This window comes from Lontra canadensis, unplaced genomic scaffold (assembly GCF_010015895.1).
Source record: "Lontra canadensis isolate GAN:19392208 unplaced genomic scaffold, GSC_riverotter_1.0 scaffold16, whole genome shotgun sequence".
NCBI lineage: Eukaryota > Metazoa > Chordata > Mammalia > Carnivora > Mustelidae > Lontra > Lontra canadensis.
The window spans coordinates 6574120-6841482 of record NW_022631010.1 but is presented as its reverse complement, the minus strand read 5'-3'; the positions used below and the strand labels follow the sequence as shown (position 1 = coordinate 6841482).

Sequence of the window (267363 nt, the reverse complement as noted above, 5' to 3'; positions counted from 1 at the left end):
TCTCCCAGAGTCCTGAAATCTAGCCCTGCATGGGGCTCCCTGTTCAACGGGGAGTCTGCTTCTCCCTCTGCTTCTGCCCCCCACTCGTGCTCTCTCTCAAATAAATAAAGAAAATCTTTGAAAAAAATGGGCAACAGATCTGAACAGACATTTCTCCAATAAGATGTACAAATGGCTAATAGATGAAAAGACGCTCAACATCATTAGCTATCATGGAAATGCAGACCAAAACCACAATGAGATATGACTTCACACCCACTAAGATGGTTATAATCAACCAAAAAGATGGATAATAAGTTTTGGCAAGGATTTAAAGAAATAGGAACTCAGATATATTGCAGGTGAGAATGTAAATGGTGCACTGCTTTAAAAAATAGTTTGGGGGATCCTCAACAGGTTAAAGAGTTACCATATGACCCAGTAATTTCATGCCTAGATAATATACTCAACAGAACTTTAAACATATGTCCACGTTAGATCCTGTACACTCATGCTTATAGCAGCATTAGCTATAAAATAGTAAAAATGTGGAAAAAACCCAATTGTACATCAACTGATAGGTGGATAAGAAAAGTGATTTATCCATGCAATAGAATGTTATTTGACTATAAAAATTCTTATACATGCTACAACATGGATGAACCTTGCAAACATTATGCTAAGTGAAATAAGTCACAAAGGACCATATTCTGTGTGATTCAGCTTACAGGAAATGTTGGGAATGGGCAAATCCATAGAGAGAGAGAAAGATTAAGGGTTGCCTACGTCTGGGACCATTGGAGAGAAATGGGGGAATGGCTGCTTTCATAAAAGGTGTAGGTTTTCGTGTTGGGGTGATGAAAATGTTCTAAAGTTGTTTGTTGTGACTACACAATTTTGTGAACATACCTATAGAATTGCAAAATAAATAAAAAACTGGAGGCACCTGGCTGGCTCAGTAAGTGGTGCATGAGACTCTTGATCTACAGCTTGTGGGTTCAGGCCCATGTTGGGTGTGGAGATTAGTTAAAAATAAAATCTTCAAGGGGCACCTGGGTGGCTCAGTGGGTTAAGCCTCTGCCTTTGGCTCAGATCATGATCTCAGGGTCCTGAGATTGAGCCCTGCCTGCATGGGGCTCTCTGCTCAGCAGGGGAGCCTGCTTCCCTCTCTCTCTGTGCCTGCCTCTCTGCCTACTTGTGATCTCGGTCTGTCAAATAAATAAATAAAATATTTTTAAAAAATAAAATCTTCAAAAAGAAAAGTAAAGAAAGTGGTAATAGCAATCATAGCAAGACTTGAAGAGGTTGTATTTATAAATCTCCCGGCTGAGACTGAGTTGTCACAAGTCCAAACTCATAACTAATGGTACCTGGGAGTTGAGTCTTAAAAGGATTTCAAACTTTGGATTAAAAAAATTTTTGAACTCAATATCTGATGCAGAAAAAAGATGAACTTCTCTGCCTGCAAAGAAGAGCTGTACTTGCAAGTCACAGTCCACAGCCACCCTCAACAAAACCAGAGCTGATCTTATACATAATGTTTTGGAAAGTCTTGCGTTGGGAGATTGAAGGTATTTCAGAAACGGGAGAACCCAGGTCCCTATCGACGACTTCCAGCTCTGTTAGTGTGGTCACCAAGGCAGCTGAAGACCCGGCTAACTTCTGAAGCCCCGTCATCGGAGCGAGGCACTTGCGGATTGGCTGTTGTCTAAAAGCGTGGAGCTGTCAATGATTGGCTAACTTTCAGAACCTTGGGGGCTGTCGTTGATTTACTAACTTTTCAGAAGCGCAGTTACTGGAGTGAAGCTGTTGTTGACTGGCTGATTTTCAGAAGCGGAGCCACTGGAGTGAAGCTGTCGCTGATTGGCTGATTTTCAGAGCCTGTGTTTTGATGCGAAGTTATCTCTAAACAATGGTGGTTACTTGTTCACTGCTTGCAACTTGAGCCAAGAAAAGTCCTTTTTTTGAATATGAATAATAAGTACTTTTAATTTTTAGTCCTTTCTTTTGGTCTTCCCTCAGCTAAACCTATGGAAGAACACAGGGATTATTCAGATCTTTTTAGTTGCGGAGGTAGGATATTTCAGCTGTTGCCATTTAAGTGATTTAAGCTCACATTGCCTCGGCGGAAAAAGAACTCTAAAATTTTTGTAATGGATTGCAAAAAGATCAGTACAGGCATGTAAGGCATCCTGACAAAGTACGGGATACAAGACAAAAAACGCGTCCTGCGTAAGTGAAATTCCTGATAACCCTAACAATTAAGGATTTCCCCCGTTTTACACAGTCTCGGTGGGATTAGGCTTCTTGTACAAGACCCTGGAGTATGAAACAGGTCCAGCCAGGATGTGAGCGGTAAAGGGCAAGGATCCCCTGGGAACCTATGGGCCCCTGACGCCCATTCCCTGAGCTTGTGTGTGCGCGTACCGCTATCCTGAGGTCGGCTAGCAATCAGCTGGATGTTTGAAGGGAGGATGCGCAGTTGATTAGCAGTGGGTGAAGAAAGAGCAGCGAGGAACTCGCCTGGGAGACCTAGGGAAGCGAGCCCAGAACGTGGGAGGGGTTCAGGTTCCTGCGATGCTCCGGGACCTGGGTGCCGCAGCGGAAGCCTTTGCTGGAGGCCGAAGCCGGCAGAGCGGGGCGGGGCAAACCCAGGCCCCGCCCCCGGGCGCGTCCGCGTGCGTGGCTGGGGGCGCAGCAGAGAGCCCCACTCCATGATGCGGGGCCTGAGGACAGTGCAGAGCCTCGGCGTGAGAGCCCCCATCCGGGTGACCCGCGCTCCCAACGTCCTGCTGTGCTGCCTCGCAGCTTAAGGAGGGCGCGGCCCTGCGGCGGTGCGCCCACTCCCATCCCAACGCGTGCCGACGCCCCCTCGGCCATCCTTGCGCGCGTCCGGCCCCGCCCCCGCCCCCGACGTGCCCCCGCGCGCCGCGCCCCCCGCCCACCCGGCACGCCCCGCCGCCCCGCCCGGCCGCAGCGGGCCTGGAGCAAGCCGGAGGGCCTGAGCGACCCTCGCAGCGGCAACGTCTTTCTCCGCCGCTCGCCGCCATGGACGTGTACCCGCCGCACCGGCTGGGGCTGCCCCGCACGCGGTCCCCCGGCGGCCCCGGCCGCGGGTCGCCCTCAGTCAGGTACGCGGGGCCGAGGCCATAGAGGAGCGGCCGGGCCGGGGGGTTGCGGGCTGTGGGGGTCCGGCGACGCCTCCCGCTGCAGGGCGTGGTCCGACATGGCTTCCTTGCAGAAGGTTTTCCCTAAACGGCTGCCTGGGGACGTTTTCCCAGGAAATGAGCCCTGTGTAGCGGCTCCCACAATGGCTGCCCTGTAGACAGCCCCACAGCGGCTCCTCCGTGGAGACCCCCTGCTATGACATCCCCGTCCCTGTAGGTTTCCCCCAGGAAAGGTTTCCCTGTGGAGAACCTCTGCAGTGGGTTCTCTATGCGTAACTCACTTGCCTTTCTCTTAGAATATTTCCCCCAGAAACGGCTGTCTGTGGAGAAACCCCCCCCCCAACACATACAGTAGCTCCCTTGGGTAGAACCCTTGAATGGGTTTCCCCAGAAACGGCTTACCTAAATCTCCCCTATAGTAGTTCTCCTCTAGAGCCTTTCTCCTTGACAGCAGCATCCCTAAAGAGTGCCCCCCTCCCGCCCCTACATACATACACGCTGACAGCATCTTCACTATTGCGGGTTCCCCCACCTTCCCATGCCCCAGCCTGCATCGCGACGCTCCCTCATTCCACAATAGGGAGCTCAGGTTGGGGGAGGCGCAGGAGAGAAAACTAACTGGTGAATAGGAAAAAGAGGCCCAGTACCCCCCCAAAATTGGCGGACTCCAAGCCACTGAGGAATTGGCAGACCCTAAGCCCCTGAGGCTAGAGACAGAACCCCTGGGTGCCTAATGATGGGGAGGGTGATAATGGGGAGTGTCTCTACCCCCTTTCGTTATAGGAAGACCCGTTTCCGATTTCTGCTCCCAGTGCCTTTGGGGCTGACCTTGATAGTCTGGGCATTGTTTGCGATGGAGCTGTTATGAGGCCGCCAGCAGAGTGTGGAGGTTGGAATGAAGGAGCATTTGCGGCAGAGATCGTTGAGAGAAGAAAGAAGAGAGCGAGAGAAATGGGCTTTGGGATCTGCTAAACTGTCATTAAACCAGAAGAGGGTTTTTTTAATTTTGTTTTGCTTTTTCTCTATTTTAGTAGCTTAGCAAAGCAAATATGTTTTTCCCTTGAAAGGAGGTTGTTAATTTATATGTGAAAAATGGTTCTTCTTGTATCCTTGTTATGGTACTTAAGGAATTGTATTTTTAACTTTTTGCTGGCCAGTCTGGTTTTTTTGTTTTGTTTTGTTTTTATTTTGTTTTAACGAGAACAAATTCATGGAGAGTGAGAACTAAATCTTAAAATCCTGTCCCTTGCTTACTTCCTGACATTCCTTCCCCCACCCCGTTTGTTGAATGAATAAAGGTTGGGAGAGATAGGGCTAGATACCCGTGGTTGCATTTGGGAGTCTTAATTTGCTTCTAATTTGGCAGGTGACATTGTTTGAATTCCTGCTCTGCTCTTCAGGGGAATTCCTTGTGTTCTAAGTGTTTAGCTCCTTATGCTAACGATCTCCAATCTGTCCTAACATTTCTGGCAGCCACTTTCACTGTTAGAAGGTATTTGAACTTTGTACGGAATAGAAACCGCACAGGGTACTTCTTTTTTCTTTTCTTTTCTCTTTTCTTTTCTTTCTTTCTTTTCTTTTCTTTTTTTTTTTTTTTTAAGTAGGCTCCTACTCAGGACCCTAATAGCAAGAATTGCATGCTCTACAGTCTGAGCTAGCTAGGCACCCTTGCACGGGATATTTAGAATTTAGAGCAGCTATCCATTAAATCTAAGCTCTGTATAGACTTGGGGTTCATCCCAGATAATTTTGAGCTTAGGAATCTTGAGTTTGAAATTTTAGGAGAAAAAAGCTTCCCAGTGAACTCCCATCTCTATAACTGCTGCTATCCTTGTTTCTAGGAACATGGCAGTGCACAGCATTTTTTTTTAAATAGGGTTTTGTTGTTAGATTAATGATGGATAGCTTTATTAATCATAAACTCTGAATCTTAAAACAAGTGGTTGAGTGGAACTTGTTGGTCTTCAGACAAGGGATAGTGCACGGAACCCCAAGGCCTGTTTTACTTTGGTAAAGGAAATTGAGTCAAGGTTCTCCTCCTTTACCCTACTTCTACATAACCGAACATGCTTTTCTTACCCATTCAAGCCTTTCCCTGACTTTTGACATTGAATGGCAGTTATGGACTCAGCACTTTTCCTGTCACCCATATTTGAATTCTTTGCAGCACTCTGACTCTGAGTGATGTAAGAGGCAGGCATAACTGGTGAAGTCGCATTCCTGAAGACCCATAGATAGCACTTTGTAAGTGTGTGTTTCCCTTCTAGCAATGGAGTTAATTTTCACAGACGGGGAATAGAGATCAGGAGTTAAAACGCTGTTTAGAACTAGAAGCTGCTTTTTCAGGATGTGGTAGTCATTACTGCTGTGCATCAGCTATTTTTGGTTTCTGCCTCCTGGACATGTGGTACAATTATACTTGCCCCCTTGAATCTGGGTATGGCATTATGAGTTGCTTTTGGTCCATCAGTGTGTTCAGGAATGATGTGTATTCCTTCATGGTAAAAGCTTCCAGTGTATAATTTGCCACTATCTTTCCCTTTACTGTGGTGTCTGTTAGTGCTTCAGATGGTGGCAAGTCCATCAGTCTGGGACTCAGAGCAAACTTCAAGGTGACTTATGTTTGACATGTAGAGCAATTAGTAAACCTTCATTGTTTCAAGGCACTGAGATTTTGGAATTATTACCAAGTAACTCTCTTGACTGGTACTAAATCTCCCCTACAGTAGTTCTCCTCTAGAGCCTTTCTCCTTGACATCCCTAAAGAGTACCCCCCTTATGTTCTCCTACTTCAGAGGAAAGGAGGCAGGCTCCCTGCTGAGCAGAGAGCCCAATGTGGGGCTCGATCCCAGGATCCTGGGATCATGACCTGAGCTGAAGGCAGAGCCACCCAGGCGCCCGCCATTTTACTCCTCTTTATACAAATAATCCAACATACACTGGGCTAGGTGTTGTGAGACAAATAAGGTAGGCCATTGCCCTCAAAGAGCTCCTTTATAAGTGGAAGGAGACAAGAACGGTGCAAATCATAATACAGAGAGTTGAGAAATAACTACTGAGGAAGAAATAGGGCTGAAGTAATAATAATGTAAGAAGGTATAGTCAATTTTGAGTTTGTTGGAAAAATGAAATTGTCATTTACTGATACTGGGAACACTGGATTTAGAGCATTTTTGTGGAGAAAGGGAGTTCAGATTTGGCCTTATTCATTTTGAGTTGCCTAATATATATCCAAATGGAGATCTTGGATAAGCAGTTGGATATATTAATCTGGAGTTCAGGAGAAAGACTGGAACCGGAAATATTATGCTGATGTCTCTCACATTTTTATTTAGATCTTTGAGACTGGGTAGAGATCCCGAGAACAAATTAGATAGAGAAGACTAACATGCAAGCCCTGGGATATCCTGTCTAGGAAAGACAGTGTAACAGTTCCAAATTCTGATGAAAAGTAGCTTCCTACTTCTGAGATGGGAGAAGAATCCAGGACAGTCATGGGAAGCCAAATAATAAGTACCATTGGTGGGCTGATGAGGAATATGAACAGTCTATTAGATTTGGTAATATAGAGGTCATTGGTGACCTTGACAAGAACAGGTTTGGCGCAATGGGTTCAAGAGAAAATAGAGGAGAAGAATTGAAGACAGTGAGTATAGATAGTCATAATGATGTTGTTTCAAGGACTGAAGAGCAGAGCAGTAAGGCTGTGACTATGAGAGAGAGGAGAATAATGCAACTATGGCTATCAGAGAAAGCAGAGAAACGGGTCTGGTTAGAAGGGTTAAAGTGTTAGAGTTCTTTTGTTTTTAGGTGGACAGACATTATAGCCTTCCTAAAACAAAGTTGATGGGAATGATGGAGTACAGAGAGGGAAATTGATTATTAAAAGAAAGAAAGGGACTATTGCAGGGGTGAAGTCCTTGAGCAGTTTGAGAGGGAATTAGATCTAGGACATAAATGGATATATTAGCCTCAGACTATATAGGTACATGGACAGTTCATCTGTGGTGAGTATATAGACCCAAATGCTGGTGTGTTGGTAGCTTGGTGGTGGGAGAAAATGAAATTTCTCTTCTGTTTACTTCTGTATTTGCCATTAAATAGGAAGGCAGATCTCAGCTAAAAATGAAGAGTAGAGAAGGTGTTAGAAGTTTGAGAAGAAAGAAGGTGTAAAATCCATCCAAGAGAGTTGGGGAAAATTAGTTGAATAAAGAAATATTTTAGGATTGCCAGGCAGCTCCAAGTACCCATTTGCTCTTTGTTGTCATAAATTTAAGGTGAGACCCAGTTAGCATGGTTGTATGATTTTCCTTCAGCTTTGTTGAGCTGTTTGGAGGTGGATACTGTGGAAGGGAGTGGCTCAAGTAGTGTAGAGGACATCATTGGAAAACTGGAATAAAGGAACTGAGAGGTAAGGATAGTGGGAGGATTGCTTGTCTTAGTGCTTACTGAAATTATCATGAATGAAGATAGAAGTAATAATAGCAAAAGAGATAGTGATCGAGAAGCTAAAAATCTTTAGGGAATGTAGAGAACTGAATCCCAGAGATTTGTAGTATTTGTAACAAGAAGGGCTAGCGGGTGGTTATTGTTTGATGGCATGAAGATTTCACCCAAAATAAAGCAAGAAGTTAAATAAACAAATAAACTAATTATGGTTGATTGATTGATTTTTCACAAAACCAGAGGATATGAGTTTCTAGATCAAAAGGACATTTCAGTAGTCCGGCACAACTAGTTTAAAAATATCCTTGCCGAGGTAGATCATGAAATTTTTGAGTGCTATAGAGTCAAAAGAATAGCTACAAATAGATAGGGTCAGGAATCATAGGATTGCAGCAAGACTGGAAACTAGAAGATAATGGAGAAACAATGCCTTCTGAAGGAAGTGGATTCTTTCCCAGAATTCAATATCCAGCCATACTCTCAAGCAGGTTTGAGGGATGGTTAAAGATATTTCACACATGCTAGTTCTCCAAGTTTGACCTTACGTGCACCCTTTATTAAGAAGCCACTGGAGAGGGCGCCTGGGTAGCTCAGTGGTTAAGGCCTCTGCCTTCGGCTCAGGTCATGATCCCAGGGTCCTGGGATCGAGCCTCACATCGGGCTCTCTGCTCAGCAGGGAGCCTGCCTCCTCCTCCTCCTTCCCCTCCTCCTCCTCCTCTCTCTCTGCCTGCCTCTCTGCCTACTTGTGATCTGTCTGTCAAATAAATTAAAAAAAAAAATCTTTAAAAAAAAAAAAAGAAGCCACTGGAGGATGTGTTCTAGCAAAACAGTCTGACTAAGGGGTTCCTGTGCTGGGGATCCTCTATACCGTGTATAGGTGGAGTTTCTTCCTTGATAAGGGACTTGTAAGAAAAGGCTTTCTTTGTTACCCCTGGAAATTACCAAAGGCCTGGGACCATTTTTTATTGCCATTTCCCACATTGCTTGCCCTGGTACTTAGATCAGTGTCTGGCACCTAGACAGCATTCACTAAATATGAGCTGCTGTTGTAAGCTATTATGAAATATTGCTTGCACTCATTATTTGTTGAATGAATAGAGAATAGTTACAGGGGAAGCTGTGGGCTATGTTAAATTTCATAAGTGTTCAGAGAACACTTATGTTCAGAGAAAAATCACATGTGAGCTAGTTGGTGAGAAGTGGTTCATGACAATGATGATCTACAGGAACACTTCAGTAGAGCCTCACAGAGGCAAGTTATCTCTTCAGGTGATACTTAATGGCCAGTGGCCAATACCTATGGCACTCTTTTGGCTTTACAGATCTACAGAAGTAATAATTGCTGTTGTACAGATGGTCTCTGCCTTAAGAAAACTCAGAATGCAAAGTATTGTATATATGAAAATACAAAGTTTTACCTCCAGTATACTTGCTTAGATGCTGGCCAGGGATGCTTGGCGTGGTGCCTGTAGAAGCAAAGAGTGTTTGCTTAGTTAGGCTTTTACGGTCTTATTTCTGACCCAGAGGTAGAGGTCTCAGTATCTGCCTTTTCACTTGTGTCTGGGATGACTGTGTACTGAGAACTCTTATTTATTGAATATGGTGGCATTTATAGTGTACGGTATCTTAAAAATGTTTCATATGAAGCTCTTGGCATTTTCTGTGATATTCTGATTTTTAGAGAAGGGAGTAAATGAGATGCAGATCCACTCGAGAGTTACACAGCTTAAATTATTGTTTTGCCCTGAAAGTTTAAAAAAAGGAAAAGGAAAAGGGTTTGCAGTGTGGGTGTTTAAAACTTTTATCTGTGATTTTGAGCCCTCGTTTGAGGAAAAGTCAGCTCATTTGGCATGCTTTTCGTTTTCAACTTCTTATTTTGAAATAAACGATTTTAGATTTATAGATGAATTGCAAATATGCTGTTGAGTGTTCCTATGTAGCCTTCCTCTAGCTTACTCTAATGTTAACATCTTACATATAACCACGCACATTTATCAAAACTAAGAAATTAATAACGGTATAGTGCTTTAATTTATTAAGTAAACTTTTGTTTACTTGGCTTTTAGCACTCTGGACTATTTATTTGAATTTCCGCAGTTTTCCCACTAACGTCTTTTTTCTACTCTAAGATCCAATCAAGGATCCCACATTGCATTTATATTTGGCATGCACTTAATAGTCAAAGAAGTGAGGGGAAGTAATTGTGGATGCTTTCTGAATGAAGACTTGTGAAACTGACTTTACAAAGAGCAGATTGTGTGAGGAAATGCGCAGAGAAAGCCAGAGAAAAGGAAGAAAATGGAAAGTAAGATGTTACACAGGGCATTATGAATAGACTTCCAGATAACAATTTCCATTTGTGATAGGTAGCATTTTCTGAAGTCCTTAAATTTAGTTTGTGGAGTGTCTTATAAACCCCAGTTCATGAAATATGTGTAGACTTGAACTGCAGTTAGGCACCAGTTTTACCCATTTTAGGTTAGGTGGCCTGTTGGTTAAGAGCTACATTTGGCAGCTGGTAAAAGATCCTTAATGATAATGACTTAATGTAAGGGTTTATTTTTTCTTTCAAAAGATGTCCATCTAAGGAGAGCAGGCTTGTCCTGGTGTGAAGTCATCAGGGAGGGAACTGGGCCTCTTCTGTGTATTTTTGTGCTCTTAGCAAGTGGATTCCATGGCTTCATGGTCACAAAATGGCTGGAAGAACTCCAGCTATAATGTCTGTCAGGTAAGGGGAAGGAGAAGGGACGGTTCTCCTAGTTAAGTCGGCTCTTTCCCTTCAGAGAGTTTCTCCAGAAGCTTCCACATGGTGGCTCCTGCATGTCTCATTGGTCAGCTCTAGAAGCAGAGAAACTGGGCCATTACTGCCCCAAATAAAATTGGGCTACTGTGAATGAAAAAGAAGGGGAGAATGGATATGGATTAGGTAGCTGATTGCCTCTCCCACAGGGAGGTAATGATGTGGAATGAAAGTTATATTGCTTAAGATTACTGATGGGTCCGATGAGCTACATGAAACATGAAAGTGCTGGGAGGGGGAAAAAAAAAAGAAAGTGCTGGAATAAAATTAAAGTCATCAAGTATTTAATGATGCTAGTGATTTCTCATTCATATCTTGTGTGTGTATGTATGTGTCCTTTCAGTTTAAGTCAGTTACAGTCAGTAGTTAACCACGTTCTAACATTGGGATTGCTTTTTTGATTGCCAGTTGTTGCTCCAGCAAAGACATTGGTGGGCAATGACATTTACTGCCTTGCTACACATCTTGCCTTTTTGCCTTTCTTCCAAGTGTCTAGGTTTTTTCTAGTGGGTTTTTTTGTTTTTGTTTTTGTTTTTGGTGTTTTTTTGGTCTTTTTATTTTTAAGATTTTATTTTCAGGTAATCTCTACACCCAATGTGGGGCTTGAACTCAAAACCCTGAGATCAAGAGTCACATACTCCCCTGACTGAGCAGCCAGACACCCCCCAAGGGGTGTAAATAATTGCCATTTTAACTCAGGGCCAAGTTTATTAAACCCTAGTAGTCCTATAGTAGCTCCTTTTAATTAGTATCTGAAGCCTAAATTAATGCTTATAAGGCTTGTTTGTATTATTCTTACAGTTGACTTTCCCCCCAGCATTTTACTACGAAAGTGCTCATAAGTACAGGAAAGTTGAAAGAATTTTCAGTGGCATTCATGTGTATCCATACATAGATTATACACTTTTAATATATTTGCTAATATTTGCCTTATATATCCATTCCTCTATCAATGAATCCATCCTATATTGTGATATTTCCTTTTTTTACAGCTTTTTAAAGTAAGTTATAGATATGTTTCCTGGAATTGATTTTCTGTTAAGAAGAATGCTTTCGGGGCGCCTGGGTGGCTCAGTGGGTTAAGCCGCTACCTTCGGCTCAGGTCATGATCTCAGGGTCCTGGGATTGAGTCCCGCATTGGGCTCTCTGCTCAGCAGGGAGCCTGCTTCCCTCTCTCTCTCTCTCTCTGCCTGCCTCTCTGTCTACTTGTGATCTCTCCCTGTCAAATCAATAAATAAAATCTTTAAAAAAAAAAAAAAGAAGAATGCTTTCTATTGCAAATGACAGAAATCCAACTCAAAGGTTTTAAGTAAGAAGAATGTATTGCCTTATGTGACTGGAAGGAATAATAGGGAGATAGCCTTCCTACAGGAAGAGGTGTAGAAACTAGGGCCTCCAGAACTGGAACCAAAACTCTTTTATCATAATAGTTGCCTCTATCCATACAGCCCCAAATACACATTCTTTCTATGTGTATTACTATGACCCTTGAGGCCACTTCTTCTAGGTCTAAAATGAGGAAATCCCTGGTAAGGACTCCCCTTACCATGGCTTGTTCCTGGGTAAGTCAAAATTGGAAACTGTGGCAAAGAAGGAGCACAGTGTTTGTTATCAAGGGAGGTAGAAGTGGAAAGCATGCTGAGTTAAGTACATACCTCAGAAAACTTGCCACTTGCTTTCTTCTGAGGCTGGCATAATCCTGGTACTTGACAAGGAGAACTACAAGTGCAAAAAAAAGATTTCATTTATTTATTTGATGGAGATTACAAGTAGTCAGAGAGGCAGGCAGGGAGAGAGAGGAGGAGGCAGGCTCCCTGCTGAGCAGAGAGCCTGATGTGGGGCTCAATCCCAGGACCCTGGGATCATGACCTGAGCTGAAGGCAGAGGCTTTAACCCACTGAGCCACCCAGGTGCCCCTATAAGTGCAAAAATTCTAAATAAAACAATAGTATATTGAATCTAGAAGTATGGTGAAAACAACTTTATACATAAGTAGAATTTGTCCCAGAAATGCGAAAGTTGTTTATCATCAGGAAATCTACCAATGAGGGGTGCCTGGATGGCTATGTCAGTTAAATGTCTGCCTTTGGCTCAGGTCATGATCCAGGGGTCCTGGGATCAAGTCCCACATCAGGCTCCTTGCTCAGTGGGCAGCTTGCTTCTCCCTCTGCCTGCTGCTTCCCCTGCTTGTGTGTGCGCTCTCTGTCTCTCTGATAACTAACTAAATAAATAAAAATGAATAAAATCTACCAATGAAATGAACACACTAGTAGATGCCCCCAATCTACTATTTAAAAACTTAATATTATTCTTGATTTGAATCAAGTAATATAATAAGGTTTCAGCTAATATAATAAGATAAACAAAAGAGGGGTGCCAGGGTGCCTCAGTTGGTTAAGGTTTTGACTCTTGATCTATGCTCAGGTCTTGATTCAGGGTTATGAGTTCAAGCCCTGCATTGGGCTCCATGCTGGGCATGGAGCCTACTTAATAAAAAAGATGATAAGCAAAAGAAATGATCATCTGCTTCTTGGGGTAGGCTCTTAATTGGTCTCTCAGGTTCTACTCTTGTCCCCCTTTGGTCTGTTTCCAATACAGTAAATACAGTGATCTTACGAAAATATAAGTCATCTCATATGAGTCATCCTTATTTTCAAAACACTCTAAGAAAAATCTCAAATCATGAGCTTTGACAAGACTCTAATCCAGCCAGTTGTTTCCATTTGTGATAGGTAGCATTTTCTGAAGTCCTTAAATTTAGTTTGTGGAGTGTCTTATTAAGTAAACTTTTGTTTTTTCCCCCTTTATCTCCTATTACTACCGTCTTCCTCACTTTGCTGTAAACATTGCTGCTTCCGGACCTTTGCAATTACTGTGCACCTTGCTCTCTGGCATCCTTCAGGGCCAAACCTTTCCTCTATCTCTCTTTAAAATGGCAGCCCACCCTCCTCTTAGGACTCTCAAGCCTCCACTTATCACCATATGATAAATGTATTTTTCCTATTTATTTTTATTTCTCCCTCACTCGTTTCCCAATTAGAATGTAAGTCCTAGAGGCTCCTAAGTGGCTCAGTCGGTTAAACATCTGACTCTTGATATCAGCTCAGGTTTTTTTTTTTTTTTTTAATTTATTTGACAGATAGAGATTACAAGTAGGCAGAGAGACAGGCAGAGTGGAGGAAGCAGGCTCCCTGCTGAGCAGCAAGCCCGATGGGGGGCTTGATCCCAAGATGCTGGGATCATGACCTGAGCCGAAGGCAGAGGCTTTAACCCACTGAGCCACCCAGGTGCCCCTCAGCTCAGGTCTTGACCTCAGGGTTTTGAGTTCAAGCTTTGTGTAAGAAAGAAAATATAAATAAATGAAATGTAAATTCTCCTGTTTTCATTGCAAGGGTTTTTGCCCTTTTACTAATTGCTAAGTCCTCCCCCCAGCTCTTGAATAACCAGTGCCTGACACATGGTAGGTCCTCAATAAAAACGTGATGAATTAATAAGTTGGAATACAAGTTGTAAATATTGAAGAGATAAAACCACTATGTTTTACTACTTGGAAAACTATGATAATAGATAAAAGTCTTAGAACTGGGTTTATCAAATAGTTTGAAAAAGGTAATGGATTCAAGATGACATTAAAAACGGGAACAAAAACTATAAAATACCTAGGAGTCAATCTAATAAGAAATATGTAAAACTTACATAAATAAAAATATAAAACTTGACAGAAGGACATAAACAGGAGAGGAATGAAGGAGCAATGCATCACGTTCCTGAGTGGGAAGCTCAGTGCTGTCCAGATTCAGTATGCTCATAATACAAATTCTCAACGGGAATTTGTCTGTACTTGACAAACTGATTTTATAATTCTTCTTAAAAAGAAAATGTTCAGGAACCCTGGTGGCTCAGTTGGTTAAGCGTCTGCTCTGATCATGATCCCAGGGTTCTGGGATCAAGTCCCTCATCAACCTCCTTGCTTATCAGGGAGCCTGCTCCTCCCCCTGCCTGCCACTCCCCCTGCTGGTGCTCTCTCTTGTGCGCTCTCTCTGACAAAGAAAGAAAGACAAAATGTTCAAGGGTGCCTGAGTGGCTCCAGTGGTTTAAGTGTCTGCCTTTGGCTCAGGTCATGAGATCGAGCCCACGTTGGTATCCCCCCTCAGTGGGGAGTCTGCTTCTCCCTTTTCCTTTGCCTTTTCCTTCTACTCACGTGCTCTGTCCCTCTCTAATGAATAAATAAAATCTTTAAAAAAAAAAAAATGTTCAATAAAAGCCATGATCTTTGAAACAATGATAGAACTCGCCCTTTAAGATATAAAATAACCCATTTATTGCAAAGTTCAAGTAATAATTTTGGTTGTTTTTTAACTATACTATTTTTGAGAGACTAGATCAAATAATGATCAAATATATGGATCCTGCTTTATATAATAATTTAGCATATGCTAAAAGTGGCTTTATACATCAGAGGATGAAAAGGATTGTGGTTTGGAACAGTCATTTATATTTTGGAGGAAAAATACAGTTATATTGGGTCACCTGGGTGGCCCAGTCAGTTAAGCATCTGTCTTCTGCTTAAGTCATGATCTCAGGGTCCTCCAATCAAGTAGCTTCAGGCTTCCTGCTCAGCGAGGAGTCGGTTTCTCCTGCTGTCTCTGCCCGTCCCCCAGCTCATGGTTTCTCTCCGATAAAATAACACAGTTATATGCCTGCTTCACAAAAGTAAAAAAGCAAGTTCCAGAGGAGCAAAGAGCTAAATGTTTAAAACACACACACACACACACACACACACACAATTAAATAATTGGCGTTTTATTTTTTTTATAATACTGAGTGGGGAAGACACAAAAGGAAGACCTAAAACTCCTAAGCCTAAAGATAGAGTTAAGCAGATTTAGTTAAATAAAACTTGACATCTCCTGCATGAAAAAGATACCATAAACAAAGTCTAGCAGTTTCAAGAAAATATTTGCAGCATATGGCCAAAATATGGCTTTTGAAATATGGAATATGTAAATTATTCAGAACACCCCCTCCTATGACTAAATAGAAAATGAGTCAAGAACAAGAATATGCATTTACAGAAAAGGAAATATAGATGATCAATAAACATTTGACAGTCTCCCTAGTGATTAGGGAGAAATGTAAAAGTATGATAATGAGGGGCGCCTGGGTGGCTCAGTGGGTTAAGCCTCTGCCTTCGGCTCAGGTCATGATCTCAGGGTCCTGGGATCGGGCCCTGCATCGGGCTCTCTGCTCAGTGGGGAACCTGCTTCCCCCTCCCCCTCTGCCTGCCTCTCTGCCTACTTGTGATCTCTTCCTCTCTGTCAAATAAATAATAAAATCTTTAAAAAAAAAAAGTATGATAATGAGAATTAGGTGAAGAGTGATAACACATAGTTTAAAAAGTTGTGGGGAAACGGGTACTCTGGTATACTGTAGGTGACTGTTTTAAGAAAACAATTTGGGAACATCTATCAAAATTTAAAATGCAGGTACTTCTTAACTGGGCAGTGCTAATTTTTAGGTCCCTCCCTTGCAGAAATTTTTACAGTGCCAAAGATGGATATAGTTATTCTTTGAAGCATTATTTGCTATTATGAAAACAATATCCTGAATGTTCAGTCAGAGTGGCTGGTTAAATAAAAACAAAAGAATACAGTATGGCACTTTTAAAGAATGCAGTTGAGTTCTGTGTACTAACTTGGAAAGGTCTTAAGGTACAATGTTCAGTGAAAACATGTTGCAGAGCAGTTATGTATCAAATGATTATGATTTTATGTAAAAATAACCCAACCCCCCAGAAAACTCACCCAAACTAAACATTACAGAGAGATTGACACCAATTTGTTCACAGCAGTTTTCTATGATAAAGTGAATCAGATTAGTATGAGGATTCACTTTGTGAAACAATCAAAACATAAAGCGTACAGGACAATATATTCAATACTTATTTAATTTTGAAAATAAAAAAGTTAAAGTCACACACAAAAAAACTGGCAGAAATAAAATTTTCAGGTTTTTTGTCCTTCATTTCCAGGGAATCAGGATAATGAAATATAAACAAGAAATATACCTGGCTGTGTATATAGTAACTTAAAAAGCAGTGAGGAGTGAATTAACTATTATAAAACCAAAGATGGGAAAAACAGAGATGACTGACAGTTTAGGATTCGGAAATACTGTGTCTGTGGCAAACTTTATTGTCAGGACATCAGTGAGGTGTAGCAGAAAGGAAAGTTCAGAGTTAAGGTATCTGGTGGTTTTACATTTTGATGCTGCTAATCCTGGCTCAACCTTACGATTTTGGGTGAACTGCTTCTGTTTAGGTCTTGGCTTCTTCACTTTATTATCTATCATATGTAGATTCTGAATCTGAACCCAAGGAGAGTCAGAAATAAAGTATAGTGTACAAGCAGCATATTTGACATAAACCACATTAGTGGGTCTGCTTGGACGACAGGTATTCTGAAAGAGGAACTTTGTAAAGCCATGGTGACTCAGGCCATCTGTCTACCTAGGATGTGCTAGCCATGCCCAGGTAAACCCGGAAGATAGAGGGCAGTGCTCTTGCTGGTTGTGGTGTATGTTTGAAAGTTTCTATTGAAAAAAAGAGAGACTGGTGGATATACAACAAACTCAGTGGTGATCTCTGGGGGTCAGGAACAATGACAATTTTAATATCCCATTTTTTTCATCAAAGAAAGGATAATAAATATTTTACATGTGGCACCAAGGTAAATAAAAGCAAGTATGCCAAAATGTTAATAGAGGCTAATTCTGGGTGCTGGGAATACCTGTGATTGTGGTTTTCCCTATACCTGGTGGCTTTTTTTTTTTTTTTTTAAACAGGTAAGTTATTTCAGTAAGTGACAAGTTTAATGGTTCAGTGACAATAGGTTATGTTCTGGTTAAGAATTAAATTTGGGAAGCAGGAAAATGTTTAAGGAAAGAACTGAATTACCTTTATTCATTTGACTGGAAAATAAGAGATACTAATTAGGATAATGTTTTACTCTGGGAAAAGGAAGGTCTTTCTATATTTTATCTGCTTCCACTTTATTTGGCAAAGATACTTGTGGAAAAGAGAAGCTTTTTGCTCCTATTCTCAGTATTGTCTTGGCTTTCCACAGCAGCAGTTGAGGGAGCTGTTTGTTTCCTGGTCATGTGACATAGTCATGCTTTTTGTCACTGGCTGGTGGTTAGTTTGAAAACCAAAGAGCTCTTGGTAACCTTGGCAGTCAGTCTGTCTGCTGTTCATATGGGTTAGGAAATGAGCCAAAGGACCAACTCGATAAAATATTTCTAGTGCAGAGAATGATTGCAAGATTGATCTTGTAGTAAACATGAGAAGAGAGGGGCAGATAACCATTTCCCAGGGAAAGCTTTCTTACTTTAATCTTGATCTTCTTGCAGTTTCTGTTCTGCCACTTCTAAAACCCTAAATTGCTCCACCCTTACCTTCAACCCCAGATTTTTATTAAGAAAATGTTCAAACAATACAGAAAAGGTGAAAGAGTAGTATGGTGAATATTTGATAACCCACCACTTAGAGTCAGTAATTTTTAACAGTTTTGCCATTTGTGTTGTCTTTCTTTTCTTTTCTTTTCCTCATTCTGGTTTTCTGTTAAACCCTTTCCAAGTGAGTTACAGATAGCATGACATTGCTAAGTACTTCCTCATGTATCTGCTTAAAAAAAGAAAGAACATTCTAGGTATAAATACAATAACATCTCACTTAAGAAAATTAACAGTAATTCCCCTACTAACGTCAATACCCAGTTGATACTCACAATTTTCCAAATGTCTCGTGGATATTTCCCTGTTTTTGTTTTTTTTTAAATCAAATTAAGGTTTTTACATTACATTTTATTATTTACTCTCTCACATTAGAAGAGTTCCCCCTCTTTGTTCTTTTTGTTTAACATGGCATTGACTTTTTTAACCTAAAATTTTTTTTATTTGTGGTGAAATACCTGTAACAAAATTTACGATCTTAACCATTTTTTAAATATATATATTTTTACATACATTCATACTGTTGTGCTATAATCCCACTATTCACCCACAGAACCGTTTTCATCCTATAAAACTCTGTACCTATTAAACAGTAACCCCACTTCTTTCCACCAGCCCAATACCACTATAAATTTGAATATTGTAGGTATCTCCTAAAAATGGAATCATATGATATTTGTCTTTTGGGGAATGGCTTATTTTTCACTTATTATGATGTCTTCAAGGTTCATCCATTTTTTTTAGCATGCTTCAGAATCTCCTTTCTTTTATGATTGAATAATCTTGGGGTGCCTGGGTGGCTCAGTGGTTTAAAGCCTCTGCCTTCAGTTCGGGTCATGATCCCAGGGTCCTGGGATCGAGCCCTGTATCGGGGCTCTCTGCTCAGCAAGGAGCCTGCTTCCCCTCTCTCTCTGCCTGCCTCTCTGCCTACTTGTGATCTCTGTCTGTCAAATAAATAAAATCTTAAAAAAAATTGAATAATCTTCCACTGTATGTATATTCCACTGTTTGTTTATTCATGTCAGTGATACTTGTTTCTACCTTTAGACTACAGCAAATAATGCTGCTGTGAGCATGGGTATACAAATGTCTCTTCAAATCCTTGTTTTCAGTTGTTTTTTTTTTAAATATAAATATAAACCCAGAAGTGGAAGTTCTGGATTATAAAATAATTCTATTTTAAAAGTTTTCCCTCCCTTTACCCTCTATTTTTAATTTTTTGAGGAACTGCCATACGGTTTTCCACAGCAGCTACAGTTTTACATTCTCATCAGCAGTGCTCAAAGATTCCTATTTCTCCCATCCTTGCTTTTTTTTTCTTTTTTTAATAGTAGCTATCCTAATTTGTGTGGGATTAGTATTTCTTTGTTGTTTTGATATGCATTTCCCTCATGATTAGTGATGTTAAATGTCTTTTCATGTGCTTATTGCCCATTCATATATCTTCTTTAAAGAAATATGTAATCTAATATTTTGCCTATTTTGAATGGGTTTTTGTGTGTGTGTGTGTATGGTTGAATTATAAGAGTGCTTTATATATTCTGGATATTAGTCTCTTACCAGATACATGATTTACAAATATCTCCTCCCATTCTTTGGTTTGCCTTTTCACTTTGTTGATTGTGTCCTTCTGTGAACGTAAGTTTTTAATTTTGATAAAGTCTAAGTTGCATATTTTTTATTCTGTTACCTGTGCTTTTGGTGTCTAGCAATATATCATTGCCAAATCCATTTCATGAAACTTTTCCCATATGTCTTCTAAAAGTTTTATGTTTTCAGATTTGCATTTAGGTCTTTTTTCTCTTTTGAGTTTAATTTTATATATGGTTGTAAAGTTAAGGATCCAAGTTTATTCTTCCTCATCTGGATATACAGTGTTCCCAAAGCCATCTGTTGAAAAATTGTCCTTTCAGGTGCCTAGGTGGCGCAGTTGGTTAAGTGTCTGCCTTCAGCTCAGGTCATGATACCAGGGTCCTGGGATCAAGCCCCACGTTGGGCTCTCTCTGCTCATTGGGGAGCCTGCTTCTCCCTCTCCCTCTGCCTGCCCCTCCCCCTGCTTGTGTGCTCTTTCTTGCTCTCTTTCTCTTCAAATAAATAAATATAACCTTTTAAAAAGCCCTTTCTCAGTGCATGGTTTTGGTGCCCTTATGAAAAATCATTTGACTATGAGGATATTATAGTGAGTGAAATAAGCCAGTCTCAAAAAGAGTTTATTTCGAGCTCTCCGTTCCATTCCATTGGTCAAATGTCTATCTTTGTGCCAGTACCACCCTGTTTTGATTACCATAGCTTTGTAGTTACTGTTGTAATCAAGAAGTGTGTCCTTCAGCTTTGTCCTTCTTTTTCCTATATGGTTTTGAGAATTCTGGGTCCCTCGAGATTTCTTATGAATTTTAGAATGCATTTTTCTATTTCTACAAAAAAAAAATCATTGGGATTTTGATAGGGATTATGCTGAATCTGGAGATCACTTCCTGTAGTATTGACAGTTTAATAATATGAAGGCTTCCAGTACATGAACATGGATGTATTTCCATTATTGGTGTCTTCTTTAATTTCCTTTAGAAATAAATGAATGATCCAGTTTCTCTGAATCCTCCCTAGCATTTTGGTATTGTCACTGTTACCTTAGCTTTTCTAATGGATGTATAGTGATATCTCATTGTGGTTTTAATTTGCATTTTCCTAATGGATAATGATGTAGAACATGTTTTCAGGTATTTATCTGCCATCTCTATATCCTCTTTGAAGAAATGTTTCTTTATGCCTTTTACCCATTTTCTAATTGGATTTTAATTTTTTTACTGTTGTTTTAAGAGTTCTTTATATATTCTACTTTGTCAGATATGTGATATAAATATGTTCTCCCAGTCTGTAGCTTGTCTTCTCATTCTTTGAACAGGGTCTTTCACAAAGCAAAAGTTTACAATTTTGATGAAATCCAGTTTATTGATTGTTTTTCTTTCATGGATTATACTATTGGTATCAAGTCTAAGAATTTCATTAAATTTTAAGTTCTGAAGATTTTCTTTTGTTATCTTCTAAAGATTTTATAGTTTTGGGACACCTGGGTGGCTCAGTCGGTTGAGCATCTGTCTTCAGCTCAGGTCATGATCCCAGAGTCCTGGGATCGAGCCCCGCATCATCCGGCTCTCTGCTCGGCAGGGAGCCTGCTTCTCCCTCTCCCTCTGCCTACTTGTGCTTTCTCTCTGTGTCAAATAAATAAATAAAATCTTAAAAAAAAAAAACTAAAGCTTTTTTATTTTCATATTTAAAATTTTAAATTTGTGATCTATCCTGAGTTCATTTTTGTATAAAGTACGAAATTTAGGTTGAGGTTCATTCTTTTTGTCTGTGGTTATCATTTGCTCCAACACCATTTATTGAAAAGGCTATCCTTCCATTGTATTGCTTTTGAACCCTTATCAGAAATTAATTAGCTGTATTTGTGTAGGTCTATTTCTGGCAGTTGTTTTGTTCCATTGATATATGTGTCTGTCTTTCAGTCAGTACCACTCAGTCTTGAGTACTTTTAGCTGTATAATAAGTCTTGACATGAGAGTGATTCCTTTCCCTATTTTTTCTTCTTCCAAAAATGTTTAACTATTCTAGTTCCTTTGCCTTTCCATGTAAGCTTTGGGTTAATCTTATTTATATCTACAGAAAATCTTGCTGGAATTTTGAAGGGATTGTGTTAAACCTTTACATCAATTTAGGGAGAATTGACATCCATATTATCTTGAGTCTTCCAATCCATGGACACAGTGTCTCTTCATTTACTTAGATCTTCTTTGATTTCTTTTTTAAAAAAGATTTTATTTACTTATTTAGAGAGAGAGAAAGAGCACATGTGAGCAGGGAGAGAGGGGCAGAGAGGGAGGGGAAGGGAGAGAAGCTGCAGCACAAAGAGCATGGAGTTTGATGTGGGGCTTTATCTCACTACCCTGAGATCATGACCGGAGTCGAAATCAAGAGCCTGATGCTCAACCAACTGAGCTACACTGTGCCCCTTCGTTGATTTCCTTTATCAGTGTTTTACAGTTTTAGCATGTAAATCCTGTATGTTTTGTTAAATTTGTATTTAAATGGTATTGTGTTTTTAATTTTGGTTTCCATGTGTTCATTGCTTTGATACAGAAAAAGAGTGGATTTATATATGTTGACCTTGCAACATTGTTGAACTCACTTATTAGTTCTAGGATTTTTTTAGTAGATTTCATGAGATTCTCTACATAGGCCATTGTATCATCTGCAGATAAGGATGGTTTTATTTCCTCCTTTTCAATATGTATGTCTTTTATTTCCTTTTCTTGCCTAATTGCACTAGCTAGAACTTCCATTATCATGTTGATTAGGAGTGATGAGAGCAGACATTTTTTTCTTGTTCCTCCTTTTAGGGCAAGAGCATTTTCTTTCACTCTTAAATATCTTAATTCCTAGTTTTCCGAGTGTTTTTATTGTGACCAAGTATTGAACTTTATCGAATGATTTTTCTGCATCAGTTATATGGTTGTGTAATTTTTTTTCTTCTTGAGCCTGTTATTATGATGGATTACATTGATTGATTTACCAATAATGAACCAGCCTTGTATCACTGGGGTAAACCCCTCTTGGTCATGGTGTATAATTATTCTTTGTTGTTGAATTTTATTTACTAATATTTTATTAAGGGTTTTTAGAGCTATATTCATGATGGATATTGGTTTATAGCTTTCTTTTCTGGGAATACTGTCTTCTGGTTTTGATGTTAGGTGGTATATATGAACATTGTAAGGGAAGACAGTGATAAGTCACGAAATGGATTTTTGGGGGAGTGGAAACATCAGAAAGAGTCCGTGAGGGTGGGGGGGAAGATTTCAGGGGAGAGAAATAATGTTGTTTGGCTGAGTACTGTTGTTCTGTTGAGTATAGGGAGTGTAATTGAACAGATACAGCAAGGGGTGGGGATGAAGTCTGATTGTCATAGATGGAACAGTTAGTGTAGTCAGTTTGTGGAGGATCTTAGTTAATAATGTTGTGGTAAGGCTGGGGATATGTTGACTGTAGGGAAAAAATTAAATACAGGAGTGTTAGGGAATAGTGGAGGTGACAGGGAGAGATCTAGCAGAAGTATCAGTCTTTTTTTTTTCTTTTTAAAGATTTTATTTATTTAAATCGGAGAAAGACAATTATCATATGATCTCCCTGATATGAGGGAGAGGAGATGCAACCTGGGGGGTTAAGGGGGTAGGAGAAGAGTAAATGAAACAAGATGGGATCGGGAGGGAGACAAACCATAAGTAACTCTTAATCTCACAAAACAAACTGAGGGTTGCTGGGGGGAGGGTGGTTTGGGGGGGTGGGGTTATGGACATTTGGGAGGGTATGTGCTATGGTGAGTGCTGTGAAATGTGTAAACCTGGCGATTCACAGACACGTACCCCTGGGGATAAAAATATATGTTTAAAAAAAATAAAATTTATAAAAAAAAAAAAGATGTAGGGTTAAGGGAAATCCCTAGAAGTTTGTTTTCGATTTATTTTTATGTTATGCCATACTTTTCTCATTTTTTGGTATCCATTTTATAATGTTTTTATAAATCTGGCAGTATATGTATGTAATTTACAAATATGCATATAATTGAAAAAAAAAGATTTTATTTATTTATTTGACAGCGCAAGTAGGCAGAGAGGCAGGCAGAGAGAGAGGAGGAAGCAGGCTCCCTACTGAGCAGAGAGCCCAGTGTGAGGCTCGAGCCCAGGGCCCTGGGATCATGACCTGAGCCGAAGGGAGAGGCTTTAACCCACTGAGCCACCCAGGTGCCCCAGAAGTATCAGTCTTAAGTAGGAAATTGAGCATCTTTTTTCCAGGACTGCTGGGAAGGAGGAGGGGTTGGTGTGAAGAGCATGGAATCCTTAGAAGTGATATTAATGTCTGGGAGTGCCTTTCCTTATGCTTTGTTTGGGAGGAGGGACTATTCGCTAAGGCCACAGGAATAAACCTGCCCAGAAACAGGAACAAATACCCTTTGCTGATACTCTAACTGGGGGTAGTTGTAATCATGAATCAGAACTTCACTTAGGTCCTTAAACCAATATTTTGGTTTTTATTTTTCACTTTTGTTTTTGGCAAACTGATGGGGATCACAGTTAGGGCAAATAAGTGTGGAAACTCTTCTCTGATAATCCTCAAAAATGAGAAGTCACCGGAGAGACTTCTGATCAGCTGCTGAGTCCCAGTCCTGTCTAGCATTGACCTTGAGAGGGCCTTTGGTTCCATTCTGTACTGAGCCACTGAGCCACAGACTGTCCAGTTAGTTCGTAATCAGCAGTTCAGATTTAGGCTTCAGGTAAGTTCTGCATAATCTCTTCCAGAAAATAGAAGGGAGTACTTCCCAGTTCATTTTATATTCTGATATCAAAACCAGGCAAGGACCACTTTCCATCCCTAGCATCATTCCTCATCCTCATGCCTTCGTGTACTGACACTCAGGAGCTGATTTCTGTTCTTGTTGCAGCTGTAGCCGACTCCGCAAGGTTCAGAGCATCTTGACCCAGAGCAGCAAGTCTCAACCTGATGGGATCCTCTGCATCCTAGGTCAGTGCTTTTAACAAGGTGGGGCAACTTGGCTTCTGTTCAAGGAAGATATTAATAATAGTATCATTGTGAGATAAGCTGAGTTAGTGTCCTTCTCCCAGCTCTTCTTCCCTTGAAATCTGTTGCTGTTCCTATGAGGTCAGGTGACCTATCAGTGGGATAAGGAGGCAGGAGACAGTACCACAGGGTAGGTACTTTGTACATGTTACCTTATTTCTCCTCACAGCCGCCTTGCAAGGGAACAGCATTGTCTCTTTTTTACGGAGCGGGAGTCTGATACTCTAGAACATGAAACAGACTTGCTCAGGACCAGCGAGTGGCAGAACTGGGCCTTTATTTGTTCTTTAAATGTTTTTATTATGAAAATGCATCATATAATTTAAAAATTAAGACAGTATGCAAATGATAATGAACAGAGCTTCCTAACCATCCCAGGTACCAGTTCCACTCCCCAGAGATAGCATTGAATCTTTTTTTTTAAACACAAATGGGAACATTTTATTCATACTGTCATTAGCCTAATTTTTAAATTTTCATGTTTTCATTTAACAATGTATCTTGGAGATTTTTCTGAACATCATTTCAGATTGATGTTCTTTATCTCATTTTCATTTATACCCTTAGTATTGAGTTATGGAAGTGGAATTGTTACGTCTGGTGGTTTGCCCATCAACCACCCAAGTTCCTTCCCAGAAACAAAACACTGCTAGGTTCTTGTTTGTCTTTCCTCACATATTCCATGCATGATTTTGTGTTTTCACTTAACAGCACTTGCATTTAAGCTTGTGAGAGGCAGTGTGCAGAGTGATTAAAAACATGTGCTCTGGAGCTAGGCAGGTTTTGGGTTTGAATCCTGATTCCACTACTCAGCTCAGAGGTTGGTGGGTTTCCATAAAAACCCAGTTATGGTGTAATAACCAAACTACGGAAAGAGCCCAGATGTTCATCGACAGTGGATAAAGAAGATGTGGTATATATATCCAATGGAATACAACTCAGCCATCCTAAAAAATGAAATCTTGCCATTTGCAGGGATTGCAGCTAGAACTAAAGGGTATTATGCTAAGTGAAATAAGTCAATCAGAGAAAAACAATTATCATATCTCACTCGTATGTGGAATCTAAGAAATAAAACAGGATCATAGGGGAAGTGAGGGAAAAATAAAACGAGATGAAATCAGAGAGGGAGACAAAATATAAGAGACTCTTAATCATAGGAAATAAACTGAGGGATGCTGGATGATGGACATTAAGGAGGGCATGTGATATAATGAACACTGGGTATTATATAAATGATTGATGAATCACTGAACTCTACCTCTGAAACTAATCATACACTATATATTAATTGGATTAAAATAAAAATTAAAATGAATAGCAGCTGATGCCAGCAGAGAACAAAGAATGCATCTTGACCATATACACTCAACACACACACACACACACAATCCTGCAGAAGCCCTCTTTGAAATTTAAATGGTAGTTAGGGGAGAAAATAAAGGGCAGAACCTTAAAAATTGCCAAAGTTTCAAATTTAAAAAACTGAACAATAACTTTACTGAGCTTACTTGGGAAAATATGATCAAGTTTTCTGCTTTTAGAAGGAAATATGGATTTATGGTAGAAATGACACTATTTTTTGTTAAAGCTGTATTTTACCTAAAAACAGAACAAAACAAAACCACAGCTGTGGTGGACCTGGAATTCCCACCAAAGGTTTCAAATGTTTAAACTGGATTTAAAGAATCCATTCATTGGATTCTCTCTCTAGCTATAACCCTCAGAAGAGTGGGGGCTGTCTTTGCCATGAATTTACCTATGAATAAAAGCACCTGTTCATTACTGTACTTATGCAGTCATTTCAGTTGGCTTCTGTGTCCCTCCCTTTGACGTACATCCCCCCTCCACCTACTGTAATCAAAGTTTAGCACTTGTTTAGCACTTCTGTACTTTCTGGCACTATAAGATACTCTAGGCTTATTTTATTTTATTTTATTTTATTTTATTTTATTTAAGATTTTATTTATTTATTTGACAGACAGAGATCACAAGTAGGCAGAGAGGCAGGCAGAGAGAGAGAGAGAAAGGGAAGCAGACTCCTTGCTGAGCAGAGAGCCCCATGCGGGGCTCTATCCCAGAACCTGGGATTATGACCTGAGCCGAAGTCAGAGGCTTTAACCCACTGAGCCACCCAGGCACCCCTAGGCTTATTTTATATATTTCCTGCTCCAGTCCTAGAATCAGCCATTTCACCAAGGAGTGCTGGGGTTTCTTTAACCAGAGAATGGTATTAGAATCTAGGATCTGGGGGCGCCTGGGTGGCTCAGTGGGTTGAGCCTCTGCCTTCGGCTTAGGTCATGATTCCAGGGTCCTGGGATTGAGCCCCACATCAGGCTCTCTGCTTGGAGAGGAGCTGCTTCCCCCTCTCTCTCTGCCTGCCTCTCTGCCTATTTGTGATCTCTCCCTCTCTCTTTCTTTCTCTCTCTCCCTCTCTGTCAAGTAAACAAATAAAATCTTAAAAAAAAAGAAAGAAAGAAAGAAAGAAAGAAAGAAAAGAGACCAGGATCTGGGCATTGGATACATTTTGTTACTACTAGGATGTCAAATGCTTCTAGACTCTGGGGCAGCTGACAGCTGACAGTTTGTGTGTATATTACCTGTAATTGTTATGTAACCGTCTGTATCTATATTAAGCTATACATGAATTCAGATTAATGTCTCCAGCTACCCACTTATTACATAGATTATTCTAGTTTCCCCCTTTTGCTTATCTGTAAACTTCTACTTCACCAGTAGGGAACTTGGCACCCATCATCCAGTTTACTTGTTTAATTCCAATATACATGTATAATAGTATCAGAATTATTAACCTGTAATACCCTTATGAGAAACAACTTTGTCAGCTAAAGCATCATGCCTACATAGAGTTTCTTTTGCCTTTAATTTGACATGGTCAGTCTTTTTCATGTCAGCAATTTATGTGGCCAGAACCCTGGAAGTAGACATGCTGAGGCTAGGTCTGCCTAGTCTGTTTATTTTTAACTCTGTAGCCCTTTAAACTTTGGGTCTTAGATAGGCCAGTCCATTCTGGCTTTTGATTCTTTTTCACCCCTCCCTTCACTGAAGCGTTGAATGGGATAGAACAGGCCCGTGCTGCTTTGATCTCAACTTAGAAGGGAGTTCTCTTATATTAGAAGTCCTCTGTCACAGGTAGTCCCTGGGCCCTTCCGGTCTAAATGACCATTACTTTTTTTCACTTGTCTGAGTGACCATTGCCAGCCCTCTTTCCCAGGCTCTAGCCATATTTCTATTCTTGGAGTGCTTTCTGCTCCAACTCCTTCCTCAGCCTCATGTAGATAGCTACCACTGTCTACCTGCCTGTGACATGTTCAGATATACTCAGGAACCAGGTAGTACCGATGCCCATGCCACTGAAAGGCAGTAGTGAAGGTGTATTGTTTAAATTTTTTTGTCTCTGTCCCAGCCCCACTAGACTGTAAGCTTTATGGGGTCCATGTGCAGGCATGTTTATCACACACTCCAGCATCCAACACAATGATGGTCCTTGAGCTTCATAAATATTTGTGAAATGATGGGTGTCTGTAGTTCCATTCACTTGTACTCTTTTTCACTTTGAGTTCTTTTCAAACTACCTTAAACTGCCTTTATTTGATTCCTGAAGTTTGGATAAAGCTCTCTTTGAGAAGTATTTTTTATCCTGTATTCCTATTCTAACTGAAAAGTATTCCAAAATCTTTAACCAGCCGTGGCAGGACCCATATTTTCTGCTTCTTTATAGTGAAAAAATTGCTTTTTTTTCTTTCTATAGTGAAAAAATAGCTTCAATAATGTGTACTATTTAATTGTCTAAACTAGATGGATCTTGAAAACCAAGGAAGAGTACTTGATGCTTCTTTCACAGAGTTGCTAATTTGGTTTCTGGCACAAAATTGGTGTGAGCTTCTGCCTTTAGCCTAACCATGTGGATTTTGCTGAGCAGGGGCAATTTATGGGGGCTCATTTGTGTCCCATAGTACAGCTGATCAGAGCCTTCTTTGCTTTGCAGGGATCGATAGCAGGTACAATGAAGGCTGCAGAGAGCTGGCAAATTACCTTCTCTTTGGTTTGTACAATCAGAATACATGTGATTTTGAGAAAACAGGATTTTCTGAAGAAGTTCTAGATGGTAAGTATATATAGTATTAAGTAGTATGCTCCTGTTAGTAATCTACTTAGTAATCTTACTCGGGTAAGACTAGTGACAAGTAGTTTTCAGAATATGTTTACTGGCTAAATCAGCTTTAGAGGGAAATGTGCATATTAGTTTGGCTTTATATCTTCTTGGCAAGGTACTAGGTTTCCTCTGAATTGCCCACTGCCTTTACGTGCTGGGAGGTTCAGATTATGTGCTGTTGTCCTGTGAAAGTGCATTCAGTTGTGGGTAACGGATGAGCCTGCAGGCTACTCCTACAAGGAAGATTTCATGTGGATCTTCAGCTAGGAACAAAGGCTCTTTGTCCAGTTCTGTCTTTGGGAATTGTTTTCTGTGTGACTTTAATTCATGAGAATGCCCACGATTACAATGGAGGCTTTCTGCTTACATTCCCCTTTCTTTAGCTCTGAGACACTCTCCCTGTGTTGATGCTGTTGTGGGCTGATGCCCAGGAGCTGTCTCTGATATTGCATACTGAGCATCATGACTTGTCTGCCAAATGGATCAGGAGACACAGGAATAGACAAATCAAACTGGACAAGAGACAGGCAGCTCTTGTGAAGCAGCTGGGGAGTACATGAAGGCTAACATCTGATACTGAATACTGATATTGAAGTCATCTTGCAGTGGATGTAGCGCAATGGTTTTAAAGTGGGGGCAGTTTTATTCCCTGAGGGGCATTTGGCAATATCTGAAGACATTTTCGATTGTCACAACTGGGCATAGTGGCTACTAGACATCTACAGTGCATCCAGACAGCCCCCGACAACAAAAAATGAGGTGGTCTAAACTACCAGTAGTTCTAAGTTTAAGGAGCCCTGGTCTGCTGGGATGTGAAAATTCTTCTGTGGTAAAATCCTTAATAGTGTTTATCCTTGTAGACTGATTAAAGATTTTCTTTTTATTAGGAAGTGCAGAAGGAGTAGGTTGCAATTAGAACTTTCATTAAATTTCTTTCAATTTCAAATTTACTTTCAGGTTTTGATTTTTATTAAGAATGCTTCTTTATTGCAGGGCCTCTGAGTCAGTTAAGCTTCTGCCTTTGGCTCAGGTCATGATCCCATCATCCAGGGATCAAGTCCTGCATTGGCCTCCCTGCTCAGCAGGGAGCCTGCTCCTCCCTCTCCCACTTCCCCTGCTTGTGCTCTGTCTCTCAAGTAAATAAATGAAATCTTTTTTTTTTTTTAAATGCCTCTTTACGCTGTACAACATCTACTGGTTTAGAAAGAATTCATCTTGGGGTGCTCGGGTGCCTTAGTCAGTTAAGGGTCAGACTGTTGATCTAAGCTTGAGTCTTGATCTCAGGGTTGTATGTTGGAGCCCTGCATTGGTCTCCATGCTGGGCATGGAGCCTACTTAAAAAAAAAAAAAAAAAAAAAGAATTCATCTTGGCAGTCATTTAGAATTATAAAAAGACAGATGCTCATACCAGCCACATATTTCACTGCAGCCCAAGTTGCTAAGGATATTGTAGTCCTGAAATTAAGGAAATAGTTTAAATCCTCAAAGGTGTGCCTTTTTTGCTTATCATGCTTATAATTGTCTTTATCCTGCCATCTGGCACAATGGGTACTTATAAAATGAGCATTTTCTTTGACTGATTTAATATATCATTAATGAATTAAAAATAAGTTAGTAAATTCATTTTTTTAAAATTCAAGTAGTTGGCAAACTGTGGTCCCTGGATTTATGCATCTACATTTTGATCTCTATAGGAGAGGAAAAGAGGCCAACATGAAGAATTTATTTTTTAAAAACACTTTTAAAATAGTTTGCATATTCATCCAGTTTTCTTACACTTTCATCTTTTACCGTTAATTTTGTTCAGAGCAATGGCATCAGAGTCCAATGAGATTCTGAGAGTAGAACAGTAGTTGTTGCATTATTTCTTTTACTGGACCCTAATTCTTTGTGGAGTATTACACATTAGCGTAAAGTACAGCCTACACAGGAAGCCCCCTCAGCCTCTCCGTATGACTTTAAACTCTCACTCCTCAGAAGGCAATCTGCAAGTGATTCAGGGCAAGGCCCTTAGAGGGCCTGTATGAAGAAAACCAGCAGGATGAGAGGTGATCTCTGTCCCATCCTTTGCCACCTTTTGATTCTTGTGCTTAACTGAGAGTCATCAATGAATAGGCTGCCCTATACCATGTTCCCTAGAACACCTGCTTCTGACCAGGTGTGGGGCACAGAGTGATTTTTGAAAACCTGAAGGTCAGCATCATGGAACTTTATTTCAAGAGGCGTGGTCAGCTGCTATTGGTATTCATCGGGCCTAGGTTTTTATAGAATATAGGCTGTCACTTTGTGTTACTGTGTTGGCATTGCCCTAAACCTGCTGTTTCAGATGCCCCCTTGCTCCTCTCACTTCCAGCCATCCTCCTCTAGCAACTTCCCTAGCACCATCTTGTTAGATGCCTGCGGTGGCTCTGCTTTCTCAGACGCCCGGCAGTGGAGCTCTGCTCTTTTTCTGGACGTATGACTGCTTTCTTTCTCATTCCTCAAACTGCTTTAGTATTCCTGCCCCATTCCAGGGCTCTTGTTAACTTACCTAAGTTTATTTGCACACTTGGGATTGTTTTATTTATTTGACCCACCAACATCCATGGTTTTTTCTTAAGTCTGTGAGCTGCTGATCTATTTATAGAAGCCTTGTCCTCTTGCCTCTACTTCCTTCCTCCCAGCCTTTCCTGTGTACAGAGTTCACCCTCATACACAGTAACCCTTCCCACAGCTGAATAGTGATGTCCTCAGGCCCATGATTACATTGAGTCAACAGCCAAGAACTTTAGACATGCCTACAGAAGAATGTCACCGGTGGTATTCCATGCTATTTCTTGCCTCGGTGGCTTTAGGCTATGGAGTTTTCATTTGGTATTTATCTCTGTAGCAAAGTACACACCTAAGTCTGGTACCACAGATTTGACGGTGTTGAACTTTACAAAAGCAGAACATCCTGAAGGCTGTTCTTTTGACTTATTCTGTGTCTGCATTGTCATAACCAGAGGGCCACAGTGATGGGAGCATTGCACAGGAACTAGAAAGTCCTTGCTGCCCACACGAGTTAGACAGTCACTTTGAGTCACGTTGCCTAGATATAAAGAACTTTTCAGTTTAGAGTTTTGTTACATTATCTCTGAAATGGCTTTAATGGTATTATTAATGATGTGAACAGAAAATGTGTAAAGGAAATGACTTTGACAATGTGATTTAATTTTGTTTTTCTTACAGATGTAATTATATTGATTAAATCAGATAGTGTCCATCTGTACTGTAATCCTGTCAACTATCGCTATCTCTTACCCTATGTGGCACATTGGAGGAATCTGCATTTCCACTGCATGACTGAAAATGAGGTAAGGAGGGAAGATAGAATAGGCACTCAGAGACATTCCGAGGATACTCTTTCAGAAAAGTATAGATCTAGAATAGGAGGCCCCTTAAAAAAATCAAATTGCAGGATGTCATCACACAAAAAAGTTACTTGTTTTAGTGGAAATTTTCATAATTCATTATGAGGCTACCCTATAGTTAAATTGTATGCCTGACAGGCAAAAGGGATTCTTCAATTGGGACCTAGTCGTAGCTTCCTGTCCTGCTTGTTTATCACCAGTCTGTACCCATTCTCTTAGGGGACTAGTGCCGTGGACTGCCTCAGGAGAGTTTGATAAGCTTTTGTAACATTTCTGTATTTGGATTTTTTGGTATTTGTTTCCTTTTGGGTTCTTTTCAAGGGTTTGGCTGGAAATCAAATCAGGACTTGAGATTTAGGATTTCATGGAAATGGTGACCTAATATGGGTCAAAAACCCTTCTTTATTTTCTTTTTTTTTAAGTTTAGGGTATTTACTATCAATCCTAAATAATCACTAACATAACACAACAGATTTATGATCCACCAAGAAAAATAAAATAAAATTATAAAAAATACTGATATACAGTTGCCCCTTGAGCAACATGTGAGCTTCTGGGGAATTTTTGAGGCAAGTTTCAGCTCTTGCATTCAGGTATCTGACCAGGAAACACAAAACGTGGCCTTTAGAACCACCCTCTTGGGTGCAGTCCTCTATAAATGTCATTTGAGATAACTCTGATTGATAAAATACCAAGAAAATAGGGGATTTTGTATGATGTCTCCTCAGAACCTATTTTTCCCTCAATTTTCCTCTTCAGTATGAAGATGAGGAAGCTGCAGAAGAATTTAAAATTGCCAGCTTTGTGGACATGGTTCGAGATTGTAGTAGAATTGGCATTCCTTACAGCTCCCAAGGTCAGTATCTGACAGCAAGCCGTATTAGAACCTTGCTTGGATGATGTGTGAATCCAGCGTTTCTACTGCTCCCTCCTTCCATTGGAGGCATTCAGCTGGGAAACCCATTGATCTATTTTCATTAAAGGCAGAGAATCAAGCACAATGAAATTTGGGATTTTTCTGTGCAAGCTGGTACTCATAACTGAAATTTCTATGACAACACAGCAGGCCATCTAGTCAGATAGAAAAATTGATAAGGGATTCACCACAGTTGCCATCTAGCTGTGCCACTTAATCGTACGGAGAGTATACTGTGGAGGCTCCTGGTAATAAGAGATAGTAATTCAGGCAGCTGTTAAAAATATGTTGACAGTGAGGCTCAAAAATGATGTGTAGGGGTGCCTGGGTGGCTCAGTTGATTAAGCAACTGCCTTTGGCTCAGGTCATGATCCTGGAGTTCCAGGATTGAGTCCCACATCAGGCTCCCTGCTCAGCAGGAAGTCTTCTCCCACTGACCTCTCACCTCTCATGCCCTCTCTGTCTCATTCTTTCTCTCTCAAATAAATAAATAAATAAAATCTTTTTTAAAAAAAAGATGTGTAAAAATAAAGGAAAATAATCAAGTTTAGCAGTGCTTATATCTTATTTTTAAAAAAAACTTTGTACTTAGAGCTATTGCTATAAGAAAGAAAAATTTTTGTTCCAATTTTAGTATATGTGCTGCTGAAGCAAGCACAGAAAGAAAAATTTTTTATTTGGTAATTTTCCCTTGAGGAAGTTGATTGGCTATGTTTCTTAAGGGGGAGAGCCAAGTTTGAGTCTGTTAATAATTATATCCACTAAGTGATACAAGTCAGATGTAATAGGCCACTATTTATTTACTAACTTAGCTTGCTCACTTAGGAAACCAGAATGTGAAAATATGCTATAGGGAAATCTGAATTTATGTAACTTGTTATGGGTTGAATTTTCTTGGACTTTGATTTTGTATTTCTAGTTTTAATATCTAACCATTTTATCTGTTTCACTTTTTATTTTGCTAAATGTGGCTGGGGTGAATTTGAGAGAGGTGATGCCTGTCTAACCACATTAGATCAGGTCTAGACTATTATATCCAGGATAGTATTTGATACATGTTGTTTTATTTGATTCCTCTAGGTCACTTGCAGATATTTGATATGTTTGTAGTAGAGAAATGGCCAATTGTACAGGCCTTTGCACTTGAGGGCATTGGAGGGGATGGATTTTTTACCATGAAATACGAGGTATGTATGAAAGGCAGTATGCCTGGCTTTTGTCTGCCACTTGCTGTTTTTATTAAGGGCCCCCACAATGTGAGTGTGCATCATTATAACACTGAAAAGCTAGCAGTGATCTCTCAAGAGCATGGAACAAGTTAAAAAACTTGAAATGGAAAATAGATGATATGCAAATCTAGTCCCTAAACTATTCTTTTTTGTCCTTTCTTCTAGGAGTTTCTCTCTGTCCTCCTCTCTCTCTTTTCCCCCTTCTGAGTCCATTGCTCTTCCAGTCTACTCCTGCAGCACCCTAAGCTGATTCCTCTTGTAGCTTTCTTTGTCCTATGTTATACATAGGACGCAGCCCTACTTGTGTTCCCACCCACCCCTGGTCTCTGGATAGGAAGCTCCTTGAAAACAAATGAAAACAAAAGCCTTTTCATTGTTGTTGTTTGTATCTCAGAAATTCATATAATTTGAGAACTATTCAAGAGAAATGGAAAGGACAGTGCAGAATTTTGTATAAGTACAGCATACTAGAGGAATAAGAAGGTTATCTTTTGCATTCCAAACAGTATCTTTTATCTCAGTATTCCTTCTGTCTAGGAGATGACCTGTAAATATTTGTTAAGTGAATTAATGAGTCTGGGAGAGGGGGGGTCACCCTCTCCTTTACATATTAAGGGTACATATTAAGGAGGGTACAGATTAAGGAGGATGGCCTGGTAGGTTAACAGCATCACTGTAGGCATCTCCCAATGAGATGACCTGCTCCAGCACAGAAACAGGGAATGAGCATCGACATGCTCAAAATGGGAACATACTATTAGGCATAGAATAGGAAGGATGGCCCAGGGCTAATTACTGCCCCTCCTTCCAAGAAGTAGCAGTGTCCCTTGGAAGTAAATGGATTCTTGCCTGGTTAACCCTGTAATGTGGAAGGAACGTGGATTGTGGGGTTGAAAAGAAGCATACCACTTGGACTCCACTGTTCCTGCTCCAAAACTGTAGTATTCTCAGATTGACTGTAAGTAACAGAACTTTAAAAGGCTGTGAGAGCTGCCCCTGCTAGGCAGTAATGCTCTCTAATTTATTTATTTATTTAAGATTTATTTATTTAAGAGAGAGAGAGTGGGTGAGTACGAGTGGGGGAGGGGAGAGGAGGAGACTTCCTCCTGAATGCAGAGTCTTACACAGGGTTCCATCTCACCACCCACGAGATCATAACCTGAGCCAAAACCAAGAATCAGACATTCAGCAAACTGAGCCACCCAGATGCCTCAGTGCTCTCTAATTTAGAAGAGTAGGGGACTTGGGGCGCCTGGGTGGCTCAGTTAAGCATTTGGCTCTTGATCTCAGCTCAGGTCTTGATCTTAGGGTCTTGAGTTCAGGCTCCACATTGGGCTCCACACTAGAGCTGTGCTGGGTGTGGGCACTACTTAAAAAAAAAAAAAAAAAAAAAAAAAGGCAGTACACAAGGAGGCTGCAGGGTTCATACAAACCAAATGAGGCAGCCCTTCTGACTCATGCCTTAAGGCGCATTACACTGAGACACATCCAAAAGGAACAAAATGCCTTTCCTTTCTTTAAGTAGGCTCCACGCATACCATAGGCCTTGAACTCATCACCCTGAGGTCAAGAATCTCAGGCGCTACTGACTGACCTAGCCAGGTAGCCCAACAAAATCCCTCCCAAAAAACCTTTACAAGATAATATAGATCTTTCCTGTAGGGTGGTGTTTAATGGGGTGGAGTGGGCAGTGAGGAGGAAATGTAACATTTCACACAGTGAAAACTATAAGCCTTCTCTCAAGATCCCTTTCTCTAGATCCTGCCTTTCTTTGTAGCTGTAATTGTCATTCTCTCAAATACTTTCCTTTTGTTTCCCCCTCATTCTCCCCCCACCCCAGTTCCGTTCATTACCAGCCTTTAGGGTACGGAATAGTACTCCACTCTGAGTCACACACCAGAGGCCTGATAACTCTCTGAGCCAGAAAGACTCTTGAGTCTTTTGAAGGCCAAGAGAAGAACTACAGACACTTAAAACTTAATTTTTAAAAATTCTGTTTTATTGTATGTCTATACCCAGAAGAAAGTCGTTAACCCAGAGTCTGCTTTGTCCTGGATGTACTCGGTGCCAACACAAGAAAGGAAGCCAGACCCACATAAGCTTTTACCTGGCATTTAGGTTGAGCCAAACTGAATTACATATATAGAGAATTCTTTCTAAGAAGCAGCACAGGAAAAGTCCTCTGATAGAGCTTGACCTGTCTCCAGCTTCCTCCTTTTTAACTCTCCAATTTCTGGAATTGTCACCTAGTAATGTAAATTTACATCAACTAGCTTCTCAAGGAGAGGATTCTATAAGCAAACTTCTGAATAATGAGAGTAACCATAGAGAAAGCATTAATTTATCTTTTTATGAGCAAACATAAGCTCTTTATAATGAAAGGTGGAATAAGACTTATGAAAAGATTCAATAAGATTTAAGAAAGAGACCATAGCATATTTGATGCGAAGATAGATCATTATGCTTTTTAAAAAGATTTTCTCTAAGAAAAATAGAATAAAAAATGAGAAAATGTCTCTTTTATACCTTTTAAGAATGGAGTTTATAAAAAGAGAAATGAGATATGGTAGGCAGAGCACACAAAATTAAAAAGGGAGATGACATAAGGAAATATTATGTCTCAAAATTATTAGTAAAATTAAGGTTTATGTTTAAAATTAGAAATCCGATTCCTTCAAAAAATTAAATCAGTTGATACTTGAAAAGCTGTTCCAGAATACAGAGGAAGGAGCCAAATATATTAACTCAATCTTTTGGAATTTTAAATATAAGGGAGTAGAGATCCTGAATAACTGCCTCCTGCCTGTCTGCTCTCCCTAAAATAATTTCTAGTAGTTGACAAGCTTTGCTGAGAGCATAAAGCTTCCAATTTGCCTTTCCATTTGGAAATAAAAACAAGCAACCAAAGATCACTAGACATTTGATTAAATGCCTGTAACTTGAAAGGAAAAGATCAAGATTTAAAAAAAAAAAAAAAAAAAAAAGATGGATTGGATAAGACCCAAAGGTAATTAAGATATAGGGCAAAACTTAAGGCACAAAATTTTCATTAGGATGCCCAGACAAGGAAGATTTGATGACTACAGAACAAGCATTATGTGGTGATAAATTAACATAAAGAAAATAAGAGCTCTGGGAAATTATAATTGATTAAATTAATAGAGGGGTTGGAAAGTAAAGTTAGGAAATTATCTAAAAATATAAAATTAAAAAATCAAGGAGATAGAAAATACGAGGAAAAAAAGTTAAAAGACATAGTGAACTGATCCAAGAAGTCTGATAGCCAACAAGCAAGAGTTGCAGAAATACAGAGCGGAGATACCAAAAGGGAGAAAATTTTTTAAAAAGAAACATTTTGAGTGATTAAAAAGAATAAAAACTTTTAAATTAAATGACTTAGCAAGTATAAATGGAAAGGAAAAAGCCTTAAGTCTACCTATGCCTTTTTCGAACAGTAAGGATAAAAGATCACAAAAAGCTTCCAGGAAGAAAAAATAAGTCACCTACATAAGACAATAGGAGGTTTCTCTCCTTCCCACAACAACTCAACGTAGCCAAACCAAAAGAACAAACAAAAAACAAAATATGTGAAGCAATGGTTTTCAAGACAGTAGATGTCAGACAATGAAAAATAATGATTCCCTGAGAGAAATAGCCAAGGTCAGCCTTATGATTACACTAGCTTACTACTTTGAGAAAATTTCCAGGCCCACGGCATGGGGTGGAGGGGATACCCAGGTGGATCCCAGTGTATTTTCTAAGTCGAGAAGATGCAGTGGAGTCTGTTGAGAGCAGGGCAGCCAGAGTACTAAAAAGGAAAGTGCCCAGAGAGAACCCTGAAGATCTGCCAAGATTCTCCTGCTCTCCCCCATCCCAAGTATTCAACAGAAGTGTCAGTGCATTCATGTGTCAGGTAACTACCAAGGGCAGAGTTTAAAAAAATCTGAAAAGTAATCAGGAACCGTGCCTGATACATGCTAAGGTTTGAGAACAGTTCCTGTTCCCACCAGTTAGATTGAAAAAATGTAATTCAAAGAGCATTGAAAAGAGTCCTCAGAAGGGTATTCAAAATATGTACCAAAGTTTCTGTAAAGATAGCTTCCTTGAATGGGACAGCATTTATTAATATGTATTGGTTCTAATATAATTGATAAGATTTTGATTTATTATTCTAATCACTGAGTTTTCACCAAGATAGTCATTTATGATACTTCTGATTGTCGTAGTGATATTGACTCATTTATTTCAATGTTTTTACCCTTATGTTGCAGTTGCAGGATGTGAGTTTGAGTCTATGGAATGTCTACAGCAAGATGGATCCTATGTCTCTGGAGAGTTTGCTTTCAGAGGTAAGAAGCCAAATTGTATTTAACATATAAATGTTAGAGCCAGCTCAATTACCTACTAACGGTATTTAACTTGAAAAAATGCAAGATATGTTTTTGTTTGAACACTTCTTCCCTGATTGTTATCTTGAACTCCTGAGGAGGGGGAAGTGGAAGGAGGAAAAGTGATAGTGCCTCTTTCACTCTGAGGAAACCTCACCTGAGCCAAGACCAAGGCTGCCTACTAGGGTTGACATTTTTACCTAAAAACATTTTGGTTGGGCTGGGCTTCAAAAAAACAACACAGATGGTGTCTTTTTGCACTCTTTCCCTGAGATGAAATGATTGAAAAGATGGGGTTTGGCTTAAAACAATCACAGAATTAGAGCAGAGGTCAGCAAGCATAGGCTTTGTGTGCCCTCCTTCTCTGTTAGAACTGTGTTAGAACTACTCACTGGTGCCATTGTAGCCCAAGAGCAGCGGTGGACAATGCTTAAATGCATGGGTATGTCTGTGTTCCAAGGAAGCTTTATTTACAAAGATATGTGGCCTGCCCACAAGCTAGAACTTGCTGACTCCTGGATTAGAGGATCAACCTTTAATGTCTGAACTTGGAAGAAAGCTTTAAATTGGGGGGAGCAATTTCCAGTGAGGAGCAACAGATAAAACTGAGGCTACTGGAACAGGTACTGTGATTAAGCAGCTCAGTGGTGTCTCTCAGTGACCATGGCTAGGTATGCATGGAAAGAGAACAGTGTGTAGCCTTTTAATTAAGTTAGTTATGATACTAAAACCCAACAAAAGTAACAAAAACGGAAACTACAGACTAGTCTTACTTGTCAATGTTAATGTTTGTATTTTTTTCCAAAGATCATTTATTTATTTATTTAGAGAGAGTGGAAGTGAGAAACAGTGCACCAGCAGAGGGGGAGAGGGGCAGCGAGAGAGGGAGAAGCAGACCCCCACTGAGCAGGGAGCTCAATGCGGGGCTCGATGCCAGCACCCTGGTATCATGATCTGAGCTGAAGGCCAATGCTTAATTGACTGAGCCACCCAGGCATCCCTTTAATGCCTGTATTTTAAGTAAAATATTAGCAAGTAGAATCCAGTATCATGTTAGAATATTCTCTGACGAAGTGGAGTTAGGGTGCAATATTTAGTTTAGTACCAAGAAATCTATTAATGTAATCACTGTACTAATTTTTCTCCTTGAAACCATTTGTGATGATTCCATAGATGCCTAAAGGGCATTTGATAAAATTGAACATCCATTCTGTTTAAACATTTCTAATTAAATAGGAATATAAAAGAAAAATAAAACCTGAACTTTTTGTACTTTGAAAAGACCTAATCATCATCATCCTCATTCATCCATGGCTAGTCTAATTACGGAAAAAAGTGAACATGCAAAAATTTATAGTATAAGAATGCAAAAATGATAAAATTTAACCACATGGACGCCTGAGTGGCTCAATAGGTTAAGCATCTGCCTTCAGCTTAGATCATGATCCCAAGGTCCTCGGGTTGAGCTCCACATTGGGCTCCCTGCTTATTGAAGACCAGCTTCTCCCCCTCCCTCTCCCTCTGCTGCTCCTCATTGCTTGTGCTCCTCTCCCTCTCTGTCAAATAAATAAATAAGATCTTTAAAAAAGAATTAAAAAGAAAATTTAACCACAGTGAAGGACAAGAAATAAGTAGTTTAGGAGTTTCTGCAAGTGTCTGAGATCCATACCGCACTTGCATGAAGTCCTTGGAATATGAGGATGCTATACGTCACCCATGGAGGCCAAACATGACACTGTATTTTTAAGAACATTGCACACATCTCTGGAGTCAGTTGAGAGGGACCACTCAGAAGGACATTTTTAATTGCACCTCAGCCAACAATGACATCTTATAGCTGAAGAAGCAATAGTGGTAATCACCGTGGGCTATAGACCAGGCCCTTCCTGGCTTTCTGACTTCCCGTGAGCAAAATCAACTGAAGTTCAGATCCTACCCTCAAAATATTTTAATTTAGTGATTAACAAATGCACGAATGTGGTAAGACCCAGACCCAGATCAGTTATAGATCAAAATTACTTAGATCCCTACTTTAATGTCCTGATAAAAGAAAGGGTATACTTCTCTAGAGGTAAATATTACGTACTTCAGTTTTTCAGTGAAAACTTTAATAACAAAATGTCTGGCATATGATAAAAAAATTAGAAGATATAAAGTAAGAAAATTTCATTGTTAAGAAACAGTCAATAGAGAGGCACCTTGCTGGCATAGTTGGTAGAGCATGCAGTTCTTGATCTCAGGGTTGTGAGTTCAAGCCCCTTCAAGCCCCACATTGAGTGTAGAGATGACTTAAAAATAAAGTCTTAAAAAAAAAAAAAAAGAAAAAGAAAGAAACAGGCAAGAGAATTAGGTCCAAATCATGGAATTAACTAATGGAAAATTTCAAGTTACTACTAAAAATGCTAAAGAATTTCAGCAGAGACCTGAAATCTATAAAAAGAACCAAATGGAAATGTTAGAAATGAAAAATACTATACCTGAAACGAAGAATTCATTAGATTGTCTTAATAGCAGGTTAGATACAAATGAAGTGAAGTTCTGTGAACTTTGAGATAGGTCAAAGGAAGTTTCTAAACTGAAAGACCAAGAAAAAAGGACTAAGGGGAGTAAAACAGAGCATCTAGTATCTGCCAAACAATGTCAAATGATCTTACCTAGTATAGTTGAAGTACAGAAGGAAAGTAGAGAGAAAATGCAACAGGAAATCTGAATTGATAATTTCCAAGAACTTTCCAAGCTGATGAAGTAGGTCTCCAAATAGCTCATTGAACCCCACATGGGGTAAAAATTACTATACACATGTATAACAATAACCATAAATTTGTGCAGGGATCTCTTGTGGTGAGTCTACAAATGTTAACAAAATTCGATTCCAACAGCCAGAAGTATTTAAAATGCAATTCTAGTCTTCGTGTCTCTAGAAAAATTACTGAAAAAGGAGTAGTTTGTACCCATATCACTTTTTAAAAATCTACCTTATTTTCCTCTCCCTTCTCTGAGCTGTTTCATAGCCTCCAAACTTCTGTAAAACCCTCTTTTTGGGACACCTGGGTGCCTCAGTTGGTTGAGCTGCTGCCTTTGGCTCAGGTCATGATTCTGGAGTCCTGAGATCAAGTCCTGCATCAGGCTGCTTGCTCAGTGGGGAGCCTACTTCTCTCTCTCCCTTCTGCCTGCTCCTCCCCCTACTTGTGCACTCTCTCTTTTTGTCAAATAAATAAATAAAATCTAAAAAGATAAAAAATAAAACCCTCTTTTCTGTCCACCATCCAAATACTTTTTCTGCTCACGTCTATTTCCCCTTTGTCAAGACATGTAATCTTAAGCCAGAATTGATATCTAGGCTTTTTTTTTTTTTAAGATTTTTAAAAAAATTTATTTGAGAGAGAGAGAGAGAAGTGGTAGAGCATTAGAGGGGAGAAGGTCAGAGAGAGAAGCAGACTCCCCATGGAGCTGGGAGCCCGACACGGGACTCAGTCCCGGGACTCCAGCATCTTGACCTGAGCTGAAGGCAGTAGATTAACCAACTGAGCCACCCAGGTGCCCAGCATCTAGGCTTTTAATTCCCACTGGCCAGTCACTGCTGGCAGCTCTTTGAGCAGGCCCCACGCTCAGCACAGAGCCTGACACAGGGCTCGATCTCACAATCCTGAAATCATGACCTAAACCGAGATTAAGAGTCAGGTGCTCAACCGACTGAGCTACCCAGGCGCCCCTGCTTCTTGGTTTTATTAAGCAAATAATAACTTGATCCTGCTATTTCTTGGATACTGTGCTCATGCTAAAACACAGAAATAGGTAGACCTGGCCCCCACTCATACTGTTTAATGGGCTTTAGACCAATAATAGTGGTATTCTTTAGTAACTGCTGTAATCACAGTGGAACATAGAGAGTAAGGAAAATAACTGCCTGGAATTGCTCAGGATTGCTTCCCAAAGGAGTCATGTGTGGTGATCAGAGATTTTTAAAGACAGAGGAGGAGGGGATATGAGCGTTCTACCCATAGAGAAGGAATCTGTCTGAAAGCCCCTGAAATACACAGAAAGCCCCAGAATCCTCTCCTTTTGAACATTGTGAGCAACTGCTCAGACGTGAGTGCTTTCCTCTTGCCTAGTCCTTAAGCCAAGTCAACTTACTGGTGGTGCCATGATACGGACTTCGAGCCACTAGCGAGCTGGATGCCAGCCTACTGCCAAGAGTTCTGTCTAAAGTTCAGTATCCTTCTCTACCAGCCAAGAACCAAGGCACACTGCCATGGTTCTTGGGGTTTTCAGACCTTTACTGCTTATCTGACCTTGATATCTGTCTGGGCCTGTGTTCTAGATTTGGTCTCAAAGAGTCTGTGCAGATAAACTTTCCCTTCTTCATCATCAAATGCAACTGACCAATTCTGCCTACATACACAGTATCTGTTTCCACAAGTGCACCATTTGTATTAGGAAAAAGGTGGAGAATAGTGTGTCTGGTGGAAAAAACACAGGATCTGGGTATCTCTTACCTAGATACATTTCCTCTTCTGCACTTTAGTATTCCATTCTCAGGCAGGTCACTTTACTTTTCAGTACCTCAGTCTCCTTATCTATAAAGTGGGCATAGAGAAATGCAAGGCTGTTAGGACATTTTAAGATTCTGCGTGTGTGTGTGTGTGTGTGTGTATTTATATGGACATGTCATATATAATGCTATTTTAAGTATGAGAATTCATCACATCTTTCATTTCACTCATAGCATGGAACTGAAAACGTTATTTAATGATTCATTCTACCTTATTCTGTAATTAGTACTGACAAGTCCTCAGGGAATTTTTTGGAACAGAATGCCCCATCTTTTTTCATATATTCCCCAAAATGCACAGACTATCTTGGATCCTGGATCAGGGGCACCAGTTGGACCCGATAGCAGCAGGTCAGGATCCCAAACTCAGATGGTCTGGTTTACTAGGCCACGGGACAGAGGTGGTATGACAGAGCAGTCTAACCCAGGTAACTGTAGGTTACCAGTTATAAGTATGCACTTACTTGTGTGTGTGTGTGTGTGTGTGTGTAAGATACCTCTGTAAAAACAATGAGAATATTTTACAAAATGTTAACTCATGTTTGTTCTGTATTTTCTGACTTTTCTGTAGTGAATATATATTACCTGTGCATCTGTTTTTAAAGACTTTTTATTAACACAGACTCAGAAAAGAACATAAAACTAACATATAGCTTAATGAGTCATTATAAAGCAAAGCAACAGAATCTTGCCACCCCCAAAGCAATGTGCTTTTGGTCAAACCCATCACCTCTTTCCTACTCTCCCAAGAATAACACTATCATGAATTCTATGGCAGTAACCCCCTTACTTTTCTTTGCAATTTTTTCAACAAAATTTACTTCCAAAAAAACATAGTTTAACTTTGTCTCTGTGTGTGCGTGTGTGTGTGTAGGTTTTTTTTAATCTATAGGTTCCCACTCCATCACTTTGTCTCCATCCCTCATTTACTACCTATTAAGGAAAGCAGATCATTTGTCTTATAGTTGTCCTCATTGGGATTTGTTGATCACATGCCTATTGTGTTCTGTATTTCTTTACTATTGGTAGTTGAATCTAGAGTCTTCTTTTTTTTTTTTTTAAGATTTTTATTTATTTATTTATTTGACAGAGATGACAAGTAGGCAGAGAGGCAGGCAGAGAGAGAGGAGGAAGCAGGCGCCCTGCTGAGCAGAAGGCCAACTTGGGGCTCAATCCCAGGATCCTGGGATCATGACCTGAGCCAAAGGCAGAGGCTTTAACCCACTGAGCCACCCAGGTGTCCCGAATCTAGAGTTTTAATCAGTGTTTTGATTTTGGAAGGGAAAACTACTTCTGGGAGGGTGTTGTATTCTTTACAAGAAGTACATATATCTAATTGATTCTCTTTTTATTTTTGAACATTGATATGCAACCCTTAGATCTTTATTAGATTCTCTATTCACCGTTATAAAATGGTATTATTCCAATTTTGTAATTCCTTCTTCATTTATATTCTCTAAAGAGGAATACTCAACTTGCTATTTGGTTATGCAGTGGTAGAGTCCATGTGGGAAAAGCAGGATAATTGTTTGAACTCTTGATTTTATTTATCAATTTTAAAAGTAAAGTTGGCTCCCAGCCATTCTCCAAAAGTAACCAATTAGTTCTTTTTAATATGTCTCATTCTGAACTCATAGATGTAAACGTATTTGATGTTTCTGTCCATTGGAGTTATCATCTTTACTAATGTTCACATTGTCCATCTTTGGGCAGTGGCTTTAAGTTGGTCACAGATTGTTTAATACAATCCTATATAGTCCTTGATAACTTGTATATCATAGTTAGTATGTCATATAGTATGACAAGATATTCCTGGATTATTTTATACCTTTCCTCTCCCAGATCTGGAATCAGTCACTTCTCTAATAAGTTCTGGTTTCTTTGAGTGGGGAGTGGTATTTCAACACAACAGTCTAGATGCTAGGAATGCTCACTGGTATTGGTTTGGTCGTTGTTTCTAGATCTTTTCAGTGGGTAGAGCTAGGAGATTCTAGCTAGGAAATATACATATATTCATACACATATACCTGATTTTTTATCCCACAATATATATAAAACATACATAGAAAACTGTATCAGCACTGTCACTTACATGATTACTGAAAATAATTTTAGATATGTATACACATATACATCTGCATCTATCTGTAAATACAGATCATTTGGGCGGCAAGCAGCAGAGCCATTAGTAAGAATGTTGTTTATGCTAAGTATTCCTTGCAGAAGTCCATTGTGCTTTATGCCTAGGGCCAGAAGTAGAGTCAGTACATGGGTAACACAGAGCCCATAAGTCTGAGTACTTATTTATCGACTGGGAGAGGATGGAGGGGAGCATAGATCCAGCCAGTCAGTTTTAGTGCAGCAAACAGAATGCCTGCTGTGAGCAAGGCACTAGGTCAGTGCCCAACATACAAATACACTGTGTGAGTTGGACAGTAAAGATAACTTATCTGAGTATGAATTATCAGTAACTTTAAGACAAAGAGAGACACCTGGGTGGTTCAGTCAGTGAAGTGTCTGCCTTGGGCTCAGGACATGATCTCAGGGTCCTGGGATTGAGTCCCGCCTGGGGCTCCTTGCTCAGCAGGGAGCCTCCTTCTCTGCCTGCTGCTCCTGCTGCTTGTGGTCTCTCTCGGTCTCTGACAAATAAATACAATCTTTAAAAAAAAAAAAAAAAAAGACAAAGATGTTATTTGAGTATCTTAAGCAACTCGTGTGTTTTGGTTAACTCATGTGTGTTTTAAAGGAACTAATGATGTTTTAAAGGTAAGCCAGAAGCACAAAGCAATGTGTGGTAATTGGGAACAGGAATGCCTTCAGAGAGGCTGAAAAGCAGCTGGGATGGGGGAGGTAGAGAGGTTGCACCAAGAGTCAACTGGGAAAGGCACAGAGTTTTGCAATTCCCCCCCACCACCTTTAGGGCAGGGTGTGAGGGGGAAGAGGGCTATGGGCCACCCAGGGCACCACCCAACTTCTAACTAAGGTCATCTGACTTGTCCTTAAACAAAGCTGCACTGGTGTGAGCACCTTTTGTCACTGGATGTACTATCTTTTAGGTGCCTCATAAATAAGTCCCTCTCTCTAATAAAGATTGCTGAAGTAAGGCACTGGGTACACATTGTTGTCTTCTTTTTTTAAATAACTTTTTTAGAATATAATTTATACACCATAAAATTTACCCAATTTAAAGTGTACAATTCAGGAATTTTTAGTGAAATTTAGAGTTGTACAACCATCACCACAATCGAATTTTAGAACATTTTCATCAACCCCTCAAATTCCCTTGTGTTAACTTGTAATCAGTCTCTGTTTCTACCTGGCCTCATTCAAACCACTAATCTACTTTCTGTCTTTATAGATGTGCATTTTCTGGGTATTTTATATAAATGAAGCATACGCCAGGTGGTCATTTATATCTGGCCTCTTTTGGTTGTTTTTGAGGTTCATCTATGTGATAACATGTATTTGTAGTTTGCTTTTAACTTTTAAAATATATTTAAGTGATCTGGTATTTTGATAGCTGATGCTGTTTCATGATTCTGCTTTTCTAAAGTACCTCTTAATGTGACCAAATGCATTATCCTTTTTATTTTCTTCCTAGGATTTGGTGGCTTTTGAACATCAGTGGACTAGCTTCTTTGCTAATTTTGATATGGAAATTCCTTTCCTGCTGGAACTTTCTGAATCTCAGGCGGGTGAGGTATGTAAGGAAAGGGTCAAAGAGAAAAAACTGATTAACTTACTTATTTTTTCTGTTTTAGTTTTGTTAATTTTTTTCAGAATTCAACAGTACCAATCCTTATATGTTTTGGTTATTATTGCCTTAAGCTTTGTTGTATGCTGTAAAGAAGTTTTTAGCCTCCATACCAACCTACCAACCTCTATAAAGAAGTTGTTGTTTTTCTGTGTCAGCTTCTATATGAGAAGAATGCTCATTTTAGAGTCTGGTGGTACCTCTGTCGGAAAGGAATTCTATTGGGTGCTAGTTGCTAGTTACTAGGCCTAAAAATAATTTTCCACATGTGAGTAGCACTCCTTTCCTCACTTGAACCTCTAGGTAAGTTTTCTTTCCAGGCAACCAATGGTGAAATTACTAGATTCAGTGTAAAACTCACTTAATGAGTAAGCTAAGGTATCTAAATCAAGAACCAGGGCATAGGCCAGTCCCCAGAGTTAGTCACAGGGAGGATCAGAGGAGTGGTTTTGATCTTACACTTGATTCTGCCTTGGGCTTGCATTGCCAGTCCTCAGCTCTCCTGTGCTGTACTGACTTCTGACCTTTGGAGTTGGTGTTGATTTTTGTTGTCGTGCATTCACTTTTACATTTTATAAACCCCACTAATACATTGCTATTATTTTTAAGCAGTCAGTTCTCTTTTTTTAATTCTCTTTTTAATCTTGTTTTAATCCTTTTTAATCCTTTTTTAAAAGATTAAAGTAATTTTTAAAATTTCATGTATTTGTGTATGTAGTTACTGTTCTCGATGCTCTTCATTCCTTTGTGTAGATCCAGATTTCCATTGAGTATGATTTCCTTTTCCTTGAAGAGTGTCCATTAATATTTTTCACGGTGCAAATCATATGTCTGAAAAAATATCTTGATTTCACCTTCATTTTTGAAAGACGTTTTTTCCATGTATGGAATTCTTGGTTGACAGTGTTTGTCCTTTTAAGTACCTGGAAGATGCTGTTCCACTGTCTTCTCCCTTGCATTGTTAGTGATGTTCTCCTCTTTATCTTTTTTTTTTTTTTTAAGATTTTATTTATTTATTTGACAGACAGAAATCACAAGTAGGCAGAGAGGCAGGCAGAGAGAGAGAAGGGGAAGCAGGCTCCCTACCTAGCAGAGAGCCCGATGTGGGACTCGATCCCAGGACCCCGAGATCATGACCTGAGCCGAAGGCAGAGGCTTAACCCACTGAGCCACCCAGGCGTCCCTCTCCTCTTTATCTTTAATGTTCATCTTAATTTTTATTCTTTATCTTTGTTCCTCTGTATATAACTGGTCTTTTTTTTTTTCCCTCTAGCAGCTTTTAAGATTTTCTCTTTTATTACTAGTTTTGAGTAGTTTCCTCAAATTTCTTGTGCTGGGCTTTTGTTGAGCTTCTTGGATCTGTGGATTTACAGTTTTCATCAAGTTTAGAAAGTTTTTGGCCATTATTTGTCCAGATATTTTTCTGTCCACCTTTTTTCTCAGAGACTCTAATTACCTCTGTAATTAGGCCCCTTGAAGTAGTTTTGCATCTCACTGATGTGCCCTTTTCAGTTTTCTGGATTCTTTTTTCTTGTCATTACTGTGGTTCTAAGAGTGAAAGATACTCAAAATGGTATATTCTGTGACATGTCACTCCTTGTTTCATACTACCCTCTTCTCATTCCCTCCCTCTCTTCACCATTTTCCACTTGGTCCACTACCAGTAGGTAACAGATCTCTTCATTTCTGATTTATCTTTTTTTTCGTTTGCACAAATAAACAGATATCTGTGTATTTTCTCTGTATCTTTCATTGAAGGGCAAGATACATGTAGTCATTTCCCCTTCGCTTTTTTTCCCCCCAACAAGAATATGTCCTCCAACTTTCACCAAGTCAGTTCATTGAGATCTTCCTCGTTCTTTGTTATGTTTCATAGTACCCCATTGTGTGGATTTAACTTAATTTAGTCAACCATTCTCTTATGTATGCTTATTTAAGTTGTTTTCAATATTCTGCCATTACAAACAGTGCCATAGTAAATAACTTTGTTCTTATGTATTTTCAAATTGTTGGAGGTTTATATACCTCAAAATGTGATTGCTGGGTCAAAAGGTAAGTGCATATTTAATTGTGTTAGCTATTGCCAAATTTCTCTTCATGAGGGTTGACCAATTTGCATTCCCACCAGCTGTATATGAGAGTGCCTGTTTGACCACAGCCTCACCAGTAGGATGTGTTGTCACACTTTCTAATTTTTCACAGTCTTATAGATAAGAAATGGAATTTTTGAAATTGTGAGTAAGGTTGAAGAGGTTTTCATGTTTGAAGTTCACTTTATATTTTATTTTCATTTCTTTCCCCATTTTAGTATTAGTACAGTATTATTAACTAACTGGACGGGTGAGTGATCGAATAAACCTTATAGGTTATTAGGACTACTTGAGATAATGCATTTAAGTGTTTATCACAGTTCACATGGTAAACCCTCAGTAAAATTTAGCTATTTTAACATATATATAAAGAGTTTTTACAGATCAGTAAGATCTGTGAACCCCAAACTCCAATTGACGAACATCCAGAGGATGTAAGTAAACAGTTAATTACCAAAGGGAAATCCAGATGGCCATTGACTATATCTGAAATACTCTACTTCATTAGAAATCAAAGGACCATATAATAAAACAGCAATGAAATACCATTTTTCTTTTCTTTTCTTTTTTTTTTTTTTTAAGATTTTACTTATTTATTAGAGAGAGCAAGAGAGAGAAAAGAAGCAGGGGGAGTGAGAGAGGGAGAAGCAGGCTTCCTGCTGAGCAGGGAGCCTAGTGCAGGGCTCAATCCCAGAACCCTGGGATCATGACCTGAGCCGAAGGCAGATGCTTAACCGTCTGAGCCACCCAGGCATCCCAGATGTTCTTCAGAAAACAGTTTGGCAATATAGTTCTGCCTGTTTACTCTAAAATTTCATTTCCAGATCTGCTTTAAGGAAATAGAGCTGCAAATAAAATTTATGAAAAGTTGTTTATTACAGTATTATTAATAATATAAGAGAGTTAGTAGCAATACAAATTTCCAAGAATAGAAAACTATTTAATAGGCTTTGGTACAACCATATACTATGGATGTACCATAGGAAGAAAATATACCAAAATGTTAACAGTTATTGGAGATTGTAGGTGGTTTTTATTAAATTCTAAAATAAGCATATATTACTTACATAATCAGGGTGTGGGAAGAACAATAGATGTTATTTGAGTAGATTAAAATTGCCTTTTTGTGGGATAATTAAGGAATTTTTGAACCTTTTTAATACAGACCCTGCATATCAAGTTTAGATTAGTGTTTAGCCTAGTACTACTATACACACCAAGGCTGAGAAATACTTCTGTGGTTTCCTGGGAAACTTCTTTCAGTGTACTTTTAAGTTCTGTGGATTCTTTCTCAATGAAGATTTTATTTTTTACTTATTTTTAAAGATTTTATTTATTTATTTGACAGAGAGAGAGAGCACAAGTAGAGCAGCAGGCAAAGAGAGAAGGAAAAACAGGCTCTCCATTGAGTGGGGCTTAATCCCAAGCCTCTGGGATTGTGACCTGAGCCTAAGGCAGCCACTTAACCGACTTAGCCACAGGCGACCCTCAATACTGATTTTAAATTAATATGTTGGGTCCTGGGTTCAAGCCCTGCATTGGATTCCCTGTTCAGTGGCAAGTCTGCTTCTCTCTCACTTTGCCCCTCCCCCTGCTTTTGCATGCTCTCGCTCTCTCAAATAAATAAATAAAAGCTTTAATTAAAAAAATATATAAAAATAAACTGGTGTGTTAGAATTAAAATATATTCCTTTATTAGAAATGTAGAAAAACAATTTTTTTTTAATAAACATATAATGTATTTTTATCCCCAGGGGTACAGGTCTGTGAATCGCCAAGTTTACACACTTCACAGCACTCACCATAGCACATACCCTCCCCAATGTCCATAACCCCACCCCCTTCTCCCAAACCCCCTGCCCTCAGCAACCCTCAGTTTGTTTTGTGAGATTAAGAGTCACTTATGGTTTGTCTCCCTCCCAATCCCATCTTGTTTCATTCATTCTTCTCCTACCCCCTTAAGCCCCCATGTTGCATCTCCACTTCCTCATATCAGGGAGATCATATGATCGTTGTTTTTCTCCAATTGACTTATTTCGCTAAGCATGATACCCTCTAGTTCCGTCCACGTCATCGCAAATGGCAAGACTTCATTTCTTTTGATGGCTGCATAGTATTCCATTGTGTATATATACCACATCTTCTTTATCCATTCATCTGTTGATGGACATCTAGGTTCTTTCCATAGTTTGGCTATTGTAGACATTGCTGCTATAAACATTCGGGTGCACGTGCCCCTTCGGATCACTACGTTTGTATCTTTAGGGTAAATACCCAGTAGTGCAATCGCTGGGTTGTAGGGAGGCTAAGAATCTATACTCAGAAAACTATAAAGTACTCATGAAAGAAATTGAGGAAGACACAAAGAAATGGAAAAATGTTCCATGCTCCTGGATTGGAAGAATAAATATTGTGAAAATGTCTATGCTACCTAAAGCAATCTACATATTTAATGCAATTCCTATCAAAATACCATCCATTTTTTCCAAAGAAATGGAACAAATAACCCTAAAATTTATATGGAACCAGAAAAGACCTCAAATAGCCAAAGGAATATTGAAAAAGAAAGCCAAAGTTGGTGGCATCACAATTCCGGATTTCAAGCTCTATTACAAAGCTGTCATAATCAAGACAGCTTGGTACTGGCACAAAAACAGACAGATAGATCAATGGAACAGAATAGAGAGCCCAGAAATGGACCCTCGACTCTATGGTCAACTAGTCTTCGACAAAGCAGGAAAGAATGTCCAATGGAAAAAAGATGGTCTCTTCAACAAATGGTGTTGGGAAAATTGGACAGCCACATGCAGAAAAATGAAATTGGACCATTTCCTTACACCACACACGAAAATAGACCCAAAATAGATAAAGGACCTCAATGTGAGAAAGGAATCCATCAAAATCCTTGAGGAGAACACAGGCAGCAACCTCTTCGACCTCAGTGGCAGCAACATCTTCCTAGGAACATCGCCAAAGGGAAGGGAAGCAAGGACAAAAATGAACTATTGGGATTTCATCAAGATCAAAAGCTTTTGCACAGCAAAGGAAACAGTTAACAAAACCAAAAGACAACTGACAGAATGGGAGAAGATATTTGCAAACGACATATCAAATAAAGGGCTAGTGTCCAAAATCTATAAAGAACTTAGCAAACTCAGGGCACCTGGGTGGCTCAGTGGGTTAAAGCCTCTGCCTTCGGCTCAGGTCATGATCCCAGGGTCCTGGGATCGAGCCCCGCATCGGGCTTTCCGCTCAGCAGGGAGCCTGCTTCCTCCTCTCTCTCTGCCTGCCTCTCTGCCTACTTGGATCTCTGTCTGTCAAATAAATAAATAAAAACTTAAAAAAAAAAAAAGAACTTAGCAAACTCAACACCCAAAGAACAAAATCCAATCAAGAAACGGGCAGAAGACATGAACAGACATTTCTGCAAAGAAGACATCCAGATGGCCAACAGACACATGAAAAAGTGCTCCACATCACTTGGCATCAGGGAAATACAAATCAAAACCACAATGAGATACCACCTCACACCAGTCAGAATGGCTAAAATTAACAAGTCAGGAAATGACAGATGCTGGCAAGGATGTGGAGAAAGGGAAACCCTCCTACACTGTTGGTGGGAATGCAAGCTGGTGCAACCACTCTGGAAAACAGCTTGGAGGTTCCTCAAAATGTTGAAAAACAAATTTTTAATAGAGGGGAAAATTCCTACATGATTAGTAACTTGGACCGTAGGTGGTGATTTTCTTTACCTTCCATTTTCTTTTGCAGCCTCTTGTCTTTATTTCTTTTGCTGTTATTTTGTTTGTTTGCTACCTGCCCTAAAAATGCAAGTTGCTTTCTACTACATTTGTCATTCCATGTTTTTACAATAATCTGTAAACATCTCTCTCAAACACACGTACACACACACACACACACACACACACACACACACACAATACCTACATTCATATGTACATATATGAGGGGGTTTTGTGATTGTTTTATAAAATTATGATCTTAATATAGACAATATTGGCTTCTTTTCTAGCCATTCAGAAGTTACTTCAGTCATGGAATGATCTCCAGCCATATAACTGAAAACAGGTAAGTTTCTTGGGGAAGAAAGGTGAGTAATAGAGAAAATGGGACTGACCAGGAGGGTGGTTGTGAGGGAGCATCTCGGTCCCTAAGGTAGAGTCAGGAAAATACAAATTGACTTTAGTCATCACAGGGTAAGAAATTCATACCTTGAAAAATTGTCCGTTTATCGCTTTTCTATTTATATACGTATATATTTATTTTGAAATATTTGTTTATTTGAGAGAGAGAGTGCACAAGTGGGGGATAGAGGCAGAGGGAGAGGGAGAAGCAGTTCTCCTCACTGAGCAGGGAGCCCAGTGTGGGGCCCAGTGTGGAATCGATCTCAGGGCCCTAAGATCATGACCTGAGCCACCCAGGCGCCCCATCCGTATATATTTTTTTTAAATACAGTTTTAGGGGCACCTGAGTAGCTCAGTCAGTTAAGCGGCTGCTGTCTGCTCGGGTGATGATCCTGGAGTCCTAGAATCAAGTTCCACATCAGGCTCCCTGCCCAGTGGAGAGCCTGCTTCTCCCTCTGCCCCGCTCATGCTGTCTCTCTCTTGCTCTGTCTCAAATAAATAAATAAAATCTTTTAAAAAAATAAATTTTCATAATACAGGTTTATAGTAAACTAGCTTTTAAAACATTGTAACTTGCTGAAATCTAAAGAAAGGAATTTTATATTCCATCCCTACCCCCAGGAAAGCTAGGAAGCAGAATGTTCAAGGGCTAGGCAGGGATCCATAGCATGTTACGGGGAGTAAAAAAGTTCAGGCATAAATGTCCAGCCCCAGGAAGACAGGGAGCATTAGGGTTGCTGCATTTGTTTTCTTGAGGTATTTCCTTTAGCATCTCTCTTATCGTGGTAATCGGCAGGGCCCCCGCTGGTTATGGTTCCTCTGATGGATAGATGAGAGTAGATCTTTCTTTTCTTCCCTAAATCCAGTCCAATCTAAAATGAGACAAATTGCCATGGTTGGGACTTAGGGTCATCTTTTTCTGCCTAAAGAGTCATTTACCTCGAATTAAGCTTCAGAAGAAGAATCAGTCATGTTTACTTTTAGGAGCCCCTATTTGCCTGAAACTTAAGGAGATATTTTTAAGGATAATACAAGAAATATAAAAAATTTTCCACATGACACACACTAAGGGCAATTTAAGGGAAGGGTAGGGAATAAAGGAAACCGTCTTAATCTATTTTAGCTGCCGTAACAAAAATACCATAAACTGGGTTGCTTATAAACAAAAAACATTTATTTCCCTAAGTTCTGGAGACTGGTAAGTCCCAAGATTGCACTATCCCATCCAATGTCTAAGAAGGGCCCACTTCCTCTTAGAAAGCAGTCATTTCACTATAACCTTACATAGCAGAAAGGACAAGGGATCTCTCAGGAGGCTCTTTTATAAGAGCCTTTTTTATAATCTCATTCATGTGTGATCTACCCTAATGACTTAATCACCTCCCCCAAAGGCCCTACCTCCTAATACCATTACTTTGGGAGTTAGAATTTTAACATATGAATTTCGTGGGGGATATAAACATTCAGTCCGTAGCAGAAACTATCTTAAAAAATATCCTTTAGGTACTATTTGTTGAGAACATATGACATACTAAACAAGAAATAAATGATTAAAAAGTAAACCAGTCATGGAGGTGCCCAGCTGGCTCAGTCAGTAGAGTATTTGATTCTTGATCTCTGGGTCGCAGTTTAAATGCTGTGTTGGACATAGAGATTACTTAAAAAATTTTTTTTTAAAAACCCAACAGTCATGGTCTCTGCCCTTATGGAGTGTGTAGTGTGGTAGAGAAATAAGACATTAATCAAGCAACCTCACAAAATAATATAATTACAAACTCTGATTGGTGCCATGAAGGAGAAAAGAACTTGGCATTGTGAAGACTATAGCTGGAGAACATGGTCTTCTCTGAGGGGAGATCTGAATGATGAGTAAAGGTAATAAGATGAGCACCTGCGTGGCTCAATCAGTGAAATGTGCAATTCTTAATCTCAGGGTTTTGTGTTCGAGCCCCACACTGGGTATAGAGATTACTTAAAAATAAATTTTTTTTTTAAAGTGATTAAGGGAGAAAAGCATCCTGAGATGAGAGTGTAAGGAACATAAAAGAAGATGGGTTTGGTGGAATATAAGAGTTGGGGGAGAGTGACCTTCCATGGAGCCAAAGAAGTTGGCCAGGCCAGACCATACAAGTCTTCTTTGGTCATGTGAAAGATTCCAGTCCTTCTCCGGAAAATGAAATAAAGGCACTAAAAAGCTTTCCGTGTATGAAAGTTATCCCCTCTGAACTGTGGAGAATAGATTATAGGAGAGCAAGAGTGGAAGCACAGTCACTGTGAGGGGGCAGTGCAGTTGTTTGGGGAAGAAATGATGGCATCATGGATGAGGCTTGTGACCATGTGGGTTGAGGGAAATGGACAAATAGGAGTGAAACATGGTAGTTGGTTGGATTTAGAAGGTAAGGGGCGAAGAACTCGAGGCCTAAGGAGGCTTCTCAGTTCTGGCTCAGTCCCTGGGTGGATGATAATGCCATTTATTTATTGCAAGAACTAGAAGGGGAACGGGGGGTAGATAATGAAAGAGGAAAGGAGAGACAGACAGCTGAAAGTAAAACCCTGGGAATATTCAGAGGCAGATAGAGGAAGAGAATGGCTGACAAGGGAAACTGAGATGCAACAGCTCTTTCAGGGAGAGCGTGTCAGGTGCTTCTGAGAGACCAAGGAAGGGCAGGCTGAAGCCTATCCATTGGTTTTGCTATTTGCTATGTGAAAGTCACATGGTGACTTTTGCAAGAGTAATTGGAGTAAAATGACTGAGGGGTCAACTAAAGTGGACTGAGAAGTGAGCAGAAAGTGACAGCAAAAAACTAAAATAAACAGACAAGTCTAACCAAGAGAGGAGACAGAAGAAGGGGATGCATGCAGGGCAGGTAAGTGTGGCAATGAGATATTTGCAACCCTACTCTCCTCCTCCCATCCTAAAAGCTGCTCCGGAATAGTTAATGCCTCTGTTGTCTGCCTTTGGTCTGAGTATCACAACTGGTGTCATCCTTTAAAATTTCTGTTTCTATTAAATTGCTGTTGTATGAAACTGGAACCTTGCTCCATCACTGCATCATGGACAGACCTATGGAACTTTGTCCTTAAGAAGTAGAACAAGCCAGGGGCACCTGGGTGGCTCAGTGGGTTAAAGTCTCTGCCTTCGGCTCGGGTCATGATCCCAGGGTCCTGGGATCGAGCCCCACATCAGGCTCTCTGCTCAGTGGGGAGCCTGCTTCCTCCTCTCTCTCTGCCTGTCTCTCTGCCTGCTTGTGATCTCTGTCTGTCAAATAAATAAAATCTTAAAAAAAAAAAAAAGGTAGAACAAGCTGAAAATACAAACCTGGCTTGAATTTAGTTATGTCCCTAAATGATCCCTGTGGGTCAGTAGGAGGAGTTAGAGACATCTGGCATCGCTTCCCAGCAAGCAAGGAGTATTAGGGGGATTGTACTGACCTCTTTCCTCAGACTACAAGACTGAAAACCCCAAGCAGGACTGAAAACCCACTCTGAAAACCCTAAGAACCCACTTACTGGTAAGTTGCCCTAGCTAGGACTCTCTTTTCTAATCTCATTTTTGGTTTGCCACTGCAGCCCTAATAGGCAGCCGTTCGTTCTCTTTGGTAATCACTCCACACGAGACAATCTGAATGCTGGCAACTTTAACTTCCCTTCTGAAGGGCATCTGGTACGCAACACTGGTCCCAATGGGAGCTTTGCCAAACACATGGTGAGTGGCTTGACTACCTGGTGCTTAATTGGTTTTATAACCAGGGAGGAGGGAAGGATAAGGGGAACCTTTCCAGTTCATGTATTGATTTAATCTCGAAGTTGTTTTGGAGTGAAAGAAGTGATTGCAAACTCACTGTATTTTTGCGTAAGTACTAGGTGTGATTTGAAAACATCATAGTTAATTTTTAAATATTTGAAGGAAAAAGCTTAAAAAATACTTTATCAAACCAAACTCTTTAAGTTGTCATAGTAATGTTGTCATTAGAATAAAACTTTTAAATTAACTTGCAAATAGACTCATTCCAAGCCTCTTAGGTTTGTTATGTCTTCACTGTTACATTTCAGGACGTAAACTTTGAGGATCACTGTTCTTTTTATTGAGGGTGCCAGGGAGAAGACTTTTTCATTTGGTGGTAAATTGTCTGCTACATTCTTTTAAAGGAAACATTAGACTTAAATATGAGACTCTAGTGCTTGTAAAAGGCTGTGGAAGCTTAAGTATTTTCAAAATGTTTCTGACAGGAAAACTGGTGAGGTAGGTACTATTTTTTAGTTTTGATTGGAGAACAATGAGGCTAAGTCGCTCTGGACTGACGCTCTCATGGACTAAATTTTTCTGCCTCTAAGCTGGTCAGGAATATAGGGCTACTTGAGTGGATGGATATGCTGTCAGGATCTTACTGCCCTTTAATGGGAGAGCGCAGATCTCGTTTTAACCCCCCAGAGGATCCTGGGAATACACAGGAAATGCCAAATGACATAGGGTTCTTGGTGTAATCTTATATGTTCACTAAATATGTTAAAACTAAAGGAAATTTAGCTGAGTTCTGCTTCTGGGAAGAGGGAGTAGAGATATTGTTTTCCAAATCCTTCTACTGAGTACAACTAAAAACACTGGACATTTATGTAAAACAAACATGGAAAGACTCTGGAAGGTAGAAGAAGGCAGGCTGGCTGAGGAGCTTAGGACCAAAGGGACAAAATGGCAGTGAGTTTTCTGGGGTTCCTTTTTGCTTATATATCCCAGACTGGATACTGGAGAAGCTGACAACCCAGAAATGCCAATAGGCACAGACATGAAAAGCCTTGTTTCACTTTTTCCTTCCCTAACCCCACAACCCCCCGCCCTGCTTCTCAAATTCCTCATATCAGAGAGATCATATGATAATTGTCTTTCTCTAATTGACTTATTTCACTCAGCATAATACCCTCTAGTTTCATCCATGTTGTTGCAGATGGCAAGATTTCATTTCTTTTGATGGCTGCATAGTATTCCATTGTATATATATACCACATCTTCTTTATACAAATGGTACTTTAAAAGAAACTTTCAATTGGGGGAAATTTGGAAATCCAAGAAACATGTTCTGTTGAGGAAATATGCCAGTTAACCAACAAATAGAAATATGCACATGCGTTTTTATTTAGGGTCGTGGCAATATTGATCATATGCACTATGGTGAATTATAGAGTAGGCCAAACAATCCTTATTACCCATCTTTAACTTGGATTCACAGTGCACAATATTACAGAAAAATGCCATGCATTCTCTTATGACTTCCCCAAAAATTGGAGTAGAATGAATATTTGTGTCACATTTAGCTATTTTTTTATATATTGCACTAATTTCTTTTGCTTTAGTTCTTATGGTAGCATTTTTGTTTTTTATAACTGATAGCCTGGGAACCCTGATGAGATGCTGGATTTCCGAAAGAAAAGGACATCTGTATCCATTTTTGTATAAATAAACAAACAGGGAAGAAGAATAAGAATTTTTTAAAAAGATTTTATTTATTTATTTATTTGAGAGAAAGAGAGCGTGCAGGTGAGAGAGCACAAGCCAGGGGAGAGAAGCAGAGGGGGAGGGAGAAGCAGACTCCCCACTGAGCAGGGAGCCCGATGGGGGGCTCAATCCCAGGACCCTATGTTCATGACCTGAGCTGAAGGCAGCTTCTTAACTAACTGAGCCACCTAGGCGCCCCGAAGAATAAGAATTTTTAAATCTCTTTCCAAGGCTTATGTACAGAGATGAAATACAAACACAAGTGGGGACCTGGGGCACACCCTCCTTTCCTGAATTTGTAGCTGCTTCCACACGTTTCCCTGTCATGTCAGCCAAAGTCCTCACTGTGAAAGTTCTGTACTATTAATGACAGTCAAAACCCAAGCACATTTTCTCTTTCCCTTCTAAGTTGTGAATTCATTAGCATCATGAGCTAACCCAGTAGCAATCTCACAATATAGCCAAGGTTAAAAACCCAACACAAGAGGCACCTAGGTGGCTCCACTGGGAACCTGCTTCTCCCTCTCCCTCTGCCTGCCTCTCCCCTGCTTGTGCTCTGTCTTTCTCTCTCACTTTCTCTCTCAAATAAATAAATAAAATCTTAAAAAAGAATACACAACACAAAATACTTTTGGAAAAACAATAATTAAAGGTGATCTTTTCCTCTGTGCCTTTAAAAAATAATAAATCAGCTGTTGGTGAGATAAAATTGATTTCCATAAATGATATAATTTTCATTTTTCAGCAGTATACACCTAAGTCCCTACTCTTTTTTTTAACTTTTTTTTCTGACATGCAGGTAGTACAGTGCATCTCACCAAAGGGACCCCTTGCTTGTTCAAGAACATACTTTTTTGGAGCTACTTATGTTCCTTACTTGGGTAAGTCCCTGTAAGTTCTCATCTCATCAGCTTTCCTAATGAAAAATATCTCCCATGAATTAGAAATGGAGTCATCATTAACTGCTTTCCTCAGAAGCTTATGATATCCGCTTAGTAGGCCTCCAACTCCCTCTCTCAGTGCAGTTGGAGAGTTGATACACCTAACACATTTCTCAAAGAATGTATCTCTGGAGGAATAATTATCAGCTCAACATGTATATTGTCTAGCCATGTGTGAGACTGTGTGCTCAGTGTTAGAGGGAAGGCAAAGATGAGTGAGTCCCAGTTGGATAGCTGGAGATACATGCTACATAGAGAGTTTGGATGAGTCAGCCAGGTGCCTGCTGTTCTGCTGAAGAAGAGCCGTGGTAGAAGAGTACCTTCTACCCTTCTAGAAGGTAGAAGGGAGCAAGTGTTCCATGCTGCAGGGCCCTCCAGAAAGATAAGGTGCACTGGGGCTGCCCTTCTTGCTAGGGTAACCAGAAGTTGCAGATATCCAAAGAGACCTAGAGAAGAACCTCTAGAATAAATGAGGATCTCAGCACTGCTCCACAGAACAGAATACAGCAGAAACCAGGTTTTTACCTGGGTATTGCTGTGTAAGCTGGAAAACTCTGAAAGAAGCATGATATTTAAGAGTCAGCTAATTAAGGAGATGATAAAAGAGTCAGAACTGAGCCTACTTAATTATACCTCATAATTTAAAAAAATTAAAAATAAATCAAGAGCCTAAGATTCCCAGGTCTTCTCTGATGTTCACAGGTGATGCTGAGTGGGTAGTCAAAATTAGTGTCAAGGATGAAGATCTAGGAGGATTCTGGGAAAAGCTGTTGTGATTGTACTGTGTTTAACCCAAAAGAAAAAAAAAATGTAGTTATTGACATCTCCTTCGAATTAAGAAATTCTAGCCTCCTTGTGAAGTGTTTGCAGGACACATGATCTTGTCACACTTAATTCATGGTCCTTTGTTACAGGTGATGAGAATAAGCTGCCCAAGAAAACTGAACAAATGTAAGTCTTCATTTCTATTTTATATTTTCTTAAAGTTGAGTTACTCAGAAGTTGTGGCTGTCCCTCTAGCTCCTTTGAGATCAGCAGTGGGTAGGACATTTGGGTGAAGTGGTGAGCAGAGCTGTGGTTTCCTAGCCCTGTCTCTCAGCTTGGAGTCCTGCCAGCTTTGCCATGTGCTCCTCTTTCCAGAACTCAGAGACTTCCTCTGCAAACCCATTTCAATGGTGTGATTCTTCTTACTATGTCTTCTACATAGTACATTTTTTAATCCCCAAAATAAAACATCCTTAAACACATTGGGAGAATCTATGTTGAAACCACTTCTGGTCTGAGCAGTGTTTCCTCTGGATTTGACTCTTAGACTTAGGGAATAGTGCTGGGATCTGAACTCAGGCTGTGCAATTTTATTTATTTTTATTTATTTATTTTTAAATTTTTATTTGTTTGACAGACAAAGATCACAAGTAGGCAGAGAGAGAGCGGGAAGCAGGCTCCCCGCTGAGGAGAGAGCCCAACTCGGGGCTTGATCCCAGGACCCTGGGATCATGACCTGAGCTGAAGGCAGAGGCTTTAACCCACTGAGCCACCCAGGTGCCCCAAAGCTGTGCAACTTTAAAAAGGTCCATTGTTGACTTTGCTCCCCCCACATATAACAGGAAACCAAAGATAAGAAATAAACTTAATTACTCTTAATCTCACAAAACAAACTGAAGGTTGCTGGGGTTAGGGGGTAAGGATAAGGTAGCTGGGTTATGGACATTGGGGAGGGTATGTGCTATGATGAGCGTTGTGAATTGTGTAAGACTGATGATTCACAGACCTGTACCCTTGGAGCAAATAATACATTATATGTTAATTTTTTAAAAAGAAAGAAAGAAACTCAATAATGTTTGTGTTAATCTGCTTGGGCTACCATAACAAAATATCACAGATTGGATTGCTTAAACAGCAGAAATTTATTTTCTCACAATTCTGGAGGCTTGATGTCCAAGTTCCAGGTACCAGTAGGGTTGGTCTCTGGTGAGGCCTCTTTCCTTGAGTTGCAGACCACCACCTTCTTGTTGTGTCCTCATCTGGCCTTTCCTCTGAGCTCTTGTGGAGAAACAGAAATCTCTGGTGTCTCTTCCTCTTCTTATAAGGATACCAGTCCTACTGGATTGGGTCCCTACTCTCACGACCTCGTTTAACTTCAGTGACCTTCTTAAAGGTCCTATCTCTGAATATAGTCACATTGAAGATTAGAGTTTCATTATGCGTTTTAGAAGGACTCAATTCAATCCATAACAATGCTGGAACTACTGAATTCCAAAAAGGAGTTTTCCATCAGAAATATGAACATAATAGAATTCTGTTATTACCTAATTAAATATTCTAGCATAAACTACTGGGGTCTAGACCAGTGCTTCCCAAAGGCCAATAGTAACAGACCACGAAGAATCATCTAAGCATCTTTTTATAAATATATGATCCCCAGGCTATAATAGTTCCCAGAATTACTGAATCAGAATCTCTGGAGTAGGAACTATTGAGCTGTATCTGGAAAAAATACAATGTAAGGAATATAATCATACTACAGAAAATTTGGGAAATAGAAAAGAAAAAAAGGAAAAATAAGATCAGCCATAATTCCTCCTCTTTGGCACTACCCATTAGTATCTTAACTGTGTATTTTACTGGTTTTTAAAAATTATACATTTAGGTTTTGTATAGCTGTAATTAATGTGTATGCAGTTTTTTAGTGTGTGGGTTTTCTGCCCTTTAGCAACATGTCAGCCACATTCTCACTTTGTACATTTTGGTACTACTTTTTTTTTTTTTTTAAAGAGAGAGCAAGAGTATGTGCGCATGCACACACACAAGCAGTGTGGGAAGGGGCAGAGGGAGAGGGAGATAGAGAATCTTAAGCAGAAGCCACATCCGGCATGGAGCCCAATGTGGGGCTCAATCTCATGACCCCGAGATCATGACCAGAGCCAAAATCAAGAGTCAGATGCTTAACTGACTGAGCCACCCAAGCACCCCTGTACCTGCTGGTACTTATGTGCCAGCTGTGCTTAGCCACTAGATCTTCATTCTGGACACTTAAACATTTCTCCTAACCAAATTCATTGGTGCCCTGCTTCAGGGACTAGTATTGACCAGTGCTTGAGCATACATGTGGAGACTTGGTGAATCACAGAGCTGGTAGAACTTGGGCCTTATGGAGTCCTAGTGAAGGCAGTGGCGGTGCCATCCAGGCATGAGTCTCAGGCCTCCCATTCAGGCCATTTTATAAGCCCGTAGCCCCGTGCCTTTGCATTCAGCTGTTGCCTGCGGTTTGTATAGGAGAAAGCCAAGCAGTGAGGGGGCCAAAACATTTTGGTACTGAGTGAGTCAAGCTGGGTGGGGAAAGGAGGAAGGGCATCTTTATATGTTTTTGGTGTTTGTGCCAAGGTGTTGAAGATTCTGATCTTACCTGGAAGTGGCCAGGCTCATTGTCATTGTCCCTGCCAGGCCCCTTCCTACCAAGACATAGCCCTCTCTTGTGGCCTGGCCAACAGTCTTCTGGATATGTTGATCCTTGGAGCCATCATTTTGTTATGTATGCTTTTTCTGTCTTTTTTTCTTCTACCCATCTCAAATCTCTTACCTAAAATGTAGAGATGTGGTGTGGGAGCCAAGGAGGAAATTAAAGGAATTGGCTATGTGACATGGTACAATAGAAAAGCACCAGGCTGACAGCAGACCTGAATTCAAGTCTGCCATTCATTTTCTGTGCCTTGGACAGTTTACTCTACCTCCTGAGGCCCTACTTGCTTCTTCTGTAAGATGAGAGTTAGACCAGATCATTTCTGGGTTCCTTCCTGCTTTCCAACTCTGGTCACCTTCCTTTACTTGTTACAAGATTCTCAGGCATAAACGTTGACATAGTCTTTGGCAAGTCTTTAATCATCTTCTTGCCAGGCATCTTCCCTGCCTTCTAGGGCCTTGTGGATGAACCAGCCCCTTCTCTCTATAATTATCCTGATAATATCCCAAATCTCTCTCTCATAAGGTAGTGATTCTCAACCAAGGGCAGTTTTACTGCTCCTCTTCCTCCAGCCCCACCCCCAGCGACCTTTGACAGTGTCTGGAGACATTTTTGTTATCCCAACTGGGGGTACTACTGTCATCTAATGGATAGAGGCCAGAGGTATTGCTGAACATCCTATAGTGCACAGGACAGACACCATGACAAAAAATTTATCTGGCCCAAAATGCTGAGAAGGAAGAAACCTTCTTAAAATCAATTTGGGAAGTGAGAAGTCCAAGAGAAAGGGCAGGATTGGTCAGTGTTAGGAAGGGAATGTTTGCCCTCAGGAGCACACTCTATTCTCTGGATCAGGTAAGCTACTTGAAAAATGGTGTGCAGCTGGTAATTTAAATTTAAGTGGAGCTCATCTTCTCCTCTGAGGTAATCTCTTTTGCTCCTGAAGTTCCAGTAGCAGTTCGTAGGCCTGGGAGGAGATGACATGAATGTATGGTGTGGTTGGTCCCGAAAAAGCAGAAAGTCTGTACCAAGATACTGAAGGGATTCAGACTCCTGACAGAGGGGCTAGGGAGCCTGCAGAGTTCTCTTCAGTTGGATCACAAACAGGGAGGGTTGGTCTTCTTAGCAGAGTTGGCTTTTCTTATCGTGGTTTAATAAGAGCAAAGTATAGGGACACCTGGTTTGCACAGTTAGTTAAGAGGCTCATTCTTGGTTTCAACTCAGGTTATGATCTTGGGGTCATGAGATCAAGTCCCAAACTGGGCTCTGTGCTCAGCATAGAGTCTCCTTGAGATTCTCTCACTCTGAGCTCGCTCGCTTACTCTCTAAAATGAATAATTTTTTTTTAAAAAAGCTCTACAAAACTTAAAAAAAAAGCAAAGTATAAATCACGTGGGGCACATGGCTTTTAAAAGGTTTAGAAATCAGGGGTGCCTGGGTGACTCAGTCGGTTAAGCATCTAACTCTTGGTTTCAGCTCACATCATCATCTCAGGGTCCTAGGATCAAGCCCTGAGTCAGGCTCCGTGCTCAGCAGGGAGTCGGCTTGAAATTCTGTCTCTCTCCCTTTGCCCCTCACCATGCTCCCCATGCACACACACACTTTCTCTCTCTCTCTGACATAAGTAAATCTTTATAAAAGACTTAGAAATCAATGAGTTCTGTTTTTGCACTTTTCTCATTCTTTTTAAAAATCAGTTCCTTAGGGAATGTCATTTATGTGCATGCAGCCTTTGTTGAAACCTTGTGATGCTGTAGTTAACCCATATTTTTTGTTCTAAAGTAGGCTCTTGTCCCAGGTGTATGCTGCTGTTATAGAGGCTGTTTTGGCTGGCATTGCATGTTATGCTAAAACTTCCAGTCTAACAAAGGTAATTTCAATACCACATCTCTCTTTCCTTAGTAGAAATTTCAGTGTAAACCTTCCTATCCATGTGTTTTGTCTTTGGACACCTGGTAGTAGTCACTTTTGTGCGAGCCTGGGCCTCAGTGGAGCTGGCTCCAGACAAAGGTCCCTGGAGAGCGCTGAGCTTCTGCTGCCTATGACTGAACTGCCCTTGTCCTAGGAATGACTGACCGCTAATCAGCACTTCTTTGTAGATATCTGGTCATGTTAAAGAAAAGTCATTTTGTAGCCTACTGTTTTACTTTCTAGTTTTTTTTTTAACTAGCTCTTCAAAGGTTAAAAAATAAAAATACAGATTTTTCTACTGTGAATTTAATAGAGTTAGCTAAGTTTGTGTTGAGCTACATAGTGAGATTTCCTATAATTCAGTGTTTAAAAAAAAAACAACTAAAAATTAGAAAATCTGATTTGCCTTTCCTAGGCAAGCACATGTGTTCTCATTCTCTGACCGTTCTCTTCCTTGATGTTTTGCGGTTAACCTGCCCTGCTGAGTTGGATTCCTATATCTGACCCAGTAAGGAGATGCGAAGAGTCGGCTTGATGCCTCCCAATGCCAATAGGACCTTTCCTGAAGGAAGCCATTTGATATTGGAAAGGTTGTATATGATGTAGATACCACAGAGACTGTAGCCGTAGTCACCAGCTCCCTGCCATCTTCCCTCCTCACTTGAACTGGATCCCTGGCAACTTGGAATTTCTCAGCCCCTTAGCTGAAGGCTTATGCAGTATCAGTTCTCACACTTTTTCTTTTTAAGTGATCTTTTGTAAATCTAGGTATTTAAATATTCTTAGCATCTGGCAGAAACTCCAAGGGCAGTAGTCTCTCCCCCAGGGCCAAGGGAGAGGGGAGGAGGAAACCCTTTTCCAGACCTCACAATGGCATCATCCTGGCTGATTACAGTTCCCGGTAGATCAGGTTCCAGTGCCCACCTGCCTGAATGAAGTGTTCCTGTGAACCCAACCCAAAGAAAGCAGGCACCTGTTTCCCTTAACACAATGTTTTCACTTTGATCTATTGATATATACAAAGCAGTCATATAGAGGGGAGGGGCGCAGTGTTCTCCTGGCCAAATGTTAGAAGGGTACTTCCTATCAGTGATGTGTACTCTTTCTTGCTGTGAAAGCTAATTATCTCTGTTTTGTCATTGCTTTTATAGGCGAAGGAGGTAGCCGAGCAGACCCTGGGATCTGGGTTAGATTTCTTTGAGTTGATGCAGTTTAAGGCAGCCCTACGGTAAGCAATGGCTGCTATTTTCTATAAGGAGTTATTTTTAATGTTTTATTTAATAAAGACCCTTTTCTGTCTTGTATTTGATATTCCGTCTTCCCTCTGAGAAATGTTCCAGTAAAATATGAGGATATCTGAAAGGCAAAAATTCATGATCAGGGCTTTGAGAGGCCAGGGAGCCAAAGATGGAGGAACTATATGAGAAAGAGACACATTTCCTGATGCCAGAATGGGAGGCAGATCAATGGCAGAAGCATCAGAGACCTGAAGGACCCAGGTTTAAAGATTAGAAAGGCGAAACAGGGACATGAGGGGTGAAGTTTGTTAGGGTCAGAGTTCCTGGGCACATAGAGACACTTCCTGCTTAGGAGACCCTGGCCTTGGGCCTCTGATGCCTCTCAGGTAATAGACACCCTGAGCCTGGCTTTGTCTCAGAAGCTAGAAGCTCTGGGATTCAGGCTTGCTAGCAGTCCAGCCATCATATATCTCCTGGCACATCACAGGGCCCTCGGTTTGGTCTGTGTCCATACCCAAACTTTCATGAACCCAATCCATCTAACCCTCCGCCCATCCTGTATGAGGACCACTTGGTGCACTTTTTGGCAAAAGAGGCAAAAGACACCAGCGACACTGGGGAATTTTCTTAGAATACTTATGGGTTGTGCCCTGTGGTGCCTCAGCTCCGTACCCCACTTTTTCTTAACATCTACAGCCCTGGGTAGTAAGAAAGAACATTTAAAAAGTTGATCTAACAAGAATTTTATTGCTGCAGCTCCAGGAGTGGAGGGAAGAGCCAGATCTTTCTGGTGCAAGGCTTCAGGCCTCTTTCTTCTGGGTCTTCTGGATCTTATAGCTCTGGCCATAAGATGAGAAGGATAGAAGTTTGTTTCCTTAAGGCCTTGTGCTGGCCTGGATTATCTATTCCTGGCAGACCTGAGTTTGAGGAAACTTTTGCTTTCTAGTTGTTTGACTTTGGGTAAGACAAGGAGCTCTCCATACATCTGTTTCCTTGTCTTCCCACCATGCAGAGTGACTAAGCATGTAGATGTTAGCTGCTGTCGCATTGGGGGGTGGGGGGAGGGCTTCTGTGTCACCGTCGACATGGCTGGCATAGTCATTCCCTTCTTCCTTTCCTCAGAGCTTTGAGTAGGCCACTGAGCCTTTCCAGGGCAGGCTACCTTTCTACCAGGGCAGGCAAAACCTTTTAGTCCTGGGCCTACTTCCCTAGCTGGAGGAAGGAACAAGAAAAAAACACCAGGCAATGGGAGTTCCATCTGGAGCCCCACTCCCTTCTCCACAAGGTCACTTGACTGAGTACCTTACACTACATCAGATTAGCAAATCATCTCCTGAGAGGAGCACAGGACTTGGTGTCTCTGCTTGGGCTTGGAGCAGGGATGGCACCTTGGCCCAAAGGTAGTAAAGAAGAGGAAGATCAGGACAATATGTCATAGGTGTGGGGCAGGAGGCCATGGGCCAGTAGAGGGTCTTCCCTGTCTGCAGTAGGCAACAGTTCTAGCACATGGTTCTCTCCTGCTCTATCCAAGAGTCAGGCTAGCCCTGAGAATCTGCACAGAGGCAGAGCTATGACTGGAGTCAAACGCTGGCCCCACACATGGCAAATGTGCCATGAAGGCCCAGCACAGGTGCACTGCAGCAGCAGGTGTCTGGGCGGGGTGGGTGGTGGCCAACAGTGTGGTTAGCAAGAACAGACTGACTTTTTATTTTGTTTTGGGTCTATAGCTCCAGGATGGCTTTTCACATCCATGCTGTGAATAATCAGGGAAGGTAAGTGTATGTTTGTGATGCATGCTCTTTTGGAACAAGTTTTTAGGAACAAGAAGTGAAGAGAGGCTATCTTGTAACTGCTGATATGGGTGGTCTTCTTAGAGTTCTGGCAATGACATCGTGCCAGGATTGGGCCTGGGACTTGCTATACTCAGCTGAGACACTATACTCTGAGTGCTTCCCTTTGAAAGACCGAGGCATGGGAGTAGGTGGTGGACCTAATTCCTTCCAGTGGCCTGTATACTAATTCTGCCTACATGTCGCCCAGTGCTTTGAAAAGCCCTGAAAGAAATCTGCGTCTGTGGGTTGTTGCCAAGTTGAGAAAAGAACATTGTAATTGTGATATATGTTTCTCCTGTCTCTTCCTCTTCTAGGATTGTGCCTCTGGACAGTGAAGATAGCTTATACTTTGTAAAGACGGTAAGCAGAGCTGTTACAAGTCAGCTGTCAGGGAGTGGCCTAAAGAGGGACATCTGCAAGGGGTGAGACAGGAGTAGGTGGGAGTCTTGGGCAGTCTGTCCTTGAGGAAACTGGTCTTTTCTCAGGAGCGTTCCAGCTGCAGCCGTAGTGAGCCCGTGATTTTAAGGGTGGCTCTACAAGGTCCGCATCATATCCCAGCTTCCCAGGGTCCAGAGTCTTATCTGGGGTCTGAGAGAGACACTTCTGCCTAAGGTTAAGAAGGCTTCCTCCAACTGACTGAGACTGTTTTGACCTCATGTGGAAATGTGAGCTGAGGATAAACCTGTCTCAACACAGACCGATGAGTTTTCAGTGGATTCTCTGTGTTCCAGGGCTTTAGTTGATGCCCTTACGATGGTCTGTGAAAATAAATAAACAAAAAACTGGGGGCCTAAGTTTCCAGTGAAGTGGGTAGTCAGAGCAGAACTTTCCAGCCCATTTTCTGGGGGCACCCTGATGGGACAGGGGCATGGTTTGGAGATACAGAAATATTGGCCCCCAGGTGAGCTGGCTGGCATGGCCTTGGGGAGCCGAGTTTCTAGACCAGTTGCTCCTGGTCACAAGCCAAGTTCTCCATTTATCTCAGTGTATCCTAATGTGCAGAAGATTGGCAAGCAATGCATGAGAGTATGGTAGTTATCCAGCTAAGATTCTGGTTGCAGAATACATGGGCATGGATTACACCTTGAGTCTGTTCTGTGGCTACTGCCTGAGCCTTAATTCCAGTGAGCTTTTGGTCACCAGGAACTTGGTGTGCAGGTGTGGATGACTCAGCGCAAATGCATGCCTGCCACCATCACCAGTGGGAAAGCAGTAGTGTCATCTCATCTACAGAGTAGTACAACAAGAGTAACTTCTTAAGGTTGTAAGTTCTCCTTTTATAAAGTGTCTGCTCCCTGTATCATCAGCATTTTGTGTTGATGCTCCTTTAGAACTAAGAGACTTCATGGTGACATCATCAGGATGCTAGGAGTTGCTTCCTAATATTAGGTGTTAGTACTTTATCTCCTTGTCAGACCGTAGGCCCTGATATCTCTATTTAGACTCTGCAGTGCTCTGGAAGGTCGTTTGCACAGTAGAAGGTGATCAGGAGCCCAGTAGAATCATACTATTGTGTTAAGTACACTTTCAGCAGCCACTAATGAAATAGGAAAGAAGAGAGAGAAAATTGTTTTCTGTATAAATCTTGTCCTCCTTTTCAAATAGAAATGAAGTTCTGCCTTTCAATTTTCTTTCTCCTCTTCCTCAATATTAGAAGGCAAGTGTAAAAGTAAGGTATTGAGTATAACCCACTGGATTGTTTCCTCTTTGACCTGGAAACAAAAGTGGGGTTCCCACCATCAATTAAGAGAGACCATGAAGCCCAAGAAGGCTTCGTGTCTTCACATGTTCAAAATTCTTTGAAGTAGATTTAGATTTTGAAAAAAAACAAAAACAAAAACTCCCAGTTGTCAGGCCTAATCAGAAAGTTAACTAAAGGGCGCCTGGGTGGCTCAGTGGGTTAAGCCGCTGCCTTCGGCTCAGGTCATGATCTCAGGGTCCTGGGATCGAGTCCCGCATCGGGCTATCTCCTCAGCGGGGAGCCTGCTTCCCTCTCTCTCTCTGCCTGCCTCTCTGTCTACTTGTGATCTCTGTCTGTCAAATCAATAAATAAAAATCTTTAAAAAAAAAAAAAAGTTAACTAAAATATAAAAGCCTACCTATCACTTTTATACATCCTTTTTTCATAACAACATGAAAAACTAACCACTTTGGCTTTAACAGTTTTTCTCCTCAACTCTTCTGCCTCCCTTTTGTATTTGGGAATCTAGCAATTTCTTCAAGAGCCCCACATCTTTTGTCTCTGCCCTGAACCTGGAATAGGAATCCCAGGCTAGGATCACAGTGTATTGAGAATAGGCTCTGTTTCAGGAACTCTGCACATGGCCGTTCAGCAACATCAGACCAGGAGGAGACAGGACCTGAGAGTGCTCATTGTGCTACTTATCCTGTGTCCCTCGCCAGATCTTCTGTCATTCCAGACCCTGGCTCTGGCTCATACCATTTTCTGCATTTCTTCTGCTAGATTCCCCCTGAAGTTGTTCTGTTTTCTTTAGTTCTAACATAAATTAGGGCTTGTTTATCAGCCATTCAAGAGATCTCTCTGTGTTGTTTCAGTTTTTTTTTTTTCCAGCCTACTAAAGCCTCTATTTTTGCCTTGCTATAAAAGCTTAAGTAGTTTTCTTTTCATTTTCTTGGTACTGAAAGAAGCATTTGTAGGTATTGACATGTATCCAGAAATATCCATGAAGACATGTGTAATGAATGAATGACCGCCTCCCCAACTTGTTCAGAACTTGAGCCCAAACCAGAGAAAGAATTGGCAAGCATGTGGATATGCCAGGATGCGAGGAGTATATGAGCGTACAAGAGCCTGAAAGAAACATCTCTAACTCTTGAGAGGCCAGGGCCTCATCACAATTAAGAAGGACAGCTATTATCTTAGGAAAGATAAGGAATTTGAGGGAATTTATAGAAACATAGAAATACTCCTATGGCCCAAATGTGTCTCTGATGCAGAAGCAGTTGCAGGGGAGCATGGGTGATGCTGAAGTCCTCTCCTGGTCCTGAGATGTAGTTCAGAAGAACTTGAGTTTTCCTTAGAAACTCTGGAGTATTCTGTCAAAATGTGCCTTAGAGCAGTATTTTGTGATCTGTTTCTTAAGGGTCTCTCTCTGAAAGTTTAAGAGTGACAACTGGCCTGACTCTGTTTTCTCATTTGATACAGGCTTGTATGACTGTGTATGACATTCCTGACTTACTGGGAGGAAGGGGGTGCTTAGGGTCTGTGGTCTTCTCAGAATCCTTCTTGACATCTCAGATCGTGGTTAAAGAAAAGGGTAAGTGTTTATAAGGTCTTTAGAAAGCAAAACTTGAGTTGTTTTTGTTTGTTTTGGCAAAATAAGCGTCATAGTTCTTATATATGTATAAATCATAATATATAATAAGTCTAGATTATTGTATATTATAATTATATATAACATGTTATTAATTATAACATTATCTTCACACACACACACACACATATGAGAATATGTACAGCCTTACTGGTAGTCAGGAAGAAGCAATTTGAAATAATAATCAGATCTTTTTTTTAACCTTTGCACTACCTTGATAAAAATTAAAAATATAATGTGCTATGGTGAGTGCTGTGAAGTGTGTAAACCTGGTGATTCACAGACCTGTACCCCTGGGGAAAAAAATATATGTTTATAAAATTAAAAAAAAAAAATTAAAAATATAGATGAAAAGAAAACTAATTCCCAGGACTCTACATTTAAGTGTATGTTTCTCTTTGTTGAAAAAAAATAATAGTTAATCACATGGGAAAACCTTCCTCCCTCCCCTCATTAGTCTCCCTGTGCCCAGATGAGGAAGTTTTCAATTTCTGAGAGCCCAAGATTTTGTATACTAATACTGTATTATTAGTTATTGTGTACTATACCATACTATACTTATTGTATACTAATAAGAGGAGCCATCGCTCCTGAGAGGGGGAGGGGTGTTAGTTTGGGGGCCTACAAGGTGGGCTCAGGTAGCGGGCAGTAACTGGCATGTCTGTGGTCTTCCTGCAGATGGCACTGTTACCACAGAAACCAGCTTCATAGTCCTGACAGCGGCCATACCCAGATTCTGCTCCTGGCTGGTTAGTGTCATTCATCTGGTGGAAGTGGATTTAAATGTGGAGAAATTGGAGAGAACATTTGAGGAAAAGCCTCTTCATTGGGTCCCTGGTGGGATGTCAGATCCTAAGCTAGCTACTCTTTAGAAATGGAAGTTTTTATCTCAGCTCTTTTTCTTTATACAAATGAATCTAGTTTAACTCTGTCCTAATCTTGGGAAAGTGCCAGAAGAAATGAACTAAGTGATTTGGGTCCCTATTAAATTATGAAAGGAAGAAATTAAACCTTCATTTTATGGATGAGGGTACTAAGGCTCAGAAATTGATCAGCCTGTCCAAAGTCACAGAGGTAGTAAGGAGTAGATTCTCTGGTCAGAATGGTTGCTGCTGAGTTTTTAACAGCAGAGTCTCTCCATGTAGAAGGGTCCCATCTTCATCAGTGGGAGTTGGTCTAAAACTCTGGTGCCTTGGGACACAGAAAGTATGAGAGCAGTGAGTCTAATAATGGTCTAAGTACCTGTTTTACAAAATCAATTCTGATGTGAATAAGGATGAACAAGAATCACCCTCTATTGTAACATGAATACATATAAATGAACATGTTCAAAATATTTTAATATGTTCTCTTCCCTAAATCCTTACAAATAGTTGTTTTTTTCTGAATTGAAATACAAGTGGAGACTAATACATGATTTCCACATCTTGTAGGCTCATTTAGCTGGACCTCAGGTCCCAGGGAGAGGGAGAGTCCACCATGGCCTTGGGCTCTGAGTCTTGATGACAAGTAGGCAGCCCAGCTCTGCCAGCCATCAGGGCCTGAGAGCATAGGATTTGGTGGAGGGACTGCCCAGTCAATGTCCTAGAAATACTGAACATGGGGGAGACCTAGGAGAGTTTTGCCCTTGAAGTAGGAAACTGAAAACTTGCACTTCTTTTGCATACAGGTAGAAGATAATGAAGTAAAATTGTCTGAGAAAACCCAACAAGCAGTAAAGGTAAGCAGCCTTCTTATCCTCAATGTTAACATTTTATCAAAATGAAATATAAACAGTTTATGAAGATAACCTAGAATATTTCATTTTAGGGCTAACCTGAAGAATATGTTCCTCTTTGTCTCAATTCCTATTTGCATCGTTCCCTTCCCAGCAAAGCTTTAGAAATAACCATTTAATGGGGTACACAGTTAGAGGGATTCATTCTGCCATTGGCCTTTGGTGTGTTTTTTTTTAATCTCCCAGTACTATTAGAAGCAGGTCTCAGATTGGCCTAGACATATAGAACTTAGAGGTCAAGGTTTTAGGCAAGGAGAGCTGTCTCCAGTTGCTAGAAATCCACTGGAGCATGAACAAGCGTAGCAGGCTTTGATGCCTGGACTCGGAGAGGACTGTACAAGTTGAAAATGCCAGTAACATGCCGAAGAGCCAGGCAATGCCAAAGGCATGTAAAAAGTTGGGTCTCTGTGAGGCTGACTAAGCAGCTTTTGTAGACAGACAAACGGGCAGGACTTTTGATTCTGTAAAGTTTATGCTATAAATTTTCTGCTCTTTGTGATTGTTTTTAAAGGGGGATGCCAGTTTCCTGGGTACTTTTCTAACAGAAGGAGAAGGAGCATATCTTTATTCCAGCAATCCACATTCTTGGCCTGAGGAAGGTGAGCCAGCTTTTACTTTTCTACTCTTGACTGTGTCTGGGTCCCTCTTTGCAGGTATTGGCATTGGCGTTGTGATTAGCAATACATCTGATATTTGAAAAGACTTGCTGGTGTAGAAATATTTCCTTACAGCATTTCTCCTTTTATCTACCCATTTTGCAGATGAGGAAACTTGTGCTAGGAAGGGATGGCTCCAGAGCCACAATCTGGTCCTCTTCTTGCTTCCTGAGGATTGTTCTCAGAATAGGCTAGAGCGGTAGTGTGTCCAGAGAGAGAATTTGTGGACCTAAACAAGTCTGGATTCATTTTCTGTTGCTATATAAAAAAATCACCACAAATTTAGTAGCTTAAAACACACAGTTGCTATTTCACAGTTCTGTAGGTCAGAAGTCCAAGTAGACTTGGCTGGATTTATGTTAAGTTCTCTGAAGTTAAGGCACCAGTCAGACTAGGCTCTTATCTGGAGATTCTGGGGAAGAATTCACTCCCAAGCTCATCTAGGGTTATCAGCAGAAGTCAGTTCCTTAAGATTGTAGGACTGAGATCCCCATCTTGTTGCTAGCTGTCTGCCAGGACCATGCTTAACTCTTTCTCCCAGAGGTCTATGCCCTGTGACAGCCTTTCCCCCTCTCAGCAATGAAAACCTCCCCTGTATTGTTGAATCTCTCTTATCCTTCAGATCTTTTCTGTACCAGCCAGAGAAAACTCTGCTTGTAAAGAGCTGTTTGTGATTAGAGGAAGCTCACTCAAATAATGTCCCTTTTGCAGTATAACATTACATGAACACAAGAGTAACGTCAGAAGATGAAGGTCATGAGAGCCATCTTAAATTTCTGCCTACCACAGTCTATACTCTGGCTTCCCATTCATGTTCCTCCCACATGCAAAATACAGTCACCCCTTCTCAAGAGCCCCACCTTATTATGATAACAGTTCAAAGTCCTAAATCTCAATAGCTCAAAAATCCAAAATCTCATCATCAAGATCATCTAAATCAGATATAGATAAGGCTCTGGCTTTTAATCCATTAAATACAACTCCCGAACACATGTCTTCTCCATCTGTGGCCCTGTGAAACTAATGAGAGAAGTTATCTGCTCTGTCCTCCCAAAACCCAAGGTGGCCCTGGCATAGGATAACAGTTACAGACATTCAGCTTCAGAAAGGTGGGGAGTAATGGAAAATAAAAAAGAGTCATCAGCCTCAGGTAGCTTTGAAATCTGGCTGGGTACACTCCGGGATCTGGGTTAGGTTTTAAGGCCTGGGAATAGTCCACCATGGCTCTTATCTCTGCCACCTGGGCTCTTAGTTTCATCCTCTAAACTCTTAGTTTTCTCCTCTAAGCTTGTGGCTACACCTTGGTCATCCTTCCTTTTTCACAAAGGTAGCACTTTGTAGGTGACTTTTATCAGCCTGCATCTTGCCAATAGCATTTGGGGGTCCAAATGCTACTCTCCTTTGATTTCATGTTCTCCCTGTCCCTTTCAGTCCAAGCTGGCAGTATTTCTGCTGACCTAAGATTTTCAGAAACCTTGCTGGTTTTGCGTGGATTCCATGTTCCTTTTTGGTTTCCGCAAAATAACATTTTCTTAGGAGTCCTATTCTTACCCTTGTTGATATAGCCGTCTTAACGGAGGAAGAGTTGTGACTTACTCCACAAATTTCTCAGCCTCTACTGAGCAAATCCCCTTTCTGGATAATTTGTTCTTAGAAGTAGTCTGTCCGGTGGCAGATTCTTCTTGCTGGTCTCAGATCAGTGGTTCAGCTTCTCCTCCATTCATGGAGGAGACAAAGCACAAGGAGATTTGGGGCTCCACAGAATGCCGGCTGGTAAGTAATCGCGTTTGTTACTGTGCCTGTGCTCCAGCCCTACTGTGCCTGTGCTCCAGCCCTGCCTACATTTGTGCCTCTCCAGATCCCAGTACAGAAGACCAGAGTCAGGAACACCTGTTGAAGGCAGGGAGTATGTGACAGTGCTACTAGCCTTGGGGCAAGATTGCATAGTGTTTTAAAAGCAGGTTGTAGGGTGCCTGGGTGGCTCAATGAGTTAAGCCTCTGCCTTCAGCTCAGGTCCTGGGATCGGGCCCCATGTCGGGCACTCTGCTTGGTGGGGAGCCTGCTTCCTCCTCTCTCTCCCTCTGCCTGCCTCTCTGCCTACTTGTGATCTCTGTCAAATAAATAAATAAAATCTTAAAAAAAAAAAAACAGGTTGTAGAGGCAACACAGAGGTGGTTCTGTCATAGTTGAGCCAGTTACAATATTTAGCAAGGATATTTGCCAAAATTAGTTTGCACCTTCCTAGCAAAGGGCCTTCTTAGAAAAGTAATCTTGTGCTGTATTGAGTTATCCAGGAAGATTAGATATATCCTGAGGTCTGTACACAAAGGGCACAGCCAGGGATTTCTGGAGCCTTATTCATCACACTCTTTTGAGAGCACACTCTTAGTTTCTGAAAGCACACTCTTAGTTTCTGAAGGAAATGTAGTTTGAATTAGGAGGTGGTTTTCTGAGGCAGGAAAATTAAATAGGAATAGTGAATTTAAACAGGAATCTCCTCTAGCTGTCTATTAAGCTTTTTGCCACTTTGGAGCTCAGGTCAAGTGGAGCTTAAAGTTTATACCACTTAAGGCTCTTTCAAGGAGAAATAACACAAAATGGTTAGGATTCTTCTGAGGGCCTTAGAAGGGGGCTTGGGCAGGTGAGGGATTCTGAAGCTTAAGTGTCATTAGTGTCTTGGTAAATCTGTCTCTACTTGAGACTGTGATGATCTTGAAACTCACCTGTTCCTATTCCCTGAAGGCATTGACAAAGCTCTGCAGCCTGTGTTATCTTAATTGAGCTTCCTGTCCTGAACCCCATAGGTGAAAACTTGCTGAGGTTGTAGTGCAAGTTCACAGTAGGTCTGGAGGGTAGTCCAGGTCTTCTGATTCTCAGTCCAGGGTTGGCCCTTCCACTACATGTAGATAAGACTAGTACCTCCTTTACTTTGAAATGCTTCCACTGAAACCGTTTTCTTCCCCAGTTAGTGACTTCTCCTATCACAGGACTTTTTGCTATACAGCTTCCTGTTCATATTTATGACCTTCACGTGTCCTCCTCTTCCCCACCCTGCTGTCCTTGGTCAGGCAGGCTGCCCACCCGCTAACCCTCAGGAGCCCAGTTTAGAGGTTTACCACATATCCCTATATCCGTAAGCAATATCTTGGTTTTAAATAGCACATTTAGAATCTCACTCTGTGTGTTCTTCTGGGTCTTCCTTTTTTTTGCTCATTATTCTTTTCCTAAGATTCATCCAGATTGTTGTGGATAGCCATGAAGTTCATTCACTTTCATGGCTCAGTGGGATTCCTTTATATGAAAATGTGCTATTTATTCTTTGGACTGTTGATGGACATTTGGGGTTCATAATTTTCTTGCTATTGCAGACAGTCCTGTCATGAACATTCCTGTACATGTCTCCTGGTACACGTGGCCCCAGGAAGATGCCTTAAAACACAGCCTTCTTGCTGTATAATAATTGACATCTGTTGTCTCAGTCTCCTGACTTTCCTGTTGCATTCTGGCTAGCTGGACCAGCCACTGCTGTCATCTCTGGCTAGTCGGTTTGTTGGTATTCCCTGAATGTTTGCCACTTTGATTGCTGTCTTTTTTTGACATCCATGCCTATAGAATTTTCTATGCTTTGTCTCAAACAAAGTCAGCCCCTCTCCCTTGTAAGATTTTTGTATACCATGGAACTGGAGGGGAGGTCAAGTGAATAGCCCCTGACTGAAACACATTTCCACCGTTCTCATCAAGCTTCAGTAGATTTTTCTCAAATAAATCCTTCTCAGTTTTATTATATAAATTTGGGCCATTACCAGAGTCCTTAAATAGTTGTCTTAACAATTAGACCAGTTTCATCGCTGTTTTCTGGGGAGAGCATCTGCCAGAATCTTCACAGCCATTTTAGAAGTCCCACTCCTCAGGTTTTGATACTTTCACTTGGTAAAGATTGTAGGTCAGTAGTTTGTTTGTTTCTTTTTTTCAGTAAACTCAATCCCATCGTAGGGCTTAAACTCATGACCCCAATGTAAAGAGTTGCTGACTGAGCCAGTCAGGCACCCCATCAGTTTCCTTCTTTGCAGAAGGATCTTGCTCCACCCCACTGTCTTCTCGCTTGCACCATTCCTGAGCAGAAATCCACTGCCATCCTTACCTTTGTTCCTTCTATAGAAGTTATCTTTTTTTCACTCCAGCTGCTTTTGAGATTTTCTTTTTTTTTTTTTTAAGATTTTTAAAAATTTATTTCAGAGAAAGAGAGACTGTTATGTCCATGTACGAGTTTGGGGAGAGCAAAGGGAGAAGGAGAGGCACTCTCAGACTCCACTAAGTGGAGAGCCCAACACAAGGCTCGATCTCATGACCTGAGCCAAAATCAAGAGTTGGACACTCAGAGACACCTGGGTGGCTCAGTCAGTTAGTTAAACGTCTGCCTTTGGCTCAGGTCATAATCCCAGGATCCTGGAATTGAGTCCAGCATTGGGCTCCCACTTCTCCCTCTCCCTGCTGCTCCCCCTGCTTGTCCTCTCTCTCTCTCTGACAAATAGATAAGTAAAATCTTAAAAAAAAAAAAAAAAAAAAGAGACGCTTAACCAACTGAGCCACCCAGGCACCCCGATTTTCTTTCTATCACAGATGTTAAGCAATTTTATTTTTCTGTGAGTTGGTATGTCTTTTTTCATGTTCTTTGTGCTTGGAATTCATTTTGCTTCTTCAATGGATAGATTTAGTTTTCCTCAAATTAGTATTTTTGGCCTCTTTTTTAAGTTTTTCCCCTCCTATTCTGGGCCTCCACTTTGCTGCCTGAAATTGTCCCACAGCCCCCTGTTGCTCTGTACAACTATTTTCAGTCCTTTCTCTCATGTTTCATTTTGCATAGTTTCTACTTGTGTATATTCTGATTTACTAACCTCTTCTGCATTGTTGTTATGAGTTTGTTAATGTTAAATTAACATCTGTGAAGTGGAGCGCAGGGTACTGAATGGAGAGCCAAGTTCAACAAAAGACCACAAAAGAAATTGAAATAGGGAATTTTATTTCTCACAAGTCCTGGAGGAAGTACAGGGCGATGGCATGCCTCATGCCTTCAGGGCACAAAGGAAGGTCAAAACAGAATGCAGACAGAGAGAGTGGCAGGACCTGGGGCACATGCCTTTATTAGGGTTTGTGGGTAGAGTGCTTTGGGTTTCCCAGGCTGAGGCCAGGTAGGTCAATTCAAACCAAAAGAGCAGGGTTTTGGTAAGCTCCACAGGGGTTTTCTTTAAGGGATGCACAAGGGAATGGCCCTAGGAGGCAGTGGAGACTTGATCACAAGGGCTGTTGGGGAAGTCATGTCAGGAGCTTACATTTTCTTGTGAGTCTGCAGGCTGCTACACAGGGCTTGTTTGAGGGGTCAGTGTCATTTTAAGCACCACCCTCCCCCGCCCCACCAGGTCACTTGGCCAAACAAAATGTATGTGGGGGCAGCAAGACCCTGGAGTAGCTTAGCTAAACTTCCACAACTGTCTAAAGTCATTAATCTCATTCAGTGTATTTTTCTTCTCAGACATTGTATTTTTCATCTATGGAAGTTTGATTTAGGTATTTTTTACATCTTTTATGTCTCAAGTTAACATGTTTCAGTCTTCTAGCTTCTTGAACATGCAGGATACAGTTATAATAATTGTTCTAATGTGTTTTTCTTCTAGCCATATCATCTGGCCTTGCTTTTTTTTTTTTTTCCTTTTTAAAGATTTTATTTATTGGGGCACCTGGGTGGCTCAGTGGGTTAAGGCCTCTGCCTTCGGCTTAGGTCATGATCCCGGGGTCCTGGGATCGAGTCCCGCATCAGGCGCTCTGCTCAGCGGGGAGCCTGCTTCCTCTTCTCTCTCTCTCTGCCTGCCTCTCTGACTACTTGTGATCTCTGTCTGTCAAATAAATAAATAAAATTTTTTTTAAAAGATTTTATTTACTTATTTGACAGAGATCACAAGCAGAGAGGCAGACAGAGAGAGAGAGGGGGAAGCAAGCTCCCCGCTGAACAGAGAGCCCAATGTGGGGCTTGATCCCAGGATCCCAGGACCCTGGATCATGACCTGAGCTGAAGGCAGAGGCTTTAACCCACTGAGCCACCCAGGCGCGCCCCACATCTGGCCTTGCTTTTAAGCTTTGTTAGCCAGGAGACAGAACAGCATTTAATTTAGGGCTAATTTTATCCCACTTCTGAGGCAGAATCCTTCTGAATATTCTATCTAACATCCCTGTGAAGTGTGAGGTTTTCTACTCTGGCCGATGGGAATAGGCAGAAAGTCTTATTCAAGGTATGGTCTGATATTCATTGTCTTACATAGGAATATCCAGTTTTTCCAGTACCGTTTGTTGAAAAGGCTCTCCTCTTTCTTTGATCTGTCTGTGCACCTTTGTTGAATATCAGTTGACTGTATATTTACTATTTCCTACAGGCCTACATGAAAGGTTGGCACTCAGGCAGCTCCTTCATTGTCCCTATACTGATTTACAGATTGCAGAGTGGTTTTTTCCCATTGGGCAGAGATTGTTCAGCAGTGAGAAACAGGGGCACTGGTCCCATTGACACCTAGGGCAGTGGACACATCCTGAGAACTTTGGTAACCAAAATGAGTCCTGCCTTTTCAGGATGGGAAGGCCCAGGCAGCAGTCATCTGCTATCTGCTGACTTCATTCTAAACCCTCTTGTGTATTCCCTGGTGTCCACAGGAATCTAATTGGGGACTCTTGAGAAGAAAAGGTCCTCTGCAGCACTGCATGTGAAAGAATTATGCAGCTGCATATTACCTACAACATGGGTGACTCAGGAACGGATGTCGAGAATAGTAAGCAAGTCACAGAAGGACACAAGTCACAGAAGGACACGTGTACTAAGATTCTATTTATATGAAAACAAAACAGATGAAACCAAATAATATATGGTTTATAGATACATTGAAGTATGATAAAACTATACAGAATTTAGGATGTTGGTTTCCTCTGGGTAGAAGAAGGAGGGCCACTGAGGAAGGGCATTTGAGAGGCTAATGGTACTAGTAATGCTTGATTTTTTAGCTGAGTGGCGAGTGTACAGGCACTGAAATTGTGTTGTTATTGTTTCTCTTTAAACAATATGTGTCCATTTCACACACTGTCACATAGAATGAAAATTATCCAGCCATTGCATCTTTTTTTTTTTTAATTAAAGTATAATGTATTATTAGCCCCAGGGGTACAGGTCTGTGAATCGCCAGGTTTACACACTTCACAGCACTCACCATAGCACATACCCTCCCCAATGTCCATAACCCCACCACCCTCTCCCTCCCCCCTCCCCAGCAACCCTCAGTTTGTTTTGTGAGATTGAGTCTCTTATCAGCCATTGCATCTTATTTCCCCAGGAGAGATAAATAAATATTCCTTCTTCATACAGGCCGGACCATTGGAGTTTTATTTGTATAGCCAGGTGTCTGAAGGAAGGGAAGCCAAACTCTTTTTTTTTTTTTAATTTTTTTTAAATTTGTTTTCAGCGTAACAGTATTTATTGTTTTTGCACTACACCCAGTGCTCCATGCAGTCCGTGCCCTCTCCAATACCCACCACCTGGTTCCCCCAACCTCCCACCCCCTACCCCTTCAAAACCCTCAGATTGTTTTTCAGAGTCCATAGTCTCTCATGGTTTACCTCCCTTCCAATTTCCCTCAACTCCCTTCTCCTCTCTAACTCCCCTTGTCCTCCATGCTATTTGTTATGCTCCACAAATAAGTGAAACCATATGATAGTTGACTCTCTCTGCTTGACTTATTTCACTCAGCATAATCTCTTCCAGTCCCATCCATGTTGCTACAAAAGTTGGGTATTCGTCCTTTCTGATTCTTCATTGACATTTGGTGTCTTGGTTTGCCCTGAGGGCTCATCCTTCTTTTGGACTCCTGGTGATGCAGAGGTCACTGGTGATGCAGAGGTCAATCAAAGACCTAACCATCCCTTGGTCCCCTGCTGCTTGAGTAGTCAGGGAGAATTTCCTCTTACCTTAGGTTTTTGGACTCTCAGAATGGAGAAGGAATGACAGTGGCCTTTCAGTAAGGACACCAAGAATAAGAGAGGGCCAAGCCCCATGTCAGGCTCCCTGCTCAATGGGGAGTCAGCTTTTCCCTCTGCCCCTCTCCACTGTGCTCTCTCTCACTCACTTTCTCTCTCTCAGATAAATAAATAAAATCTTAAAAAAAAAAAAAAAAAGACAAGGAGATCTCCTCAGGAGTTGGTTACCGTGGTCACTGAGAAACCCCTGCAAAGGCATATCCCTTCAGACCGACGTCTGACAGTTATGAATCCAGAGCAGATACTGGAAGTGTCATCACTTCAAGTAGATTAGGATCTGAGAGACCAGATAACAGTAACTGGACCACCCAGTGAGTCACTTCAGTTATTTCATGTATGCTCTGAGGATAATGAAAGTTACTGCTTCCAGAGCCAGGGTGAGGGGTAGCTGTGACCCAAGGTAGCCGTTCTGCGCCAGTACTAAAATCAGCTTCCATTTACTGAGTTCCTGCCCTGGGCCAGGCCCCATAATGAGTGCTTTTCCAGCACTGCCTTGTGAATTTCTGTCTTCCTCTTTCCCATTTTGTTTTGAGGCTTCAGAGTATAGAGAGAGGAAATGCTAGAGATAATCTCTCTCATCTGTGCTCTTTTTTCTGGAAGTGTTGGAAGGATGTTGTCCAGGAAGCCTTTGAGTGGTACTAGACTTGCTTCTGAGAAGCTTCATGTTAGAGCTACACAGGTGGAGGGTGAGCCCAGGACCTGGAAAGGTACAGATAGTAAGCAGTAGGAGGAGAGCAATTCTTACCTCCTAGTACCTGTTGATCCCTCTTTTTTCTGTAAACAGTAGAGTTATCTTGTGGCCCGAATTGATGAGGTCATGGTATGAGGAGAGTGCTGAAAATCTTGGCTGGGCCCTGGGGGAGCTGGTGGAGGAGCTAAGACAGCAGAAGAGGGACTTCAGACCACACTGTGGGCCTCATAAGGCTAAGAAGCAGAGAGCACAAGTCATCAGATGAGCCATTTGGAGAGGGTAAAGGGGAGGAAGCCGGGTGAGAATCGAAGGACGCCAGATGCTACAATGCCTTGGTCCCCTACAGACTTCTGCTCTGTACCTGGCTCCGCTGCAAGTAGTCCTGTGACTTTGGGAGAAACCTGTCTGAGCTGTGTCTCCCCATCAGCCCTGTAAGAAGATTGTTGGGAAGGCAGAAAACTGTAAGGTATATGACGTGCTTGGTGCAGTTGGTGTTAACTAGTAAACACTGAGAAGAATCTGTTCCTGTCCCTTTCTCTGACAAAACAGAGATTAAAGCATGTCCTGTTCCAGAAGATCTGCCCTGGATGTGGGTGAGAGCAAAGTCCGCAGTTTCTGAGCAATCGGGGAAAACTAGGGGACTGAGGCTTCAAAGGCTCAGTGACGTCAGGGAGTGAGATGGCTAAAAGGCTGATGGGATGCTGTAGTCCAAGAGTAGGTTCTGGAGGAGAAGATTTCATAGATGTTCTGGGTGCTGTTTTACTGCTATGGCATTGAGATTGAGGAGTAGTGAGCCCAGAATGGGGCGTGGGCCTTTCCCTGATCTCTCAGAGACGGACCGTCTTGGCTGTGGAAGAGAAGACTGAGCACATTCAGAAGCTGTTTGAAATGTTGTGGCATGACTAGGAGGGCATAGAGGTGAACAGTGAAGAGAAGAAAGAGCTTGTGTCTCTGAGGGAATGAAAGTACTGTGCCAGCATAGAAGGCAATAGTCTGGGAACAGCCATGAGGAACCTTGGCTTTGATGCAGGATGAGGCTGAGTCATGGGTTGCCTCTACTCAAGAGGGCCATAGGGCAAGGCTATGTGCAAAGGAGGTCAGACTATACTCGTTAGAGGCTGTGAGGCTTACACTCGATGCCTTGGACTGGGCTGCTGCTGCCCCAGGTGCTATGGTTAGCATTGTTTCCCTCTGACTGGTCATGTAGTTCTTCTATTGATAGTGAGGCTCCAGACTTTCATCTTGTACCTAAAAACTGCCTCCGCCTCCCCGACTTCTTCCCATGTCCCATTAACATGCACTCACAAGCACACATACTCACTAGGCCTCTCTGCCTTCTGAAATCCCACCTCCTCAGGAAGACTTCAGCTTGAAGTCTCCGAAGTTCCTCACCTTGGCCTTTGCTTTTTTTGTCCTTACAATCTCCAGAGCTTTGGGGCTACCTTCCTAGAGCTACAGCTCGAGGAATCAGTCCCTCTTCTTTGTCTTCTGTCCTCTGCTTTAGCAGTTAGATATTGATGACAGTATTCCCAAGCTTGTGCCCTGAACTCCAGGAAGTAATTTCTTTCTTCTACAGATCTGAAAACAAAGAAAGAAAGACTGTTAGAAGAAAAGAAGGCACACAGCTTGGACCAACTCCAGAGAGCAGGAGTCTTATGAGTACTCTGGTGCTTCATTTAAGTCTCCAAAGCAAGCCCAGTCTTAACACTTGTCATTTTAGCTGTCTGTCCTTTCTTTGGTCTGCCCCCTAGGGCCCATAATGAGCTACTCTGTATGACCTTGGCCACCCAGAAACAGCAGCTGTCTTTGGACCTGAATCCTTGAACTGAGAAAGCCACATCCATTGTCCACATCCCACCCATCTTTTTTTTTTTTTTCTTTTTAAGATTTTATTTACTTATTTGATAGAGAGATACAGAGCACAAGTAGGCAGAGCAGCAGGCAGAGGGAGAGGGAGCAGCTCTAGAGTAGCAGGCCTCTACTGTCTGTAGAATCCCCTGTTAACTAATTCAGATGTTCCTTTGCTGGGCACAGGGACCTTTAGGTCCCTTCACCAGTCCTTTACCTGAGATATTCAGATAAATAGACCAAAGAAATAAAGTAGCTCAGAAATAAACTTTCACATATTAATTTATTGACATATACTGAGACCCTGGTGCTCTTTGCTGAACTTTAAGTGAGCGATGTGGTCTCTTTAGAGCCAAATCAGCTTTGACCAAAATAGGAGAAAGGAGAGTTTGTAAACTCAGTAGTGGAGCAGACATACCCAGAGTCTTTTTCAGTGTGTTTCCCTGCAAGACGCCCACAAGTGAATGTGAATGTTGCCTCTCTCCCAGCAGCTGATAACTTATTCACTTGTTTTTTTCTAATTTTATGGAAAGTCTGTGATGCCTCATTTCTCTCTGAAGCTCCAGGAGTGTGCATTGGCTTCCCTAGAACACAGGACTCAGGATAAAAATTGTGTAACTAAAGCATTACAGATACTAGTCTCTAGTTACCAGTGTGGTGTGCCCTGATACGTGCAAGGACATTGGGATCTGGCCCCCAGGATCCAGCCCTCCAGCTCTGACCAGCTCTCTTTTCCTTCCAGGGAAGGTGCACTTCTTCTCTAGTGGTCTTCTTTTTTCTCACCGTCATCATGGGAGTATCGTCCTTTCCAAGGATCACATGAATTCCATTTCGTTCTATGATGGGGTAGGTGTTTTATCAGTCCATGGCTTTGATGTTCAAAAGGATACTCAACACTTCTGAGACAAAAACCAAATAACTCCCTGTCCCTGCTCCACCACCATGGGTCAGGATGTCAGGAACCAGCATTGCCCTTGAGGCAGGCAGGCAGGGAGTTCATGAGAGGCCTATCCATTTGTCAGTCTGACTGCTCCATAAAGGGCTTAGCTGGAAAGGAGTTCTGGGTCAGGAGGGCCAACAGCCACCCATGCCCACTTAACTTATCCCAAAGAGGACCAGAAAGTAGGCTGAAGAAGGCCTTAAATGGCCCTATCCTACCCAGGAACACAAAGGCTCACTCACTTAAGAACTGGAAAGAAGGGACGCCTGGGTGGCTCAGTTGGTTAAACGGCTGCCTTCAGCTCAGGTCATGATCCCAGCGTCCTGGGATCGAGTCCCACATCGGGCTCCTTGCTCAGCAGGGAGCCTGCTTCTCCCTCTGCCTCTGCCTACCACTCTGTCTGCCTGTGCTCTCTCTCTCCTCTCTCTAACAAATTAAAAAAAAAAAAAAAAAAGAACTGGAAAGAAGCTGTTCTTCTAACATTGATGGGGCTCAACTCATCCATTAGCATGAGAAAGAATTCTAAGTGATCCAGAGAGAAGAGAAATGGCTCACTTTCCCCATGAGGGCTCAGCCCTACCCCTGGACATACTCAGACTTCCCCTCCACCTCTGTGAAAGTTCTACCCCCAGAGCCACCCTTTAACTTCACCAGTTTGCTTAACATTTTCCCCTCCCCTTGCAAGGAAGACAGCTATGAGTTCTCCCTAGGCTGTTCTCCTGGCCAAGGTACAGCTCATCTCTCAGTATGACACCAGAGTGGAGAGCAGGCCCTCTATTGTGTTTGGTTTCAGCCTCAAAACCAGCCTGTTTGGGAGTCAAGACAGACTAGGTGAGGTGGTATGGTCAGATGGCTCAGAAAATAAGTTCTGTGAACAATTCAGAGAAAATTATATCTTTCTTCCACATAGAACTTGTTGTCTTAAAGGGTGTTCAAAAGTGCAAGCAGGCCAACAAGATTGAATGGATGGCATTATTAGATGAAAACTTTGATGAGAGAAGAAAAGGTGAATCATTCAAGTGCTGGGACAGTAAGTTAGCTAACTTGGAGCAGGGCAGAATGGATTCTTACCTCTTATCAAAAATCAAAATAAACTTCTGATAGATTAAATATTTTTAAATTTCAAAAGAAGAAAGAAGAGTACAAAAATGAATAAGTATTAAACTTCCAGGGACAGGAAGACTTCATAAGCTTAGTAATGACACAAGAAATTCCAAAGGAAAAGTCTGTCAGATTTGACCACTTAAGGATTTTAAATATTTTTGCCAATAATTTAATTTGTTGACATATACTTTAAATACAATGTAAGTACAACTAACTAACCATTTAAAGTTTTGACAGGTGTATACCTATGTATATACTCATCAAACCGCTGTCACAATTAAGGTACAGACAGCTTTCGTCACCCTTGAAGTTTTCTAATGCGCTTTTGCAGTTCCTCTTTCCCTCCACTTCTGGCTTTCTGTCACTGTAAATCAATATGCGGTTCTAAAATGTTATATAAACGGGGTTTCCTGGGGTGGCTCAGTCTGTTAAGCATCTGATTCTTGATTTTGGGTCAGCTTATAATCTTAGGGTCTGGGATGAAGTCCCTTATTAGGTTCCACAGTCAGCGGGGAGTCTGCTTACAGATTTTTCTCTCTCTCCCTGTCTGCCCCTCCCCCTGCTTGGGAGCATACTCTCTCTCGGATAAATAAATAAATCTTTAAATAAAATAAAATGTTGCATAAATGGATATCATACCTTCTATATCCTTCTAAGTTTGACATTTTTCACTCAGTATAATGATTTTTATTTTTTTAATTTTTTAATTATTAATTTTAAAAAATATTTTATTTATTTATTTGTCAGAGAGAAAGAGCAAGCACAAGCAGGCAGAGGCAGAGAGAGAAGCAGGCTCCCCGCTGAGCAAGGAGCCCAATGTGGGACTCGATCCCAGGACACTGGGATCATGACCTGAGCCGAGGGCAGTGGCTCAACTGACTGAGCTACCCAGGCGTCCCAATTTTTTATTTTTTTAAAGATTTTATTTTCATTTTCATTGACAAAGAGGGAGCACAGGTAGGCAGAGAGGAAGGCAGAGGGAAAGGGAGAAGCAGGCTCTCCGCTGAGCAGGGAGCCAGATGTGGGGCTCGATCCCAGGACCCTGGGATCATTACCCGAGCTGAAGGCAGCTGCTTAACTGACTGAGCCCCCCAGGTGCCCCAGTATAATGGTTTTTAGATTCATCCATGAATAGTATTCCTTGTTTGGGTATAGCATAAAATTTATCAGACTAATTTATAATTTGAAGCTCTAAAAATTAAAGAAGTTCTAGATAAATGAAACAATACTCTATGTTCATGGATAGGAAGATTTAACATTGTTAAGACCACAATTTTACTAAAGCAGTCTACAGATTCAGTGCAATTCCTATCAAAGTTCAATGGCATTTTTTACAGAAATAGAAACCCATCCTGAAATTCATATGGAATCTCAGGGTATCCCCAAGTAGCCGAAATAATCTTAAAAAAGAACAGAGGTGGAGAACTCACACTTCCTGATTTCAAAACTTACTACAAAGCTATAGTAATTAAGCAACAGGGTGGTATTGGCATAGATTCAGATAAATAGACCAAAGAAATAAAGTAGCTCAGAAATAAACTTTCACATATGTAGCTAAATGATTTTTAACAGGGTGCCAAGACCATTCAAAGGTATCTTCAACAAATGGTGCTGGGAAAATTAGACATCCACATGCAAAGAATGAAGTTAGATCCTGACTTTATGCCGTATACAAAAAACTTAACTCAGAATGGAGCATAAGTCTAAGAACCAACACTGTTAAATACTTAGAAGAAAACGTAGGAGCCATTTGCAATGATGTGGATAGAACTAGAGGGTATGAAGCTAAGTGAAATAAGTCAGAGAAAGACAATTACATGATCTCACTGATCTGTGGTATTTAAAAAAACAAAGTGGAGGATCGTATAGCGGAAGAAAGGAAAAAATGAAACAAGGCAAAATCATAGAGGGAGACAAACCATAAGAGACTGAATCTCAGGAAACAAACTGAGGGTTGCTAGAGGGGATGAGGTGGCTGGGTGTTGGACATTGGGGAGGGTATGTATTGTGGTGAGCGCTGTGTATTGTGTAAGACTGATGAATCATAGTCCTATACCCCTGAAACAATATATTATATGTTAATAATAATTTAAAAAAAACATAGAAGTAAAATCCTCGTGACCTTGGAGTAGGCAGTGATTTCTTGGATTATGACACTGACAACACAGACAACAAAAGAAATATATAAATTGGAAAATTCATCAAAATTAAAAACTTCTGTGCATCAAAATACAGTATCAAGAAAGTGAAAAAAAAAAGTGAAAACAACCCACAAAATGAGAGAAAATATTTACAAATCATGGTTAGCCTAGCTGGCTCGGTTTAGGATGTTGTGACTCTTAATTCTGGGGTCATGAGTTCAAGCCCCACATTGGGTATAGAGATAACTTTTTAAAAGAATTGCATATCGGGGTGCCTGGGTGGTGAGTCATTCTGGCATCCAACTCTTGATTTCAGCTAAGGTTTTGATCTCAGGGTTGTGAAATCGAGCCCCACATTGGTCTCTGTGCTTGGTGGGGAGTTGGCTTGAGATTCCCTCTCCCTCTCCCCCCCAAAATAAATAAATAAATCTTTTTTAAAAAATCATATATCTGATTAGGGATTGATACTAGAAAGAATTTTGAGATGACATTTTCAATTTAGGGGAAAAGACCCTTATACTTGCTGTATCTCCCTTAACTGGGTATTGGAAAGCACATCTATCATTGGACCCCAGTATACCACATAATGTGAAAACAATTGCAGGGAAATTTGTCATATGTGTCCGGACAGTATTGTGAGGGGTAGTGTCATGCAGATGCTTTTCTCACTGATGCTCCATCTTTTTTCTCTTTAGGACTCCACAAGTGTTGTTGCTGCCCTTCTGATAGACTTCAAAAGCTCATCACTTCCTTATCTCCCAGTTCATTTCCATGGATCAAGCAATTTTCTGATGATTGCCCTGTTCCCCAAATCAAAGATATACCAAGCATTTTACTCAGAGGTAACACCAATCATTGGTCAGCAAAACAAATACTACTTTTTTTTTCCTTAGGAGCTTAGATGGTAAGGCCACATCTGAGGGCTAACAGCAAGGTGATGAGAGGCTGCTTCTAATCCTCTTGGGTCCTGGAGTGGTGCTTTTGCCATTGAGAGGAGAACCTAAAGGAACTGAACGAAAGGCTTTTTAGCTGCTAAGACAAATCTTCTTTGTCCCTTTAAGTCCTAATTAAACTCATTTTTCTTTTAGCTACCTTATTGAATTATCTGACCCTACCTAATGGATCAGAGCTGTACTCTACCCTAGTCTCTCCCTTCCCATGGTTCACAGGCCCTTCCCTTGTGAAGTCCCACCTGGCAGGCTCCATGTTATAGGCGCTTGGTACAGATTGCTTGAGAAGGAAGCTTACCAAGAATTATACAGCCCTCTTAGAGACCAGGCAATAACCAAAGTTAAACACATGGCCAGCCTCTTGACTGGTGGCCATGTTCAGAAAGGTCTGATTGCCGCAGCCTGTGAAGAGACCGTGTCCCTCTCTCAGGGGAGACTGACTGAACACAGAAGAGAGAAGAAGAGCTGGTCTGGCCGCAGAGTGGCATCTCAGGCTAGTCCATGTCTCCTCTTACTGCCTGCTGGTCCTCCCGTGCTCTTTGCGTGTCCCCGAGAAAGAACCCTTTAGATTGTCTTTAGCGATCCCTCTGCCTCTATGCAAGGGTGAACCACTTCTTCTTCTGGTCCTGTCCCCAGGGAAGAACAGGCCCCTGCTGCCAGAACAGTGTTACCTGACGCATTCTTCCGTGCTTCCTGGCCTCTGAAGGAGCAGAATCTCTGGGAGAGGAACCCAGAAAGAAATTCTAGTTTTGAAAAATACAGAACAAAATTGCTGCAGGCCTCTATTTTTGAAACAAACTTGTTTGTTATGATGGTTTTTCTCTGTACTGTCGGTCTAGATTTTCAACAACCATCAAATCCCCATGTGGATTCCATATCCTGTTGTTGGGTTTAAAGTGTTCTTTGCTCAAATTCTGTTTTGTTTAGGTCTTCTCCCCCTGGCAACAGCAGGCTAACTCAGGGCTGTCTTTAAAAGTGATCCAGGAAGATGGATTATCTGTGGAACAAAAGAGATTGTAAGTGGCTGCCTTCAGTGTTTATGCTTGTTTCCCTAAGCTGTGTGTGTCTGCTGTGTCTGCAGGGCGACTTACGTAACACAGGGGGCTTGGCTGCTGAAAGGGCCAGCACAGTCATTCCAGCGCTGCCACTTGCAGGTAGCCAGTGCCCTTGGGGAAAGAGAAGTGAAGAGAGATGAAATCCACAAGAATCAGAAACCCATAATATCACCAAGGGTTTCAGGTGAACCTTCCTCTGTGGGCACACCCGTCCTCATACAGTAATGCCGCATTGTGTTCAAGTCCGTGAGATGCTTGTTTTGGAAGTGTTGACTGTGTCACGGGACTCTGGCTTGAAAGCATCAGAACAAGTTATGTAAAGTATGTGTGCTGTAGGGAGATGGAGTTCTAATCTGTGAACTTTTGATATTCCAGACACTCCAGTGCCCAGAAGCTCTTCAGTGTCCTGGGCCATTCTGCTGGGGAGAAACAGAGTCCTCTAAAGGTCCTCCCAGCCAAACTTCCAGAGCTAGACTGGTGAGCTCCAGTTTGCTGTATGTAAATGTTCAATGTTCTGGCTTTTGAAATGTCAGGAACCTCTGTGTTGGTCCTAAGCTCCTTTTTCTTTGTAGCTTCTTAGGGATCGGTGTATAAGGTGGTAGTGATACCATAAACAATTTTATTCTCTAGAGTGAATCTCTCTAAGTTTCTTTTTTAGCAGTTAAATAGTTTCCTATGTGAAGGAGCAGATTTAGGCAAGGCTAGTGATGTAACATAATAGCATTGTCTTTATTTTTCTAGGTTTCTTCAGCATTTCGCCATCAGCAGCATTAGTCGGGAGCCTGTGATGAGTACCCATCTCCCTGTCCTGCTACAGCAAGCCGAAATCAACCCTGTTCACCGAGTAGAAAATGACAAGGTATAGCAGCTCAGCAAGTATGCTGGGAGGTCACAGGAAGATAATCCCGATAGGCTGTCCTTGGATCTTCTGTCAGTTAATGAAAAGAGATCAAGCAGAGTCCCTTCGTAAGACTCTCCACCTCCTAGGATACCGATAGTATAATACACATGAAACCTACCCTGCACAGTGAGAGTGTACAGGCATCTACAGTGACCCCAGCCAAGCCCCGGAGCAGCCATAAAACCCTGGGCCCTTGCTGTGCCTCCCCTGGCTTCTCTGTGTCTTTCAAATTCTTGCTCAGTGTGCTCTCGTGCCATCAGCTCTTTCTGTTTGTGATAAGGACTTACCTGGCAGCCGGTGACACACTGAGCTTCATAAGAGGAAGGGACTTGTTACTTGGGCCGTGCTGGCATTACCAGGGTAAGGTGATACTTTATAAACATCATCTTCCCAAGAGTAGATTTTAATCTGCTCCCATCTCACATGCCCCTCCTCTTGATACCTCCCACCATTTCTTCAGAACCAGATGTCATAATATGCTCAGAGAGGGCATTATTTATATGCAAACCTAGAAGATGCTCAGTTGCAAAAGATAATAAGAGCACCAAGCAATTAGGAGCCTTGATTTTCCCTTAGGCAAGAGTTTAAAAATGAAGATGACTACCTGCTGTATTTTATTAAAAGGGTGCTATAGGACTGGCCTTAAAGTAAGAAGGTATCTGTCTATGAGCACATGTGCTGTGATTTGAGAGGCAGGGGCCTGGGCGCTGAGGAATAGGAACCAAGGAGAGGAGGAGGAGGATAATGAAAAAGTTGCATGAAGTACTGCCTGCAGGAGCAGAAAGGGATATAGAGTAGGGGACTGGTCAGAGAAGAGGAAGAACTCCTGGTTCCCAGAAGAGAAGAGTGCTCTCTCTCTCTCTGCTGATGTGACGGGCTCAAGTGATGAGTACCACCAAGCTGAGCTTTAGTCTGAGTTATCTGTGACCAGGCCCGTTCCTGGTGAGTCTTGTATGTTGTGACAGAAAACACATGCTATGTCTTTTAAATCGATAACCATTCACAATTACCTGGTTCCTTTCCTCCCCTGCTTGACTCCTGCTCTGTCAGGGGATTTCTTCAAGTTGTTTTGGAATGCATACGTGTGGAGGGCCCTGTTTTCATTTGATTGTGTGCTAAGGCTAGGGCAGTCCAGCTCCTCTTCTAGTCAAGATTCAGGAGTGCTTCCTACACCCTGTTTGTTTCCTTAGCTCAGGCCATGCAATTTGGACAGATTGGGCAGCTAGGCGGAAATATCCCCACGCCACTCCTTTTCTTCACTGAGCTTACTTACCATACCAGTTTAGCCTGTGACATTTTGTCTGAGACTTCCTTTCTGCCCAGTGTTTTCTGTTGTATTTTAACTGATCTAGTCAAACCTGCTCCATGGAAATTGTATTAGTAACACCACATTTTATATGGTATTTGCTATGTGCCACAGACTGTTCTAAGCACTTAAATATTAACACTCATATAAATAAACTCAGTTAATCATCACACCCACCCTGCAAGATAGGTTCTGTTATGAGCCCAAGGTCACATAGCTAGATGAGTGCTGGTGCTGAGGTTCAGACCTACAGAACCTGGCTCCAGAAGTCAGTTCCCGTAACCTTTTTTTTTTTTTTTTTAAGATTTTATTTATTCGACAGAGAGTGAGATCACAAGTAGGCAGAGAGAGAGGGAGAAGCAGGCTCCCTGCTGACCAGAGAGCCCGATGTGGAGCTTGATCCCAGGACCCTGAGATCATGACCTGAGCAGAAGGCAGAGGCTTAACCCACTGAGCCACCCAGGCACCCCAGTTCTTGTAACCTTTTACACAACACTATCTCCCAGCTGAATGACGAACTCACGTGACTTTTCTTTCATGTAGGTAATTGTCAGCATTGTAACTGGCCTCCCAGGCTGTCATGCTAGCGAGCTCTGTGCTTTTCTGGTCACTCTGCATAAGGAATATGGCAGGTTAGTATAGCTGCTGCCTTTGCTTTGGGAAAGGGATTCTGTGCCTGGGCCCCATAGACACTGGGAAACCTTCAGCGTGTACTGGCCTTTGGTGTGATTGGTATCAGCATGGTAACCATCCATCCATTTAACACATTTGTACTGAGAACTTCCTATATGCCAGGCACTGTTCTAAGTGTGGGTAACAAATGAACAACTAGAAAGTGAATGAACTAGAACAACTGGTTCTAGAACAAAAACAAATGAACAGCTAGAAATGAACTAGAAAGTCTCTGCCCTTGTGGAGCTTACATTCTAGTTTGGAAATACGATTAACCAGTTAAGGAAGGTAGTATATTAGCCATGAAAAGTGCTGTGGAGAAAACAAAGTAGAGAAGGGTGTAGAAGAGTACTAAGTTGGGGGAGGGAGTACAACTTTAAATTGGGTGCTCAAGGAAGACCTCACTGAGAAGGGGACATTTGAGCAGAGGCCTGAGAAAATGAGGAGTGAACCTTTGGAAATCTGGGGACGAGCAGTGTAGCAGCAGAACCAGCACAGGCAAAGGCCTGGAAGTATGCCTGTTCAACAGGGCCATTCAGGACCAGGGAAGTTAGAACTTGGGAGCTGGTGGGTGTGATCCAACCCCGACCACCAGGGGACTGCATCAGTTCCAGTGCAGCTGGGACATGTAGGCTTAGGGGAAACTGGGGAAATCATTCATCCATCACATTCTGTGGCCAGCAGATTACTAAACAACCCTGGCTAGCTGAACAGACAGTTAATATCTAGTCAGTACCTCAAAGTAAGGCATCCCGCAGGAGGCCATAAACGAATGGAGAAGGTGGTACTTGCCTAGAAGTTTGGGAGTTTGGGGAGATTTGGGGGGTTGGATAAGTTTTAGAGACATGATAGGGAAATATTGGGACTCTTAAGTACCAAGTGGCTAGCCAGTTCCTCCCTCATATCCATTGCTTTTGCTGTAGAAATAGTCTGAATTCTTTTCCCTGCTCACTTCCTTGCAAGAGTTTTACTGAGTACCAGACTGAAACCATTTTATTGGATGGTCCTTCAGGAAATGACTGCCTGTTCAGAAGGAGTCTTTCTCAACTCCAAAGTCTGATTGATGGTCATGTGCTTTACCTGACCTTTTTCCTTATGGCACGGCATTTCCTATCAGAAGTTCCAGTGATGGTGGTTTCAGGACACAGAGCTCCCCACCCAGTGCTCTCTGCCTGCTTCTGTGATGCCAGGGTTGCTTTCTCCTGTGCAGAGTTACCAGGCAAAATGTCTGTGGGAGTACTGGTCATACTTGGATCCACAGGCTGAGCCTCTGGGGCCAGGCTATCAGTTGGCCCCCATGCTGAGATTATGCTTGCCATTTCCAGGTGGATGGTATACCGCCAGATCATGGATAGTTCTGAATGTTTTCATGCTGCCCACTTCCAAAGATACCTTTCCAGCGTCCTAGAGGCTCAGCAGAACCGTTCTGCCCGCCAGTCAGCCTACACCCGTAAGAAGACCCGACTGTTGGTGGTGTTGCAAGGGTGAGTACTAGAAGTCTTCTGGGAACAGTGGGGTATGGTGATGACCTTACCATTACTGTTATTTTTTATGTGGCTAGCCTGGGGCACAGAAAGACCTCCACATGTTCGTGAGCAGAGTCTGCACTATCCAGAGAGGCCTTAAACAAGGCCTCTGGTTGCTGTCTAGTGGCCCAGAGTGGCTGCAATAGCTTACACATAAGTTTTTAGTTTGGTGTCAGAGCGCCTGGGTAGTTCAGTCAGTTAAGCGTGCGACCCTTGATTTCGTCTCAGGGTTTATGAGATCGAGTCCTGCATCAGGCTCCAAGCTGGGCATGGAACCTGCTTGAGATTCTCTCTCTCCCTCTCCCTCAACCTTCCCTCTCTCTCTAAAAAATTAAATGAAATTAAAAATTAAGTTTAGTTTCAGTATCATGGTATCCCCAAAAGGTAGAGAATTAGGGAAGAGATTTTCTGGGCAAGATTCCTTGATAATTCTTATAATAATACCAATCCCTAAGCCTCTTCCTTTGCCGTGTATTTCAGTCCTTCCTCATGTGGAGTTGCAGAGACAACCCCCACACTCTGTAGTCTTGAGCCCCACCATGCCCAGAATGGCTGGTCCAGGAAGGTTTCCTGGGACCCTCAGTGGGGAGCATAAATAGTCCAGCTGGGCAGGGAGCTCCCTGGTGAGGACAGATTTGACAGAGTGAATACTACTGCTTCAGGGACCCTGGCTGCAAGGAGCTTACCTTGACGTGTTCTGAGGCCTTCCAAGGAGGTGCCTTGTGCAGGCCCACTACTCTTCAGGCCCAGAAGAGATCATGCCAGGTCAGGAAAACACAGGCTGTGGTCTTCATGATGGCTGGTAATACAGAAGCTTTTGGCAGTTCTCACAAAGTGCTTTTATGCTGTGCTGTATTTTCTGTGCTCATAATAATTACTATGTGCAGTTGGCTAATTGTTTCCAGTAAAGAGTAGGCCCGGATCCAAAGCCCTATTAAGTCTCCTGGGTAGATGGTGAGAAGTAGAGAAACGTCAGGCGGGTGGTCCTAAGGCCAAAGGTGGGTAGGACTGTGTACTCCACCAGACCATCTTTCTTCTCCTTCAGGCCTTATTCTCACACCTGCCCTGGGCTTCCCTTCCATCAAACCTTTTGTCCGGCTTGTAGGCCAAGGTCATGGAAGATGCAGAGCAAGAGTCTAGGCTTGAAACCACGTGTGTGTGTGTGTGTGTGTGTGTGTGTGTGTGTGTGTGTATTTTTAAGTGGGCTCCATGACCAGCACAAAGCAGGGCTTGAACTCACAACCCTGAGATCAAGACCTGGGCTGAAATCAAGTCAGACGCTCAATGGACTGAGCCACCCAGGCACTGCAGAACCACTTGTTTTCTTCCGGTTTTCCATTGCTTCTAATGATCAAAGGAATGGATCAGCCCCTGCCAAAGTTGAGGGTCATCATGCGTGTGGACCTGAAGTCAAATTCAGCAGTTTGACATTGTATAGTCATTGTATAGCATTGCAATCTTCTGTCACTTGAGAGAACATCGTTGGCCCCTTGTCTCTGACAATACTTGTCTGCAAAAGTGTCAGCTGCCCCAGCTGCTCTGGATGGCAGTGAGAGTGTATAGCTAGCCCACTCGTGTGCTCTTACCCAGCATTTGCCTAGTCATAGTCCTGGGATGCTAGGGACCTCAGACTTCCTGAAGGACTCAAGTGGAAATATCAGCTGAGTGCTGTGGCTCTCACTAAGACACTGCTCCTACAAACAGGGCCCATTCTCTTGTGGCTCGGCAGGGAGCTCTTGGCAGCCTCCTTTTTGCATGACCATCTCCTTTGGGGCTGGACCTTTGAGCCCAGTATTGAGAGGTTGCCAGTAAAGGGAGACTCCAGAGGCTTCTCAAACTGAGAATTGTATTTTCTAAATGTGGCTTTTATCTTCATTTATAGGATTCTTAGGGGAATGTGGTGGTATAAGGCAGGGTTTTCTTTTGCCTCTAGAGTGGCCTGGTTCCATTTGGCTTTACTACAGCAGTGGAGCAGTGGTGTTGACCTTTGATAGCCAGTGGAGTTGCTGTTTTTAAAATCAATATATTTTGAAATGATAAAATTTTAGAAGTAGAGGACAGAGTGGTAGTTGCTCAGAGTTAGGGATGGGAGTGTGAAGCGGGAGGAAGGTGGGCATGGTTGTAAAAGAGGCAGCACAAGGGATCCTGGTGGTGTTGGAACTGTTCAGTGTCTCGACTGTGGTGGTGGATATAGGAACTTACACAGGTGACAGAATTGTCTGGAACTTAAAAACACACACACAAAACTGAGGAAATTTTAATTTTAAAATACTAATTTTAAGGAATTTAAGGGATTGTATTTCTTCATACTCCAGAATACTGTAAAGTCATTCTTTAAATTATTTAAAATATTTAAAAAACAAAGTCTGCCTCAAAATAAAAATTGAATTAATCTAAAACACTTGCCCAAATTGTAGGCTTAAATTGTGAACATAAAACAGGCAAAAAGACACTTGAATAGGGTATCTGTTGTTTAGGAAGAAAGAAAGTTAAAGTCCTACTGGGGTTTTGTTTTGTGTTTTGTTTTGCTTTATTTTTAATAAAGAGAGAACTGACAAGAAAGAGGGAAACATGAAAGGCCAGGTGTTTTTTGTTGTTGTTGTTTTGGTTTTGGTTTTTTTTTTTTTTGTTTTTTTTTTTTTTTTTTTGCTTTCATCATGCATTTGAGACAGTTTAGCCAAAGTGGTCAAGTCCAAGCTCTGGTAGCTGGAGCAGTGTGCTTCCTCTGTAGTAAGGGCTGCTTCTCCCCCCCCCCCCCTTTTGGAGGCCCCGGCCAGGATGATTACCTGGCCTCCTCAGGGGAGGGAGGGAGGGTCCAGCAGCCTCCCCGTCCCAGCAAGCACAGTGAGTGACACCAAGAACCTCTTCTCTTGCCACAGCAGTTCCCGGTTGCGGTGCCCAGATGCATCACTTAGATACACTGGTCTCACCAAGGACTTTGGGGCCTATTTTCATTCCAACCTTTTTCCATTGCATGGAATGCTCTGAAAATCTGGGAATTCCCTAGCCACTGTCTCTAAAGGTTAACCCATGGTATTGAAATCACCAAAATCTATAGGATTGGTAAATCTTTCAGTTCTCTTCTGCCCTAAGAAATGAGTCTCTGGACTCATACCAAACATGGAAAATAAAAAGCTGTTGTTGTTGTTTTTTTTTTAAATTTATTTATTTTAAGATTTTATTCATTTATTTGACAGACAGAGATCACAAGTAGGCAGAGAGGCAGGCAGAGAGAGAGAAGGAAGCAGGCCCCCTGCTGAGCAGAGAGCCCGATTCAGGGCTTGATCCCAGGACCCTGGGATCATGACCTGAGCCGAAGGCAGAGGCTTTAACCCACTGAGCCACCCAGGGGCCCCCCAAAATTTATTTTTAGAAGAGGGGGAAAACTAATACTTAGGAGCAAGGCTGGGGGACTTACCAGAAGAGTTAAATCTGGTAAATGTGACCACAAAGAGATTGGGGCAGTATTTAAGCTTCAGTCAGTCCTGCTTTCAGGTGTGCATAAGGCCCAGCAGTGTGGGGGGCTCTTCTGCATCCACACCTAACCAGACATTGCAGAACCAGGAGAAAGAACCCCATGTGCCAATACACAACACATGCCCAGGCAGGCAGAGAAACCAGGAGGAGAGGGCTTACTCTAACAGCTCTCTGGCTGTCAGGCCCTCATGGGGGAGCTCTAGAACTGGTTACACCCTGTTCTTGATTGAAGCACTGCTAGTTGGTCAGGACAGAGGCAGACCTTATGGGGGTGGTGAATATTGTAGTCTGGGATAAAGCCAAGTGCCGTTTTGCAGATGAGTTATTTGTAGGAACTCAGGAAGTGGCTCAGGCAGGCTGTACCTATCCCCCCAGCCACCATCCCTGGTTTCCCAAGGGCTCAGGCCCATATAATCAATAAGGCTGCCTTCAGATTTTCCTTCAGTAGGAACTGACCTTTTGGCGATAGGCTAGATCAGTTGGGAAAATGTTCTCTACAAGGTAAAGAATGGAGGCCCCTTCTTGGAGTGGCCAAGAGTCTACCCAGGACTAAACATCCAATTCATTCATCTGTCCTGCTTAGGCATCACAGATTACACTATTCATCAACCACTTTACGTTACTACTTAAAAGATGGACTGTAAACAAATGAGAAAATAACAGTATATGTAGCTAATGTTCAGTGCCATGGGGAAGAAGGGGCAGGGGCAGATTGTGCAGAACGAGGGTTGCTATGTCATATAGGCTGTAGGAAGTCAGAGGATACCTCTCTCAGGATGCCATTTGAGCAGAGAACTGAAGGGAGCAAGCCTGGCAGACATTTGAGGAAAAGAGTATCAAGGAGAGGGGACAGAGAGTGCCAGTGTGGAGTGTGCCTGGCATATTCAGGGAAGAGCCAGGAGATCACAGTGAGTAGATTCAGGTAAGGGAAGGAATAGGAGGAGGAGAAACTCCTAGTGGTATGGGAGTCAGATCACAGACAGTTTTGGGGATTGTGGTAAGGGCTTTAAAAGCTTTGACGCGGGTGCTTGGGTGGCTCAGTGGGTTAAGCCTCCGCCTTCGGCTCAGGTCATGATCTCAGGGTCCTGGGATCGGGTCCCACATCGGGCTCTCTGCTTAGCAGGGAGCCTGCTTCCCTCTCTCTCTCTGCCTGCCTCTCTGCCTACTTGTGCTCTCTCTGTGTCAAATAAATTAAAAAAAAAAAAACAAACTTTGACGCTGAGTGGGATGGAAGCCACTCACTCAGTGGTTTAGCACGGTGGGATTAGCACAATCTTTCTGGCTTCTCTGTTGAAAACAGGTTGGGCAAGGGCAGGGACAGAAGCAGGGAGGCCCATGAGGAGGCTGGGGGTAATCTGTGCAAGAGATGATAACAGTTTGGATCCAGTAGTAGTGGGAGACTGTGAGCAGCAATCTCACTCTAGTTATATTTTGAAAATTGAGAAAAAATGGAGTCAGTGATGACTCCAAACAAAAGAATGGAGCTAAAAGAATGGAGTCCCCTCTGCTGAGAAGAACAAGGCCTTGGGAGGAACAGGCATAGGAAACTGAATCATGAACATGTTACGTTCTAACTGAAAATATTTATTGGCTCTGGAAGTCTGCAGTTAGGAGAGAGTTCCAGGCAGGAAATACAAATGCAGGTGGGGTTTGACATGTATCTGCTGACCTACAGGGGTACCTGATCCTCCCTATTTCTCCAGAAGGAGAGAAAGAAGCTATTAAAGGAAATAGACCTACCCAGGAGTTCCTAACATGATTGGAAAACAGGGCTAAGGACACCAAGTCCCACCCTTAGAGCGCCAGGGTCATTTGCAGGCTTCTCTTTACTCCTAGAAGTGGTGGGAGATCTTCCACTCACTCTTAAACAGTTAGGAGTACTAATGAGGTTTGGGAATGCAGAAACATTGTGGAATGCAGGGAGGGGCTCTAAATTATAAAGTGGGATGACCCCAAGGAACCCAGTCAAGGCTCTTCCTTGTGGTTTTCCTTCCACCCTTGCTCACTCAGCCCCTCAGCGTTCTTCGACCCCAGTCAGTAAGCTAATCTTTCTCTTTGCTCCCCAGCTACACAGATGTTATTGATGTCGTCCAGGCCCTGCAGACCCATCCGGACTCAAAGGTCAAGTCCTCCTTCACCATTGGTGCCATCACGGTGTGCGTGGATCCCCTGAGCTGCTACATGGAGCACAGGTACGTACTTCAGATCCTCTGTAGCCCACAGGATGTGGTGGCTTTAAATGCACAGAAAGCGATTTTCTTCCACCCACTGGAAGGAGACACATCTTTATGTGTGTTTGTCTTTTGGAATGCATTAGTCTACCTTATATATAATGAGTGCTCAGTTGTTGCTTGATTAATACTAGGTTCTCAGAAGACACCTATAGACTGGAGCCTCTCACCACTTTTCTTTGTGTACTGAAAAGTTGTCCATCTAGGGCAGTGAGACTTGAAACAGCTTCTCCAAGAAAGAAAGAATGCCCATGACAGCCTTTTTTTTCCTCTTTACTATAGGGGAGGTGCTTTGTTTTCCAGAGTACTTAGAGTATCTCATAGATAATTTTTCTATGGTTAAGCCTTTTTTTCCCCCTCATATTTATTTATTTGAGAGAGAGAGTATGTGTGTCTTAGCAGGGGGAGGGGCAGAGGGAGAGAGAGAATCTCTAGCAGACTCTCCGCTGAGCAGGGAGCCCAATGCAGGCCTTGATTCCATGATCCATGAGATCATGACCTGAGTTGAAATCAGGAGTTGGCCACTCAGCTGACTGAGCCACCCAGGTACCCCTATGGTTAAGCAATCTTAAAGCTGTCTTACCTCAGTTAATGACATTCATACTCACTACTAATAGGTGAACTTTTTTTTTTTTTTTTTAATTTTGGAAGTAATATAATAGCAGCAATGAAAATTGGGTAATAGGGGCACCTAGGTGGCTCAGTGGGTTAAAGCCTCTGCCATCGGCTCAGGTCATGATATCAGGGTCCTGGGGTCTGCCTGCCTCTCTGTCTACTTGTAATCTCTGTCAAATAAATAAATAAAATCTTTAAAAAAAATAAAAAAGATTCTCTCCCTCTGTTCCTCACCACACCCACATGCATGTGCTCTCTCTCTCTAAAAAAAAAAAAAAAAAAAAAAAAAAGAAAGAAAGAAAAAGGGAAAGAAAGAAAATTTGGTAATAATTTACCTATAATCTCACTAATTCAATGTAACTTATCATTTTTGTGAATTCCTTGCCTTTTTTATCTGCGTCTTTTTACAGTTATGAAATACATACAATTTTATATCCTTCTTCTTAGATTAACATATAACAAATTATGTAATTACATATTATGTAAGTTAATGTATTTATGTTCCAATATCACAGTGGTAATTGCATTTTGATTAATTATATAGTCATTATGTGTGTGGATGGACATGCTTATCTTAGTGGTTTCCCTGCTATTAGTCACATAGGTTGTCTCCAACTTTTCACTATTATAAATAATGCTGTGAGTATAATATCCATATAAATTTCTTAAATTTCTTAATTTATCCATATAAATTTCTTAAATTTCAGATAATTTCTTTAGAAAAGTTTCTTCAAAGAGATACTAGTTAATTAACAATCAGTTTTATAACTCTTTATTCACATTTTAAAATTGCTTTCTGAGTGGGTTTCACAGTTTACACTGCCCCAGTGGTATCTAGAAGTATCTGTTTCATCCTCAGAGCACTCCTTACTGGGGACAGGTTCAGCACTACCTTGTCCCTTCACAGAGCTATTTGTCCAGTAGCCCAGTGGAGTGTATCCTGGGTCCGTAGACATGTGGTCTTTCTGGCTAGTTCATATTACTGGTATCCCCTGGGAACTGATTGATCTACCCTTAAGCTTTCATCTGAAAGAGCTTTCTTCCTGTTTGAGTCCCAAGTTGATATCTTTAGATTTCTCATATAAATTACACTAGAGGGGCGCCTTGGTGCCTCAGTCCTTCATCAGTCATGATCCACGGATCCTAGGATTGAGTCTTGCATCGGGCTCCCTGCTCAGTGGGAGGCTTGCTTCTCCCTCTTCCACTCCCCCTGCTTGTGTTCCCTTTCTCACTGTCTCTCTGTCAATTAAATAAATAAATAAAATCATTTTTAAAAATTACATTAGAGGTTAATTCCCTTACCACCTCGACTGATACCAACAAACATCTTTACCATCTCTCTTCTCTTTAGCTGTGACTTCGGTTCTGCTTTCCCATAAAAAGCCAAGGTGGTCTGTTTTCCTTCTGTCTTAGGTTAGGTTATTGTAGTGAATGCTGAGCAGCACCCCATACTTTGGATTGCCACATTGACTCTTACATGTCACCCTTCCTACCAGTCCTGTTTCTTCACCTCAAGCTTTTGTTTATTTTTTTAAATTTAATTTTATTTATTTATTTGACAGAGAGAGATCACAAGTAGGCAGAGAGGCAGGCAGAGAGAGAAATGGAAGCAGGCTCCCCACTGAGCAGAGAGCCCGATGCGGGACTCAGTCCCAGGATGCTGAGATCATGACCTGAGCCAAAGGCAGTGGCCCAACCCACTGAACCACCCAGGCGCCCCATCAAGCTTTTGTTTAAAGATGAACCAAAGGGGCACCTGGCTGGCTCAGTCGGAGGAGCATACAACTCTTGATCTCACGGTTGTGAGTTTGAGCCCCATACTGGGTATAGCCATTACTTAAAAATAAAATCTTTCAAAAAAAACAAAACAAAACAGGGGCACCTGGGTGGCTCAGTTGCCTTCAGCTCAGGTCATGATCCTGGAGTGCTGGGATCAGTCCCCATGTTGGGCTCCCTGCTCAGTATGGAGCCTGCTTCTCCAGCTCTCCCTCCACCACTCCCCCTGCTTGTGCTCTCTCTCTCTCTGTCAAATAAATAAAATCTTAAAATAATAATAATACTAATAAAAAGATGAACTAAAGCAGGAGGAGGTTTAATGTGTGACTAGATACTACCCCTTAAAAAAGTTGGAAAAGTTAGGGTGCCTGGGTGGCTCAGTTGGGTTGAGCCTCTACCTTCGGCTCGGGTCATGATCTCAGGGTCCTGGGATCAAGCCCCACATCGGGCTTTCTGCTCAACCAGGGAGCCTGCTTCCCCCCTCTCTCTGCCTGCCTCTCTGCCTACTTGTAATCTCTGTCTGTCAAATAAATAAATAAAATCTTAAAAAAAAAAAAGTTGGAAAAGATAGTAATAAGCAAACAACAGATGGAGGTTATACTTTAGAAGAATTAGCCTAGACAAAAAAAAAAAAAAAAAAAATCAAGGAGAAGAGTTAACAGTGTAGGTGGGAACAGTTCAAAGAAATATAAACGGTCTGGGGAAGGGGGATCTTGGAATGATGTAATATTCTAAAATTGAATTATGGTGATAGTTGCACAATTCTGTAAATTTATTTTTAAAATCATTGAACTATATACACTTAAAATGAGTGAATTTTATGATATATGTAAGTTATACCTCAATAAAGCTGTTAAATAGAAAAGATCAGGGGAACTAAAGAGTTTAGCTAGCAGAAGCAGATGGAAAATGAACTGCTAGAGCCCTAGAAAGAAAACAGACAATAATAAAACCATTATACCAATGAAAATCTCAATCAAAGTACCGAGAAGTAGAATAGACCCTGTAAAAATTCAAGTCTGTCAGAGAACCTCAAGCTTGAGAAAATAACAAAATGAAGAGAAAAATAGGGGTGCCTGGGTGGCTCAGTGGGTTAAGCATCTGCCTTCGGCTCAGGTCATGATCTCAGGGTCCTGGGATGGAGCTCTGCATTGGGCTTTCTGCTCAGCGGGGAGCCTGCTTCTCCTTTCTCTCTGCCTGCTGCTCTGCCTACTTATGATCTCACTCGCTCTCAAATAAATAAATAAATAAATAAATAAAAGTCTTTGAAAAAGAAAAATAGACAAAGAAATGAAGATCATTAGAGGAAAGAGAAGGAGTGTAGAATACAGACTTAGATTTTGTGGGTGCAGAAACCATTTCTGCTTAATGCTTATGAAATATCGTTGATAATGGGTATGCCAACATGTGACGAATTAAAAGTCCTTAAGAGAATTCAAATAAATAAGTGAGAAATATATAAAAGTACTGAAGATGAGCATATAATCTATTTAAGTATAGAAATAAGGCTATGTTGTATGAATTAGGGTTGTGGATTATAAAAATATAAGTAACAAAATCATGGGTGTTAGGACCATGACTATACTAATTTCTTCATTTTTTTTATATACTGGGAGATCAAAAGTATTAAGTCAGTAACTCAAAGTTACTGATTTATTCACTTCTTAGAAATTAATGAGGTATTTCCAAATTTACCTTTGAACTCCTTCCAGAAAGTAATTTACTATAGGGGTTTACTAATGCTCTGTTGGAAAACTAATGATTAGTCCCTGCACATGGGCTATGGGCTGTTATATTCCATGTGCAAGAGGTCCATGTGAAATAGAGTAAGAGAATTGTGGCACCCATGATCAAGGATAGAACGTTATTAAATAAAGTTAAACCCATTCTGTAAAAAAAAAAAAAAATTAAATGGCCAGTGTTAAAGCCCATAAATTTTTTAAAAAGCAAAAATTTTTTACATGGCCAGCTATGGAAAATTTAAAATATGGCCATAGCAAAAACAGCCCTTTCCATCAAGAGTTGAAGAGTTGAATCTACTTCTTAGACCTTGAATTTGGGCTTGGGCACATGACTTGCTTTGGTCAATGGGACATCAAGATCCAAGAAATAAGCAGAGGCTTTAAAAGCATTTACACATTGGGGCTTGCACTCTCTTGCCTCTGAGAGCTGAGACCACCATATGAAGAAGCCTGGGCTAGGCTGATAGAGGATGAGAGATCACATGGAGAGATAGGCCATCCATCTCCCCAGCTGAGCTACCCCAAGCCAAAACAACTGCCCATCTAATCCACAGAATCATGAGGAATAAATACATCATTGTTATTTCAAGCCAATTTAGTTTTGGGCTGGTTTATTACATAGCAACAGTGTAGGAAAATTGGTACATTCGTATAGTGTTGATAGTAATATAAAGTGATATAATGTATTTAAGAACAAATTTGGCCATTCCATTGCTAAAATTTTGTAGAGTTGTATTTGTACAAATGTTCAAAAGATATATATTTGTAGGGGAGTTTGTTTCAGATGGAATTCTTAATTCTAAACAGTAGAGCCTACTCCGGTGTGTTTTAATGGAAAGGGATTTACTAAAGGACATTATAGCTTGCAGAGTCTCCGGGGTGGCCAGGCTGTATTGGCTAGGCAGCCAGGAGCAATGCTCAATCCTCTCAGGGCTTCCTTCCCCAAAAAATGAGGTCTGCTTACCATACATCCTCTCACTCACCTTGCTCACTACCAGTGGGAGTCTTACAGTAATCTGGTTGGTGGAACATAGGTCGTATGCATGCACCAGACTGCAAGAAAGACTGGAAAAGTAGTTTTGTGCTATTTACAAAAGAGATGGACTTCCTAAGTTCAAGCCTGGGAAAGTTGTTTAGAAGTCCTGAACAGGCTGAAACATGACAGATAATGCTCTGCAATGTTCAAAACAGCACCATTTATAATACCAGGGCGCCTGGCTGGCTTAGTCAGTAGAGCATGTGACTCCTGATCTTGGGGTTGAGAGTTCAAGCCCACATGGGGTATAAAGGTTATTTTAAAAAATAAAAATGTTGGGGCACCTGGGTGGCTCAGTGGGGAGTCTGACCCCCGCCACCTGCCTCTCTGCCTACTTGTGATCTCTGTCTGTCAAATAAATAAAGTCTTATAAAAAAATTTTTTTTAAATCTTTACTACAAAAAAACCCCACTGTTTAGGCAAGCCTGGGTGTCTCAGTTGGTTAAGTGTGCAGCTTTTGATTTTGGCTTAGGTCATGATCTCAAGGGTTGTGAGATCGAGCCCGCATCAGACTCCGCACTCAGCATGGAGTCTGCTGGTCCCTCTCCCTCTGCTCCTCCCCCTACCTCTCTCTTAAATAAATAAATAAGTAAAATCTTAAAAAAAAAACCAAACACTTTATTATATCGAACTGGAAATAATCCAAATGCTCATTAATAAGACTTAGACTGGTTAAATTTGGAGATAGTCATATAATGGAATACTATGCAAGCATTTTTTAAAAATGAAGTAAATGTCTATGTACTAAAACATAACAATGTCCACAATATTTTGTGAGGTGAGAAAAGTAAATTGCCAAAACAGTATGTATTTTTTAAATGTTTATTTGTATGTGTATAGGAACTAAGAGGATACATACCAGACTGCTAATAGTGGTTTCTTCTGGGAGATGGCCACCTCCTTGGAGACAAGTTCTGGATAGTGAGGAAACCATTTGAGATTTTGTAGTATGCATGTGTGCTGCTTGTAAAAAAATACATATATAACAATTTTATTGAAGTATAATTCACATATGATAAAATTTACTCTTGTAAAGTATACACTTCAGGGGCTCAGTTAGTTAAGCATCCAGCTCTTGATCTCAGGGTCATGAGATCAAGCCCCACAACGTGCCCCACATCCATCTCCACGCTGAGTTGTGGAGCCTGCTTAAGATTCTCTCTCTCTCTCCCTCTGTCCCTCCCCCATCTCCACTCGTGCTCTCTCTGGCTAAAAAAAAAAAGTATACCATTCAGTCAGTCCCCATTCTTTTCTCCACCCTACCCCTGGCAACTGTGAGTCTGCTTTCTGTGGATTTGCTTATTCCGGACATTTCCTATAAATGTAATCATGTAACATGCAGCCCTTTGTGTCTGGCTTCTTTTACTTAGCAAAATGTTTTCAAGGTCCGTGTTTTTTTTGTTATTTTTTAAAAAGATTTTATTTATTTATTTGACAGACAGAGATCACAAGTAGGCAGAGAGGCAGGCAGAGATAGGGGAGGAAACAGACTCCCTGCTGAGCAGAGAACCCAATGCAGGGCTCGATCCCAGGATCCTGGGATCATGACCTGAACCGAAGGCAGAAGCTTAACCCCCAGAGCCACTCAGGTGCCCCTCAAGTTCCATGTTTTAGCATGTGTGAGTAACTTCATTCCTTTTAATGGCCAAATAATATTCCATTGTATGACTATACCACATCTTATTTACTCATTCATCAGTTGATGGACATTTTGGGGCTACTACAAATAATGCTGCTAGAAGCATTTGTGTACAAGATTTCATGTGGTCGGGGCGCCTGGGTGGCTCAGTGGGTTAAAGCCTCTACTTTCAGCTCAGGTCATGATCCCAGGTTCCTGGGATCGAGCCCCGCATTGGGCTCTCTGCTTGGTGGGGAGCCTGCTTCCCTTTCTCTCTCTCTCCTTGCCTCTCTGCCTACTTATGATCTCTCTCTGTCAAATAAATAAATAAAACCTTTAAAAAAAAAAGAGATTTCATGTGGTCATGTTTTTATTCTCTTGGATATATACCTAGGAGTAGAATTGCTGGATCATAATGGTAACTGTACATTGAACTTTGACGAACTGTTAACTAAACCCACTACACCATTTACTTTCCCACCACAGTGTATGAGGGTTCCAGTTTCTCCACATCCTCACCAATACTTACTATTTTCTGTCTGTATTGTGTAGAGTGGTATCTCCTTATGGTTTTACTTTGCATTTCCCTAATACTAATGATATTTAGCATCTTTTCATTGCTTATTGGCTACTTGTATGTCTTTTTTTTTTTTTTTTTTTGGTAGAAAAGTCTGTTAAATCATTTGCCCATTTTCAAATTGGGCTGTCTTTTTTTTTTTTTTTTTTTTTTTTTAAGTAATCTCTGTACCCAGCATGGGGCTTGAACTCATGACCCCAAGATCAAGTGTTACATGCTCTACCAACTGAACCAGCCATGCACTTTGGGTTGTCTCTTTTTGAGTTACAAGAGTGCTTCATATATTCTGAATTGAAGTCCTTCATAAGATATTTGATTTGCAAAAATTCTCTCCCATGGATTATCTTTTTACTTTCTAGATGGTATCCTCTAAATCACAAAAGTTTTCAATTTTAATGAAGTCCAGTTCATTTTTTCTTTCATTGCTTGTGCTTATGGTGTTATATCTAAGAAAGCATTGCTGAATCCAAGGTCACAAAGATTTATCCTAGTGTTTCCTTCTAAGCGTTTTATAGTTTTAACTCTTGTATTTCGACCTATCTTCCATCTTGAAATAATTTTTACATGCAGCATGAAGTAGGGGTTCAGCTTCATTATTTCAATATGTTGATATCCAGCTGTCCCAACACCATTTCTTGAAAAGACTTTTCTGTTGAATTGTCTTGGCACTCTTGTCAAAAACCAACTGACTATAAATGTGAAGGCTTATTTTTCTGGGCTCTCAGTTATATTCCACTGATAGACATGTCAGTCTTTATGCCAGTACCACGTTGTTCTGATTATTGTAACTTTGTGGTAAGTTGTGAAATTGAGAAGTGAGAGTCCTTCAACTTTGTTCTTTTTCAAGATCGTTTTGACTATTCTGAGTTCCTTGCATTTCCATGTAAATTTAAGGATCAGCTTATGAATTTCTACAAGAAAAGACAACTGAGATTTTGGTAGGGATTGCAGTGAATTTATAGATCTGAGAAGTACTGCCGTCTTAAAAATACTAAGTCTTACAATCCATCTTTCCATTTATTTAGGTCTTAAATTTCTTTCAGCATTGTTTTATAGTTTTCAGTGTACAAGTCTTATGGTTCCTTTGTTTAATTTATTCCTAACTATTTTGTTCTTTGTGATGTTATTGTAAATGGAATTTCTAAATACCATTTTTGGATCGTTCATTGCTGGTATATAACATGCAGTTGATTTTTGTATATTGATTTTACATTGTATGTTCTTGGCTGAACATATTAGTTCCATTAGTGTTTTGTGTGTACTGTTTAGGATTTTCTATATACAAAAGCGTGTCATGAGTACACAGAGATAGTGTTACTTTTTTCTTTCCAATCTGGATGCCTTTTATTTGTTTTTTTGGCCTAATTCCCCTGACTAGAACCTCCAATATAATGAGTAGAAGTAGCAAGAGCAGACATCCTGTCTTGTGCCTGATCTGAAAAGGAAAGCATCTAGTCTTTAACCATTAAGTATGCTGTTAGCTATGGGCTTTATATTCCTTTTATAATAGGAAAAGATTTTTTGAGACTCTAAAACTTAATTCAGTGTTTTAGGGGTTTTTTTGTAAAGTGTCTACCTTAGCAAAAATAAAGTTTACATCATTGCTTCCAGACCATGGTTAAAACAAAAACAAAAACAGGTAGGAGCAGAACACAGTAGGGTGTCTTTTTCCATTCTGTGAGGTGGGGGTTAGTGTGGCTTCTTTAATTTAAGGGTGGGCTCAGTTTGGATTCGGGGTGGGTCTTTGTGAGATTGGTCTGGTGTCTTTATTCTAGCGGATTTCATTCAGTCAGTATCTGTTGGGTCTGCTGTGTGCCAGGGACCATTCTGATAATTGAGGGGGCCCCAAAGAACTAGTCATCCCAGATCTATGCTCATGTGGTATCTACAGTTTTATAGATATGCATGTAGGAATTGTGGGGCCTATGTTTTGGGGCAGATTGGAGCAGTATTTACTAGAATTTTATATAAATCAGGTAATTGGTTGGTGCACTACGTAATGGAGGATACCATACTATGTGAGACTTACAGTCATGGTCATTTCTGTTGAAGAGCTGGTCAATAACCTGTATATACATTGTATATATATTTTAATGAACTTGTCTTCTCTGTTTAAGAGTCCCATGCCAGTCATTCTTCAAAAATACTGCAACTAAAAAAAAAAACAAACTACAGTTTAGTAAGGAGGATGATGTGTAGAGAGGGAAAGCAAAGAGCCAACACTTGTTTTGGGCTCTTTGTCTTGCGCTGTGATACTTACCCCTCTTAATCCTCAGTATACCCCTTTAAGGTAGGCAGCACTACCATGTTTTACCATGAGAAGCTGATACCCAGAAAAGTTAAATAGTTTTCCAAATGCAACACCAGTGACATGTGTCCAGTTAGTCATGATTGAGGTAAGAAGTGCCATAACAAAAGATTTGATGCAGTTTTATAAGAATTATAAAGAAGCAGTGATAACTCCTAGTTGGATTAGGAAAGAAAGCCAACATGAATTTGAAGGACAGAGATGCCAAAGATGCCAAAATATGAGAAATTGCATTCTATTTGTAGAGAGTCATTGATATGCGCAGTTCTGTGTAGCGGTCAGAGGTTTGAAGAGTAAGATTCCAGCCTGTGATTGGATAAGATGCCTTGAGAGAGAACGTTGCTTGTCTTGTTGAAGACATCTGTAGTGTGAATTGCTGAGGGCTGCTGTGAGGAAGCATGCAGGGTGCTGAGAAGGGCCTTTAAGGGCATATACTCTAAGAGTCACAGGCACTGATGGGGACAGGCACTTTCTAAGAATGTATTTGCTATATGTCAGGCCAGTCAGAGTGAATGCAGTGAAGTCCGTGAGTTCTGTTCTTGGGAGACTCCGGTGTAGAATGCACGTCTCTTCCTTGTTCCAGGGCTCTTGATCTTGCTTAAAGCACGTGGGGATTTCTCTGTGGAGTTCCTCAGGAAGTATGAGGGACTCAGGTACGACAACTACATCAGCAGTCCGAAGTGGTATTCATCCAGCTCACTTACCCACCAAATTTGGTTCCAAATGGTATTTTCAGAAAGCAAATAGAAGGATGAAAACTTGCTACCACAAAGGAGATTGCAAGGAGAGAAATTCCCCCGTGGTGATTTGAACATCAATACTACCTGCACCTAGACCAGCAACAATTCAGAAGTGTGGCTTCAGCAAGCATCTCATTTGTAGGGAAAGAAAATATGGGAGCCCTGTGGTGCTAAACAGACCTGGGTCCTTATGTAAGCCCTCCCACTTCTTAGCTTCATGTGAGGCCTTGGGCAAAGTGCTTAGACTGCTTAGCTATTATAAACGCACCCACTTTTCGCAGCTTGTAAGTACCTGAGGCATGGAGTAGACATGAGGACAGAACAAGACTGAGCATGAGAACCGCTCGCACAGTACCCCATCCAGAGGAAGAACTTGGTAAAAGGCAGTTATTCTCATTCGTGTTCGCTGTCTTTCCTGAGAAGGGTACTATGATGCTTCAGGAGTTTAAAAGCACTTGAGAGTGTGAGTTTTTCTCTGAAAAGTTTTTCTTAGTTAATTAACTCACACTTTGAATCAGTCACTCTCACCTGCTTCATCTGTGATCCAATTAGTTTCCTGCTATCCTTTCACCATTAGAGCTCAGAGTGAGGTTGAAGGGAAACTGGGATTCTAACATGCACATAAAGAGAGGCATGGTAACTTTAGTACTGAAGACCCTTGGCAGAGTTAGGGGAATGTAATATTTCTCATTTTCCCTTGAAACTTCCCCTTTATGGTCAGGACAGTGTCTCTTTTAAAAAAACAAAAAACCTTTCTTTTCTGTTTCTTGTAATCTAGAGTTTAGGCCTGTATCCCATCTTCAACATTACATCAAGAGTTGACCACATAAGGACTACTTCTGTGGGGTCCTGGCTTAGAGAGCTTTGGTTCAAAGCTATGAAAAATGATTTTTTTAATAAAGATTTTATTTATTCATTAGAGAGAGAACACAGCAGGGGGAGAGGCAGGGAGAGAAGGAGAAGCAGACTCCTTGCTGAGCTAGGAGCCCAACGTGAGGCTCAATTCCAGGATCCTGGGATTATGACCTGAGCCAAAGGCAGACGCTTAACCATCTGAGATACCAGGTACCCCGAAAACCAATTCTTGATGCTTAGTACTGCCTACCACTCGCCCCTTTGAATAAGTCAGCTTGGATACATTTTTGTGGAAAATAATAAATAACAATTCTGACATTAATGGTTTTCAAATATTTCTTTCTTTTTTTCCCCTCTAGATTTCTCTTTCCTAAATGTCTTGACCAGTGTTCACAAGGTAAGCAGTATGTTTTACTTCCTGCTTCTGCATGCCTTTCAAATTCTGTTTAGATGCAACAGACTTTTCTTCACACTCCTTCCTCCCATTCTAAAGTCTGAAACAAAATTCATCCGGGGAAATCTTTGACATCTTTTCCTTTCTCTTTTTTTTTTAAGGTTTTATTTATTTATTTGACAGAAAGAGAGTGAGAGAGGAAACAAAACTAGGGGGAAAGGGAGAGGGAACACAGAGGGGAGAGGGAGAAGCAGACTCCCCATGGATCAGGGAACCTGATGTGGGGCTTGATCCTGGGATCATGACCTGAGCTCAATGCAGACACTTAATGACTGAGCCACCTAGGCACCCTGACATCTTTTTCTTTTATCATATTTGATAGGCAGATTTTTTCCTGAGTTCCTCTCTTAAGATGATAAGCTGTCATGACAATAGCTTTCCTGAGCAGAGCTTAAGTCCACCTTAATATCAGTGGATTGAAAAGGTACTAGGTATTCCTAGCCTTTGGATCAACAAGTTTTTGATGTACTTCTCCTGTGCCATGAGTGCACAGTATGGTCCAGTAGGACCTTCTCCTTTAATACCCCTCCTATATGCACTGGAATTTTCCACACCTCCTTGGAAGCATTTAGAAAATTCCACCCATCCAGTAGGTTACATTTGACCTTGCATTGTCCTCCCATCTGATAACCCTGGAAGCAGCACTTTTTAGTCATATTAACTATGGTGCCTAGAGACCCAGAATAAATTCTGAATTTCCTGCAGTGATGATAAAATGCTCATTGTTGTCAGAAGACCTGGGGTCTGAACTTCCTGAGCCAGCCCAGCAAGAAGAAATCAGACAGAAGAAAATAACTTGGTGTCCCCAGCACAGTTTTACCCTGCTGATCCCATTGCCAGTCCGCAGGGAGCGGAGACAACTGAGTATACCAGAGCTATTGTCTTGGGGAACAGATGAGCTGGGTGCTGTGCAGGGCAGGAGCCAGGTGACTGGAGAGAGGAATGTGTGTGTTGGACTGACATACCAGGGAGTCTCAAGTCTAACTTTTAGAGGCCTTTGTTGCTTTCCAGGCACAGTACCTCAGAAGCAGAGTGGGATAGAGGTGGCTAGGTCCACTCACAGTATCCACTCCAGGTAGATGAAGGAGATTTTAGGGAGGTTGGGTCCGTAAAATGTGGTGACAGACTAGATGTGGAGCATCTAGGATCACTCTCTGGTCCTTGAATATATGTTTGCAAGTCATGGTCAAAGCCAAGGGTGCGGGTTATAGTCACCCCCTGTCCACCACATGATTATTGCCATCCTAATGCACCTTGGCTCCTTGGCACTTTCTACCTCCGTGCTTCTTTGTTTTTTTGCACACAAAGCACAGCTGGTCAGACTCCCCTGGCTGAGAGCCTTGGGGAGGTGCTCTCTCTTCATTGTCCATGAACCTGGGCCAGTATTACAGGAGGAAAGCCCTTTTAGGCCAAGACAGACTGGATTCTCTCTGGCACTTGGCAGACAGATTTCATTAACACTGCTTCCTTACTTAGTGTTCAAAGGCAGCTTGTGTCAGATTCTGTGCATGTGTACAGATAAGGATGTGATCAGATGTGGGCAGGTGACCTTGGGGCCAGAGATAATGTTTTTCTGAACTCCAAAGGACTTATAGAGTAACAGTATCTTAGTAATTATCTTTCCCTTGCATCTTGGCCCAAAGGACCCTATGAACTGGTCTGACCTGGCTCACCACGGGCATGGGCTATCTGGGGAGGGAGGAAATAAAAGGCAAGTATTTCTTTTATCCTCAGAGATTTGGTGGCTAGCCTGGCAATGGGATCTGCCACCAGTAGACAAACACTTCATGTCCTGAGGGAGCATATTGCCTCCCTTTGCTCCTGTTCATGGGTCAAACTCCCTGATTCATTGCTTTTACAACAAAGAATTGTTTTACAATGAGAAAAGGACTGTATCACAGCCCCAAAATGATGTGTGTTACAGAAATCCAAGGATTAGGAAATAATCTCAAGAGTTTAAACAGCAAACACGACTCAATATAATGCTGATTGGAGAGAAGAACAAAGACTTTTTACTACCATGTCCTGCCTTTAGTATCTATAGGTGGATAAAACAAACTTTGCTTTCTCCTGGGCTTCTGAAAGCCTTTAGCCCAGACTGGGACAGTCAGACTTGAGAGGTTATTTCCCCACTCAGGGGAATGGGCAGGCCAGGCTCTCCACTCACTCACATCCCAGACTGGTAGGACTGTGGCCAAATGTGAGTATCCATTCTTTGACACAGAGCATAAGGAAGCTCCTGGTCCAAGCAAGACGAAACCGCCCACAGTGGCCTCTTCACCCTGTGCCCCAGATTACTGCTATACCTGCCTCCCAGCTGGGATTTCCTCTTGGCAGGTGGTAGTTTGCATAGCTGGCCTAAGGAATGCTGAGGATAATCCTTTTGCTTGTTTCCCTATAAACCAAGGCCCCTTTTCTGTGTCCAATTCATGACCTAGTATCCCAACCCCCCAGGGTTTATTTACATGATATTCGTGAGCGGTACAGGACTTTGGGCAAGGTGTCCATCAGAGATCCAGACCCCAGCCTTTTCCTGAATAGGCCAGATCTATGCTTGTGACCCTGGCACATAGCACTTAGGTTGCCACATTTGCACTAGTCTGATTCTCCAGTTTCTTTTGCCCCAGAAGATACTAAACAGAGTCCTAGGGCCTTTATTATAGGTTTTCACTCACTTTCGCTGACTCCTCTCTGCAAGATCCATCACAGCTGTTCTTGTCTTCTACTCCTGGAAATCTCATGGAACTCTTGCAGGATCCGGCTCCCATGTTTGCCACCTCTGGAATGTGCTGAGCCTTCTAGAACTCTGCTTTGCCACATTCTGGGCCTGACCTCCTGACCTTGCCTCACTCTGTTTCCAGAGGCCCCAGTCAGGCCTGGGTGCAGCTATAGGACATGGAGTTCTGGCATTAGGCTCACCAGGCTCATCCTCGATGCTTCCCTTGCAGCCTCCAGAGGGACCTTTCTAAATGGGACTGAGTATACAGGCACAACCAGTGTCACCTTCATTAGGAGCCTTTCCTGACACTGTGGCTGAGGGTGGTCCATCTTAATGTTAAAGCTTCTGACACAAGTTTTTAAATATTTTAAAACAGAATAAACAAAATGCTGACATATTCTCCATTTGAATTCCTTAGTCTGTGCTGTTACCACAACTGGGTCATATGTGGAGACCTTGAGGATAGAGGTTTTGTGTGGGAGAAGCTCTTGAGAAAATGTGATTCTGTATATTCTTGTACACTTGCATATGCATAGACTATCTGAGAAAGCATACCCAAAATCTGGTTGTCAGTGGTTGTCTCTGGGGAAAAGAATTAGGACTCAGGGTGTCAGAGGAGGGAGGAAGAAGCTTGGCTTGAATACCCTTTTGTACCTTACTGATTTTCTCCCCCAAATGTGTATATATCGGTAAGTCTTAGAAACCTTTCAGGTGGCTGTCTGATGAATGGGATTTGCTCATACTTAGAAATGGGAAAAATTCTGGCGTGTGGGTACCACAGCTCAGCTGCTTAGGCATGTTAGGCATGTCAGGTTGCATGTATCTTTTATGACACTTGATTCATTCATTCATTTATTCAGCAAATCTGTATCTAGAGCCCGGTTCGGCCCAGTCCTGGTGGATTGGGGAAGGCTCTTTAAAGAGGAGCTATTCACATTGTCTAGAGCTTGAAGGAGGAGTTGGGCTGAAGAAGAGGAAGGGAGAGATGGTTCCAGGCAGAAGGACCAGCAAGAGCAAAGGCCCGGTGGTGACCAGAGCATACACCAGAGCACATCTGATATGATCAGATTTTCTGTTTTTGAAAGATTACTCTGATTCCAGTAGTTAGAATAAATTATAATAAGAGAAGCCTGGAAGTGCACAGACTAAGCAGTGACCTAGCAAAGAGACTGGTAGTCTGAACTAGACAATGGTAGCAAGGACTGGTAATGGATCATGGGTCCAGGAGCTGTTTAGCCCTCACCAGGCCTAGAGGAGGACTCAGGTGCCTCCACAGCCCACATCTGGGGAACTGGGCAGCCTTTCACCAAGTGATGGGAGGAGGCAGAGCTGCACTCACCCCTTGGATATCAAGGAAGGCTGTTGAGGAAACTCACCCTTGAATCCTGAGAGGTCTTTCAAGCACTGTGCAGAGGCCTCAGGTCACCTTACTAGCTGAACACTAACAGACACCTGAGAATAGGACCTATATCTCAGAACCAAGGAACTGATAGATCCCCAAACTGTCCAAAAACACTTAGGAAGGAGCTTCTCTGCTTAGCAGGTGAGTTGCAAGTTCTGGTGTCTGTGGTCCCAGTCACGTGGTGTAACCTTCGTATGTATCCTTTCCCCATAGTAACATGTGACCATTGACATGAAACTCCTAATCCCTGCTCCCTGGTCATGAATTGAATGCATCCAGACAATTTGTGAGGTTAGATTCAGTCTTTAGCATTTTTGGAACATTTTTTTCCATTAGTATAAGTGGTGAAAGGAAGGAAGTATCATTTACTTCTGCCTCAGACTAGAGGTAGGAGCCAAGGATTCTGAAAGTTGCCTTCCATCTAGTGATGGCCATTCATCTAAACCAGGGACTAGGCAGCCTTTACTGGTGGGAGTCACATGACCTAGCTTCCTGCTGATGCCACAGCCACCCTTGTCTGTCTGAGAAATGGCTCAGTCCAGGCCCCTCAATGTCCATGTAGAGGTCTCATTCTTAGGCTGTTGCTCCACTGACAATGAGGGTGATGGTAATGGTGGTGGCCATAAGTTGTATTTAATGAGTTCTTACTATCTGTAGGCCCTGTGATAAATATTTAGTGATAACCTGCAGGTATGTGTTACTGTTCCTATCTAACAGAGGAAGAAATTTGGCTCAGAGAGAAAGATGAGTAATTTGCCCCTGATGTCATTCATTAGTAATTAGTGGAGCCCCACATTTAAACTTATGGTCTGCCTGGCTCTAAAACTCATGCTTTAGTTTTTACATTATGTTATCCTTTTATATATATGAAGAAGGTAAATAAGACTGTGAGTTCTGTATTTTAAATACCACCTGTGTTATTCTTTGGAGCTTTTATAGTTTAGAGAAGGGGAGAGAACAGGATTATATGAGGGAAGGATTGAGATGGTAAGGTAATAGAGAAGATTTTAATGAAAAAGAAAGCTTTACCAAAATTAAAAAGTTAAAGAGCTTAAGTAAAAAAAAAACAAGGTGCAGAACAGTATAATATGTCACTATTTGTGGGAAAGAAATGTATACACACTTTTACTTGTGGATACACAACATATCCTTGAAGAAGATCTGAGACTGATAATGACGAATGCCTCCAGGGAGGGAAAGTAGGTGGCTGAGGAGGGAGGGATTTATTTTCCCTCTGAATCCTTCTTTGCATTGTTTGTGTTTTGCCCTCAAAAACTAAATACAGCTGATTTTTTTCAACCTAAACACTCAGCTGAATTAAATAGTATTCATACAGAGTCCTCTATACTGAATATTCATTATTCAGGATCCTACAATTACAAGGTTACTTAGGACAGCTGAAGTCTCTCTATGATTTAGAAATAATCACCTATGAACTAATCATTTATAAAAGCTAGCCTCTACTACTAAAAAGATTTTAATCTTAGATATAGAAATGATAATACCCACAAGAATTCTGTTATAAAATAGAATATAAATGTTGAAACTCTTAAAAACCTATAAATGAGGTTCTATTTAACAAAGAATTGGGAGGCAGCAGGAGATTCTCTATATCTTCCAAAGTGGGACATTAATAAAGTTTAGAGCTGTAAAATTAAGTTATAAAGAATAAGTTATACTCTTAGTATACAGTTAGTTTTAAAGATACACACGGGAGAGACTAAAATTACTTACTAATATGACCAACCAGAATGTGATGGCGAAATAGGAAGAACACTTCAAAATATGCCCGTTTCCCCATCTGTCATATAGAAAAGCCAATAGGCATTGTCTAAAAGTTGATATTATAAGAAATGGTGATTTAGATCTATCAAAAAGCTATAAGGGTCGGGAGTGAGGGGGTGCCTGAATGGCTGAATCAGTTAAGTGACTGATTCTTGATTTCGGCTCAGGTCCTGATCTCAGGGTAATGAGATCAAGCCCGGCTTCAGGCTCTGCACTCAGCCCAGAGTCTCCTTAAGACTCTCTCTCTCTCTCTCTGGGTGACTCAGTTGGTTAAGCAGCCAACTCTAGGTTTCAGTTCCGGTCAGGATCTCACGGTTCTGGGATTGAGCCACCCACTGGGCTCTGCACTCAACAAGGAGTCTGCTTCAGGATTCTCTCTCCCTCTGCCTCTCCCCCCACTCTCTCCTTCTCTTGTGCGTGCACCCTCTCTCTTCAATGAATAAATAAATCTTTTAAAAAAATATTATCCTTCCCTCTCCCTCTGCCCCACCTCCTGTGCTCACTCACCCACACTAAGATAAATAAATCTTTTCTTAAAAAATTAAAAAAAGAACAAATTTTTTAATCTTTTTTTTTTTTAAGATTTTACGTATGTATTTGACAGAGAGAGGAAGAGAGAAAGAGCACAAGCAGGAGGAGCAAGAGAGGGAGAAGCAGGCTCCTCACTGAGCAGGCAACCCGATGCAGGGCTTGATCCCAGGACCCTGGGATCATGACCTGAGTTGAAGGCAGACACTTAACCAATTGAGCCACCCAGGCACCCCCAAAACAATAAGTTTTTAAAAAACAGTTTATATTTAAAAAGATTGAATCTGTAAAAGAGATCTAGCTGCTGGTATGTTAAAGTGAAATCATGGGGTTACAGTTAACAAAATCCAGACTGACAGAAATTTACAGGGTACAGCTTTTCAGCAAATAAATTGCAAAGAAATGAGGAGACACTGCAGATTGAAAGAGAATTATGAGAGACATAAAAGAAAAATTATGTGGATTTTGGCTCCTGGTTCAAAAAATTAAGAAAGCATTCATGAGACAGAGAACGTAGACTATATTTTTTATATTGAAGAATTTATTGTTAATTCTTTTTTTTTAAGGATCCATATCTTATGGAGATAGATGCTGAAATATTTTGGATGAAATAATTGGATGTCTGTTATTGACTTCAAAATCACCCAGGGGAAAGGGGAAAAGGCTGGCATATGATATGGAAGAAATGCAGTTAGCCAAGTGTTGTTAATTCTTTAAGGGTGATGGGCACATGGGAGGTTATTGTACTACTTTTAAAGTTTTTGTATATGTTTGAAATTTTCACAGTATTAATAAGTGAATAAAAATGGTTGAATAACAAAAATGCAAGTGATCTTATGGTGGAAATGGTGTATATGCTCTGATCATAACTATCTCAAAACAGGAATGAGTATGGAAGAGGTATTATAATTATTCTGGTGTGGTAGGGTGTGAAAACTTCCCTGATTTCCAAATTCTCTGTAGCGTAGATTTTCCTTGTATATTTTCATGAAAGCTTGGGAGGGATTGTTACCTACTCCACAACCCCTCATTGCCTGCACTACTCTTCCTTACTGTATTACTGTGTGAATATCTGTGTTAGCACTTATCTTAGACTTGTAGGTCCGTGTGAGTGACTCCTTGCCTGTGCACTCACTCTTTGAGAATCTAATGGTGAGTGCCTGACATATGGTTAATGCTTGGTAAGTCTCTGTGGTCTAAACTGGTGACGCTGTCTGGCACAGGTTCCAGAAGAGGATAAGGACAAGGGATATGGAAAGGGCCCTTTGATGAAGAAGCTCCCAGGAGAGCTTCCACCTGGAGAGCAGAATGGAGAAAGTAGAGCAGGTTAAGAAGGGAGGCAGCTACAGGCCTGAGGCCATTCACTCCAAGGATTGGCAGTGACAGACAGAGGAGCAGGTGTTGGGGATCAGAGGTATCCTGGTAACATAAGAGGGCTCCTGGAAGGGATGACTAGGCAGGGAGCAAAGGCTCACATTGTGTGGGCTCTCAGCCCCGATTGGGACTCTGAAGCCTGAACGATTCTTGGTTTTATTCCCCAGGCCTGGTGAGTAACGTCGTGTTCACCAGTCATACCACGGAGCAGAGGCACCCTCTCCTTGTCCAGCTGCAGAGCCTCATCAGGGCTGCCAATCCTATTGCAGCCTTCATTCTTGCAGAAAATGGGATTGTCACCAGGTAACCTTACCAAGTTTACTTCACCCAGTAGGACTAGCCACTTCCTCAGATGCAGCACTCTGTGGCCCATAGGGTATTTCTCTTGCACATTTATAAAAAAGTGCTTTTGATGTTCTGTAAAAATCAGTGAGAGGAGCCCATGTGTCAGTATCTTGTACATTTTGAGATGTTTGTTTTGTTTAAGATTTTTTAAAAGATTTTACTTATTGAGAGAGCACGAGCAGAGGGAGAGGGAGAGAGAGAATCCCAGGCCAACTCCATGCTGATTGTGGAGCCGACATAGGGCTGTCTCACGACCATGAGACCATAACCTGAACTGAAATCAAGAGTTAGAGGCTTAACTGACTGAGCCACCCAGGTGCCCCAAGATTTTATTTTTAAGTATCCTCTGTACCCAAGATGGGGCTCAGACTTACAACCCTGAGATCAAGAGTTGCATGCTTTACCAACAGAGCCAGCCAGGTACCTCAAGATATTTTTTGTAGATGCATCACATTTTCATGCATTAAAGGATGAAGTTAGGACTCTATCAGTATTCCTGGTGTTACGATGTGAAAGAAATGGCATAGAGAACATAGAGAAATGACTTTTTTACTTCATGGACTTGGGTCCAAATTTTAAACTAAAAATAGAGAATTGATGACTTTGTGTATATGGACCTGTATGAAGAGAAAACATCTGGTCATACAGCACATTTATTTGCTCTACAAAGACATACCAAAAAGTATATGCTTTTTATATAATTTTGACTTTGAGCAATGTAAATATTTTACATATTCAGAAATTAACAAAGAGGGATAAAACTAAATAAAACAAAAAAGTGAACCATCTCTATATCAAAGTAATAACAACCACACACACAGCAGTTAATTTAAGTAACTTTTAAACATAATCCTCTGTTAGAGCCCTGATTCAAACAACATCATTTGTTAGATAAGAAAGATGATAAATAAGAAGTTGGAACAGTGAAGAAAAACGCTGTGAATGGTGGATTTGAATTGTGGGTGTCAGCATAAATTCATTATTTCAAGAAAATGTTTATTTCCTAGCTCTTCCCATGGAAAGGGACCAGAAATACTAATACCACAGTAGAATAAACACCCCCACCTCTAGATCCTGGTTTCTACATACCAGTCCCTAGTACAAGGTATCAGGACTCCTTGGAGAATTGGCTGATTGCAGGTCTAGAGCAGGGAAAGTACAGGTGAGCCTGGTGCATTTTGTGCTAAAAAAGCAAGGAGGAGGTACTCAAAGATTAGTAGAGATTGGTCAAAAGGATACCAGAGCCAGCTCAAAAGCTCCCACAAGACAAATTTGGGACAACTTGAGCATAAGAGAAAAACAAATGTAATAACAAATTATATATAACACATGGAATAAAATGAGTCCATGGATGAGGGAGGGGCAAGACAGTAAATCTCTCTTTACACTAAAAAATAAGGATTTATAGAATTAGAAAGTCATTATTTTGTAACTGTTAGTATAATATAATACTTGATTTAGGCAAGAATCATCAGTGGATACTAAGAGCAGTAGGTGACAGATTGTTAATGAAAAGGACATTAACTGGTCACAAAGTATCACTCCATGGCCTACTTATTGCTTATGATGAGGGGAAAGTACCTTCACAGTAGAGAGATCTAGTAGACATGACATCGACCAAATGATTAAACTTAGACCAATAAGTGGACAAACTGACATCATGTGCCTCCTTCATATGATACCCTGGGAAGGACACATTACCTGGGTATTAATCTTACCAAAAATGTCTAACTGAATCTAATCATAAGGAAACAACCAGACAGATCCACGTTGTAGTAGGACTCAGGACAGCTGGCATGTACTCTTCAAAAATGTCAACTCTGTAAAAAGAAAAAGTTGGAAGAATTACTCCACATTAAAGGAAAATAAAGATTGTAAATTCAGTAAGCAGTCCTTGATTGGATCCTGGGTCCCCTCTCTGGCAAAACAGGGAAAACTTGAAAATGGATTAGATCAGTACTCCTCCAACTCTAATATGCTGTAGATCTCTTAGGGATCTTCCTATTCGGCAGGTGGAGTGGGGCCGGGGATTTTGTGTTTCTGATGAGCTTCTAGATGATACCAGCCCTGCTGGTCCACAGTATTAAGTTCCTTGGGTATAATAATGGTATTGTTGTTCTAAAAGAGAATGTCCTTGTTCTTAGGAGAGGGAGGCATACTGAAGGATTTAGGTGTGCAGTAACAAAAAAATGCATATGTGCTTGTGCATCTGTGGGGGGTAGGAAGCAAAATGATCAGGTTAAGATTGATCATCCTAATTAACCTGGTTTTTCTGTATGCTTTCAAAGGAATGAAGACATTGAGCTGATTCTCTCGGAAAATAGTTTTTCAAGTCCTCAGATGCTACGGTCTCGATATTTAATGTACCCTGGCTGGCAAGTATCATCATTGAAAAGTAGCTAAGATTTCTTTGTAAATGCAATGATGTATTCATTTATAGAAAAAGGAAGAAAGAAAGGAAAGAAGGAAGGGAGGGAGAAAAAAGAAATTTCAGGTGTTCTACAAGGGTGACAGTGGCAGCTGGATGGCCTGCCATGTCCCAGCAGCTGCTGGTCTTGCTAGGAGCCCAGTGCTCCATACATCTTGGGCTCCAACTTGGGAGCCTTGCTGGATGTTGAGACTTAGGGAGTGGCCCTGTGGGCACTGAGCATACCGTGTTCTTTGTTTCTTCTAGCCTCTAGTGAGGGTGAGGTGGCTGGCATGGACCCAAGTAGTTACAGCCTTCCCAGATGGTAGTCGCTCCTGAGAATACAGTCAGTCCTCTAGGGGGTTCCCACCTGACAGGTAGGTTCCCTGCTGTTGTGGCCCAGGGAATGTTTATTCTCTCCTGGCAGCCTCACAGCATGTGAACCTCTCCTCCAAAAGGGAGTGGAGGAGGAAAGACAGTGCCAAGGGCACTGTAGTCATATTAGTGCCAGCATCACTTGAGCACGCACTGTGTGCTTCACATTGTTCTAAGCTCTCCAGGACAGTAGCCACCAGCCGCATTTGGCTATTTAATAAAATGTAAATTAATAAAAATTAAGTAAAATCGGTCTCTCAGTCATACAAGCTACACTTCAAGTGCTCAGTGGTTACCTGTGGCCAGCAGCTACCACATTGGACAGCGCAGATCCAGAACATTTCCATCATTACAGAAAGTTCTGTTGGACAGTGCTACCTGAAGAGCTCTGCCTGTTTTGTGTTACCTCATTAATCCTTAAACCAAGCCTGCAAGGTAGACTCCATTATTTCCCTCCTTTTTAAGGATAATGTAAGTGAGGCAGCAAGGAGTTAAATGTTGTTTCAAATTCATACAGCTGGTAAGTGAAAGAGCTGCATATCTAACCCAGGTTGTGTGGCTCCAGAGCCCGTATGCTCAGCTGCCATGCTGCGCGTCTTCCTGTATAGAATGGGTAACTGTTTCCGAGGTTCAAGGGAAGACAATTACTACAGCTTGGCCAGAAGTATTCTCCCGTTGATTTGGATTATCTTTGTTTTCCTTACTCATTCCCCCAGACACCTTTCTATGTCCTCCACACCACCCCTTATGTCACCAGTATTTTATACCAGCAAAGAACTGATTTGTACTATGCTGGTAAAACAAACAAGTCCAATATGTGAAACTGAAGATTTTTAGGCATATTCTAGAAGGAACCTCTGAGTTAGATCATACTTGCTTAAACCGTAGGTGAGTGGATCATCCCTTATGCCTGAACGAGAAAGTTATATCTTAGCTAAAAAGAAACAGTGGAGCTTCTGGGTGAAACCTTCCTCTCCCGTGACTGGGGCTACTGACCCTTTTCCTGCCACATCTCTGGGCCTGGTGCGGAGATTCCTGCTGTCTCCACCTAGTGCCTAGGGAAGCACCCATTCTGTAGTCCATGGTGACTCATTCTGGTCATTGTGCACATTAACTTAGCTCAGGGCACAGATCCTGGAGGCAGAATGATCCTAGAGAGCCAGGTATAAAGTGTTCATTAGAAGGCTCTGTGAATCTAAAGTCTGAAGCCTTCTCTTTACCAGGAAGATCAGCTCTTGTAGAGAATCGGAGTTGGAGGGGCCTAACTCACCCTTTGGCCCCTCTCCCTTCTGAGTTCCTTCCTAGGAATCAGATATTTTCATCTTTTAACAAGATGGCAGCCATCAGACTCCCACACATCCCTATATAATTCCCTCCTTCCTCACTGAGTCAGGGCCCACTCAGAGTGAATAGGGTTTAGCTCTAGATGTGCTTGCTCTGTGCTCTGCATATTCTCAGCCATTCCCCTCCCACAACCCTCTCAGTGATCCTCTACCCCACCCCCATTTCCCCTGGTAGAAGGCTTGTTTCTAGTGTAGCAGGAAACCTTCACTCTTTTCTTGGCCCCTCCCAATTTCCCTAAGGATTCAGGCTCTAAACAAAGAAGCCAGAGAGGCCAGTGGTCTCCCGTATCTTCAGAGAGGGCAGGAAGAATTTATCAGTACTGCAAAAATGTTATACCAGCACCTTACTTTAAAGAAAGCATAATGAGTAAGATACTTTCAACAGTACATGTGATATAAAATTCAAATCTGTAGAGCTATTTTAAAGCAAAGGAAATTAATAAAATATAATAGACTGGAAGAAAATGTGTGCATCATATGTGGCAAAGCGTTAATATAATATTTGAGAAGCTTATTCTGATATTGAAGAAAAGTAACCCAGTCCATATAGATGTGGACAGTTCACTTTTTTTTTTTTTTTGAAGATTTTATTTATTTATTTTAGAGAGAGTATGTGACAGTGGGGGTACAGAGAGAGGGAGAGGGAATCTAAGGCAGACTCCATGCTGAGCACGGAGCCTGGGCAGGGCTTGATCCCATGACCCTGAGATCATGACCTGAGCTGAAACCATGAGTTGGACACTTAACTGACAGAAGCACCCAGGCGCCTCGGCACAGTTCACTTAAAAGCAAGTATAAATGGCAGCCATGGTAACAGAATTCCACTTTAGTAATATTCAGAAATGTAAAATGATGCCTCACTGTTGTTTGGCTTGACATCTATTAACTTAATCAAAAATATCTGTAAGAATCATTGTTGGGGGAATTGTTGTGAAACTGAAACACTCTTCTGCTGCTGGGAGTGGTATAAACTATTACCCCTGAGATGGTTATACTCTTTCCTGGATTGATTCTGTCATGGGGTTTCATCTCAAGGAAATAATTCAAAAGAAGGAATGACAATTCCATAATTTTGGCAGCTGGGTGATGGGGGTTCATTGCACTGTCTTCACATGTGTTTGAAATTTTCCACAATAAAAACTTTAATTTTTCAGATACTCTGAATATGGCATGTGTTTTTAAAAAAAAAAAATTTTTTTTAAGTAATCTCTACACCCAACGTGGGGCTTGAGCTCATAACCCCAAGATCAAGAGTCACATCCTCCACCAATTGAGCCAGCCCCGTGCCCTTGAACATGGGATCTTCTTTTTTTTTTTTTTAATTTTTTCCCTTCCTAAGTCACAGACCACTTTCTTTCTTTCTTTATTTTTTAAGATTTTATTTATTTATTTGACAGACAGAGATCACAAGTAGGCAGAGAGAGAGGAGGAAGCAGTCTCCCTGCTGAGCAGAGAGCCCAATGCAGGGCTTGATCCCAGGACCCTGGGATCATGACCTGAGCCAAAGGCAGAGGCTTAACCCACTGAGCCCCCCAGGCACCCCAACATGGGATCTTCTTAATGAGCCTGTGCTTGGCACTATATCTGAGTTCAAAACTGAAAAAATAGAGCAGAGATGCTCCAGCTCTTTAGTTCCTTTTGGAAAGTGTGCACATCCAAATGTATGGTCTGTTAAGCTGCCCTCAAAAGTGGGGTATAGTTGAGGCCCTGAGGAAGAGCTCCAGGGGTGTCAGGAGGATCCCCCAATCTCAGGTGGCACACTGGTAGGCTTCAAACATAGATGGGGTCTTTGGTTTCATGGAACTGCTAGTCTACAGACCTCCCTGCTCTAATGGGGCAACCATGCTTCCCAGTCTCAAGGTGAAAGAGACATACACATATTTAAAATAAATGTTGTGTACGCAAAATGTCACATAAGTAAGAACTCAAATATTATAGGATGAATGATATGTAATTCATCCCTGAGTGGTATATAATAATATTCAAAGCCCCAATTACTTGTACTTACAACTTTTTAAACTTTTTAAGGTATGAAGGTAAATTTGATTCTGGATCAGTCTTTCCACTAATGGTTCAGATCTGCGTATGGTTTGGTCGTCCCTTGGAGAAGACTCGCTTTGTGGCCAAATGTAAAGGTAAACCTTGGTTGGGACCCTGATAAAAGAGTATGTCAGAGTTGTCCCTGCTTCCCGGCACCATTTTAGTTCACGTGTGCTGTTTTTCCTCCTTGCTCTTGGGATCTGAAAACAGGCAGAGGGATTTGAGGGTCCAGGAGTGCCCTACCCCTAGAAACAGTGGCAGAGCCACTGGGAGGATCTGGTGGAGGAACAGCCTATAAGCCCTGGTCCATGGAGTAGGGATCCTTCTCATTCCCTAACCCTCCTAGCTGTGTGCCCCAAACTTGGCCTCTGCCCCCAGGTTGGTGACAGCCTTGTCCTTTTCTTCCACCAGCAATTCAATCTTCCATCAAGCCAAGTCCCTTCTCTGGAAACATCTACCACATCCTGGGCAAAGTGAAGTTTTCAGGTAACTGGGGAGTTGGATTTAAGAGTCCTGCACTATGGAATGGTCACATTCTCATGATGTGGATTCATAGCTTCTACCGTTGCTCTGCAGACCACGGATACCTTTCAGCCTCTCTCAAAAGCCCTCCCATCTGGGCTTAACACCAGTGGCTCTTCTAGTCCCCCCACCTTTCTGCAGGTCCTGCTCCACAGTGCAGGATGTGTCCTATCTTACCCCTGGATGGCCTGCCCAGGGCCTCTCTGCACAGCTCCTTGACTTCTTATTCCAGAGACTCTCAATCTACCCCTTTCAAGCCATCCATGGCCTCCTAGACCTGTCACCAGGAGCTCCCCCAGTGATGAGCTCTCCAGCTCCAGATCCATTTCTGCCAGTCTTCAAGCCTTCCACTTGCCTTCTCCCTATTTATCAGCCTTAGATCTCTGGAACCCTCATGACTTGAAGTCTGTTCATCCTGGGCTGGAGGTCAAGGAAGGCCTCAAAACAAGGAATTAGTCAACTCAACATTGAGGAAGGGGAGAATATTCAAGGAAAAAGGCACTGCACATGCTTTGGAACCAAGGCAAACAAGGCATATTGCAGGAAGCAGAAAGGGTTCACTGTGGCTGAGGCCTTAGTGGGAATATGCCTGTTAAGGCATTTTTAGCTTTTGTAACAGAAAACACCAACTCAACTAGCTGGTGTTAGCTACATCATAAGAAGTCAGGAGGTCGGGCAGCATACCAACGCCACTGAGGACACAGGTAATGTGTGTTCTTCCATTCTTGGTATGTCAGCTTGTCTTCAGGTTCCCAGCCCTCATTGCCAGGTAGTGCTACAGATCTGGGTGTCACCTCCAAACACAACATCCAGCTGATAGAGAGGCTTTTCTTGTGGGTGGCTTTATCAATACAGATGCCTTTTACTGAGGCACCCCCTGCCTCTTCCTCAGCAGACTTCTCTCATTGCCCAGGATTGAGCTACCATGCTTTCTGGGGAACTGGTACTAGAGAAAGAGCAGGTGGTGGACAGGCAACCATTAGTGTCTGCCATAGGGAGTTGTAAGCAGTTGCCATGAGAGTTGTAAGCATGGGACCATGTCACCTGTGTAAAGATCTCTCAAGGTCTTTAACCCATGTCTTTGGCTTTATTTATGTTACTGAATCTGAAACTTTGGTCCCTCACTCAAGCCTTCTTCCCTCAGGCTCCAACAGACATCCTCCTCCTTGCTTCAAAGGTCATAGTGCCTCCCCCTTCCCTCTCACTTTGTTTTTGTTTTTATTTAGACCTTCTCAGTTAACCTTACTCAGTTAACCTCTCTTTGTTTTGGATTCCTTTCCCATCCTGCTTTTTAGGGGGACCTAAAAACAAACAAACAAACAAACAAACAAAAAAAAAAAACCAGTCCTAGCTTTCCTGTTCCTATTATGTGACCCTCCTGTACCACTTGTATGTTGACACTCCCTTTTCCCTTGGCCTCTCAGGCTTCTGCTGAGACCGAAGGGGCTCTCCTCTTATAGTCCCCTTCTGGGTTAGTGATGTCCACCTGATTACCAAATCAGCCAAGCCAGAAACTTATATTGCTCCTCCCTCTCTTAGTTCATCCTTTTTAACTTGTCATGAATCATGGCAGTTCTCCCTCCTGCATATGTCACAGGAATCTGTCCCCAACTATCTGCACGTTACAGGCTTAGTGTAGCAGGGGCTCAGGGACTACGTGTGTTCTCCCTACAGACTCTGAGAAGGCCATGGAGGTCTGCCACAACACTCTGGCCAATTCTTTGAGCATTGTCCCGGTTTTGGAAGGACCCTCGCCACCACCTGATTCCCGAAGCACACCTCAAGATAGCAACGGGCAGCAGGAGTGTTACCTCGTGTTCATCGGCTGCTCCCTGAAGGAAGAAAGCGTGAAGGACTGGCTGCGGCAGTCAGCTAAGCAGGTGGTTTCCAAAGCCCAGACACCTCTGGCACAGATGTGACCAGCACAGCTCAGAGCTGCTCCTGGCCTGTGGGTAGAGACCCCTCCAGGAGCCCCCTCCTGGTCTACGCTTCATAGGCTCAGCTGGCACTTTCAGGGATGCTCTGCAAGTGGGAGGAACCTCCTCAAGGGAGGAACCTTGAGGGTAACCTCGAGGCAGACCTGGGCTTACAGCCATTTCTAATTCTTTTGCCAAGGCAAATTGCAGTTACTAGGTGGCTTAACTGGGACCTGGTTGAAACCTGGTGGATCCACTTGGATCCTGGGTCAGCCTGGCAGTCTAAACTCAAAATGTCTTTTCTTAGCTGAACCTAATTCAGGGGCTGTCCTGTGTTCTGAACCCAGGATCCTTCTGTACTTGGGTTCTCTCTCTAGAAAAGAGAAACAACAAAGATACGCTTACAGCTATTTGTAAACCAAGACATTAAGCACTGATACCAGTGAGCCTGGGCGCTGGAAACAGGTGCAAGGGAAGACGATGCTGGCCAATAGAGGCATATAAGCATCTTTAGCCCAATACTGCAAAGAAAAGTAAAACCCAGACTGGAGTAAAATCCTCTCATATGACGCAAGCTGTGGGTGCTAGGCCTCTTAGCACAGCCTCACGGGTTTAGCTTGACTAAGAACTCTGGAAATAGAGTTGGCTGGGCCCTGGGTCCTTAGTTGGAACCTGTCTTTTATACTGAGGGATGGCTGTGTGTAGGCTGTATCTTTCCCAGATAAACTGGATAAACCCCTAAATGGTTGACTAGGGGACCTCATGTTGTCCCTTTGTCTGCATACGTGGCCCTGGTGGGGCTTAGAGTCGAGGTTCTGCAGATACAGGAACATGCTATTGCAGAAGTGCTGGTGTTCCCTCTGCTGCTTGTTTCCCCTGGCACACAGGGTAAAGTGGTGGTCAGTGGTCTCCCTGAGGGGCAGACAGCATGTGTGTTCAGACCACAACTCTGCCTGTGCTTGCTTTCCCTGCTGCTGGGATCTTAGTCATGTCACCCCCAGAACCCTGAGCCCTCCCCGCCCAGGTACTCCTTCAGCTCTGTCGGGACCTGACCCCTCCCTCCCTCCATCTCTGCACAGAAGCCTCAGAGGAAAGCCCTGAAGACCAGGGGAATGCTGACCCAGCAAGAGATCAGGAACATCCACGTGAGTCCCCTAAGAGCCCCAAGGCTATCCTGGGCTGGCACAGCTCCATCCTTTAGGAGTCCCCGAGTGAGGGGGCTATTTGTAGGCCAGGCTGGAGATCTTCCTTCTCTTAAGCCACAAAGGGAAGCTGGTAAGGAGGAACCTCAGACCATCCAGCCTCGTAGCCTAAGAGAGGAGGAGGGTAGAATGACCTCTGGTATGACCTGGGCATAAAATAGAGGAGAAGCAGTGCCTGTAGGAGGAAGGGGTGACGTGGAGCCCTGTTTTGACACACTGTTGAAGCAGCCACAGAAGTCCTTTCTCCTCCCACCCTTCCATGCTAGATAAACCACAGATAAAGCAACAGAGCCCAGGAAAAACTGTCTAGATCCAGAAACTGCTGATAAGCAAGTGGTAGACTCCTAGGCCCAGCATGAGAGGCTCTCTGCTGAGCCCCTCAGCCTTCAGGCTGACTCCTAGCCTCTTCCCTAGTCCCAGCCCCCACTGGCACCTTTTCCTGAGGGCCTTGGGGGCAAAGGCTACAAGGGACACAGAGTCTAGACCCCAGCACAGACTGTGCCACTTCTCCCAGTAATGAGCAGGTAGGAGAGGCTCTGGGACCCAGGAGCCCCTGCTTTGGACTTGAGGAGGTCCCTTCATACCCAGCTCCTGTCCTGGGCAACCCTCGGTGCTCCTGGGGAGGAGACTGTGGGTACCTCAGAAGGCAGACATGGTAGTATGTGTTCCCTCAGAAGCAGACCTTGAACATGGATTTGAGTGCAGATCACTTATTTTGGAAGTGATTCTAGGAGACACTAACAGAGAATTGAGAGAGTAAGGGAGAGAAAGAAGGGAGACAGCTAACAAAGGGTGTGTTATCAAACCAGTACCACTGAAGACGAGTGGAGCTTAATCCCAGAGAAGCTCCCAGAGTTCCTCCCTGAGATGAGAGCTCGAGAACCTCCATCAGTCACTACTTGAGAACTGCTGCAGGGAGAATATTCCCTCACATATCTAGCCTTCCATGGGGCAGAGTGTGCTGTCTTGCTAAGGCATAGGCTTGTTTATTTGTTTTTCATGAATGAGTAAATGACAGGAAGTGGTCAGATAATTTTAACAGGACGTTTTTCTTGCAGGTGAAGCGCCATCTGGACCCCCTGCCCGCAGGCTACTTTTACAATGGCACACAGTTTGTCAACTTCTTTGGTGACAAGACTGATTTTCATCCACGTATCCTTAGAATCTGTGGTGGGCAGGTTGGGTGTGTGTGGAAGCCTGAATGTAAAGAGGGTGTCTGCTAGAGCCACTGCAGCCCACGCCCTAGAGCATACTGGGTTCTAGGAACGTGCAGCAAGCCACAGAGGCAGACTTTTCATTTGGGCCGTTGAACATCATTAAGGTTAATTTCGCCTTCATTCAGTGATCACTGAAGCACCTGTGGGTTGTAGTTTCTTTTTCTTTATTTTTTTTTTTTTAAGATTTTATTTATTTGAGAGAGAGAATGAGAGAGAGCATGAGAGCGGGGTGAGGGACAAAGGGAGAAGCAGACTCCCTGCTGAGTAGGGAGCACCATATAGGGATCTATTCCAGGACCCTCAGACTGTGACCCAAGCCGAAGGCAGCTGCTTAATCGACTGGGCCACCCAGGTGCCCCTGTGGGTTGTAGTTTCAGTGTAGCTGCAGTAACATCCTACGTTCTCTGGTCATCGGGATCATAATCTACAAGTTGGAGACTATACGTGATCGCAGTAGTTAAACTGGGGGAAGGTGGACAGAAGTCTATGCTCTTGAAAGCTGGAGGGCTCAGCTCTAGGACCTCATCAAGGAACCTGTGCCAACCCTGGCCTCTTCTCTGTAGTTGGGGTGCGGCAGTATATAGGAAAGAGCCCGGCAGGTTGGCTTTGTGTGGGCTGGGCATTCAGTCCTTTGGTGTCCCCCACCTCAGCTGCCCACAGATCCCTCTGGGCCTGGGCAGGCTCCCTTGTCCCCCCAGCTCAGGGCTCTCTTCCTTAATGAGATGCCAGTCATGGACCAGTTCATGAATGACTACGTAGAAGAAGCCAACCGGGAAATTGAGAAGTATAACCAAGAGCTGGACCAGCAGGAGTATCACGATCTCTTTGAACAGAAGCCCTAGGGGAAGGCTGGGCCATATGTCCTGGAAAACGTCCACCCTGGAGGGGGACGTTTAGAAATGGGATAACGGAACCTCAGCTCTCCCAGGCCCCTCCCTAAAGGGGCTGTCTTTGTTCTTCTTGGCCTTTGTGTACTGGCTTGAGTGCATGTTGTCTTTATTCTCTATACAGCGCTGAAGAGCATCACCTGCACCACTGATGGGGGTGGGGGTGGGGGGTCCTCATGAACAATGAGCAGATAAGGACTGCCCTGTTTGTGTGGCTGGCAGCCGGAGCCTCCGGTCTCTAGTCTCCGGCCCGGAGCCTCTGGGTCTCTGGTAACAGTATCTCCTTTGGGCTGCTGAGGCACTGTGATGGTGGGGAGAAGTGTTTGTTACACAGGGGAGCTGTTGGGATGCAGAAGGAACCCTGGCTGCCTCAACAGTGGCCATGCTCTGGGAGACCAAGCCACCACAGGCACTGGCCTCAGACACTGCCCCAGGAGAGCCCTGTCCCCAGTGGAGAGTGCCTGTCTTCCCGCTTAGTCCCCTTGCATTGAAGGAGCAGGCCCTGCTGGCCTTGAGCCCAGTCCTGGAGGGGTGCAACCCAAGCCCTGTGCCAGCCCCACCCACAGGGCCAGCAGCTTGGGCTAAGATGAGGGGATGTCCCTTACAGGCTAAACTGAAGGGAAAGGCATGTTGCTTTCCAGAAGCATGTGGCTTTTGAATTGATACAAGCGGTCTCCCTGGAGGTTGATTTTGAGCTCCTCTTGTGGCCTCACTGTGGTTTGCCTCATTCTGGGGCAAGAGCAAACCTGCTGCTTCAGCCTCCCTGTGATGCCTTCCCTTGCTTTTGAGGGAAACACCTGCAACCGCTTAGTCTTGGGCCCGGGGCTCTCATCTTGTGGGGCATCCCAGAATGGGGCTCATTCTCCAGCTCCCAGCCCTCCCTTGAGCCTTGCCAGGGAAGCCTTGGTTTGCAGCCACAAACTTCAGGAAACTTAATGTCCCCAAGCATTGTTGCTGGCCCTAGACTTGTTTGGCTCCGTTAACTGGGAATTTCAAAGAATTCCAATATCCAATTTAGAATTCCTTTCAGGGTCTTTGTTTTCAGCTGGACTGTAAACCAGAGGAGAATTACAAATGCATCCCGTACCTGACTTCCAGAATTAGAATTATGGGGGAGGGGGAGGTCACAGGCGCTGATATTTGGACAATGTCTGTTAGGACTTCAGCGCCTCAGCTGCCTAGACTGTAAATGCTTTCTGAATTTTTTTTTTTTTTTTTTTTGCATGCCTTAGGAAGAAGCACATAGACAAAACCAGCAAAGTTTCCAGTAATGTAGAGGGGTTTTTGAGAACAGCCCCTGGCACAGAGGAGAGACTGAGAAAGGATGGAGCACATGTGGTCTGTGTGCCTGGTCACTCAGAGGCCTCCATGCAAGTAGCAAAGCAGGTGTTAAGGGCTTGTCAGTAAAATGTACTTGTATTAGAAAAAAATAATCTGCATTTGAAGCCAAATGAACAAAACTCCAAATACCACTAAGTAAGAAATCTTGCATGAAGAAAGCCTTCTGAAAAGGCCCATGTGCTCCAGTCCCAGCTCCCAAAGCTGGTGGTGACAAGGGTCCAGGTGTGGAGCCCACATTTGGGAGCACCTCACTTCTGTTTGGCCAGAGGCTGGGGTCCACAATGGGCCTGCCTCTGCTTCAGAATCAATAACATAGATCTTAAGTGCAATTGATGAAATAAGCAATGAGTTACTGTAGCTTCTTTTAGCTCTACTGAGCTCTTTTTAAAAACTCAAACTTGAGCAGCCTTAGAAAAGGGAGAAGTGGGGTGGGTGGGTGGGTGGGAGGAACCATAGGTCATTTACTCCAGGTGGGTTGCTGTGAACTTTTAAATGAAAGCTCTAGATTGAGAAGCTTGAGCCATTTCCTGGCTGCTGCACAAAAGAGTTTTTAAAGAGGGTTCAGAGCCCGTGTATAAAAGCGGGTCTTCCCACTGCGTGGGGCTGTACTACGTGGTGGTCTTGGTTTCTGACCGTGGTCCACAGAAATGCTCTCTCACCAACTTGCCCCACTGTCCCAATTCCTCTACTGTTAGAGGGAAAACTGTGATTACCTCAACTTGAATATGATACTGTGATTGAAAAAAGTCAAAACGTTAAGAAGTTCCAAAGCCAAAAAGGCAGAACTGGCTGAGGCCTCCGTTGATGCTCCTCAGCCTGCTCGGGGGTGTGAAGGGGCACATTGGCGAAAGGGCATTCCTTGGGGCGCACTTGCTGTGCCCCCGGTAAAGAGGCACACTAGCTGTATGAGCTCTTTGAGGACTGAGGCAGGGAGGACGCTCCTCCCCCCCGCACTGCCCCTTCTGGAACCTGCCAGGTGCCTCTGGGTTCTGACTGTGAAGTTTAATATCCACTGGATTCCTCTGGGAGCTCCAGGTGGAGAGACAGGGTCTTAGGCTGTCTCCAGAGGAAGGGCCATGACACTGTGTGGCAGATTTTGACCTTCAGAGTGGATACCAGGGACCCAGCAGAGACATCAGGTGTAGTAGGTTCCTTAGGGACAGGCAGAAGTCCTCCAGGGGCTTTCGTGCTTTTTGCCAACTTTCCTGTTAGCAGCTTCAGTTTTATATCACCCAGAGTGAGTGTGATAATGTTGAAGTCGCTGAAGTTATGGGTTATTTTACGTTTTGATGTGGGATTTTCTTTTCTTTTCTTTTTTTTTTTTTAATTGGGAGGAGGAGGCAGAAATTGGAGAAAAGGGATCACCCTAGGAGGGGGCTGCTGGCACGGAGTCCAGTTAGCCCAATCCGAGCCCCGGGGGCTCTCTGACCTGAGGCCAGGACACTGGGCCCTGTGGGTCGCAAGAAAAAGTTCCCTCCTAAATTCTATTAGGATTTTGGAGAATTTTTGCACAGTAATAAGCTCTGGGTTGCTCTTTGGGCTTCTCAAAAGGGAAAAGTTAACTCAAAGATTGTAAACTATTAAGTATTGCAGCGTGTTGCTGACCTAGTTGGATAGTTGTACCTCAAAAAGTAGGTGAGAAAAGGCTTCCTTGTCCCAGGTTGTCAAATACTAATGACAGAAGAGCTCACTTACGTGCCAAAATTCACTTTTGTACTAGTTTTTCAGTGCTTTAATATTTGTAACTTAAATTTTAAAACTCATATTTACAAACACTACTGTAACTTCAGTGAAACTGAATTGTGTGATTGAAGCTTTTTGCTTATTATAGTATTTATTACACTACTTAATTCAGTAAATATATAAAAGTAGCCTTCAATTTATTTTTATATTATTTTACATGTTTTTACCTGCAGTCGTGTATGTGAATTTACCTTGGTAACTGAGATGTTATGCTAAGGACCAATAAACTCTCACTGAACAAGCAAGACCTGGGGCAGTTACCTGTTCCTGTGGACTCAGCTGTTTTGGGGAGGGCAGAATATGTATGTGGCTTGGGAAGGCCCGCCCCCAGGGACTTGGGCCCTTCCTTCGGCCTTGGCCTCCTGTTGGTAGTGCTGTGCTGGGCAGCTGGGAAGAGGCCCCTGGGGCGCGCACATTCCCCTCCCCAGACCCCAGAGGGCCCACAGAATGTAAGGTTCATGAGACCACCCTCCGTGCAGATAGGTGCTCTCGGGACTCCCAGAACCCGAAGGGGGGTTCGAGGAAGCCCGCTGTGGCCACTAGGGTCCCCCCCGGGACCCCAGAGAAAAGCCAGCCTGCCCCCCATGGGGCCCTGGGAGAAGCTGCATCCATTGTTGCCCTTGTGCTCATCCTGGATGGCGGGGCACTGGTCCATTCGCAGCCTCTCACCCTGACTCCACGGTGGTTGACAAGCTGGTTGGGCCAGCCAAAGCTCCATGATGGGGCCCACTTTACAAATGGGAACGACTGAAAATGAAGGGCCCGGGGGGTCAGAGCCACTACCCTGGCTCAACGTCCCTCCAAGACACCCCTCTGTTGCTGCCCTGCCCAGGGCGCCTAGGAGCCACTCGCTCCCAGGGAGAGGTCGTCCAAAGGCCCGCAGCTATAGCAGAATGGTCACCAGCGCCCCTTTCCCCATATCGCGGGGGAGCCTGGCTGGGGCCCACTGGCGATGCGGGGCAAGAGCTGATTGCCGAGGTGCCGTGCTTCCACGGAGACAGTGCTTTCTGTCCCGCTCTCAAGGCAGGGGCCTCTGGACAAGGGAAGTGCCCGCTGGGAAGATGGAGAGCTGGCCCAGCCAACTGTGGCCCAGCCTCCACAGGCAGCCTCCCTCAGATGGTGGGGAAGGTGGTCTTCAGTTTGGAGGTTCTGTGTGCTCAAATAGTCATGTACAAACCAAGGCAGAACTGCATCTGAGGGTCCCAGAGAATTGGGGGAGGAGGTGGCAGAAGCATCCCCTTCCTCACAACCCTTTTCTCCAGAGTCTCCCGCCTCCTAGTCCTGCAGGGCCAGATTTGAACCTTGAGGGAGCTCCTGTGCCTTGAATTCCTGGGAAACCACCAGGATTTGGGGATTAACCTCACAGTTGTCGGGGAGATGGGAGAGACAGTATATGTGGAAGGGCTCCTGGAGGGGATGATCTTTGACAGCCAGGAGGACTTCGAGGCCAGGAAGCCTGGGACTGGGCAGGGGGCCTGTCCCCACCTGGAACCCACAGTAGGGCCACTGGACTACTGAAAGCTGAGGGCATGCTTGACAGAGCAGGAGCCTCAGAATGGAGGGATCCTGGCTGATGGGTGGGAAGTGACTCGGAGCAGAGGGGGTCAGGTAGAGCTGTTGAGTACCACAGCGCTCTCAGGAGCATGGAGAAATAGTCATGTGTTCATTTCCGTCATACAATCTAGGAAACAGTCAAGCCCAAAGGAAACAGGGGAATCTGCCCCGCTGCCAGCGCATGACAGAAAGGGAATGGCTTGGTTGCTGTAAAAAGAGTCTAAGGTGGTGCCAGCCTCATGCTGGACCTAGGCACTCAGATGTCATCCGAGCCCTCTCTCCATACTTGGGGACCTTCCTCTCCCCTGGCACTGAACTTCCTTTGTGCTACCAGCAGCCCTAACACCCCAGAGGGGAGACCCAGCCTCCTTCTCCAAAGGCAGCACCGAAGTCTGAGGTCACATTGCCATCCCTGACCCAGTCACAATGGTCAGGAATATTCTGACTGGCCTGGCCAAGGGTCACTGTGCATTTCCAAGGGCCTCCCCAAAATCAGGCCATTGGGGAATCTCAGTCCCCCAAAAAGGGGCTTGCTCCCCTAGACCAGCATGGCAAACTGTTTCTGAGCTTTTCTGTTAAAATCAGATATATACTCGATTTTTTTAGTTTTGCTTTCTGCTAAGTCTCTTCTAGTACAAGTGATAACAAACACGACGTTGTTCTGTTGTGGTGGTAGTGATTTTTAACTAAGGGGGAAAACGTTTTAATTCGAAACATTCCATGCAGTAGGACCATTTCCCCCTGCAGACTGAGAAAAGACCACCATTATTTGGCTCTCTAGTGCCTCAGCATGCTCAGGGACACCATTGTTCCATGGCAGCCTGTTTTGAGGATCTTTTTTTTTTCTCCCCTAAATAGGAAAGGTCTTATAGACTGTAATGTGGGGGTGGACTGCTGCTCCACATTGCTGGGGATGAGAAGAGGACTAACAAGAGTGATTTTGAAGGAACAATTGACAAGTCAAAATGACTAATTAGACACGAGCGAGGGGGTGACCTCCAAGTAGAAGTGGAAAAAAACCAAAGTGGAAAAAAACCCAACGTTGTGAAAGGATTCCAAAAACATTTTTGTTTCATTATCCAAAAATTTAGAGAAAAATAAATTTATCCACAAATTACTCCCGTTTTTCCCAGGTTTCTGCATTACTCAAGTGACCAGCCAAAATAATTTGGTTTTTAAAATAAAATTGTATCAGGGTCAATACATTTTATGTCAAACTAATAAATGACTATAAATCTGTTCTTAAAAACTTCTAATCAAATGTGAATATATGTCCATTTTATCCTACAGTTACTACTACTGTGTTTACCGTACCAATAGAGAAGTTTAATTTTTTTTCCTCACATGGCTTCAAATTTTTCAAGAAACTTTACATATTTACTCAGAAGTTTCATGCCCGGATGAATGTACAAATAATAGCAAAATAAGGACAACAGGAAGAGGAAAGATGATTTGATAGCCAAAACTTCATGGAATTTTCTAACTCAAAAGACTCCATTTCAACCTCTAGACTGTGACTGAGATGATGGGGGCAGGGGGTGGCACAGAGAGATGCTCTTCTAAGAGGAGCAGGTCCTTGTTGGCCCTCCGTAGGGCTTCCTGCCCTCCTGCCTACCCTCCTAGGAGTCTGGATCTTTCAGTATGGATAGACAGCAACTGGGAGAAGGCTTAATGCTGTGTCAGTTCGGCACCATAAAGTCTTCTACCCACCCCAAAACCCATCTATGGGGCTTGGAGATGTCCCCGAGGAGAGGAGAGTCAGTGGAGGCCATGTTCCCTCCCCCAGCCCACCAGCAGCACTGATGCTTCTCTCCTCCCAGGATGCTGAGGGGCTGGGAAGGCTGGTCGAGGCAGCAGGAGCCCCAAGAGGCTTGTAAAACCCCAGCTGACTCAAGGGAAGCCTGAGGGCTGCAAGGTGTGGGAAGCCATGCTTGTCAAGGGTCCAAGCAAGGGGAAGGCAGAGGGATGGGGCCGACCAGAAGTAGAAATAAAAGGATTTGGTGCCCCACCTGAGGAGTTTGAGGTGAGAGGAAGGGAGCCGAGGGAATCAGGGCTCTGGCTGGACCCCCATTAAGTGCAGCTGGAAGACCAGAGTGGCAGTGGAGGATCGAGGGCTTCGCTGGCTTGAAAGCCTCTGGGAACCATAGGTGGAGACATCAGTTGTGCTTTCCACGTATCACAGGTTTATCGAGCACCTGCTACACTGGGGGCTGTGCTGGGGAAAGACACACAGCCTTGCTCTCCAGGAGCTCCCAGTCTGGCCGGGGAGATGGGGCCCAGGTAGCAAACTGAGAATGAAGAAGGCTATGCTGCAGTGAGGGCCACGGGGGTCCGTGAGGGAAGGAAACAGTAACTACTATGGTGGTGGGAGCAGGGAAGGCCCCCCACTGAGAGCCGAAGGATGAAGTGAGCAGTGGTAAGGACTGCAGACCTTCCAGACACCCACATCAGGGAGACTGCTTTGCTGTATTTGTTGATTTTTCCAAACACCACGAAAAGCCTTGTTGGTGGAGAATGAATAGGGGCGGGGGCAAGTCAGAAGGTAAGTCAGATGGTGGACCAGGCTGGAGGGGAAAGGGGGCAGAACTGTGCTCTGTTCTGAAGGTAAACCTAACAAAATTTGCTCATGGATCCGATGTGGATGCACTGGGGCTACTCCCAGGTCCAGAGCAGTGGTTGGGGGAGGGGGGAATGGCAGACTTGGAAGCTCTGTTTTGCCTGGATTTGCTGAAAATTGCCTATTAGCCTTCCAGGCTGGTGGGGAGGGGTTGTGACGTGTTGAAGTCAGGAGCTCAGTGACAGGAGTCATGAAATCTGACCATTGGCTGTGGCTGGTCCAGGGGAAGCTCTCCCATGCAGATAGCTCTGAGAGCTTGGTCAGAGGAGGAGGAGGAGGATGGTGCTGGGCCCTGCTGGGGGAGGAGGGAGACCCTGGCAAGAGAGCTGAGGCAGTTTCCGTGCAGGAGCGGGGATAAAAGACATATGAGGGGGCTAAAGAGAAGTAAGCAGAGGGCGTGGAGACAGCAGAGCAGAGAGAACTCTGGAGAAATGTGCTCTGTAAAGCACAGCTGAGGAGCTGCATGGTTCCTGGAGGAGGAAGGGAGTTCCAGGGAATGATCTTGTTTTTCTGTTTTTAGTTTAGTTTTAGTTTTGTTGTTGTTGTTGTTGTTGTTTTTAAGATTTCAATTTTTAGTAATCTCTACACCCAATGTGGGGCTGGAACTTACAACCCCAAGATCAAGAGTCCCATGCTCCACCTGCTGAGCTAGCCAGGCATCCCCTAGTCTGTGTTTTTGAGTGAGATACTATAGAGTTACTTCTCACTCCAGATTCTACAATCCCTAAGCCTAAAAGGCTTACGGGAAACTGAGTTGAAACTCCTTTGGAAAGCCATTAAGTGCCTTGTGGAACCCACCGCTCATGTCCACAGCCCAGTAAACAGAGCCCAGGGAAGGGAATGAGACAAAATGCATGCACATAGGTCTGGATCCCTGCCTGCCCGTGTATGGGCCCAATGGCGCACAGGCAGAGACACCTGGGGCCCCTCTATTTGCCCTGATCCACAGAAGGCAGGTGGTGGGTGGGAGAACCAAAGGAAACACCTTCTCATGTTGGGGGTGGGGGGAGGACTGTGGGGTTCCTCAGCTCCCTCCAGGGCAACTAGGGGAGCAGAACCCCGCAGATATCTTAGGAGCCGCGTGCTCAGAGCCCTCCCGACTCCTGGGCCATTCATCTGCAGAGGGACGCCCCCTCGCTTCCTTCTCAATGCGCTATTTTGCGGGCAGGGGACACCGGTAGCTGGGCTCACTCGCTCTGTGCATAGGGCTTCCTCAACGCACCAGGAGCCCTTGGGGGCTGCAGGGCAACCTCTACGCGGAGGTGGGCTCACCCTCTGCTTGCCCAGCCAGCTGGCCCGCTTCCAAGCCTAGGGGACAGTGGCCGAGGACTCCTTCCCAGCAGGAGGTTGCGGGGGGGGGGGCGGGGAGTCGCTGCTAGTCCTCGGGCCATCAGACAGAGTGTGGAGGGATGGGGGTTAACACTGGTGGGGAGAGTTCCTGAGTCCACTGGGGCTCAAGGGCCGTGGAATCGTTTGCCGAGAAGACACCCAAGGTCAGGCCAGGGTATCATCGCACAGGCTGGATTTGCCTGACCCGTCGCAGCGGACGCCAGCAGCCTGCGCGCAGCACCGCCTCCCTTACAAACGCGCGCGCTCTCTCTCTCCATACGCAGAAGACCAGGCGCTGGCGAATGCACGTCCCCGAGTCGGGCACCCCCAGCCCCCGGCCGGTCGGGAAGGAAAACCCGACGGCGGGGCCACTTTGGGAAGGAAAGAAGCCGCGAGCGAAGACCTTGACCCAAGAGAATGCCGGAGGCGCGCGGAGGCCAGAAGAGAAACTTCGAGGTGCGCAGCGAGCAAACCCGACGCCGCCAAGCCAGGAGCGTCGCTGGCTAGGCGAACTAGGGCGTAGCCCAGGGAAGCATGCCGGCCCATCTAGTTAGTCGGGGCGCGCTTCCTGGAGGAGGAGAAGGAGGGTTTACCACTCGAGCTACTGGGATGAATGGAGGGGGCGGGGCAGCTGGCGGGCTGGGCCAGGCCGAGGTCCCCTGCCGAGCCGGGGGCGGGGGGCCGGCAGCGCGCTTAAAGCTGACGCCAGAGGAATCCTCCCGCGACCCGCCGCAGAGACACAACTTCGTGGGTCCCCGGGCCCGTCGAGCTTCTTCCCAGAAACTTCCCGGCCCCGCCCAGCCCCGATCCGGCGACGCCTGGGCGGGCACGCGGGCTCATAGGATCCCGATCTACACGTTCTGAAGGAGTCGCCTTGGGCTCCCGGGAGCAGCCTGCTTGGGACCGACAGGAGCGCGGGTGAGGGCGCCGGGCTGGCGCACGGGACCCCGCCCGGAGCGGCACTGGGGCGGGGCGTCGAGCGGCATTAGGACCCAGGCGCGGCGCGGGGGTGTGTCGCCGGCTCTGGCCACTGGCCCGCCGGAATCGCCAAGTTCGGGGTCCCGGAGATCAGGGTTGAGGACCCCGAGCGTGCGCGTGTGTGTGCAGCCGTCCGGCGGCCGATCGCCGTGGCCATGGCCGCGGCCGCCCGGCGCATGTTCCATCTCCAGCCATGCGGTGGGTACCTGAGCCGGCAGGCGCGGCAGGGACGCGGCGGGAGGGCCAATCCGTTCTCCAAGGCGAAGGGGTGTTCGGCGGGGTCGCGGAGCCGTCGGAGCACCGGGGAGAACGCGCCTGCCCGCCTGCAGAGGCCCCGGGCCACGGTGGGCGAGGGGGTCGTGGAAGCTTCCTAGGCCTGGGGTCAGGTGTAAGTTCGGCCAAGAGGGACGGGGAGACGGGGAGACGCGGCGGGGAGTACACGGGTGGTGGAGGGAGGCCTCGTGGACATTGAGTGCTTGATTCGATGCTCTGTCGCCGACTTGAAATTCTTAGTCTTTGAACCAGTGCGGTAGCCAGTGGAGGGGTAGGGCGTGGAAGTGATTGGGAAGGAGCCATGGGGTCCTTAGCACCCCGAGAGCTGGACCCTTCCCAGCCGGTACGCTGCCGTCTCTCGTTACGTTCTGCCGGGACACCTTCTCGCCCCCGGGGCTGCGGAGAAGCCTGCCTACTCTTAGGGATCCCGGGGCCACCGACTGTCCCCTGCGAGGCCGCAGCAGTTTTTACCTCAAGGCCCTGACGCCTGAGGGCCAGCCAGGGGTTTGTACGACCATTGTTTACCTGCACGTGGGGCGTCCGGGATGAGAATAAGGTGTGCACTCCCCCCACTCTTCCAGACCCTCGTCGCCCTCGTCCTCTGTCCATCCCTCAGATGTTGGCTTTACCGCCCCCGCCCCTCCCTTCTAGATGCAGGCCGGGCTTCTGTCCCGCGCGTCCCTCCGCATCCTGCCCCCAGACCCCCAGGCCCCTCCTCTAGCTTCCTTCCTCGCACCGAGCGCCACAAACAGTTGCGACCATCCGGGGCCCCGGCGTGGTGAGCGCGCCCGGCGCTCCCCGCCCCCACCCCGCCCCGCCTTCTCCCTGGAGGACCAACGGCTCCGCCTCCCAGGAGGCCCGGGACGCGGGTGGCACCGAGGGGAGGAGGCCGTTGCCAAGTCGGCCCCCTGTGACCCCGGGCGCGTGCGGTTGGGGGCAACTGCACGTGTGATGGGTGTTGATGGCCCCTGGGACAAAAGTGAGAGTGAGAGGAACTATGTGGAGGCAAGAGGTCCCCCGCCCAGGTCCTGGGCTTGGCAGCGAAACAGCGAGACAGGGAGGACGGCCACTACGTGGAGGGTGGAAGGACAGGCCCCCACCCTCCAGCCCTCGCAGCCGGTGCTGAATAACACCGTCTACAAACCCGTGCCGGGTACTGTTAATAACTCCTGGGGGAAACGGGGCTGGGAATGGCTCCCCACCACCCTACTTGGCCCTTTCCCACTTGGGGAGACCCTAGGAGATTGGCTGAAGAGTACCGGGCTGGGCTTCCTCTGGTTCCTTAGGGGGCCCCTGCCTAGTGCAAGCCCCTGCCCCCCCCACCCCAGGTTGGCCTACCTGGGAAGGGTAAGAAGGCATGGGCAGGGTTGATGTAGGGTGGGGAGTGGCTGGGCACAGGAGAGACTGTCCAGGGCTGGTCAGTGGAGCTGGTAACAATTCCTGGGTTTCCCTTGCAGAGCAATCCTCTTCCATCATGTCGCAGAATGGATACCTTGAGGATGTAGGTGAGTACCTCTGTGGGGGGATGTACAGAGAGAGCTCCTTGGTCTCTAGGGGACCTGGTCCCTCCAGCAGGGTACTCATGGCATTGAGCCCCCACCTGTGAACTCTGCTGTTGCTGGGAAGCCTTTAGATCTTCCCCTCCAGGAGGTGGTGGTACGGTTAGGGAGGCAGTTGACAATCGCCTCGGACACTGAGAGGTCACTCCGGGGGTCCTGGGAGGGAAGGCAGTTCCCTCTCCCGGGCTCTGAGGGCCATCTGGTGACCTCCCTTGGTTCGCTGTTGGAATGCTCTGGTTACTGGGCCAGACTTTAGGCCATGCCATATATGCCCTTGTCCCTCAGTCCCTGCCCAGCCTTGTGAGGGAGGGGCTGCTATTGTCCCTCTAAATCCATGGAACAGAACCTTTCCTCACTTCAGCTCTCCTGCTTGTTCCAGACCAGCTCTCCCCATTCTGTGTCTCGGGGGACTCCTGTACCCAGACCTGGACGCTGGCCTGACCATCTGAAGGGTGTTCAGTGGGATGGTGCTTGGGCAGAGTGGTGATAGGGTCTGCCTCAGGGTCCTCAGGGCCTGGTGACTGGGGGGGCCAGGCTGCTGGCAGGCGGATTAGGTGTGTGGTTGGGCTTATAGGATGGATATGGGGACATGGCATCCTAGGAGCATTGCAGGGACCTGGTCATGTCAGCTGGGCAGGTCCTAGGTAGAGCCCAGAGTAGGGGAGAAGGGGATAGCATGAAGGGCAGTGCCCAGGAATAAAGGGTGCTGGTGGGTGTGATGGAAGGGATGCTAGGGCAGGTGGGGGCTGGGGAGGAAGGGGTTTCTTGTGAACATGAGCTCCATGGCAAAAATGGGAAGGACATCTTTTAGCTCGGAACTCTGAGTGCAGTGCAAACCTAGGCCCTCCTGCCCAAAAGGGGCCAGGCTAAGCACAGGCCACGGGGGGACGGGGCCTGGGATGTGCAGAGGAAACCGGCGGGCTGGAGTGGAAGTGAGTCAGGGTGAGTCACTGCCTGGCAGGTGTGGACGTGCTGCTGACCCTTCCCCGTCCCTGCACAGGTGTTTGTCAGACCTTGGTGGAGTCTGGGCTCTAAGACCCCCCTTCCTGGGATAAGACCCCCCTTCCTGGGAGCATTCACAGGTGGTGAGCCCTGGGGATCCACAGGACAGTCAGGAAGGGGTGCCAGCAGGGCTCTGGGAGGGCTGGCCGGAAGAGGAAGCTTCTGTGGAGCCTTGAGGAAGGTCCTCTAGGGAGGGAAGCCCTCTGCTCGGAGGGCAGGCACTGGCATGTCTGGGGTGTTGGTCACCTGGCGTGAGGAGTGACAGATCAGAGGTCGGGAGTGGCCCTGGGCCTGAAGGACTGGGGGTCAGGACGGGGTAGCAGGCCTGGCCCAAACTGCCATCCCAGAGGTCACGAGGAGCTCAAGCAAGGGTGGAACGTTTGCATGTCACCAGAAAGGCTTCCTCTAGAGGAGGGGCGCCAGGACTGTGAACCGTTGTTGGAAGTACGGCCCACCCAGGAAAAGGCTCCCCTCTGGGAGGGAGTCCCAAGGTGCCAGAGCGCTCCTCCTGCCTGCCACTGGGAGTCTCCTGGGGTCCCTCCCTCAGTCCCTGTGTCTCCGGCTCCCCTACTTCCTGGGCCTTGTCTGCTGTCTGGACCAAGTCTCCCAGCCTTGCTGCTTCGGCCTGCATGCCCTCCCTGAAAGCAAGCCCTGTGCCAGTACGGTGGGGAGACGGCTGGACACCGCAGTAGTTCTGGCTTCCCTTGGGTCCCATCTAGGGAGCCCGGCAGGTCTGGGTCCCATAATTTGGGGGTTCGGAGAGGGCAGAGGCCAGTCTTAACTGCATCATTGCACCACCTTCCGGGCCCGGAGCTGTGGAATGACCATGTTTTTCTGTGGCTGAAAGGATACACATGGGTCAGAATGGTGCAGGGCCCTGGTTCCTGCAGCTGAAGAATGTTGGAGAAAGCTGTTGGGTGGGGGCTGCCGGCTGGCGTCCATGCTCTGATTGGGGCTAGGCCGGGATGAGCTATTCGGCCCACCTGGGCCTGAGGCTCCCTTCCTGGCCTACAAGAGGCCGCCCTCACCACTCGCTGAGAGTGTGCGGACTGGGACAGCCTGGAGTCCCTCCCTCTGGTGTATAGCACTGACGGCTGGGCCCTCTTGGGGGGGTTCTCTCTCGGTGGTGGTTGGGTCTCCAGGCTACCTCAAGTGTGACATGGACGATGCCTCTGAAACCCGTGAGGAGAGCCTGGGGGATGAGGCCTTCGACACGGTCAACTCCTCCATTGTGTCTGGCGAGAGCATCCGTTTTTTTGTCAACGTCAACCTCGAGGTGCAGCCCACCCAGGCTGGTATGGGGGTTGTAGCAGGGACAGGCTGGCGGGGACCGGCAGGGGCCTGGGTGCTGGGCAGATAGAGCTGCGCTCCATGGAAGGAGTCCTGACGCGGTGGGGCGGCCCCCTGAGCCCTCCCGCTTTTCCCTAGCCGAGAATGACTCGCCTGGCGGCTGCGGGCTCCTTCACACCTCACGCAAGGTGAGTGGCTCGCTGGCAGGACAGGGGACAGGGGACGTGTGGTCCCGGGCCACCCGTTGGGGGGGTGGAGGTGCCTGCTTCCCTGTCACAGCGGACAGACCTCTCACACCTGGCTACCGTGGGCCCGTGGGGGCGGGGCCTTCCCCTTCGGAGCAGGTGTCGGTCCTGGGGGCGGGGCCGCCGCGGAGGAGGCGCCCAGGTCGCCACAGCGCAACTCCCTCACGGGCTGCTGTGGCTCTCTGCGGCTCTGTGCACGCGGTCCCCGCAGTACCTGAAGCTGAAGAACTTTGAGGAGGAGATCCGGGCGCACCGGGACCTGGACGGCTTCCTGGCCCGGGCCAGCATCATCCTGAACGAGACGGCTACCTCGCTGGATGACGTGCTGCGGGCCATGCTGTGTCGCTTAGCCCACGACCCCCAAAACACGGAGCCTGACTGCAACTTGGACCTGTTCATGGCCATGCTCTTCACTGATGCCGGGGCCCCCACGGAGGGGAAAGGTGGGGCCCGGCTCCCCGGTGGGGCCCAGGGGCTCGGGGAGGTGGGCGGGTGTGCCCTCTGACCCCAGCCGCTCTGCCCTCAGCCCACCTGCTGTCCGATACCATCCAGGGGGTCACTGCCACGGTCACGGGGGTGCAATACCAGCAGTCCTGGATCTGCATCATGTGAGTTGCCGGGCCTCCAGGGTGGCTTCCCCGGCAATAGGCGGGCCCACCCAGTTTTGGGGCAGAGGGTGGGAGCACTCCTGCCGCAGGTTGCTGGGGGTCAAAGTCAGGGGTGGGGTGTGGGGGGAAGCCCAGCTCCCAGGGTGGCAACCGTGTGCCCTCCCTGCCCCTGGCAGCTGCACCTCCAAGGCCCTGCTGAGGCGACACGTGTGCATCAGCCGTCTGGTTCGCCCTCAGAACTGGGGGGAGAATTCCTGTGAGGTGCGGTTTGTCATCCTGGTGCTGGCCCCTCCCAAGATGGTGAGTAGGGGTCTGGAGGTGGCTGTTTCCTGAGAAGGAAGGTTCCAGGCTACTTGGCCCTCTCTCCAGGGGCATCTCCTCCGCATGCTGGGGGACCCCACAGTCTGGGCCCCTGAGGGCCTCGTGCTCACGCTGTCCTTCCTGTCTGCCCCACTGAGTCTCTCTGAAGCATCCCGCTAGGTCCTCATCCAGCCCTAATTCCCCCTGAGGTTGCGCATGAAGCTGTATTTCCTTGACTGAAAGAGATACTTGTTAAAATTAGTTTTATTGAAACGTGGGGGCTTTTCATCAGCCTGCCCCAACACCTATCTTTCTCCCAGTTGGCCGGCTCTATGATTTGCTGGCCCTGGATCCCCACTTCTGCCTGGTCAGGGGCACATCCTGCTTGTGTGGGAGGCTGAAGTTAGTATGGTTTGGGGAGTCTTTTCTGAAGGAAACGGATTTCAAAATCATAAATAGAAAATGGCGAAGGCCCCTCCCCAGGCCTGATAAGGGCCTTCATGTTTAAATTTCCTCTAGCTTCTTGATGATTCTGCCCCTGCCTCTGGTAGACTCAAAGCTTGGAATGGCCCTCCTCTATGGGCTTTCTTTTAGGTAAAGCGGGTGCTGAGGGGAATGTCCCTCCTTGGGAGGTTACAGTGCTGGGGAGAGGGAACATGGGCAGCACATGGGGCAGAGGGAGTGACAGCTGGTGAGGTGGCCAGAGCGGAGGAAGGGGCTGTATCCTGAGGGCCAAGTGGCTGGACTCATGCCTTGTGACAGGCCAACCAGCCCAACACCCGGCTCCTCCTCTGGAGAGTGAGCCTGTTCTGGAGCAAACAGGAAAGCAAAGCGTGGGCAGGACAGTCCTGGGCGACTGCTCTGGGCAGCATGAAGGGTTAGATGCTACTCCCAGAGGACAGGTTGTCATGGGGGAGGCTGGACATGAGTTGACTTTGGTCAGGCAACAGGGAGAAGGCTTGACAGGCCTGGAGTCCCTCAGGAAATCAAATAAACCAGCAGACAGTGGGAATGCCACCAGTAAAGTGGAACTGGGTAAGGGCTTGTCTCCGTCACTGTGACCTCATTATCCATGATGATGCAGGTCTGTGTTTTGGGACAATACCACTACCTCAGATTTTAAGAACTCATGAGTTTATGAAGGAAATTGGGAGACTTGACCCTGGTTCTGGTGATCTGCTGCCCAGGCAGGAATCCTGGCTGATTCCACTAACGCCTAAACTTTGGGGTACAAAACGTGCTGCCAGTCACAGTGGGGGCACCTGCGACAGGCTCAGGACTATCATTGATGACAAGGGCAGGGCAGGGATCCCCCCACTCACCAGGAACCGCAGTTGTGATTTCCCGTCTCCCGCCCCCAGAAAAGTACCAAGACTGCCACAGAGGTGGGGCGCACATTTGCCACCATGTTCTTGGACATCACCTTCCGCCAGGAGCTCCTGAAGACCCGCACAGAGGAGGAATTCAAGGAGGCGCTGGTGCGTCAGAGACAGCTGCTCACCATGGTGAGCCAGTGCCCAGCCCTCAGCGCCAAGGGCTACAGCATGAACTCCATCCACATACACAGACCCCCCAAGGTACAGCGGGGATGCAGGCCTGGGCGGGGGTGGTGGGGCAAGGGCCACAGGCCAGAGCTGACAGACATCTGTCCCCTTCCCCAGCCCCTGAAGCACAAAGATTTTCTCCCTGTGGGGAAGGGCATCCGGGAGGACATTGCCCGCAGGTTCCCCGTGTACCCGCTGGACTTCACAGACGGTACGTGGCCTTATGGTTCCCCCCCCACCCCCCTGCCAGAGCTCAGCCTGTGGCTTCGGTCCCAGGACAACACATGGGCCTGTCCTGCATCCTAGCAAATTTCCTGTCCTGTCCCATCCCTAGGCATTATTGGGAAAAACAAGGCTGTAGGCAAATACATCACCACCACGCTGTTCCTCTACTTCGCCTGCCTCCTGCCCACCATCGCTTTTGGGTCCCTCAACGATGAGAACACAAACGGGGCTATCGGTGAGGTGGGAAGGCAGGGGGGCGGGGCAGGAGGCCCAGGCCTGCAGTGACCACCCCCCTGACATCCCCCACTTCCTCAGATGTGCAGAAGACCATGGCAGGGCAGGGCATCGGAGGCCTCCTGTATGCCCTCTTCTCTGGACAGCCGCTGGTGGTGCTCTTGACCACTGCGCCCTTGGCCCTCTACATCCAAGGTGCCGTGGCACTGGCGGCGGGGAGGTGGCTCCCAAGGTCCCCAGCCCCCGCCAGGCTCTGACCACCCCCCTCGTCCTGCTGCCTGCAGTAATTTGTGGCATCTGTGATGACTACAATCTGGACTTCAACACCTTCTATGCGTGGACGGGCCTGTGGAACAGTTTCTTTCTCGCACTTTATGCCCTCTTCAACCTCAGTCTCCTCATGCGTCTCTTCAAGAGGTGACAGGGCCTTTCCCGAGCTTCTGGGACCCTCAGCCAGGAGGGGAGACCAAGGCTAGGGACCTGGGGCAGTCTCCACGCCAGCCTCTGAGGCCCTATAACCCTAGAGTGGATGGGGTGCCCCCTCCACATCACTGCCCTGAGACAGAAGTGTGGGACCCCGGTCTTCATGGCAGGAGGAGGTCGGAGACTGTGCAGAGGCTCAGGGAAGCCTCCCCATCCCCACCCCGGTGCCCTGACCGTTCATTCCCATCTGATGAGGCATGACATCCCCCTCCCCCTGCACCACCCCGGCAGGTCGACAGAAGAGATCATTGCCCTGTTCATTTCCATCACATTCATGCTGGATGCTGTCAAGGGCATGGCCAAAAGTGAGTGTCCAGTCGGTGGCCACCTGCTGCAGGGGAAACTGAGTTGAGCTGGGGGACTGTGGGCTGTGGCCAGGACCACCAAGCAGCATGCAAGCTAAGGCTCCTTCCACGGTCCAGGGCGCTCTCAGGAGCTGTGACCAGCAGGAAGCCACAGTGCCATGTGCTGGAGGGTGACAGGGCTGCCTCAGGTGGGATCAGAGGCACAGGGCCAGGTGTGAGGCACTGTCAAGAGATGGGGGAGGGGGAGGGGGGTGGAAAAGCAGGTCAGTGGGGTCCTCCTGTCTGACAGAAAGGCAGCCCCTCCCTTTCCCCATCCCCCCAGAAGCTCTTTCTCCCCCATATCCAGAAGAGAGCTGGGCCTCATCTTCCCAGAGCTCAGACCGCTGAAGCCTGCTGGCCTGTATCCACAGTCTTTCAGAAGTACTACTACCACCATGACTTTGGGAACTACAACACAGACAGCACTCCCCTGGTGAGCCTGCTGGGCCTCAGCACCGACCTCAACACCAGCCTCCACACGGCCCTCAACACCGGCCTCCCGACCAGCCCGCTACAGCCGACCCCCGGGAGCCACCAGGCTGACCCCCCGGGCCGGGAGACTGCGGTGCTCAGCCTCCTCATTATGCTGGGCACGCTGTGGCTGAGCTACACCCTCTACCAGTTCAAGAAGAGGTGAGGGGGGCCCTGCGGGTGAGGGAAAGAAGGCGCCAGCTGCCAGGCCGCACTGACACTCCCCACCCATGTCCCCAGCCCCTACCTACACCCCTGCATGCGGGAGATCCTGTCAGACTGTGCCTTGCCCATCTCGGTGCTCACCTTCTCCCTCATCTGCTCCTATGGCTTCCGGGAAATCAAAAGTGAGTTGGGGTCTGGCAGGGGGTGCAGTGGGGTGAGGTTGGTCCCTGGGGGCCACAGGCTTGAGCAGGGGGCCTGTATCTGCTGCAGTGAGCCAGTTCCGCTACAACCCCAACAAGAGCCTCTTTGAGATGGCTGAGATGCACTCCCTGTCCCTGGGGGCCATCGTCAGTGCCATGGGCCTGGGCTTCCTGCTCTCCTTGCTCTTCTTCATCGAGCAGAACTTGGTGGCTGCCTTGGCCAATGCCCCAGAGAACAGGTTTGCGGAGCGGGTCTGGGAGGGCTGAGCATGTGCCCGATCCTGCCTGGGGCCACAGGGATCCGGCCACATGTGCCCTCACCATCTGCTGCAGGCTGGTGAAGGGCACTGCCTACCACTGGGACCTCCTGCTCATCGCCATCATCAACAGCGGGCTGTCTTTGTTCGGGCTGCCCTGGATCCACGCTGCCTACCCCCACTCCCCGCTGCATGTGCGGGCCCTGGCGTTGGTGGAGGAGCGCGTGGAGAATGGGCACATTTATGAGACGTGAGTGGGGGCCAGGTCCCTTAAGACCTGAGGCGAGTCATGTGGGCCCTGAAGTGGGGGTAACCCTGGGCCATGGGGACCCGGGGAGGGATGCGGCTCGGGGGACTAGGGCCCAGAGGTGACCCGGTGCCCTGTGGCCGTGCAGAATTGTGAACGTGAAGGAGACACGGCTGACCACCCTGGGCGCCAGCATCCTGGTGGGCTTCTCCCTCCTGCTGCTTCCCTTCCCGCTGCAGTGGATCCCCAAGCCCGTGCTCTACGGCCTCTTCCTCTACATCGCGCTCACCTCCATCGACGGCAACCAACTCTTCGAGCGCGTGGCCCTGCTGCTTAAGGACCAGGTGAGCCTCAGCCCCAAGGACAAGGGGCAGGGTGCGCGTACGGGCTCCAGGCCTGCCCACAGCGGGTCCCTGCCGCCCACAGGCCTCGTACCCGCCTACCCACTACATCCGGAGGGTGCCCCAGAGGAAGATCCACTACTTCACCGGCCTGCAGGTCCTGCAGCTGCTGCTGCTCTGTGCCTTCGGCATGAGCAACCTGCCCTACATGAAGATGATCTTCCCCCTCATCATGATTGTCATGATCCCCATCCGGTAAGGGCAGCCTTACCCTACCTGGGGGTAGCAGGTAGTCTACCCCTGGGGTGGGGCAGGGGCAGATGCCCCCCCACTTTTGCTCTCTGACCCAGTGCTCACCTTGAGGTCTCTTCTCCCTCTGCCCAGCTACAACCTGCTGCCCCGAATCATTGAAGCCAAGTATCTGGATGCCATGGATGCCGAGCACTGACTGAGGCCCTGACCAGCAGGCCCGCGCCATATCCCTCTCACTGTCCCTCTGGCTCTTTCCAGACTGAGTCTGCAGCCCCGTGGGGAGAGGGATGCGGTCTTTTGGGGCGTGGTTCTGTGCTGCACCCCCTTCCTGCTGTCCCATCAGGCCTAGGACATCTAGGCATGGGGGGGGGTCGTTCCACGGTGGGGGCCCATCCCTGTCCCCATTAGCCTTTCGCTTGGGTCAGTGACACTGCTCAGGGCAACTTCTGTCCAGAGTAGGACTATGCAGGACGGATTTTCTTTTGATAAAAGAGTCAGATGTCTGAAAGAGAAACCATTTCCTTGATTGTGTAAGGAACTTGCTATATGCACACTAGAGAATAAAGCTCCTGTTTCTAGCTTCCATCTCGGCTGTCCCGCCCTGCCCCAGCCTCAGGGCCACTGGAGAATAAAAAGTTTGATGTAAAGGGGAGGGGGAAGGAAAAGGGACCCGTGTTTGCTGAGGGCCACCGGCTGTCCCCTCCAACCCCACACAGCGGATGCTGGCCCAACGGGCCTGTGGAAGATCCAGGAGGCCCTGGCGCTGCTGTGTTGCCAGGCAACTGCAGGGGAGGTATGTGGGGGGGATGGCATATGCAAGGGCCTGGAGGAGAGGGCTTGGGGCCAGTAGTGAGCCACAATGGTGGAGGAAAGATGGGTGGGCCTGGTGGCCCTGGGCCTGGGCTCCCAGAGGCAGCTGCAAAGCAGCCCAGCAGACTGAAAACCAGGCTCATGGAGGTCAGAGCTGCCGTTGTGAGGGATGCCCTCTGGGGGTGGGGCAGGGGCTGCACCCCGCACCAGGACACTGATAGTGGGGATGAAGAACAGCGGAAGACCCCCACGGCAGGATGTGGGGATTGGTCTGGTGGAGGGGAGAAGGGGCTGTGTTCCTGGCTTGGTCACTTGGTGCCTGGACAGAGGCCCCCACGGCACACAGTGGGGAATCCGGATCTGGGACTTGGAAGCGCCCCCTGCGCGTTATCTGGGAGCCCCAGCAGTGGTAGAGCCTCTGGCCCCCAGACATCCCATGACATCCCTTACAGCACTTTGGCTTGCCGCGTAAACCACAGACCCAAGGGAGCAGGTGAGAGAAGACCTGCTCTACCTCTCAACTGAAAAGGCCTCCTCTCTAGATATGCGAAGGATTCCTGCTAACCAACCACCACCACAAAGCCGATGACTCCAACTCCAATAGAAGAGGCAAACCTGGGGTGGGGGGTGGGGTGGCCCAACAGTCACAGGACAGTAGGAATGCTCAATGCCCTTGGTCATCCGGGAAAAGCAGCCCCAAGGGGAGCTGGCATTGCCCACTTGTAACCGGCAACACAGGCCGGCTGGCCTGCCAGCCGGGTAGAAGACACATGTACACTGGTGCATGGATCGGGGAGCAGAGACCGGGGCACAACCAAGACCCCTCCTCCACCTGCTGTGCAGCTCTGCTCCCGGGCAAGTGGGCGTGGGTACGAGCCCATTGTTTGGAGGGATGGCTAGCTAAAGGTTAACAAAGGGGGATGGTGTCCTGTGGGCCTGGGCCATCCCCCAGAGAGGGCTGCCCAGCCCGAAGCTCCATGTAACCACCCCATCCAGGTGGCATGTGGTCCTTTGGGGTCCCCTCCCCAGTGGCCTGCATGTTCCCTCCAGGTAGGGCCGTATCCAGAATCACCAGACGGGGAGCAGACAAGCCCCAAGCACTGCACATCTGAGCCCCAGCCAGACAGCACTCTGCACCAAGGACATGACTCAGAGGCGGTTGGGCTGCTGGCCCTTCCTGGGGCAACAACCCAGCCGAGCCTCACGGGCAAGTGGGGAGCAAAGAAACAATGTTTTGTCCACACACACACACACACACACACACACACACACACGGATGCACCTTAGGGGAGGAAACAACAGTTAAATGCAGGCCCTGGGCCATGCTGCCAGGACTGAGGAACAGCAACGGAAGTGACATTCTCCAGACCTGCCTAGCAGTCCAGAAATAAGCCTGGGAGTGATCCCCCAGCATAACGCTCCCTCCATTCCCATTGCATACAACAGGCTTTTCTTAATATCCTTGGGGTGGGCCCCTCCTCCCTACCAAAGAAACACCTGCGGGAAAGGAAAGGGAGCGGCCCCAGGCCCCTCAAGTCCCTCCCAGGACTGGCTTCCCTAGGGCCTGTGAGGACCTGGGGCAGCTGAGGCAGGCTTCCTGCGGGGCCTGGAGGTCCCAGGCTGAACCATGTTGTGTCCTCTCAACTCGGGTGGAGACTCCATGCCCTGTCCCTGCCATAAAAACGGACCTGGCATCATCAAGAACCAACATTTTAGGGGAGCGCCTGGGTGGCTCAGTGGGTTAAAGCCTCTGCCTTCAGCTCAGGTCATGGTTCCGGGGTCCTGGGATCGAGCCCTGCATTGGGTTCCCTGCTCAGCAGGGAGCCTGCTTCCCTTCCTCCCTCTCTGCCTACTTGTGATCTCTGTCAAATAAATAAATAAAATCTTAAAAAAAAAAAAAAAAAACCCAACATTTTAGGGGCACCTGTAAGCTCAGTCGGTTAGGCGTCCAACTCTTGATTTCGGCTCAGGTCATGATCTCAGGGTTCTGAGATCAAACCCCATGCCCAGCACAGAATGGGGCGTGGCACCTGCTTGAGATTCTTTCTCTCCCTCTATCCTTCCCTGCCACTCATTCTGTCTCTCAAAAAAAAAAAAAAAAAAAAGAAAAAGAAACAAAAACAAAAACAAAACCCCGCCCCAACACTTTAGTTGCTCTGATGTTACACTGAAATACAGCTGAAGCACTCAGCATCTGCACTGCCCACCCCGCAACCTGGCAAACACCACAGAGGCCAGCTGGGGGGTGGCCTCCCTCCCTGGGTGGTGGGCAGCATGGGTCTGGCATGGACAAGGTCAGCTCACAAGCTGAGACTTGAAGGATGAGAGGAAAGATGCGATACTCCAGTAAGCACGGTCACGTGAACAACTACAGCTGCTACCCTCGTCCCACCCTCGCCCCCCGAGCTTCGAGGTCTCCTGCTCCTGCCAAAAGAGATTCAGGGGACGGACAACTGCCCGGGGTAGGTTTCAAAGCTGATATATCCAGGTTATTCTAGAGGCAAGTGCCTTCCAGTATTTTTATTTCTGCCACTTCAAAAATGTTGAGGGCGATTTGTGTGTGGTTCTGCCCAAGCCCTCGGACCCACCATGGTCAGTTTTAACATCCAAGTCCTTTCAGGATCCCAGGCCAGGAGGCTGTAGGAGGGACCACTGAATCCCCAAGGGCCCCAAGTTCCTCTAAGCAGAGCCAGCTGCTCCTCCAAACAGGGCTGGTGAGGCTATCTCAACCCCCTCTAGGAAGTGGAGACCAGGAAGGCAGTACTTGGAGGGCTGCCTGTCTGATGGTGGAGGCGGCAGGCTAGCCTTCCCCAGTTCCCCGGCCAGGGCGATCATCACCAACTACTGGGGCATCGAGGCTGCCGAGGTATTTCTGCAGCTCAAGCAAGGCCCGGAAGCGATGGGAGATGGTGTTCTTCTCAGCTTTGGGCATCTCTGCATACCTAAGGGGTGACAACAGCAGCTCAGAGGAGCCCAGATTTGGGGGTACGCATCCCTCACCCATCCTGGAGCCCAGAGCTCAAGGAGTCACCAAGAAAGGGTGATGGGGCCACCAGCTCCCAGCAGCCAGAGTTAATTTAAAAAAAAACAGAGAGTTTTAAATTCCCCTGGAAATGGAAACCCATATTAATATGAATGTGGAAGGATGTCAGACTCGCCCGAGTGTGTCCAAAAGTCACCAGGGGAAGCCGGGGACAGGGGGATGAGCTGCGTGTTTGATCAGCTTTGTCATCTGTTGACAGGAAGCAGTGGGGCCTGACAGAGCAAACACGAGAGTCTCCTCTCCTGTACTGTGGGGGTGGCATGGGACAGCTGGCTAGTGGCCTCTCCTCCGAGTCACGGCTCCAGTGAGGACCCACACCCCACCTGGGTGCTGCAGATCTGTGCTGTCCATGCTGTGGCCACTAGCCGCAAGTGGCCATGTACATGGAAATTAACCGTCGTTGACTAAGACTATTTTCAGTTTCGAAGTCATACTGGATAGCCACAAGTTGGCTCGAACAGTGGAGAAAGAGCATTTCTCTATTTCGCATTCTTGTACGGTGCTGTTTCATATCATCCTCAGCCCTGTCTGGCTACTGGGAGGCTTCAGGCCACCCTCCCTAAGGGCCCCTTTAGCCTAGCACACTTGATTCCAATAACGGTCAACATGTCCACTGCAAATGTGGGGGGGTGCAAGGGGTCAGGGGCAAGTAATGAGAACACTTGGCACTGTGGGGGTTTCATGCCCCCCCAAAGGCTGGAAATATTAACATTTTTCCAAACTCCATGGGGAAGTCAGATGATCCCACCAAACTGTCAGGTTCATATAGGACAAGCCAAGGGTAGAGGGGGAAGGCACTCAAGTCACACAGCGGCTCTGCGGGGAGCTGCAGCCCGAGGGCCCAGAACTCCCGGCGCCGCCTGGCTGCCTCCTACCCTGGAGATCGGCCCGCTCAGATTCCTCCAGTCCAGCCCAGCAGAACTGCCTTCAGCTGGGGCAGCAGCCGACAGCCGGCCCGCCCACGTCCGCATGCTTGCCCTGGGGCAGGGTGCCGGCCCAACCTGGACTGTGGCCATTCCAACCCCACATCCCCGGAAGGAAATAGGGCTCCTTACGTCTGCTCATATCCATCAGGCTGAAAGCAGGGATCCCAGCCAAAGTCTCGGCAGCCTCGGGGCGCCACGATCTGGCCCTGCCAGGGAAAAGAGGGGATAGGTGTATCACTGGGCACAGAGGAGATGCCCTAGCAAGGGAAGGGTAGCCAGTTTGAGTCTGACTAGTTTATGTATTTGGTTAAGTCCCATTTATTCAAAATAACTGGCTTTAGGGCACCTCGGTGGCTCAGTGGGTTAAGCCTCTGCCTTCGGCTCAGGTCATGGTCTCAGGGTCCTGGGATGGAGCCCTGTGTTGGGGCTCTCTGCTCAGCAGGGAGCCAGTTTCCCCCTCTCTCTCTGCCTGCCTCTCTGCCTACTTATGATCTCTCTCTCTGTGTCAAACAAATAAAATCTTTTTTTAAAAAAAGTACTTATTAAAAAAAATATGGCTTCAAGAAATCTGTGGTACCTGCAAATGTTTTCTGAATACATAATTTGTATTATGAATCCCATAAGTACATATGGGACCACTCTCCCTTCACACACACACACACACACACACACACAGGAACCACAAACCTTATCAGCCCACTGATACCTTTGGGGCCACTCTCCCTCTCTCTCTACATCTCTGACAAACTGTGACCTCACTGAAGAGCGTCAATGGAAAAACTGACAGGAAACATTTTCTCTGACTAAGAAGGTATGAGATCCTGGACTATGCAGACAAGCCCTAGGACTGCTACTCATTTTCATTACGTTAAGTGAAATAAATTGCTGCATTTCTCAAACTACAAAGGAGGCTCTAACAATTGAATGAAGAAACAGAAATTACTTTGCACATTGTTCAATACATAAATGAGCTCAGTAACTCTTTACTACAACAGGCAAATTCCAATAGAAAAATGTTACAAAGAGAATCGATTTAATTCAGCACCATGTCATGTTGCCATGAGGATTAAAAATTAGTAAATTAAAAAATACAAGGGAGGGGGGCCTGGGTGGCTCAGCTGGTTAAGCATCTGCCTTCAGCTCAGGTCATGATCCCAGGGTCCCAGTTTGAGCCCTATGTCTCAACAGGGAGTCTGCTTTTCCCCCTCCCTCTGCTCCTGTGCAGCTGCTCTCTCTCAAATAAATAAATAAAATCTCTTGAGAAATAAAAAAAAAATGAGGAAAATGGTAAAAAGTGGGGATTAGCCACATAATGGCTAAGTTTTTCAGACCAAAGGCAGATTCCACCAGTGCTGGTGGGGAGCTATGGGTCCAAGACCCATTCCTGAGCCACTGTGAACCTTGCACAAATGGTTTTTGAACATCTACAGTGGGGCCGGTAGTGTTCTCAGCCCTGGAGCCATAGCAGACCCAGCCTTGCCCTCGTCAAATGGATGTCTTAAGCAAAACAGGCTTTACACCAGTAAACAAATGAATGATTACAAAATGCAAAGTGCCTTAGAAGGAACAAACAGGGAGTTGGGCTCAAGGATAACAGGATGGAGGGGCCTAGACGGGGAGCTCAGGGAGCAGCCAATGTGGCCATGTAAAGTGATGGGCAAAAACATTCCAGGTTGGAGGACATAGCTGGTGTTGGGACCCAAGATGGGGACGGGCTCGGCATATGCGTTGTTGAAAGGACAACATGACTGGGTCTGGAAAGTTTGAGTGAGAATGAAACAAGGAGAAACAAAGCCACCTCAGGTAACATGAGAGGCCTGCAAGCAACAAGGTGCTTGAAGTGGGGGAGACGATCGGGAATAGCGGGGACCCCAATCGTGGGTCACCCCAGTGACTGCGCCCCATCAGCAGGGACTATGCTTGTTCACACTTCTGATTTTTTAGAGAACATTTCTGTGACAGGGGCACACAACTAGAATTAATTTTTAAAAATGTAACCCGGCAATTAGGATCCAGCCATCCTGGTTCTGTGTAAATATCTCAAAGAACCAAACACAAGATCTCAACAGATATTGGAACATCTGTGTTTGTAGCAACATTATTCACAGCAGCCAAACATGGAAGAAGTCTACGTGCCCATCGACAGATAAATGGACAAAACAAATGTGCAAATACCCACAATGGATATTATTCAGCTGCAATAAAAAGGAGGAATTCTCTCTGATACGAAGAATTTGAGAGGCCGGGTGGGGGGCTTGGGGGGGTAGGGGAAGAAAAATGAAACAAGATGGGATCGGGAGGGAGACAAATCATAAGAGACTCTTAATCTCACAAAACAAACTGAGGGTTGTTGGGGGGTGGGAGGGGAGGGATAGGGTGGCTAGATGATGGATATTGGGGAGGGTATGTGCTATGGTGAGTGCTGTGAATGTGTAAGCCTGACAATTCAGACCTGTACCCCTGGGGCAAATAATACATTATATGTTAAATAAATAAAGGAGGAATTCTGTCACTTGCCACCACACAAATGATCCTTGGAGGGCATTATGCTAAGAAATAAGCCAGCCACAAAAAGACAAACACTGTATGCAGGATTCCACTTATATAACGGGTCTGAAGTTGCCAAACTCTTAGAAACAAGAGTGGAATAGCAGTTGCCAGGGGGGTTGGTGGGGAGAGGGAAGGGGGAGTTTTTGTTCAATGGGTACAGTTTCAATTTTGCAGGATGAAAAGTTCAAGATCTACGGCACAGCAATGCAGAGTGAATACCACTGTACCAAACACCTAAAAACGGTGGAGATGGTAATTTTTATGGTTTTTTTTTAAACAACTATTAAAAAAAAATTAACAAGGCGGGGCATCACGAAATGTCTGTGGGCATCCCCCAAAGGAGCCTCTGGGGAAGGGCTCTGTGGGCTACTCTGGATTTTATCACGAGCAGAAGGCATTGGCAGAGGAGTGATGGGCCAGAAGGCGCTGTCCCGACACAAGGAGGGAATGGCTGCGCTGGCGGGGGAGGTCAGCTCCGAGGGTGGTCTGTACCCTATGAGAAGCAGCTAAACCCAAGGGTCTGATAGGCTGGCGTGGCTGTGTTGAAGGGCAGCTGGGGAAAAGTAAGATTCTACAGGAACATGTGAAGTTGGAAAGGATATGAGATGTTCAAGGGAACCCATAGCCTCAGCACTTGGAAAGGGACAGAGCTGGAAGAAATCTGGGCTGTCCATGTCACCTTCAGCTTGCGCATCTGCTTCTTAGGAGGGGACCCCGTGCAGGTCTCAAAGGCCATGAGCCCCTGTGTATCCCTAAAACACGAGCCTCAGAGGTCAAAGAGATTTCAGGATTGACAGCACTCCTAGTTGTGAGACCCAGGGGCACGTCTGGGCAAAGCTATGGGAAATTAACTGGCCATGAGCTCTTCCCACCACCCTCCTGCCTTAGACTCTGGGCCATTGGCTCAAGCCACAGCGCCCTCTGGCGGCCCACGGGGAAAGTAGCGAGAATACGCACCGAGGTTCTGCCCCTGAACAGGCGAACTGGCTCGCTGGGGTTCCCAGTGCTGAGTGCGAAAGTGCAGAGCGCATAGGCAGACTTGTCATCAAAACCAGCCAGGAGCTGATAGAGACCTGCGGTGGGAGGGAAGGGGGAGTGCAGTGATCTCTGCGCAGCTCAGTTCCCAGCCTCACTCCCCAGCCCTGAGGCCCTGGAGGGGGAGCCACCAGATTTGGGGGAGCTTATACATGTCATCAGATAGGTTTATACCTTATCCAGGTTAATACCCTGGAAATTGGATGATGGGGACATGGAGCTCGTTATTCTATTCTACTACTGTATGTGTCTGAAATGCTCCATAATTGGAAGTGTTTTTAGAAGGACCTAAGGAGGGAACATTCTGGCCCACAACTGTGATAGGATATGCACTGCCAGCGCCCCAAGAGAGGCAGCCGGTCCCCCAAGCCTCCAGGCCAGGCCCTGGCTGAGGCGAGGACAGGCCAAGAGTCAGTGGGGCCAAACCTCTCAGCCGGAATCAACAGCAGCCCCTGTGTCTCTCAATCTCACAGTCCCTTCCACCCTTCCCATCCACTCTTCCCGCATCTCAGCACTCCCTGGAGCCGGGTGTGCAGGGAAAGTCCAAGCCACAGGTTACAGATGCGAAAACTGAGGTGAACACAGGCTCCATGGTGGGGAGATTCCTGATTACTAGCTGGAACCCCTCCCCTGGACCACCTCCGGATTTTCCATTCCCAACAGATTAGGAGATAAAACAGATTAATACCTTCAGGCTTTAACTTCTCCAGAAACCATTTTCTGCAAGAGAAATGAAGATGAGTCAGACACCAGGTACAGAAGGATCTTCCTAATATCTTCTCTGGCCTGTGCCCTTCCCACCCTTCTTACCCCACCCACAGGATTAGAGCCCCAGGACAGTCAGGGGGCATGATAAATAATGTCTTGACTCAAAATGAAGAGGACTAATCCAATAGGAAGGATAGAGGTAAACAGGCAATGCACAGAAGCATCAATAAAACCTATGAAGGCCTCAACCTCATTGGTAATTAGAAAAATGCAAGTTCGGGGGTGCCTGGGTGGCTCAATCAGTAAAGCAGCTACCTTCAGCTCAGGTCATGGTCCCAGGGTCCTGGGATCAAGCCCCACATCACCCTTGCTCAGCAGAAAGTCTGCTTCTCCCCTCCCTTTGCCCACCCCCTACCCCACCACTTGTGCTCTAGCTCTCTCAAATACATAAAAAAATCTTAAAAAGAAAAAAAAAAAGGAAAATGCAAATTCAATCCAAATGCGGTAACATTTCACATTTCCCACGTTGCAAATCATTAAAGTCCTAATATTCAGTGCTGGTGAGGATATGGAGCAACATATACGGGTGCTGGTGCCTTAGCAAACATATAGGCAATCCAGAAGTTCAATAAAAACATATCCAACACCCAGCAGAAGCAACTTTGTCCATATGCCCTCCCGCCCCTGCAAGGAGCATTCAAAGTGGGGTACGTGTACCCTGGAGATACACAAAGGCCATCTGAGGGTGTCGAGGGCACTGAATAGTTTTAAGAAAATCCATTTTCAGATCTCACCTTCCTTATTTCCTTTTTCCTGAAACTGATCTGCCACGAATGTACCTCTCCAGCAGGTGGGTTCCCCTGGCCCATCTCCTCTTACACAATCACATTCTCACCCTTCACAAAAGAAAGAAAGGTATGCCTCTCCCCCATCCCTAATCCTTCCTCAGGACAATGTGAAATATTGGGACTGACACCAAGATAGTGAATGACCCACAATATCAGGTAACCAATCATTTTGAAGTTCAGGTGATTCTGTGGCCAGGGCCCCGCAAAGGGGTGAGGAAGCACTCACATGTAGGGGCCAGGGAGGCCCCCGAGGGCATTGAAGCACAGACAGGTGTCCTCCACCAGTACAGGCCCCTGTACCTGTAAGACAAGGAATCAAAGCCCCGAGACCTGTGACCAGGAGTAGGCCCTGTCCCTAACCCCAATTCCCACGCCACCCAGACTGAGGCCAGGCCCTCAGCTAGTTGGGATCTACAGCTGCAGCAGTTAACAGCTATAGGAAACAGCCCCTGGCTAACCTCTTATCTTCATTTGAGAGATAGGAATACCAAAAATTTGGCAGGTTGTAAAGCTTACTCCAGGCACAGCAACCAGAGAGGTGGGATTCACACTCAGACAGCCTGACTCTCCAGAAAGTGTTCTTTTCCAATTCTACAGAGATGTGTGAGTGCAGGGGGAGATGTTTGGGGGGAGAGCGCAGGCAATGTAATGTAGGCATTTGAAAATCGGAGACAAGTGTGTGCATATGTGTATGTGTGTGCATGCCTATGTGTGTATTGGTTTATGCAGTAAAGGCTGAGAAAGAAAGGTAGTATTCCTGGACTAACATGAACTTACCCAGTCTAGCTAGGCCTGGGTAGTTCCTTGAAGTTATGACCAGCTGTGCCCACCCTATTATTCTCTCCCTCAGCCCAGCAGGCACAGCCCCCAGGAGCCCCCAGGACCAGAGAAGCAAGTTTGGGACACATGAGGGGCAAGCACCTGGCGAGCTGCCTCCTGACACTTCTGTATGGAAATCTCATCAGGCTCTCCCTGGTACTCCGGCACTTATTGGAGAAACAGATATATAAAAAGAGAGACAGGTCACAGGGAGACAGGGAAATCAAACCATCTTTCAAAAATAAAGCGAAACAGACATACGGTCAATTTTCTGTGCCACCAAAGTGCATGGAGACTTATCGCCCAGAATCTGAATGACCTGTTCCAAAATGAAAGAATATTTATCACCATTTGTTAAAAACTCCCGGTTACTACAGAAGCTGTCACCCACCTTTCTCTTCGGGTAACTCAGCCCCCTAAAGCTTAGTAAGTCAGGCCCATGAGCCTCACTCCAGACTTCAGGGTCCCACTCCCAGCAGGTCAGCTCCCCCATCCCCTCAGTCTCCTACCCCTCCTACTTCAGGTCTCTCTGTTGATGTTATCCCCCAACCCAGAACGCCCTCTTCCCTTCTCCCTGCTCCCTAAAACTCTACGTAACCTCCTATTCTGGCAATCCTCCATCAGAGGTTACCCAGAATTCAAGAGGCCTGTGAACCGGGACGGGGGGGAGGGGTGCCTTTATTTTCACTAACCCCTAGCTAATTGTAAATATAGAACACCAAAATAGCATCAGCAGTTCCTATGACCTTTAAACCTATTAAAATCAGAGATGTTGTCATCCCATTAGAGCTGTAGCAGAGATCTCAAAATATTTACAATCCTATTTGAAAATTATGGTAACTACACACACAGGTAGACTGAATTCTTTAATGCATTAAAGAATGTATGCTAACTAGATCACAAATACTGAGAATTACACTTTGACAGAATCAATTTCCTTTGTGATCCTATGTATTTTACTTTGTACATTTAAAAATCCTTTCCTGAAAAACGGTCCATAGGCCTCATCAGCATGCCAGTGGAGTGCTATGGGATGAAGAGTTAAGATACCCTGTTCTGGGGGTGGGGGAGAAAAGAAAAGGGGGAAAAAAAAAGACACCCTGTCCTAAGCCAACTTCAAGTCCATCTTCTCCAGTGAGCCTCCTCTCGCCATTTTAGCCTCTTCTTAAAACGTAGGCAGTCACATTCTCAATCAGAGACAGAGACGGGCTTGGGAGCTGGCACCCACTATCCCCCAGGGTGGCACTACTTGTCTGTTTGACTGGCCTGGCCTTAGGATCCCAAACTTTTTATCAACACAGGGCTCTTGCTCTTGAGGACACCCTGTACTAGCACAGAAGCGCATCATTCCCTATGCTGTGGACAAATGAAGGGTCGGTCCCCTAATGACTGGGTCCCACCTCTATGCCTCAACATATCTAGTGGATGTCACCCTGATTCTGCACCATGACCCACCTTCCTTGGCCATGGCTAACTGAGCAGGGGGCAAACCTTTGACCCAAGCAAGGCTAATGAGAGCTAATGTATGTCAGAAGGCTCACTGCTCCCTCCACCAGGAGCGAAAAAAGCAGAAAAACGTTTACTAGGAAAGGGATGAGCATCCACGGAGAACTACGAGGACAAGACAGGCCCTCAGGAGACTCTTCAAGTCTTGTGAGATATCGTAACATTGTATTCCCAGAAGAGCCTCCCGGTGGTTGACATGAGCTCCCTGTGTGTCTCTATTATTTGCAGCCAAAGGCTATCCATCCACCTGCAGAACTCTCACAACTAGCCACAAAATTCCCAGAGGCAGGAACTTGGATCTAATGTCTTCTTCACTTCTCCTCCCCATTGCGTTGTGAAACCGACCTTCCAAATCATCCCCATTTCCCCGTGGGGCGTGGATGGCTGTTTGCTTGCCTGTTCCATGCTCTGTCTGGCCCCTGGCCCGCCTAGGTCGGCAGCGGGGTCTGGATCAGCTCGAGAGGGGTGTCAAGAGTCCCGGTTTGGGGTCTAACCTAATAGATTAGGTACTAAGGATCCGGCACTCCTTTGGCTCCCGCGGCTCCCGCAGCTCCCGAGCTCGCGAGCCTGGTTCTGTCAACGCCCGAATTCTATTAAGGCCAACCACCCGCCAGCCCCACTCCGCACACACGGTCGTTTCACTCAGCGCGGCCCAACCCGATCCACACGCCCGGGTCTGCCTCTCCAGCCCCCTCCGCCCCGAAGGCCGCTTCTCCGCCCGATCCCCCGCGGACCCTGCCACACACTACCCCCCAGCCGCCTACTGGCCGGGCTCCCGCGCCCTCCCAGCACCTCCTCCAGCTTCTTGGCGTTCCCCGTGACAAATACGATTTTTTTCCCGGCCAAAGAGACCGCCATGCTGATTCCGACTACCCTGCAGACCCAACGGAAGTCCTTTGCTTCGAGGGGGAGGCACTTCCGGCTGGCGCGAAAGCCGGCGGTGCACACTCCAGACCGGGCTCTCACCGAACGCCTCTCGTGTTACCCGCAGCCTCGCTACCTTCGGGAGAGGAGGCTGTCCCGGGCGTCCGGCTTTCTTGCTCAGACCCTGGAGAACAGAGCACCCCTTTTCCGGACGAGCGGCCTGGGGCGCCGGGCGCTACAAGGGAGGGAAATGGCGAGGCCCGTCTGCGGCCAGAATTGCTGGGTCTTCCCGGGACTGGCAGTCGAGTGCGTTGAGACCAGGCCCTCCCGCCAAGGGGCGCTCTCTTCGAAGAAGAGAGGGGACCGTTTCAACCCCCGGCCCCACCCCCTGCTTTCTCCCCTCTGTGGGAAGGGGGCACCGAGGGAGGCAAAGAACCTGCACGGTAATGAGGTGCAGTCCTGTGCTCGGGACGGTTCATCGTCTCCGCGAGCGCCTCCAAATCGGCCTCTGAGAGCGCTTTTCTTCTGGGCAAGGGCAGCAAACCTCGCCTCACCTCACCTCCAGCCCCACCCTCTCTTCCTTGCCCGCCAGCTCTGATGACCTTGACTGTGGATTTAAAAAAGAACTTGTTTTAAATTAAGGCATAATTAACATGTAACGGTATGTTAGTTTCAGGTGTACAACTAATGATTTGATATTTGTGTATATTTGGGAACATTCACCTCAGTCTGGTTAACATGGATCACCTTCCATAGTTAAATATATATATATTTTTCTTTCTTTCTTTTTTTTTTTTTTCTTGTGACGAGAACCTTTAAATTTACTCTCAGCAACTTTCAAATATGCAGTACGGTATTGGTAACTCTAGTCAGCATATTACTTACCATGCTGTACATCTCCAGGATTATCTTATAACTGGAAGTTAATACCTTTCAGCCCCCTTCAGCCATTCTCCCCTAACCCAACTACAGATCTGCTCTTTGTATCCTTGAGCTTATTTTGTTTTTGTTTTTTTTTTTTCCAGATCCAGCTACTTGCCTTTGAATTTAAATTTGGCATCGCCTAAAGCTTCTTCTCAACATCTCCCAAGCTTGGGACTTCAGTATTTCAACTCCATTCCCTCATCCCTACAGCCGCTCACATCTGTCATGACTTCTCCATGCCCACTCCCTCAGCCAGATTTTTGCATCCTGAATTCTACCTCTAAAATAGTTCCCGGATCACTCCCTTCTCTCCATCCCCACTACTCCTGTCTGAACCCAGCCCTGTTTGGTTCCTTCTGGACCAGGGCAGCAGCTGTTTCACTGTTGTTCTCCCGGCCATCTTCTTCCCCCTCCACAAACCTTAAATAATATGCTTGGGGTCCAGGACTCTGAGAACCTGAGAACTCTAAATGAAAACTGTAAAAATGGTTATCTGTTTGAGGCAGCAAGGAAGAGTTATCTCTATTGACTGTTGTTTTGACCTTCCAGAAACTTTCTGTGCATGTGCAAATTACACACAAAAATGTATAAAGTCTTAATTTTTAGTTAAAAAAAAAAGTTTGCTTTTTAGAAATCACTATACCCATTGTGGGGCTCAAAGCCACGACCCTGAGATCGTGAGTTTGAGTCACATGCCTTTCCAACTAAGCCAGCCAGGTGCCCCCAAATTTTTAGGTTTTTTAAAAGATTTTATTTATTTGAGTGATAGCGTGCACGCATGTGTGCACAAGAAGGGGGGGCAGTGGAGGGAAGCAGCAGAGGGAGAAGGAGAAGCATATTCCCCGCTGAGCAGGGAGCCCAATGTGGAGCTCTGTGCCAGGACCCCAGGATCATGACATGAGCCAAAGGCAGATGCTTAACCAACTGAGCCACCAGGTGCCCCTAATTTTTAGTTTTTTTGTTTTTAAGATTTTATTTATTTACTTATTTATTTGACAGAGAGAGATCACAAGTAGTCAGAGAGGCAGGCAGAGAGAGAGAGAGAAGCAGGCTCCCTGCTGAGCAGAGAGCCCGATGCGGGACTCGATCCCAGGACCCTGAGATCATAACCTGAGCTGAAGGCAGCGGCTTAACCCACTGAGCCACCCAGGCGCCCCTAATTTTTAGTTTTTAATAAAAATTTTTATTATGAGAAATTTCAAACTTACACAAAAATGTCAAACTTAACAAAAAATAGAAAAGAGCAGTAGAATGAGGAAACATACCCATTACCCAACTTTAATAATTTTCAACATTTGCTATTTTTATTTCACCTATTCTGGCCTATTTGCTTGCTTAAAATTTAAAAATGTAAATTATGAAATATTCCAGAGTTACAGGAAATAATAAAATAGATGCAGAAGTTCCACTATTCCAGCTTAACAAATGTTAAAATGTTCACATGTTGCCGTCTTTTTTCAAATCTTCCACTTCATACTATTGTTTCTTGGATCTTTGTATTATCACACACACAACGAGCTTCATACTACTGTTACAACAAATTCCCAGTAGATTTTTGCTTTTTCAAAAATCTTGAGTTTAGCCCCACCTACACCAAAAGATAAAGTCAATTCCCATCAACTTTCTAAAGTGGTTTAGATTTTTAACATATGCATTTTAAATGATGTGTATTTATTGTTTACTTATATTCAGGAAAAACTGGGAGGTTTAGCCATAATGCTGGCATATCCACTGGTAATCAATGTATGAAAGTGATTGTTTTTTGGAAGGGAGAATTTATACATTTAATTAGTTATATGCTTTAATTTTGTACATGTGTTGGCTCTCAAAGAATTTTCATTGTGTACCAATTATTTCTTAGAAATGAGTAATGAATTATCCTGGAATTGAAATATTCTAATTTTTATGGACCTTACAAAGTAGTACTTTCTCTGAATATTAAACTTTTTTGTGTGTCTATTAACAACTTGTCATTTTTGATACTGATTGATTCCAGGGGGCCCACATAGTGTTTATAGCTGTTAAAAGTGAACTAAATGAAGACTTACAATTTTTGAAGTGATAGTTGCCTGTGTTTTTTACTATATTTTTTGTTACTTAGTGCCTCAATGATCACTTGTTATTCTTATTTAAATCCTATTACTGTCTAATAAATGAGACATTTATGATAAAAATAAATTTTAAAAAATCTTGAGTTTACATACTGTCCCCAGGTTTTTTCCCCAATTTTACTGAGGAATAATTACTACCTAGTTTCTAAATAATTCTTTTTTTAAGATTTTATTTATTTATTTATTAGAAAGCATGGACAAGGGGAGCGGCTGAGGGAGAGGGAGAAGCAGGCTCCCCACTGAGCAGGGAACCGGGCAGGACCCTGTGATCATGACCCCAGCTGCAGGCAAACGCTTAGCCAACTGAGCTACCCAGGAGCCCCTTTCTAAATAATTCTTAAGAATTAAAGGGAAATTAAATTCCATGGGTACTTAAATTTTGAGTGCTCACTATGGAAAACTGGGTCACAAATTCTCGTTGTAGTCTAATAAAGCTAATTTTATACTAAAATAGGTATAAAGTTGCAGGTGTGGGTACAAAAATAATATCACAACTCATTTAAATATAAGATTTGTTCTCTTCTCCTCCCCTCTCTTCTTTTTACGAAATCATATGTCACAGATACAGACAAAGCTCTGCCCAATCTCATCCATCGTTTTCCCTCCTCCCAACATCTATCTTGAAATTGGTGTGTATCATTCCTTAGCATTTTTTTGTACTTTTTCTACATATGTATGTTTCTATAAACGCTCTGCGATATTGCTTAATGCTTTTAAAACACATATAAATGTGGCACAGCACAAAATCGTTTGAGATCATTTCCAGTTATGAGTATTCGTATGCCCCCCAAATTCCTTTTACAGTAAAAAATTGAGGCGTCTCTAGGGAGTGCGCGGCCTGGGCGGGGCCCCGGCTGGTGGGCGGAGTCTAGAATTGGAAACGGGAGGGGCCATACAGCCGTTGGGCGGGGCCTGGGAGATCCGGGGCCTCAGGGTGGACGCGCCGGTTCCGCTTGGAAGCTGCCGTCATGGTGGCCCCCGTGGTGTACCTGGTGGCGGCGGCTCTGCTTGTCGGCCTTATCTTTTTCCTGACTCACAGCCGGGGCCGGACGACAGCAGGTAGGAGAAGCCGCCGCTCCAGGGCCGGTGGGGCCGCGTTCTCTGGCCTCCTGAGCCTTTGTAGGCCGTCGCACCGCGGTTCCTGCGCATGCGCTGGGCTGCCCCGCTGGGCTGAGGAGTAGTAGCTCCGCGCCGGTCGCGCTCGTCTTGTTGCAGGCCAGTTGCGCGCCTGCGCATACCTGCGCGTCGCGGACGCGGCGGTGAGCCGCAGTGCAGCAACACTACTCGCGGACGGGATGGCAGCTCCCCCACACCTTCCTCCCACCGGTCTCAAAGATAGTCTCACTCAATCCCTGTCCTCGACCCCCGGCACTCTAGACTCAAAGGGGCCCCGTCCCCTGGCGGACATGCTCCCATCCGTCACTGAGTCTATCCCCTGTACGCCCCTAGGAGAGACCGCAGGGTTGTTGCGTCCCACCCAGGCTGGCTCCAGAGCGGGTGCCAAGAACGGGGCCCTTGAGTATACTGTGCTTACCTACGAGCTGTAACTCCCTGAATCTCTCTCTTGACACCTCAAAGAGAGCACCTGTGCACCCTTCTCTCTCCTGCACCCCCGACCAGGAGCTCAGGTCATCTGCTAGGGTACGGAACAGATGTGCATGTCATCCTCCATCCCACATTTCTTGTTAGTATGTGGGTTTGTGTATATATCTCTCCTCCTCTCTGGGCCCACCGGCTACTTCAGAGCACTTATATGCTCCAAGGGCAGGGGTCGGGCAGGTGGAGAGAGCTGAAGTAAGGCAGATAGCCAGGAAATCTTCCTGGAAAGGAAGCCTCATTCCCCAGGTGTGCTCCTGGGTGGCATGTCTTATAAAACTATGGCAGGTGGTGTTAGGCAGGCAAGAAATAAATGCAGTCTTGCAATAGGTATTCAGATGTAGTCTGGAGAAGTCAGGGTGAGCTTCCTGGAGGAAGTTGGGCTTCATCTCCTGGTAGTCTTCTGGCCAGCTGGCTGGAAAGGTATTGACAAAGGCAGGAGGGAACAGATGATCCTGCTGCAAAGGACCAAGGTGTGGGTCTGGGTTATAAAGGCCCTTATGATCTGAGAAACTGGGGCTTTGTGCTTTAGGCTGCCATAACCTGGAAGAAGTTGAGTGGAGGGTGAGGCTTCCAGGGTGCTGCTCCCCTGCTATCAGGTGGGTTGGACTGCTAGACAGTTGTGTGGTTCCTCTCTTCCCTACAGCCCGCCAGGAGCCATTGCACAATGAGGAGCTGCCGGTAGTAGCAGGCTCAGTGGCCCAACCTCGGCCCCTGGAACCTGAGGAGCAGAGAACTGGGGGCAGGCCCCGGCGCCGGAGGGATCTGGGCAGCCGCCTACAGGCCCAGCGCCGAGCCCAGCGTGTCACCTGGGCAGAGGTGGATGAGAATGAGGAGGAGGCCATCATCCCAGGTGAGAAGGGCCCAGCCTGGAGGAGAAAGGGGCTGGTTTAGGGCATGAAGGGACCTCCAAAGCTGGGTGGAAGAGTGGGGTGTGAAACTATAGGAGACATGTCTGGGAGCCAAAGGATAGGGTTGGGGGAGAGGAAACATGGGACCCATCCTTTGGTCCTGGTTCTGGACCCTGACCAGCAATTCTGGACCCTGATCCCTATTCCATTGGGCTAGCCCCATCTTCCTTCATTTTGGCTTTCAGTGTCTAAGCAAGAGGACAGGGGTCTTTAAATTGACCTAGATAGTTCCTCAGCCCACTTCTTATATCCCAGCACCTTACTGGTATGGGCACAGTCATTTTCTGAGAGCCTCACTCTAGGACCAGAGTACCCAGCTAAGAGCTTCTGCAGTTCCTGAGGTGAGGTCACCTGTAATCCTAGAAGGGTTTAGGGTTGGAGACATTTTTCTGATGGAACTTCCATATCCCTGCGAGACCGACAGAGGCCCTGGGATTTTTGGGAAAAAATATCTCTTCTGCAGTGCTCAAACCTGGCTTGAGCCTGAGGAAGGGGCACTTGGGACTTTTGCCCTGGTACTTTTGGGAATTAGCCCTTTAGCTCAAAAAAGAGGCAGTCTGTGGTGCCGTTCCTCTTGTCTCAGACTTAGGATCAGACATCTCTGCTGCTTGGGCATCAATAGGTTTTGGTTTTTAAATTTTATTTATTTGAGAGAGCGAGGGCGCACATGCACATACACATGCATGCTGGGAGCACAAGCAGGGGGAGGAGCAGATAGGGAGGGAAAAAGTAGGGGGGAATCTCAAGCAGATGCCACGTTGAGTGCAGAGCCAGAGGCAGGGCTTGAGATCATGACCTGAGCCAAAATCAAGATTTAGGGGCCACCCAGGTGCCCCAACAAGTCTTTACTTTTAGCTGGTCCTAACTTTAGGTAGTCTTGGGGTTGGAGCTGTCTTTTTGGCCAGGGGCTGAGCCCAGAACCCTTAGCAGTTCCTGAACAGAGTGAGGACAATTTTAGATATGAGGCAGGGATACATTTCCCCATGAGGCCATCCTTCCCTGAGGTTTAGCTCAGAGACATACCAGAGAAGTCCACAAGCCCAAACATCCCTGCTGGTGATTTTCAGACTCTTGGATATTGGAACCTGACATCTCCCTTTTCATGGTGATGCATTGGCTAAAGTTGCTATCTGTTCCCTTGCCCCATGATTCCCTCACATTTCCCCTACCTTACCCTCTACCCTCAACACACACACACCCCACTCACACATTGTCACATATACACACTCAGAGCATTAATTTCTGTGTTCATGGTAGATGTCTGTGGAGGGCAGAGCTGGGCTAGTGACATCTGCAGGTGAGAGGAATGGGATTCGCTGCCATGTGGAAAGGGACAAGGGTTAGGATGGATCCATCATCATCAGCCCTCTACAGGACCTGAACTGTCTTTCTTTGACCATACTCAGGCCAGGAAGAAGAAGGTATCGAGAAGCCGGTGGAAAGTCACCTGTCAGGGAAAATTGGAGCCAAGAAACTACGGAAGCTAGAGGAGAAACAGGCTCGAAAAGCCCAGCGTGAGGCAAGCAGGAGGGTTGGGGTGCAGCTCTGGGACATGTGGAAAGGTCCTGCCTTCCTTGTCCCCTGCGTCAGGCCCTCCCCTCGGGCTCTTTGCATGTAGCTTGCCTGACTGTCTCTTACAGCTTGGGCCACACCTTGCCACCCTGACCTGTTTGTGAGGTAGGCAAGGTCTGGTTGGGGGTAGGGATGTGCTCCCTATGAAGGCCTCTCTCTAGGCAGAAGAGGCTGAACGTGAGGAACGGAAACGCCTCGAGTCCCAGCGTGAGGCAGAGTGGAAGAAAGAGGAGGAGCGGCTTCGCCTGGAGGAGGAACAAAAGGTAAGACAGACCAGACATCCCCCCCCAACCTGCAGTCCTGACATCTGACACCTGAGCAGGCACCCTGCTTCCTTTTTTTTTTTTTTTAAGATTTTATTTATTTATTTGACAGAGATCACAAGTAGGCAGAGAGAGAGGGGGAGGCAGGCTCCCCGCAGAGCAGAGAGCCTGATGCGAGGCTCGATCCCAGGACCCTGAGATCATGACCTGAGCCGAAGGCAGAGGCTTAACCCACTGAGCCACCCAGGTGCCCCGGCACCTTGCTTCTTATGCAGCTCCTCACACTTCTAACCTAGGAGACGGCCCATGGACTGGGTTTAGGAACAGGCCCTGGTTTATTTGGTCCCCGGACTCTAAACACAACCTGTATGAAACTGCTGCTGAAAAGCAGAGCCGGCGATGGGGATTTTTGTGCTTGTGATTTATTGAACATGCCTGAAGCATTTAAAGAAAATTGCAGTGGTTAGAGTGGCTAAAACAAGCTAAGCAAGAAGGAGAAAAGTCAGAGAGGGAGTAGGGTCTGAATCCTAAAGTCCTTGAAGTTGTTAAAGGTAAGAGCTGATGGATCCTTCCTGAACCAGGTCCTGTGGAGGGCCTGGCCTGGAGGAGATAGATGCTCAGAGAATGGGAACCACTACGGTAGAGGTGGTTAGTGAGCATTTGTTTGCCAGATGCTTCCTTTCTGAGAACTGGTGCTCAAGAAAGGGAACATCACAAAAGTGCAATGTGTATACAGAGTGAGAGCCAGGACTGCCCCAGTTAAGAAGACCTCGCTGGTGCCTTTGGCCTCTCCCTGGCCCTGCTGTCCAGGGACCCTTGCTGTCAGGAAACCTGGCTTTGGCTGCTGTAGCAAGCGGGCCAGAGCACAGGAGAGAGGCAGCGTTAGTGGAGGTTGCATTTTTTCCTTTCTGAATAATGACCCTGCCTGATGGACCTTAAATGTTCTAGGGTTCTCCTCCCCTGCACCTTACCTTACTGTGGTATATTTCCCACGGCCAATACCAATATATTGTCTTAACTAAACCCCCCACATTATTCGTTATTCGGATTTCATTAATTTCCTCCACTACCTTTTTAAATGGTCACTTCTAGGACGCCACATTACACTTAGTTACCATGTCTCCCTAGGCTCCTCTGGTTGTGACATTTTCTCAGATTTTCCATGCTTTTAGTAATCTTGATAGTTTTGAGGCGGATTGGGCAAATACTTTATAGAATATTCCTCAGTTTGCTGGACTGATTTTTTTATCTCATGGTTGGACCGGGTTATGGATTTTGGGGAAGAAGATCACAGATGAACGGCCGTTCTCAACGCCACATATGAAGGATACCTGCTGTCAACTTGGCTTGTCACAACTGATGTTAACCTGGATTGCTTGGCTCAGGTTTTCTTTGCCAGATTTGTCTGCTGTGATGTTACGCCCTCCTTCCTGTAGTTCTTTGGAAACAAGTCACTGTGCACAGCCCACACTTAAGGGGTGGGAAGTTATTCTCCACCTCCTCGAGAGCAAAGTATGCAAAGTATTGGGGATTTTTTTGTATGGAAGATTTACCTTTTCTTCCCTGTGTTTATATTTAGTTGTTTATACCTACATGGACTGGTGGATATGTTTCGTGTGTTGCGTTACCATCTGATACCATCTCATTTACCTTGTCACGTAGGTCAGCAGGAGCTCTTGCAATTGGCCCTGTGTACCTTTGACGTAACCTCATTGTTTTGTTTTCTGAGTACTTGCTTCATTTTTGGCACTGCAAGATGCTCCAGGCTTATTTTGTGTGTTCTCTGTCCCAGCTTTAGCTACATGTTTAAAAAAAATCTTTTTGAGAGCTCTGGAAAATAGGCTGACTTGGAGGGAAGCTATGGCACTGGGCAGTGGTGGTGGTGAAGTGGCATGGTCGGACTGAGAAGTTTTCCGGAAGTTGAAGACAGAAGGGGTAGATAGGACTTTATTTCTGACCAGCTGGCCAGATGGCTCTGTGACGCACCAAGCCAGGGACCGGACGTGTGGGAAGTAGATCACAGGGTCTTCCTGGGATGTACTCAACTTGAGTTACCTGTGAGATGGCCCAGTGAGTGCATCACATGGGAGGAGAGATTTGGGGCAGGGGTACAACGGTGGCAGTCACTGGCAAGGACATGGTTGTTGATGCTGTGGGCATGGCGAGGTGGCCTGAGGAGGGGAAGGAGGGAGGAGGGACAGGGCTGAGCGACAGAGGAGGTGAGAGGAGTGACCCAAGGAGCAAGAGGAAACCCAGGAGAGGGTGGGATCTGCCAGCCAAGCGAGGGAAGACGAAATGGTCGGCTCTCCCCAGCAACACTGAGAGGACAGGGTTACGAGACTGATGTTGTCCCTTTGGATTGGGTGGGATGAAGGGCATGGGTAAGACCATAGCACTTGTTTTGGTGGAGTTGAGTATGATGGAATTGCGTGAATGGATGAGGAGGAAATGGAGCCTGGGTGTGTGTACACAAAGTTTGGACATGACAAGGAGGGGATCATTGGCAGCATTTTAAAGGAGAGGGGGCTGAGCAGCACTTGTCTGGGAGGTGATGGAGCTGATGAGAAGAGGGACCTCTGCCTGTAGCTCAGCCTTGGGTTGAGGGAGCAGTGTCTTAAAGGAACTCTGTCCCCGAGAAAGGGCCAGACTGTATGTGCTGGTGCCCTGTGGGGGCAGCAGAGCCCAGAACAGGGATGGGGTGGGCATCTGCCCCAACATACCTGGCTCTTGTCCACAGGAGGAGGAAGAGAGGAAGGCCCGGGAGGAGCAGGCCCAGCGAGAGCATGAGGAGTACCTAAAACTGAAGGAAGCCTTCGTGGTGGAGGAGGAAGGTGTGGGCGAGACCATGACTGAGGAACAGGTGGGCCTGCAGCCCCTGGAAGACCCATCTCTGTGCCCACCAAGCCTGCCACCCCCTCCCAGACACCCCATCATTCCTTGCCTGCTGCCCTTGTCATGCCCTGAGAGGTGGGTGGGCATTAGGCCCAGCAGGCTCAGGTTTGGAAGAGGGGGTGCCTCCGAACCCCTTACTGTGGGAAGCTCTGCTCACACAGATGGCAAGCGGGTGGCATAAACTCCTGTAGCCCCTACAAGGGGGACACTCACCCCGATTTCTCTGCTCCTCTAGTCCCACAGCTTCCTGACTGAGTTCATCAATTACATTAAGGTAAGAAGCCACGGAACGGAGCCTGGGCATCCACTCCCTGCCTCACACTTGTATGTTGTGTGTTCATGTGTGTGTGTGTCACGTGTGCTCTCTGGGCGTGGAAGGAGTGGACCCAAGCTGGCGACTAACTTGAGCCCATGCAGGGGGTGGGCAGGGGACCTGGGAGTCAGCGCTGCCCAGTCCTGGCCAGAAGAGCCCCTCCTGCTTTGACAGTGGAGAGGGACCTGGTCTGTGGGGGAGGCCTGCGCCTTCAATCACTTCCTCACATTCAGGGTTTGACAGTCTCCCTGGTCCTCAGACCCCACGCTCCAGTGAGTCACTGTGTTTTCAAGTTTCTTCACATGTGTTTTCTGTCAGCTCTGTCACACTGAGCTCTGTTGAGTTGAAACAAGCATCCCCTGCCACGTGTTTCTGACCGGGTCTGCAGGGAAACAGGATGATGTTTCCTTTGGAATCTAGGGCGGGATAGCACGTGTGTCCCTGTCCGTCTAGAGCCGGGCTGGATGCTGCTTGGAGTTGCATAAGCATGTCCTGCTCTGCTTTGCTGCTAAGCAACTTCTCTCCCACGAAGGATGCTCTGAGGGGAGAGGTTTTCAAGTGCAGCTCAGAGGTGCAGAGGCGGCTGAGGGAAGGAGTGCAGAGGGAGTGGAGGCGGTGGAGGGGGTGCTACTAGGGGGTGCCAAGGAGCCAGGCCTTGCATAATCCTCCCCACCCCAACTTCTTCCAAAGGGAGCAGGGTTCAAACTCCTCCCAGCAGTAAGGGGCTGAGCTCATGGCCTAGGGGCCTGGTATTCCTAGCGGGGAGAGAACTCATTCCTCTCTGATGGAACCCCCAAGGGCTGCCAGGACATCTCTCACACTTTCCTGCTGCTGTTTGGAACTCCCCATCCCCACCGACCCAGTGGGCAGTGACAGATCTTGAGTCTATCCTCCAGGAAGCCCTCATCCACTAGTTTCAGCTCCCCCTCACCTCTGCAGAGACTCAAGTAGAGGCCCCGGGGGCAATTCCGGCCCTTGCTTTCAGAGGCTCTCTAGAGAGGCCGTTTTCTGGGGGGTTCTCCAGACTCTCCTGGACCACAGAGGTCTTTCCAGCCTGTGCAGGCTGATCCTCCTATAGCTGCTGTCTCAGGGAGAAGGACGACTTCCGGAACTCAGCCCACCTGCCTTCTAGGCTTCCAGGGGAACGGGCCCTTGAATGCTAGCATTTCAGAACCTGAGACATGTTTTCGTGCTAGGTGTAGTTTATGTGCAGCGTAGGCCTAACTTGCTCTTGTCGATCCTCTCTCCCTTCTGAGCAGGGCTAAGTGGGTTGGTTTGTTTTTCTAAACGTACTTTGGGCCCCAGGATCCTCTCAGGCCAGGTCTTCAGGGACCCCTGGGGTGACTCTGTGATCACATTCTGAGCTGTCACTGAGAACCCAGGGCCTGCTCCCTGCTTTATAGGTAGAGGCCAGCTGGCCAGGTCACCTTGTGCTTGCCACCCCCTGGCCCAGCCGCCACTCACTTGCCTCCCGGCTTGCACATTCATTTTGGCATTTTGAACAGTCACATGCCATCTGCAGCTGAGGAGGCGTCACTGTGTCACTCCTCCCCCAGCTCATTTGCTATGGAAGATTCCTGGACACACAGAAGACCGCCTTCTCTCAAGTCACATGCTGTCTGTCTGGGGAGGGGATGGGGGAGGCAGGGCAGATGCCTGCGTCGGACCCAGCGGTGGACCCTTGGTCACACCCCTGCCCCCCACCAGGAACCAAAGTTTCTACCGAGGGTGTGAGGGAAGCACATGGAGCACGGCCATGCGTGGAAAGCTCTGAGCAGATTTAGTGACAGTAATTTTAAGGGTGGACACAGTGCCTCAACAGAGTGAAGAGAGGATAGGGAGCAGTGTGGCACATCAGGGTGGTGGGGGTCTCAGGCCGAGGGGTCAGTGAACAGAGGTGAGACAAGAATGAGATGTAGTGCTCCTACCAAGACCCTGGCTCATCAGGGCTTCCCATCTGCTCTCTTCTTGTCCACGTTCTCGCCTGTCGTCTCGCCGGCTATGAGCTCAAGGGCAGGAGCTGTGTCTTCTTCACCTCTGCACCCCCCACACCTTCTCAGCTCCTGGTCCTGGCAGGTCTTCAGCAAACGCAGGTCCTAGCGACAGTTTTTTAATAAGCTTTTGGCACTTGTCAGCCTCTCCCTTCATCTCTGTGGTGCTTCCCCTTCCAGCCTGTTCACAATGTTAAAATGATACAGCTGGATACAGGGGAGAAGGGTAGTAGCTGTGCTCGACTCTCCATGGGTGTCTGTCTCAGGGTAGTCCCCAGGCCAGGACGTGACTCGTGGGGCAGGTGTTGGTTTGAGCAGATCCCTCCGGGTAAGCATGGGCATGAGAGTCGATGAGTGTGTGTGTGTGTGTACGTGTGTACAGGCAGCTGGGAGAGCATATGAATAGTGTGTGAGAGAAACAAAGCTCTCCCATGGGAGCATGGAGCCTGCTTAGCCAGCCACCCAGAACAGAATAGGCCGGTGTGCCGACCTCAGAGGGCTCCGGTGCTGAGAGGCTTTCTCCCCTCCCCCTCCTTGCAGCAATCCAAGGTCGTGCTCTTGGAAGACTTGGCTTCCGAGGTGGGCCTGCGGACTCAGGTAAGCCCTTGAAGGTGGCCTGCTCCGTGGAATATGGCCACAGGGTCTATATGGCTGTCAGAGGGGGACCGCCTTAAAGATAGGAGTCTTAATGCCCTCAAGCAAGAGTAGACTGTAGGAATTTTTTGGCACCCCAGGAATCTTGCCTTCCTACTAGACAGAGGAAAAAGAAAAGAGCCCAAACCCCATCACTCCAGCAACCCCTGTAAGCGAGGCAGCCCAAACCCAGTTACCTTGACAACTCTCTTGTAAACAGGCTGTGCCAGGCTTCATGGCCAAATGTCCCCACCACTCCTCTCCTGCCTTGAAGAAAGCCTCTCTCGGAGGTCTCACAGTGCCCTGGAACCACGGCCCTATCTCCCCTGAACCTCTCCAGACAAGAAGCAAAGAGTCACATTGGGGGTGGCCGTGAGAAGGAGAGGAGGAGATTTAATTGTGGTGGGAGGGAGAGTGCAGCTGTCTTTTGGGATGGCAGTGCCCATCTCTGCTCTGAGACTTGCTCTTCTCATAGGATACCATAAACCGCATCCAGGACCTGCTGGCTGAGGGGACTCTGACAGGTGAGAGGATGAGAGTCGGTCACCATAGGCCCTGGCCTTGGGGTGTGTCTAGCCACAGAGGGCCTGCAGGGGTTTTTGCAGAGGCAGGATGATCCCTGTCTCGGCCCCAGGTGTGGAAGTGGTGTGCAGGAGGGCCGCTGAGCAGAGGGAGGTGCCCAGGCCTGGGAGCAGCTCTGGGTGACTGGGATAGGCAAGAAAGCTGGATTTGGATTTGACTCGCATAGTCAGGACTGGGTGCAGCCAGAGGAGCCCAGGCAGGTGGGCAGGCTTGGAGGGCTCTGAGCCACTTGTGAAGGGGTAGGTGGGTGGGCATTCTCAGGCAGTGGTGGGGAGGAGACCCTAGAAGGCTCAGCCCCACAACCCTCCTGTCCCCACAGGTGTGATTGACGACCGGGGCAAGTTCATCTACATAACCCCTGAGGAACTGGCTGCCGTGGCTAACTTCATCCGACAGCGGGGCCGGGTGTCCATCACTGAGCTTGCCCAGGCCAGCAACTCCCTCATTGCCTGGGGCCGGGAGCCCCCTGTCCAGTCCCCAGCCTGACCTAGCCCTTCCCTTTTGGACTGGCAGCTCGCACAGCCTACCCGGACGTACAGCTTAATCCCTCCCCTCCACCCTGGGGGAGAGATGGAATGTGGCCAGGCAGTTACAGATTAAAGGCCTGTGAGCACTGCTGAGCTTGGTGTGGCTTGATGTGACAGAAGGCCTGGCCTGGGAGTCCAGATGAGCAAGTGAAGTCTAGTCCTCAGAACATATTTGGGGGTGGATGGGAGGAGCCCTGTGGGGGCAGATGAAAGTTCCATTCTTACCATGCGTTCATTCATTGAAAAAGAATATTGAGCAATTACTGTGTTCCTTTGTACCCTACAAAGATGAGGTTTTTCTCTCTCTCCCCCACTTCCCAGAGCAAAAGTAAGTAACCTTAGGGCAACATCTCCCCTAACTGGGGTGGGAGGTCTCATTATTGGTTATGTGGATGGTTTGAGGAGTGCTGAGAGCCCTTAAAGAGAAGAGGGAAGTGCCAAGGATAGAATCCTAAGGAACATCAGCCTTTCAGAGGGCGGGAAGGGCGGTCAGGGAGGGACAGAGGCTAGGCAGGTGGAAGGGCGGGAGGAACCTGTTTGAGCTGGGTAGAGTTGTGCAGTGGAGAGATGTGCTTCCTACGGTCATCCCGTGAATTTAGCTCTCTATCCTGGCCAGAAAGTTTAGACGGTGTGGGTGATTCCACCCACTGGTGGATGTAAGGACCATATGCTCAGGAGTGGGTGTGAGATGGAGATGTGTCTCTCCTGTAGGGTCAGTCACTCCAGTTGCTGTGGGCTGCTCATGGCATGAGCATCCTGCTGTGCCAAGGGTGAGGCATGGGTTTAAGTGTATTTTTTATGCAGAGTTGACCCTAAACATAAACCACCTACTTCCTCTGCTGGTAGAGGAAACAGCATTCTGCTCCTACCCTGGAGGAACCGGTCTATGGAGATGGTGATGGAAACGGGACATCAGGCTGTAGGGTAGAGCCTTCCTGAGTGTCATCAAGGATGATTTTGACTCACTTGGTGCCATAAATAATAACTATAGTGCCTAAATTCCGAGTGAGGCGTGACTGCTGCTTCTGTCAGCTATAGGCACTCAGAGTCACCTGGAGCTAGAAAGGGCCACGTGCAGTGTTTGGAACGCCATCTGGGAGCCCACAGTCCAGTAGGAGAGGGAAGAAACAGAGAGAGGTACTGACAGTATGAGAAAGAAACACAAAATTGTAAAGGGAAAAGAAAGCGTACAGTTTTGAGTGATGGTTCTCAGCCCTGGTTGCTCATTAGAAGCGCCTGGGGAGTTGTCAGCAGTCTCACGCCAGGCTGCGTCCTGAACCAGTGCCATCAGACTCTCCGGGGGTGGGACCCCAGCGACATCAGTGGGAGATTTCAGCATGTGCCTAGGTTGAGAAGGTGGTGGGGGTGGGGTGGAGAGACAGGCCATCAAGTTAAAAGTAATGAAAATCCCCACTGGAAAGGGCTTCTCCCAGAGCAAGACAGGGGCTTCGAGCCTCCTCCACCCTTCCCCTCTACTCTTGGTCAAGGCCATCCAGGCGGCAGGAGGACTGTAGCAGCCCCAGCTCCACATTTGGTCAGGACATTGTACCCTCTATCCACAGGCCTGGAGGGAGGAAGAGGCACGTCCCTTTCTTGCGTCCTGGAAGCCTTCTAAAACCCCTTATGTCCCAAGGGCTTAGAGTGGAGGAGAAAACCTATGACCCTTTGATTTTTGAGCGATCAACCCACTAATCTAAGAAATTTATCAGATGAGCTGTTCTTGAAATGGTGATTAACATTTTTCTAAGTATGTAGAACCTCTTTTACAATAAATTAGAACTTTCAGGTTTAGCCACTTGTAATTTTTCAAGCATTTAAACAATTATTACTTCAATACTTCTCCACATTTCAAGTTCCCAAATTTAATATATACTTTAATGTATACTTTAAGTGCTTTAACATCTCAAACAGTAGACCAGACACATCTAGTAGTAGTAGAACAATGACATTACTGATCTGTGTGTGTAGTACTGAAACTGATCATAAACATCTCAGTACCATGGATTTACATTTGCTTATTCACTAGCTCTGATTTTATTTCCTTTTCTTCCTGAGGGCACAGTTTTCAGTTCTTCTGGAACCCAGGGTAATTATCTCAGGGGGCTGAGAACATATATATGAAAAATGAAGCAGGGACCCTGGACTTGACCTTGACTGTGACCCTGAGGCCTTATTTTTGTGGCCCCTTTTTCCCTTAGTCGGTACCTCACCGACTAAGCTACCCTGCTGCCCCACTCCTTTTATTTTTATACTGAACGTTTCTCATAACAAAAAGTTTAAGATGAAACATGGAGGGGGGTGCCTGGGTGGCTCAGTCAGTTAAACATCTGCCTTTGACTTAGGTCATGATCTCACGGTCCTGGGCTCCAGCCCTGCGTCAGGCTCCCTGTTCAGCGGGAAGCCTGCTTCTCCCTCTCCCTCTGTCCCCTCACCCCGAGCTTGTGCTCTCGCTCTATCTTGATCTCAAATAAAATCTTTAAAAATAAATAAACACACACAAGGGGCCCTGGCTGGCTCAGTTGGTGAAGCTTGTGGCTCTTGATCTCAGGGTTGTGACTTCAAGCTCCATGTTGGGTATAGAAATTACTTGAAAATAAAAAGTTTTTTTCAATTTGAAAATAGTCACTTAATAATTGACAAAATTACAAAAATAATCACAGTAGATACTTTAGTTCGTCCTTCTAATAAGCCTATTGATGGGGTCTTCCCTGTTGCCAGCATCTCCACCTTCTACAAAATGGGTAGTCCTCTTCTTCATTCCCCCTCATGGAGAAGATAATTTGAAGGGCTTAAAAATAAAACATTTTTTTAAATAAATAGGGGCACCTGGGTGGTGCAGTCGGTTGAGTGTCTGACCTTAATTTCAGCTCAGGTCGTGAGCTCGGGCTTGTGGGATCAAGCCCAGAGTTGGGCTCCTCTGTGCTCGGTACGGGGTCTGCTTGGTATTCTTTCTCCCTCTCCTTCTGGCCCTCCCACTCATGCGTGCACGCGCGCTCTCTCTAAAATAAATAAAACTGGGGCACCTGGGCGGTTCAGTTGGTTGAGCGTCTGCTTTCAGCTCAGGTCATGATCCCCAGGTCCTGGGATCGAGCCTTATGTACCGCTCCCTGCTCAGCTGGGAGTCTGCTTCTCCCTCTCCTTCTACTTTGCTTGTGATCTCTTTCTCTCTCTCTCTATGAAATAAATAAATTAAATATTTTAAAAATAAATAAATCATTTTAAGTAAATAAATAAACACAATGAGCCCTAGATGATCTCATGATCTTGGCTCAAGGTAAGCTTCAGAAAAGGGGCTAAAAAAGCTAGGCCCTTTGAAGCCTCCAGTAGTTTCCCCATTCATCTGGCAATTGAGTGACCACCCCTCCCCAGGATACACGGTGGCACCAGGGTGGGATGCACGTTGGGTTTTTGTAACACAAGTTATTTAACACGTTCAGTGTGTTTAAAAAAGCAAAACTAACAATTTATAGTCTGTGGAGAGCCTACTGAGTGCAAGGCAGGATGCTAAGCACCCCAGGGAACTGCAGTGGCCAAAACAAGACCCAATCCACCCAATCCACCCAATCCACCCAGGGCAGTGGTGCTAATCTGATAGGGCGACCAGGCAGCAGGTGTGTGGCCAAACACTGATCTGCGAAAGGCCTTCTGGACTGGGGAGGATAGGTGCAAGAATGTAAAGGCTTGGGATTCACTGAGGGGACGTGCAGTGTTGGCTAGAGGAACAGGAAAGCCTGGGGCAAAGGAGAGAGTAGGTGGAAAGGGAGGTTGGGACCTGATTGGGAAGGGCAGGGATTGGTGAGCCCAGAAATATGGGTGATATTCAGTGAAGTGTGTGTGTGGGGGGGGTGTTTTAAGTAGTGTTCTGAATGAGTAACATTATTTTTTTAAGATTTTATTCATTAGAGATAGAATGCGCACAAATGGGGAGGGGCAGGGGGAGAGGCAGCCGGGGGGAGTGCTCAGTCTGGCAACCTGGGATCATGTCCAGAGCCCAAGGCAGACCCTAAACTTCCTGAGCCACCCAGGCACCTGGAGAAACTCATTTCTTAATCCTTCTTTGCAATCTTCATATCCCACAAATCATCATTACTCCATCAGCCCCTCCTCCTGCACCCCCATTGTACCGTCATCAGAGGGTACCACCTCAAGCCTTCACAAGTGCTGGCCCCAGACATCAGCTGTCCCAAGCCCCAGCCCCAGTGGAGACTATCCACTAAGGCTGTTTTCCAAACTTACTTGACATTATCTCTTATTAAGAAATCAATTTTGAGGGACGCCTGGGTGGCTCAGTGGGTTAAAGCCTCTGTCTTCGGCTCAGGTCACGATCCCAGGGTCCTGGGATCGAGCCCCACATCGGGCTCTCTGCTTAGCAGGGAGCCTGCTTCCTCCTCTCTCTCTCTCTTTCTCTCTCTGCCTGCCTCTCTGCCTACTTGTGATCTCTGTCTGTCAAATAAATAAAATCTTAAAAAAAAAATCAATTTTGGGGTTGCCTGGGTGGCTCTTTGGTAAGCATCTGCCTTTGGCTCAGGTCATGATCCCTGGGTCCTGGGATCAAGCCCCCCATGGGGCTCCTTGCTCTGCAGGAAGCCTGTTCTCCCTCTCCCACTCCCCCTGCTTGTGTTCCCTCTCTTGCTGTGTGTGTGTCTTCTCTCTCTCTCTCTCTGTCAAATAAAAAAATAAATAAAATATTTTTAAAAATCCATTTTTTATTTGGACTTACAAGCATGGACTTAGTCCATGTTTGTATGCCCATGCATAGAGATCACTGAAGCTAAGGTGTCCTAGCGTTTTGCTTAGTGTGGTTAATGCATGTTGATATTTGCTTCTCTGATCTGTACCAGAGCTGATGGTGACTACATTGATTTCATTACCCACTAACAGAACTCAGCCTACAGTCTGAAAAAAAAACAGGATTCTAAGGAGCCTGTTCCTTTTACATTGAGGACAGGACAGGATCAGTATCTGGATGCAGAGCTGTGTATTATATATAACATGTATAATATATGACACAGGGTTGTACCAAAAACAACTTAGACTATAGTAGTGACACTGAAATACAGTTTTACTTGGTTTATCCTGACACCATACATAATTTTTGGCTTATTATACATTATTGGATTACTCTCTAGAGCAAAATGCATAAGGCAACCTTAGAACCCAACAGATATCGATACTGTAACATTAAACTTGTTTAAATATGATCTTTTACATATAACAGGTTAGATTTACTGGCTGGTTTTAGTCATTTTAACTTTTCTTGACTTACATTGCTAACATAGTGGTATAAAAACACATCCTTTATAATAATAATAATACAAGAACTAAAACTAGTAATGCTCCAACTGTATTGTCACCGAGTCCCTGAAATTTAATACTTAAGTTACTTGATTTCTCTTTGTTTCTCATCAATGGGGTTAGTCTGGCCACTTTGGAATTGAGCTAAACCCCACTGGTTTATAGAACACAGCTGGGTGGACACAGGCTTGATGTCTACTTTGACAGCTGTCTTTATGTATCCTGTAATTTGTGCCTATTGCCTCATATCAAAATAGACCGTTATAACAAATATGAATAGATGAGAAGTTATTGAGCATATAATCCATCACCACTGAACTATGGTAACTCAAGAGAGAAGTTAACAAATGATAAGGACACATGGGAAGTTTAGGGCCCAAAGGCAGGTAATAAAAATCTCACCTAGTCATCTCATTTAGTTTGCAGTGATATCATCTGCCATGTAAAATGTTAACAAAGAAGGCTTTCTGCTAGACAGATTTATCCCGGCTTTTACAAAAATTAAATCCGGCAACATTTTTGGAGTCTGAATGTTTCTGTAAGACTGATTAAAGATTTGGGTATAACCATAATTCCGTGATGCAATAATCCTTATTATTCTGTTCAGGGCTTTAAGAAGAACAACACGCTTCACAAATAGATGTGAGTTTTATAAACTCACGTAAGAGGTGGGTGGTAGGATGGTGGCTTGTATTTGTTTATGCTTTGTTTCTAAATATCTTGCAATGGGGTTTACACCGTATAGATACAGATAAGTTTTATCATTCGTATTATATAAACAAAGCATTAGTTACGTAAAAATAAAATTTTAGGGACCCTTGAGAATATAAAAGCAAAAACTACCTTCTATTGGGAAAAACATGCAATTAGTAAAGAAGAGTGTTTAAAAGGAGTATAGAGTCTAGTAAGTTTTTAATATTTTTCCCTTTAACCTTTATTTCTCAAGGGTCCTATGGGGGTACGTGTAAGCATCAGCTCATCAGCTTATAAAACCCCATGTAAAAGACTCCAGCATACTTGGATCATAAATGTTTCAGTTATAGTTTTATATGGGTCTGGATAACCCCCAAGGCCTTTACTAGTCATGCCCAGGAATTTTTGGCCCAATTCTAGAGGTTTTTATTTCCTCATAAAGCAAGCACAGCTGTAAAAAGCTTTAGTACAAACATCCAAACTTAAGCATGAATTAAAGTGCCATGGCTGCCCCATGCTGCCCCCCATTTGGCATTTGGAGGTTCAATGCCCAGTTATCCCAGAGAAGCCCCAGAGTCCCTTCTGGATAACTTGGTGGGTAGGACCCCAAAGGGTTGGGTCGTCTGTTAAATGGTAGGTTTTCATTTGCATCTCTTCAATATCAGCAGGCCTAGAGACGTTTTCCATGGCTGGTTGGCCATTTGTATTCTGTGAATGATTTCCCTTTTACCCAATTGTCTGTAGACCCAAGGGTTTTTGCAGTTTCATTCATCATTCAACAAATGAATGTCGAGTGTCTGTTACCCATTTGCATTAGGTTTCTAGTACTGCTGTAACAAATTGCCACAAACTTAGCGACATAGAATAACACAATTTCCTATCTTTAGTTCTTACAAGTCCAATATGGGTCTTACCGGGCTGAGATCAACATAGAGTTGTTTCTTTCTGGAAGCTCTACTCCATCTTCAAGCCACATCCCTTGTCTTGTGGTCCTTTTCCTCCATATGTAAAGCCAGCTACCCTGTATCACTAACCATTCTTCCTTAGTCATATGCCCCTCGCCCCGACTTCTGCCTTCCTCATCCACTTGTAAGGATCCTTATGACTACACTGGGCCCCCTGGATAATCCAGGCTAATTTCTTTTTTAATAAAGATTTTTATTGGGGCGCCTGGGTGGCTCAGTGGGTTAAGCCGCTGCCTTCGGCTCAGGTCATGATCTCAGGGTCCTGGGATCGAGTCCCACATCGGGCTCTCTGCTCAGCAGGGAGCCTGTTTCCCTCTCTCTCTCTCTCTGCCTGCCTCTCCATCTACTTGTGATCTCTCTCTGTCAAATAAATAAATAAAATCTTAAAAAAAAAAAAGATTTTTATTTTTAAGTAATTTCTACACCCACCATGGGGCTCAAATTTACAACTGGAGATCAAGATTGCATGCTGTACTGACTGATCACCCCTAATCTCCCTATTTTAAGGTTAGCTGATTAGAAACCTTTATTCTGTCTACAAGCTTAATTCTCCTTTGCCATGTAACCTGTTTACAGGTTCAGGGGATTAGGACTTGGATATCTTTGGGGGTTCATTAATTCGATTTACCAGAGTATTTTTTTTAAAGATTTTATTTATTTATTTGACAGAGATCACAAGTAGGCAGAGAGGCAGGCAGAGAGAGAGAAGGGGAAGCAGGCTTCCCGCCCAGCAGAGAGCCAGACTCGGGGCTCGATCCCAGGACCCTGAGATCAGGACCTGAGCCAAAGGCAGGGCTTTAACCCCCTGAGCCACCCAGGCGCCCCTGTTTACCAGAGTATTAAGATATGGAATTTTTTTTTTAATATTTTTTTGTTTATTTGAGGGGTGCCTGGGTGGCTCAGTTGGTTAAGCGTCTGCCTTTGGCTCAGGTCATGGTCTCGGGGTCCTGGGATCGAGCCCCGCAGTGGGCTCCAGCCCTGCCGTGGGTTCCCTGCTCAGCGGGGAGTTTGCTTCTCCTTCCACTCCCTGTGCTTGTGCTCTCTTTCTTGCTCACTCTCTCTCTCTCTCAAATAAATAAAATCTTTTTAAAAAGATTTTTAAAAAATAATCTTTAAAAAAGATTATAAGTAAATCTTTAAAATAGATTTTATTTATTTGAGAGTGAGAGCATGTGGAGGGATGGGGGAAGAGGGAGAGGGAGAGAATCTCAGTAGACTCCCTGCTGAGTGTGGAGCCAGACTTGGGGCTCCATCCCACAACCCCGAGATCATGGCCTGAGCCGAAATCAAGAGTCAGACTGAGCTACCCAGGCGCCCCAAATATGAAATTTTAAAGTATCCTGTCTGTATAGATGCTACAAGTTAGTGGGGAAGACAGATGATTAATCAATCACAATTTTTCTTCTTTTATATTATTTTTCATATTTTGGTATTAAGATTATTCTACCTTTGGGTCACCTGGGTGGCTCAGTTGTTTGAGCGTCTGCCTTCGGCTCAGGTCATGATCTCAGAGTCCTGGGATTGAGCCCCACTTTGGGCTCTTTGCTCAGCTGAGAGCCTACTTCCCCTTACCCCTCTGCCTGCCTCTCTGCCTACTTGTGTTCTCTCTCTCTCTCTCTCAAATAAATAAATAAATAAATCTTAAAAAAAAGATTATTCTACCTTTATAAAATGAATTAGGGAGCATTTCATCTTTTCCTATGATTTAGAATGATCCCTTTATAGATTGGGTAGAACTATAGTATAGGGCAATTGCCATTCAAAAGGGTAAAGCTTGAACACTGTTAATTCTTCACGTAGTTATTGATCTTACTAAAAACTAATTATAATCAGGTTTAAGTAGCTTTTGCTATTTGAAAGCTTTAGTTGGTGCATAAAAACAAGAAAATAATGAAAAAAGAGCTCATTTTATTATACACAAAATAACTGCATCCTACAAACCTCCAGATTTACACTTGGCTTGCCCCCTCACTTCCAAGTCTTTAATTTGAATGCCACTTCTGCAGGGAGGCCTTCCATCTTATTCCGAATTGGGATTCCCCCAGCAATCTCAACTTCTCCTTAGTAGTTGGCACTTTCTAATCTACTATATATTACTTACTGTCTCTTCCCACTAGAATGCAAACCCCCATTGGAGCAGGGGTTTTTGAGCAGATATTTAATATATTAATAGCCTGCTATTTCTAAATTTTCAGAGGTTCTTCACCTGTTTACTTTTCCAAGCAAACTGCATTATCTTTTCAATTTTTTTTTTTTTTACAAAAGTAATACATGCTTGTTGTAAAAAAAAAATGCAAACATTATAGAAGTGCCTAGAATCTTCTGCCCTCCTTCCTATAATCCCACCATCTCAAAGTAGCCACTACTAATAGTTGGATGTGTATTTTTTCCATTTCTCTATGCAGGTACATATACATTCTTACTAAAATAAGATGGGGAGCCTGGCTGGCTCAGTTGGAAGATTATGCGAGTCTTGATCTTGGGGTTGTGAGTTTGAGCCCTATTGTGGGCACAGAGATTATTTAAATAAATAAATATATTTTTAAAGATTGTATTTATTTGAGAGAGAGAGAGAGCAAGCGGGGGTGGGGGAGTGGAGGAGCAGAGGGAGAAGGGCAAGCTGACTCCTTTCTGAGTGTGGAGCCCAGCTCTGGGCTTGATCTCACCATCCTGAGATCATGACCTGAGCTGAAATCAAGAGTCAGACGCTTAACCTACTGAGCCACCCAGGCTCCTGGAAATAAAGAAATATTTAATAAATAAATAAATAAAATAATAGAAGAGTTAGAGCGTGCATACATAGGATTCTGCTCCTTGCTTTATTTTCACTTACTATAGTCATCTATGTCAACAAATAGACAACTATGCCATTCTTTTACATCACGAATGTTACATTGCACTGGATGCATTGTGATTCATTTACTCATTCTTCCATTAATAGTACTTATGTTTAAATGTTTCTATTACAGTCAGTATGTCAGTGACTTCTCTTTGCACATCTATCATATTATTTGTGACAGCATTTCTTCCCAGAATGGAATTGCTAAGTCTGAGGATATGCACTTTGCACATTTTTATATATCTATGACCCAACTGTCCTCCCAAAAGGTTGTACCAATTTACACTCTCAAAAACACCGTGAGTTCCTGTTTCCCTACAGCCTCACCAGCATGCAGTATCATCAGTTTTTAAGTTTTGTCAGTCTGATACACTCTTCCCCTCCCAGCTTTATTGTAATAATAGACTCTTGTTTTAATCACCTCTTTACCATTGGTGAGGAAGGAGTTCCCACCCTAGGGTTACGGGGATGGCCAAACACAGCCCCTGACACTGGACAGGTGGGACCGACAGGGGTTTGTCAGTCCCCTATCCTCATGGCTCAGGAAAGGAGGAGGAGCCCACAGGCCACATGGGGACATCCAGGTGTCACACTCACAAATGCAGTGAACAACCAGAGGACAGACAAGCTTTGTAGCAGTAACAGGCTGAGGTGTGCCTGTTGTTCCTGCAGGGAATGTGATTGGTTTGTTTGAATGATTCCACAGGCTGGCAAAGAACTGAGACCTGCTCTCAGAGATAAGCAGAAATGGCACCTGGTTGATTTGATAAGGAGGATTGTTTGGCAAGAGCAACGTTCAGTTCAGCTATTTGAGGCACTCTTGATTTTACCAGATGTCAAGACACAAAATAGCGAATCTTAACTTCAACTGTTTCTGGTTAATCAGGAAGGTTCTTTTAGGGCACTGATTTTTGAATGACTTTTTGGCATATATTATGACAACTGTTTGTTTTTTTCTTTTTCTCATTTAACAAACTCATGGACTAATTTCATATACAGTCATACTTAATTTTATTTCCTTGAGTTGTCTTTAGCAATTTCCCCCCCAGAATTGATAAGTATAATTTGTTTGCTGTTTTCCCTTTTATGCTATCTTTATTAGGAAATGATATAAGGAGAATTATAGTCTCATAAAATGAAATAGCTTTCTAACTTTTCTGGGATGTAATACAAATTTACAGGGTAAGGATTCACTGAAAGTTTGAGACAATCCTTCCATTAAACCATCTGAGCCCAGAGCCTTTTTTGGACATATTTCTTAGATAATGTTTTCAACATCCTTTTTATTTTTGTAATTGTATTTCCCAGAAAATGGTCCACTTTATCAAGACTTTCATATACATTAGAACAGAATCAGCTAGGATACTCCCTTATTTTCCTGTTGTTCTTCTTAAAATGCAAAACCACATTCTCTATAAAATAGGAACAGAAAACTAAAAAGAGATGAACTGAGATCAAGACAGAGGTGGGATAGAAATTGGGTAAGATCAAAGGAAGATATAACAAGCAGAATTAGGGGCACCTGCATGGCTCAGTCAGTTGAGTGTCTGCCTTGGGCAGCTTGGGTCATGATCCTGGGATCCTGGGATTGAACCCCCTGTCTGGCTCCCTGTTCAGTGGGCTCCTTGCTTGTGAAGAAAAACACGAGATATTCTCTCAGAATGCAGAGAAAAAGGATGAAGAGATTTAATTGACAGTGGTAATCTAATGTGATAATTTTAGGAGAGGAAAAAAAAAAAAAAGCCCAAAGCAACCCTGTTCATAGAATGGACAGGAACATATTAGAAGAAAACTTTTCTAAGCTGAAAAGTCCACTTCTTTTCTAGAAAATTAATAGACTTCTGTTGGTAAATATTTAACTTTTAAGGATAAAGAAAAATCCTAAGAAGCACTGGGCAAATTGCTCACTTAACACAGAACAGACCAGCTTTGCTACCTTGTTTGGAGATAAAATTGACATATTAACATTATGTTAGTTTCGGGTGTACTTGCTACCATTTTAAGACCCAAAAGACAATGGGATAAGCACAAGAGAGCCTTGGAGATGCAAGAATTCTATAAACAGTCAAACCATAAGGTGTATTAGTGTGTAAAGACAGTAGAAAGGCATTTTACTTAGGGAAAAGGCGTAGGAAAAATACATTCAGGAGTCTTCCCTGAAATCACCAATAAAATGAGGGATGGGTCTGACTGAGGAATAGAAAAATTAGAGCATAAAAAACTGGCAGTGACATTGATACCAACTAAAGAGTTGGCAAAAGCCAAAGACAATGATTGAAAAACAGGATTTTGTGGCTTGAAAAAGAAGTGTAAACAAAACTGGGTCTATCATCCTGGATTAAAGGGACAGATATAAGGTACGAGGGCAGCAGGCCTCGAGATGGAAAAGCACATTAAATTTGTCATTACATAAAGAGGAATATAAAAAGGGATGATTTGTCATTGACTTTAATGATTTGTGAAAAACCTATATTTTTACTTGATAAACTCAAAGGCAACCACCAGGAGAATTAAACATAGGCTTTCTATCTTGCAGACCACTATAGAAAACAAAAGCAAATATGGAAAAATCCAGAAAACAGGTAATAGCAAGAAATATGTACTATAAAATGGGATGACTGATAACCAAACAAATCAGCAATGACCAAATAACAACGATTATACCACGGGTTAAATCCCAGCTAGAGTGGAGGCGCTGCAGTTTTCAGGACAGACCGTTTGTGCCTCCAGGCTTTCACTAATGCTAAACCCTACGCTTGGTTTGCTAACCCCGCCATATTCGTCGAATTCGAAGCTAAGACCTCCAGTCCCGGCCGGCTTCCTCCCTGCAGCCCTCCCGGGCCAGCCGGGGCTGAATGATCGCTCCCGGTACAGAACGAAGCAGGCGCGTGCGAAACTGATACTCCGGGTAGGGACGAAGTCCTCATCTCACCCCCACTGGCCTCCGGATGCAGCGTGGGGGTCGGGGCCAGGTCTCATGCCACGTGTGGGGCACTGGGTGAAAGCACTCACACCTTGCTGGATTGTAATGTGTATCTTTTTCCTCGCTGCCCTTCTTCTACCCCACGGACGGTGAGCCTCCGCAGCAGCAAGTTTCAAACAGGCTCCGTTTGCTGCCGGACAGAGTCACGGCCCTTCGAAGCCCCTTACACGCCGGCCTGCGGTCTCCGCGCCCAAGCGGGTCTTCCTTCCGCGGTGTCAGATTCCCTCCGGGAGGGCTCGCCCCGCCCCCACCTTGCAGACTTGCAGTCTCACGGCGTCCGCTGGGAGGCCGCGTCGGGAAGAGCAGGAGCGGGAGAGGAATAGGGGTCGGGGTCCACATCGAGAGCCCCTTCCCCAAACCGGAGAGGCTCCTCCCAATTGCCAAAGAAGTGGCGGAGGGCGCGGTCCCACTGGATTTATTGGAGATCAGAGCCTGGGGGGTGAACCCAAGGGGTTTGGGGGTGGGTAACAGGCAACGAGCAGAGGGCCTCGGACCGACTTACGCAGCCCTGGAGAGGGTGAGATAGAGGGGTCCCACGCGCGAACCCCGACGCAGCTGCAAAAGGGTTAAGGCGCTGCGCCCCGCCCCAGCCTGGGGATTGGCGGCCCTGGGGGGCGTGGCCGGAGGGCGGGCCCGCGTTTGCCGCAGCCGCGGGTGGGCGGGGCCCGGGCGGGGAGCGGGAGGGGCGCGGAGCCGAGCCGGGCCCGCGCCGCGCGCCCCGCCGGGCGGGCTTCGGGCTGCGCCAGCGAGCCGGGACGGTGGTGCCCGCTCCGAGGACCCCGCGCTGGACCCTGAGGCAGCGAGTAAGTGAGGCCGGCCCACCGCGGCACCCCTCCCGGCTCCGACCTGTAGCCGTGCCCGCTGCACTGCGACGCTCGTCCTGCCGGACCCGGAGCTGGGGAGGGGGTGCGTCCCGCTGCTGGGGTCCCGGGGCGGGGGAGGGGAGTGGAGATAAGGCCGATGATGTCATGGATGCTTCACCAGGCCTGGGGGGAGGTGGCGGCCGGAGGGGGTGCGGCCCGGATTATGTCACCTCTTCCCTCTGCGCCCCGCCCCCCGGGGCCACACGCGCTGGTAGGGAGCTAGGGAAGATGCGAGAGGTATTTCCTGCACCACAGAGACCCTTGGGCACCTCCTCAGGACAGCTCGTGGCCAGGGTCTCTATCTACTGGCGCTGCGGGCCGTGGACTGCTGGTGAATGGCGAACACCCCCACTCCCCTGCGCGAAAGCTCGTGTGTGCGCGCGTGTGTGTGCTGGGGTAGGGGGGGCGCTGTCAGCCCCCTCAGTCCTTAAACACCAGCTTCACCAGAGCCAGGATCTAGGAGATGGCTCCCTTCCCCCGTTGACACCAAGAGAAGGTGGATCTCCTCTCACACATCCCAACCAAGAAGTTCTGAAGACCTCTGCACCCCAAAAGCCCTATAGTACCCTCAGTCCCCATTCTCCCTCAGCCCTTCTTCCAGGAAGCCCTTCCTGATTTTCCTGTCCAGATTCACTGCCTCTTCGCATTGCTCATAACGAGCATTCCCACAGCATTCTCTCTGCATCTCCTCGAGGTCTAGGCCCAGAGACCCCCCCCCAGGACTCTGCCATCTGTGCCCCCAGGGCAACCCCAGGCCAACCCCTGGGGAAGCCTCAGAGTGAAATCTCCCTGGAGTAGCCTGAGCCAAGTGCTCCCAAGCCCCTGCTCTCCAGCGGCTATCGGGGAAGCTCTCCTGGGAGGCAGCATTTGGATTGGTCCTTGAAGGATGCAAGGTGGGCATAGAGAGCTGGGAAGAGATTTTGTGTGGAGCAGAGAGGAGCTCAGGTCAGGAGAAACAGGATGGTCAGCGGAAGATGCCTTGGAGGCCCACTGCAAGCTCTGCTCTTGTTCTGGGGACTGAGAGGAATGCAAGGCCTTTTACCCACAATACATTTACTTCTTAAAATCCCTGTAAGGTAGGTGTGAGAACCCTTGGTGAAGTAACCTGCATTCATTCACCCCTAATCAGTTCAGCTGGGATTTGCACTTGAGCTGATGCCTCCAGAACTCGTGTCAACTGTTCTTGGTGCTGCTCATGGAAGAATCTGGGCAAAGCAGGGACAAGATCAGCTTTGCCTTTTAGAAAGAGTCCCCTAACAGCTGTGTGTGGGAGGGAGTGCAGGGGGGGAAAGGCCAGCGAGGACCCTCCAGTAAGGGTGCTGGCAAGAGGGGCTACTGAAAGCTTTAGGGGGCGAATGGGCTGGTATAGGGCCTCTGAGACCACAAGAGAAGGGTGGAGTGTTCTTAGCTTTGGGAGTGACACAGGGAAGGAGGAGTTGAGTGGTCACTGTGGGTTGGAGGGACCTGCCCATGTAGAGCCCGGGTACAATTCATTTGACCGCTTTATGACCATCAGTACTCTGCATAATGTCCCAGGCACTGAAGGCTGATGGTGCAGAGATAGTGGCAGAGTTGGGCAACAGGCTGTCATCTCAGGTTGTTGGGCTGATGCCTTGAGGCCGCCTATGTGGACCATGCTCAGCCCCCTGGACCAGTTCAGGACCCCAGCCCATATATGAAGCTCAAATCCGCCCCCCCACCCCGGGCTCAGTTTCTGCCTATCAGGGAACAAATGCTCTTCGTCCTGCCAGCTCCCTGGTGGGGTTTTGAGAAAAGAAGCTGCAGTGGCCCAGACTCAAAGAAACAAGGGGCAGGAAACGCTTGCACAGGATTGATCATGACAGGTTAGAATTATGGCAAGACAATCTTTGGGGAATGAGGCTCCAGGGAGAGCTGCTGTGGGTTGACAGTCAAGGACTCCCCAGGTAGAGCAGGAGATGGTCCCAGGAGACATTCCTGGGAACACCTCATTTCCATCTAGGACTCTGGGCATTGAGCTTGTCTGGGAACCACACACATCCCAGGGCAACAGTGGCACAGAGTAGCCTATGAGAAGCTTCAACCTGTGGTCAGATCCTCCTTTTGTGGATCAGAGAAGGTAGTACCGCATGTTTGTACTGTACCCTGCATCTCAGAAAGCACCCTACCAAACACTGTCCCCTGTTACTCTGGTGATCAACATGATCACTTCTGAGGTTTGCTCTTGCCCACATCCAGGCATCTGGTGGAACCCTCTTGCCTAGCTCATCTCACTGTTGGCATCTTCCTTCAGCATAGCAACATACTCAGGTTTCTAGAATGCTTAATTTAAAATTAGAAAAAGTGCCTTTGGATCCCAAAGACCTTAAGTTATTGCCTTCTCAGGCCTCCTCCTTCACTAGGGAACTCTCCCATCTTTCCCTCCAGACCCAACCACCCTTGTAGCCTGGCTTGGCCATGCACCCCTTTTCTGAAGCCATTCTCTTACAGTGAGGTTTCCACCTGCCAGATCTAGGATACACTCTCCAATCCCGACTTTACCTGGCCCCTTTCTCACACTGGAAGCTGCTCCGACATTCTGGAAGCCCCCCAGCTTGTTCTCCAGGGCCTGCCTTCTTCTGGCCTCTTTCTTGCATCCAGGCTGCCTCCCAGGCTTCTGGGGCCCTGCCACCTTCCCTCCGTGTGGGGCCCCGCCCATATACCCTCAAATGCTAATCATCGCAGTCTCTTTCCACCCACTGTGAAAGAGGTCTCTGTGTGGTCTTTCCCAAAGTACCTATTTCCCCTAAACATCTCACCCTGTTTTGTTAAGGGTGTCACACCCACCCTGGTTCCCCAGCTTGGATTCCTCCCTTACCCCCACCCCGAACCCCATCTCTGTGAAGTTTTGTCAGTTCTTCCTCCCAGACCCCGCCCAGGCCTTGGCACTAGTTTCAAGCCTCAGGCCACTCAGCCTTCATCCTCCCAGTCCTCAGTTCCTCCATACATTGCACCCAAGGATGCTGAGAAAGGGGTCATGCTTAAGGGTGGGAAGGGGATTTGGGGATTGAGGGGTAACTGGGCTGGAGTGTGTGGGGAGCAGAGGCAGAGCAGGGTCTAGAGGGGGGCCTGAGAGGCACTCTCTCTCAGGGTCTTGCACTTGGTGACACTGCGCTGAAATTCTGCACTAGGTTCCTCTCTTGCCTCAGCCTAGACTCAGCCGTGTATGTGGGGATAGACTGGCTCATGGGAGGAAGGTGGTAGAGTGCTGTTCTCCACCCCTGGGTGGACAGATGCTGAGAGAATGGAATTTTACAAAGGCAGTGGGGCCTGGCTTGGTGGTGAAGTTTCCAAACACTTAGGGCTGTAATTCCAGGTGTGGTGGCCAAAAGACTCCTGAAGGACAAGAGTTTTGTCAGGTTCCCCAGGTCGGGGTCTAATAGGAAGGACGCAGCACCAGAATGGGCACCTGGCTAGAAGATAGTCTGAGGGGCACTGGAGGGTCATGGAGTGCCGCCCGGACCCCTTCACCTTGGTAGAGAAGTAGGGCTCCTTGGGGGAAAGTGGATTTGGTTCTGAGGGCCTGCCTCCACGACTAGCACTGCCTGGTGCCTTGGCCCCGCCAGATTATGCAGATCTCTAGGGCAGGTGTTCCCCGGTGTGGATTTGAGACAAAGGAACCAGGAAGTGGGGCCTCTATGAGCACAGGTAACCCGAGGCCCTGTCTGCATGCCTGCGCTGCTCCTCCTGCTCTTGTGGGCTGGCCTTGGGGGATGGGGGGAGCGCGCTCATGGAAGGGCTCAGAGGACTTCACGGTTCAAGGTCCAAAGGGAACGGGGGAAGGGGGTAATCCAGGAAGTCTTCCCGGTGGCAGGGAATTCTTAGAGCGGATGGGAGGCGCGGAATCCCCTGCGGGCGCAGCTGGGGACGGAAGCCCCGCCCATCGCCCCGCCCACCTGTGGGAAACGGGGACTGAGAGCGAGGCACTGCCAGCGGCCGCAGCTGGTGACACCGCGTCCTCTGTCCCAGCCTCAGCCAGCACCCGGGCTTCTGCAGAGGTACTGACCGTGGGGAAGGGGCCCCTCGTGCGGCAGAGTTGGGAAGACCTCCGGAAGGTCCCCTCGCTACGCTCTACGGCCACGGTCCCCAGCCGTCCGTGGGGGGGCGGGGCGTGCCCGAGGTGGCGCCCACATGCGACCCAGGGGCGCGCGGCGGCACCCACCCCCTCCCCCGACAAGACTCCCGTCCCTCCCGCGCCCGTCGCCTCGGGGCGCCCGGCGCTCGGCAGCTGCATGAGGTAGGTCCTTCATTCCTCCCATTTCGCAGAGGAGAAAACTGCAGTCCGGGATGGCTCAGTCGGCCCGTCCAAAGTCGCCCAGCCGGTTCGGGCCGAGCCCCGACTGCGAGAGTGAGGCACATGGCCCCTGCAGACCGGGCCTCGGAGGGTCCCAGGCTTGAGGACCCGTCGGCCCCCCACCCCCTTGGAAAGGCAAGGAGAGGAGCCTGCGCTGGTAGTGAGCCTCCACTTCTGCCCTTGACTGCAACACCCTAGGTTAGGGGGCTGGGAAAGACCCCTACTCAGAAGATTTGGTTAGGGGTGGATTCTCGCCTTCCCTTAATTTCTGAGGTTCCCTATTGAATTCAAGTATTGTTGTACCCTTCCAACCCTGTCTGTCCAGCCCATAAGGTTGGGTTATAGGGATTCAAACCCAGGGTAAAGAGTGCCTAAGTTTTGGGGGTTGCAGTGGGGAGTTGGGGCTCATGGAGGATGTGGGGTTGAGGCAGGAGCTGAGGGGTGGAATGCTGAGCTGAGCAAAGCTGGGAGGGTATGTGCATGGTGCCCTGGGGTTTGGACACGATCAGGGCAACCCATTACCAGGCTGTCATTCTTACTCCAGCCCCGTTCCTCCATCCTGGGAGTCTGGGAACTCTTGTGTCCATTATAAGGAAGGGACACTGAAGGGCTGGGTGCAAGTGCTGCTCGGGCTGACTCTGCTGGGGTGGTGGGGGTGGGGCTGACCTATATTTGCCTTCCCCCCTGTGCCCACAGTGCCCCCCTGGCTTAGTCATGGCGAAGCTGGAGACACTGCCTGTGCGCGCTGACCCAGGGCGGGATCCTCTCCTGGCCTTTGCCCCTCGGCCCTCTGAGCTCGGACCCCCAGACCCTCGGCTGGCCATGGGCAGTGTGGGCAGTGGGGTGGCCCACGCCCAGGAGTTCGCCATGAAGAGCGTGGGCACCCGCACGGGGGGTGGGGGCAGCCAGGGCAGCTTCCCCGGCCCCCGAAACAGCGGTGGCGGGGCCGGCAGGGAGAGGCCAGGCCGTTACCCCTCAGAAGACAAGGCTCTCGCCAACTCCCTCTACCTCAATGGCGAGCTGCGGGGCAGCGACCACACTGATGTCTGCGGCAACGTGGTGGGCAGCAGTGGTGGCAGTAGCAGCAGCGGCAGCAGCGACAAGGCCCCACCACAGTATCGCGAGCCCAGCCATCCACCTAAGCTCTTGGCCACCTCTGGCAAGCTAGACCAGGTCAGTCCTTAGGGCCTTTCTCGGCGGGGGGGGGGGGGGTAGTTCAGAGAGGAAGGTAAGGTGTGGGCCCTGGAGGTTGGGCTGGGGAGTCACGGGGTGGGGTCCTGGGGGCCAAGTCTAGCTGGTGGTTCCAGGTAGAGACTTGGCCATGAGGTGGAGACCCAGCTGGGAGGGACTTCCAGGATGGAGATTAATAGGGGGTGAGGCTGAACTTCTCTCAGCTAGAGGGAAGAGGAGGGGCCTGGGTTAAGGCCACATTCTGATACCTGCTCCCCCCTTGCTTGCTTTTTACTCAGTGCTCAGAGCCGCTAGTTAGGCCTTCGGCCTTCAAGCCTGTTGTACCCAAGAACTTCCACTCCATGCAGAACTTGTGTCCCCCGCAGACTAATGGTACTCCCGAGGGACGACAGGGCCCTGGTGGTCTCAAGGGTGGACTGGACAAGTCTCGGACCATGACCCCATCGGGCGGGGGTGGGGGCGGCCTCTCCGACTCGGGCAGGAACTCACTCACAAGCCTGCCCACCTACAGCTCCAGCTACAGCCAGCACCTGGCGCCCCTCAGTGCCTCCACCAGCCACATCAACCGCATTGGCACTGCCACCTACGGCAGCGGAAGCAGCGGCAGCGGCGGGGGTGGTTCGGGCTACCAGGACCTAGGAACCTCTGACAGTGGGCGGGCCTCCAGCAAGAGTGGGTCGTCCTCCTCCATGGGGCGGCCAGGCCACCTGGGCTCGGGGGAGGGCGGAGGTGGAGGCCTGCCGTTCGCGGCGTGCTCACCACCCTCGCCCAGTGCTCTGATCCAGGAGCTCGAGGAGCGGCTGTGGGAGAAGGAACAGGAGGTGGCAGCTCTGCGACGGAGCCTGGAGCAGAGCGAGGCGGCGGTGGCCCAGGTGCTGGAGGAGCGGCAGAAGGCATGGGAGCGTGAGCTGGCAGAGCTGCGGCAGGGTTGCAGCGGGAAGCTGCAGCAGGTGGCCCGCCGCGCCCAGCGCGCCCAGCAGGGCCTCCAGCTGCAGGTGCTGCGGCTGCAGCAGGACAAGAAGCAGCTGCAGGAGGAGGCAGCCCGGCTGATGCGGCAGCGGGAAGAGCTTGAGGACAAGGTGGCCGCCTGCCAGAAGGAGCAGGCTGACTTCCTGCCCCGGATGGAGGAAACTAAGTGGGAGGTGCGGGCAGGGGGCTTGGGCTTTCTCTTTCTGAGTCTCCCTCCTTCTGTCACTCTGGAGAAACCCAGAGCTGTGGCCCACTGTCACAGGGGAGTGAAGGGGAGGGGGACAGAACAGATGAGGGTCTGTGAGGGCCAGAGTGGCCCGGGGGTCTGTGTGAGATTAGCCACATGTGTCCTGAGTCCAAGGAGGGCCCGCTGGGTTGTTCCTGTGTGACCCACGAGTTAACCTGGCTTCTGGGGATACTGGGGCCTGGGGCTGGGGTGCCCGGCCGTGGGGCTCTGCCTTGACCCTGGTCCTCTTCGTCCCTGCCCCTGCCCAGGTGTGCCAGAAGGCAGGGGAGATCTCCCTCCTGAAGCAGCAGCTGAAGGACTCGCAGGCGGACGTGTCCCAGAAGCTGAGTGAGATCGTGGGGCTGCGCTCGCAGCTGCGGGAGGGCCGGGCCTCGCTGCGAGAGAAGGAGGAGCAGCTGCTCAGCCTGAGGGACTCCTTCGGCAGCAAGCAGGCCAGCCTGGAGTTGAGTGAGGCGGAGCTGCCCGCGGCGTGCCTCAAGCCCGCCCTGACCCCGGTGGACCCTGCCGAGCCCCAGGATGCCCTGGCCACGTGCGAGAGCGACGAGGCCAAGATGCGCCGGCAGGCCGGGGTGGCCGCCGCCGCCTCGTTGGTTTCCTTGGACGGGGAGGTGGATGCTGGCGGGGAGAGCGGGACGCGGGCCCTGCGGCGGGAGGTGGGGCGGCTGCAGGCCGAGCTGGCGGCTGAGCGGCGAGCCCGGGAGCGCCAGGGCGCCAGCTTCGCGGAGGAGCGCCGCGTGTGGCTGGAGGAGAAGGAGAAGGTCATCGAGTACCAGAAGCAACTGCAGCTGAGTTACGTGGAGATGTACCAGCGCAACCAGCAGCTGGAGCGGCGGTTGCGGGAGCGCGGGTCAGCTGGGGGGGCCAGCACACCCACCCCACAACACGGCGAGGAGAAGAAAGCCTGGACACCCTCCCGCCTCGAGCGCATTGAGTCCACGGAAATCTGATCCCCTACCTGGGCATGTGGCCTTTTGACAAGTGCCCTTGTCAAAGGCCAGAGTCCCCAGTGTCCCTTCCCTGCCATGTCTCTTCCCCATGTCTCCCATGTCCCCAGACCAAAGAGGTTCTCAAAGCAGCTGTGACCAGGTCCCTCCCCTCCCCGCACGGGGTGCCCTTGGGGCTCTACCACTGGCCCTCTGGGCAGCCCCTTTGGACCCTCCTCCCAAGGAGGGGAGAGAGGGAGGCATGTGTGGGAATTGAGGGGCCCAGGCAGCGGGGGAGCCCCCTGCTCCCCGTCTTGGCGCTGTTTTGCTGGAGATGGGAGGCAGCAGGCCTGTAGTGCCCTGAGGTGCCCCAGCCCCTGGGTAGGTCTGGGTGGCTACTGTTGGCCACCCCGGTGTCTGGTGATGCTCTGTGTGGTCACTTCAGAGGTCATGTAGCCTGAGGGGGTCTGCATGGGGTCTGCCAAAGCTGACAGACCTTGGGCTCCTGGCCTCTCTCCTTCCTGTCCTATTATCCCTCCCTGGGCAGATTGACAGGACAAGTGGGAGCAGATAGCCTGTATGTGGTTGAGAGGGCTACCTGCCCAGCCCCTCCCCCCAAGGTCTCTTGGGCTCAGGCCTTGGAGCCTGGCCTGGTCCTGAGTATATGTCCCTATGTACATATCAGGGGCCGGCCATAGGGAAGGCTGGGGGTGGAGACTCAGTGCCCAGGGAAGATCTGCTCTCCTGTTCTTGGGAAGAGTCACCTGGAGGCTTCTTAGCTCTACCCCACCCTTCTGGCCAGGACCCCACAGGGTGATAGCCCCATCTGCTTGGCTTACCCCACACCCAGGGCCACTGTCTGGCTCTAACTACAGCTATTAAGTGCTACCTGCCTCTCAGGCACTCCCCTCACCCGGTTTCTGAGGTCATATGAGTGTCTGTGATGTCTCCCTGTGTCTTTTCCCACTCGATTCCCCCAGCCTCCCTCTGCTTTCACGCTAAGAACATCATTGTCCTAGGCCACCTCTTCCCCCAACCTCACCTTTTCTTCCAGTAGAAAATTCTGCTTGATCTTTGGTGCACTGCCCACTTCCAAGCTCCAATGGGCCCAAGCCTGAGCCAGAGGCCTTTGTTTGGGGGGGCGAGGGAGGATGGTTGTGATTGCCCTTGAAGGACAAGGCTACCTGAGAGGAACACTGACCCCTGAGTTCCCAGGACCTCAAGGTAGCCCAGTGTTTGCCCAAGGTGGGCCTGGCATGGCCATCAGTGGGGGTTGGGACAGCACTGTCATGTCCCTCCTCCTCTCAGCATCCTGAGTCTATCTTCCTAAGATAGGAAGGGAAAGGCAAATTTCTAATTCACCAGCAATAAAAATTAGAGGAGGCTTGGCCCTCAGCCCTTGTATTTCTCTCTTTTCACTCTCTTCCTCCCACCCCCCAAGACTCGGTTTGGAGGGCAGGGTGGAGAGAGCTGGCAACTACTGTGAGCAAGTTCCCCAACCCCTGACCAGCCTCCTCCCATGACTGGTGACTGTTTAATGAGCTGTGCATCCCCCACAAAAACAAGAGTGCCCCTCTGTGTGGCCTCTATCCCTCTGCACAGCCCCTTCCAGGTGACCCTCACCAGATCTCTGAGCTGGGTGGGGGGGGCCATCTGGCAATCACTGCCCATTCTACTCACCCCTCACTGTACCTGCCCCAGAACCTGGGCCTGGGCCAGAGGGGCAGGGGGAAGAGAAGGCATTAGTAGGAAAAAAAAAAAAAAATAGAAAAAAATATGAACAGACTCAGCTTTGGGACTTCCAAACACAAAAGAAATTATATATAAATATATATAAATATATATCTACCATATGTGATGGAAAGACTTCGTTTTCTTTTCCCAAAGAAATAAAATGGAGAAAGCCTCTTGAGTGGCATTCTTTGGCCTGCTTGTGTCTTTGTAGGTTGGGGAGGTGAAGCCTAGGTGAGGAGGGTGTGGAGGTCAAAGCTGGAGTAAACATTTCTTGGGAGGAGGTATGAGGCTGGAGGTGCTCATTGGGCCATGCGAGAAGGTTGGCCCAAAGCCCAAGTTCCTCCATGTTGCCCAGGAGGAGTGGATCCAAGTTTCTGCTCGATGGGGCTTTCTCTTCAGCTCAGATTGTCACCCTGAAGGGTTTCAAGGTGGTTCTAACTCAGCATCTGGACACCAGGCTGCTGGCTGGAAGGCAAGACAGCTAGATGTGGTATCCTGAGCCACCTTACAGTGACTGGCCAATATTTGAGGGCAGAAGACAAAAACACAAAGGTTGAGAACAAGGTTGTTATCAGTGGTGAAGCCCCAAAGGCAGAATGGACCCAAGAATGCTGTGAGCAGGGAACTGTCCTTTGTGCGTAAGCGCTGTCCTTTATGTAACTGCCTCTGTCATCTTCACAAAGCCCCCCTCCCCGACTCAAGAATGCAATGCAATGCAATGCACCCCACTACAAGTAACAACCATATTTACAAGATCTTAAAGAGTGGTTTATTTTTTCTCACCTGACAATTCTGGTCACAAGCATCCCATCATAAGTATTGGTTCTTCAAGGACATAAGACTTCATTCTACTCTCCCATCCTTAGCATGTAGTTCCCTCAGTGCCACAAGGTGGCTGCCACAGCTCCACAAGAGACGGAGGCCACACTACTTTATCATGAAGGTAAAAGCTTTCCCAGAATCCTACTAGTCCATTTCTCCTTAAATGTTGTTGGCCAGAACTGAGTTGCATCCTCTTCTTATTTTGGGGGAGGCTGGGAAATTGACTATTTGGCAAAGAACAGGATTGTCATGGCTGCCTAGGAGCAATACGGTTCATCTCCTGGGGATGGGCTCTCTGCTTTTTCTGGGTTCTTCTCGCAAAGAGAGTCATAATCAGCCACTAGGAATGTCTGCTCTGGTCTGGCCCAAGTGAGATTTTCAGAAAAACTGCCCTGTGCAGAGCTCAGGAATTGGGATGCCAGGCTTGCTCCTCCTTGAAGTGTCCTCCCTGCATTGGTTTTTGTCTCCCTGACAAGATGGAGGTGCCCTGGAAGGAGCGTCAGTTCTCAAGTCTCCCTCGCAGCACTTAGGGTAGGTGGACCCGCAACCAAGGCACTGACAAGGTATGACAAACTCCAACTGGCAGTGCTCAAGTTTCCCCCAGAACAGCAGTCTGGGACCAGGCCCTCCTGGAGGATCTCTCCCTTGCTTAGTTGCTGATAGCCGCTCACGTGTAAGCCCTCTCAGGGAGATTAATGATGACCCTCGCTCAGCAGCCATAGCACAAGCCTCCTCCAGCTCCAACTCCTCACATGCATTTCTCCTAACAGGCTCGGCTATCCATCACTAACTCTTCTCCTGAGAGCACTTCATAGATGCATCTCTATTATAGATGCGTGATTATCCTCACTATACGGTTGAGAAACTAGGCTTAGATAATTAATGTCACTTCTCCAAGGCAATAAAAGCCTGAGTGGCGGTCTGGGATTCGAACCAGTATCTAGCCTATTTAGCGACTTCCAGAGCGGTCCATCCACGGCGCTGTTCCCCCCTCCGCAGGTCCTAGACTTCCGCGTCCTCTTAGCAAGGTCCTCCACTGGAAAACGTCCTTGGAAAACGCTGACAGGTCTTTTGAGCCTCGGCGGCATCCGTCACTAGCGCAGCAGGCGGAAGTAGCGGGCAGTTGGCCGGAAGTGGGGCTCTGAGGTACGGGTGTTGCTGGAGTAGTCGTGGTGGCACGGGGATCCGGGGTCTGGTGTTGCGGCGCCCGCGTTCGCCAGGCTCAGGTGAGTGGCGACTGCCGGGGAGGAGGTCGTGGCGGCCTCTCCTTACCCACCTGGCCCTTGGCCAGCCTCTCCCGTCCTGGGCGGCGCAGGGCCGGGCGCGTCGAGGTCGGACTCCGCGCTTCTGGGCCCGGCTGCGGACTCCTTTCGCAGGCCCGCTTTAGGCAGCATCTCGGCGACCCCGCCACTTCAGAGTTCTGTGACCTTGGGCAGACGGTTCGTGTGAACCTTGACTTTTCCTCTGGGAGACGGAGATAACAACTGCCTGCCTCGCAGGGCTGTTGGCGGAATGCAGCGAGGTGCTTTGCCGCACTCCTTATCACACTTTCACGTGCGTGCTAATCACTTGGGGATCTGGAGATTTGGGGATGTAGGTCTGGGGTAGGGTCCGAGGTTATGCATTCTTGACCAGCTTCCAGGTGAGGCTGATTCCGCTGCTCCGCAGGCCACAATTTGAGCCTCAAAATCCTACAGTATTTTGCTTAGCACTGGGTCAACTTGAGTCTTGAGTAAATATCAATACGATGTATACCTATTCCCCATTTTTAACAGACGGTTTCTGGTTGCCCAGACCTAACTAAGGGTATTATTGATGTCTTCCTCCCTTTTCTCTCCAGAGATAAAAATAATTGCCCTTTCTCTTTCTGTGCAAATCATGACACAGCTCTTCTGTCCTGACTCAGGGAGCCTTGGGCCCTCTTTATACCAGTTACTCATCCACTCACTCAAACTAGGCTTCACTGCTCACTCACTGTAAACCTTGAATAGTGCTTCATCCTATGGAGCTGGTAGCCAAGCGCTTTAGGTGTTCCTAAATGTGTCTGGTGCTCCGTGCTCTAGTCATTTGTTGCAGCTGGCATGTTAATTCCCGTTTTCTGCACTTTGCTCACATTTTGTGGATAGTAAGAACAGTGGCTTCTCCAGAACTGGATTCTACAACTCACTGCTCTGAATGGCCTCAGGCAAGCTCTGGGATGAGTTCACTACTGTCTAGTAGACCAAAATAAAAATCTGAAGACTCAGTGTTACAGCGGAGAAAGTGAGGCCTTTGGCAGTGTGCAGGCCTAGTTTATTTGACTGTATGATTTTCTTCCCTGTTCATTGGGTTACTTTTCTGATTCCCAGCAGGGTCTTGTCATTCATCATGCAAATAAGTCAACTTTTATATTAGAGAATTCTGAAGTTTCCCCTTCAGCTGTCTGAAAAATTGTACTGCTCAGCCTTGCAAACCTAGAATAGATTAAAACCAAGTACTGGGTTGAGTTGGCCAGTTGACATGACTTTGGATGCAGATATTTCTCTTTACTTGCAAGGATTTGGTAGCTCCACTCTCACTGTCTGAGAGGTTATGAGTGCCTGCTCTCTGTTGTTAAACCCGGAGATTTTCTAGATAAAGCGTTGTGAATCCTTTAAGAGCAGTGGCTCTAACAAAATCATCTGTGGGGTCTTGTCAGACTGTTTCTACCCAGGCGCTTCTTGCCATTCTGATAGAGGAATAGCAGAGGCTTAGAGAAGGGGAGGAGAGGGCTATATAAGCTGGGGGAAAAAAAAAAGTTTCACAGTTAATTGTGACGTGCTGTTTTCTCCAATAAGAATGGAAACTAGAGGGCGCATTGGTGGCTTAGTCAAGTGTCTAACTCTTGCTATCTGCTCAGGTCCTAATCTCAGGGTTGTGAGATCTAGCCTCAGTGGAGCTTTGTGCTGGGTGTGGAGCCTGCCTAAGATTCTTTCTCTCTCCCTCTCTTAAAAAAAAAAAAAGAAAAGAAAGTGGAAACTGGAACAAAGTGGAGGGGATGGGCTGTTAGACTTGGTTTTGGTTTGGCTTAACTCTAGGTGATACTTATCTTGACCCAAACACTTTAGCACTAGTGTTTGACCTTCATAGTAGTAGATCCCTCTTTTGTAGTCTCTGCTCCTATGTGGAAACTGAAGCACAGAAGAGTCTAGCCCAGTTAGCATTTGCATTAACAGCTAAGGGTCCTTAGGTCAGTCTCTAAGCCCTCACCAGGGGCATTAAAGCTTGGTAGACTCTCAACACCTGGAGAAATTTAGTTTTTTGTTTTAATTCTCGGTTACTCAACAATTTTTTTGCTAAGACAAGATTAGAATTTGAAGTATCCATTTATTTGTGGCTATTTTATGAGGACATGAGGGGTTAAACCTTTGTAGCAAAAGGACAGAAATCAGAATTCAGAGAGGAGATCCAGTAACTGGTGAATTGAATATGCTGAGAGTATCATAGACTTAACCTACAGTTACCATGGCTGTCTTCCTCCGATGGGCTCCCTTCCTCTAACTTCTGGATTATAGTTTAAGTGAAACTATTTGGCTTTGCTCAGACCTGTACCTGGAAGGTAGAAAGGTAAGAAAGAGTCTTCACTCCTACGAAATTCCATTGCTCAGGGTGGTTGGGTAGTGCCAGGGGTCTCTGAGGCTTCATTCTGGTTTGTTAGGACCCCTAAAGAGGAGATGAGGAGGAGGATGTACAGATAGTTAAGTTTATACATTTAAACTAAGAAAGGAGCTTTGTGCTGATGTCGCATGTCTTTGAACCTCTAGAGAAGGCATCAGTAGGTACGGACTGGGGATCTCAAAGTATTCCCTTTCCATCTTTCTTACCGATTCTCTGGGAGTTCTTAAGGAAAGAAGAACTAACTAACTCAGCTGTGTTTTCTGTTTGGACAAAGGAGAACATCTCCTTTGCCGTGCCTTTTCTCCTTACTGTTCTGCTTTATTGCTTCTGTATCTTCCCTTCGTTTCTTTCCTTTCCTTTCCTTCCACAGTACTCAAGACCAGACTTCTAAAGTGATTATATTTCAGACCTATGTATGTAAATACAGTGTCTATACAGTTATGCTAAAAGTTGCATGGTGAAAAGGTAAGTACCTCCTATTTGCCATTTGCAGTTGGCTTTGCATGCTTCTACGATTCTTTATTTTGTCATTTCTGTTGCTGGGCATCCTTAAAGAAGTTTTGTAGACAGTTGGAATTGCTTAGACTAGAAAAGCTTTTCAACATTTTCCTTAGAACGTAAGGTTACTTTCTTCGAGCACTGATTGTCTTCTCGAAAAATACCTTAATTTCCTGTTAGTACATGCATTTGGCAAATTTAATTTTTGTCAAAGTTGGACATGGTTTACACAGTCCAATAGTTTGATGGAACTTACAACACTAAATATTAATTCCTTCTTTCCCCCTCCTTTTTTCTTCTGTGGAGGTACTTTCTACTCTGTTTCTTTTGACATTTATCACTATATTTCTAAATAATTGTGTCGCTGTTTCTTGATTTCTAGGAAGTATCTATATCTATAAAATCTTTGGCTTCTTTATTAGGGGTTTTGTGGCTCTGGGCGTCACTACCCAGTCCCCCGTTCTTCTTCTCCTCCTTGCATCTTCCATATATAGTTTGCTTATAGTTTTTGGTTAAGCTGATCTTCAGGGTTTATAGCAATAAGATTATGTAAATATTCATAACTGAGTAGGGAGCATAATATAAAATTTTCTGTCTTACACAACTTTTGTTTTCCCGGAGTTAATAATTTTTGTCACTATTGTTACTGGCTTTGTTTTCTGTCTACCAATTGCTTGTCCATCCCCAGATTATTCCTCAGAAGTATAAATCTCCTCTCCTTGGTAATATTTACTTCCTCTGGCAGGAACTTTATGTCTGCTCACAGTTCCAGTCTTGGGATCTTCATCATTATCCCGGGGTTTCCTTTTGCTTCTCTCCTGTGTTGAGATTCGGGATCCCTTATCTCTCCTGCTGACTTTCAGGTCTTCAGTTGTGTTACTTTTTCTTCCCTTGATGAGGGGATATCTTGTAAATCCATTCCTCTCTGTAGATTTTGGTCTTTGAGGTCTTCTCTATATTCTTTTCGTAAGTGGTATAAACAAACCATAGTGATAGCGTGGATCCTAGACGACAGACATAGCTCATTTTGCACTTTATTGCATTTCACAGAGAGAGCGTTTTTTACAAGTTGAAGGTGTATGAGAAGTTGAAGGTTTATGAAGGTCGAACAAGTCTGTTGGTACCATTTTTCCAACAGCATTTCCTCACTTCCTATCTCCATGTCACATTTTGGTAATTCTTGCAATATTTCAGATGTTGTTCATTATTATTTATTTGTTATGGTGATGTGTGATCTGTGGTTATGACTTGCTGTAAGCTCAGATGATGGTTAGCATTTTTTAGTAGTATTTTATAATTAAGATATGTCTGGTGTTTTTTAGACATAATGTTGTTGCACATTTGACAGACTATGGTATGGTGTAAGCATAACTATGTGCACTGGGAAATCAGGAAATTCCTTTGACTCACTTTATCGCAGCACTCACTTTATTGTAGTGATCTGGAACCAAACAACATTACCTCCGAGGTTTGCCTTTATTAGAGGTGAGGGGCTTTTGAGTTCATCCAGTTCTAATGCTCGAGCTCCCCTATGTCTGGAAACCCTATGATTGTTCAGGATCCTCCCCTCCTTTTTATATGGAATCTGACTCCTCCTCTCGTCTAGAGTACACCCACAATGTGAATTTTGGAATCAGACGATCTTTGATCTCAAACCCCACTCCATCTCTTAGCTGTGTAACCTTCAGCACTTGTGAAGTGTCCTTTTCCTCATTCTCAATATAGAGATAATAAGACCTACCTTACAGAGAGGTTGTAAGGATTGGAACTAATGCAGATTTAAAAAGTGTGTATACTGGGGGCTCCTGGGTGGCTCATTTGATTAAGCATCTGCCTTTAGCTCAGGTGATCATCCCAGAGTCCTGGGATCAAGCTTGTGTAGGGTTCCCTGCTCAGCAAGGAGTCTGCTTCTCCCTCCCACCACCCCTCACCACTCCTGCCCTGTTTCTCTCTCTCAAATAAATAAAATCTGTAAAAAAAAAAAAAAAAAAAAAAAGGTAATTAAAAAACAAAACAACAAAAATAAATAAAAAGTGTATACTAGGCTTGGCACAGAGGAAGCCCTAAAATGATTGTGGCTGTTGTTTTTTCCATCTTGGGGCTTAGTCTGTATTTTTTGCAAATCAAAAAGAGCCACGTTAATTCAAAGTACAGAATCAATTCAAAATACAGAATTGATAGTACTCAAACATTGATGTTCGAGGAAATGGTTCTTTTGTTCATTTAAGGACCATGCACAATAATTTCATTAAGTACTCTTAGGTAGTATTTATTGAAGTAATTTAAGTTATTTAGTGCTTTTAAAATTAAGTGCTTTTAAAATTATTTATAAAGGCATTTGTTAAATTAATTTATATATTCTTCTGTATTAAGAGTTTCGATGCCAGGGGCGCCTGGGTGGCTCAGTGGGTTAAGCCTCTGCCTTCAGCTCAGGTCATGATCTCAGGGTCCTGGGATCGAGCCCCGCATTGGGCTCTCTGCTCATCAGGGAGCCTGCTTCCCCCTCTCTCTCTGCCTGCCTCTCTGCCTACTTGAGATCTCTGTCTGTCAAAAAAATAAAAATAAAATCTTAAAAAAAAAAGTTTCAATGCCAATAAAAAGGGGTAAAAGTTATATAGTTATAAAACGCTATATAGTTACTTTCCTTTTATATAAATATTTTAGGTGCTGGCACTCATTCGTGTTCAGTTTGTTCCACTGAATATTTGTATGTGCTTTTTCTCATGTTGATCCCTACAACACACTTACCCTGTAAACCAGCCCTCTACTTCTGGGCGGACATTTGAATTGTATTCAGGTTTGTTTTTCTTTAAGATTTTTAATTTTTAAGTAATCTACACCTAGTGTGGGGCTTGAACTTAAAACCCCTGAGATCAGGAGTCACACACTACCAACTGAGCCAGCCAGGCATCTTTAGAGCACAGTTATTTTGTAAAAAAAAAAAAAAAATGTTTTGTCTTTTGTTGTTGTTATTTCAAACTAGTTTTCAAGATGAGTTGAAGGTCTACAGATTTGACAGTTTATGGCTTTAGTTGCAAATTATGTTGAGCCAAATATGGATTCCAGGTTCTAAAGCAGGTCTTCTTAAAAGCCCTGTTCTGTCGGGGCACCCTGGTGGCTTAGTCAGTTGAGCGTTGGACTCTTGGTTTCAGCTCAAGTCATGATCTCAGGGTCGTGAGGTGGGGCGCGGCATTAAGTGAAGAGTCTGCTTGAGATGCTCTACCTCTTCCTCTGCCCCTTCCCCTGCTCACATTCTCTTTTTCTCCCTCTCCCCCTGCCCTTGTCTCCTAAATAAATTAAAAATCTTTTATTTGTATTTTTTTTAAAGATTTTATTTATTTATTTGACAGAGATGACAAGTAGGCAGGGAGGCAGGCGGAGAGAGAGGAGGAAGCAGGCTCTCCATGGAGCAGAGAGCCTGATGCGGGGCTCGATCCCAGGACCCTGGAATCATGACCTGAGCCAAAGGCAGAGGCTTTAACCCACTGAGCCACCCAGGCGCCCCAAATTAAAAATCTTTTAATTTTTTAAATCTTTTAAACCTTAGTTTTAATTAATTAAAATTTTAAGTAATTAAATTAATTAATTAGACCTTTAATTTTTAATCTTTTAAAGCCTTCTCTTCCTCCCTCCCCCCCCCAAAATAAATTAAAAATCTTAAAAAAAAAAAAAGCCCTATTCTGTCAACTGGAGAGTTCTATTACTTGCTGTTTTGTTCCTACCATGCCTGTAGTGCAATATTGGTTGAGATTTGTAGTGACTGTTTTGAGGCATAAATCTTTAGTTATCTCTAACTATTAAAGGAAAAGTTATTTCAGTACTACTTTTCTAATATTTTCTAATTTTTAAAAAGTTGGCCATCTGCATTCATAGGAATAAACTAATGGTCTATAGCAAACTTTTTCTATAAAGGGCCATGTAGTAAATATTTTATGCTTTGCAGGCAGGCCATACATTTTCTGCCACAGTTACTCAATTCTGCTCTTGTAGTGAGAAAGCAGGCATAAACAATACGTAATATGTGGCCTGGCTATGCTCAGATAAGACTTTACCAAAGAATATGTAGAGGGTAGATTTGGACCTGTGGACCATAGTTTGCCGACCCCTGGTCTGTAATATCTGGACCCAGAGACTGAAACATAGTAGAGAGAATGGTCTACAGGCCACGGTAAAGAACTAAGTATCTAAGGATTTAGTGTGATAAAATTCTGCTGTGGTTCACAAAGAAATCAGAGCATACATTCCTACCATCCAGAGAAGCCTGCTTAGCTGGACTGCCCGAACAAAGCCATGGGGCATGCCCTGTGGCCACATGGTTCTCCTGCCGTGGGCTCTGGAGGGAAGGGCTGACAGGAGAGCTGTGCAGGAATTTCAGAAAGTCACCCTGACATCCTCAGAACTTGCTCATGTGCAGCAATAACCCTACCTGGTCCACATCTTGGCAGCTCAGGGCTCACTGGGTTTTGCTTGTCAGGCTTTGGTATTTCTCCAGTGTAGGGAAAGCCAAAAGCCTTTAGCGAAAACAGGAGCTTCGCAGAGTCCGTTTTATAGCCCCTCATGGCTCCTACCTCGGGGGACAGTGGGGACTGCGCCCCTCAGAGGCAGGGTAATCCATGCCTGACCACTGACAACATTGCTAATAGCCACCTGCAGAGGAGAGCTGTGCTGCTCCCTTGCATGTCAGTGGGGCAGGCCAGTGAATTGGTGTGCCCTGAACCCGCAGCCCAACTCTGAGATGCTTTTTGCTTCCCACCCGTGAAGTGACAGTGAGCAGGGGGCATCAGCCTTCTGCCTTCTCCCGCCAAAAGGAGTTTTTGAATATATGTACCAATTGCGTGACTTCTCTGTGATAGTGATTCGATATCTGGTAAGCCTCCTGGGGAGGAGAATAAGCATCTTGTAACAGGTGTAGGAGCAGCATGAGAACACAATCCTGTAATCAAAAGCTTCATACCTAGGGACAAGGAGGGTTATTGTGGGCATAATTAAACTTTACACCAAATCCCACTTTTTACTTTAGGAGTCAGCACAGAAGCTTTTACCAATGTTTTTATTCTCCAAGTGGGCCCCTTATGCCTTGATATCCAGGAGAAGGAGTTTATCCTTGATGTATGCTGGCTTGTGGTTTGGGCATTTACTAGCATGGAACTTATTCGAGTGGATAGCAGTAGCTTAATCCCTTTCTTAAAATGTGTGCGTTTTTGTATTGTGATAGGTGGAAGCCACTTATTCTTCATCTACCCTTTTTTCAGTATCTGGCACCAATTCTGGCCCAGTCATTTGTGACCAATGGCTCTTGCGATATGCCGAAGATTTCCAGGCAGTTTCTGTGGAACGCCTCCCCGTCCAGCTCTAATCCAGCACCATGTAAAGAAATTGCCTGGACAAACCTGTGAGGACTGTGTTCTGACTGCCAGAATGATCTGTACTGACCCCAGAATGGCAGCCACCCTCAAGTTATTAAAACCTTTAGGATATCGAGCGTTTTGCAGTCCTTTTGCCTGCAGTGCCACCCAGAGTGTGACATACCGGAATGTGGGAAGCAGCGCCTGGCAGAGGGGACAGGAGCCTCCAGAACACAGCGGCCTCTGCGAGCCTGCCAAAAAAGCTGGGAACATTCCTAGCACTTCCACTTCTCGGAGGCTCCTGACAACCAGCAGTGCCCTTCCAGGTTCGGAATCCAGCGGGGTCTCTGCCTCACAGGCCAGCACGTGGAAGCCAGGCTCCCCTGGGTCCACAGGCATTGTTGAAGACAATGTAGAAGTGTTTGATTCCTTTGAAGACCCCCGAGGTTTCCTACAGCTAAGACCAGAGTACCAGCTCCACAGCTATAACAGATCAGAGACTTGTCAGCCCCTTTCCGTTTCAGAAGGTGAATTAATTTTGCACAAAATCACAGTTTCTCAAGATAATCTCCAGCCTCAAGTCATTGCTGATTATCTGTGTAAGCTGAGCTCTTTGCCTGCAGAGCGGCACCCTGCAGTCCTGTCCAGTCCCAGCTTTGCTTCGCTCTGCCAGCTGAGTGTGAAAAACATACAGCTCTTTGATGTCCCAGATCTGATCAATATTTTGAAAGCCTTTGTCAGTTTAGGAATCCCTTGCTCCCATTCAGTGCTGGATGTATATGAAATCAGATTTTGCAGGAAGGTGTGGGAGATGAGTCTAGATCAGCTTCTCTTGGTGGCTGACCTCTGGCGGCACTTGGGCCGCAAAGTACCTCGGTTTTTTAAAATCTTTTTTAGTTACCTTAATTTGCATTGGAAAGATCTATCCTTGTCCCAGCTGATTCACCTAATATATATTATAGGTGAAAGTCGTCAGGTACCCCAAGACCTCATGAAAAAACTGGAATCGTTGATTCTCAAGTATATAGACTCGATCAATTTAGAGGAGATTGGTACAATCTGTTTGGGGTTCTTCAAATCAAGCAGTGGTCTCTCTGAATATGTCATGAGGAAACTTGGAGACTTGGCTTGTGCTGACATGCAGCATCTGAGTAATTATGCCCTAGTGAATATTCTTAAAATGTTCCGTTTCACTCATGTGGATCACGTAAATTTCATGAAGCAATTTGGCCAGATCGCTCCTCAGCGAATTCCTTTTCTAGGAGTTCAGGGTGTCATGCACCTGACTCTTGCTTGCTCAGCCTTACGCATCCTGGATGAAGGGCTAATGAATGCTGTGGCTGCTTCTTTGCCGCCTCGGGTGGCATTCTGTCGAAGTAAAGACATAGCCAAGATTCTGTGGTCATTTGGAACTCTGAATTATAAGCCACCCAATACAGAAGAGTTTTATTCTAGTCTGATAAACGAGATTCACAGAAAGATGCCTGAGTTCAGTCGATACCCAGAACACCTGCTCACCTGCCTGCTGGGCCTGGCCTTTTCTGAGTACTTTCCGTTAGAGCTCATCAACTTTGCTTTGAGTCCAGAGTTCATCAGGTTAGCTCAGGAGAGAACTAAGTTCGAACTCACTAAGGAGTTATATACTCTTGATGGTACAGTCGGCGTTGAGTGTCTAGATTACAGAGGCAATCGTCTTACTGCTCACCTTCAGCAAGAGGGGTCGGAAATGCTGTGGAATTTAGCGAGGAGGGATATGTGCTCAAAGCCTGAATTCCAAGAAGCTCTCTTTTTACTGGAAAACATGTTGGGCGGGCCCCAGTACATCAAACACCATATGATTTTGCCTCATACCCGGTCTTCTGACTTAGAGGTCCAGCTTGACGTTAACATGAAGCCATTACCATTTAACGAAGAAGCCGTACCACTTGAAGATAAAGCCAAGTTGAGGCTGAAGCACGTGGGAGTCAGCCTTACAGATGATTTGATGACTCAGCTACTAAAAGGGAAATCAAGAGTACATTTCCAGAGAGAAACTGAGCCAAAGACTGAGCAGCAGGCAGGGATATTAGCGAAGGCAGCCATACATTTGGGGAGCTCCCCTGGCGGTGTGGCAGGCAGGTTGGGGGCCATGGAGATGGCAGGCCCTCATCCCCCAGCCTGCCTGCAGGCCCCACAAGTGAAGCTGGCTATTCAGTTGACAAACAAGAACCAGTACTGCTACGGTTCCAGGGATCTGCTCGGGCTGCACAATATGAAGAGGCGGCAGTTGAAGCGGCTCGGGTACCACGTGGTCGAGTTATTCCACTGGGAGTGGCTCCCGCTCCTGAAACGAACTCGCTTAGAAAAGCTGATGTTCCTCCACGAGAAGGTGTTCTCCTCTGCTCTCTGAAGGGCTCTCAGGGACGTTGTTACTCACAGATACTGTGGAGGCATGCTGTATAAGGTTGGGAGACCATTCGAAAAGCCAGAATATGGGTTTGGTAATAAAATCCTCTGTTGAGGAGACGTAGCTGTGCTCTTGTCTATGGCAGAATGAAATTAGTGTCACTGTGAACTAATTGTAACCTGGCCCAGTTGGACAAGTTGTTGCTAATTTGTGCAGGTGACTAATAAACCTCTTACTATGCCCTGTTTCCAAGTAATTCCTATCATATTTTTCTTACTCTCTTGACTGGCCTCACCTCACGATGATTTTGAATTTTTAAGATAAAAGTGTAGTCAAGACATTGTCAAAGCCAATTTTTTTTGAATGGTTTTCATATACTTTGTTTTAAAATAAGACTCTTGGAGCATGTAACTGGCTCAATCGGTGGAGGATGTGACTCTTGATCTCAGGGTCGGGAGTTCAAGCCCCATGTTAGATGTGGAGCCTAATTAAAAAATAAATAAATAAAATGAGAATCGCTTACAACTTCATTTACATTTCAGGATTTTTTTTTCTCCCATGCATGTTTTCTTCTCCCTTTAAAATTAAAATCTCAGGGGCATCTGGGTGGCTCAGTGGGTTAAGCCTCTGCGTTGGGGGTCAGGTCATGATCTCAGGGTCCTGGGATTGAGCCCCGCATCGGGCTCTGCTCAGCGGGGAGCCTGCTTCCCCCTCTCTCTCTGCCTGCCTCTCTGCCTACTTGTGACCTCTCTCTGTCAAATGAATAAAATCTAATAAATAAATAATATTAAAATTTCATTCTCATTTAGATTTGGTTGATTGTCCTTAGTTACTGTTCTTTGTGTTTACAAGAGCCATTTCAGAATTAGTGAGCTTAATGTCCTCTTCTAGCCCCACCTCTTCTGCATTTCTACTTCTCTTGTATAAACTGTCTCCCTACCCTTCCCTCCAAATATTTTCTCCCTGAAGTTGGACTGAGAGGAGTAGAATTAAGTGAATGCCTCTCGGGCCAGCGATTCCCGTATCTGATGATGAGGTAGAATGTTTTTCATGATAAGTGGCTCAGACAAGAAGGAAATGCATTATGTTAGGAAGTCTAGTGGGCTTCAGGTTTGTCGTATTAGAGCCACAAGCTAAAGAGATTATATATATAGATTCTGTGTATATGGATCCTGTATGTATGTAAGCTAATTAATACAAGTAACCTTTGTAAACATTTGGGGTCTGAGAATTTTAAAAAAGAATCCCTTCCACCAATATTCAGGTTTCCTCTCAAAGTCCACTTCCCTGCCCATGCCAAAACAGTACCCCTGTTGGCTTTTGATCGTGCTCTGTCATCTTCAGCTTCATTTTCCTCACTGCACTCAGCAGTATCAGAAATTATTCTGTTTACTTACTGGTTTCCCTGTTGGAAGATAGCCCTTTGAGTTAAGATAGACCTTTGTGTCTACTTAACTAATTTCTCTACAGTGCCTAGAATGAGTTGTGGCACAGAGATGATAATGTTAGTGAGTATGGTCTGGGAATTTAGAGTGGTTGGGCACTGCTGGAGGGTTGGCGTGGAAAGAAGGCAGAGGGTAGGGGTAGAGAGAGTGGATCTGGGTCACAACTTAGGGTCTTGCTAAAGAGCCCAAGTCTATAGGGGCTGGAGTGCCTCTAAAGGAGTTTAGACTGTTAGGTTAAAAAGGATAGAACTAGATTGGGGGGTCGGGATACATGAGATCTTTTTTTTTTTTCTTTTTAAGATTTTATTTATTTATTTGACAGATAGAGATCACAAGTAGGCAGAGAGGCAGGCAGAGAGAGAGAGGAGGAGGAAGCAGGCTCCCTGTTGAGCAGAGAGCCTGATGTGGGGCTTGATCCCGGGAACCTGGGATCATGACTGGAGCCTGGGATCATGACTGGAGCCGAAGGCAGAGGCTTTAACCCACTGAGCCACCCAGGCGCCCCTGCATGAAATCTATTAAGGAGAATATCTCACAAATGTGTGCAAGAGTTCAGGTGAGAGCTACTGAGGGCCAGAATGGGAATGGAAGGTCTGAGTTTCAGAGATGTTTGGAAGAAGAGAAGCAAGACTTGCTGATCAGTTGATTAGGGAATCAACTTTTATATTATTTTTTAAAATTTTATTCATTTATTAGAGAGAACACAAGCAAGGGGAACTACATAAGGAGAGGGAAAAGCAGGCTCCTCACTGAATACGGGGGAGCCTGACTTGGGGCTTGATCCCAGGACCCTGGGGATTATGACCCAAGCCCAAGGCAGAGGTTTAATTGACTGAGCCACCCAGGTGCCCCCTGCCAAACTTTTCCACAGTGACTGTGCCATATTACATTTCCAAAAGCAATGTATTAGGATTCCACTTTCTCCACATCTTTCCTAACACATTTTCTGTTCTTTGGTTTTTTTTTTTAAATAGCTATCTTAGTGAGTATGAAGTGGTATCTCATTGTGGTTTTGATTTGTATTTCCCTAGTGACTAATGATGCTTAGCATCTTACTTTTCTTCTCTCTCTCTCTTTTTTTTTTTTTTTTAAAAAGGGCTTCATGCCCAGTGTGGGGCTTGAACTCATGACCCTGAGATCAGGAGTCACATGCTCTACCAATGGAGACAGCCAGGCACCCCTAGCATCTTTCAATCTTAACAATACCAAGTCTTTAAACCATGAACAGGAGATGTCTTTTAATTTATTTAGATCTTTTTCACTTTTAGCAATACTTTGTAGTTTTTGGTGTATAAGTTTTGCACCTCCCCAGTCACATTTATTCCTAAATATTTTTATTCTTTTTAATGCCATTATAAATGGAATTTTTATCTTAATGTCTTTATGAATTGCTCATTGCTAATGTTTAGAAATGGATGCTTTATCCTGCATTTTTGCCTAGTTCTTTTATTGGCTGTAATGGTTTGTGTGTGTGTGTTGATTCTGTACTAGTTTCTGTATATATGATCGTATAATCTATGGATAAAGGTAGTTTTGCTCCTTTCTTTCCACTTTGGAGACCTTTTTCTTTTTCTTGCCTACTTGCTGTGGCTAGAGCTTCTTAGATGAAATTGAATAGAAGTGGTAAAAGTAGGCATCCTTCTCTTGTTCCCGATCGTATGGGGGATTCTTTCAGTCTTTCACCATTGAATATATTAGCTGTGGGTTTTTCATGAATACCCTTTATCATGTTAAGGAAGTTCCTTTCTGTTCTTAGTTTGCTGGATGTGCAATAAATAATTTTTTAGCATATGTCACAAATAGTACACAGGACATTCTTGCACTAAAAGAAGAAAATCCATTGTTTATCTGATTTTCAGATCTAAGTGTGCAGTGTTTATTTTTATTTGCTAAATTAGCAACATAAAAACTCAGTAGCAAGGCAAGATTTTTTGAATGGGCTGTTGAGGGCAGAAGAGACTTAACATGTTGAGGAAAGGGTCTAGTAGTCGGAGATAAGTTGAGCATTCAGGAGAGAGGCAAGATCAGATGCAGTAAGGTCCAGTAGTCGGGTTTATACATGGAGAACATGGCTGCTTCGCTTGGGTTCCCGTAGAATTTTGCAGACCATGCTATTAAGGTGATAAGGAAATGGTATTAGAACGCTTTGTTCATAAGAGACCCACCTGTGCCTTGATTTGAACCTGTGAGTTTCTTAAAAGTAGAAGTTGTGTCTGCCTGTGCCTAGCAGAGTGCCTTGCACATATTAAGCCATTGAAGGGTGCTCCAAGCATATAGGACTGCAAGCTTTTTCTGGGTGCACCCCTGTGTCCTGGTCTTCTGTGCACCTTTCACTGGTGGATCACTGTATGGGATGTGCTTGGACAGCTGTCTTTCATTTTAACCAGCTCTGAGAAAAATGAATACAAGTCACATTTTTTTCATGGATGGACAAGTAACTCAATTTAGAAATTATAAGAAGTATTGTACTTCTTTAAAAGCTGAAGTGCCCAATTTATAAAATTGCTCAGTGCGTTGGTATTCCACCCACTCTTCGAGGTTAAATGCTTTTCTCTTATTTGACAGGTAATCTTTTCTTCCCTTTTTTCCCCAGTAACCTGTTTGAGCCTAGTCTTTAAAATATGTGTATCTGCCAGAATTACTTTCCATTACATTTTCGTGTGACTCAAAAATCAGGTTGTGTAACTCAGCTATGGCATCTTCTTTTTAGGCCAAAGGAAGATGGATGCTCAAGTGTTCAGAAAGTGTCATGGTCACCTTATTCTCTTCTGCATCATCCCTCCATACTTCCCTACCCCCATGTTCTGAGTCCTTAACCACTAAAAGGTTTACTTAGCTGCTTCAAGCTCCAAGGAAGTGCAGATAGAAACCTTCCAGATAGGATGACCAAATTGTCCCAGTTTGCCTGTAACTTTTCTGGTATTAACACAGAAAGTTCCACATTCTGGAAAAACCCTCTGTCCTGGATAGACCATGTGGTCGATCACCCAACCCCTGGATCCCTTCTCAGCCCTTCCCTTGCACTCCCTTAATCAGCCTGCATACTGGGAAGCAGAGGAGAAAAGTCTGTCTCCATCTGGCCATCTAGTCCTGTAGGAACTGTCAGATGCCAGAAATACTCTGATCCACCTTCCGTCCTCTCTGGTGTCATCCTGCAACCCCAGGAACCCAGTCCAATTGTTTAACTACTTACATATACTTTTAACACACAAAAGGGAAAAACGGGTAGCCCACCACTCTGATGTTGCATATTTTAAGTTTCTGCATGGCCACCATTACTTCCCAAACTTACCATGTGTACATATTCCTAGATAAAGATTTTTTTTTAAGATTTTATTTATTTATTCGACAGAGAGAGAGATCACAAGTAGGCAGAGAGGCAGGCAGAGAGAGAGAGAGAGAGAGGAGGGGAAACAGGCTCCCTGCTGAGCAGAGAGCCCGATGCGGGGCTCGATCCCAGGACCCTGGGATCATGACCTGAGCCGAAGGCAGAGGCTTAACCCACTGAGCCACCCAGGCGCCCCGATAAAGATTTTTTTTAAAGATTTGTTTATTATGTTTATTTGAGAGTGTGGGCAAGGGGGGTAGGGGCAGTGGAAGAGGGAGAGAGAATCTCAAGGAGACTCCCAGCTGAGCATGGAGCCTCACGTGGGGCTTGATCCCAGGACCCTGAGATCATGACCTGAGCTGAAATCAAGAGTCAGATGCCTAACCGACTGAGCGCCACCCCCTTAGATATAAAAAAATTTTTTTAAAGATTTTATTTATTTATTTGGTAGAGAGAGATCACAAGTAGGCAGAGAGGCAGGCAGAGAGGGGGAGGGGGAAGCAGGCTCCCTGCCGAGCAGGGAGCCCAATGCGGAGCTCGATCCCAGGACCCTGAAATCATGACCTGAGCTGAAGGCAGAGGCTTTAACCCACTGAGCCACCCAGGTGCCCCGATACAAATTTTTGACAGGTGTGTGATCATAATACCTTTGATATTTTGTGCCTATCTATCCATCTATCTATCTATATATACACATACATACTTCTGCAGTTTTTGTACCTAGTCATATTTATCATTTAAGTGGCAGGTACACCAAGAATAAATATGTCACTCAAATGTTTCTTCCGGTGTGGGTAGTGAGATACACTGGACTCTTGAGTTGACCCTGGGCCTAGTTTTTGCCTTAGATCTGGGTAAAGAACTTGAAGATTTCTGTGGTAATAGAGTATTTGGATTTGGCTGGGTCAGTGGGTAGAGTATTTGACTCTTAATATTGGGGTTGTGAGTTTGAACCCCACATTGGGTGTAGAGATTACTTTAAAATCTTTAAAGTAAAAGGCTTCTTAGAGGGCAGTACCAGGGATTCTTGTGATGGAACTGTTCTCCATTTGACTGTGGTAGTGATTAATTACATGAATCTATACATGTGATAACATTGCATAGAACCGAATCCACAGACACACGTGCATGAGTACGTGTAAACTGGGGAAATTGAATAAGATCATGGAGTGTATTGTTACCAGCTTCCTGCCGGTGACACGCTGTACAGTAGCTGTGCAGGGTGTTATCATTGGGGGAGAGTGCTTAAAGGGTCCATGGGATCTCTGTATTGTGTCTTACACTGCATGTGAATCTGCTGTGATCCTAAAATAAAAAGTTTAATTAAAATCTTTAGAAGCAAAAGGTTTTTTTCAGGGCACCTGGCTGGCTGGGTTGTTGGAGAATGCAACTCTTGATCTCAGGGTCATGAGTTTGAGCCCCACACTGGGTGTAGTTTACTTAAAAACAAAACAAAACAAAACAAAACCAACAAAAAAAAACCCTTTTTTTTTTTTTAATTACTTCCTTGAAGGTAGCTTTGAAATCCTTGTGAGACAGTAATATGTTATAGTAGTTCATTTTCCTCCTTCCTCCTCTTTAAGGATACCCCTCCCTCAAAAAGAAAAAAATTAAAGGAAGAAAAAGCCCAGGGAGAAATTGAGATTGCTAGTGTATTTCTTAGTAGTTGTACTTTGATGCCTTCGGGAAGCCATTTGCAAAGATAGCCTCTCATGTAGTACAAAAAAGATAGCAGGAACCCCTTGAAGGGTGAATTGCCTCTAAGTGGTTCAGAATTGATTTGTCATCTAGGAGGTTAATGGCAGGTTTTTCATTAGTGTCATTTCTTTGTCTGGTTAGAAGCCTTCTATGACTTCCTTCTGACCAGTAGCTTTCAAACTTTTTTTTTTTTTTTAATCACAGTCCTTAGTAAGAAATGCCTTTTATACCAAAACCCAGACTGATGATGCTGGCTCAGTTGGTAGAGCATGAGACTCTTGATTTTGGGGCTGTGAGTTTGAACCCCATGTCAGGCATAGAGATGACTTAACTCAGAATAATAGATAATAGAAAAGAAAAAAAGAAAAGAAAAAGGAAGGAAGGAAGGAAGGAAGAAATATCGTTTCAATGATACATTGCAAAAGTTTCATGAAACACTGCCCATCTTCATGTATGGTGCACTCTGACTCCGTTCTTAATTTAAAAAAACAAACAGACTCACTCTGGTTAGGTCTCAGTAATGTGAGTTCTTGATTCTTGATCTGCAATTTGGGAGAAAAACACTACCTCAGACCACAGGTAGTCTTAAGCTCCTTGGCGTAACGTCCAAGGCCCTCCCCATCTGTATTTGTGTTTCCAGCCCTGCATCATCCTGTTCTAAGAAACTAAGTGGTATATTCAGCATTTCCTAAACCAGCCGCACTGTCCCATCTCTATGCCTTGACTGTTACTGGTCCCCGTCCCTAGTGTCTTTCCCATTCCTGTTCTTGCCTCCTGACTCCCATAGTCAAGTACATACTGTCCATGATACCATTATTAGGAAGTTTCTGTCCCATTTCAGAGCTGTCCATGATGTCAGGCATACATCTTCATTGCCTCCATTTCAAACATTACTCCTGTGAATTCTTCCCTGAATTTTTGGGGACCAAATACCTTTGGCCAGTGTTTTTGCATTTTTTTTCACCAAGAGCCAAAATAAGAAATTTTATATTGGACCTAGAATATAATTTGTTATATGTATTTATATATAATTGAAGCAAAAGCTTCATAAAATAGGGGTGCCTGGCTGGTTCAGTCAGTGGAGCATGCAACTCAGTCTTGAGGTTGTGAGTTCAAGCCCCGTGTTGGGTGTAGAGATTATTTAGAATAAAGTCCTTAAAAAAAAGTTTCAAGAAATAATGTCCATATTGTGTGCATTTTGACATTTTATCTTCTCTTTCAATTAATGTTTCTTTTTTTCAACCCATAACTTGATTTCAAAACTACAGATTGAAAACATTCACCTAGGCTATCCTTCCCTACTCTGAATGTCATTTGCAGAAAGCTCTGTTTCAAACTTTTATATTCTGTAGTCACTGTTGGAAGTCCATTGTGCCTCAAGATGAGGACAGGACCATTTCATCCATTTCATTTATTTTTTCTTTTCTTTTTCTTCTTTCCACAAGAAAACCTAGAATATTTATTACAGCATTTTTTTTCACAGTAAAAAAATTACAAATAACATGCTTGGGCGATTGAAAAATAAACTGTTTTAGTCCTGCAATTGAATACTATGAAGAAGTTAAAATGAATAAACTAGATACCCACATTTCAACACGGAAAACCTTAGAATAATAATGCTGAATGGAAAAGCCAGTTGTGAGATGATGTGCATAGAATATAATATCATTAAGGTACATTAAAAATACATAAGACCACTGCATACTGTTTATAGATACACATGTACCAATACTGATTCGAATGAGAGACACCAACTTCGGATAGAGTTTGCCTCTTGGTGAAAAAGGAGAAGAAATAGGATAAGTGGTGGGTTTTATTTGTATCTTTTCAATTTTGTTCTTAACACTGAAATGAGAAGCAACATGGCAAAATGTTTATATCTGCTAAAGCTACATGGTGGGTATAAGAGTATTTACTATATTCTTTACCTTTTTTTTCATTTTGTTTTGTTTTTTAAGATTTTATTTATTTATTTGACAGACAGAGATCACAGGTAGGCAGAGAAGCAGGCAGAGAGAGAGAGGGGCAGGGGGAAGCAGGCTCCCTGCTGAGCAGAGAGCCCGATGCGGGGCTCGATCCCAGGACCCTGGGATCATGACCTGAGCCAAAGGCAGAGGCTTCAACCCACTGAGCCACCCAGGCGCCCCTATATTCTTTACCTTTTTATCTGAAATACTTTAAGAAAGGAAAAAAAAATTTCTGTAATGAAAATTGACTTGTTACCTGCTTATAAACCTGTATTAATCTTGCCGTCTTAGAATGCCTCCATTATCTGGCTCCAGGCTACTTCTCTGAACTGCAGAGCAATTGAGGCATGATCTGTGGCCCTCAATTTATACTCAGACCCAGTCTCTCTTGTTCTTAGATGCCAGCTTTGGAAAAGGAGACTCTCATTTGTAAGTATTTACCGGAGTAAATGTATAAGTAAATACTTTAAGTATTTGCAAGAGTTCAGGTAACATGGCCGTTTCCCAGGCAGGGCTGAGGAGAGTCTTCCTGGGTGAGGCTGTTGGGATTTTCATATGTGGAGCTGAGCCATTCTTTTTTTCTGGATTAAGCATCAAGGCAGGAGGCACTTGACCTTAAAAGATCAGGGGTGTTGGAACTAGAGAGGTGATAAGATCACATGAAGACCTCGATGGCAGCCAAGCTCCTGTAGAATCCTGCAGTTTGGACATCACGATTAGCCAAAGAAACGGATACTATCATTTGTAAGATGTTTTCAGAAGGCTCTGCCACTCTTCTTCCATGCACAGTCATTTGTTCCAGTTTGATTTCCAGTTGTTTAAGTTGTTTCCATTGCTTTCCCCACCATTCTTCTTATTATTAATAGGCTTTGTTTTTTTTAGGGGTGCCTGGCTGACTTAGTAGGTAGAGCATGTGACTTTTGATTTTGGGGTTGTGAGTGAGAGAGAGGCAGAGGCTTCAACCCACTGAGCCACCCAGGCGCCCCTAAGTAAAATCTTTTTTATAAAAAAAGATTTAAAATGAAAAAAAAAATAGGATTTATTTTTTTAGAGTGGTTTTAGGTTTACAGAGATGTTGAGCAGATAATATGGAGAGTTCCTGTGTACCTCCTCTTGTTTGTATACTGTTTCTTCTATTACTAACGTCTTACATTAGTGTGTTACATTTGTTATATTTGGTGAGCCAATATCTATACATTATTATTAACAAAACTTCATGAAAATTAAGGGTCACTGTGTTCTGTGGTTCTCCGGATTTTGATAAATGCCTAATGTCATGTATCTACCATTACATTATCATACAGAATAGTTTCATCACCTGACCATTTCACTTTTATCTTTGTATTCCAGTGTCTAGCACAGGGCTTATAAATGTTATATGAATGTGCAATAATATCTCATCTAAAATTAGATATGAGCAATCAAATTCAGTAGAATTTGAAAAACATTTAAAGAACAATCTGCTGCAACCAAACAGAGCCTATCCTAGGAATGAAAGGATGGTTTAAAATTAGAAAAATGTGCTATCTCTCATTAGTCTGTCAGATAATAAAAATAATAAAACTCAGTATATAGAGGAAATCAGAATTGAAAGCTTATCCCTGATTTTCAGAAAACTCTGGAAATTAGAATGCTTTATTAACATAGAAAGAATATTTCAATCAGCATTATTTCAAAGCTGATACACTAGAAGGATTTTCTAATGGGACAAAACAAGCCTGGTAACTCTGTTATTCATGTAATTCTGGAAGTTCTTACTGATGAAGGTGGGAGACAAAAGGGTCACCGTTTTGAGAAAGAGGTTGTCATTATTATTGAGACTGTAGGAAACCACTGCCCCCCATAAACTGAAAATCTGTTAAAATCAATTGTTTTAATAAAATAGCTGAACATATAATAGATATCCAAGTGAAAAAGTTTCTTCTATATAGCAGAACTGGTTAGAATAATTAATGAGATAAAATAATCCTATTACTAAATAGCCATCTTAACAAGAAACATGGAGGACCCCTTAAGAAGAAAATTCAAGGGGTGCCTGGGTGGCTCAGGTGGTTAAGTATTTGCCTCTGCTCCGGTGCTGATCCCAGAGTCCTAGGATCGAGGCCTGTGTCAGGCTTCCTGCTCAGTGCAGAGCCTGCTTCTCCATCTCTCTCTGCCATTCCTTCTGCTTGTGCCGTCCTGCTCTGTCTCTCTGTCAAATAAATAAAATCTTTTTAAAAAAAGAAAAAGAAAGAAAAAAAAGTCAAAATTATACTAAGACAAAAATTGACTTAAGATTTTTTATCTTTTTTTTTTTTTAAGATTTGATTTATTTGAGAGAACATGAACGGTGGGGCGGGTCTAGGGGCAGTTTTACTCTATTAATTTTACTCTCTTAATTGTACTCTGTCTTGTTCCATAATGATTTTAAGTTAGCTTTCAAAGTATATATACATGATGACATAAAAATAACTGAAGAATTCGGGCAAGGAAATCTAGAGGGATGGGCCACAGATTTATTCTGAGCTTTCCAGCAGCCAAAATAGAGAAAGGATCATGATCAATTATATATGATTCATGTTCGTATCATAAAATATTGAGTTGATAGGAAGAAACAACTTTTCCTAGTACTGACACCAGAGAGAATTTTAAGAGAGGATACTATACAGAGTAAAGAAGGATTATCTTGACAACCTAATAAAACAGCAGTCAGCTTCATAGAGGTGTTTCTTAGGAAATTCCTTGCTCATGGGCCATACAGGAGTGAATAGTTGGTAAGGCTTTTGGTGGCAGGGTGAGGAGTGTGGTGATGGTTGTGTATGAACTTGAGGAAGGTCCCATACACTGCCCTGAGGCGGCGCTAAGGAGGGGATACATTATAGAGACCATAGTTATGACTCCCGGCTGATGTGTTGTGCTACTCTGGTGTCCTATGAATTTTCACAGACAGGCCACAATGTTCTTATCAGCAAATTACATGTATTTTTGCTCCAGCCGTGGGTCCATACTGCTAAGCAGTCTGTCCGATGGTGGTGTGGGATATGAATGCAGCAGCCACTGGGGGGCCAGGCAGGAAACGAGAGATGCCGCTTAGGCTAGCATTACAGAGAATTTGCCGTGGATGGACCGAACAGTCTCTGTAAATATTCTCTCAAATTAGATTTTGATAAGTGCTGTGGAGAACAAGTAAACTATGGTCAGCTGTAGGTCCATACGCTTTAATATTTGGCTAATGGCATTAACAGCCTCTCAGGTTGAGAAGCCTCGTGAGGTGAGGTGCTCGAATAGAGAGCTAGCTTGTCTAAAGATTTTCCTAGAAAAACAACTTGAGGCTTGATCCAGTACATGGAAGGGGCAGTCAAGGTCAAGGTCTCCAAATTTCTACATTGTAGAGGATAGCCACATTAATTTAGGTTTGGGAGAATTGATTTTTTAAGAAATGAATGGTATGAAAGTCTGACCTAAGAAAGAGGGGGGAAAAAACCCCCAAAGTTGCAAAGTATCCATATAAGTTCCTGGTAAGGGGCTCTTGGGTTAAGCATCAGTCAGTTAAGCATCCGACTCTGGCTTTTGGCTCCAGTCATGACTTAATGGGTCATTGGATTGAGCCCCATGTCGGGCTCCATGCTTCAGGGTGGAGGGGGTGGTCCACCCTCAGTGGGGAGTGTGCTTGAAGATTCTCTCCCTCTGCCCGTCCCTCTGCTTGCATGCATACACACACACACACTCTCTCTCTCTCAAATAAATCTTAAAAAAAAAAAGAAAAGTTCCTGGGGCACCTGGGTGGCTCAGTGGTTAAGCGTCTGCCTTTGGCTTGGGTCATGATCCCAGGGTCCTGGGATCGGGCCCCGCATCGGGCTCCCTGTTTAGTGGGAGGCCTGCTTCTCCCTCTCCCACTCTCCCTGCCTGTGTTCCTTCTCTTGCTGTCTCTCTCTCTGTGTCAAATAAATAAAATATTAAAAAAAAAAAAGTTCCTGGTAAATCCTTCCAGGTAAATGATGTCCAAGTAGATAGTAACCAGCGTGGTTTGGAAGGTTTAGAAGCTGGCTTCCCCTCTCTTTAAGCCACAGTGTCTTCATCTGCAAACTAAGGACATTAGTATCCACTTGAGGGCTAACCAGTTAGTAAGGTTAGAACTGAGGGCGTCCTCTAAGCCATTTTTATATGTCCCTTTCTAGCCAGAATTGTGTTTTGCTACTAGAGGGTCCTTGTCTCATGACTCACTAGGAGTTGTTTGGGTTGGCTGAGACCCAGTGCAGACAAAACCTTGTAAATTGTCCTACAGATTGAAGGGACAGTCAGAGTCTCCCCTCTCAGGTGTCTGAAGTGGGATTTTTAAAGTTATGAGGTAGCTGAAGTTTGGAGGCCCTATTTGCCCTCATTCTGGTCACCTCTCCAGTCTGACCACTGGAGCAGGTATCGGGTGATAGCTGAGCCAGTGTTAAAGGCAAAGGGCAGGGTAGTCCCGAGGGTGGTCAGTTCTGGGCAACTTCCTTTCACAGTGCCATTTATGACTGAATTGGGTCCTTGAATAATTTTGAAGACTTTTCCATTTGCCTTCATACTCACAGATAAGCCCTTCGTTAGGGCTTCCAGGGCACCCCCACTGCCTGGCTTGTTCTGGTCCTGGCATTTAAGTTCTCAGAGAAATGAATTTCATGATATGTAGAATAAATGAAAGTTAGAAGCCCACAGTATGCAGTGTCCCAAGAAGATAACAAGGAGATAGGAAGAAAGGTAAAGATTAGTGAAATCAGTGCTTCCCACTGGGAAATCAGGTCAGTACTTCAGGGAGCTGACAGTGTTTCTCTGTGGGTTTGTTTTCGTCTCTGAAAGTCGGAGAGAGAAAAGGCTTAAGAAGTGGACAGTGGGGTGGTGGTGATTATAGACGAGGGGCCCTTTATCTGACTCCCTCTCAACCACCTCTCCGTATTTTGATGTAATAACGCAGTTTCTGTCTCTTTGCTTGTTCTTAGCAAAGCCCTGTCCCATCAGGACAAAGCTGGGAGGAGGACGGCCTGCAGTGGTGGCTGACCTCACCATCTGCTCAGGGCCCGCCCAGCCCTGCACTTGCACATGCGTTATGTCACCTTCTGTGTCACTATCATCTTTTCCTTTGGCCCTTTGGGCTGGCTTTTCCAGAAGTGTTTTGTTTCCTTGGTCAGGGCTTTATATTCATTTTACTTCTATATTCAATTAAAGTCAATGGCTTAATTGTACATTGAAAATAAACCCGAAAAACTTAACAAGAAGCCACTGCCCTAATTGGGCAGGAGAGTTGAGGGCAGTGCTACTCTGAATGCACTCTGGTTTCCTGGCCAAGTGGGGGCACGTTTAGGGACTCTGGGAATATTTGCAGGTACAGTTCCACATACACTCATTTTTGAGTTGTGGAGAGCAAGACAGGTGTCAGAAGCTGGAGACATTGTTAACACAGTCCTCCCTGGGGAAAAATAAGAATTCTGTAAACTAGTCCATGTTGATTCCAAGCCAGATTCTAGTTTTATCTGAGAGAAAGTGGGAGTGAGAGAGATCCCAGAGAGGGAGATGTAGATTTCCCGCTGAGCAGGGAACCCAGAGTGGGGCTTGATCCCAGGACCCTGAGATCATGATCTGAGTCAAAGGCACGTGCTGTTCATGGTAATACAGACCCCAGATGATGGCCCTGTCCCTGTTGCGCTAACAGTTTTTGTTGTCTTGTCTGCCAGATAGAAAAACATAGAATGCCTGGCTGGCCTCATCCAGGGAGTTCAGAGCCATTGGCAAGGCCTGCTGCTAGAAGGGCTATTTCTAGTGGCTTTCCTGCTTCTGCACAAAGAGTACCAAAGGCTATTGGACATTGATCTTTGTTTTTCTTCCAGTTTCATTGAGCATTGACATATCACATTGAATAAGTTTAAGATGTACCACATAATGATTTGTGTATAATACAAAATACTTACCATAGTAAGTTTAGTTAACAATCATTACCTCATATAGTTACAGCTTTTGTTCTTTTTTTTAAGATTTTTTTTATTTATTTGACACAGAGAGAGAGAGAGATCACAAGTAGGCAGAGAGGCAGGCAGAGAGAGGAGAAGCAGGCTCCCTGCCGAGCAGAGAGCCCGATTCAGGGCTCGATCCCAGGCCCCTGAGATCATGACCTGAGCTGAAGGCAGAGGCTTAACCCACTGAGCCACACAGGTGCCCCAGCTTTTGTTCTTTTGTTGAGAACTTTTAAGGTCTCCTCTCAGCCGCCTTCAAATACACGGTGAAGTGTTGTTAACTATAGTCACCATGCTATACATTTCCTCCTCAGAACTTGTAACTGCATGTTAGTACTTTTTGACCACCTTCATCCATTCTCCCCCAGCCTAGACATTGCTCATTAAATTGCTGTCTGGGTTAGATGTCCTTTTTTTTTCTTTTTTTGCCACCTTTTTTTTTTTTTTTTAAGATTTTATTTATTTATTTTGATACACAGAGAGAGATCACAAGCAGGCAGAGAGGCAGGTAGAGAGAAGGGGAAGCAGGCTCCCTGCTGAGCAGAGAGCCCGATTCGGGGCTCCATCCCAGGACCCTGAGATCATGACCTGAGCTGAAGGCAGAGGCTTAACCCACTGAGCCACCCAGGTGCTCCAGGTTAGATGTCCTTTTAAGGTGCTTTCCAAGTCTAAGATTTTCTGTTTCTCAGTGGTGGTGTTTCGGACTCTTCTGATTGTTTTCATTTTAATAAGAAGATGAAAGTGCAGTAACAGGTGTTAAATGACAAAGATGCCTACCACTATGACTATTTTCTGTGACCTGTTCTTTTTGGAACCCTCTGGCTGAGTAGTTCTGTTCTCTTTGCTCTGCCACTTTTGACCCTCCCTTTCCCGTAGGGAGCCCCTTGCAGAGCTGACAGTCCCTTGCCTCCACAGGGTCCAGCTGTCAGTCTTGGCCAAGCTGCACAGGCTGCAAGAGACAGCTCCTCTCTGGGGTCCTCTGGCCGGCTCAGTCCGTGGAGCGTGGGACTCTTGATCTCAGGGTTGTGAGTTCGAACCCTGCTTTGGGGGTAGAGATTACTTGAATAAATGAAACCTAAAAAAAAAAAGGCTCCTCTGCAATTTTTCGGTGACTCATTCTTCCCCAGCATCACATGTACGATGCGATGAGACCATGATCGTGTGCGTGGAAGTCTTTGTTACCCTGTTTGGTTCTCTCTTTTTTTTTTTTTTTTTTTAAAGATTTTATTTATTTATTTGACAGAGATCACAAGTAGGCAGAGAGGCAGGCAGAGAGAGAGAGGTGGAAGCAGGCTCCCCTCTGAGCAGAGAGCCTGACGCGGGGCTCGATCCCAGGACCCTGGGATTATGACCGGAGCTGAAGGCAGAGGCTCTAACCCACTGAGCCACCCAGGCGCCCCTTCCCTTAGGAATCAACTCCTTAAAGTTTAGAATTGAACTTTAACTTGTCTAATACCAATTTTTGTTTTTTATTGAAGGCTGTTTCTGATGCTTGGAAGCTACCCTTTCAGCCACAAAGATGGTCATCAATCTTTGCCTCCCACAGTTCAGACCAAGAATTTATTGCAACAAGGTAAACAAAATAAGTATGCACACAAGTATAAGATGGCTGCTTTTCATGTTTTTCCCCACTTCTACCTTGTGTATGTTGACTTGATTTGGGCGTCATGGCAACCTTCTCTGTTTTAGATCCCACCAGGTGGTGCTTAGGTAAGCATGGGTCAGGCTGCCCCTCTAGAGTCATACAGCACTGTTAGAAAGTGAGCTGTGGGTCATTTTTCTGGAGGGTCATGTTCATTGTGCTCCTACCTCTGATGATAAATTTTAAACCCGCTCAAAGTCCTGGTGAAGGTAGAGAGCTACTGTCTCTCCCCTGCCATTCTTCCCATTTACTTCTCACACGAGAAATAATGGCTTGTATTTGTTATTTGGATTCCTTCTTTATTACTTGAATTAAGCTGCTTCCCCTTTTGTACAAAGGCGGTTATCTTTCCACAGCCCAGAACAAGGAGTAAGGATACTGCAAGGGGAAATCTGAACCCTCCCTTAATTTGGACCTTCTGCACACAGCATACTATTTCAGGTTCCCAGACTGTGAAACTGATTTCTTCCAACAGAGATACAGATTCCGCCCCCCTTGCCCCCGCCCTTCCCTGCTATCTGAAAAGAATATTCCTGTGAAACCTTTCATAAGCTGAAATGGCATAAGATGAAGAGTATCCCCTGCTTTCCAGAAGTTCACTTTAGGCTGCTTTGCTTTTACAAAAGACCTATGTTAGTGTAATAATGACTTTTTTTGTAAAAGCAAAAATTCTCTGAATTCTGGATTTCTTTTGGTTAGCAAAAACAGGTATTAATGTAGGTCTTTAAAAGCAAAGTGGTGTGATGTGAACTTTCAGATGCCCGGGGTTGGGGGGGGTACTTGTATCTTAAAATCTCTACCAGTTATAACAAATACTAGAAATTTAAGATGGGAAAAAGTTACCCATACTCACACCCCCATAGCATATTCACTTTTCTGGATTTCCCATAGTATTGTGGTCCTTATTTCTGAACACACATTTTTTCAACCAAGTTCCAACAATCATAGATGTACCAGAATATTGTTTATTGTGCCTTGCTAGGGAAACTGTTATAATTGGTAGAGTCCAAATACAAAATTAAGAACTTTAATGAATATCTTTGTTTTCCCATAAGACACTATGGTTTCATCCTCTTAAATTAAAAAAAAAAAAAAAAAAAACCACTAGTTTATCTGCCCTTTTATTTTGAAGGGATTTTTGGTTGGGTTGAACAGTTCTGTCGCTTGTTTCTTTTTCTTTCTTTTTTTTTTTTTTTTTAAGATTCCACCTATTTATTTGACAGAGACAGAGAGGGAACACAAGCAGGGGAAGTAGGAGAGGAAGAAGCAGGCTTCCCACAGAGCAGGGAGCCCAATGCGAGTCTTGATCCCAGGCTGGTGGGTTCATGACCCCACCCAAAGGCAGAGGCTTAAAAACTAAGCCACCCAGGCGTCTCAGTGTTTATATTTTTTAAGGATGGGCTGTACTTGGGAACAAATTGCCCTTGACCTTTGACCTGACCTTGAATGCCTCCTCCTCCACCCCCCAAAAAACAGGAGAATTTGGTGTAATAGAGGCCATTTTAATGAGGAAGTTAATACTTTCTTAGAAGTGACAAGTTCTTGAAAACTAGTTGTCTTTGTTTGGATCGCATCAAATGAATGCATCTCATGTTTGTCATTAACTCTAGATATCAGCTGATGGTTACGAAGTAGAAAATCTCATCTCTGAAGACCTCACAAAGAGAAGTCGTGGTTTTAGGACAGAATATTTCATTAAGCCACCAGTCTATGTGACAGTTTCCTTTCCCTTCAGTGTGGAAATCTGTAGGATTAACATAGACCTCGCAGTGGGGGGAGGCCAGAATGTCACAGGCCTGGAAATGTATACATCTGCCTCGTCCAGCAGAGCATCCTGGAATGCCCCCGAGTGCCGGACCCTGGGCCTGGCCGAGCCATCCATCCCGGACAAGGAGGCATTCACCTTGGTAGGCAAAGTCTTACTGAAAAACCAGAGCCAAGTGGTGTTTAGCCACAGGGGCTTCAAGGCCAGGCCACCTTTTGGCCCAATGGAGGCCACACTCCCCTCTCCCGCTGTCGTGACACAGGAGCTCTGGAATAAAGGGGGCCTTTCTCTTAGCCACGTGGCCCATCTCAAGATCTGTATCACCCACGTGACAGGCAGTGGTATCCCTTGCATCAAACGGTTGGAAGTGTGGGGCCAGCCGGCTAAAACCTGCTCTCAGGAGGTGATAGACAGCGTCCTGCTGCTGGCCTCTGAGAGTCTCCCTCAGGACCTCGCTCTGCAGGCCCCAGCCTTGCCCATGGAGAGTGACTGCGATCCTGGAGGCCTGTCTGAGGGCCAGCAGGCCCCCTCCAGCCTGCAGGAGCTTGCTGAGGTGATCCGGGATGTGCCCGAGGAGTTCCTGGATCCCATCACCCTGGAGATCATGCCTTGCCCCATGCTGCTGCCCTCAGGCAAGGTCATTGACCAGAGCACGCTGGAGAAGTGTAACCGCAGCGAAGCCGTGTGGGGCCGCGTGCCCAGCGACCCTTTCACGGGGGTAGCCTTTACCCCACATTCCCAGCCCCTGCCTCACCCCTCCCTGAAGGCCCGGATCGACCATTTTCTGCTCCAGCACTCCATCCCTGGCTGCCATCTGCTCGGGAGAGCACAGACTGCATTGGCAGTGACACCGTCTTCCATTGCTCTGCCCTCTCGGAAGAGGAGGATGGAGCAGGCCGAACGCGCCCCAGACGGGAGCCTCGGTATCGACGCTTCCTGTTTTTCTACCACAAGCCTTCTGGTCTCACCCACTACCTCAGAGCACACCGCTAAGAAAATGAAAGCTGCCAGTGAGCTGGGCCTGACACATATGGACTGCTCCACAGGTACTTCGCATTCTACATCCATGTCCATGGTCATCCCAGTGCTTCCCAGGTGACGCTTGGCACCGTCGCCCTGTGCTCTCTGTTTTGCCACCTTAAATTCGCCCCACACATACTGACGTAAAGCACCATGCACATGTGATCTCATAGCTTCTCTGGTCAGGAATCCGGGCGTGGTTTGGCAGGGACACCTGCTTCAGGGTCTTCCACAGCCATGGTCATAGTGTGTGCAAACAAGATGGAAGTCACAGTCTTGTATAACCCAGTCGACATCCTGTCATGTTTGCTGTATTCTGTTAGAGGCAAGTCACAAAGTCCAGACCACACTCCAGTGGAGGGGGTAGTGGGGTACCCAAGGTAGGAGTATCTGGAGGTGGGTCTCATTGGGAACCATTTCAGACACTCTCCCACACCATTGGTTCCTATTTTGTTCGGTGATGGTTTGTTTGTTTATTTGTTTTTAACCGAAGATTCATGGTTGAATTTTGTCTAATGCCTTTTCAGTATCAATGGAGAGGATGCTATGATTTTTCATCCTGAGCTCTTTTAATGTGAAAAAATACATTAATAGGCTTCTGAATATTGAGCCAGTATTACATTCCTGGAAGAGACTCTATTTGGTCATGCTTCTTTTAATGTTCAGCTTGGATCTGTTTGCTAGTGTTTTTTATTTTGGATAATTTGGACTCTCGTGTATGTGTGTATGTATGCATGGGCACATGCCAACTTTGGTTGTGTTTTGTTATCAAAGATTTATTTGCTCCATATGAAGAATTAAGAAATTTTCCTTTACTAAACTTTAGAACACTATAATAGTATCAGGATCATTTGCTCCTATATATATCTGGTAGAGTTGGCCCGTGACTGTCCATGCCACGTGCTTTTCGAGGTAGTAGCTCTTTGACACTTTATTTTCCTTATGAAAATTAGTCTGTTTAGATTTTATCATTCTTCTAATTTCCTCTCTTACTATAAAAACCCTAGGTAAATAGCATGCTTAAAAGGTTACATCTGGTTTTGAGTATAAGTTTTAGTTAACATGACTCTCAGAAACTCCTGGAAGCATTTGAGGTACAGCAGGGTGAGACAAGGAAAGATCCTTAGACCCTGATGTCTCTGAGGTCTCTGGTGGTGTTGGCCTTGACAGATTTGTTGGTGACATAGGATGGTGCAGACCTATGCTTCAGGGCCCCAAGCAAGTCCTACAAACTGTAGACAAAGCCTTCTACTCCCTGCTGTAGGGTGGTGTTGTAAACCCTGCTACCAGGCGGGTCTCTGGGTTCTTTCTTGGGCGTGGTTTGGCAGGGACACCTGCTTCAGGGTCTTCCACAGCCACGGTCATAGTGTGTCAGCTGTTCCCCTTCCCTGGTGTCTTCACCCTCAGCCCACTGGTGGGCTTTCTGTGGACCACACCGAGAGGGTGTCGGCCGAGTGAGGTCTCTGTTATTCCACTTGGTAATGACCACTTTGCTTTACTCATTAGGAGGGAGAGGACACGAGTGCCCAGAGGTGCAAGCCAGTGACCCTGCGGAGTGGCGGGGGCCCCAGAATGGAGGAGACGAGGAAAGGCTGCTGGTGAAGGAGTGGACAGGGAGCAGGGGCACAAAGCTGGGCCTTTGCCCAGTCATTTCCTTGGCTTGCAAGACCTGCAGAAAGTGTGGTGCAGTTCCACAGGGGAGCCACCAGGTGGCCTGGGCTTGGCCAGCAGTTTGTCCGGGAGGAGGAAAGCTAGAGCAGAGCCCAGGAACCCTGGAAAGCTGGGTGGGGCTTTACCTGCTGGTATTCGGTCATCACAGTCCACTGGCAGACATTGCGGGGGGAGGGGGGAGTGCTTCACATTTGTGTCCACTTGAAGTTGGAAGTGCCATTTGAGTAGTCAGCCCTCCACGGACTTATGGTTGCTCTTCTCTTTTGCTGAACCTCTCTTTGGATATTGTGGTCTGTGCATCTCTTGTCAGGTCCAGTGTCCCATGAGCAGAAGCTGTCACAAAGCTTGGAAGTTGCCTTGACGTCGACCCTTGGCTCCATGCCCTCCTTCACAGCTCGGCTGACCAGGGGGCAGCTCCAGCACCTGGGCACAAGAGAAAGCAGCACCTCCTGGAGGCCAGGCTCCTGCTCGGGTAACCAAGGCCCCATCTATGTCCTGGGAGCCCTGGGACGGGAGGCTGGGCCTTGCCTCTGGGGCTCTGCCAACCGCCATACCTGGCCTCCTCAGCCCTGGCACCCGGGCTCACGGAGACCCTGGCCTCCTTCCTTTTCCAGGGGGAGTTGAGGGGCTCCTGTGAAGTGTAACTCTTCACAAGAAAGGCTTTCTTTGGTTAAGTCTTAGTAATTCTATGGTTTTAGGGCTTGGCAGCTCTGTGGTGTTTCACGTTTGTCCTTCTTTGTTTAGTTTTCATATCTAGTCTGTCTCCCATCTGACACCTGGGTAGTTTATTTCATGTAACTGTGGAGGGAGTTTGGGGCTGTCCTCTTCGTCCCTTCCTGTCAACATTTTTCCTGGTGTTTCAGCAAAGAACTTGGGCGGCTTACTGAGCCAGTTTTTGCCTACCCTGAATCTGGGACCACATTAGATAGAATCAGCTAGGATATAAAGTGAGAGAATCTGCTGGAATGCTGGGACAGTTTTTATGGGATGAAGGCTGAGGAAGCTCATGATAAGGCGGACGCTCGATTCCTGTTGCCCATCCAGAGCCGGGCCGTTCTCTTGTCCGGATCCTGGGCCATCTTACCTCTTCTGCTTCTTATCCCCACCCCTCTTATCTCTCTGATTATGTTTCCACCCTGGCGGGGCCCCAGAACCTTCTTGTCCAGGTGACGAGTGGTTTCCATGGACTTCAGACCCAGTGGTCGCTCACCCTCTCAGCAGTGTCTAATGTGGCCAGCCAGTCCCGCCTTCCCAAAATTCCCTTTCTCTTGGTCTTCCAGATGGTACACTCTTTTTCTCCCTTTTCCACCATCCCTTTGCAGTTTCCACTTCTGACTCTTCTGCCTCTTCCAGACTTTGGTCCTGGACCCTCTTCTCTGTCCTCTCTGTCATCACAGCAAGAGCCCATCGGCCGGTGACTGCCCTTGCTCACCTGTAGCCCCTTCTCCTTGGAGCTCAGACCCCAGCCTCCCTGACAGCTGCCTGGACCCTCCCCATGGGAAACTCATGGATATTTCTTGGGTGAAATTCTAACTCAGAACTGCAAACGCCCTCCAGAGCTCTCCCTGCACCTACCATAACCCCAGTGCTGATAAAGAGCAGCCTCAGGGTGCCTGGGTGGCTCAGTGGGTTAAGGCCTCTGCCTTCAGCCTAGGTCGTGATCTCAGGTCCTGGGATCGAGCCCCGCGTCGGACTCTGCTGGGCAGGGAGCCTGCTTCCTCCTCTCTCTCTTCCTGCCTCTCTGCCTGCTTGTGATCTCTCTCTCTGTTAAATAAATAAATAAAATCTTTAAAAAAAAAAAAAAAAGAGCAGATTCTTCTGCCCTTTGGTCAGGTCTGTAATGTGGACATCATCATTGGTTTCCTTCAACATTCTTGATACTCATTCATCCTCAAGTCTTGTTGGTACTCCTCCGGGTGGGCCTCAGAGCCCTGTTCTCTGCTGCCCCCTGGCCCCACGCCCTGCAGCAGCCCTGCGGCTCCCTGGCAGCCACCCTTGCCTGTCGCACCCAGGGGCCGGAGGGGGTCTTCGTGTGCTGTCTGCCAGCTTGTGGCACTGTACTTCTTAGATACCTCTCAGGGCATCCGGTTGAGCCTGGAATCTTCCTGCTGCCTGTGAAGTCTTGCGTGCCCCGGCCTGCCCCCCACTGCAGTCTCGCCCGAAGCCAGTCTCATACATCACACCTCTGGGTCCTGTCTTTCTTTGGTGGACCAGCTATTCTCTTGGTTTGGTTTGGTTCTGGACCAGCCATTCTTTGTACTTGCTATCCATTTCTCTGCATGGCTAGTCCCTTTTCTTCCCCCAAGAGGCCCCCCTGGCCTTCTCTAGAGGGGTGTGGACTGAGGCACCCTCCTGAGGGAAGCCAGGAAAGAGAGCGCCTGCAGCACAGGAAGGGGATTGGCAGCTCAGGGGGGTACTGCCGGGCTGAAGAGAAGCAGATGCCGGGCCCAGTGGGCAGTTCCACTGCAGACAGACCTCAGCCCCACCCCTCTGGTGCCCCCCTTCCTCCCCGGACCTGGGTGGCCTTGCTGCACCTGACCCCGCTCTGCTTTTTACTTGTCTTGTGGCCTCTTGCCTCTTAGTTTTGTTGTCAAGATGAGCTTGTGCCCCACTCTGACCTTGGCAGCCTTTCCCAGTGGAAAGTAAATCCTGCTCGGAGACCAGGAGGGAGGGCTCGGTGTGACCTGCCTGCAGAAGCCAGTTCTTTCTTGAGCACCCATTGGAGCACCAAGATTTAATCATTGCGGGGAGGCCTCCCAGGCTCCCCAAGACCCTGTCCTCCCAGATCCGTTCGAAGTGGCCCCGGGAGGGATAAAGCCACGCTGCGGCAGGGGTGGAGGGTGAGGAAACTTCTTGTCCCACTCCAGGCATCTGCCTGGCCTTTGGGACGGAGCCTGACCCAGGGGGCAGGGGGCGCCTTTCCCTAACCTTGGCCTCTTTTCCTCCCTAATTTACCAGAGCAGCCTGGGAGCGTCCCAGGCCCCGAGTGCACCTCCTGCAAAAGAGTGTTTTCTCCCTACTTCAAAAAGGAGCCGGTGTACCAGCTTCCCTGTGGCCACCTCCTATGCCGGCCGTGCCTGGGCGAGAAGCAACGCTCCCTGCCCATGGCCTGCACAGCCTGCCAGCAGCCATTTGCCAGTCAGGACGTGCTGCGGGTCCACTTCTGAGTGATCAGCCTCAGCCTGAGAAGACCCACCGAGGGGAGTCACTGAGGGAATGGGGTCAAGAATCCCTGAGGTCTGGCCAGGTCCCAAGCACAGAGGGGCCCTTTCTTCCCCAGGGGCTTTCCCTTTGTCTCCTTCCACAGTGTAGCACCCAGGCCAGGGCCAGAGTGTGGGGTAGAAGGGGGCACTCTTCTCCTGCTCAAGTGGCAATAGGATAACAAAGCCATAATTTGGGCTGGGAGGGATGGGGGACCTATCCCTGCCTTCCTGAGCCTCCCTGTCACCCCCCACCCCTGCCAGAGCTCAGGGGCTGTGAGAGTCAGCCGGCCCCCCCCCCACGTTGCCCGCAAACACACCGGCCCTGCAGGGTGGGTGTGAGTGGAGCACAACAGACGGTGGCTCGGGATCTCGAAGATAGCCTCTGCCTTCGGTGTCACCCGGGAGCGCTTGGTGGCAGGGTCTCAGTGAATGACTCAGCCCCCGACTGGCAGACCACTCTGAGCCTTAATAAAGCGATGGTTGACGTCTGTCCGCTGTGGCTTCCTCCTGACAGAGTGCCTGTCTGTCGTCATACGTCTGTCCCCCACCGGCACCCACACAAAGTGGGGCTGTCACAGGGCAGCCTCAAGCTGTCATGGCAACCCAGTCAGGCTGCAATTCAGGTCCGTGGCCTGAAGGGATGAGAAGTCACGTTTCCAGATGCATCTGACGTGTGAGGGTTTGCACATGGGTGCGGGAGTGAGTGGGGAGGCTGGGCACCCACTGAGCTGCTTTCAGCCCAGCTGGCAGTTCTGCCCTCTGAGGCCGACAGAGCTTTGCCACACAGGGCCCTTGTCAGAAGTACTTGAACGAGTAAGCTGCGTTCTTTTCATGCAGAGTTTAGTTTGTGGAGTCCCAGGGTAACCTGTACTCCTACAGCTGTTGACTGCGTGGAAGGTTCTAGTCCCTGCAAGAACATCTGTGAGAAGGTGCACCGGGCACTTCTCCGCTCCCCTGTGAGTCTGTGGGCAGGCTGAAGGGCCTCAAGCTGCCCTGAAATCCCAGCTGCCTGCTCTCTGCCCACCCCCCAAAGGCCTGCTGCCGCTTCTGTCCCAGGGCAGTGTCAGGGAAGGAGGCAGAGGTATAGTCTTACTGGCAGCTAATTAAAAATTCTGATTCTTGGACTCAAGTCCAGAGCCAGGAATTTAGAGATCTGGGGGTGGGGCTAGAGATTCCTAGGGGATTTGTGTGTCCCCAGAAGAAATTCCTTCCCTCTGCCGCCTTGCGGCTCTTCCCTTCACACAGCCTCACCTGAGACTTCAAGGTCTGCGCTGGTGGGCTTTCCTCTTAGCCAGCGAGGCTCCTGGGTGCTCTTTGACATCGAAGGTCTAAGCTATTCCAGATTCTTGCTTTATCCTCTTTGCCTCCTCATCTTGTAAGAAAAGCCCCACCCAGCATTTGCCCCAGAAGCCGTGCTAGGGGTGGGGCCATTCATGTCCTCAGCCTGCGGGGGCCTGGGGTAGGGTAGCAGCCCACTCAGACCTCGGGAGCAGGTTCACCACTCAGGAATCCTCCCCTGGGGGGAGTGGAATCCTGTCTGCCTCACCCCAGGGGGCCAGAGGCAGCTGCTCCTCCCCCCACCCCCCGCCGTGGGTTCTGCAGGAGGCATGCCCAGGTAAGGGCCGAGCTGCCTCCCCACCTGTGGAGGGGCCTGGTGATCTGCATTTCAAACCAGCTTTTATTCCCCAGATGGCCCTGGTGGGAAACCAGGCTTGGGAGCCACTGGGGAGGACAGTTCCTGTGCCTGTGCCCAGGTGGAGCCACGACCACATCCTTGGACATGCATCCCTTTTTATCTTACTGTTTTTTAAGCTCTATACCCAATGTGGGGGTTGAACTCACAACCCCAAGATCAGGAGTCACATGCTCTACCGACTGAGCCAGCCAGGTGCCCCTTTATCTTATTCTGAAGAGCCCCCCAAAAGGATATGGTCTTTTCCGCCCTTGCCCGAAATAGCACTAAGCGCTGCTAGGCTGATTCGCTCCCCTAGAAAATGGGAATAATAATTCTCTTGCTGCTAGCGAGGCTCAGAGGGCAGTTTATTTCTCAGCAGCGCCCCGGGCCAGGCACAGAACAGCTCCACAGGGAGCACGGAATTGGGCCCCACTGACTCTGGGAAGACTCCGGAGCACAAAGCCTTGATGTGGCCTGCTGCCCCATCTCCCGGCCACAGGTCGCCTGGGGGCACACGTCTTCCGCTTTCCCCTGTTGTGTACTCGACACCAAGCCTGTGTGGGGTGTGCAGCTGTCCAAGAGCAAGAGGCTGGGCCCCAAATCTGCATCTCCGAGGAGCAGGGCCACCTGACGTCCTGGCCATCCTCCCCACGGGTCTAAGGAAGGCTTCAGTCCTTGGCCGCTCTGTGCTTCTGTTCAGGGACTGGGCCAGCTCGCTCGGGGCTCTGGCCCGCCAGCCCCGGGACAGTGGGAGGGAGGGCTGCTCAGAACAAGTCTTGAAGGAAGAAGAAGTAGAAGAACCAGACAGCTAGGAAGAAGATGAGCATCTGTTCGGTACTCACAGAGAACTCCATCTCCTGGCAGCCAGGCCGCAGCTCCCCGCAGCACCTGGGGCCCCAAGCCCGCAGCTGCACGGTGGCCTCCTGTGGGTCTCCAGTCTGAGGCCGCTCCGCCAGCAGGAGCTTTTCCATCCCCCAGGAAACCAGCCCTCTGCCTCAGGGGTTGCTGTAAGTAGGTCTGCAGACAAAGAGACCTGCCCCTGGAGGAGGCTGCTCCCTGCCGGGCTTCCAGGCCGCTGTTTGACTGCTTGCCTCCTGCCTGTGGGGTTGTGATACTGGGCCGACTGCCATTGTGAGGGCTGCGGGCGGGGTGCCTCGGGGCTGTCCCCTCCCTCGCAGGTGTCCCCCTCCGCCCCCTGCCCTCTCCCAGCTGCCCCCCAGCCCCTCCGCATCCTGCGCTGGCCCACCCGGCCTCTGGCCCGCTTGTTCTGGCAGCTCTTTCCTTCCAGTTCTAGGCTGAAGGGGGCTGGCTGGGTTGGGAATCAGCCAAAGATGCTCTGTCCAGCCACCTGTGGGCCCCACCCCTCAGTAACACACTCCCTCTTAAAAAGAAGTGCCATGGTCCAGAGGGGTGCCAAGATCTCCAGAGTGGCAGGGTATGAAGGAAGAAGAGGCAGACTGGTGGTGGCCTTCGGCAAGATTTTTCCACCAAGGTTTGTGCCAATAAGACAATGCTACCCACAACCATATTATTGAGACAGGACCACACGAACATTCTGGGTTTCTTAAACCTCCTTACAATATCTACCTATAAGGGGAAAAATGTGTATACATGCTGTGTGGGCCTGTTGCTTACTCTTTCCCTTACCGTATTTTTTTTTAAATTTTATTTATTTATTTGACAGAGATCACAAATAGGCAGAGAGGCAGGCAGAGAGAGGAAGGGAAGCAGGCTCCCTGTTGAGCAGAGAGCCTGATGCGGGACTTGATCCCAATCCCGGGATCATGACCTGAGCCAAAGGCAGAGGCTTTAACCCACTGAGCCACCCAGGCGCCCCTCCCTTACCGTATTTTTGTTTTTTATGGACATTTGCCCTTGTCTTAGACACTATTCTTATTATCAAAATCATTTGGGAAAACAAGCCAGAATAACCAGGAAAACCCTGAAAATGAAGAACAGTTTGGGTTGGGTGGGGAGAACTAACCCTTGACTACACAGACCAATCAAACAGAATTAAAAATCCAGCCGACCAACAGGGAAAGATGGATCTCTCCCGAAGTGGTGCTGCAGCTGCCGGAAGAAGGAAAACCGTCCAAGAACTAGAAGAAACTGTTAAATGAGGGGATGCCTGGGAGCCCAGGAGTGAGGAAAGCGCTCCTCTTTCAAAATCTAGATACAGTGAGGGAGAAGACTAACAAATCTGACTACGTTGAAATTAAAAAACAAAACAATCTTGTGCATGGAAAAAGAAAGCTACCATTAGCAAAGTGAGAATGTAAATTACAAGCTGGGAAGATATATTTGTAAAGCGTATTACAATGGTTCGCATAGAACTTCTAAAAATAAAGATTCATAAAGAAGTGCACACGGTCTCTTAAACATGTCAAAAGATGCTCAGCCTTGCTCACAATATGATAAAGCAACCGTGAACCACCATCTCTTGGCTCGCAGGTCGGCACTCATCTCGAATTCCGGCCGCCCTTGGCCGCTGGGGCTGTGGGCTAGCAGGTGCTGCCGCGCCCCGCGGGTGACAATGCGAGGGGTCCGAACTCAGCGGAGGGCAAGTGACAGTTTCTAGCAAAGTCACATGTACGTGGACCCTCTGACCCCGCCATCCCGCCCCTAGGATTCTAGCCCAAAGATTGTCTGGCAAAACTCGGAGAACAGTTCTGGCGCCACCGGAAGCGGCCGGCAACCTGAGCCTCCGGCGCAGGTCTCCCGCGGGGCCTAAGGAGCCGTGTCGCCCCCTTGCGGAGGGCCAAGGAACAAGGGGGTTTACACGCACGTGATCCTTCGGATGTTCTCATCAAGGAAGTTATGAAGACTGTGAAGGCCACCTATGTGTGTTCAAGAAAAAAAAAAAACATCCACAAACTTTGAATTCAAAAGTTTTTTTAATGGCTTTTGAGGAGGCATTTACATACACATTTTTTTAAAAAAAGATCTATTTATTTATTTGTCAGAGAGAGCACAAGCAGGCAGAGTGGCAGAGAGAGAAATAGGCTCCCGGCTGAGCAGAGAGCCTGATGCAGGACTGGATCCCAGGACACTGGGATCATGACCTGAGCCGAAGGCAGATGCTTAACCCACTGAGCCACCTAGGCGTCCCTCAAAAGTTTTTTTTTTTTTTTTTAAAGATTTTACTTATTTATTTCACAGAGAGAGATCACAAGTAGGCAGAGAGGCAGGCAGAGAGAGAGGGGGAAGCAGGCTCCCTGCTGAGCAGAGAGCCCAATGCGGGGCTCCATCCCAGGACCCTGAGATCATGACCTGAGCCAAAGGCAGAGGCTTAACCCACTGAGCCACGCAGGCGCCCCCTCAAAATTTTTTTTTTTAAGTTTCTAGTACTGAGTACACTCTGGTGTGGGGGGCAGGGGGCATTCTGCTGAGTGCTTTATTTGTATGACCTCATTTAATCTTTGCAGCTCCTTTTTTTTTTTTTTTTAAGTAAGCTCTCCAGCCAAGGCGAGGGGGTGGGGAGGTCCTTGAACTTGCAACCCTGAGAACTAGGATCACATACTCTACAGACTGAGCCAGCACCCCCCCACACACTAATCCTTAACTCCTGAAGGAGGAAACTGAGGCTCAGGTCCATGAAGAGCTCAACTGACTGACTCCAAGGCCACTCCTAACCCCTGGGATGCTCTACTGGTGGCAGGGGCTGCCAAAGAGCAGACTCAAGTCCCCTCTATAGGGGTGGCCTGGATGTCATCACCGCAGGGCCTCTAAGAATGCCTCCAGTGAACTGGCACCCCAGGCAGGGCACAGAGGCACCACCGCTAGCACTGGTCTGGTGGGGCCAAGCAACTCCTCGACCTACAGGAGCCTTTCTGCTCCGGCCCAAGTCTACCATGCAAACTAGAACCAGAGGCTCCTCAAAAAGTCTAATTATGGAATAACAACTCACGACCAAGCTACAGCACAGCTTTTGAACATTAAAGAATATTACACCTCCAAGCACAAAAATAAAAGCTGTCCCCCCCCCCCCAACAAAGACTCAGCACAGTTCACTTCATGTAAGTGGAGAAATCTGGTTGAAATGTGAGTGGAAAAGTACCCGTCATATGCGGCTGCTAAGGAGGAGGACGTGGGAAGGAGCAAAGAGCCAGACAGGGAAGGAGCAGGTGCAGAGCGGCCCCGGAATGGTCTGTGGCAGGCTGCGGTCACTGCAGCGGGGGACTGTCCTTCCCGCCCACCCACTCCACCACTGCACTGGGCTTGCCACCCTGCAGAGGGCAACCCCAGATGTGTGATGCGTGTGGCTGAGCGAGATGCTTTCTGAAAGAGAAACTGGAAGAGTGGGAAACAGTAACCCAATGAGCCCTGCGTGGTCCTGGTGGGGTGGGAAGACATGAAGGATGGACAGACTGGGGGATTGCGGCAGGAAGGTCAACACTGGGAAGAAGACAGGAGTAGGGAGGAAGGTGGGCAGTCTGATAGCCTCTAAACCAGTGGAGAGAACTGGGTTTGAAAAGAGAGTGGGTAGGGCATCCCCCGCCCTGCTGCCTCAGTCGGGAGTGGGGCAGGGGGAGCATCTGACTCTTGATCTTGGGGTTGTGGGTTTGAGCCACATGTTGGGTGTAGAGATTTCTTAAAAGAAAGAAAAGGAAAGAAATAAAGAAAGGAAGAAAGAAAGAGAGGAAGAAAGAAGAGGTGGGTAGAGAATCAGGGTTCTGGGAGGCAGAGACAGGCTGGCCTCCCCTCCCATGGTTCCTGATACCCTCCCCTTGGGTCCAGGGCCTAGACATCAATTGTGACTCAGCTGATGAAATGCAACCCCATGGCTCATTAATTAGGAAGCCTGTAATTAGCCCGTCTCAGGAACCAGGATCCTCCAGAGAGAACCCCTCTCTCCTGCCTTCCTCTCCCTCCCACCCAAAGGATGAGATCAGGCTTGGGGGGATCTGGCCCCTGGGAACAAGGAGGGGCAGGGGAGCATGAACAGCAGGGGAAATGAGATGCTGGGGCACGCGTTTATGCATGAGATGGCCTTGTACATTGACCCTAGGTAATGAGATGACGGAAATGACAGTAGGCGCCTCCACCCTGAAGGTTTCTGGGGGCAGGCTGGGTGTGGCTGGCTAGATCTGGCCATGCTGGGTCTGCTTACCACCTGCAAAGCTGTGACCACTGCGGTTCAGTCTTAGGGCCAGGCACTCCGGGGCAAAAGAAACAGATTCAGCAACCCAAATGCCATTTCACCCCAGGCTGTTACTCAGTAACACCTCGTAAACAGCCCCGCTTCCTCCGTCTACCTCCCATGCCACCTCTCTGCAGCTGATCCATCTCCTCCTTTCCCAGACTCCTTGGAAAAATCAATCTCAAACCTTAGTCTATGTCCTTTCCTCCTGACTTCATGCCACTGTGACGATTTTATTTTTACTTCTTTTTTAAAAAGTTTATTTATGTTTAAGTGACCTCTACTCCCAGGGTAGGGCTCAAACTCACAACCTTAGATCAAGAGTCGTATGGCCTTCCAACTGAGCAGGCCAGTGCCTCACTTCTGGAACACTCTTAAAGCCCTTGTTCCTAGACCACTCCTGAAGCATTCCAGGAGCTGGAATGTTCAAGAGATCCAGCTACTGCGAAGCCACCAAGCTGTGAAAAGCCACACAGAGAGGCCACAGGGCAATAGGTGCTTCAGATGGCAGTCCCAGCTGAGCTCAGCCTGTGGGTCATCCCTGCCCAGGTGCCCACGCAGGTGAGTGGAGAATTCTCCAGATGATTCTAGCCCCTAGCTGTTCACACTTTCCAGCAGAGGCCCCGATCACTGTGCAGCAGTCCTTGCTGTGCCCTGTTTGGACTCCTGACCTTCAGAATCTAGGATCCTAAGATGGTGGTGGTTCCGTGTCACCGCCTTTTGGAGAGGTTTGTTGCACGGTGGTAGTAACTGGAACAAGGACAAGATCCTAGACAGCTGTTATGGAGAGAGCTGGGGGTGGGGGTGGAGGGAAGCCAGAAAGGCAAAGTCGGAGTCGTCCTCAGCACAGAGGGGGAGGGGAAGGCCCAAAGATGTTCCTCTGCTGAGCCCTCACATTGTGACCTGCGTATGTGTGCACCAGGGCTGGCCACCAGCTCAGGCATTTCCTCAAGAGCTCCCTCAGGGCCCGGGGACCCACTGAAGAAAAGAACACTGTCTGAAGGTTCAGAGAGCCAGGGAAACATGTGACTCAAGCATTCTTGGGGGTACACGTCCACCTGGAGGTGGGGGAGGTCTGTTGTGCTGAGGATGGTGATGTGGGCATTAAAGACTGGACTCTGGTTCTGATTTCAGAAAAATATCTCAGTGGATTTTTGGGGGATTAGCTCTACAGCACCCACTGACGCTTCATAATATCACCCTGGACTTCTCTCAAGCTTCAGTTTCTTTCTCCATCAGATACAGGCCAAGGGATCTTTACAGAGATCCCTAAGGGGGTGGGCATAGGAGACCAGCTACGCCAAATAGACACGCCTCCCTGGAGTGTGACCCTGAACGGAGGAAGAAAGCTGAAGGTGATCATCCTACAGGGAGTGTCGTTGCCACGAGGCCCATTCGTCGCCCAGATGCCATGAATATGCCTACAGTGGATCCATCTCCCAAGGCTGGCCCTCAGCCAACGGGAGCTACCTCACCAAGAAAATGCCTAGGAGATCTCCTCCCCGCCAACCACCTTGACCAACACCTCATGCCCAGATGTAGAACAGAAACCAGCCCCCTTGCCTCGAGGTAGGGCAACTCTGGTGTCACTCGCACTCAGAGCCCTGTGGGATCAGGTCGAGCCTAGACTCCAGCTGACATGGCATCTTTGCCTGCCTTCCTACCCTGCCCTGTCTGGCTTCCCTCACTCCCGGGGCCCCTCCCTCCTTCATAAGTCACGAGTACAAGAATCCCCATTGCAAGGGCTGCCGCTGGGGGATCTGACACATCCATTTTAGGAGGCATTCCCGGCTTGGTGTTTCATGGTCCTCCAGAACCGCTCAGTTTCTGAGCCTGGGTCTCTAGCTTTTCCCCTAAATTATGAACTCTTTATTTCTTCTTTAAGATTTTATTTATTTAATTGAGAGAGACAGAGATAGCAACAGAGAGCACGGAGAGAAGAGGGAGAAGCAGACTCCCCACTGAGCAGGGAGTCTGACATGGGACTCATCCCAGGACCCCAGGATCACAACCTGAGCTGAAGGCAGACACTTAACTGACTGAGCCAGCCAGGTGCCCCTAAATTATGAGCTATTAATAGCCTTCCAGTAAATTTCTTTTGTTCAAATTTTCCCAACCTTGTTAGAGAACACAGAACCAGGAGTAGAGAGCTGGCAACAGACATTCAAGAACATGAGGGGAATGTAGGATTGTCCAGAAAGGGCCAGAAGATAGCAAAACTGATGTTCGCATTCTGGTTTGGACCTCCATATGTCCTGTGGCATGTTGGGATGAAGCAGCTGAGCCCTTGGAGTTCTGTGCCTCCTGAGAGTGAGGTTCTGGCACATTCTGGTCTGCTGGCTCTGGATTTCAGGCGTTGAGGGCTTCAAGGGCCAGTAATGCCTAAGAGGCCTCCTCCGGGTGAGACCAGGGGCTATGCCATCCCCTAATAGGGACCCTGCGGGCTGTGGCCTGGAACACTCTGCCTAACATTCCCATGACCGTTTCTAGGGTGGGAGGGGGCCTCTTGTCTGGGTCTGTGCCCAGGTGAGACCACCTGAAGTATGTACATGTACTTGCATGGGGGATGGGGGAGGCCGAGTGTGAGGCGCACGGACATAGCCCAAGCCTGCAGCTTGGGGTATCCACTTGCATGTGTGTCCCTCGGGATGTGGGACTGAACGAGGCTGCAGGGAGAGGCCAGCTCCCTACAGACCCCCACTCCCCACCCCCGGCTCCCAGGCTCCGTGCTGTAGAACTCCGAAGAGCCCCAGATTCCCGATATGAACCCAGGCTTGTCATTTTTTTTTTAAGATTTTATTTATTTATTTGACAGATCACAAGTAGGCAGAGAGGCAGGCAAAGAGAGGAGAATGCAGGCTCCCCGCGGAGCAGAGAGCCCGATGTGGGGCTCGATCCCAGGACACTGGGATCATTACCTGAGCCGAAGACAAAGACTTTAACCCACTGAGTCACTCAGGCGCCTCCAGGCTTGTCATTTTGAGCACGTATTTGTGAAGGTAAGAGGATAGAACATATTTCATTTAACGTTTAGTTAGCTTGACCTAAAAATTTCTAAGTATTTGATCATATTTTACCGCAGATCCCACAAAAGGTGGGGCTGAGACTTAAAAAGAACTAAAACAAAAGCAAAAAACACACCAGCTTTTTACTATCAAAAGTTCACACTGACACAAAAATCTGGGTTAGTATAATCAACTCTGTGTACCCCTTAGCACTGAATCAGCACTCACCTCACGGCTAGTCTCGTTTCTTCCACGCTTACCCTCATCCATCTTGGCCTTCTCAGATTATTTTGCAGCAAGTTAGGGTGGCACCAGATGAACAAGTTGAGGACACGGTGGTGGGAGCTCCTGGAGTTCCCTCTTCTCATTGAAACAGCAGATCGGAAGCTGGGTGAACCCAACAGAGCCTCAGAAGCTGGCAGGTGGCGAGCCCTCTTGGGGCTGTCTGGAAGCTTGGGGCTAGTTGGGATCCTGTCCCCTCTCCTTGCCTGCTGTGGCTCTTCAGGACAGTTGCTTAACCCCTGGGTGCCTCAGTTTCCTCACCAACAAAATGGTGATGGCTGTCATGTCATATCTCAAGACATAAGACTTATAGTGTATGAGCTGAGAACTCACTATGAGTATGCAGTAAATATTAGCTAATTCTAGATCATTCCATGTGCCGTTTGGTGCAGAAGACAGTTAGGTCTAGGAAAATGAGGGGATTTTTCAGAATTGAATCTGGACACATCTCCAGGAGACCAGCTCCAAATATAGTCTTCCCCCCAGGAGTATATCAGCACAGCCCCGAGCTGCCTATGCCCCTCTCCATCTGGGAAACAGTCTTTTTCTTCTCTTCACTGTGGGAGGGAGGTACAGAATCTCTAGCAGTGATTCCTCTCAGAGGAATGGTGAGTGGAGTTTCCATCAATATCATTTTTAAAAATAATGAGTAGTGAGGAGTCTTAAAATCAAGGTGACCCTAACATATTGACAACAATGTAAAGGATGATGAGAATGAAGGAATTCCTGGTTAAACATTCTAGGGAATTCATCTTGCTCGGGAGGACAAGAGGGAGATGGACAGCCTCAGGCATTGTTTAGGTCAGCTACTAAAAGAATAGAAATAAAATTTAAAGATAACCAATCTGGGGCACTTGGGTGACCCAGTCAGTCAAGCATCCAACTTTTGATCTCAGCTTAGGTCTTGATCTCAGGGTCATGAGTTCAAGCCCTGCATTGGGTTCCATGCTGGGTGTGGAGCCTACTTAAAAAAAATAAATTAAGGTAGCCAATCTATTAGGGGGCCCCTGGCTGGCTTAGTCAGAAAGGCCTGCAACTCTTGATCTTGGGATTGTGAGTTCAAGCCCTACCCATTTTAGACATAGAGATTTTTCTTTTCAATCCCACAACCCTGAGATCACAACCTGAGCCAACAAAAAGTCAGATGCCCAACCGACTGAGCCACCCAGGCATCTGGGTGTAGAGATTACTTAAACATAAGATCTTTATTTTTTATTTTTTAAAGATTTTTATTTATTTGACAGAGAGAAAGATCACAAGTAGGCAGAGAGGCAAGCAGAGAGAGAGGGGGGAGCAGGCTCCCTGCTGAGCAGAAAGCCCGATTCGGGGCTAGATTCCAGGACCCTGAGATCATGACCTGAGCTGAAGGTAGAGGCTTAACCCACTGAGTCACCCAGGTGCTCCTCCAAGCATAAGATCTTAAAAAAAAAAAAAAAAAAAAAAAAGGTTAGCCAATCTTTTAGAAGACAAGAAAGAAAGGAAAAGAAGGGAGCAGATGTCATAATAAATAGAAAACAGAAGCGAAATGTGTGCAAATGAGCCCGAGCGATCCCCACGGATGTCAACAGATTAAGCCTCCCTTGTAAAACAAAACAAAACAAAACAAAACAGGAACACTCAGTAAAAAATCAAATCCCGCCATGTACTGTTTCAGCAGACATCACTAAAGCACAGAAGTGGGATGGGAAAGGAGAGCGAAAAGAAGGAGAATGTCGCAACAGTAATAAGAGGCAAATAGAATTTAAAGCAAAAACACCAATAAGGATAAGGAGATTGTGTTTAATGATAACAGAAACAATCCATCGAGATGTGTTTGGTGTGCACCGAACAGCATATCCTCAAAGCGAGAGACGTGGATGAGCCAGGATTGCAGTGAAGTGTCGGCGGACCCGTCCTAGGGAGGACAACTAGGCACACACGCGTCTGGGAAGGCAGAGAAGCTATGAACCACTGGCATCACAGTCTTGCCCACCCGACGGCTGCATCAATACAATTACTTTTACGGATTCGTATAACATTACCAGACGCTTAAGACAGTCAAACAGGACCGTCCGCTTTGCCACAACGCGTCGAGTCTCCACACATTCCAGATAATCAGTGGAACACAGGCTACATTATCTGACTACAAAAACAGTAAAAATCAATGATAAAATAACACATTTGCCATGCTTATGGAAAATAAAAACAACAGCAAAAAAACCCCAAAGCAAAAACAAAACAAAAACGTGGCACACTTGGAAATAACTAGAAAGCAAAAGGACAAATCAGTGCGGACAACACGAAATGTTTAGAACCCAATGACAATAAGGGGGTTACAAATAAAAATTCATTTAACAAAGGAAGGTTTACAACCTTAAAATATATTATCTAAAAAGAAGGGGGCGCCTGGGTGGCTCAGTGGGTTAAGCCTCTGCCTTCGGCTCAGGTCATGATCCCAGGGTTCTGGGATCGAGCTCCGCATCGGGTTCTCTGCTCAGCAGGGAGTCTGCTTCCCCCCCTCTCTCTTCCTGCCTTTCTGCCTACTTGTGATCTCTGTCTGTCAAATAAATAAAGAAGAAGAAGAAGAAGAAGAAGAAGAAGGAGGAGGAGGAGGAGGAGGAGGAGGAGGAGGAGGAGGAGGAGGAGGGTGCCTGGCTGGCTCATTGGTGAAGCATGTGATCTTTGATCTCAGGGTTGTGATTTTGCACCCCACATTGGGTGTAGAGACTACTTGAATAGATAAAAAGTTAAAAAATAAAAAGGAGAAAGATTGAAAATGTGTGAGCCAAGCACTCAACACAGTCAGAAAAGAAGTACAGAATTAACTCAAAGAAGATAAAATGAAATTAATGAAGACAACAGCATAAATTAATGAAACAAATCGGAGATTCAATAAGAGCAAAGGTTGATTCTTGGAAAAATCGAATAAAAGGCGCTAAGAGAAGACACCCTGCAATCCTGGCTGGGAGAAGCATAATCTTGGGGGGTTAAGGGCACCGTGGACAGAGGTGACATTAAAATGTTTGGGCATCATCTGGCGGGCAGTGGGGAGCCATAGAGGGTCCTGAAGTGAAACACAAGGAAAGTGGTGTGGTCAGTCTGGGCAGCTGACGGATGGGAGCCTGGGCTCTGCAGGCTGAGACCAGGTGTAGCCTGGGGAGGTGAAGGAATGGGGGGCTGAGTGTTCCTCACCCAATAGCTATTACTACCTAGCTGTGTGACCCCGGACAAGACACTGAGCTTCTCTGTGCTGCAGGGTCCTCCCACTTGAAGTGATCTATAGGATCCTACAAGTCCTCCCAGCCTGGGACCTGCAGCAACCCCTATTACTGGCCAGCTGCCAGTCCCTCCTGTGCCTCACTAAGAGAACCCCATTTAGAAGGGGCCTGCAGATACCCCAGCCCTGGAGTCAACCTTGGCTGATCTAACACACAGTCAAGTGCTCACCCAGCCTGGAGGAGCTTAGGAGAGGGGACCCTGGGCCAAGGTGAGGGTCCTCGAGAAGGGAAAGGCTCAGAGGAGGGAACCATTTTGTGGCTATACCTTCACCATGAGGAGAGATACCCAGACATGTGGAGGGTGCCAGAGGGAGTAAGGAAGCCCCGGTTAACACCCGTGAACCCTGGGTCGGCCACAAGACCACCAACCTCTAGCTCTGAATCCTAGCAAATATTAATATCTTGGGGGTTTAGTCACCACTGGCTATGAGGCAGAGGAGTGCCGGAGAACACAGACACTGGGGCCCAGTTTCACTGGTTTTTACCTGAGCCTCCTTGGGCAAGCACCTCAACTTCTCTGTCCCTGATAGCTGTTTGCAAGTGTCAATGAGACATATTTTCTCCTGGGGCACCTGGGTGGCTCAGTGGGTTAAGTGCCTGCCTTCAGGTCAGGTCCTGATGTCGGGGTCCTGGGATCAAGTCCCGCATCGGGCTCCCTGCTCAGTAGGGAGTCTCCTCCTCCCTCTGCCTGCTGTCCCCCCTGCTTGTGTGCTCTCCCTCTCTGTCAAATAAATAAATAAAATCTTTAAAAAAATACTTTCTCCTTCTTAGGGTTTTATGCAGACTCAAGAAGGAAATGCGTGTGAACAGTTTGGTCCAGGGGAAGTCCTTGCTGTTGTCTGTGGGTCAACATACTCCAGAACTTTGTCCCCTGCTGTGCCCTTACCCCCACCATAGACACAGACACACACACACAGACGTACACACACACACACACACACACACACACACGGAGACAGAAACACACACACAGATACAAACATGCCGACACACGCACACAGACACACACACAGAGACAGACACAGACACAGACATACACAGACACACAGAATCACACAGAAACACAGAGACAGACACACACACACACACACACACACACACACACAGGCACACACACTGGCTTGCATCCTTCTCCTTCACCTGGTTCAGGTGTGCCCTCCCCAGCCTTCTTCCCAGAACTCTCCATTTAACTTTCAGTCCCCAAATTACAGGCTCCGAAGGAATATTCGAGAAGCCCTCTCCGCGTCTTAGCCTCGGCTCCCCGCTCTGCTGCGGGGCCCGGGCGCTGGGGTGCACCCCTTTCTTGGACCGGAGCGCGGCCAGGCCGGATCCCCAGGGGCGCCAAGTGACGCGGGCGCAGCGCTCATGGGGCTCTCGGCAGTCAGGGCACGGCTCGCACCACCGCCGCCGGTCCCCGAGGTCCTCCGAGCCTCTTCCTGTCTTTGCTTCGGGCCCTGGGCGCCTGCTCCAGCCGCCGTGAGGCCTGACCCTGCCCTGCGCTGCGTGGTGCGGGGGCGGGGGGATGGGGTGCTGGAGGCCCCCTGACATCCCGGCTCTCCCGGGCCAGCGCCGGGAGGGGGCAGCCTCAGAGGGCTGGGGGTGGGAGGGCAGCAGCTCTGGCCCCAGCCCAGTGGGGACACCAGGCCCAGCCACGCGGTCCCAGCGGGCTCTGAGACCCCACATGCGACTTCACCCATCCTGCCGCCTACAGGCGTTAACACGAAGACAGTGTCCAAAAGATGCTGTCCTGGTTTGTTTTGCTTTTTAGTTAGGTTGTTTTTGCAAGTAAAACCTTTTATGAGGCCTTTTCATTCCTGATTCTTTTAAGCTTAATGTAACGCCCTGTGGAGAACTGATGACTCATTCACCCTGCGCTCCCCGTAGGAGGTGAAGAAGCCAAGGTTAGTCCTCTCTCACGCCTGCCGTGGATCCTTCTCAGCTCCCGGTGTGTCCGCCTGAAAGCCCAGCATTTTCTCACACTTGTGATCCTTGCTCTGTGGATCCTCTTTGATTCAATTTAGTGAGCAGTTCGGGGTTCCTACCGCTTTGTTCACAGCAGCTCACCTCCTCACAGCGGACAGGCCATTTGTGTGTCTCCACTGCCGAGGGTCCTGGGGGTCATTAGTGGACCACAGGTGAGGAGGGTGGCCGCAGAGGCCCTTTGAGAATGTGGCCAACCCCCTTCCGACAAGAAGCGTGCGGTGTCCTGTGGTGCAGGCCCAGGGCTGATCCTGAGAAAAGGAGAATAAGAAACGGGAATGGATGGCCCTGGGCAGCTAACAATCACCTGCTCTCAGAAAAGATGGTCTAGCAGTAAGGAAGTACTTTAAAGAGTATTCAAGATTTGAGGCTTAATCTGGAGGCTTGCAACTCTTTGTTCTGTAAATATTTCAGAAAATCTTAACCTTTGTAGCACCTTCATCTGATTCCCTGAAGTCCTCAGTGAGATAGGAAGGGAGGTTAGTGCATTAAACAAGAAACCTTGGGAACAGGTGTGACTTACCCAAGGTCGTGGAGTAACTCCTGGGAAAGCTGAGGCTGGAACCCAGGACTTCACAACCTCCTTTCCTCCTTTGCATAATTTATTGAAAACCCACTGTGTGGCAGGCACTGTACCAGGCTATGGGACTGAACAGAAAGCTTAAGTCCTTTCTGCGCTGGGGGTTTCACTCTAGAGGGGTACAGCCATCACACACAACGGATAAACAGACAAGTAAATGAACTGCAGTTTGTCGTTGGTACTATTAATCCTTCAACACTGACTCAAGTTAGAAAGTGACCGAGGTGGGGCAAAGGGAGGGATTCACCAGGTGGGCGGCCAGGGAAGTGTCCTCTTAGGAGATGACACTGAAGCAGCCAGGGGAATCCTACTGAGGGAGAGTAGGGGAACCTTCTAGGACCAAAAAACAACATGCTCTGAGACTTCAAAACAGGAGCGAAAGGAAGGTATAGATTTGAGATATATTTTCAAGGGAGGATTACTAAAGAGGTGAGGAAAAGAGAAGGACCAAGGTGAGTCTCGGGTTCTTCGAGGAGCAGCTGGCTGGCTGGTGGTATGACTACAGTTAGGGAATCGTGGGAGAGAGCAGGGGAACGACTGAGAATCAGGAGTTGAGTTTGAGCATGATAAGCTGGAGAGGCTGGTTGCATATTCAAGGGGCGGTGTCATTAGGTAGGTTGTAACTCCAAATCTGGAACTCAGGGGAGAGGCCCAAGATGGAGTTATGAATTTGGGAATCTTGAATTTATAGAAAGTATATAAAGTCATGGGGTTAGAAGTAGATATGTAGAAAGAGGAGAAGAGAAGAGATGCATGAAGGAGCCCTGGGATTCTCCGATATTTAGAAGTCAAAGTCAAAGAGGAAGAAGCAGAAAAGGAGACTGAGAAAGAACATCCAGTATAGTAGGAAAAAAAAAAAAGATGTGTAGTTTTATTTTATTTTATTTTAAAGATTTTATTCTAAGTAATCTCTACACCCAATGTGGGGCTTGAACGCATAACCCTAAGATCAAGAGTTGCATGCTGTACCAACTGAGCCAGCCATGTGCCCCTGAAGTGTAGTCTTAAAAAGGACAAGTGCTCAACCATGTCAAATGCTGCTAGGGAATTGTGTAAAATGAGGACATAGACACGACCACAAATTTTGGCAATGTAGAGGTCATTCATGACCTCAGTAACAGGAGTTTCAGTGCATTGGTTTGGGTGGAAGACTGGGTGGAGAGGGTTGAAGAGTAAATACTGACTTCAGGATGAAAATAGTACAGAGACCACAGTGAAAACCCAAGGCGATCTCTAACGCCAGAGAACACAGAAAGCTGTTCAAGGATGGAAAGGTCATCATAATATACCATATGGCTTAGCTTGGAGAGTATAACTGAAGTCTAACTCAGTACTAATCTAACTATTATGATGTCATTAAAACAAATAAATGGTGGGTGGGAAAGCATGTGTAGGGGGTGGGGTGGAGAGGGACTGGTGAAAGACCTGATTCCTCCCTTTTGTTAAAAAAAAAGATTTTTATTTATTTGACAGACAGAGATCACAAGTAGGCAGAGAGGCAGGCAGAGAGACAGAGAGAGAGGAAAGCAGACTCCCTACCATGGGGCTCAATCCCAGGACCCTGGAATCATGACCTGAGCCAAAGGCAGACACTTAACGACTGAGCCACCAGGTGCCCCTAAGTCCTCTCTTTTAAAATGACATGTGACTAAAGATCCATGAGCCCAGGTGTAGGGGATGTAAGGATAGAGGAGGTGTGAAAAAGTAGATCTGAAAAGGGAACATGTGAGGGAAGTGTAGGAGCATAGTGTGTCCAAAAGATCCATGAGATGTGTGAGGTGATATATTTGACATGACAGCACAGTAACAAGATTTTTCTAGCCCATGCATGTTCCAAGAAGGTGGGTATTGGAGAAGCAGGCCCTCTAGCATCTCAATGGCCGTGGTGTTTGGGGTCCTCAAGGGGGCCCTGGTGTGGGAGGCAAGTCTTAGAATGAAGATCCTGGTAGACACAGCTGGTTGGGACATGCGTGTCCTGGCCTGTCCCAGGCCCTGAGCCCTTTAGTGAGTGTAGCTCCATACATTTTCAGATGATAACTTGGACCTGAAGTGCGGAGAGGGTAAGGTGCTGGGCCAAGGCCACACAGCTGGCCTAAACTAGGCCTTGTGGCCTCCATCACAACTGAAAGTCTCAGGGGAGCAATAGTTCGGACCCAGCTTCTCTCTAGGCCCCATGAATGGAATGAAAATATTCCTCCTGGGGGTGCCTGGGTGGCTCAGTGGGTTAAAGCCTCTGCCTTTGGCTCAGGTCATAATCTCAGGGTCCTGGGATCAAGCCCCACATTGGGCTCTCTGCTCAGCAGGGAGCCTGCTTCCCCCTCTCGCTCTCTGCTTGCCTCTCTGCCTACTTGTGATCTCCGTCTGTCAAATAAATAAATAAAATCTTAAAAAAAAAAAAGAAAATATTCCTCCTGGGTTAACCCAGGAAGCTGTTCTCTCTGGAAGACTCTCTTCAGCTCTTAATAAAAATAATAGCATTTACAATACAATACTGTTATTAATTAGCTTTATGGTGGTACAGAAACTTTTCTAAAGCTCTTATATATTATTATTTCAGTCCTCACCACACTATGAGGTGGATACTAGTTAGCGTCTTCCCCACATTACACTGGAAGAAAGTGAGCCACAGAGAGATCAAGGAAACTGCCCGTCAGGAGGTTTTGAGCAACAGAAGCCAGATTCTGACAGGCCTTTGGGCTCCAGTGTCCTCACAGTCCATAAAGGGATGTTCCTGAAAAGCCCGGTGTAAGGTTTTGAGTGTGGGTGGTCCCTCCCTGGGACTCTGAGCCCCTTACAGCACTTGCTGGGGAGAAGGCAGCCAGAACTTTCTTGGCTCCCCTTGAGAGGAGGCGAAGAGCCTGGGGCTGGGAGAGCCAGGGGCGTAACAGATCCTGACAGGAGTAGGGTGGCTAGCCTGGGTCCAAGGATCAGAGGGGCACTCTGGTGGCCCAGGAGAGGGAGGCTTTAGTCCCTTCATCCTACCAGCCTGGAGCTGTGAACCAAAGTTTGCTTTCTCAGGCTAGTCTCATTCGGCTGTGGCTCCTTCAGCCCCCCAACACCAAAACTCCTGTGCCCCCACTTCTATTCCAGGCCTGAGAGAGTACCTGCCCCTATCTCCACAAACTAGGGTCCTTGTAGGGGTAGGAATTAGGGCAGGTGCCTTTCCCACATCTTTGAATCTTACTGGGTCTGAATCCTGCTCTGGGTGTGAGTGGGGTGGGGGGTGGCAGTGTCGTTCCCCCCCACCCCAGGAGACCAACCCTCCTGATGGGGTTCTGCATACCTGTCTGTCCCCTGTTCCACCATTCCTGGGCGGGGGCCGACCCTGCTCCCTGCACCCCAGTTCCTCTGGCCCCCCTCACCACTTTCTCAGGTGTCTGTGTCTGGGGACGGGCCCGCTGACCCCCCCAGCCTCTTCTGGGCAGCCAGAAAGCTTGGGGACAGTCTCTGCAAGACCCCTGCCCCCATTTGTCCTTCTCCCCAGGTCCAGAGAGCCAAGTCACTGTTGCAGCAGCTCCTGTCACACCGTAGCCGCACTGCCAGTGACAGCCTGAAGGCTGGCGCCCCTCCTCTGCAGGCCCCCCCCACAGACAGGTCCACGTGCGTCCCCAGACGCCTGAATCACTGCTGACGGCTTGGGACCTGGCGGTCGTGGGTTCCTGGGAAGTCACCGGGGAGGGGGGTGGGTTGGCGGCCACGTCGTCTCCGGGGGAACACCTGCAGACATAAATAGGCAGTCAGCGAAGGCCGCGCTGCACAGTCCGCACAGGGATCCGCACACTGTGCCCACCTGCGCCAGGATGCCGGACGCCATGCTCCCTGCCTGCTTCCTGGGCCTGCTGGCCTTCACCTCCGCCTGCTACTTCCAGAACTGCCCTCGGGGCGGCAAGAGGGCCCTGTCTGACTTGGAGCTGAGACAGGTATGAGCGTGGCACATCTCAGGAGTGCCTGGAGGGGACAGAGGCCCTGGGCTGGCCAGCACTGCCCTGCAGGGGCCAGGAAGGAGAGAAGTGGGAGAGGCAGGGCCCAGCAGAAGGGAGGCTTGGTGTGGCTGGGCAAGGGTGGGTGGCCAGGCTGCCAGGCAGGCTAGGACAAGCTGAAGGACTTCTGGGACGCTATCCTCATGCAGGCAAGGGACGAAGGCAAGCCGGTGTTTCCCCAGTAACTGGGCTTAGGGCACATCAGGGAGAACTGGACAGCAAGGCCTCCTCTGTGCCGGTCGGAGCCTCGCAGCCACAACAGGCTGTGTCCTAGCCAGCATGGGAGGTCTCCCCACTCCAGTCTTCACCCTCTCCTAGCCACAGCTCCCCTGGGCCCCACACAGAAGCTGGTCATTGCTCTGAGCTCCTTGGGGTGAGGGTGCCACCTCCAGCAAGGAACTTCTTCTGGTAACCTAGCCCAGTTCTCCCCCACCCTGCATGTCCAGTCAATTCCCTTTTATGCCCTTTTCAGCAGAGCAGAGGGAAACCTGATCACCATGCTCAATCCCACCGAGGCCAGAGGTGGCTCAATTCTGAGCTGTTGAACAGACTCCAGTGGGTCGGTGGGCAGCCCCCACAGACTACCCTTCCCTCTGCTTGGCACCTTTGGAAACCCGAGTCAGCGAGGTGCCCCATGCCCTTCCCTAGGGCTCAGGCTTCTGCCACCCGCAGTTAGCGCTGGGGGGTGAGCTCAGGTCCAGGCCCACAGAGGCCCACCAGCTGGTAGAGCCTAGACAGAAACGGCAGGAGGGGCCTGGAAGTGTTGTGGGCGGGGCAGGCGCTAGAGATCAAGTTTGAGTGATGGGAGCAGGGGAGGAAGGTCGGAGTTAGGGGCAGGGTGGGCAGCTGAGAGAGGGGCACACACCAGTGATGGCCCCAGAGCTGAGAGGGAGGGTCTCTTCCGTGCAGCCCGGTGCGGAGGGGGCCCCCCTGGGAGGATGCTGAGGGCTGTCACTCAGAGCCGGTCCTCTGTCACCTGAAAACCCAGGGACTTTAGTGGACGTGCTCCCTTTCCCTCCCGACCGCGGGGCCCCCCGGCCTCGCTCGGCCCTCGGTCACCTCCCCCCACCCCTGCCCTTCCCGTCAGTGTCTCCCCTGCGGCCCCGGGGGCAAAGGGCGCTGCTTCGGGCCCAGCATCTGCTGCGGCGACGAGCTGGGCTGCTTCGTGGGCACGGCCGAGGCGCTGCGCTGCCAGGAGGAGAACTACCTGCCGTCGCCTTGCCAGTCCGGCCACCAGCCATGCGGGAGCGGGGGCCGCTGCGCCGCCGCCGGCATCTGCTGCAACGATGGTGCGCGCGACCGGGACGGCCCCGGGGCGGACGGGGATCTGGGCAGGGGTGGCCCGTGGGGTTCCGGGCGGGCCTGGGCGATCTGGGTCCCGCCCGCCTCGCGCTCACCCTATGTACCCTCCCCACCGCAGAGAGCTGCGTGACCGAGCCCGAGTGCCGGGGGGGGCTCCGGCTTCCACCGCCGCGCCCGCGCCAGCGACCGAAGCAATGCGACCGAGCTGGACGGGCCGACCGGCGCCTTGCTGCTGCGGCTGGTGCAGCTGGCAGGGGCGCCCGAGCCCGCGGAGCCCGCCCGGCCCGGCGTCTACTAAGCCGCTCGCTCACACCCTCCCCTCTCCCGTCCCCCCGCAACCTGGAGAAATAAACCTTTTAAAATGCACCCGCGAGTGTCTGTCTTGGTGTCCGTGGGTGGGGAGGGGGCGCAGAGGAGACGGTGGGGCGCCGACCCTTCTCCCTCCTCCGCCCCAGCCGCGGGGAAGTGATCTTGGCTTGGCTTGAGTGCTGGGGCAACTAGGCATAGGGCGACCTGGGGAGCGGGGGCGGGCAGGCCTGGGGCCAAGAGTGATCCTGCAGGGGCTGGGTGGACCCCCCAGCTGAGGTGTGGAAGGAAAGGCGAGGAGAGGGGAAGACATTGAACAAGACAGCAAGAGAAGACAGAGAAAAGGATGGAGAGAGACGTTGAGAGCTTCCGAGGGAAGAGTGAGAAAGCTCGAAGGGGAACTATCCCCATTTACATCCCCGGATACTGAGGCACGGCTTCAGGGTCCCACCCAACTCCCCAGATTTCCAGTCTACTATTTCATCCAGGGCTGAGGGTTGTGTGTGTGTGTGTGTGTGTGTGTGTGAGAGAGAGAGAGAGAGAGAGAGAGAGAGTCTGGAGGCAGGAGGCAGCAAATCACCCCAGACCCAGCAGACAGAGGGCAGAGTACTATCCCTCCAGGAGGAAGTAAAGCACTCGCCAAGTCTCCCCCCTCAGCCAGTGAAACCTTAGCTACATGTCCCCCCATCCTCACAGCCACACAAACCACACACACTAATCCAAACACAGACCAGCGAACAACCAGTAGGGGCATGCCTTGGGGTACTTGAGCACAGCTATGGGTAGAGACCCTGAATACACAATCAGAACCACAGACATACCCAGAGAAACACAGATACAAACAGACTCACCATGGGCAGGGACACATACACACACACACACACACACACACACACACACACACTGTAGGACCTCCCATGCTTTGACACATGCAGCTTCAGGACAGACATCCACGGGCATTCGGCCAATGCTATTCTGTGTCCCTCTGTCCTTCTTTGTCCCCTCTTCCTTTATCCCCTTTGTGCCTCACCCGCCTCTCTTCCCTGGTCCCCCAGCTTCTTGGCCCTCTTTTGTTTCCTTCCTTGTCCCATTACACCCTCCCTTCCTCTTGCTCTGTTCCATCTGTTCTCTATATCCTGTCCTTGGGATTTCTTGCTCCAGGCCTTGGGGCAAAAAAAAGACTTCTCCTCTGGAATCCTCCACTGACTTAGAAGCCAGGAGGTAGGGCAGGCGGAGAGAAGTCCCTCTGAGCCCTGATCCACACCCTGCTTTAGGGTGGAGTGTCCTGACTCAGCCGCACCAGCTTCCTGGTGCTCAGCGGAAGTCATGCTCTTACCTGGTTTTAGAGCTCTTCCGTTTGCCATCACCCCTGACCTGGCTCAGTGCTCAGAGTGATTAAGTATAAACAGAGGGCAGGAGCCCCGTGGGCTTCTATCCCTGCCATAGACTCCCGCCTCTGCCCTGGTGTGGTCCATCAGACCCCAGTCCCCAGGTCGTCGTAGGACTGGGACAGGCCAGATCTAATAGGAACTTAGTAACCCTTCAGGACACAGGGAGGTAGACAGAGGCAGCTGGTTTAAATAAAAATAGATCATATACCTAAAGGTAAAACCTGAAACTCTACAGCATCTTGAAGAAACTATGAGAGAAATCATTAATGACCTTGACCTATGCAAAGGTTTCTTAGCTCTGACACCAAGAGGAGAATCCATAATAGAAGAAATTTGAGGGGCACCTGGGTGGCTCAGTCCTTAAGTGTCTCTGCCTTCAGCTCAGGTCATGATCTCAGGGTCCTGGGACGGAGCCCTGCACCAGGCTCCCTACTCAGGGAGCTTCTGCCTGCTTCTCCCTCTCCCACTCCCTCTGTTTGCTGTCTCTCTCTCAAATAAATAAATAAATAAATAAAATCTTAAAAAAGGAAAGAAGATATGTTTGGAATTCACCAAAATTAAGAACTTCTGCTCGTTGAAAGAATGAAGAAGAAAATCACAGACTGGAAGGAAAGATTTATAACTCACAAAGCTTATCAAGGATTGATATCCAGAATGCCTAAAGATCTCTCAAAACTCCATACTAAGAAAACAACTCAACTTTTTATTTTATTATTATTTTTTTAAGAAAATTGAAATTGCTGCCCTTCCAAATTGTACTGCAGGTCCTCGCTAATATGGTGTGACAGAAAATCAACCGTAGTGATACATGTTCAACGATGAAGTTGATAATGATAGTTTTCAGACTGGGACTGCCTGGCTGGCTCAGTCAGTGGAGCACGTGACTCTTTATCTCCAGGTCTCGAGTTCAAGCCCCCTGTTGGGCTTAGAGTTTACACTCAAAAAACAAACCAAACAACAACCATTGCTTTCAGACTGAAACACTTCTGTCCTAAAACTTCACACAGCTGTTGTTTTACAAGTTAGTATTATTTACAATAATCCATATGTCCTAATTTACATCATTTTTAACAAAGTAAATTTGGGGCATCTTTTCATATCAAAACATTTACCTTTATCACAGTCTTTCTGTTTGGTAGCTTTTGCTATATGAGAAATTTCAAATGTATGAAAAAGTAGACCCAACAGGCAAAAGTCCCTCAGGTCCACCCCCTTCAGGACAATTACCTTCAATAATTATCAACCATGTGGTTGCCTGTTTCACCTTTACCCCACTCTCGCCTCTCACTCCCCCACCCCCGAATTATCTTGATGTCAATCCCTCCTGGCATAACCATTTCATCTGTGAACATTCCAGTGTGGATCTCAAAAGATTTCTTCTTCTTCTTCTCCTTCTTCTTCTTAAAGATTTTTTATTCATTTATTTAACAGAGAGAGAGAGCACAGCAGGGGGAGCAGCAGGCAGAGGGAGAGGGAGAAGTAGGCTTTCCTCTGAGCAGGGAGCCCAGTTTGGGCCTCGATCCCAGGACCCCCAGGGATCACGATATGAGCTGAAGGCAGATGCTTAACAAGTGAGCCATTCAGGCGCCCCTCAAAAAGATTTCTTCTTAAAAATGTGACCACACAGGGGCGCCTGGGTGGCTCAGTGGGTTAAAGCCTCTGCCTTTGGCTCAGGTCATGATCCCAGGGTCCTGGGATCGAGCCCCGCATCAGGCTCTCTGCTCATCAGGGAGCCTGCTTCCTCCACTCTCTCTCTGCCTGCTTCTCTGTGATCTCCATCTGTCAAATAAATAAATAAAATCTTAAAAAAAAAGTGACAAAAATGTGACCACACATAGCAGCATTATTTACAATAGACAAATTTTGGAAGCAGCCCAAATGTCCACATACTAATGAATGGATAAAGAAGATGTGGCGTGTATACACAGAGCAATATTATTCAGCCATAAAAAAAGAATGAAATCTTGCCATTTGCGACAACGTGGATGGAGCTAGAGAGTATAATTCTAAGGGAAATAAATCAGAGAAAGACAAATACCATATGATTTCACTCATTTGTGGAATTTAAGAAACAAAACAAACAAACAAAGGAAACAAAGAGACAAACCCAGAAACAGACTCTTAACCATAGACAACAAACTGATGGTTATCAGAGGGGAGGTGAGTGGGGGATGGGTGAAACAGGTGATGGGGATTAAGGAGAGCACTTGACAGATGAGCCCTGGGTGGTGTATAGAAGTGCTGAGTCACTATTTTGTACAGCTGAAATTCATGTTAACACACTGTTGACTGTTAACTATATTGGAATTAAAATAAATTAATTTTAATACTATAATACTATGTTAAAATTATATATGTGATAATATAATAATACAATAATTAATTAAAAAACTACAACAACAAAACCTGTGACCACAGACTGTTATCACACACACACACAAGCTGCAAACTGAAACTCAACAATGTATTTGTATCATCAAGTATTCAGGGACTATTCAAATTTCCCTAAGTGTTCCATGAGTGCACTCTTTGCAATTCATTGATATCTGAGTCTCTTTTTCTTATGGCACAAGAGAGAATTTTTAGTTTTATTTATTTATTTATTTATTTTAAAATTAACACACTTTTTTTTTTGGAACAGAGAGATAGGGAGAGAGGGAACACAAGCAGGGGAAGTGGCAGAGGGAGAGGGAGAAGCAGGCTCCCCGCTGAGCAGGAAGCTGGAAGCGAGGCTCAATCCCAGGACCCTGGGATCATGACCTGAACCAAAGCAAATGCTTAACAGCTTAACTGACTGAGCCATCTAGGCGTCCCAAAAGAGAATTAAAAAAATTTATTAAAAACATTTTATTTATTTATTTGAGAGAGAGACAGAGGTAGAGAGAGAGTAGGAACAGGGAGGAGAGGGAGAGACAGGCTCCCCCCAAGCAGGGATGCCGACTAAGGGATGGGTCCCAGCACCTTGGGATCATGATCCAAGTGGAAGGCAGATATCTAACTGATTGAATCACCCAGGTACCCCTAAGAATTTTTTGTAAAGGAAGCCCTACTCCCAACATGCAGCTTGAACTCAACACACGACCCCAAGGTCAAGATTCTCATGCTCCATTGACTGAGCCAGCCAGGCGCCCCACAAAAGAGAGTATTGATTCTCGTTGCCCTTCTACATTTTAAAAAATTTTTATTTTCTTATCTTTTTATTTTCCTGAACTTGTTGTAGGGAATGGGTTCCAATCTGTTTTTATTTTATTTGCTCTGCTGTGTTGTGTGCGTGTCACCTAGCATAGGCTTGTTTAGTCACATATTAAAATAATATTACTTTGTATTAAATTACTTTCCTTTTCTCTATCTTACTGCTAAGATTAATTACTTGTTTTTGGAAATCGTATGTAGGTGGGCATATTCTCTAGGAATTTCATTTCCAAGTAGTAGAAGGACAAAGAACAAAGCTACACAAAGTGGGAGCTTGGAACCACCGCCCTGGACAAGCCCCCAAGCACTTGGGAGGTTTGAAGGAGTCATTCAACAAGGACCAAAGGCCGTGGGACTGAGAAAGCAAGAAGAAGGAAGAATGGTAACAAGCTTGCTTCTGTACCTTTCTGGCCACCAGGCCCAGCTTGATGCCACCTCTGGGACATACCCAGGAAAATACATGTCAATCCGACGCTGTGTTTTGTGGCCCGAAAATACTGTTCACCTTTGGATTCTAGGGAAAGAGTGGGACAGTGAAGTGGGTGCCTGAGTGGGTGAGGGGACCCGAATTCTCTCCTAAGGTGGGGACAGCTGGGCTGGCACCCCAAGATGCTCAGGGGAGAGAAAGAGGTGGAAGGGGGAGATCCCAGAGTTCCTGCTAAGGCAGAAGGGGGACATTGCAGCTTGGAAAAGCACACATCTGTCACTCTGTAGTATTTATTCAAATGAATAAATAAAAATATTTATTTTTTATCTTTTTATTATTTTAAAGATTTTATTTATTTGTCAGAGAGAGAGAGTGAGCACAAGCAGGGGGAACAGCAGGCAGAGGGAGAAGCAGGCTTCCCACTGAGCAAGGAGCCCAATGTGGGCCTTGATCCCAGGATCCTGAGCCAAAGTCAGACACTTAACTGACTGAGCCACCAAAGCACCCCTAAATAAAAATCTTAAAAAAAAAAAGAACCTCAGTCTATATAGTGAGATATTACTCAGCCACGAAAAAGGGTGGGTGAAAGCTTGCCATTTGTGACAACACAGATGGACCTAGAGGGTGTTAAGCTAAATGAAATAAGTCAGACAGAAAAAGACAAACACCATATGGTTTCACTAGTATGTGAAATCTAAGAACAAATCAATAAATTCAAAGCAAAAAAAAAAAAAAAAGCAAAGGAAAAAAAAGAAAGAACTGTAGTCCAGGTTGCTATAGGCCACATGGGTTTTCAAAAGCCTCATCTCAGGGACTTCTGGCTGGCTCAGTCCCTGGAGCATGAGACTCTTGATTTCGGGTTCATGAGTTCAAGCTCCACATTGGATATATGAATTACTTTAGAAGAATGAAATGATAAGCATTAAAAAAAAAAAAAAACCAAAACTCCAAAAGCCTCATCTCTATTCTCTCCATACATTTCAGCAGTATGATATTTTTTTCTTTTTTCAAAACTTTCATTTGTATATTATATACATATAAAAAGTCAAATCACGAGCATGCTGGGTTATATTTTCCATAAATGAACACTCCTGTCTCACCAGCTGGCAGGCCAGGAAACAGGATATGACCACACCCCTGAGCTGCCCTTGGACCCCCTTCAGTCACCACCCCACTCAAGACTTCTTAGCACCATAGCTTAGTTTTCCCTGTTTTGGTAATTTATTTAAAGAAAATCTTACAGTCCTCTTCAGCACATCTTTTCTCTCTCCACATACTGCCACGGGGCAGTGCTCTGCGGCCTCCAGTGTGAGAGAAGGCCATGGAAATTATCTTTTTTCTCATACGAGAGTGATCTGCTGTTTTACTAGGCGTGGGAGTGTGGTCTGCACCTTCTGAAATTTCTTGCCCAGTAGCATGGGTAAGTGAAGGGCAGCATGCTTTGTGGTCATTTCTGTGGCGGTGGGCTCTCCGGAACTCCTGTCCTGCAGGGTCCCGAGCCTTGCCCAGTTCCTCCACTGCAGAGGAAGGAGCTGGCCACAGCTGGGTGCACCGCGGCCTGGCACCACTGAGTCCCACCGACCTCCTGTGGCCTGGAGTCCAGCTCCTTGGAAACCCGATGGCCCTTCAGCCTCCGGAGCCCCAAACCCAGCCCTCGGTGGGGCTCAAGCCTCCTTTCAAATGTAGGGAAGTCATTCACCCGACCCTGGGCTCCTTCCTCTTCCTCTGGTTTCTTGTCCGGCCCAACCCGCCCTATCCTTTCCGTTCTTTGAAAGTTCCTCTTAATCCACCTGCTGTAGATTCCCAGCTCTGTTTGGAGCAGGAAGCTGGGGTCTATTACCCTCTCCCTCGAAGCCGGTCCTGCTGTCCCCCCTCCCTCCCCCCCCCCCCCCCCCCCCCCCCCC

General features: G+C 46.2%; 8 protein-coding genes across 23 annotated transcripts; 7 read left to right on the top strand and 1 right to left on the bottom strand.

The window, feature by feature from the left end:
* The first annotated feature begins 2756 nt into the window (after positions 1–2756).
* On the top strand, positions 2757–134289 carry CUNH20orf194 (chromosome unknown C20orf194 homolog). Of its 2 annotated transcripts, none has more exons than XM_032859075.1 (37): positions 2757–3110; positions 24398–24477; positions 28544–28663; positions 31922–32046; positions 32863–32959; positions 34100–34206; positions 38520–38597; positions 46790–46888; positions 53066–53121; positions 56748–56883; positions 59468–59549; positions 60524–60560; positions 64855–64939; positions 66132–66208; positions 67946–67990; positions 68365–68410; positions 71217–71328; positions 72064–72134; positions 73055–73105; positions 73674–73761; positions 85170–85273; positions 89308–89454; positions 90490–90578; positions 90993–91094; positions 91359–91476; positions 93368–93456; positions 94822–94980; positions 100566–100691; positions 112357–112394; positions 120427–120562; positions 122893–122979; positions 126758–126864; positions 127181–127255; positions 128966–129171; positions 130287–130352; positions 131468–131561; positions 132356–134289. In XM_032859075.1, exons 1-37 carry the CDS (start codon positions 3028–3030, stop codon positions 132466–132468), a joined length of 3531 nt encoding a protein of 1176 aa, XP_032714966.1. In that variant the 5' UTR covers positions 2757–3027; the 3' UTR covers positions 132469–134289. The 2 variants fall into 2 exon arrangements, with proteins under 2 accessions (XP_032714966.1, XP_032714965.1); XM_032859074.1 differs by having other exon boundaries at positions 2778–3110; positions 64852–64939.
* Positions 134290–141943: 7654 nt separating this feature from the next.
* On the top strand, positions 141944–152700 carry SLC4A11 (solute carrier family 4 member 11). 7 transcript variants are annotated; one of them, XM_032859070.1, is made up of 20 exons: positions 141944–142015; positions 143806–143853; positions 146052–146204; positions 146338–146387; positions 146656–146887; positions 146971–147052; positions 147229–147352; positions 148714–148929; positions 149014–149107; positions 149231–149356; positions 149437–149550; positions 149640–149772; positions 150070–150143; positions 150554–150815; positions 150894–151000; positions 151089–151257; positions 151352–151525; positions 151671–151866; positions 151949–152118; positions 152248–152700. In XM_032859070.1, the coding sequence occupies exons 2-20, from the start codon at positions 143823–143825 to the stop codon at positions 152309–152311; spliced, it is 2571 nt and encodes an 856-aa protein (XP_032714961.1). In that variant the 5' UTR covers positions 141944–142015; positions 143806–143822; the 3' UTR covers positions 152312–152700. The 7 variants fall into 7 exon arrangements, with proteins under 7 accessions (XP_032714961.1, XP_032714963.1, XP_032714960.1 ...); XM_032859069.1 differs by lacking the exon at positions 141944–142015 and adding an exon at positions 142166–142273; XM_032859067.1 differs by lacking the exon at positions 141944–142015 and adding an exon at positions 143140–143501 and having other exon boundaries at positions 152021–152118.
* Positions 152701–155388: 2688 nt separating this feature from the next.
* On the bottom strand, positions 155389–165281 carry ITPA (inosine triphosphatase). The gene is made up of 8 exons (XM_032859065.1): positions 165153–165281; positions 163116–163173; positions 162957–163021; positions 162262–162335; positions 161168–161199; positions 160402–160517; positions 157024–157100; positions 155389–155867 (listed from the first exon to the last, which is right to left on the bottom strand). Exons 1-8 carry the CDS (start codon positions 165216–165218, stop codon positions 155726–155728), a joined length of 630 nt encoding a protein of 209 aa, XP_032714956.1. The 5' UTR covers positions 165219–165281; the 3' UTR covers positions 155389–155725.
* A 3865-nt stretch (positions 165282–169146) lies between these two features.
* DDRGK1 (DDRGK domain containing 1) lies at positions 169147–179632 on the top strand. The gene is made up of 9 exons (XM_032859064.1): positions 169147–169318; positions 170502–170708; positions 172173–172285; positions 172500–172601; positions 175339–175461; positions 175729–175767; positions 178338–178394; positions 178906–178954; positions 179332–179632. The coding sequence occupies exons 1-9, from the start codon at positions 169228–169230 to the stop codon at positions 179496–179498; spliced, it is 948 nt and encodes a 315-aa protein (XP_032714955.1). The 5' UTR covers positions 169147–169227; the 3' UTR covers positions 179499–179632.
* Positions 179633–192988: 13356 nt separating this feature from the next.
* LZTS3 (leucine zipper tumor suppressor family member 3) lies at positions 192989–202737 on the top strand. 6 transcript variants are annotated; one of them, XM_032859059.1, is made up of 5 exons: positions 193003–193117; positions 197462–197624; positions 198186–198662; positions 198959–199759; positions 200145–202737. In XM_032859059.1, exons 2-5 carry the CDS (start codon positions 197553–197555, stop codon positions 200841–200843), a joined length of 2049 nt encoding a protein of 682 aa, XP_032714950.1. In that variant the 5' UTR covers positions 193003–193117; positions 197462–197552; the 3' UTR covers positions 200844–202737. The 6 variants fall into 6 exon arrangements, with proteins under 6 accessions (XP_032714953.1, XP_032714950.1, XP_032714948.1 ...); XM_032859057.1 differs by having other exon boundaries at positions 198959–199822; XM_032859058.1 differs by lacking the exon at positions 193003–193117 and adding an exon at positions 195952–197193 and having other exon boundaries at positions 198959–199822.
* A 1762-nt stretch (positions 202738–204499) lies between these two features.
* Positions 204500–239234, top strand: UBOX5 (U-box domain containing 5). Of its 4 annotated transcripts, none has more exons than XM_032859054.1 (5): positions 204500–204521; positions 231120–231214; positions 232894–234094; positions 236050–236211; positions 238703–239234. In XM_032859054.1, exons 2-5 carry the CDS (start codon positions 231161–231163, stop codon positions 239119–239121), a joined length of 1836 nt encoding a protein of 611 aa, XP_032714945.1. In that variant the 5' UTR covers positions 204500–204521; positions 231120–231160; the 3' UTR covers positions 239122–239234. The 4 variants fall into 4 exon arrangements, with proteins under 4 accessions (XP_032714945.1, XP_032714943.1, XP_032714947.1 ...); XM_032859052.1 differs by having other exon boundaries at positions 204502–204601; XM_032859056.1 differs by having other exon boundaries at positions 204502–204601; positions 238698–239023.
* FASTKD5 (FAST kinase domains 5) lies at positions 204504–215268 on the top strand. Its single transcript, XM_032859051.1, has 2 exons — positions 204504–204601; positions 212762–215268. Exon 2 carries the CDS (start codon positions 212799–212801, stop codon positions 215241–215243), a length of 2445 nt encoding a protein of 814 aa, XP_032714942.1. The 5' UTR covers positions 204504–204601; positions 212762–212798; the 3' UTR covers positions 215244–215268.
* A 19376-nt stretch (positions 239235–258610) lies between the features above and the next one.
* Positions 258611–260503, top strand: AVP (arginine vasopressin). The gene is given in 4 exon segments (XM_032859383.1): positions 258611–258781; positions 259929–260130; positions 260262–260296; positions 260298–260503. Coding segments are annotated over 4 exon segments (501 nt in total). The 5' UTR covers positions 258611–258661; the 3' UTR covers positions 260442–260503.
* The last annotated feature ends 6860 nt before the right edge of the window (positions 260504–267363 follow it).

Bases quoted from the DNA above. Each gene is read 5' to 3' on its own strand.
- CUNH20orf194 (XM_032859074.1), top strand. From the start codon at position 3,028: ATGGACGTGTACCCGCCGCACCGGCTGGGGCTGCCCCGCACGCGGTCC. The intron at 91,477-93,367 runs GTATAGCAGCTC...TCTTTCATGTAG, and splicing joins ACCGAGTAGAAAATGACAAG to GTAATTGTCAGCATTGTAAC. The intron at 112,395-120,426 runs GTAAGCAGTATG...TTTATTCCCCAG, and splicing joins TCTTGACCAGTGTTCACAAG to GCCTGGTGAGTAACGTCGTG.
- SLC4A11 (XM_032859066.1), top strand. From the start codon at position 143,300: ATGGGTGTTGATGGCCCCTGGGACAAAAGTGAGAGTGAGAGGAACTAT. The intron at 143,502-143,805 runs GTACTGTTAATA...TTTCCCTTGCAG, and splicing joins CGTCTACAAACCCGTGCCGG to AGCAATCCTCTTCCATCATG. The intron at 146,205-146,337 runs GTATGGGGGTTG...GCTTTTCCCTAG, and splicing joins GGTGCAGCCCACCCAGGCTG to CCGAGAATGACTCGCCTGGC.
- ITPA (XM_032859065.1), bottom strand. From the start codon at position 165,218: ATGGCGGTCTCTTTGGCCGGGAAAAAAATCGTATTTGTCACGGGGAAC. The intron at 163,174-165,152 runs GTGCTGGGAGGG...ATTTTGGAACAG, and splicing joins ACGCCAAGAAGCTGGAGGAG to GTCATTCAGATTCTGGGCGA. The intron at 157,101-160,401 runs GTGCGTATTCTC...TTTCCCTGGCAG, and splicing joins TGTTCAGGGGCAGAACCTCG to GGCCAGATCGTGGCGCCCCG.
- DDRGK1 (XM_032859064.1), top strand. From the start codon at position 169,228: ATGGTGGCCCCCGTGGTGTACCTGGTGGCGGCGGCTCTGCTTGTCGGC. The intron at 169,319-170,501 runs GTAGGAGAAGCC...TCTTCCCTACAG, and splicing joins CCGGGGCCGGACGACAGCAG to CCCGCCAGGAGCCATTGCAC. The intron at 178,395-178,905 runs GTAAGCCCTTGA...CTCTTCTCATAG, and splicing joins AGGTGGGCCTGCGGACTCAG to GATACCATAAACCGCATCCA.
- LZTS3 (XM_032859057.1), top strand. From the start codon at position 197,553: ATGGCCCCTGCAGACCGGGCCTCGGAGGGTCCCAGGCTTGAGGACCCG. The intron at 198,663-198,958 runs GTCAGTCCTTAG...CTTTTTACTCAG, and splicing joins CCTCTGGCAAGCTAGACCAG to TGCTCAGAGCCGCTAGTTAG. The intron at 199,823-200,144 runs GTGCGGGCAGGG...GCCCCTGCCCAG, and splicing joins TGGAGGAAACTAAGTGGGAG to GTGTGCCAGAAGGCAGGGGA.
- FASTKD5 (XM_032859051.1), top strand. From the start codon at position 212,799: ATGGCTCTTGCGATATGCCGAAGATTTCCAGGCAGTTTCTGTGGAACG.
- UBOX5 (XM_032859054.1), top strand. From the start codon at position 231,161: ATGGTCATCAATCTTTGCCTCCCACAGTTCAGACCAAGAATTTATTGC. The intron at 231,215-232,893 runs GTAAACAAAATA...CATTAACTCTAG, and splicing joins CAAGAATTTATTGCAACAAG to ATATCAGCTGATGGTTACGA. The intron at 236,212-238,702 runs GTAACCAAGGCC...TTACCAGAGCAG, and splicing joins GAGGCCAGGCTCCTGCTCGG to CCTGGGAGCGTCCCAGGCCC.